Consider the following 288,358-nt stretch of genomic DNA (forward strand, 5'->3'; position numbering starts at 1 on the left):
TCGGGAGAAGCACTGCCAAAAAGCGCGGTTTAAATAAAGCACGTGATCGCGTTTTTTGAAATCGCCATTTTGATCAGAAAAACGATAAATCGTTCAGCCTTACATATTGCAGACATTGCATCATCTAGTAAAAAAATGTATTGTAGAAATATTTTTTGATGCTTGAAATAATTAGATTTCTAATTTCTGGTCATTGAGAGAAAAAAACAAAACAATTATTTTTGTGCTTTTGTTAATCCAGGTGTATATGTCCCAATTCAGGAAGATTCAATGTGCTTAATCTTTACTCATGCTATCAATTATACATAAGTGATCAGAGGGTTATGGCTGGATCATTAGTGGAGCTCCAGGCTGCTGTATAAAGTGGTTTGAACATTGAGCTCCTGGGTCGATGGAAGCATTTTTAGATGTTGTTTGCAGATTGAGATTAGAGGGAGAACACAATCTGCAGCAGGAGAAAGCGTTTGTACAGGGCTCTACTCCTGCTGTGAATACATGTGAACTTTGTGAATGTAAAGCAGGTTGCTGCTGGAAAAAACATTTTGGTGCTCAGTCAAGCTTCTCTGGATAAATAAAGATTAAACAGCTTGAGATAATGATTCCCATTGATCTGCATCCTAATTTAGCTTCCCTCCGTACCCTTGTGAGTTTTTATTGTCTGACTTTGTACCTCAATAATCAAACACCACATAATTGGCTTTTTGTGGCCCTTATTAAACATGGAGGGGGAGCTCGGCGGATGGAGGGGAGCATCCTTTTTGTTCGTAGTAATTAAGCACATCCCGTCTCTGTTGGCTGCAGAGGAGAAAAATGAGTTGGGAAGTTTAAATGGTGCAGCTTTCCCTTCTCATTACCTGCCAACAGATGATGCACTGAGTCACAAGAGACTCTGTCATGATGAAGTATTGGTTGTCAACCTGAAGAAAGGGGCCCCTCAGAAGGTCACGACATATGTGTACTGGGTCGTTACATGATGGATAGAATAAAAGTCAGGATTTTCAAAGCCATAATGTATTTTCTATACAACAGTCAATTGGAAGCTAATTAATGGATGTGTCTGATTTTATATGAAGCATGTCACATACTTTTCAACACACAAGAATAGTAGGAGCTTTTCCATATTCTGTACACAGATAATAGCTTGTTGGCAGGTACGAATAGAGTGGAACACCATACACAGATCTTTTGGGATATTCTAGGGAAAAAAACATTCTGGGATATGAATAATCTAAGGAATGCCAATGGTTTACCTTGGAAATAACAAAGATTGATATGTTACATATTCAGCCAATGTGTTCTTGATGATTAGTTTGAAAGTAATAAGAAGAAGGAATAAACGTTAGAGTCCTCTACAGTGCAACACTGGCTAGAAATGAAATTAGTTCACCATCTAACCGAGAGAAAATGTTTTTAGTAACACGTGGATGAAAAGGACGGCTCAGTATGAAATGCTTATGGACAGACTTAAATTTCAATATGTTGGACCTGTATACTGCCTTCTTTGATCGTGTAACCTTGAATGAGTTTTAGAGGCCATGTTGGTAGGTTTTAGTAATCCAAGAAGTTATGTGGAATAATAAAGAAGTAGAACCATCATGTTGGGTTTCTTAATGAAACCCTTCAAGTCACTTCTGCCGGATGGAGAGTTCTGGATGGAAGCATGTTACCATACAAGGGTTATCCATGGGATCCATTAAAGGGAGCTCTTTGTAGCAGGTTTCTCAAATAGTTCTGTGTAACTATTTGAGTGTTTGGTTTCTGGGTAGAACCAAGAAAATGATGGAAGGGTCTATAAAATGTGTTGAAAGGAACCAATAGTGATAAGCTGAGGAGCTCTATACCATTCTAGTTGGCACTTGAATAACTTAGAGTGTATTCATACAAGCACAGCCAATGATCCTGAAGCCTATTTGACCCAAAGTGTCTCAGTAAAATGCAGTGCTAAAACTCCAGAGCAATTAGCGCTAGGCACCACTGATGGAGACCAAATTTCATTCCTTGATGTTCATATGCAGGGTCTCCTCATTTATGGGGGTCATGAGTGGATATAAGTTGGAGCGGCACTATGGGGAGATCTGAGGTGCCATATATAAACTACTTCCTGCCAAAGTGACCTACAAGAAAGTGAGAGTCAAGGCAGCGGGACACTTAACAGAGTCCCCAGCCCTGGCATGCTGCCTTATATCTTCCATGTCACTTCAGTGTGCAAGGCTGGAAGGTGATTACAACTCTCCATCCGGTTCCTCCCATCATCATTTTTCAGCTATATGGGCTCTGGTCTGTCACTTAACCTTCACACAAAGCTCCCACCCATTTTCTGTATTGAAAGCATTTCTCAAAGACACGTTGATTTTTTGGGATTATTTAAAGTTAAACTTGGATCTTGTGTCTGAGAAGGTGACGATGAGGGAAACAGATGGTAAAAATGTGTCAAAGCTCTTTTTCATTTCTGATGACATCAAACATATTTGCTGAGGTGATAATCATTGGAAAAGATCAATGGTTTCACTTGCACTTTTATCGAGATCACGTGCGTTACTCGTGGTTTTTATTTGAGTTATATGTTGTGAAATTTTTGCACCAAAGTTGGTTTGGGAAGGCTTTCCATGAGCTTTCCAGAAGAGAAACTATGATTTCAGATCATTCAAATTCAGCTAGTTTGATCAACTAAGTAAGAGTTATATTATGTAAACATATGACTATCTCTTTATTTTATTTTTTTGTAACTGTGGCCGGTTTCAGAACTCCATATATCTTAAGCTTAATTCTACTCCCTTAAAAACCGGAGCTTGTCACTTCTGATGAATGAGCATAGAGCAAAACACGATTTTTCTCCTCTTGGGAATTGAGTCAAACTGCATTTTGTACTTCAGCAATTCTGCAGTAAGTATGAGGGATTGCTCCAACAAATAGGTCTTTGGTCTAAAACCTCTTGATCCGGTGCTTAAGCAGTTCTGAACTAGCGGTACCAAAGCCTTTGAGGGTCAAATCAAATTATTCATGAAGCACACCAGTGGATGTACTACACAAGAAATCATCCCTTATATTCCAAGGAGACTTATAGTCTTTTTTCCTTCACCCTTCTATGATCTACAGCCGAGAGTGGAGAGAGCTTGACCTTGTATGGTGATGGTGTATCCCTGTGTGTGTGTGTGTGTGTGTGTGTGTGTGTGTGTGTGTGTGTGTGCACATGTCTAAAGGGAACTTTGGACTGTCCAGAACACTGGCGAGGACTCACCGGCACATGACGAGTCTTGTGACTGACCTTACATAACAATGCAAAAAGAACCTGCTGTAGAGCTTCCAGGAAACAAGCCAGGGCTTTGATTTCTCTGGGCAGATCAATAAAAAAGCTCACAGTTATCAGAACAATGGAGTGGTTGGTTCATACTGAGAGATTGTTGTATTTGCACTAACACTTAAATCAAGTGAAATCATCACAACTTGAATGTCTTTGTTCATTTATGCTGCAGCAGTAAATAAGGAAAACAAAACATGGTACTTTAATTTGATGCAAAGTCAAGCCTGCACATATCATTCTGCATCTGAGCAGGTTTAAGTATGTGTTGTTTAGACAGTGGGGCAGCAGACCACCCGTAACACCCACATATTTATAAGACAACTACAGACTTTGGACTGCAGCATAAATTAACTCATCCTCATAGAAACATTAGAATTTATTTATTGGAAGGGAACATTTATTTGCATTTTTGTCAATGTGTATTTAAAAAATTTGGAAATCTGTGTGTGACTATCTCTCCCCCTAGCTGCTGCCACCAATTGTGTGTGATACCTTAAAAACTTTAGCTTCAGCAAATGAGAACTGGATAAATATTTCCATTTGTCCATTGGAATTGCTTTGACTGAGTCCCCTGGGATGCCAGTACATTGGTCTCATTAAAAAGGCACTAATTAAAACAGAAGCAGACGTTTTTTCAATAAACAATTGATTGACAGTGTAATGCACAATTGGAATTGCAGAATAAAGCACCTGTGGCATTTAACAAAGAGCCCTGCAGTCTGTGGCTACCCCTGTGTGTAGTCTGGTTAAAGTGAAGTGTCCCTGCATACTCAAGTCACTGGAACATTACAGTGACACACATTTTCCACAATGGGAACATGAAAAAAATAGATACGGTGGCTCACACATGCTAAATATTAAAGACATATTCTGCAGACGGTGCTGAGAATGAATCAAAAAGGATCATTAACACTTGTACCTAAGCAGAAATTAAGATTTTAAAAGTTGATTTTCCAATGATGTCAGATTGCGCTTGTATCCCAGTGTTCTATTAAATGATGCACTTATTATTAAATTTTTTTAAGCGTTTTGTGTGCTGCTTTATCATAGCTCTTTCCGTTTGGTAATTGGCTAATTGATAGGTTGAACCTGAATGTAAATCTAACTAGCTTGTATGTAAGACGCAGTGAAGTGTTTGTTGAGGTTTCTGAGCTTCATATTTTTAGCCTTTAGTGTCTTTTTAAACTCGGCCCCCGGACGTCTTAAACGTTGAGATAATTATGGCCTCTCAGAAGTGCTTGTGTAACTAAAATCCCAATATGCTATTCATAGATTAAAACCAGTGGAAAGACACAGAGCTTTACCTCAGCACCATGGTGAGAACTCAAACAGGAGATAACCCTTGAAAGAATGTGTCATGAGTGCGTGCGTGTGCGTGTGTGAAGTTTGCGTGTGTTTAAAGATGGAAGTGAAGGATGCAGTCCAGCACATCCACATGCTACTAGAGTCTCGCTGGCCTTTCCATATCCACTCGCCTGTTTTAGCCCAGATAGCTCTCCCACGTGCAGGACGGCTATAAATAGCGCAGGTTTTTAATGCGCGATTGTCCCAGCAGGCTTTTTTATGACTGAACGGGCCAGTAGGTTTTTCACTGTTGTTACTAAGGCAGAGATTAACCACAAATGGAAGTCACCACACTTTTTTTTTTTCCTTTTTACACCCCATTAGCACTATTATTGCACTGTGATGCCCTTTACAAGCACAAGGTAGCTGGAAGATTATATAGGTTTGAAACAGTCAAATGCCAGCAGGAAGTGATGCGTCCACATCAGCACAAAATGCAGATGATGTTGTGGATAGACAGTGTGTTCGTCTGTTGTGACAGTTCACACACATGCTGTATGCCTCTGTTTATAAGACCTCGTGAACTCCGTGTGAACTTAATGCAATTTTTCAAGAACTATAAATAACTTCAAGAGTGTCTGTATTTTACATTAATTTCACGCTCATTTGCTTAATTTGCTCATTCTAATGCTCCATTTAAGCCGTTAAAGATTCAAACAGAGGCACAGTGAGTGATGTGTTCGCTGCTGAAATGCTATTGTGTCATGTCGATGCTATTAAGAAAAAACAGGGAAGAAAAGGCCACATCTTCCCCTCTTTATTTCCATTTTATATAGCGTAAACATTTTTATTTTTTTTCCCAGGGAAGGATGACTGAGCACGTTGATGTTTTTCATCAAAAACCCTGATTTAAATATATTCCCTAGACTTCTCTGTTTTTTTTGTTTTTTTGTTTTTTTTTTAGCTTAAGGCCACCTCAGAAGAAGATGTTCTCAGAGTGAGCTTCTTTTTCACTCACAGATTTTAATTTTTTTATTTTTTGGACTCAAACATGCTCGTTTTTCTCACCCTTCCAGGCTGTTTCTCTGCCTTACTGGGATGATCGTGCTGTGAACTGTGCGTGACCCAGTGCAGTAGGGCGCTACTCCTCTGAGAGAGCAGATGAACGGCAAAGCTTTATCGGCTTTTTTTCCCGAACTGCACAAAGAAACTTTTCTCACCAGAATCAAATGATAGCAGGGAGCCTCTTCTCATTTCTCATCTCTCCTTTGCGTCCTCACTCGAGGCTATAGATGATTTTAGGGTCTGAGACGTGCTTAAAGATGCAGGGCTGAGTTTGCCTAAATCACAGAAAGGAGAAAAGGAAGCCAAGATACAGAAATGAGAGGAACACTAATTTGGCACAGGTAGATATGTCTGAGTAGAAATTATAAAGTGTGTCACTGTCTCTCTCCTGGTGGAGGATGGCAGCTGTAGTCAGTAGCTACAGAAGGTTTACAGTGGAGCCGTGTTTTGATTTTGAAGCTGAGAACCTCAAGATTTCCACTGCATTACTTCTGTCTCTTTCTAATCTCTGCAGCCTTATGAGCAGTCGGTCGTTTGAGCATGTTTGGGTTAAGAGGGTCTCTCTATCCAGACACAGTACATGTAACCTAATGTTTAGTGATTATGCACAGCGCAGAGCTGCTAGAGGAATATAGGGAATAAGATGTGAGCGGTGAATTAGCCCCTTGTTGCTGAGCTGCTCGGTGGCCTTCTTCCTCCTCCTGGCGTGTGTGAGTCATGTTGTGGAGCTGTCAGGGGCTTCATCATTATTCAGAGTCAGCGCTGCGGCGAGAGCACGGCCGCCTATCGCCTTCTGCTTCTGCTGCTGCTGCTGCTGCTGCAGAGAGGACGTTCAAAAAGAAAGTCTCATACGTGTTACTATTCTCATTCATGTACGCGCGCTGCAGGATGTTTGTGCGTGTGTTAGCACGTGACATAGGCTGAGGTGAGGGAGACACACCAGCAGCAGCAGAGTGTCACGGGAGGCAGAGAATCGCTGCATGGGTGTGTGAATGTAAAGCGAAAGACATTGCATGATTGAACACCGTGTGTGCTTTTCATTCTCAGCTTAACTTCCTCTGGACCTGTTTCCTGCTGCAACATGTGCACACGTGATTTGCTGTACGTGTTTGGTAATGTTTGTGTCGTGCCCAAGGATGTTTTTATTGATTGACGTCTGAAATGGAGAGAAGGAGAGATGACTGAAGAGAGAGAGAGAGGCCCAGTGGAAACAATGAAATCAATCAGCCTGTCCTTTGAGTTTATGAGGAGGAGGTATAGAGAAGGAGAGAAGATGAAGAAGAGCAGAAACAGAAAACAGAGGTTAGAGAAGGAAAGGGTGGAGAAAGGAAAGCTGAAAGGACATGGAGGGCCAGCAAAAGACGTGATGGCTGGACAAACTCCAGGGAAGAAGAAGTTTTGAAACAAGAAAATGTAAAAGGAGAAGAAAAAAAAAACAAGGGGATAAGGATGCAAAGGAAAAATCAATGGTTGAAGAAATGGAAAAAGAAAGGCAAGGTTAAAATAAAAAAGAATAGGAGATTGGGGTACACTAGGTGAAGAAACCAACAGGGGAAGAGAGAGGTCAAAGGACATTTAGAAAATAAAATGAATGGTTTTGGTGGTAGAAGAGGAAATAGATGGATGGATGGAGAGGAGGTGAAGAAGAGTAGACTGAAGAAGAAGGACAGGAATGATGCAGAAAGAACGATGATGTGCAGAAAAGGAGAGAAAAGATAAACATTGGAGACAGCGTGAAGGATGCTGAGTGAAGGGAAATATGACAGGTGAAGAGAGAGAGAGAGAGAGAGAGAGAGAGGTCAAGGAGGAAGAGTGAAGCAAGTGATGGAGAAAAAGAGGATGAGCTGCAAGAGGGGAGAGGAGGGATGCGTCAAGCTAACGAGCGGAGGAGGGATGAGTCAGGCGCACGTGAGAGGGATGTGAGCTGCATGCTAAGTAACACACAAGCTAACACACACATAGGTGAAAACACACACCTGCATCAGCAACCAGAGGGAGAGGAAGCAGTGGGAGGGTCTTATAGAGGACATCCTCTCCTCTCCCCTCTCGTCTTTCGTCTCCTCCTTCCATCCCTTCTTCTCCTTCTGTTTCTCGATCAAGTCACGACTGCCCTCCCCCCTGCTCCTCCTATATTTTATCTCTTTTATCCTCCCCCTCTGCTGACCCACATCTCTTTTTTTCTCCCTCTCACCCACTTCATCTTTCCTTTCCCCTCCTCACCTTTTACCTCCTTCGTGCTCTCTCCTCCCCCTTTCTTCTCCTTCTTCTCCTTTTTACAATCCTCTCCCTCCATCACACCATTCTCGCTCTCCTTCTCCTCACTTTGCTGATTGGCTCTTTCATCGTGTCGGCTCCACTCTACTGTGTAATTCCTCTGTGTAATTTATGAAACCATAAATGATATCAGCACATGTTATCAATTCCTTGACCCAAATAAACACACGCACACACACACACACACACACACACACACACACTCAGGAGAAGTATGTGCCTGTCTGAGGTCGTGGATCAAATCCATACAAGTGATCATAAATGCAACATGATATAATAGTGATTTATAGAAAAGCTGGATCTGGTTTTGTGGCTGAGGAGAAGTGGAGTGTGTGTATTTTGTTTGTTTGTGTGTGTATATGTGTACAGTACATGTGCATAGAGGAGTGTGTGGAGCAGAAGAGGATGGGGAGAAGGTTTGGCACAGGCCCAAAATAAATTCTTTTCACTAATAAAGTTGCATAAAGCATCAGAACAAAACCGAAATAAAGCATTTCTTCCAATCTTATACGATTTTGTCGAATCAAAGTGCAAAATAAGCAGGAATTAAAAGCGTTAGAAGTACTTTCAAAATAAAATAAAAAATATACACAGCACAAATTACTGAAGCAAGAAGTGGATGAATTTCATTGACGGGATTGACTCATGATGTGATGATACACTGCTGTTTGAAAGCAATAATTATTAATTGTTAATTCGTCAGATACTTGTTTATGTATAAGTTTGTGGGAAGTGTAAGCTTTCTGTAAACTGCTGGTGGGAAATAGTGATGATTAGAAATGACAAAGAATGGGTGAAGATGAGAATAGAGAAGAACCATCACAATGTGTTAAAATGTCTTTTAGTTCTTTACATTCGTTAAATGATTTGATTTAGATTCCTCGAATCGGCTGTCACTGTTCTCCTGTATATCCAGATTCTCTGGAGTCTAAGAGTTCATAGTTTTGAGCTTTGTCGAGCTGCTGCTGCTGCTGCTGATCTGAAATTGATTGGAACATTTTGAAAAATATGGAGATTAGTCTGTTGTGATTAAAGTGAACCCTGCTGTTTTCATTATGGTCAAGGACCCTCTTGAGTCAGTTAATCATTTCTCATCAAATGTAGCCCAGACACTTGGAAAATTACCGGTATGTCCAGACAGACTGAACAAAGACGTCCAATCACGGCTGTTCATGCCGATCAAATGCTGACAGTTCAAACGTTACCATTATGTTGCATTCATTTTGTTACGTAGGGGTGAAATTGCACGGTAACTCATAATATGATGTGCAAAACATGGCCCAGAAGAATGACACGATGCAGCGTTGATATTTTGCAACACAATCAAAGGATGATGCATCAGGATATCTGATTAACTGAATGAGGGTAAAGTGCAGGACTGATGTATTTATTTACTGTAATTTGGTAGTGGTGGAAAGTGAGGTGGTAAGATTGTCATGAAATATCAACACCAGGCAACGTGCAGCTCAGGCAGTGAGCTGGAGATGAGATAAGGAAGGAAACCTGATGGTGAATAAAAACCATCTGTTGGATTCAGTTTGCAACTGGAGGAACTCGTCGACCGGGCCTGCTCGCCCAGTGAGATGAATGGAAAAGGAAGTTTGTGTGTATGTGGGTTCATAGGCGAATTAGCGACTAAGGCTGAACGATTTGCTATTTTGCGATTGCGATTTTTCTGGCAGAAATTGCGATTTCAATTTTTATCACGATTTTCCTCAAATCAAGCTTGTGCAATGTTCTCAATGTACAGTAACATTTACAAACATGACAGGAAATGACATCATACCAGTTAAAACTTGAAATGCCAGAACTCTAAATTAATAGAATGAAAACTACAGTTAAGAATTAATTTTAAATGTATTTATTAAGAAGAAACAGACGGTGTGATGTTCTTGTTTATAGTGTCAGTTTGACAGAAATCTGGTCAGAAGTGTTGATGTATTTTGTGCCTTTGGGGTTGCCGTAGGTGACTTAGTTCACAGAAGTTGTACAGCAAGAGAAGCTAACGATGTCTCTAAGTTTTCTTCAAGCCACATGGCCGAAACATTTGCCTGTGAGTGTCATTTCATGTTCAGGTCTTGCATGGTATCTCTTGAGAATGTTTAATAAGGTTACAACGTGAGATAATAACAATCGACAAATTTCACGATGCTAACCGCTAGCATTCCTATTCAAATTCTCATAGACGTTAGCATCAAGCTAGCGGACTTTTCGTTTTTTTAGCATAGTATGAGATGAATAACTTATGTCTTGATGTCTGTTTAGTTTTACAGTGCTTCCTTTATTAAAGACTGGACAAAGAAACGCCAGCGTCTTTGTTGGAGGAAAACTGTTAGCTATCTGTCGAGCTGTGTATCAGGCTAAAGAAGTCACGCGCGCACACATGGGCAGAATTGAAGGCGCGTGTGTAAATTGACACAACGGCTTCTGGGTCAGTCGGGAGAAGCACTGCCAAAAAGCGCGGCTTTTGCGATCACGTGATCGCGTTTTTTGAAATCGCGATTTTGATCAGAAAAACGATAAATGTTCAGCCTTATCAGCGACAGAGCTTGCTCTTGCTCCTCTGTGGAATCAAGTCCCCAGTGGTTGTCAAAGATCCTGTTTGGCCATTTTCTTTCATCATCTTGCTCCTTTTTTCTCCCGATCCTGCCTTTCTCTCCTCCTTCCCCCTTAGCTCAGTCATCTCCCCAAGAGACTCCACTCACTTCCCTTTACACTGAGTCACGTCCACACACTTCCTCCTTTTCTTTTTTTTTTTCTTTGTCTCTCTGTGACGTGGCTCGTTGAATCTGTATGAGTCTCTGCCATGTGCTGTGACTGCAGACCACGTGGCGGTTAACTTCTGACAGAGACATAGTGTTAGTCAAACAGCTAACGGTTCCTCTGTTTGTGAAGATTCTGGGTTTCATTTTAGTTTTTGAGCACTTGAGCTGATACAGCTTTTTTGATGCTCAATCTTGGTTCTTTTATGGAGTTTTAGGTGTAAAAGAATTGAATTTAAAGTGTTTCCCAAAAGACTCTTAAATAACAGAACATAACAAAATAATTTTAGTTTAGGTGTTAAATAATTGTTGAGTGATGCACTGGTTTTGGGTTCATTAGGGGCCTCACAAAGATAATCTGTTTAGTGAGCTTTGTAGAGGTCCATTAACTAAATGTATGCTTACTTATTTTATTGATGAATCTATGATCGATTGGAAGCATCTCCAAAAACACTCTATAACATTGAAGTGCCCTGAAATAATTGCACTGAGCAAATTAAAAAGCTGTTTGTAGTTCACGTGACTTCAGAGGTTTTCCTGAAGGTCCAAAGCACAGAAAACAAGTCCACAGATTAACTAGACTAAACGGAGCGGCTCATTTCACTGATTAACACACCGTCAACCAGCGAAGGGGAACTAATCACCTGAAGACCTCTTAGAGTCACGGTTGCACATCTTTGTGAGCCGCAGGGAGAAGAGCAGGATAAATGCATGAAGATGATTCCAGATAGGTCCTGCTGGTGTACATGACACGTCTCCCGTCTAATCCCACACTGTGTCGGTGCAGATGCCTCTATTGGTTTCAGTGTCGAACCTCCTCTAACATGAAAGTCTCATTATCTATAATGAGAAGCTGTTGAGAGATGAGAGGCTGTTCAAGGGAGCTCCTTGTGATTCTGACAGTGAACAGTGTAATAATATACACTATATGCCAGATGATGGAGGCTTTTATCCAAAGTACCTCCTGATGCTTCAGCTGCATACATATTTTAGGAAGGTTTGCCCAATGGGATCGAACCCTTAATTTTAACAATGAAAGTACTGAACATCATGAAACATGAATCCTGGCAGCGTCTTAGACAGATGAGAATGATTTCCTATGTTTGGTAGCTAGTGTTTCAGAGAGCAGAGAAAACATCACTTCCTTTGTGATTCTCCTTCTCCAGAGCAGAGAAGCAGACATGAGTGACGCATGCATCATTTCTCACTGAAGATCTTTCCAGCTGTGATCAGCACCTCCAGTGTTTTAGAGTTCATGTTTCACAAAGTGACTCCTGCACAAAAAAAGACAAACCACTGAGGGAATTTCCTTTAATCTCAATGTTTGACTAACCTGACCTTTCGTTTCCTCTCTCTCTCTTTTTCCATCTTCAGTATGGGGAGGAGGAGGTGTGTTCGGACCGATTGGACACTGACTTCCCGGACATCGACCTCTCCCAGCTGGACACCAGTGACTTCGACAGTGTCAACTGTCTCAGCGAGCTACAGTGGTGCAATGATCAGCCAGCAGATGCTTCGCCCGCCTCCATCCACTATAGTACAGCAGATGAACTCTTTGAGGTGAGGCTTCTTCACCAAAATACACTTCAGTTAGGGCCTGTGTGTTTTGTGTCAGAAGCCTTATTGACCTCCAAGTTCAGTCATTACTACAGTGGTTTTATGTTGAAGCACCTGTGGACGTTGGCCTTCATACTGTCTAATTGCTTAGCAGTGGGTTGCCAAGAAATAACCAAAATAAAATGATAAAACTCTTACTTTGATTTCATATCAACAAAGTACATTGTTGTTTCAGAGACACAGACAGAAGTTTGTGTTGAGGAAGATTGATTACATAGACTTAAAATGATTGCAAAGATGTTACAAGTACGAAGTTAAAGGCACAAACAAGCCCTTTCTTAAGAGAGGAAGCTTCTTTATCAATCTATTTAAATCCAGATTGCTTTAGGTTTAAAGTTAATCCGCAAAGTTGGCATGCTGAAGCCGCACTTTAACTGGAAGCTAACCGTGTACGCGACAATGCAGAATCGAGAAGAGCTGTATTTGGCAAGTTCCATTTTTTTTTTTTTATGTATACGTTCAAACAGTAAAAATGATTAAGAGTGAGACACCGGCCTCTAGTGCAACCTGATTACTCTGCTTCAATCTCGGCCTGGGGTTTAGGTGAAGGTTTGGGGTGACCTTGGGTGTTTCAATGTAAACTTTTGTTTACAGAAAACATGAAATCTAGGAGAATTTTTGTTCCCAGTTTCAAAAAAGAGCACCATCGGCAACTGATCCGCTAATTATTTATTGAGCTCAGATAAAACTAATAATTTTATGCTTCTAAAACAAAAAAATTGCAGAGTCCCTAAAAGACAAATGTGGGGAAATAAAGGTGTCAATTTTTGTAACTGTTTCTTAGAAATAACTGTTGTGTAAAGTTCTTTCCCAACATGAGTTGATAATTCTGTGTCCGAAGACCCATATTGATTTTAACAGCACGATTACCAACATATCTGCTGCTATTTCAAATATGGTTGTGTAATAATGGGAGCTTGATATCCAGGGCAAGAATCAAGCTGAAGAATACGTTGTAGCTCTGATAAAGTTTGTAGAGGCTTTTCACTGAGACAAAGAAGCACACAACTGTTTATGATTCAAATATATCTAGAGTAAAATCATTAAAAAGAAGGACTTATGCTTTTGAGTGAAGTACATTTCTGTAAATACATTGTTTTATTGATTTGGTTCCTCTACTTGGAAGGCAAAGTCTTAATTGCAGACCTTTTAATAAATTGTTGCCCTCTAGTAGAGTAGTATGTCTTCGAGGAGACTGCTAAAGAAAGTATTTCTCTGCTACGCTGCATGTAACATGATGGTGAATGCAGTCCATTAGATAGAATCGTTACAACCAAAGCCCTCTGGCTCTGGTATCAATCGCCCTTGCCCGGTGAATTCAGGAAATACCCTTCTTGTTTTGCTCCATCTGTGAACCAAACCCTGGATCATTGATTGTCTATAGGTTTCCAACCACAGCGATGTCTCGTGCTCCCATTATGGAGGCTACGTTGAGTGCATCTCGAAAATAAAAAAAAAATCACGACAACAAAGAGATTAAGTAGCATTTGAGTCCAGCTCATTGGCTGTGTAATGTTTCTCTGCTGGTGGAAATTGCTTTGACGACAGGATGCACCACAGAGTATTGGTGAAATGAAGACAGGCAAGGCATGATGGGAATGCAGGTGAGGTAAACACAGACAGTCTCTGTCTGTACTCTCTTGATTTATATTCTTGTTTCGATTACCATTAGCTGACGCCTGAGTGACTGTTTGTCTTCCCGTTGTCGACTTAAAACTTTATGACACTGTTCAAATATGAGAAGAGACTCAGCAGAAGCGCAACATTAACACAAATAGATATTGGTATTGACAGTGAAATCTTTATGAGTAAAATTCAACGACTTGACAAAAAGATGACAAGACATCTATCGAAACCTCTCGATCGTTTTCCTTCCTTTTAAACTTTTTGATTGTTCTGATTGGCTGTTATCTTGTCTCTAACTGTTTTGGGTCTATACTTTTTATACCCAGATTTATTTACTTTTCACTTGCTTTCCATAAATGATCTTTTCCTGCACAAAGCATTTTCATTCATCTTTGTTTTTTTCATACAAATATATTTCTGCCTTTATTCTTTTTTTTTTTCCCCACACTTGATCCATGCCTTTCCTCTGCATGTTTTGATTTCATTCTGAGCGTCTCTCATGTTCTCTCTTTTTGTGGCCCAGAGAAGATAAACAGATATTCCTCTCAGCTTTCCATAGCTCTACTGTAATCCACCAACCCCCTGGGCATATTATATTTTTGCCAATATTGTATTGATCAGACTAATACAGCAGAGCAGACTGTCAGATGGTGTTTGGTTATAAACACACAGTAATGAATAGAGTGATAAGTAGACAGATGAAGCCCCTGGTGTCACTGTCTCTTTGCTGTCTGTCAATACAACACTTTATTTACAGAAGTGTATAGGAATCTAATCCCATGTTGAGCCGGATTGACTTGTCTTTGTGTGTGGTGCGGCTTCATTTAACCTTGGGAGTGTGTCGATAGGGAAAGGAATAGATAAGAAAGGTTGGGCTAATTCTATATTATTACTTTAGCAATACTTAGAACGTTTTATATGCAAATGACTTTACATTATACTGCCTTCTAGCTGTCATTGAGTTGACTTTATTTTACTCTCGGCAGCTGTTTCTCTTTTTCTTTCTTCTCACTTTGGAACCTAATTAATATCCTGAAGACCAAATGAATGTCCTTCTAAGTTCGTAAGCATTATCAGGTTCCTTTTAAATGTAAACAAATACTAAGAATGTAGAGAAAGTCTTATTGATTGATATATCCAGAGACAGATGGAGAAAAATATGTCATGGAGATCCACACATATGGAGAGAACTCTGATATCTAATTGATCATTTTAATATAAATTTATGATACACTAGGTTCAAACATTGTATAGAAGTTAATGACAATAATGAAAAGGGATTTAATTAGTAAAAAGATGCTTTAATAAACCAGAGAAAACTGTAATAACAGTTATAAATGGTCACTGATAACCCTGCTGAGTTTTAACTTTGATGCTGCTTACTTGCTGTGTTTTTGACCTCCTGCAGAGAATTAAAAAGTGTTTTGTGGCGCCCTGTGAAGAGGAAAAAAGCAGCAAGCTTCTGAGGGAGACAATACATTTAAAAATAAATAGTTTGGCAGCGAGGAACAGATAGAGAGGCAGATGAATGGAGCTCTGTGGCTTCCCGTAGGCCAGCTGTGCTATCACCTCTCCAGCAGACTCTCGCTCTCAGCAAGATGGCAGCTCCATCACTGAGAAAAAAAAAAAAAAGGTGTGCATGTCACAGGAGGGGTTGAAGGATGGACATGCTCATATTTGGGACTGAAATCACAGATATGTATCCTGTGAAACGACATTAGTGTGAACCAAACCAAAACTGAAGCTACTGCAGTTGAGCCCACTGGTCAGTACTTTGGGTGAAAAAGCTTTGTAATCATGCAAACCTAAGTGTTGTTCTCTTCACTGAAGTGAATGTTATACTAGGTTGAAACGAGGTGAGAAAGGACTGTAGATAAACTGACAGCTGTGCCTGGAGGGAGGAAGTTAAGAGGACAGGGAATTCAACAGTGATACATCAGTGACTTCAAACTTTAGAACAATTATTTCCAAACAGACAGTAAATGAAGCCCACGTGCCAAGATGTGTCAGAGGTTGGTTATTTCCCAATGCACTTTGTTGCCTCTATTTCTGTGGATTGCCATGCGGGACAGAACACTGAACTTTCTTCATACCCGTTTGTTCACCATCAAAGTCCTGTTTTTTTTGAGTGAGCAGAAGTATGAAGTTGGAGTAGTTGTCATTTTGGGAAAAAATCCATTTGCATAACTTAAACATGGATGGCACAAAACAAGACATACATGGAGTCATTAACGTGCCGCTCAGATATTCAATAATTAAACAAGGAGCAGTCATAGTCATATTGGTCTGTATGCCTTTAGGTGGAGTGATTGTCAGCTTTATTCCCTCTGATATGAAACATATCTGAGAGCTTGGCTGAAGAGTTGTCGGATTCTTGGTGGAGTAGGAAATAAGTTATTAAAATAGAGGTTGACAAGGCAGAAAAAGAATGATTGGATTCTCCAAAAGCTCATTAGTCAGAAAATAATTGGAAATTAAAATGGAAAATTAATTCTTGACCTTGACATGGGGTTTTTCCTCATAGTTGGGCCCTTTTCAGGACTTCGCCTTTCTGTCAGCCCTGTGGTCAAAAGTTTTCAAAAACAACTTCAGAAATGTGCTGAGCTCTGCATCTGTTTCCTTCCTCACAAGGTTTCTCACTTTGTTTGACTCATTCAGATAGAAGAGGAGAATGCGGCTCTGCTGGCCGCTCTGACCGACAGTTTAGATGGCATGGTCGATGCAGAAGTGGGCGGGCTCTCCGTCTTTCCTGCCCTGGGGGAGGAGCCTGACCAGGAGGATGAAGAAGAAGACGGCCTTCCGCTCAACGCCGAGGAATTCAGCCAGACCCTCGGGGCCGAGACAGAGGACCCATCTCTAGTAAGAACACCTGTGTGCTTTATTTGAATGGGCCAGTTTTTCTCTCCTGCTGGACATTGTTATTGAGAAAACATTCAGTGCAGCGACCTCTGATCCCATCTCCCCAAAAGAGTCCCTTGCATCACTTTGACAACAAATATCTGAGCATTTACCGTCGTTTAAGAACTTGATCTTCACCCGCAACACCCCATGAGTCCTTTTCGATGCTCTTTGAAACACAAAGTGTCTCATAGTTCAAAAACCAGCGCCTGTTCAAGTGGAGTGTTTCATACCAGCCTCTCCCTCTCAGCTGACTCTCACCCCTGCCAATCTGTGCCTCTCTTTTCCCATGCCCTCCCTCCCTCCCTCTTTCTCCGTGGTAATGTGTGTCGCGTTTGCTAACCTTGATGTTCCCCCTGTTGGCCCCGCAATGTTCAAAGTCTGCCTTTAACTCCAGGAAAACAGAGGGGCGCCGAGGCACACAGCGACCTTTCTTCCAGTCCCGTCTCGTGTTCGTGTGCGGGGTGTGTGTGTGTGTCTGTGTGTGATAGACAAGAGGTTAATATCCAGCATACTGAGAACACACAGATATTTTTTAAAAGAGCTGGTCTAGAAATCGAATCTGTTTTTCAGCGATGAGTGGTTTAACTGTGTTTTTTGGGGTTAAAAAAGTTCATATTGAAAAAGATATAACTAACAGGGACAAGGCCCAAAAGAGCTCATCCTTTATGTCTATCTATAGAAGAAAAGCACAAATATTCATTCACTAAAGAATTAGAAAACCAGATTAAGCATGTGTTGTTTACCGTAAAAGGCTTTTTTAGAGCACGTGCTCCAGTGTACATTGCTTGTTGTGAACCATGTGCCCCCCTCCTGCCTCTTTTCACACAGTGCTGCTGGATGCCTCTGTCTCGCTTTCTGTTTCTATAGGCCCCTCCAACATTCCCTGAACTGGACTTCCAAGAACAAAACATGTTTTTCTCTCCTCACAGTCCCCCATTATCAGCCCCTGCCTGCACCTGAACCTTGTCCCACCATAAAACTTTAACCTCCATCTAATCAAACAGGACAACACATTGCTGTAGCACTTTACAGTGAATATCGTGCCCTACTTTCCCCTGGTTTACTCGGCAGGCTGTCAGTAGAATGCAGGTCTGCGCCCGCTCCGGAGCTTAATTGAAGCAGGAAGTTGTTTCAGTGTAACAAACGACTTATGATTACGGCTGTAATGCGGCCTTATTGCACTTGTCAAGATGAATCCAGCCAGCGTCTTTAATTTGACTTAAATTTCACAGCAAAAGAACTGCTTGCAGGGTTTTCTTGTGACCTCAGATTTAGTGGGAGTCTACAGAGATACCATTGTTTGGAGGTCGTGACTCATGGCGGATACAGCGTAAATATTCACAGAGCTGCACTGCCTTCCCTTTTTGTAATTACATACCAAATCATGCAATAAAACAAGTCAGTCAGAGAGGGTTTGTTAAGTTCTTCAAGGAAGGGTTGAATGTGAAGGAGGGAGCAGACTCTGCTGAACAACAGGACTCTGAAGAATGTATGTGACTGCAAGTTAAACAGATAGGCAGATTTCACATCCCAAATGTTGGCTCTGGAGTCTCGAACAAACAAAAAATATCATCAGGTCTGTACTGGCCATATGGAAACGCTGGTTGGCAGCACCCCCTACTCAAAACGTCTTTCTGCCACATGGGCCCAGCCCTCTGCTCTCAATCAATCAAAGACACAGTCACGCCTCGGCCTCTCAGGTCTTTTTGGCCGAACAAACTTTAGTCTGGGCAAAAAATGCCAGGGCCAATTTTTTTTGTCCCAGTCAGGCCCTGGATATTATTAAATCATGGTTGCCACCTACAAGTTGATTAAAATATTACCAAAGAAATTCTGCTCCTATGATTGCTACCTACTCACTGTACTTGTTTAAATCCAGGTTGTAGAGCAGGCCATTTACCGGAGCTACAACCCTGACAAGTAACAGGCGGCTTGTTACAACATTTAATCATCATCAAAGTTCAAAATATAAATAATTAGTTTGCTGAAGTAGTAATTGTGGAGCGGACTTACTGAATCTGACGTATCCTTGAACCCTTGTCAATTAGAGAAATTAGTCACATTAGTTTTAACTTTAAAACTTTAACCTTTAGAGACGTTTACAGGCTGGATCTGGAGTCACATGATAATTTTTCCCCTACGTGTACATAAGCCTGTACAACCATTTTACAAAGTATTACATGATGTCTCACATCTTACTGGTATCAGAGAGAAAAATAGCCGGAGGAAGGGACATTCCTTCCAAATTGGTGGAAATGATAATGGCCATAATGACCTTACTAAAAGAATAAAAGATAGTTTGGCTGCCAAGCGATATCCTTTTTAGGGTTCGGTTGCACTATGGTGACATGGTAACAGTAAACAGGACACAGAGAGACAGAGCTAGTTTTGTTGCTGCTAAATGCCATGGAGGTATTGTTTAGTCCAAAACAACAAGCTGGTGACACTAAGAGCGAAGGTCGCCAGATGCCATCATTCTTACTGTTGTGTTGCAAAACACTGTGGCCCCACACATGACTGCTCTGCCCTTGTTTCACCTTGAAGGCTGCTTGGTTATCAGTCAACTCTCGTCAAAATAAGAATGAGGGTAGGCTGGCTAATCAGTTACGCCTGCTGTTTTTATTTCTTCATCTAGTGAAAAGACACTGAAGGTCAAATGAGAAGAGGTCGATCATGTTGAATAATTACTGTTACATTGCAAGCAAATATGTGTCCTGTTTGGAAGTGGCCATGATAACTCTTGGTGCAAACATAAGGCTATAAACACTTTCAGCTCCATGTCACCATTTTAGTTAAACTCTACCAATTTCATCAAGGTTGGGCATATTTGGCTTGGAAGGCTGGGTACGCATCCTTATTGCTCTCTCTTAGTTTACAGTTAGCCTCGGCAAAGACTTGGTAGTCATGCACTGAAGCCCAACATGCTTAATTTACTATTTCACTCAAAATGGGACAAAGAACTACAGACCTATAATGCTTAAAGGAACAAACTTTGAGACTGTCAACAGGTGGAGTCGCCTCCTGTGGCACAATACAAAAGGTGTAGGCATACTGCATTGCATTCACTTGTTTAACTAAGAGGATTTCATGCAGTTTATTGTGCAATTAAAACTGGGCAGAAAAAGGAAGAAAAATATATCAATTGTAAAAGAAGTTTGAAGAACTAGGACATGAAGCAGACTTATACTGAGGTACCAGATTGGGAGGTATTGGTGTTAAAGTTTGTGACAGATGGGTGTTGAATTTCATTTCATTTCATAGTTTTCAGCTTGAAATCAGGGAGACATTTTATCTTTATAGTTTTTCTGTTTCAGTTCAATCTGAAACCAATTTTTATCACAACCTATTACAAAAGGTTATTTCATAAGCTATCACAACGATAGCTGTATTTCATTGCTGCAGTAACCACGCATGATTCATCCTGCACCAGCACAGCGTGTCATTCCAGTTAGTGTTTCCTCCTCTACTGTAACAGTCGGGCTGAAAAAGCCTCTTCTATCCTCAGACAAGATGCACTCAGTCAACTGCTTGTTGCTTCAGTCCTCTGACAGCTGGCAAGATAACACACTTTCCCAAAAGTTTCCTCACACACACCGCCGTCCCTGTTTCTGACACACTGCCATGCACCGCCACTACTATTACTACTGTCGTTGCTGCAAGGCTTCTACACTTTCCACCTCTTTTTCTTTCCCTTTGTTTCTACCACAACTTCTGAAATCAGTTCCCTGGAGTGTTTCCTTGGTACTTCTCCAGGCAGCAAGTTTGTGATTGGTAAGACAAGACAAGTCAGTTTTTTTTTTTTTCTAAAGTTAGAAGATGCCTCATATCATTTTTTTGAGGTATAGTGATGAACAATAATGGGTGCTGTATCCAGAGAACAGGAAAACTGAAAACAGTTGTTCAAGCAGTCGATACCATGCATTTTCAAGCTCCAGGGTTGGTCTCACTTCCAAGGTTTGAAAGTCATTCTTTTTACCTTTGTGTGTACAATGGCCACAAATCTCACACTGTATCAGAGTGCATTGTATGAAACTGCTCCGAATTTATCTCGGTCACTCTTCAAAGACAGTGCACACAGACTCAATACTATAGATTACACATTGAAAAACATACTTACTGTGTTTGTCATCAAAAAAATATTTACATCATCCCAACGTCAATAAAACTGAATAATAATCCTGCATCATTGCTATACACTGACTCATTACAGTGCAATTTCAGGATCTCAGATAAAACAAACAAACAAGATATTTAAACATTACCATATATGTCCCATTATCCTGCAACCTCTTTTTCCATTTCACTGTCAAAAATAGCAACCTGACATTCACATCCACTCTCACAGAGAAGCCCGCTGTAATTACATGATTCTGTTTACTCTACCGTAGCTGCCAGATGTGTATGTGTGTGTGTGTGTGTGCGTGTGCGCGTCTCTTTATCCTCTGTTTCTATCAGATGAGTAGTTTACTGTCAGTCGACCGCTGTCACTCATGTTTTTCAGGCCTGAGTGTGGCGCTGCCCTCTACTGGTGAGGAGTGATTAGAGAATAAGTGCCATCAAGAACTCTGGAGCTCAGTTTATTTCAAATTGATGAGAGACTTTAAAAGCTTGATTAGATCCAAATACATCTTCAGTTTATCCACACAACACTTTATGTTAACTATTTAGATCGCTCATGCTTGTTTTGTTCAGAGAAACAAATTGAATTGTTGTTTTATGGCTGTATCTTTCTATGTCTCTGAATGTTATTTGATTACTTATTGTAGTCCCCATTTGAGTAAGTAGATGTATGTATAAATCACATTTAAAGCTGAATCTTGATGACAAACGTGAGGCTTAGTAAATATAATGACAGATATCTTTGTGATATCTGAGGGTTTAAAGAGTTGTAAATTAACTGATAGCTTGATATGAATTGATTTATATCTAAGCTATATCATTAAAAACAGTATTTGCAATTATTTATTGCACTAACCAAATACTTACTACCTGATCAATGATTAGTTGTTGAAGCTGAGCTTCTCATTTCCCGTAACAGCCTTCCTGGGGTGATAAAGAAGGGAGAATCAGATCCTTCTTTTTAATCAATTCTTAAAAACCTCTCTTTTGTATCTTTTCTCTTTTTTGTTGCAATAATCACATGATTATTGTTTATGATTGTTTTTTTGTTTTTTTTTTACCATTCTTATCAGTTAACAGCCGTCTAGTATCCTTCTGTTGTGTCTTTATCTTCACTGCAGCTTTATTTAGTCTCTTGTTTTTGTTTGGCCATTGTGTTGGAGTTTCTGTTGTGATATTGCATTTTGAGACGATGTTTCAGATCAGCATTTAGATTGCTCATGTTGTAATACTGACACACTTTCGGTCATCTTTAATATAATCAGGATTAAGTTGAACAAGCAATGCCAAATGTTGTCTATTTTAAAAACTAAGAAGGCTTTTCATATCGCGACAGTATTTAAAAAGGATTTCAAACGCTCCCTCTCACCTGCTCACACGATTACTTTTGTGTTTACTCCCTCATTGTTGAGCCAATCAAGTGTTCTCTAATGTGTGTATCTGTTCTAGTTTTTCTCCACGGATGTGTCTGTACTTGTTATTTACGTGCACGTCACTTTACTCTTGCATGATTGCAATAGCACCTTTTTTTTCCTAGCCTGTTTGTGTGTGTGTGTGTAAGTGTGTGTAAGTGTTTGTGTGCATTTGTCCCAGCACAGAACAAGGCCTTCATTGATGCTTCCTGTGCAGCTCTGGACGGCATCCAGAGTAGAGTAGAGTAGAGTAAAGCAGAGAGTGTTTGAGGGGCCCGGTTGGTGCCGGAGGGCTTTCAGTGTTTCACACAGACACAAACCTTCAGTATCCTCTTCATTTCCCTCCATGAGACATTAGAGGAGCATCATCACGCAGTCTGTGCCAAGCTGGCTCGCCAACTAAAGGTCCACAGTGGCCCCATTAATGATGTGGGCGATAGACCTGTCAGTCATCTGACCCGGATAATATTTTGTGGTTACAGCCAGCCAACCGTATTCATTAAAACATTGGGTTAATGTGCAGTAATGCAATGATGTTGTACACAGAATGTGGTTCATATTTGACCCCTGGACAACCTGCAAAAAAACACCATCAAAACATTGACTTCTTTCCTGCTTCCTGCGTCATCCGTTTGATTTAAAATGACCTTTACCCCGACAATGTTTTAAATTACTTTCTCATATAGTTGTTTCCCAACCTTTAAGGCCAATAAAGTGGAATTAAAATGCCATTCTGGGGTTCCAAATATAAAGTTGTGCAAGCGGTGGGTCAGTAGGTTGAGTATATTTATAGATGTTCTGGCAGCATAATAAAGGTTAAGTGGAGGATAAAATAACCAAGATAATGGCGTGCTAATAACAAGAGGGCTCGATAATTAGGAATATAAAGCATTTTGAGTGTTTTTCTTTTACTCAATTAATTTAGATTTCAATTTTAAAGTGTGATGAGGGAAACGTTTTCCTGAGCTTGTTGTGCTCCTGTCTGTTAGTATGTGTAGCTGTCCAGCAGGTTTACACACTGACACATCATGACTTAGTTAACGGACACTGTAAAATAGCTGTTTCCGGCTGGCACCGTATCATGGCGGCCAGACAACCCGAGCTCAGTGAAATTCATGAAATGACCATGACCCCTTGATATTTTGTACTCCAGTCATGGAGTTACCTCTAACCATGTGTCTGCATCACAGGAACAAGGAAACATGGAGGAGAGAGCATCATAGGGGCCTGGACTGGGAGTTGAACCTGCGGTCGATGTGTAGCATCTGTACCCGGTATTCAGAGCTAAACCAGCTCCCATGAAAACAGCCCCATTAAAGCTCCCATGAGCTGTTTCTTGCTGTTTATGAAACAGACGGAAATGAATATTAATGCCTTGTTTGTGACCTAAAAATGCAAAGAAGAACATCTGCATAAAGATTGACTTCTTCAGTACAGTTTTTTTAAATATCTGAATTCGCTGCTGGAGGGTTTGTGTCAGACCAGTGTGAGGAACCCCCTGCTGCCAGAATAGACTTTTTTTCTTTTACAATTTCCATGGAAAAGATTCTGGAGGAGTGACACTATTTTTATAATGACATATAGTGAGAATGTTTACAGTATGAAATCAGCAAAGAGATGACAGACTCCTGAAGTTCCTCTTGTGAGCTCTAACACGAGACTAACACATTGAAATGGTACAGTAGCTCTTGTGCTAACTTTAGGCACCAAAGCTGATTATTCAGGTTCAGCGAAAAAATATGGCTTTGTGTAAATTAAGTAGTGAAGTCAGCTAAATGCATTGCAATACATTATGTGCATGACATAAGCAACACGTAACTTCTCAAAGAAACGTGATCATTCTTTATGTACATCCACTTCTAGAAGACTCCTTGTGTTCAAGAAATAGCGTCACCATTGACTTCCCAATGTTTCTTTTCATGTAATCTAAACACATTAATCATAGCGTCATTGCAGTGTTTATAAGTTGTGTTCATTCCAATACTTTGAGGCTGCACTATGCCAGGACGTGTTTTTCATTTACTGAGCAGACCCCTCTGCTGCGAATCATTTGGGGGGGGGGGGGGCGTCCTGCTCCAATCCCTGTTCCGATCACATCTGTATTTTCTACATTGTCTTCTCCTGCAGGGAATGCTGCACGGCTTAACGGGGGATTTTCTCCCTAAGCTGATTTATATCAGCTGATAGCCCTGTCATGAAGCTGTACGCCCTGGGATGAATGGATGAATAGACAGATGAAAAAAATAAAATAAAACAATGAAAGGATAGTGGGTAATGTGAAGCAGTTGTATTAATATCCATTTGAAAGGTAATACTCAGGGAAGGATTGAGGAGGGCTTTATTCTGTTTCCTTCACTGTATATAAACTGCTTATTCTGGTTTGATCTGAGAGAAGAGGAGAAGATGGGTGTGCGGTCAAAGATAACATTAAATGTGATTGATAGGGAGGTGGAAGAGGACAGCGTTGATGGTAAAGTGTATGGGTTCCCACAGAGATGGTGTTGGGAGCGATAGATGGCTGAAGATAGATGAAGATACATGGCAAAGATTTATGAATGAAAACAGGCGAAGAAGCTAGAGGCAGGAGAAGGATTAAAGGAAAGCAAGGAGACTTGGACAAGGAGAAGGAAGATGGGAAGGATGAGCCGCACTTTGGAATTAAAAGGACAAGACTGTAAAGGTAGATGGATGGAGGAGTAAAGAGAGGAAAATAAGTCATGTTCTGTGCCATTCTGGAGAGAGAGAGAGAGAAATGGTTGAATCCAGCTCTTTAATGGGAAACCTGAATGTGCCATGTAGCTGTCAGCTTTAGGGATGTGATGAATGTACAGTTTCGTAACCTCGTGGCCTCTCCTGCACGTTATTCTCTTGTACAAACATCCATCTGCAGGGAGTTAACGTCCGACAGAATATAGATTAGAAATTGGCATGAAAGGCTGAAGGAGCCAAACGTTGGACACTTTTATCTCACTATGAAGCTGTCTCGTTTTATCAGCTCGTCTCGTTTGGGCTTCTGAATAAAATATGGAAAAAGAAGTTGTAATATTTAACTACAGACGTGTCACGACATATTTAGCCTTTAGCTTTTCTTTCCTCACCCTCCATTCCTTTACCACTTTTGAGCCTCACATAAAATTTGCCTCTGTAATAAAAAAGAAAACGAGTACCATTTATGCATGTGCAACTTAACTGAATTCTCCTCCCCTTCTTCCTCACCAGCTGAAGAAGCTGCTTCTGACTCCCCCCAACGTGCCCACGAGCATCGACGCACACAAGGATAGAGCCGCCGGCCATCGCTACAGTAGCAGAAGCCTTCATCTGCGGCCAGTCAGACCTCTGGTCAAGGTAAAACGTGCAGTAGTTGTTGTGTTGTTCATACCTGTTGATTAAGGCTTACTGTAAACACAAATAGTAGACACTGACTCTTTCACCTTTTCTCCCTGGTTGGGAAGAACAGACACAGTCTGTGCTGTTGTATTCTGAGTCACATGTCTCGATTCAGTGGTTCATGCTCCTTCCTTTTGCCTCTTGAAGGCTAACAAAATATGATTTTCTTCAGTCCAGAGAGGTAGGAAGATAGAGCTGAAGTAATTTCAATGTTGCATAAAACTGATGAGAATCAGAACAATATATCAGGATTTCAACATTTTATGAAAGATGATTCAGGTTTGGAGTTGTTCAGGTACTTGGATCTGCTACCCCTTGTGTTCCCTTTAACTTGTCTCTTGTGCTCATCCTATAGAGAGAAAAGGTCGAAGATGTAGAAGGCCGCAGAAACTCTGAGGGGGGTTTGTTGAGAGAATATTGAGTGATTTTGATGTCAGCACATGACGTTTATACAGCATCTGGTTTGATGCCAACGGTCAATGTTGAATTCTTTGGACCGACCTTTTTCTGAGCCCTTAAGGTTACCATTGAACAGCTGGCAGTGCATTTCCTGCATATTGACATGTTTCTTTGAAAAAAGCAGGAGCTTGCTGGGGAGGATTCGGTGAAAGTATTGATGGACGTTTACAGTTAAGAAGTGTCAAGGTGTTGATGTGTTTTCCCTGAAAAAAAGAAATAGACTTAGTAACATCTCAGGGATGTGTCAGACTAGACTCTTGAACATTTATAACAGCTAAGTCCATAGCTGGACTTACGCGATGCTGGATTGACAGAGTCGTCCACTTCTGAGGAACCCTAACCCTTTGAGCTCACCATGATAAACACTTCACTTCACGCTCAGAACTTTTCAAGCTTTAAGAAACCTTCAACTGCTGCCTGTGATAGATGTGATGTTGGTAGAAGAGAGGACATTAACAATGACTACTGCTGTATGACTTAGCAGTAATTGGGTGGCTTCTAGCATCACAGCTTCAAGTAGTCATTGATTACAACACCAGTCATTTATCTTGAAGCAGCTCAGAGCATGGTGAGCCTTCAGACAGCTTCCTGCTCTGGATTAAGCGCAGAGAATACAAACACGAACCAAACAGGGATAAGCCAACCCTGTATCCATCGCACAACCTCCTAACCTCCCTGTTGCTTGCTCTGTGTATGTGTGTGTGTGTGTGTGTAAAAGCTTTAGTTTTAGAGCAGTGTGGCTTTGCCGTGGCAGATGGCGGGAGTATTGACTGACAGGGCAAGAGTGCAACAGTGAATCACAGTCTCTATCTCTTTTTTTTTTCTCTCCATGAGTAATATAGAATCAGCCATTTCATTGCAGCTGCACACTGAATCATCCTGCACGAAGTCGGAAGCAAAATTTACTGCTTGTGTGTGCTGCTCAGTGTCCCTGTATCCAGGGCAGGAAATTGAAGATGCGCCCATGAGTTCATCAGTCTGTTTTTGTTGGTGCAAGGTGGTTCATTTTTCTTGTTCCATGAACGACTGTTGACAGTAGAGATGAGAGATTCGAGGGCATAGATTCAGTGAAGTTCTGCGCAAAATGAAAAATGTTTAATCTGAAACATCAAGACCAATGTCAGGTTTCAGGGTCCGGCTCACAGAGTCAGAGAATCAGGGCGTTTCCCTAAGGTTGACTCTCTGCATGAGAAATGTAGTTTGAGTGAAAGACTGCTTTAATAAGTTGGAAAAGTTGGTTTAAAAAAACGAGGCCAATGCAGAAGAGTCTTGATACCTTGTTTTTTCTTATCGCCAGCAGGGGGCGACTCCATTGGTTACAGGGAGAAGATGCAAGATTGTATTGAATCTTATCTTCCCACTTATTTATTATTTCAGACAGTTATTATTTACCAAGTCAGGATGTGTTATCAATTGCTAGTTTGGGGTCTCCTTGAATACAGCATGATGTTTATGCTAGTCTGCAAAACAGACGCTGACAGAAACAGAATGCAGTATTTAATTATTGTCCACACATGGCCACTTCCGGCTTTGTGAAACCCAGCTGGCAAAAATGTTTATTATGAAATTGTAGTTCATAACTCGATGGTTTCCCCATTCTCTGCCCTCAGAGTGACCTTCCTCAGGAGCGCAAGCCTCGAGCTGTACGTCCGGCAGGTCGCTTGTGCACCGAGCTACACCGCCACCTCACCACCGCCCAGGACTTGGAGGACGTTCCTGCCCCGGACACGGAGGAGGATGATGAAGAAGAGGACGAGGACAGTGAGTCCGAGGAGGATGAAGAGGAGGAGGAAGAAGAGGAGGAGTCCTCCAGCAGTGAGGTAGAGGGCGTGGCAGTTGTGACTGCCGCCCCTGTTGAGCCACCAAAGCCTCAGTTCAGCTCAGAGAAAGAACTGCACTCAGTGGTGGAGCTGATCACGTACATGCACACCTACTGCCTGCCCACACGCAAGCAGCAGGGCTGGGACCGTAAGGACCGAGACCTCCAGAGGCCTCGGGCCAGACCTGAAGCCTCCCGCCCAGCCGTGGCAAACTCCCACAGCCGAGTGGTCTTGGTGGCTACTCCAGGGACTAGTGGGGGCCTGACAGGGACAGGCAACAGTGCCCCGAAGAGGCTCCCCTTTGCAAGGCGAAGGGAGATGAAGGCCAACTCCCTTCTCCGTGAGCTCCTGCAGCAGAGCAGCTCTTATGATGTGAGCAAGCCTTACAGACTGCACAGCCCTCCTTACTCCCACTCTCACAGCCCCAACAGAGGAGGAGCATCTGCTCCTTCTGTCCTGGTTAAGTCAGCTCATGCCCTCCCCCCCTGCTCCACCACACCTAAACCAGAGCTTCGAAAAGACTCTTCCTCCCCTGAGAGGAGAAACTATTCCTTAGAGACTCCTCAAATCCCAGAGGAGTCAGCAGAGGACAACGGCTCCTTCTCGGTTCGTCGCTCCCGACGCCTGGCCTCTTTCCCCAGCCGGTTCGCCAAGAGGCTGCGGCCTGGACGGGCGAGGGAAGGAGAGGGCAGAAACAGGGAGGAGAAAGAGGAGGGAAGAGCGGGGGTTTCACACCTGCCCACCCAAACAGGAGGTGTAACCACAACCGACCCGGAGCACCAAACATCAGGTGATGGCAGCGCCAGTACGACGGAGGTGGACAAACCCTGCTGCCATAACGGTGAGTTAAAAGAGACATTCTTTTATATTTTCTTATTTTGAAAAGAAACTGTATGAAATAAGATTTTAAGCACAATCCACGAGAGCCAGATTAGAGCTGATCACGCTGATTACGAAGCTCTGAGTCAAACTCGGGTGAGAAAATACAACAGCTAAGAAATCATGCATTGTGAATGCAGTGCAGGATTAAAACCATGCAGTCATACACTCATAGTCATTGTTAACTGAAGGCGATTGGCAGACAAGGTTGTAACTGACTTTTCTCCTCTGATTATAGAAAAGCGAGCCTGCCTCTGTCTGCCTCTCAACCCCAAGTCCACAGGGTGAGTATCTCTGCATGCAGCACCTGCTGTGCTTCATCATGCGCTCGAGCTCAGAAAAAGTACTCCTTGTTCCATGCAGCACAGGGCTGTAAGAAGCAGGTGTTGAACACTGCTGAATCTTCTTTTTTAGGCCTGCATCAGACCCCTGTTATGTGTTAACCGGTTCTGATGGTGCTTCTGAACTGCACTTTGATATTAGGGGGGGGGGGGGGCTCCAAATGGAGCAGAAAGAAATTCAGCCAGCCTCACAGACGACTAGAGTAGATGCTGAAGGATGTACTAATTAAAGACAAACACTTTGAATCGTGAATCCAGCAGTGTTTAAAATGGAAAACAGATTCTTAATTCAATCGTGAACTCAAGAATCGAAAATCAAACAGTGAGACACCCAAAGATTCCCAGCCCTACTTTGGTACCACATGTTTCACAACTACATCATCTCTGCTATCTTAGTTATCGATAGAATTGAAAAGTTGCAAAGTGTTTAAAAAAAGCAACATAAATAAACAAAAGCTGCTGCAGGTTAAAGAGACGGAGCACTTTGTGAATCACACAGATACGTTGGCAGTGTTTCAGTAACTCGTAAACATGAGCTCAAGTTTTTCTCATTAAGAGCCTGAAATGAGATCCAAATGTGTTCAGTGGAAGCTGCTGTACCGCGTAGCTGAGGAAATTCATGTTCCATCACAAGAATTGTTAATTTATGAGTTCGGAGCGTGAGACCGACTCTATTAAGGAGCAGAGGATTGTTTCAGCTGAACTAATCTAGTGCCTGTAAACACGGAAATGACTGCGTTAATCACCTTTGGTCTATTTTTTTTTTTAAATTCTGCACTAATTGATTTGATCCTGTTTGTGCATTTTTGTCAATTATATAATGAAATGTTTCATAATCTGGCAGTAGTCATTACTTCAAAAGATATGTTGGTCTTTAAAACAGTTCTGACCCCTGCTGGTTTTAATCAGCATACCAATGTTCAACTGCCAAACAGATCCTAGGAGTGTCCTACTGAAAGTTTTTAAGGGAGTACAAAGACATCTAAATATTGTCCTCACGTCTGGAAGAAGACGCTGGAACCATATCAGTAGGCATCGTTTGTGGTCGTGTCGTGGTTAATCTGAAAATCTTGAATGTGTAATGACATAAACTAGGCAGAAATTCAACACATCTATTTCAACGACCCTAATGAATTGGTAGCCTGCCTGGCTTATTCAGATTTTAATTTGTGCCAGACAGAGTGCCCTCTCTCTGCTTTTACTTTTCCAAATTAACCTCCCAACCCATCCAGTCTAAAAAACCTGGAACATTTCCAGTTCAGACCAGTCTGAAAGCTGAATGTGTTTCCTGCACAAACAACTGGCCTCCTTCCATCTTCAGAATGAATCCTTCTTCAGACGGCTCACCCAAAAAGACAAAAGTACTGTTGCCTTTTTTTATTTGATTGTACTCTCCTGTTCTCTGTGGAGGGTAAGTAATATCCCGCCTGAAGCCAAACCACTCGGCACCGCTCCTGCCTTTCATGGCAACTGGAGAAACAGAAACAGACAGCCAGGAATAGAAAGCAGGAGAAGAATGGAGGGAGAGGACAGCGGAGTACATATGGCTGTTGTGATAAGAAATGAGGAGCGCAGAGAAAATGCCAGTACCATTTACAGGGGGGAACATAATTCAAATTCAGCAGACATCAGCTGAAAGTGGGCTGTTTTTCTTTCAGGGGGGAAAGAGGGAGCTTCCACTGAGAGCCTTTTTAAGCTGTTATTGGATTCCAGTTGACTTGAGTGTTTGAGAAACACAACCAATTCCAACATGACACAGCAGGGTTTAATTTCTTCCTCTCTTCTTTGATCTTCCTTTCCCCCAGAGAGTCCCAGTACAGCACCAAGCCTTTCGAGCAGACGCTCGGTGTGGATCTGTGTGGAACGGCAGGTAACTACGTCTCCTCTTCACTAATGTTTTTGTTTGGGTGTACATTAATTAAAGCCAGCAGGTTACTAATGATCAATAACACTACCACGTCTCTTAAAAAGGCAGATTCCAGTTATTTATCTCCCAGGCATGATTGGAGATTTGCAAGTTTAGAGACTTCCTCTGGTGGTCTCTTAAGCCAATAGCTGAAACACGGACTTAAATGACTGAAGTAATCTTCAGATCAGACGCAGCCAATCATATTACATCCTCTAAAAGTGCTTGTTTTTGCCACTAAGAGGCTAATTTATGCAAACTGTCTGACAATATCACCTCTAAATAGATCTTTTAGTTTAAATCCAAGAAACTTTTTTGTTTTAGAAAGAGCTGTTTCAGTGTTTCAAAAGCTCCAGAGTCCATTTACAGATGCAGTTATTTGGAGAGTTTACTGTATGTTAGTTGGTGGTCTGCCATTGAAATCACAATTACACAAAGAGGCAGTGATGGACGAGTGACTCCTGAAAGATAAAACAATGTCCTAAAAAAACACAATGTGAAAACGCTTCAGCCATAGAAGGTATTAATGTTTGGACTATTTCTTAAAGGTGAAGTTTTTATCCTGCTTATGTTAATATTGTTTCCCTCACCCCCCAGGTCTCACCCCTCCCACCACCCCGCCCCACAAACCTGTGGAGGATGAGCTCTTCAAACCTGCAGAGGGAGGGAAGAGTGGAGAGGGAGCAGGCGGAAGCAGCAGTGGGGATGGTGGAGGAAGATGCAGCGAGTCAGTTCACCCGGCTGCAAACACCAACACCACCAACGTTTCCATCAAGGGCTCATCCTGGCTGAGCCGCACCCACCATCAGCGGAAGCTTCCAGAGCAGACGGAGCTGTACGCCCAACTTCGGCGCATGGGCCAGGCGGGTGATAGTGACACCCACCGCACGTTCGGAGATCACGACTACTGTGCGCTGAGCCTCGGGGAGAGCCGCAAGCGGAGCGCTGCCATGCTTGGCGCCATGCTACAGGCACAAGGAGGCAGCGATGGAGTTAGCAGTTTGGCACCCAAAATGGTCAACGATCAGGTTTCAGATGGAAAGGGCACAGAGGGCGAGGAAAGGCTGCTGGTGTCAGAGGGTGAAGATCCGCTCGAGAAGCGGGCAATGACAGTAATGATCTCCTCATCGTCACGCTCAGACTGCCAGTCTGACGCTGCCACGCCTCCAGCTTCGGAGGAAGAGGCAGAACGCTCGTCTGCGTCTCGCTCACCTTCGCCCATTCTCCACCTTTGTCCCGACTCGCCCGCCAGCAAGACAGACTCCAGGTGAGACAGACAGACGGGTTATCAGATCTGGGTCAAGAAGATTAGATTATCTGAAACTCCTGTCTGCATTTCAGTTTGGGAGACAGTGAAAATCAAGATTTGGCAGAGGGAGTAAAGGTAGAACACAGTATGAGATAAAGAAATCCTGAGAGGAAAGTACAAGACAGGAGATAGTCTGCATTGTATAAGAACATTTCAGACATTCATACGATGTGGTTTAGTTTAGTTCTCTCTGCTAAATTTACAGTGAACTACTGACAATAAAGTCTCTACAGCCGTGCAGCTATTCATTGATGGCTGAAAGTAATTCTTTATAATGCCAAATTTATCCCCAATGATGCGTGTAAAAAAAAAAAATGTATAGCAACATTTCTGAAGAATGAAATGTCATTTGTTGCCTTAAATTTTAAATCATTCATCACCTAACCCTGCAAACAATCAAACAAAGCGTCTGAACGGTTGAACACTTGAAGCTTTAACTCAACGAGCTGAAACTTCTGGTCTGAATGCATCATCTACTCGTCTCATCTTCGATGTTTACGATTCAGTTTGTGAGTGTGGGTTGATTTTAAAAACAAAACAAAGGAAGGAATAGTTGTATGTTGAACAGCCACATCTAATTTGACGATTTGAAGATGCGATTTGAGGATTGTACTATCCTAATGAGAAGGTCAGTGTTCTTCTGTTCCTTGTACATTAGAGAGTGACTTGTCATAGAAAAAGGTCACATAGCTTCTGTAGAGCGAAGGCAGTGATAGTAAAAGGGAGGGAGTGTATGAGGACGAGATGATGCAGAACAGAGCCGTGCTGTACTGCAGTCACAGGGAATTAGAGACTCCTCTTTTTGCCGCAGTTCACCTGTTTCCTCAGCTCTGACATTTCAGCTTCACCTTGTGTCCGTCCTTATCTCAACCTGCTGTCCTCTCTCTCTTTCCCCTTTTTATTCTCGTCTCCTCTTTTCAGTGAGAACTCGGAGATCTGTCCTGACGACAAGCAGAGGAACAAAGTCAAGTCTGACGAGGTACAGAGAACGTTCATGCCCTACATTATTCTCATTGTTCTGCATGCCACAGTGCCGTTACACGACAGAAACTTGTTTTTAGAACAAACTCTATGGCAATAACTTTTAGTTCACCAGAAGTCTCTAAAGATATAGCTTCTGTCCCAAAACTCCAAAGAGTTTAAGGAACAATCAGATGTTTGATAATTAAACTGCATGTAAAGGGTCTGAAGTGTTGAGCCTCAGGCCCTTCACTCTGCCTCTCTGCTTTAGTTCCTTATCCATCCCTATTCCGTATTGTCCTTTGTCCTTACTGTTGCCATGGTTTCCCTGTTGCCAGGACAACTGCCAGGTGTTTTACATCCACAACCTGCCAACCAGCGTGACCCAGAACATGCTGAGGAAACGCTTCCAGGTTTTCGGTAAAGCAGAGGACTGCAAAGTCATCATCTGCAACGAGTAAGTGTCCTGATCTGGGTTTCTCCATTTCAATTGAAGACAGTAAACCTGTTGAGGTAAAACGGGTCACGTTCTGCGTGTAGGCACGTTGCATCAGATAGAGGATATTTACTCATGTAGCTGCAGTGCCAATGCATATTAGATTGAGATGTTATTGCAAGAATAATTGACCTACTGAGCTTTACAAATGTAAACAGCAAGTCATCAGAAATGCATGTCTCAATCTCCCTGAAGTCATCCGACAACCAGTGAAGGAAAACTGTGTTGAGATTCAATAAACACTGCAAAATAATTGTTTGACTGATTTAATCCAATTGCATTTTTTAATCTATTCATTGAGTAAACATTGACTGTAGGATGCATATGATCGATCCAGCCTTGTTCACTCTCTACCAACACGAGTGCGTAACTTGTTCCTTTCCTGAAAAGCCAACTGTCCTATTAATGCACGTCTCTGTTGCCCTGCTCGTGCGGTTGTAGGGAGCGCTGTGGGGTGATAAAGATCCGCCAGCAAGGGGCTCAACGACACCGGAGAGAACGGGAGACTGTTTTCCAAAATGGACCGGCAGGCTTGAGGAGGCTGACAAGGAAACGCTACATCGATCTTGGTAATGAACACACACTAATCTTTTGGCATTTTCCGAGGAGGCTTAGCTGTTGCTTTCTGAATTCTGACATGATTCCTGCCTCAGAAGTTTCTAGTTGTTAGCGTGAGTTGTAAAACTTGTGAGCAGGTCACTTTAGTGTTTTGAATTTAGACTGCAGTACCCGTTTTAAACACAGGTGTCAGTGTTACACATTGCTCCTTTACGTTTGACTCTAATTGTTTTGGTTTTACGATGTATTCTTCTTGTCTCACAGATGAGGCAGGTCCGGGTCCTGTGAAGAGCAAGTACGATGCACTGGACTTTGACACTCTGCTGAAGGAGGCCCAGAAGTCCCTGCACCGCTGACAGCACAGTGCCCCCGACTGGCCAGCCTTAGTAAACTGCAGCATCGACCCTCCGACTACACGGCTCTGCTCTCCGACAGGCCTCTCAGTACCTCCATGCAAGGCAACCTCGCAAAATGTTTACATTTTTACCATTGGAATAAAGTAACGATAGGGACCTTGTTTTTTTTAAGTTTCTTTCACCGGAGGATACTGCTTAAAAATGAGGATGACACTGGGCGTTCAGAGGAGTTATGAGACAACGGAGGAAGTAGGACTTCAAACAGCAATGGTTCAACTGCAAACAATAACGCTACCGTTCTCTGCTGAACAACAATGACAAAGCTGTATGTGTTGGTGACATCATTGCCCGCCTTGGGAGAGCGGGTGTGAGAGACATCTGTAGCAAATCCTTGCTATTCCTGCGTTGCGTTGGTCGTCGTGGTGTGCGTTTCTGCGTGTGCGTGTTCTTTGTTCTGTTTCTTTTGTAAAAAAAAAATAAAAATAAAACTCCCTCTTTCCGGTTACGGGTGGTGAACCTGCAAGCTGCGATCGCCATGAAGTTGTGTGGTTGTATAACCAGAAAAAAAAAACCTGCTTTGTTTTAGCGAAAAATTGTGGATGTTAAAAGTTTTAAAATCTATTGTGTGTGTGTGTGTGTGTGTTATGGACAAAGAATATATATATATATAAAAAACATTTAACGTAATCATTTGATGACTGATGAAGTTTACAAATCTAAAATGAAGAAAAAAATCATGTTTTTTTCTTTTTTTTGTAACTGTAGCGCTTCCTTGATTTGATCTATGCACTGTAAGGAGGTCAATGTCTCCACTGTCCTCCACTCCCCCCCCCCTTTGAATCTATTCTCTAACTCTGCCATGCTGAATATTTTCGCTTCTGCTACTGGCTGCTGCAGGCTTTGTTTGGTAGATGTTTTATACATTAAGAGCACAGCTTGGACCAGGGAAAAAATTCACCTTGAAATCAACTCATTCATGGAAGCGTTCATTGGAAAAGAACTGACATGTTGAGATATCAATTAGGCTAAATAACTCCTTTAGATTAATGCAAGGACGGACGCATGCTTCAAATGTGACTAGCCTTGAGCTAGAATTACAATTAAGTGTTGATTTAAAAGAGGAATGTAAAAAGAATTGATTGGGAAGCAAGTCGGGGCTGAATAGAAACTCAGTTTTGAGACAGCAAAACTAACAACTTAACCAAACCAACACAGCAGGTCCTCAGCAGTGACACATTGACATTTCTTTGGTCCAAAAAATTAGACCCAAGGCAAATAGACGATTATTCTGCTAATTGATTTTGAGACTCATCAAATATGCTCGACTCGAGTATCCTCCTGGCTAATCAGAACTTCGGCTTAAAAAACAAACACGGGCCTCAAATGTTGATTCCAGGTCTATTTTTTCCAGTCTAGAGGGGTCTCGATGTATCTCCGATACGGTCCCACTGAACATGTGTCAAAAACAGGCTGAAGCCTGGCGACACCTCTCGAATGCCACAGCCAATGCAACGGTTTCTGTTTACATTTGGACTGCAGCAAGCAGGAATTAAATGGGGAAATCAAGTTTGCTTTAAGTCATGAACTCAGTATGAATTCATAACCCCTGCACAGTGTCCAAACATGTCTTCTTTCTGATGACATCCCTCCCATCATTACCGGCAAAAATATTTCAAATCACATCCAATCATTTTTTTTGGAACACCCTATTTAGCTTTACGTTGCCCACCCACGAAACCTTGTCATGATTAAGAGGGAGATGAATCTGATGGTTCAAATGGAATGTATTCAAGAATCTGAATGTAATAGTGTTTTCCCCATTTCTGCTTGCCAAAAGATTGTGGAGCTTTTTGGTGCTTTAAAAGGTAGGCTTGCTTCGTCATATGGTTTACTGCCTGTGACCGATTATGGCTTGCGAGGCAGTCCGGTTAGCACCTATTTTACAATCCTAATGCAGCCAGTAGCACCAGCCATGAAAAGGGAGAGAGCTTCCAAGCCTGCCAATATGGTGGCATCACACCGCCACTGACGACACAGCCAGGGAAGAGCAAGGGATGGGCTTAAACATAGCGAAAAAGTTTCAGACAAGAATCTGATTGTTGTCTGGGAGGTACTGTATCAGCTGAGCATCTCTACCTCACACCCATCCATCCCTGCTCCACCTTCTCTTTGTATTTCTTTCTTCTACTGGATGCTCTCCCCCCCCAAGTCTCTCGCTCTGTTGTGTTTCTTGTCTGAAATTCTCTGTGTAGGGATGTAAGGGTGTCTCTAACAAATGGGTGGTTATGGGTAGTTTGAGGGTTTTTGTTGGATTTTTTTAATACTAAGACTCCTCCTACCACTAAGCTTCTCGTGAGGGGAATAATCTCTAGTCTATCGCTGACTCTCTCTCCGCTTGCCTCATAATGGTTTCAAGCGTATCTGTTTCTTGGAGTCTCGACCTTGTGTCCTTGTGTAACTTGAGTGTTTTGTCTTTGTCTCGTGTTTGAGTCGGACACTGCTGACGCTTAAAGGTTGGTCAGGACGGGGTGGGAGGGGTTGAACAGTGGCGAGTGGTTTGGTTGGTCCTTGAGTGCAGTTGGAAGGGAAGATTCCCAAACCTCCCCTTTCTCATAATCTTCAAGGACACGCCATTCCTACCGACTGCTCTCTTCCTCCTCTCCTTGCCGTGGGAATTTCAAGAAAACGCAGTCCGACTCTTCCTCTAACTAAATCTCTATCGCTTTTTGTCTCTGTGGGTTCAAGGCCTTGTTTCCAGGTCTTACCCAAACCCTGGTATACTCCCTGCTTTTTAACAGTTAATCCATCTTTCCCCAAAACCCTGTTCCGCGTCATTGCTCTATCTAATCAACTCCTTGGTAACACACACAAAAAATTGAATGTTTACATCACTCGATTCTCCTTTGACTTTATTAGGAACGCACACTAAGTACAAAGGCGCCTTATTCAGTGTTTAAAAAAAAAAATTCAAGCAGCAAGTGAAGTGGCCAAGAGGGAGGCACCTTCTTGAGGATCACCGATGTCCAAAACTAACTACAACAATTTAGTGCTATACATACTGATTGAGAAACTAGGTGTCAATTAGAATTAAACGGGGGGGTGGGGGGGATTTAAACAAAACTAATCGTGAACAACTGAATGAGTATTTGTGCTTAGTATGTATACTACTAAAAAGTGAGAGAATGTGCTGGTTTACATATTAAAAAAAAGAATATATTATAATATATGAATATAAAATGTGTATATAGCACTATGCCTCGTTGTAAACATAAATTGTATTGTGTGTTTGTTTTTTAAAGGTGGCGGGTCATAGTCGATTGCTAATCAGACAGGAGACGGTCAGGTCAGTTTTGTTCTGAGGAGTTCGTGTTTGTTCAGTGCAGGGAGGAAATTAAGGGAAAAAAATGAGTTGAAATGACTTACCACACAAAGTCCGACACTGTAGTGAAAGAAAGACAAAAAAAGATCCAAGTATCCCTTTAGACTACCACACTAGAAGGTTCCATTTCTTTGCTGTTTATGAAATATTTTTCACTGTTTCTTTTTTTTCCTGTTTTCTTAAAAAGCAATTTAAAATGCAATACATAATAATCTTATCTTTAAGACAGCCTTTCCGGGGAAAAAAAAAAAAAAAAAATCTGAGGTAATAATGTACAGTATATGGTTGGTTGTTTAACTACAACATGGGTAATCTTTGAGCTACGGATTCAATATGCTACTGAACTGTATGTAGACTGCTGTTCAACACACGTACACACACGCACACACACACACACAACTACGGGAAGAATGGGGCAGTTGCGTCGTAAACACACAACACGTACACAAAAGAAATGGTACCAATATACTCTTGCACAAATAATGTCCCAAGTAGTGAAAAACCTTTACAATATTTTCCTCTCATCAAAAGTAAACTGATTTAACTATGTTATTATCACATTTTGATGGTGCACAGGTTCCGAATTGCATTGGACACTTACTCGTATTACAGTAACAGATGATGAACTGTAAATGTGTGACTGGTAAAGGAAGCGGGGGATACGCACAAAAAAAAAGACTGGTTTGTTGTTGGTGTGACCCGTTGAAGTTTCCGACTCGTTGATACAGATGAAGTAGACACTGTAGAAAACCCAATGTGACTGCAGCGAGAGCAAGCGTTCGATCAAAAGAACAGCCATCGAATAGAAGTTACAGAAGATATATTGGTCCAAATATGGACGCCTTACGGGAGGATTAATGCATCGGTAACTGTGTTGCATCAAGCTGCAGCATGTGCTTTAATTTGAATGAAGAAAAAGCTCAAATTTGGCTTCTTTTTTTTTCAACAAATAATTGATAAAATGAGTTTAGGATTGAAACAGATCCAGAGAAAACTTAAAGGTAGTGGGCGGGAGAAGAAATGTGCCCTAAGACCATCCAATTATTGAATGATGGTTTCTACATGGATCTTGGGAATGCAGGAGACATTGGGATTCCTACAGTACCTATTGCTGTGCTTGTGAGGGTACCTTCATTGTTTGGAGGTGAATGACATCAACACCCCATTTTCATTATGGCAAGCCTTAAAACTCAATCGGGGGGAAAACGAAGCTACCACTAGCTTTTGTTATAACACTTTCAACTCCTTTCCAATCCAATGTGGTTTTATTATTAAATAATTACTGACGTAATTAAAACTTTTTCAATAGCCATATTATAAAAAAAGCTATATACATATATATGAATATATATTTGTGTGTTTGTGTAGATATCTAGATGATTATATACTTTCTTATAGAAAACTTTGATGTTGACCATTCTCCTCAATGTTTTGAGAACACGTTGACACATTTCAGCATAATAATACAGCTGTCCGCTTGGTCTAGGTCCTAGGTCGATGGACAACGAATCCAAAAATATATTTAAAAAAAAGTGAAAAAAAAAAAAGAAAGAAATGAAAAAAAAAAAAAAAAAAACTTCCAAAGGGAATAACCCCTGTCAGAATGCAATACTTTCTTTCCACTCTTCATTTCAGAAAAATGGAAAATGGCAAGAAAACCATAAAACTTGATAGGCAAGTTGACCAAAAAATAAAAACCTAAACAATAAAGAGTGTTGCTCATGAACAACAGCCACGTCATACTTACTTTTATAGATGTTGTGTTTCCAATACCATGGCCCACTAAAAGAACAAGTCCTTGCTTTTTTATGCCATTTCCTGTTTGGTTCAGAAAACAATGTATGTGTCAGCTAGCCACACCATCACTACCAGGACAGGAGCGCTTGCAATACTGATCTGATTTTAATGACGAGTTTCACTTCCGTGTTTGATCACATTTCAGCATCAACAGATGTAAAATACACAGAATCTAATGGGTAGTCTGTTCAACCTGATGGCAACAGTGATGTCAAATAGGCTTATTGTGAGTTTCTTTTTTTTTTCAGGGGTGGAAGAAAATGTTTTAACATAAAGGGCATACATTGTTTTTGTTGTTTTCATGACTTTTGATTTTATTGTCTATTTACATCTAATGACTATCAAATTCACAAATGATTCTTTTTCTCTCTTTTTTTAACTTAGTTTTTGGTAAAAACAAAAAGGTAAATACTGCTAGTGAGATTTTATATTTTTACATATGTTGGTTTTATTTCGCGTTTCTTTTTTTTTTATTTATACGCCACTTAGTTTGGATGTCTTTAAATGGTGTTATTTTCTCCGTTTGGTTTTTTTTGTGTGTGATTTCATATGTCTTGAGAATGGAGACAAAGGCATTTCAGTATTTTTGAATTGTTAAAATCTAGTTTCATAGAAGCGGAAGTATCTGATGTTATAAATTATATTTTAATTCATGTAAATAGTTTAAAACAGAAGACTATGGCTTCCTTTTTAAACTGAATACATTTCTCTTCAGAGATTGTTTACATTATGAAACTGTAGAGATGTGCTCCTCATATACTGTATAAAGTACATATATTCATTGATTTGCCTCCAAAAAATAAAATCCTAATGAACAGCATTGACTTGGTGCAGGTGTTGATTTATGACCAAGGACGACATGAAGTCAGATATTATTTCAGCTTGTTGTTGACTTGTGTTTTAGGTGTTAAATAAACATTAACACAATGAATCAGTTTTACTCAAATAATTTCCTTTGAGTGAAATCTAAATGCTGTTTGAACCATTTTCTATTATGTGATATAATGACACATTCATAGGAATTCATGTATTTGCATAGTGTGTCTATCACTGCTGTGTAGAGGTTCAGCATTCATAAAGCAGTAACATCATGGACCTTCCCCTGGTTAAACAGCATCCTATTAACAGGCTGCTGGCAATTTTCTGCCTGGCTAAACTGTGATTCACATGTCACTGACTGCACTGAGGGTTTCTGCACAAGACACCACTATACCAGCACACTGCTGTTTTAATGGTATCTGATCTACTGTCACTCACACACTACCATTAATATGAGGACATCTACCAAGGCTGCGGTAGGCAAGGAAACTCTACATTTATCTGGTTGAATATCGGTAATATTCAACCTCATTTGGTGAAATGGTACAGACAATTTCATGGATGGCACAATATGGCAGTTTTGAGTCATCAATAAAGATAGAGACTAAAAAAAACAAAGCTTTAAATCTTGGTCAACAACAACAGCCATCACACTGTGCAACCAGCTGGTTATTCTGCCCATTTGAACAGCCAATGCTCAATTAAGTTGTTCTATAACCCCAAAATACAACTCCCACAACTCCATCTTCCGAATAAAAAGTTAAACCTAAAATTTCAATAGTTGTATAATTGAATATAGAAGACTGACACAAATCCAGAAAATCTGCCCAACAGGCTATGTAGTCCGGATATAACGTGTCAGCCAGATGTCCTAAGCCCCATTGGTAAGAAATTATTATTACCTTGGGAGCTCTGATAATGTGCAATAAATGTGGAGGATATCTGTGTTTCTATTCCTGTACGAATCAACCATGTTTATGATTAGTAAAGTCTAAATTCCAGGGCAGATCATTGACCATATTTCAGCAAACACATAGAGAGATAACAGTAATCCCGTCTGAATCGGCAACTCACTGATTACGGCTAATAATGTGTCTTAAGTAGGTTCTCCGGTTTTGTCTGAAACTTTTTTTCTGATGGAGAATTGAGGCTTCGTTGGACATTCGTTGGACACGGGAGGATTTGGGCGCTTCGCTCCCCTCAGCGCGTATCTAGTGATGCCTGGTGTAGCTGTGTTCAAATCTGCCAGCCGCCCCCAGAGACAAGGCTAAGGTGATACGGCAACTCAACATTTCTAATCAGAAATGCTTCAAAATTCAAGTACAACAGACTTCACGTGCCGCACTAAACACGAAAATTAGGGGGTAACTCTCAACTTTCTACAAGTCCCCAGGTAATAGTCCTACAGATACTTTTACATCCTAAAAGTGAGATAATTAGTAGGAAGAGTAATGTATGATAAAGGGAATTTATCTTTGGTTTGTACAGCTGCTTTCAAAGCATTAACCTTTTAACCTATGTGATTAACTGAGCCGCCCAAAGCCAGAGGAGAAAGCAGACAATTAGAAATCATTCTGTCAGCCATATCCTGCCCTGCTGTCCTCTGTTTGGTTGTTTCTGTGGGGCAGTCGTGACTGCAGCAAACAGAGCAGCGCTGCAGTGCAGAGTTATTAGACACACAGCGTCGTCCCCGTGAGCTTCAGCTTAACTGTGACAGGAACACCAGGACAAGAGACTATTGTCGACCAGGAACCTCAGAACTGTGCTGTGCCTGTCAGAGCCTCTCACGTTACAATGCAGTGAATTTTCTGACTGTTTTGCACTGCTGCACACTTTTTCTTTCATTTAGTTTTGCTTTGGTTTAACTATATACATGAAACATCAGGTTCATCAGTTCTTATTCCTTATGGCAGATGTTTTTCATTTGTATCTTTAAACCTTGCACATTGTGTTGAACATTGAAGATGCAACTTGTAGAGCTCAACTGGTGTGCAAGCATCAATTTCAAATCTGTCTCCAGCTCATGTTGTCAGTTGAACTATTCAATTACTTTGTACTACTAATAACGTTAATTCAAAGCAAACAGATGACCAGAAAAAGAAAATATGGTGCAGCAGATGGTGAGAAGATTCATACACTGATCATCTGTTTTGCAGCAAAGCAAAGTCCGACTGACTTTAGCTGGTTTAAAATACTTATTTTAGCCGTTTTAGCAGCTGTGTGGAATACATGTCTGAAGAACTTCTCAAACTGCAACACAATGGAATATTTTGGACACAGGAGAAATGAGACTGGTCCTTCAAGATCGGAATAAAGTTGGCCCAATTTTAAACATTCAGTGGAAACCAACACAGGGCTAAAACATGCTTTTAGGGCAGTATATTATAATGCATTTAAATATTATGGTCGAGAACTTTTAGGTCTTGGACATTAGAACTTCTCAGTCTGTATTTTACAGTAGCACGAGTCAGTGTGAGAAATTAAGTACAGTGGATGATACATGTTGTGATGATTTAAAATGAATGGTGTATATTCAAAGATATGTGGCTGTTGCATATTTTTCTCCAGCTAACTGAGCTCAAACATGGCACAGTGCAGTGAGCAGTATCAGGTCAAAGGTCACCTCATGCAGCACACTAATAAACAGTCACTTTCATTGCATGCTGAAAATATGAGACACATAATAAGGGGGGGGGATATACAGCTAAAAACTTCAGCTTTAGCTCGTCCACAAGTTTTTAATGATATTACAAGATCTTCATTGCATTTATTTTACTGTTGATTTAAGTATGCCTCTATACTATAGAGGCATACCTATAGAGTCTATAGGCTACTTTTCTAAAAAATTAAACTGCAAAATATTCCAAACAACAATAAAGGATCATAATATATTTGTAATTGAGAAATGTTTTAACACTTGGTTTTGGGTATAAAAACCCAAAACCATCTGGACAGTTTAAGGAATTTTGACCATGAGAGAGAAGAAAAACTGCTTTTCTGCTACAGCGGTATTTGATGCTGTTATATTATCACCGAGCAGATGCAGGTATATTCACTGTGCTAAAGTTTGTGATGCTGTGGGTTTCTGCACAGATGCTGCACATTGCTGGACTTGTTTAGTAAGCTTCTTAACTGTCCTCATAAGACACGCTGAGCTAAGCAGCACCACTCACATCACACCTGCAAGAGACTGAAATGGTTTAGCGTGGATCTCTGCATGTGCTGAAGAAAGTTGAGATCAAGAAATGATGTAAAACAAAACATCATTGTGTTCATCACATCTCTTCTCATAAGTTTCTGAGCGACTTAAATATCCTTTAACTTCACAAACAGGTGTGATTATTCTCATTTAAAGACCTAGCTCAGCGGTCCTCTCAACATAAATGACCTCTACTTCATAACAAATGAATGACTCAAGTACAACAGGTAAGGACTAAAGCAGTTTATCATTATTGTTCAGATACTAATTGTGAGGAAAGACTGACTGAATAATCGGCCAGCTGATAACCGATATCGGCCGATATTAGCAATATCCAGTGACTAGCGGTAGTTTTATCATAGACAACCTAATACTAGATTTAATAGCATTTCAATTGAGTTTCACTTAAACTTTTCTGTCACCAGCAGAGTGCGCTTTATGGATTACAACAAGCATTATCACTCTCCAGAGTGTCGAGAGGTGATGCACGTACATGCACAGTTACTTTCCAGTTTAGCGACCATCTTTTCCACAAGTGTATGATAACTGCATTTGAGCAATCTACGCAAAAAAAAGTGCGTCTATCTACCTCGACATATAGATCTAAGAACGATATCTGTATCCGATTTTTTTCCCTCCCGAATATCGATATCTTTATCGGCCTCAAAATAGTCTCATCGGTCGGTCTGTGGGCTTAGCTCTAACTATCTCCATTGGGCTTTCTTTGGTTTTAAGACTTCAGATGGTCTTAATCCTTCATCTGATTTACTAGATATATTGTATAAAATGATGGACATGTGACTTGAAACAGTTCTGGTTTTAGGTAGTTTTCTTGCGTATTCTTCAACAAGTCTGAAAGTGTGTATTTTATTACCATATAAACAAAATGTTCAAACAGCTTCTGACATGACTGCAATAACAACTGTGTCATTGCTCAAAAGTTAGTGGCCTTTGGGCTACATGAATTTGGCCGTACAAAGAGCAGCCTAATGAGAGACATTGCATGTTTTTTCTTGTAACTATGAGTTTTCACCAACAATCAAAACAATCTGTTTGAAATGATTTGAAGACAATTTTTTTTTTACCTTTATTGCATAAAAAAGAGCTACCAAAAATGTCTCGACAACCCAAAGTGTGATAGAAAAAAATTTAACAAACCCAGGATGTAATCAAAAACAAAAGCACAAAATGTACTATCTTGCCCAAAATGTTGTTACATGGGGCAGGCAAAATATTTTCTCCTGATAATGTCACAAGTTGTTATATTTTGGGCTCAGCATTTTGTTACATTCTTGACCAGTTATTATATTTCAGGTTTTTTTTAACTCTTTTATATTATAAGCTTTCATGTCGTTGTCACATTTAGGGCTCTAACAGACATTAACCATGTAAGCCCATTTATATCAGCCATCCCTGCCCATCAGCATGTAGAACAGAGGACCCACTTCATGTAAGTGTTGGTGGCCATGGAGTTACTGTTCGTGCCACTAAATTAATAGTACATATTTAGTCCAAGCTGTAGTGTTTTTATTTCCAAGCTCAGTATTTTTAGTATGGTTAAACCTATTTTGAGGAATGTTTTTTTTTCATTTTTATTCTTTTTATTTTGCACTCCCTGTGGACAAAGCTGTACGTTTTATCTCCTCACTCCTACAGTCCTACGTGCATCTCATCTATCAATCTACTTGGAAATCCTACAAAAAAGTCTTGGTGGGGGAGGTGACATGGCATTAAAATTGCAAGATAAAACATAACGTTATTTGCTTTTGTCTTTTGTGTCAGTATGAAACACACTATGTCTCAAGTGTGTCAAACCACATAACCTTAAAGATCTAAAAACAGACTATTCAACAAACCTGTGTCACTTGTGATCCTTGTTATATCTGAGTTACACTTCCTGAAAGCACTTCATCTGCTGTCAAAATGTCATTTTCTGTTGAGCTGAGAGCATCATCTAAACACTAAACACTATCGATATGACTGTTCAATACAAAACGCTGATGAAAGTGCATTGGTGGAGCAAAAGAGAAAAAAAAACAGTCAAGTGACTTTCTCTGCTTAGAAACTGCAGCCGACCCATGCTTAGCTGTCCTATAAATAGTCCTGCATCGCTCTCGCTGTGGCTTGCAGGCTCGAGGTTCTGCAGTCACGACTGCCCCCGATCTGCTGCTACAATCAAGGCTGAAGCGCTCTTCCTGGAGGCTCACTGGTTGCACTGCAGCTGCTTCTCTCCCTCTCACTCTGCAGTCACGGGTTATTTCTGCGTCACAGTAGAGCTTTGCAAGCTCCGCTGATCACCACAGCCATATACGGCAATCCTTTGAGCTCCCAGAATGCCCTTACGTCATGGAGACTTACGTCACACAGCCGTGACGACACACTTGGATTATGTATCCGTGCTATTATTAAATTACTACAGCGTGTGAGGGAGGGAGGAGCGATGATGAATTTAGCTCATGTCCTGCCCCCCCTGTTGTGGCTCCAGTGGCGATCTATTTTCATTATCCCACTCTGGCGTCATGTTGTGTTTTGTAAGAGTATTATGTATGGCTCTGGGTGAGAAAATTACCTAAAGTGTACAAACACAATGTCAGAAAATGGGTTATGTAGATTTCAGATACTCATATATCATCGGCTGTTGTGTAGCACTTATAACACAGAAGGGTTCTGCAGACATGCTGCATTAATGCTGCAGAGATTCTCTCCACATGGCCGATGTTTTTCTCCCTTAAGTTCAAAGCAGTCTCAGTTTTAAAGTTACATGTGAGCTTTGAAGTTTAGCAGGCTTTTACACAATTTGTTTTACTCGATAGTTCACCCTAATGCCGTCCTCAGGGTAAGCTTCAAGCAAAAACACTTTGAAGTTTCTAGGTTTCAACTGAGCTAAATGTGCTTAAATGTTAGGGATGTGAAGATATGAAAGATTGAACAGCATTTAGCCAGAGCCATGCAGGTCTGAACCACAATCTTTATTGAAATATATCATATTTCATGTGTATACACATGATGTCTTCCCTACAATGGTTTTGTGATTTAGATATCTGAATTTATTCATTTTTAACAACACTCGTCCAGCTCCTGCACGCTGCTGTCAGTCAAATGCTCGCTGCGATGTAAATCCTCATGAATGAGACAAGTCCAAAACTTTTCCAAACAAATTCTTATAGGAAGGAATAAAAGTGCAGCAAGAGTTCACCGAACATGAAGAGAGTGTACCGAGTATGTGTCTCACAAAATAAATAAACACTGAGAGAAGTGAACTCCAATATGCTGTGTGTGTAGAAACTCATAATTGCATGAGCGAAATGAACTATAGTGTTTTTAGTGAATATTATATATTTACATATTTACCTGTTTATCAGGTGCATTTTAATCATATGTAGCTATATATGTTTGCTATAGTATATTATACTACAGCACACATGCTATAGCAATATTAATATGTAAAGTATATTAAGGTTTAGGCGTGTTTCTCTTGACTTAAAATTCAGATCACTGACTTGTTCAGGGCAGCATCAACCAAGAATCAGCAAAGTCATTTCAAATCATCGTCAGGATTCAACATTACACAGAGAGAAAACCCAATTATATTACAATCCACTAAACAGGAGAACATCAAATTGCAGTTACACTCGGAGACCTTCGGTGGGGACCAAACAACATTTCTACGTAATGTTTGTTTCTTTAAGTGTCAGATATGAAAGCTTTCTACAAACAGCTGAGCAGATCTGAAAGTCAACTGCATCAAATGAGCGACACAATATTCAGCAGAGCAGAAAATAAGTAAGGTAGTCAAATAGCAAAACATGCAGCTGTATAGGAAACAGTGAGATATTTGCTACAAATAGTAAAAACCTTCAGTGACAGAGGGAGTACATAAAAAGATCTTTTGTGGTATGCCCAGAATTGCACCACCAACCAACAATGGAGCAAGCAGCTTGATACTGTTGTAGCATCTCTAGCTGAGATTACAGGTCTTTGATTGAGACTGGGCCGCAGTCGCTGCAGGAGGAATGAAGGAAGGGAGGAAAGAAAGAAGGAATGGAGGAAAGATGGAAGGGAGAAAACACAAAAAAAGAGAGAATGTTATGTTTGCATAATTTAAGGAGAAACATGTTTGTATTTGTTCAGTTTCTACACCTGTAGCAACAGCAACAGCATGAATTTTGCACTTCAATTTACCTCAAACTATGCACATGGACTGTTTAGGCTCAGAGGCATATACGTCCCACATCAAACCGACACATCATGCATTTCCTGTGTGTCTGTTCACATTTCCTACCTTGTGTGGCATTTCTTGGCCCATTCTCCTCCTTGGCTTTCTTGGCCTCCTCCAGTGCAGCCATTTTGGCCTCGTACTCCTCCTTCAGGGCGTTCCACTCCTTCCTGTTGTTCAGCAGGCGGTCCAGCATGGGGGTGATCTCCACGTGGAAACGACTGAACTCCTGGAAGGAAGAGAAGAATCAACACAAATGAAATGACAGTCAAACGCTACGATAGGGGTTCAGTTGTACATTTTTCCGTGTTTTGACGCGTGTGATGTCTGACCTTGTACACAAAAGAGCAAACAAAGTCGATGAAACCACACTGCAGCTTCGGAAGATCACCCGCTTTGTTTCTGTCCATCATAGGCTAAAGAAGAGAGAAAGAGAGAGTGTTTAAAACAAGAACATTTACTAATCTAGTCAGCATTAGAAACTAAGCCCTTTCATATCCATGATTACATTCAAATAGCAAGAATTCCAAAACGTTCATTTTGATTTAGTTTGCCACAAAAGACTGATTAAAGCATCAGAGCTCATAAGTCGGTAGTTTTTGTAGTTCACTGACTTTTGTCTTTTTATAGGCTATAACACCTGAAAAACATCATTTGATGTCAGCACACAAAGAATCTAAATGTAACAAGCTTCGAGCAGAATCTAAAACTTTAAAACGTCGACTAAATGCTGCAGGGAGTGAGCGCTCTGGATGCACAAACATCAACTTCTTTGATATAAAAATGAACTTCAGTTTGAGCAAATGTGAAATTACAATAGATGCACATTGTATAATGTGTACCTGGCAGCACAGTAAATTATAAAAACCTGTCAGAACTCTAACAAAGTTCACAGTGACTGTAATTGCCAGCAAAATTGCCCACGTACATTTCCTGATAAAACTGCTCAAGTGTTGCAACCTCTGCTAACTCTTTTTTTTTTTTTCTTGTCCGAGCACAGTGAGTCACTGAATTGACTGCTGGGAAAATACAAACTGATCAAAATGAAAAGTTCTCCCTGCTGACACAGATGCTATTAAATTCAGAGGACTGTGAGGTGAGAGAGTGTGGGATGTTGCTTCTCACACTTCAAGTGTCTCAAGGACAGGAGGGAGTGAAATGGAGCGAGGGGAGAGGGACACAGAAGCAGGATCGTGGAGAGAGAGCCAGGGGAGGGTACGGTCGGCTGGGTGAGGGCCACAGTGCCCGCTCTTTCTGTATCAGTGCTCCACATAATAGCCTGTACGTCGCTCCACACCGCCGCCACGGGGAACTAAATCAGTCTTTTCATTTTGTCTTCCTGCTGCGATTCCGTCTCTTGTTCTCCTTCCCTCTCATCGTGTCCTTCCTGCTCTCCATCCTAAATTGAAGCCCTAAGGAGAGACTTGTCGAGCCTTTATTCCCATCATTCCTGTCCACCCACCAAATCCTCCCTCTGCGCCAGGAAGCTAAAGTTTGAGAGACGAAAACTGGTTTAAAAAAAACCTGGAAAGCTATAGGGTAAAAAGTTTAGTGGGAATTATCTAGTTACAAAAAGTAACATTTTTCACAGATTGCAGGACTTTAAATGTGCTTTGGTTGGTTTTAAATGGAGGACAGTGTACACTTCAATTAGATTATATTTCTAAAACAATATTTAAAAGGTATACGTTTGGAAACTATAAAGGGTAGCAGTCCATTTGACCTTGATTTCTGTCCATTTTTTACTAATTTTTAAGCTATATCTATATGTACAGTTTTGTTTGAATTAATGGTGTTTTATTACCTATTGCTTGTTCATTACCTATTGCTTGCTTGTACACTGTCTTTACGACAGTGTACAATTCAATAGTTCAAGTTTTTATGTGTCACTGATTCTTAGAAGTGCTATCCTCTTTTTTATCTCAAAGGTTGACAACAAATATTCCAGCAGCACCTTTGCAGCTGGAGGGGGTCGAGTGTTTCATTCACGGCTGTCAGTAGAACTGATGCAGCGTCCCTCCATCCCTTTAAACCTTATGTTTTAGTATAACAGTCTGCGTGTCCTTACTATGGGTTGTTGCTCCAGGACGGTCCTCTCCAAGTCTCCCTGCTCCCAGAACTCTGCAGCTACAGACAGCGCCACCTGAAGGGTGAGAAGGGTAGGTTTCAAAGGTTTGTTTGAAAGAAAACTGCCAACATTTTGCTGCTATCAAAACAAATTACATGTACAACTATTTTGCAATCGTTAAAAGTTTAATCAGTACATGTCCCTCTGAGGTTAAAGTTTTGGATGAACTTGAAAAAAACAACAACAATAAATCAAGCTTATTTTTGTGTTTTAAAGAAAGTTCACCATAAAGCCAGAATCAGTTCGGCAATATTATCCTCCCTTTAGGATCTAGAGCTAAAACAGTGATGTGAGAATCTGCTAATGTTTCCGAGATGTGCTCCAAAATGAAAGTCGTCTCAGCTGGATAAAACAAAAGCAATGCTTCTGGAAATGTTTGTGCTTGAGCTCTTTCAGCAGTTTACAACACTCTCAGCACTATTGGCAGCACATGGTGCAGAGCGTCACATGCAAGCCGGCAGAAGTCCGCTGTGATTGGACAACGAGGTTCATGACGCTCTTTTTACAGCAGCCTTCTCAGTACCTTAACCATATTCATCCATAAAAACAGTATCAATGCAAATTAAAACAGAAAAGGTCGATTGGGATGATGATGATGATGATGATGATGATGACAATTATGAAAAGCAAACAAGAATTTATCATTAAAAATTCACCAGGACGCATGTGGCCTAGTGGTAAGGTCCAGCCCCATGGACAGAGGCTAAAGTCCTCCATGTTTACTTGATGAAGAAAAAGAAGCAATCAGTGTACTTGCTTGACAACAACTTAAGGTTTGAAAACTGCTACCCGTGGGATTATCTGAATCATAAGATCTCTGAATTGACAAATTTAAACAAATCATTGCAGCAGCCAGTGTTGTGCTGGAATTCCCCTTTAACACGCAAGCATAATGCCAATGGGTCTGATTTTAGTGGTATATTTTATCAAGCAAGAAGTCTTCCCTAAAATGTTGTTTCAATCCTCCTTTAAAGCTTTCACAACATCCAATAAATGAGAGTCTTACTCGCGGATCAGAAAGCAGCGTCTGGCTTTGTGCCTTGATGAGATGAAAGCCCCCGTTTTCTCAGCCCTCACTGATCCAAAAAAAAAAAAAAAAAAAAATGGAGCGATGTGAGATGCTATGAATAATATGTGAATTCTTGCATTCAGGGTAGAAACCTCATTTTAGAACGAGTTAGTCATCCATCGTGTTTTTGGGGGAACAATTGCCATGAGGCTGCTGCAGCCTGTAGATAGACGTTCTGTGTGTGTGGGAAGCAAAACAGAGTAAAAAATAATATACGTCATAAAAATGTCTGCAGAGTGCATTTTCAAGAATAAAGCAGCTCCAGCTATTGTCCTGCCATGAAGTCAAAGAGGGGTTTCAACCACCACATGAAAATGTGGCTCTTTACCTGAATGTCAATAGATGTTTTATTTTGAAATTCACCTATCTTATCAACTTAAATTTTACAGTAGAGCTATAATAGAGACTCATTTAACACTAAACTAAACTCTGCACATAACAATCTTTAGAACTGGAGCTTGTAGAGTTTCACAGGACAGCTGCATAGCTGTAGTATTCATGGTGGAATTCACCTTTAAAAGGACGAGTTAGTCATCAAACTACTTTTAGAGCACAATCCGCAGGAGGGAGAGCGGTACAGGAGAGAATTCATCCGACAGGGTGCGTGGGATGTTGAGCTGACTCACCAGCTGCACAGAAAGATGGGATCGAACAAAAAGATTCTACCAACAATAAGAAGAAGTGGGATATCCTAATTGGCAACAGTTGTGAAGTGCAGGAGGAGTGACAAGACCTACAGAGGTCAAAAAGGAGGTTGGGTTAAAAGACTTGGTATACTAACTTTGAATGTTTTAGTGGACATGTTGAGATGTTCAGCTCTGCTTCGTAACGTATAGTCTTGCTGGTTAAGAAGCAGCAAAGGTGTTGACACAAAACGTGAATTCAGTGTTGTTTCATCTTTGTTGTCGAATGATAACAGATCACATATTTGTCCTAAGAATTCATAAAGTACTCAAACAGTTTATAACAGTCTCTCTTCATCCTCTAATCTCATGATCAGCTCACCGACCTCTGACCTCTGCTCAAGAGATCTAAGCGGTCAGTGGGCGGAGTTTCATACAGGTTGAGCGCTAATGCTGCATTCAGGTGCTGCTCAGGTGGTCCGAGTTTCTGAGTTGGAAAAGTCGTTCTTCCGAGTTCAGTGTGTTCACATGATTTCAGCGCAGAAAGTTGGAATGATGCATCAAAAGCTAAAAACAGCGTTGATGCCCTGCAGAAAATCAGTGTTTCTTTTTAAGGCAAAAAGTTGATGTGCAATATATGAATTAATTAGAAGTATGTTAACATTAACAAATCCTATTTTAACCCCCTATGTGAGGATGATTCTGACGTCATGTCGAGAAGTCGGGCACCTCATTCTGTCCGAGTCTTCTTGCTCCGACTTGAGCAGGTATTCATGTTTGTTTTACAACTCGGAAACACGTTTTTTTTTTTTTTTTTACGATGCGTCCGATACGATTGCAGCATAACTCTGTGGAGCAGATTAGGTGTTAAGCACAAGTTGCCATGGTGATCGACTCTGGTAAGACGTGAACCACTGAAAGTTATCTCCGACTGAAAAAAACAAAAAACCTGCTTTGTATTACAGACCCCAGCTGAGCCGTACATCATCATACAGGTTTCATCATGGCATCCTTGTTGATGAAATTGCTTCGAGTTTGTACGAGTTTATGTGTGTAAATGTGAAGAAAGTGCTTTTAAAAAGCAGCATATGTTTCTATTCAATTGTAGACAAATAAAGGTGAAAAATTACCCTGCAGCAGCGGCTCTCCGACAGCCAGAAATGCTTCCTGTTTATAATGACATTCCTGTATGTGCACGCTTTATGGTGATGTGTCTATTACATACTTTACAGAAATATAATGCTGAGCCTGCCAGGCGGTGACGAGAGGGAATGAAAAGCACCAAGTAGCTTTTGATGCATGAGGGCGCCAGGAATCACTGCTGAGAGAAATGACAGCGCTGACAAAATGTCTTTCTCTGTCTACTTTATCATTGGTTCCTCTCACACAGGGAGTGTGTGTCTTATTACTGTGAACAGCTGGAGAGCCATTTTCCCAACTACCACTGTGAAGTATGAAAAGGACCCTGCATAGAGACCACACAGGTGTGTACCTTGCTCTGAATCTCCCACGGTTTGGCAATGGCTGACAGGTCACACGCGGTCATCATCATGGCCCTGAAAACACAACATGTGACTGGTCAGTGTGACGACTTGGAACGTTCTTTGTGTGAACAGGTTTGTTGGTTGATGCTTACATGACGATCTCTTTGCGTGTGGTCTCCAGCATCATGTACTTGGTCCAGTCGTTCCAGTTCTCGTAGGTCTTGGACTGGTCCACAATCTTCTGGAACATGGTCCTCTTTCTGCACAGAAACACTATAATCTAACTGTGATCTGACTTCATTGCCATATTTTACATAGAAATACAGCAGAATTCAAGTATATCTCAAGTCTGCAAAGAGTGAGAAGCACGAGTCCTGCTCAGCGCACTATGTTCAATACAAAACACCATAGTGTCATCTGTTATTGTCAGATGTTAGAGTACATTTTGGTTATATCTCATTGATGCACGTTTTCTGTTGTGAATAAGTGCCAATTATTAATAGTTGCATTGTCATCGTCAAGTAATTTTTTTTTATTTGAATGGTTATATAAAATCTGAATCTTCCACCTATTAATCAACAATTATTAATATTATGTTTTAAAAACTTAATGACAAAAATCATCATCATCTGAGCCGCTTTTTACAGTCAAATACATCTCTTATCAAGAATCTTTGCCGTGGAAATATAAAAAAAAAGAAAAAAGGCTGTATCATCTATTTCAATCATCCCCTTGTGACTGATCGTCTCCTTTAGGTCACACAAAGGCATCAGCATTAAACACAGTCTGAATCATCAACAGCTGAAAGTTCAACTTTGATCAAAATGTGAAATATTGTAAAGACACAAACAAGTCGTGACTGACTTGAAGTAGAGAGCCAGGTCAGTGGCGATGATGGCGATGTCCATGAGGTGGATGACCAGGTCGTGCTGACGGCGGTTCAGATTCTGATAGATGTTCAATGACTGGGACACAAAAGGAAAAAAAAGGAAATGGAACTCAAAGAACAATGATTAGGGGAATGTGCAGGGCTTTCTGTGGGCTGTGATATGTATCATACAACATATATGAAGAAAAACTTTTACTCTTTGATGTGAAACAAAAATTATGTCAAAAAAAAAAAAAAAAAAGCTGATGAAATGTAAAATATGAACTCACAATATAGAATACCTAAATGTGGATCTGGACTGATGGTCCTTCTTACAAACCAAATTGATTTCTGATACTGTAAGTGAGAGTAGTATAGTGTCTACTGTCAAAGCATCATGGGAACATGTTGCATGTATATATACATTATTCTTAAGTATTTATTTCTCCATTAGACAAGCTTACTGACAAGATGTGACATGAAGTGTTTCCACTTCCTTGTATTTATTGCCCACCCAAGCATAAGTATGTGTGTGTGTGTGTGTGTGTGTGTGTGTGTGTGCGTGCACGTGTGTGTACGCCATACAGCAGCATACTTCTTCTCTCAGCAGTGTCTTCCCAAACTCCAGATGGTGTCTTTCCAAGATGGAGGAGCCATGAAGTTTAGCCAAAGGATTACCAGACCTGGAAACCCACACACACGCACACACCCACACACACAGACGCACAGACGCACACACACACACAGAGCATGTTGGGGAGGTTCCGCTGTGATAAATCATGCATGTTAAACCCAGGGTGGGCCTGGCCTGCTGTGTCTGCGGCTAATGGCGGCTCTCATTAGTTCATCAATCAGCAGTTAGAGCAGAGCAGCTGGGGGTGTACCTGGTCAATATCAGCTCATTGATGTTCTCTGTGTGTGATGTTACCTTCAGCCAAAGAGCTGAGGTCAGCTCGTCTGTACACGGGAGGAGGGGCTGCTGTCACTTTGAGTCAATTAAACGCTCTCAGAAATACAAAAACAGACGATCTCCAAAATGAGAGGCAGAAACTGGGTCATGTCAGAAATAAGACCGCAGCGAGTAAGGAACAAAACAGTTTGTCTGCTTTACCTTTATGTTTTTTTGTTCATCATGATTTTAGCTTGACATACATTCAATTGAGTATCTCAATTTGACATGATACAGTTCACAGCTCTACAAGTCGTCCAATTAAAATCAGACTTGAAGATGATTGCTCAGCAACACCACGGGGAAACAACTCGCACCTCCATGTGTGGAGCTACGAAGGCACTTTCTTAGTCCGCTGGTCTAATTTGAGCTAAACAGACCTGATGTTCTCAAGACAGTCATTTGAACACCTACTCTGTCCTCTCATCGCTTCAGATATCTGTAGTTCACCTGTTGTTTTTGGAGTTCTTTCTTTGAGGGACATTTTTGCCTTAATTGGCCAGAGCAGCTGTAGAGAAACAGGAAGTGTTGGGAGGAGAGAGGAGGATGAAAGAGCCGAGGTCAGATTTGAACCCTTCACTGAACATGGGGTCATTAGGCTAACTATCGCCTATATATATATATGTATATCTATGTTACCTATTCTAAAGCTTACAGGCCATTCACTACAGAAAGAGTTTCCCCTCAATACCCTTCTTATCACTGCTTATTGATGCTAAGGTAGGATGTTGTTTTAAAGAAATGATCTTAATATGCGTTTGCCCTTCTAAGGTAGACTGAATTAAAAGCATGCTGAATATAAGACTTACAATTAAATTTAACTCCATCAAAGACATTTAGCATATTGTATCGTCGTTTAACACAAAAGTTGTCATACTTAAACGCCATTTAGGTTTCATTCATGAGTAAACCTGTGCACTTGTTCCTGCAGCCAGGCTGTGTCTGAATTCCCCCCATTTCCTGTTGCTCTTACTTCATCTGGTAAAGGTTGTTGGTTCCTCTGTGGTCAATATCGTGGCAGAAGCCGGCGGTCACCATGGCCATACACTCCAGGTCTGTGTAGTAACGCTTCAGATCGCCTGTCTGACAACACGAACAATCAAAAAAAAAAAAAGTGTTAAAGAGAGACGGGGGGTGCATTTGAGTCATAGGGCAGATATGCACTCATGATTCATTGCAAAAACAAATATTGTTGCAGAAAAACAAATGTAGAGGTTTACAGTGTGTGCACACACACACACACACACACACACACACACACACACAGACACACTGAGGTTGACCTCAGATCCCAGCGGAGTCAGAGTGTATATAATCAACAACAACACACTGGTTTTCTAATTAATGACCAGTTTAAGCAACACTGAGTCGTGCTTTACTAACAGATACACTTCATTATCTTTTTCATTTACACACAATCATACAAACCCACACCAACAAGCATGATCACACGTACAGTAAATTCCACATGACAGCTCGGGGGAATGGAAGAGAAGGAGAAATAATGCTCATGACTTTTGAGTCAGAGATGGAAAGAGGGGGAGGAGGGAGAGGGACGATGAAGGATGTGGGGGAAGTGAAGAAGAGGAGGAGGTGAGGATGGGTTTTACTGGGAAGAAGACTGAAAGAAGAAGGTGAGGGAGTTGCGAGTCTGACCATCAGCAAGGTGAACATGGTCTGTCCGACGTTGAATCCATGTCTCCAGTTGTGATAGGTGATCTTCCTGTAGCCTTTACTGAGAGAGAACATGAATCTCACCAGGACCTGCACAGCACATACACATTTTTGTTAGTCAAATTCTCTGATTAAAAAAATCTAAACTGAATATAGACAATGGGCTTGCCCACCACCATTGAATATTTTACCCAGTTAAAGCACCTTAAAAGGATAAATACCAGACACATACATGACATTTAGTGTGAAGTCGGTGTCTTTTCAAGGCACACACCTTCATGGAACAAATCCCCAGCTCATGTTAGGGTCTTTAAAAGAAACTCAACAAACCCTGCATGCACACATCTGTACGTCTGTCTTCTCACTTCTTGCCTGCTCCCCGAGGCTTTTGGCTCTCTTTTCCCCCCTTTTATTGTATGAGGGTTGCTCCTGATGATTTGTTGGCGCCGTATGAATCTGTATGAACGAGTTTTACCATTTGTGCCCTTCGGGGTCGTGGGGGAGGCAGTCCTTGGTCGAGAGGCCGGGTACACCCTGGACGGGTCGCCACTCAATCACAGAGCGTGACTCAGAATCATCAGGACAAACATTTTTACCTCTTTGACGTAATCACAAACAAACTGAATCATACTAGGATCACGCAGTCTCCTGTTTTACAAACTCAGTTATCCCGGAATGACCAAAATATAATTATTATTCAAGCTTTTGTTGTTGAGATATGAAGAGTTTCATCTCATGTTAGGTGTAGCAGTGGGACGCAGTTATTCACTCTGAACGTCCCTTTGATTATACCATTTGTAATTTTGCATCCCTTTGATACAGCTGTGCCACGCTCGCTTTAGAAAAGATGACAACATTGACCCCCATCCGTCTGATTGGATCAACACCTCAGTAATGGGGCTCTGCACCTGTGACATAAAAGCATCACAGTAAAAGCCCTGTGTCAAATAAAATCTTCTTTTCATCAGATTGCTGATGAAGGGAAGAACCTACTATGAAATACAAAACAAACATAGATGGATACAAGGTTGGTCTACATCTTAAAGTACCAGACAGAAAAACGTTTAATAAGATACTGGTAAAAAAAACAATGCAACAAAAACAAAATCAACACTTGTTTTGTTACCAAGGCAAAGTAGAAGCTGTTTGATAAGGTTAGTTACCATAGAGCCAAAATGACAAAATAATAGCATGGATATCAAGCGCTCACCTCTCGAGGAATGTGAAACTTGTCCACCACTTTCAGCTCATAGTACATCTTGATGCCACACTTCACCAGCTCCAGTTCACTGTGCTCAAAGTCATAGAAGTGAAACTCGAAGATTTCAGCTTTTTTAGAGTTTGGAAGGACCTCTGACTGTGGACAGAGAAAAAAAGTGATTCGTTCATAAAACAGGTTTCTGCAATATTTTGGACAATATTGTTACAGGATTCAGAAAGTCGAACACACGTCCCATGGTGTGGTGGAAGAGTGGAATAACTGGAAAGTTTCAAAGGTAAAGTTTAAATCAGTGGAGGAGATATAAGCCCACAATTTGTCCGTAACCTTTCCAACTTCATTCCATCATTTATTCTCACACGTCTGTCCACATTAATAGAATCGTTGCATCAGGAAAGGTTTTTTTTTTCCTCTTGTAGGTGGGTAAAAAATGTACATTTGTGGATAATTTCTATTTGTTGTCGTCAATGTTTACCAGAATCTCTTGGAGCTCCTCCTCCTCGCACTCGTCCGGCTCCTTCCCCCATCTCTCCCTGGTGTTCTGGAGGAAACACACATCATCAGCGCTCACCTTGGATGAAATGCTTCAGCATCAATCAAATGACTCCTGATCTGAGGTCAAAGCAGGTCATCGCTCTGCTTTTGTCCTCTCTCTCTCTCTCTCTCTCTCTCTTCACTGACAAATCACCTCATAGAAAACCTGACAGCTTATTTCAGCTTAAAAACGATGCTCATCTCCTCTTTATATCATCCACATCAGTCGACTGCTTTTAGACAGAATGGATTTGTTTTCTCGTGAACAAATATCAAAGGTTAAAACAGGGGAGGCAATATTGCCCTTTTACTTTTTTAGCTCTACTCTTTCACAAACCTGAAACGTATCCTTCGTGTCTTCTGAGAAGAACTTAGAGCTTTTAATCAGGTTTTAACAAAATCCCAGCAACCCAAAGATAAAAATCACAAGTCTCCACCGACCTGCACCACCATCCCTGACCTTCCACACCTGCCCACGTCACACCCCTTAACATTTTAAAGCCTGTCCTCAGACCTGTCCAAACCATCTACAGAAAATACAATACTTAAAAAACACTGGATCCTGTGTTTACATGTCAACTCAAAAGTTCTTCTACAAATGTTTTCAACCAAGTTTCACAAAATGAAACTGTTCAGATTTACAATTTTCTAGTCAAAATGGACGTTCGCAAACCACTTTTTTAAATATTTCATTCTGACATGTAATTGAATAATTTCTCAATAAATGTTTCCTTCCTTGCAATTTGTTATTTTTGTTACAATTTGAATTTCATTAAGGAAAACTAAATGCTGCTGTTTTTCCTCCTTTGATCTTCATTTATATATTCATCCAATCAGGGAGGTGTCACTTTGTTTGAACACATTCATAATAAATAAATGGATTCCACATGTTTTATGAAGGATGTTCAAAGCTAATACATTATAAATGAGTTGTGAAATTTGAGCTAATAAATCATATTTTAGGGGGAAAAAGTGCTTCAGTGAAGTAGTGATAGCCTAACAAAACCTGACCTGTTTGCCATAAGTGAGCGTTTAAGTGTAAACAATATGTGGAGAATATTTTGAGGTTTTTTTAGTCTTTCCTTTAGAAACACTTTCTTCACCTTTAAATACAGTTGTATGTATAAATACAGTTTCGTTATCCAGTCAAATTCTTTTTCTCATCAACTATCAACATACGGCCTTCATGTATCTGCACTTTGCTGCTCAAGGAAATGTTTCACTGTTTGGTTATCTGGCACAATAACGATTCAAGATTTCACCTTGAATATAAAAACTAAAATCTTGAAAGAAAAATCCATGACTGATTTAAAACTAACAAATTAAAAAATAAACATATTCTCTGTTGGAAACAAAACTTTGTCTTCATATCAGCTTTCAAACCAGTTGTATCAAAACTGTAAAAAGTAAGGGATCATGTGAGGAACCTCGTTCATTGACTGACCAGAATTTGCTGGATTTCATCCTTGCGACACTTGACGTGGTACATGACCATGTCCTGAAAGATGTCCTTCCTGTTCTCCAGCTTGTTCATCTTGTCGTAGGTGTCCGGGTTCAGCATGGACCAGCCCAGGAACTGGGTCAGAGACTGGATACAGGTGAGAGAGAGAGAGAGAGAGAGAGAGAGAGAGAGAGAGAGAGAGAGAGAGAGAGAGAGAGAGAGAGAGAGAGAGAGAGAGAGAGAGAGAGAGAGAGTCAAAATCATTTTACTAGTAGATGCTGTATTGAAAGGTTTGTTAGCCTAAAACCAAGTGAACACTGTGCTGCAAATAACTGACTTAAAGAAAAGGAGCAACAACACAATGTAAAAAGTCCACCTTGATAATATGTTTTGCATGTGAAACTAATTTGAAAACTAGTCTTAAGACTCTGATGCACCAAGCAGATGGCAAAGAACGAGTGGCAACGAAGGCCGGCTGTGGCGTCGCCTCATGACACCTTGCGTGAGAGGAAATAACTCTTAATGCCAGCAGGCGGCTGGCAATCGTACATTCTGAAAAGGGGAAACTGGAAGCAGTTGAGGACGGAGAACAATGTGGATATATAAACCAATGTTATGATACGAAAAAACAAACAATTTTCGCTCATAATAAAGGTGCTTCTGATAATGTCTGATAAAAAGTTTGAAATGTTAGCTGGCTTATTTAACTTCTGTTTTTATTCTCCTGCACTGATTCACTCAGCTGAACAGCCAATCAGAGAGAGTCCTCCCAACCAACCGTGTTGGCCGATTCAACCAAACTAACCAGGTTCGACGATCGCTCACCGCCGGTCCTAGTCCGACAATCTCGTTTGTGTCAGGGCCTTAAAATGAACTAGAAATAAAAGGTGCTCACAGAAAGAAGTGCAGAGTCAGATTGGACATTTTCTCCTCAAATACTCTGAGGTACAAGAACATAACCACTGTTTGGAGTAGTTGCACTCAGTGACTTTCCTCCAGTGTATGTTTGTTATATAAACAATAACACTCACATCTCATCTGAGAGCTCTCTGGATTCGATTTTGGTGAACTCACACACGTAAAATTATACAAATAATATTTTGTATGACTTTGATTTTAAGTCAAAGCAGAGGATCAAACTGTCAAGCCGTGAATTTTTAACTGAATTCTGAGCTGCGAGGCAGGGACAGGAACTTGAGTAAAAAGCCTCCGGGCCCAGAGATAAATAATGCAGACGCTCTGAATGGCCTGAGTGTATTTATAAACCAGTGACTCAGTGTTGCAACACACAGACACACACAGACACACACACACAGACACACACACACACATACACACACACACACACACACACACACACACACACACACACACACACACATGCACACACACACACACACGCAGGCTTTACCTCCATCAGTGTTTCATCCATTTCATCAAAGGGTTTCCCATCTTTCCTATTATAGAACGTGGCCACACCCACTATCTCCTCTTTCTTGTTGACGATTGGCATGGACAGGACGTTCTTAATGGTCCAGCCGGAGTCGTCCAGAGGCTCTTTCTGCAAACACACACACACACACACACTTTTCAACATGCAAAGTTTCAATGATTGTACATAAGAAAAGGCCTCTTTTGCATTGTTTTTAATGCAGTAATATAGGGCCTTTGCATGCACATGCTTTTTCTTCATGACTGTAATGAGGAAAGCAGCAAACCGTAAGAAATGAAATGTGACCTTCCTCATTCAGGGAAATGTGAGAGACGATCAATAATTCACCTGCCCACTTCCCCTAAAATCTGAACATCCTGCAGCCACGCTTGTTCCCTTTTTGTTTTTTTTTAAAACGGGAGCTTGTCAAACTGTTATTGCATTTTAGCCTCACAAAGAGAGGGGAGGAAAAGGGAGCAAAACAAAACAAGGTTTGCGTATATTACCTGTCAAGACTCACAAAGAACTAGAAGGATAAAAAGTATTTCATCCTTCACTGGAAGACTTTGCGGTTAAACACAACTGAATGAAAACATCCATGAAGCAAAATGTGTTATTTTGTATTTACAGCAGATGAAACTGCTGACAGGGAGACAAAAAGTGACAGAGAAGGAATATTACAGAGAAGACACACTTTAAGGGTGAGATAAAGAATTTCAAGTATATCCTGAGTAAATGTTTCTGAGTCATGACGGACAAAAAAGAAGAAGTCAAAGCCTACTCACTGATTATTTGGACATCACGTAAGTGTGTTTAGCTCACGGTCATTCCGTGTTAATTTATGTGCAATATGAAATTACGAGTTAACCAATGAGTGCAAAGGACACATTTGTCCACTGCGTTGTAATTCATGACTCCTTCGGGTGAACGTGAGTGCAGAGGGGTTTGGAGGTGTGCAGCCGGAGGAGAGCGGAGGCTTCAGAATAGCGGTGGTGGCGCCACACAGCCGTTTGTTTTTGTTTAGGGGCAACATCTACTGGGTCAAAAAGTCACACATTCTTCCTTTACTTAATGGAAAGAAACAGATGGTGGAAATGAACCACTTAAAGATAGATTGTAAACAGTGTATTCATGATATATTGAGCTTCTTGGACTTTCCAGTTTTCATAAATTAGAGGTGTTTTTCTGACCTCGTAGTTTCTAGACTAAAAATCTTAAAATGTGGTAACAACATGGACACCAAATGTATTTGGAACAAGTAACTGCTGAAATATTATACTTTAAATGAGGGAAGTGGAAGTGTTTGATAATGAAAGTGTCCCCTGCAATGCAACAAATCAGCAAGAAGCAACTTGTTGATATATTACTAAAAGACGCTGCTGTGCATGGACATCGACATCGAAATATGGACGGGAACAGGTGGATTATCAGTCTCTGACTGACGCGGTTCAGCTCCAGGATGCACGCTTGAGCCTGGAAAATGGCCGCCACTGTTTCAGTATAATAAGGAGAAATACAATGGGATCTTTACGGCCCCCAGGAAACTCATTTAGTCCAAGGAGAGCTGTGAATGAGGGACATACCATTTATTCAATTAGGACTATATGGCAGAATGGTTGTGGTGATTGTTCCCTGGACGAGTCCTACGGCACAGGACAGCCCAATGAATACATTAATCTAACATATACTCTCGGTTCTATTTTATTCAAATCACGTCAGAGAAAAAGCTCAGACGTAACGCAATTACTGTAATCTGAGTGTGAAATGCTGATTAGAGATAATGAGAAAATTCTCTCTTATCTTACAGAAACAACTGGTGTTAGTGTACATGAAGCCATGATAAATATATTCGTCCCTGGATAAACAAGGTAATATTTGAATCATAACGTGATACTGGTCGGACTTGATGAAGGAAATTAATGCAAATGTAAAAACCCAACCCGACCCTTAATAGTTAAACTTTTATCATCTAAAGTGAAGCAATAAAAAGAGCTCCACTATACATTCTGCCTTTCCAAATATAATTATGTCCCTTTCTTGTTGACGCTGTCAGAGAGGTATTCATTCAACAACCTGATTTCAAAGCTGTGGTGTTGACCTGCAATATGCTGAACTGCTACCAAAGCTTTGTTTGCTCTATATTTCAGAGGGGCAGAGTATTAGAAACACCTTACAATATCCAAAACATCCATCCAGCAAAAAAACAACAACAACGATATCTGGCGTGGAAACATTAGGTTTTCTAAATTGTCGACACAAACAGACGGATAAGAAGCCTCATTTACCTACGACTCACGGCTGATCTGTTTTATTTATGTGATCACATTCAATGTGCTGCGATGTTTATTGCAAGGGACTGAAAATAGATATTAAACACATCATAAGGATTGCAGTTTTGTTGTTGTTGTTGTTGTTTGCAGAATATTTTACCTGAAATTTGAAGAACTCATCCTGCGCTGCATTCATGATGTTGCAAATCTGTAAAAATGGTAATAAGAAGACAGAACACAGTTGAGGATGGGTTGTCACAAACACAGATTTTCAAACTTCAATAGAACTTAAAATATCGAATGATATCGAGCCCTGTTTTAATACAACCAAAACACAACTATTCACTTAATATCGGGTCACTTATTTTTGTTAAGAACACAAAATAGCAAGCATGTCCCTGCATACAGTGTACAGAAACTCATAAGGCACATTTAGACTGCACTTTCTCTCTCTCTCTTTGCTTAAAAATACAATTAAAGTTTTTTGTTTTTTTTTATAGCTTTGGTTCGTTTCAATACTATCACTCATCGTAATAACGGAGATAGAATCATTTTAAAACATGTCTTGAAAAGATTAAAGTACCCAACATTTTGACCGCCTTAGTTAAGAAGAAGAAGGCCTTTTCATTACAGTTGCTATAATTTGAGGAAGTCGGGAGGGCAAGGGAAGACTAATGTTTTAATTAGAAATGTGAATGCCAAATGTTCCCCCAGTGTTCTCTGCAGGGGATGGCATCATAGAAAAAAGATGTTCAGGGGTGTGCGCGCCCCATGTATGGAGGCTGTTGGCTTCCAGGCAGTTCACCCGTGGCACCTTTTACAACGTGTCATTCCCCAAACGCTGACTCTAAATAAAAGCATAAAAAGCCCACAAATAGAAAAGAAAAGAAGCAAAAGGAGTTTATCTCGTTCATAAGGAATACCACTCGTGTACACTCTCATGAAAAACCTCCACCTTTTGGGTTTGGCTGTTCATACGTCATCTTCAGGAGTTGACAAGAAGTTTTATTGCCCACAGTGAAGCCATTCAAAACCCCTTGTGTCACATCTAAAACTATTAGTGTCAGTCTCACATGTCTATCTCTACTCAATTTATGAAAAGGTGCCACTGTGCTTTCACCTCTTACGTGATGTAGAAGAGGGGAGAGAAAGAGAACATTTGGAGGGAAAGATCATGTTAGACTTGAAAAATAGCATGCACCAAAGACGATGAAAGGACAGGACAAGAGGAGGAGGACGGACAGGAAAGAGCAGGAGAAGGGACAGATAGATAGATGAGTGATAGCAGGCTCAGCGGTTTTGGGGAAAGCACACTGTGATTAATTACAATGGCTGCAGAAATTACAATTATACATCATAGCAGCGTGTGGCGGAGCACTTTTCATTTCCACAGCCGTGTGCACATTGACAACTGTGTAATAAGGCCTAATGGCGTTCTGCTCGTCTGACCACCCGCTGCTTCCGGTGAAGGTTTTTGCAATAAAGATACTTTAAAGGACACTGGTTTTACATGGACTCCTGCACAGCAAGGAAAAGGAGCTCCTTAAAACTTAGACTGATATATCAGGAGAATTGTGTCCTAAGATAAAAGTTTTGGTGCAGTCACACTGTTGTTTTCAAAAACGTATTCAAACTCCCTGTATGAGCCGGGCGCCCTCTCAGATCAGCTGATTAGTGATTAATGATGAGAAAAGTCCATCTTTTCCTTCTTTTACCTGCTCCATTTTTTAGAAAACGTGTGCTCAAACAGGCCGTTTGGAGATTGTCCCTTCATGACATCACAATGGGCACCCACAGCTCAGTGTTTGTTTTGCCCTCTTAGTCTGCCTTCTCACCGTAAACAATAAGACATGGAGCCAGAAAGCAAGAAAAAACCCAACACTGACCAGTCCGGTCTCTGCTACATAGTTGGGTAAACCGGAACTCAGGACCCAGTGATCCTCTGGAGGATTCCTAAGGACAAACACAACAACAATTATTACTGTTATTATGTCTGCAGGTAAAAATGACTATTTAGTGTTGATGCGAGTGTGACTCCTCCTGGAGGAATAAATGTCATGTAAAGTCACTGGAAGGAAATAGTGCATCAACATCATTCAATAGACACTGGAGAGCTGATTGTGTAATGAAAGGTTCAAACAGGGGTTACTTCTGTTTACAAGAGAAGCAAAAGCACAAGATCAGAATGTCACCCATTTCATTAATTGATAAACTGACAGCAGACTGCCAGGCCAGGAGTCAAAAGGAAAATGGGCCCTTCAAGTGAATAAAATCAGGATTACGTCCCCTTTAATGTCTATGTTAAGACTTACAGTGACAGAAATCATTGGGCGATGTCAGAGTACATCCACTTCTTACACATAGTCTAGGCAGGCGAAGTACTAGACTTCTGTCATGACCTATTGACAGTCTGTGGTTGTGACTTACGGTATGACTTTGATGTCTTCTTTGCCATGTAGGATATAGTCAATCAGCTTGTAGAAAATTATTTCCTAGAGGAAACACAGTGATAACTAATGACAACAACCTTCAATAAGGAAAACGCTGGATTTACAGTAGCTGGAGCTGTAACAGTATACTTCTGTAACAACAGTGTTTGATATTTCCTCACCCTGCCATCAGGAGTTTTGGGTCCATCATACGGGGGAACTTCTCCCATCAGCACAGGCCACAGGTCGAAGAACTCCTGCACACACACACAGCCAGGGACACAAACTTAAAGGAAGAATGTGTGACTTTTTGTTTCAGTCGATGTACCAGCATGGATCCAAAACAAACCACAGTTTGACTGCAGCTCTGTCATACTAAAAGCCTCCTCCATCATAACACTCCCAACCTCCCTCCACTCCAGTTCGCTGGAGATTTAGCACAAGTGGCAAACAAAGATGTCATTGGCTTGAGCCAATGACATCTTTGCCTGTGGTCTGCACTGTGTTAGCATGCTGATGTTAGCACACCTAAGTCAGCTTGTAGCTTCACATTGCACACAAATTGTCACAGAATGACTGTGATCTAAAAACGCTCACATGAAAATCAAATAAGCAGTACGTCTGTTCGAATTATTTTCTTTAACCCTTGACCAAAACAGTTTTTATACACAAGAGGAAGAGAAGACCGTCCCGTCCAAACATGATGTAAACGGCTCCGACATCAACCCAGACAGCAGGACCTCTTAGCCTACTCATTGTAGACAGTCATGACTCAGACATAAGATATACTTGATGTATGCTTTATTTAAGTGTAAAATGTCATACATTCTACCTTCAATGATTTAGATCCTGCTACTTCTGTATTTTCAGTTTTTTTAGATTAAACCATTGTGTAAAGTAGATACAGCCAAGAGCACTACTCTGCCAGAAAAATGCTAATGCCAGCACTCTGTGATGAGTCTTTGAGTATTTTTTGCACAGTATTCAAAACACTAATTCAAAGCACAGCTAGTAGTTTTTGTTTCTTCTTTAAGTGCTTTATTCATGAAATCCAGTGTTGTAACCAGACAGCCATCTGTGCAGGCAGACAACATGTGTTTGTTCTCAGATAGCAGGTGTTGGGATTCAACTGGCAGCTGCGTGTAATTAGGTGACAGCCAGAGCCAATAAGTAGAGTTTATGACAGCATGTTAGTTTTGAGAAATACAAGGAGATTGTGTGATGATTTTAAGTATGACTTCTTTCAATGGTGGCCAACAAGGTACTAAAACAAAAACAAAAATCAGGCAGAAGAGACAAAGAAAGCCCAAAGGAGCTTCCAAAATATATCTTCCCAAAAGATGAGCAGAGAGAAATGCACAAAGAGATGGCTGAAGCAACATATAGTAGCAACATCATAATGACTGTTTAGATCCCAAAATGAAAAAAAAAAAACCTTTAAAAAGAGCCCTCAGAGTAATTTTAGGACGATGAAAACCTGACACAGCACAGCACAGATAGAGACCTGCATACAGTGGATGGCGGTTCTGCTTGCTGACCTCTTTATTAATTGTTTTGTTTGTGTTTCAGCTCATCCCTGACTGTCTGTGTATCTATGGTAACCCACCTTGGTCTTGGTCATGTCGAGCAGACCCACAGAGTAGCGGTCACAGTTGAGGAAAGCTCTGACTGTGTACAGGGCTTTGTGGAACTGCCGCTCTATGTCTGTGAGCTCTTCAAACACTTTGCTGGCCGACCACAGCAGCACCTGGAAAACAGAAAGAAAAAGAGTTTAAAAGTTCATGCATAGGACAGACCCAGAGGTTGTTATTTTAATGTTTAGAGTATCTTGCCTTTTTATAATAAGTTATGCTTTGAGCTGTAAAAGCCTCCTTATCAAATACATCTGTTTATTGCACGAGTCTCTTTTCATCTCTATTTCTGTCTTCATATCTGCAGCATAATGGCGTCATTGAGAGTGAAAAAAGAAGATCCATTAACTTTCTTTGCTTTTCAAACTGAATCTTAAAAAGTGTCAGATCTGAGATTAATAAAAGTCAGATGGAGGATACGTACCCTAACAATACAGTCAAATGTAATCTTAGAAAAGAAACAAGGCTAATTTAGTTAGCAAAGGAAATACAGTATTAAGTTGTGCATGCTCTGCAGCCTCACCTGTCCCCTCCTGGTCTCACAGTTGTGCAGGTAGCTCAGATGGAAAACTCTCAAGAGCAGGTTGGCAAAGTTGAGATACTTGTTCAGGGTCTGGAAGAAAACAGCACATCCTCTCAGCTGTGTTCTGTAATGGATGTGGTCATGCCACCTTTTTGGTTGTAGTAAAGGCCTAATAATAAACTTCATAATATTAAAAAAATAACTTTGACCTTTTTGTGCCATCTATCAGAGCAGGTAATGTAATCTTAATGTGAGGTAAGTGCAAACTTTGATTTAGAAATCATTTCACAGCATTCACATCTGACTGGCTTTGCAAAAACATTTCACGTCCCATTGTCATTGTTTTGGCAGTAACTCTCCAGCTTATCCTTTCCTTGTGACTCTCTTGTTGTGGTGGCCAATTATCTGAACACACTGGAAATCTCTCACTCCAAAATTCTCTCTGGTAGGTCAAAAGGCCAAAAACATATTCGTCTTCCAGCTTCAATAAGGGGAAGTTTTGTTTCATTGATTCAAATCAATACAGCCAGCTCCAGTTCTACTCCATATTTTTTATCAGTAAAGATTCATTACATTTGGTCCATTTGGCAGTTGACACATTTTTTTCTACATATTCTTTTCTGCATCTGAATCTTTTTTTTTTTTTCACTTGGTTATATATTTGCATTGCTTAGTTCGAGGCTTCACGTGGGCTCTTTGAGTCTTCTGCCTCTTCCGGCACTGAATGTTGTCTATTGTGTTTCCTTACAGTGCAAATAAATAAATACCAAATACAGTTTTGTTTGAGGTTTTTCCAAAAATCAGCTTTACATTTCCCAGACAGTCGACAGAAACTGGCCTACCATCTATGTCAGTAAGTGTGTTCATTCATATCTTGAACTTAACCTAGATTGCAAAACATAACATTGGGACATCATATCCTGAAGCAAACTTGGGATGACGTAATTTTATATTGAGTTTTCATCAGTCAGCATCAGAAGAATGTCATGCTGACACTTTTAAAGCTGGAAAATAATTTGAAAAAACTTTGTACGTGGGGACACAAATTGACATCAAACAAAACCATATTTATCATGTTTTTAAGTGACTTTTATGGAACAGCTCATAAATGATTATTGTACGGATGCAGAGGACCCATGCAGAGACAGTTCAGGGAAGTGTCATATGCATGATGAAAGTCAGTGAAAGAATAACATTCAATAACATTCAATCTCGAGCGGGACATAGCTTGGTTCTGCACTTTGAAACATTTTTTTTGAAAAGTGATCCACACAGCTGGGTGCAACAGCTGTTACCTCTTCATCCTTGGCAGTGAAGTGCGGCCCGTCCAGCTTGTTGATGGCCATCATGACGGCTACCATGTCTTTACCGTTCATGATGGGGACGGCGAGGACGTTCTTGGTCTGATACTCAGTCAGCTCGTCTACAAAGTCACTGTAATGAGGGCTCTTTAAAGACAAAAGGAGACAGGGTTTAGGATTATATTTAATTGCCAACTCTTTGCCCTGCACCCTTCCAAACTTCCAGACTCGGGCATTGATGGAAACTCTACTTCTGTCTTTAAATGCTGCCAGCAAAGGCTCTCCATTATCCACAGACTGAAGGCCCTTTTTGACTGCACTCCACCTACTGCTCCTTCTGTGCAGAAGGGGTCGTGAATTGCGTTCCTCCAGGGGTGAAACTGAAAAAGAGCAGCTCATTAACTACAAAGGAGGAACAGAAGCCTGCAGAGAGAGACCCTCAAGGGAACGAATTGGTGACAGATTTGGGTAAGGCAAGTTTGGACTCTTACTTTTTGGTTTGAAAGGAAAAGACATAAAAGCCAGGGTCAGGTACAGAATCAATGAGTCGGTACAGTTTGAGAGAAGAAGCATCATTTATACTGATATTCAAAGTGAAGTAAGTTGCCGTTAGCTTGACTGATATTTAGGAGCTTAAAAGTCTAACAATGTGGAAGTTTTTCAGAGAACAAACGAGAAAAGACAAAAGATATCTTTGGCCACACTTCATACTCAGCCCAGGACAGGAAAATAATAATATGTAACCTAACGGCTGCAATGCTAACTAAATCATGCTGGGTGCTGGCTTAAAATACAAGATGTTTCAAAGTTCATTTTAGCGACATCTGTCTATTTAAGGAGAAGAGATGTTCTTACAAACTCTATATTGTCAGTCTGTATCAGTGTCCTGCTTCCCTACATTGTTTTTCTCATAAAAGAAATGACCCCTCTAAATATGCAGCTGTGAACTGGTTTACATATTATAAACAGCTGTGTTAAATACTTGTATCTGATTGGCTAATTACACAGGGGAATACTCTGCTATCCCTTGAGATCACACCTTTGTCAAAAAGAACAATTTGTTACAATGAAGAGACGGTTCTAATCACAGACTGAAAGATCATTTTCAGTCCAATTGATTTTGTCATTGCTCTTTTTGCTGTGGGAAAAGTGATGAAACAAGTTTAAAAGACACAAAAAGGTTACGCTATGCCACTGCAGATGGCACATGAAGTTATCATTCAACACACCATGGTGAGCGTTACTGCGGTTTGTGTAAAGACTGCGGAATGGAAAGAAAAAATGTGCTGATTCATGTGAACCTGTTTACTTGTCTCGTTTCACTATCAGTGGATATTAGGGCTGTGCTTAAAAACATTGATATTGCAATATAGTGTCATGTAACTCATGGTAATTCGGGCATCAGTTTGATATGGCCAAAAATGCTGTGATTGCAGTTTTGAAAGACACATTGCAGACACAGGCGAGTAGCTGACATGATTGACAGGGGGGCGTGATGTAACAGTCAAGAGGCTTAAAACCCGCCTCAGCTCTCAGCCTGTCATTTAGGTTGACTGAAAGTTAGGCTGAGACAGGATTGGATAATGGCGGCAGCTGCCGATGAGCCTCCGGAGCCCCCTACAGGAACAGATGGCTGAGGTCACTCAGGCTTTGTCCATTAATATTTACAGCCTATGGTTTCACCCTAAAGAAGTTCCTATCCTCTATACATTATCCATTTATCGTCAATTATCCCACAGAATCAACAGTAACGAAACAGTCTTGCATTGCTTTGCTCCAATAACTACAGTTTGCTTCCCTAAATGACAGACAAGCAGCATGCCAAAGTTTTCACCATCTTCCTGCTGATGATGGTATTCTTGATACTTGTATCCTCATTTGTCCCTTATAGGATCAATGTTCATATTGCATGCTTATAGGTCTTCATTTTTCATCACCCTGTCAGTAGATCTTTCCTCCAAACTGTTGTCTCTTTGCAATATGAAGGAGACACATGCTGCTCAAAGGCAATCTTTCTCCAGCGTGGGCGGGACTTAATTGCAATGTGTCTCAATGAGCTAATGGGCAAGAGCAATCAGGCTTTAAAAACGACTACTGAGCCACTGTGTTATCATCTCCTTTACCAACCTCACACTCACCCAGAGGAGAAAACGCCACAAAATTAAACATGTGCATCATTAAAGTTTCATTTTTTTCAGCCTCAAGAAAGCTCAAAACTGCTGCTGCCACATGCAAAGCAAAGACAGAAAATGAATCCTCTTCTATCATGGATCTGCAGAAGTAGGCTGCAACATGTTCATCTGAAGTATGAGGCTGCCCTGTGTCAGTCTTCGTCATTATTTTTAAATCATGCATCAGTGTGAGCAACAGTAATGAGATTTGAGCAGTCATCATCACCACAAGCTAAGTTTGTTAATCCTCCTTTGTGTTTTAAAGTCTTGAGTTGTATTAGTCTGTCAGCCTGCAGAAGAAGCGGGAAATGAAGGAGAACATCAGTCGGAGGCAGGCGAGGCTGATCCAGGATCTGCACAGTACAGTCAATGATTCAAATGCTGCCTTGCACAGCTTACAAAAAACCCTGTTTCTAAGATCTGGGCAGTTTGACAGCTTGTTATTGGCCGACCTTTGTCCCCCTAAAGCCCAGAGAAGTTTTTATCCTGCTTGTTATCCTCAGCTGAAGCTTTGCTTTGACCTTTACTCAGCAGCTACAATTTAGAAGCATTATCCAAGCACAAATTGTGTTTTGATATGGAAAAAAAAAACAGACATTATATTTTCAGGTAAACTATTCATGAATGAGGTTTTACATGAGGGAGAGAAAGAGGGAAGAGACTCATGAACTTTTTTTTTATCAATGTAAATACAGTCAAGTGCTACTGCAATTGTATGGAATTAAACTTGTAGATGAATTGCACTTGCAAATAAATAAATTGATGTATCTAAATCAATTATTTCGTATGGGATGAATAAGAAAATGTTAACTGGAATACTGAAATTTCCTCAACGGCCAATTTAGCTTGTCGGTTTATGACACGTTAAGTGGATTTCAGGGAGTTTCTGCTCCAATTGCGACAATAGTGTATCGGAGAAGATTAAAGGTGTGTGGTAGTGCTGAGTCTGTGAAAATGGCTCAGGGCCTGTGTGACCTCTGGGAGTAATCTGGGATCGCTCTAATTCAGGGCAGATTAACCAGCTTCATCTGCAAACCTCCCCCCACTGCGCTGACCCTCTCCTCACACGCACACACCCCTCCGGTCAGCACACCTCAAACAACAGGCAGAGTCATTGGTCTGTAAATGATGTGATGATTTAATTCATTTTAGAGACAGCAGTGTCGGAAGAGAGGGGGCAGAAATGAGGCCTCACCACATAATCCCAGTGAAACATAATCCCTATCCAGCTACAAGAATCCTGTCTGATTGAGCGGCCTGCGATGGATTGGTCTGTGATGGTCGCAGAGCGCAGACAGAGGCAGTGATTCCCAGCCTCTGCATTATTCTGAAAGGCCGCCCTCGGTGCATTAGCATCATAAAGCCAAGCAATTATATGGAAACATTAGCTCTTCCTTCGCTGCGACTCGGGAGGCTTGGAGTCTTTGATATCTTTCCAGTCGCCACTTTTCCCATCGTGCTTTCATGTGTTTGTGCGGCGTGACGGACAGAGGGTTTTAAAACCGCACAATGTTTGTTCTCGCAGCGAAGGCATAACCGGCCGGGCCTGGCAGCAGAACCGACAGATAAAGACACCAAATGGGAACAATCGACCCGGCTCTGTTCTGTTGGTAAATCAGCAGCCGCGCTTTCTAAGCTCCAATGAAAGGAAGTGATTCAACTGATACAGGAGAGGCCTTGTAAATCCATCAGTGATGCCGAGTGGGCTGCTGCCTTATTAAGTGTAAATGTCACAGTAACAGTCGAGGCAGGCTCGGGTAGGATGGAAGGATGGAGGCGGTGGGAGTGAAGGTGGTGAACTTGCAGTAGCATGACAAACTTGAAATGTTCATGGGAATGAGCCATTTTCAAATGTCAAAGGAATCAGCTGTAATGGGATTGAGCGGGCTTTGGTAGGAGGGAATTAGAGGAGGGATAGTGTGGCAGCAGGTCGCCATCTGGTGGTCACACAGGATTATAGCAGCAGGAGCAGAGTTTTCAGCCTTCAGCTAAACAGAAACGTTGATCTACTGATCACTAAGTTATATTAGGATTTCAAAGTATTTTTTTTTTAATAACAGAGGGGAGTGCTACTTTCTGTGTGGGGGGGCTTTCTATTTGATGATTGACCATTTGACTCTTCCTTAAATATTTGTTTCAGGTTAACGATCATGGGAGGGAGGACAGCGGTTGTTGTTTATTGTAAAGTATATCTATCTATCTCTATTGATCTATATCTGATGAATATCACCTGGGGGTGTATGGTTGCATTCTCGACATGAGAACAGGGAGCCAAATGCTTGCAGAGAGGTGACACAAGATTGAATCTGGTGAAAATTGCACTGGATAAATGTATCAACTTAAAGTAAAGATAAAGACAGAACAAAATTATTTATTTGGCCTTTGAGGACTCACGTTGTTGTGAAACAGTTTAATATTTTACTTTTACTGAAGCTTGTTGTACATGACTTTTTTTATGCTTTAGTAATATCTTAAAAAAGTCATGCAATGGGACTGCAGATGAAAACGAACCATGGGAAAGCTACTCGTTTTAATGTTAATTTGGAAAGAGAATCATTTTTTATTGGCAAGTACATTTACTCATCCAAAGACTTTGTCTTGGCGTATTGGTGCAAAAATTGTTAACAAGAGAAATAAAGCCAAAATAGCAAGAACTTAAATACAAATTAAATATAAGAAGCAATTACAAATATATAAAATAGAATAAAAAATGTCAAATTTGAAGATTCCTAAAAACACAAAATGTATAAAAGGTGCAACAGATTGTGTGTACGAAAATAAATTAAAATCGCCTTTGATGAATAAATCAATATATAATGAAATATATGAGTAAGTAAGAGGCGATGTCCCCTAGACCAACAAATGTTTGTCTGTATTTTTTACGTTGAATGAATGACTCGGATGTTTTGTCTGCAAAAGGTGGTAAAAGCATGTAATCAATTTTGAGTAAACTTTTACAAATCTTCACATTTAAGTGTTGATTTAATGTATGTTAGCACAGATTTGGAACATACTGTAGTTATTGTGTTCATAATGTTTCTCTTATATCACTGGTAAACATTTTACAAACAGAAAACAAAGTGTGTCAGTACCTCAGACGCCACAGGAATGTTGACCATCTTCTTGGAGGTCGCCACATGGCCTACAATTCCCATATCCAACGGGTACACTATCTCACTGTCGGGGGGCACCAGGCAGTCATCAAAGGTTGCATCTTTGTTGACATTAAATAACCTGGGAGTAAAGACAAAGCGGTTTTATTACAATGTGATGTGTCATTTGAGCCATTTTGAAACAGTTGTGATTTAGACCAACAACAGTGACTTCCAACTTGTCAGGTTGACTAAGTACATCCCCAGTCACCACTAGAGCTGCTCTGGTTGGCATTAAAAAGAGGAGCTGTGTTGACATGAAGAGTTTCTAAACAGCAGAACAACCCCACAGACATTCCCTTTAGGCTTTAATATATCTGCCAAATGTTGAGCGTTTGGAACTGTGTGAATGTGAAGTAGTGTGCCAGTGAAAAAACAAATCAGTGTTCATTCATTATGGGTCCCTAAAGATTTCTCTTTAAAGGATTTTTTGTCCAAAATATTACATTGCATATGCTTTGCTTTCACAGTTCATTTGCTCTTTAAACCTGATAAAATAAATCAACCAAGTGACCTGGTTGCCAGCTCAGCGACTCCGTTCCTCTGTCTGTACATGAAGAGGCTCATGCGGTCCGCCCTCATGATGAAGCTCAGGTGTCTCATGAGGTTGAAGACGGACTTCTCCATCTGCAGGTTGTCCTGGATATCCCGCACCAGATCGAAGAGGACCTCGCTCTCCTCCACCATCGACAGGTCGTGGAACTTGCTGAAGTCGATCGCTGCCTTCCTGTTGTTGTCCAGCAGGTCTGAGATGACTTTGGGCCTGAAGTTGATGTCGTAGTACTGCTTTGCAAACTGCGGGTTGGCATCCAGGAACTGCTCTGCTGCTGCTGCATCCACCATGGCTGCTGCTCAAAGGGAACAATCTGAAAAGGATGGCAGCAATGTTTGGTTTGGGGTGGTTGGAAATGAAAGTAAAAAAGAGATATTTTTGGCACATATAAGGAATCTTCTTTTTATTTCCTTATAAAATACTTGAGAAATTTACAGAAAGATATTTATCCAAAATAATTGCGCAATGTGTCAAATTCTTGATTCTGACTGGCCAATAACACATAGCTATACGGTCTGCTAGAAGAACAAACCGTCACTAAAGAAAGCGCACCGTTGCCATGGACAAAAGTCTTAGACTATGACTAACTGTAATCATATCAGTCCGCAGAAAGAAGTTCTGTTTCGGCCTGTCGACTTTCGGAGAAGGAGAAAGGAGACGTGGTGAAAAGAGGATAAAGGAAGTTAAAACCGAATGTTATCTATGACAGAACAATCTATAAAAGTAAAGATTGGACATGAAGTAAACACATAATGTCGGTGCTATGGGAGAGTGTGGTGTATAAAGACTGCTGAATGGTGAACAGTGCAATACAAAAGTGCAATACAAAACCAACCAGCTGAAAGAAGAATTTAAACAAAGCCGTAAATTATTCTCTTTGGGAGTTAAAACTACTTACGATGCTTTTCCCATGACAGGCAGACACACTGATGTAACCCTAGTATTTAAAGAGTCTTAACACACTTTGACAGCATGCATTTTTTGATTACTAATGGTTGTTCTCCCCTGTTGCTCTCACATGCTCTTATATCATTTTTGATTAAAGAAGTGACGAAGAAGCCATGCCAGATAAGTCTTACCAGGTGCTCATGATAAGACAAGTTCCTGAATGTGATCACACTTTCCATCTTTAAATGTTGTTTTTGTAATGTTGTTCTTATATTACAGATAAAGTGATGCAGAAATGTTTTCATTCTGTTGGATTAAAATGTGTATTTCTGTCTTAATCTTAATAGTTTTCTAGAAAAAAGTCGATGTTTATTCTTTGATGGCACAATAATGTTGCAATGCCAAAAAAAAGATGGAATCGCCTTAGTTACATCAGCATTCATGTAAAATTATTCTCTGAGATGTAATTTACCCTGCAAGTCAAATTACCTGGAGTTTCGAAGACAAGTTAGCGATAGAAAGAAAATGTATTGATCCAGATGGAAACTCAAAGCACATCAATTCATCATGGATAATGAAGTATTTCTGGCACGTTACTCTCGAGTCTAGACTTTGCCTTTAAGTCACACCTGTTGCACACAGACCTAATAGATTTAATAAAACACACACAGCCCTACCTGTTCAAGTCTTTGTACTGTCCGCAGCAAACAGTTTAATCCTTCTGTCCTGCTAACCACCTCTGCAGCTGTCTGAGAAAAGAAAAGAGATTACAGAGATGGTTTTAAATGGTCATGTGTGAACATAAGCCTGCATCCTATTACAACACTGGGATTATGATACAGCCCATAAAGTAATGAGACGACCTGGGATTCCTTTCTATGTCACACGATAAATAATAACCGTGTGTTTTTCCTCTACAGTGTTATAGAGAGGAAATTCTTGATGACATGCACAAACAGGATCATATATCCATGCGCAAATGTAGAGATTTCAGGGTGAGGGGGCTTTAAACGAAGCACCATCTGTAGTGCTGGCCATGTGAGCTGGCACCTCTGCAGGAACCAGACCAAATTCATACTTTGGTTCATACCAGGACTTTAACTAACCATCCTCCAGTTCCCAACCCAAGTCCCCACTGATACTGTTGCCCAATTTGTCTGTTTATGTACATTATACTATAAGCTTAAGTTTAACATAACATGAGGGCTTAAAACATTACAGTGTTTTAGAATGAATGCTATTTTAAACTTAAGTACAAGTAAAACTATAAAGGAAATCTTTGATTTAATCATATTCAGTTATTCTGATTTTAATTAAAACGGTATCTGAAAATGATACGTAAAAAAAAAAAAGAAGTAAAATACTGTATCATGTGCAGCTCTCCCCCATCACTGCACAACAGCTGCTTTCCCCTGTGTGATGTCAATCAAAGACTGCTTGAAAAAAAAAAAGAAGAAAAAAAAAGAGTTCCAATAAAAAAGAGCGCTCACTGTTACTGGATTATGACCATTTGTTTTTATATTAAAATGAAGACAGGAATGGTGAAGCTTCAATTTGATTCTGTAGAGAATCATGCTGTACACTAGATATGCTTTATCTATTTTCTCTATATGTATAGATTTGTAGGTGTTGATTTAAAAAAAAGGTGATGCAAATGACATTCTGCATGGGGACGACAATTATGAGTACATGTAAAGGACGGTGTGCGTTTGTGAATATGTTTTCAGGGATGTAATGCTACATATTCAATTATTTCTATGGTAAACTCCTTAATTAAAAAAAAAGCCCTTAATGGTTAACTTCCTTTGCAATAAATTCAGGATTTCATTGCATTTCCTTAATGCCTATTATGCAACCTGTTTTTTCTTTACTGTACCATGTTTATTTTTTATTAGAATAACATACAGTTCAACTCACCTTTAACTAAATATGGGCAAAGGTTAAAGATAAAGAATACTTATTATTTTTAATTGTTGTATACCTTGTTTTGCATCAACTGTTTTTTTTTCTGTACTTTAACTCTCAACTAGCTGTAACAACTCATTTCCCAAATTTGAGATGAAAATATCGCCAACGCGTTTCTTGTTTTTCAAAAGCGGCATCTTATTTTGTGACCTAGTGAGCCATCTTCCCTTACAGAAAATCTTTGTCTCAGCAGGTCTTCTGACGTACACCACACTTCCTATACAACGTCATCACGCACGAAGCAACAGAGACGGGTGTAAAATGAATTTGAAGCGGATTCCGCCTCGACCGTCTGGACAGCTCAGCCTCACCGAGAAGTAAAGTACGACTTGTCCGAGCTCAGGTACGTGACTTAACACGTCTGTGACATTATTAGTATACCAATGGGTGTTTGAACTTTAATGCGAATTGTCTTTACTTTTAAGCTTATTGGCTGAAGTTTAAAAAAAAAAAAGTGTCCACGTTGACAACTTGTTTACAATAGTGCTCATTCACAGGTCCTCTAATGCAACGCTGGCAGCTCCTGCATGAGGAGGGTCAGTCAGAATCAGAGGGGCTCTTTAGTAACTGCATTTTGAGGCTCTTTAATGTCAGCAATTTGAGACAAAACTGGCTGAAACAAACAAACAAACACTAATAGAAAGTGTGAAGGCTCCTCGGCTCCCTATTATTAAAGGTCTCCATTTAAATAGCCTGTAGGCAGGACTAATAATCTAATTAACTGCACTACTCATGAGACTACAGAAATCCTGAGGAGGTTATACATGTGGACAGCATAGACAGTAGTAGACATGATTCTCTCTTTTTTTTGGGACTACATGACCAGTGCTTTGTTTCTTCATAAGTTTGTTCAGTTCACTTTTTGATGACCATTTTACCCATTAAAGTTAAGCCATTGTAATGCAATTTAAACAGCAGACTGTAATTAGGTCTGTCATCTTTTTGTTAATCGTATTAAGTCCAGTAACCGTGAAATTAGATTTTTGAGTCATGACAGATCACTGAAGTCAAGGGTCACTGAGGTAAAGTGTATGAATAGGGGGAAGTGTCTGTATGAATGATGACATAACAAAGAGAAGGTCACATTACTTAAGGCAATACATAAATTATGCCAAACCCACTGACCTGAAATTAGATAGCACCTCTCCTGATGAGTGTCATGTGGTTATGAATGTCATCAGGTGCAAAAGATAAGCAGAAGTTGTTTAAGGTTTATTGTTTAAGTTCATTTTGTTCTGCTTGTAAAAAACGTGTCATGATTCAAGTTTGCACGACTACTTGAATCACTAAACTCTTTTTTTTTTTTTTTTTGTAAATCATCACAGATAAGAGCTCGATCATGACTCTTGGCGATGACTTCCAGGCAGCAGCAGAAGACGGAGCCGAGAGCAGCCAGCCTCTCATTCTGGAGAGAGTGGAGAAAGACGCGCACAAAACCTGCAGATCCAAAGTGTCACATCGCCTGAAAAAAATCTGCTCTTGCACACCAAAGAAAGCGAAATCCAAACTACTTGGCTTTGTGCCGATTCTGAAGTGGCTTCCTCACTACCAGCTCAGGGAATGGCTGTTGGGAGATCTCATGTCAGGTGTGATTGTAGGGATCCTATTGGTCCCACAATCCATAGCGTACTCCCTGTTGGCCGGTCAGGACCCCATATACGGTCTCTACACGTCCTTTTTCGCCTCCATCATCTACACTCTCTTGGGCACTTCCAAACACATCTCAGTGGGGATTTTTGGGGTGCTCTGCCTGCTCGTAGGTCAGGTTGTTGATAGGGAGTTAGCTTTGGCAGGATACCTCACAGAAAGCGTCAGCGTGACTGGTAACGACAGCGGGATCCTGCTGGGTAGTCAGGGGAATAACAGTGTTGGGACGGAGTGTGACAGAAGCTGCTATGCTATCACAGTGGGCGCTACCGTCACCTTTACTGCTGGAGTTTACCAGGTAAGTGAACAAGGAGGTGCAGATTAATTAAACTGACCATTTATTTGATTTCAAGGCATTTTTGAATATTGGTCCTATTTTTACACGTGACCAGGTCATTTCAGAGTTTCTCCAGTAGATGAAAAGAGCCTGCAGCAAAGTCAAATGACTCTACCGAGAAAATAATTTCTTTTGCCCTGAAGGACACGAGAGTTGCCCTGTTATCACGACCTGGATTGGTCCATTTTTAATGTACTTTAAAGTGACTTTGGTGTTTTTCAGTGCTACGTTTGGATCTACTCTAATACCAAAACACATACAAACAAACAAACTGAGGAAGCCAGTGGTAGACCACAAACTCTTTTGTTTGGCGAACTAAACATGTTTTTGTCACAGGAAACAGTTAGAGATCAATGTAAGGTAATCTTTTGTGACTCTTGAAGAAAAAAGTCTGAGTAAAGATCTCAGATCTTGTGAGACACTGAAAACAGACGCAATGGCTGCTAGTTGTGGAGCAATTTGAAAATATTCCATTCAATATTATTTTACTGTGAAGATAACTTGTCCACAACGATACAATTTCTCTTTTGAATTATTTGCAGATATCAAGTACTCTGCCTCCTGTTTGACGCCTGTTTTCTCTTCTTCCGTTTTCTCCCAGGTGCTCATGGGTATTTTCCAGGTAGGCTTCGTCTCTGTCTATCTCTCCGACTCACTTCTGAGCGGCTTCGCTACAGGAGCCTCCCTGACCATCCTCACGTCCCAGTTCAAGTACCTCCTGGGTCTAAAGATCCCCAGACCCCAGGGCTGGTTCACCCTGTTTAAGACCTGGTACAACCTGATCGTCAACCTCGGACACACCAACCTTTGTGATCTGGTGACCAGTCTGCTGTGTTTGTTGACGCTGATACCTACCAAGGAGCTCAACGATCGCTTCAAAGCTAAGCTAAAGGTAACCACACAAGATAGTTTGCACAATGTCGTCTTTGTAAGAAGACAGCGTTTCATCCTGGCTGCTCAGTTAATCAGTAAACTCTCTTTAGTTACACACTTTATTCTGTGTGTCATAAAATGTTTAATGTGAATGAGAACAGGGTCAAAATATGAGTTGCGAACTTCTGCGATGGCGTGCGTAAGCAAACAAATCAGCATCAGCTGGGGCATGCTTTGAGATTTAACCATCTGATATATCAGATGAACAGACAGATATGCAGGTTAGGATGTCTTCATGTCCTCTGGTCATAGTTTACAAACCAACTGGCAACTACATCCTAGAAATATGAAGTGTCCAAAGTCATTACTAGATCATAATGGGCACTCGTATGCAGAAGAAACATCTCTAAAAAAAGATCAACGAATAGATGAATTGTCATTAGATAGCTGCTCAGAGGAAATTCATCACTTCTGCTCAGACTACAAACGGAGACAATAATGGTTCAGACACCAAACAGTTTGTGCTTCAGCATCATATTCTACAATGATTTACACTTACCTGTTCACAGACATAAGACACAACTATACGCTCACATTGCAGACTTGTAGTTGATAGTACAATGGCCCAAAGCAGAGTCTTGTTTCACGTTGTCCTACGATGTTTCCCTTCGTCTGGGACGTTTAAGATTAGGAAGTTAAGTTACATCTAAGCTGGACTTGTCTTAAAAACATTTCCATAGACAGCATAAACTCTGACTTTTTTCCCCATTCTGCACCCAACCATCGTTCCATCTGTTAGCTCTTCTGCTCAGAATGCTAGATAACACTGATCTGTCTTTTCCGTTTTTCCTTACCCAGGCTCCGATTCCCTTTGAGCTCTTTGTTGTGATCATTGCAACACTGGCTTCTCATTTCGGTCACTTCAATGCTGAATATGGCTCCGGGATTGCTGGTGACATCCCGACCGGCTTCCTCCCTCCCAAAATGCCCATGTGGTCTCTGATCCCCAACGTGGCTGTGGACGCCTTCTCCATCGCCATCGTGGGCTTCGCCATCACCGTCTCGCTGTCTGAGATGTTTGCCAAGAAGCACGGCTACTCTGTCGATGCCAACCAGGAGATGTACGCCATCGGCTTCTGCAACATCCTGCCATCGTTCTTCCGCTGCTTCACCACCAGCGCCGCTCTGACGAAGACGCTGGTGAAGGAGTCGACGGGGTGCCAGACTCAGGTGTCCGGGCTGGTCACCTCCCTCGTCCTGCTGCTGGTCCTGCTGGTTATAGCTCCGCTCTTCTATTCCCTTCAAAAGTAAGTCAAACAAAAGCAGAGTCATTGTTCCCAGAAACATTCTACTTTTAATCTCATCGATCGAAGACATGAGTTTGTTTGCTTGAATTTATATATTTTTTTAAAAAAATTTAAATGAGTAACTTTACAAAGGTTACAGTTGAGACTGTAAAACAAACAATGCATTCACATACTTTTCCAAGATGGGAGTGACAGAATAAGAAAATCCAGCTGTGCCAAAAAAATCCAAGAACTCCAAAGTGCACCAGATTCAGGTTTAGTGAACATAGAGCAACTGACAGAGAGGAAACTGGTTAGGGCAGTCGGGCCAACGCGACCTGCCCGAGTAGTTACACTCTGAAGACATGAGGCGGTTCTCTTTGAACCATATGGTGTCACATATATACACTCCTGAAAACTTTGAGAAGATTTCAGCAGATTTCATTTCCCCTGAAATCAAATTTTTATTTTGTGCTGTTCACATGTCTGATGATGTTTATACAATAAAGAGTCAGCACAGGATGATATTTTTTAAACGTTGACAGCATTCACTCTGCTGTTCCTATATCTGACTTCTTGCAGATCTCATGCGCTCTGTGCAGCTCCGTGTGGGTTTATGGGGCTATATGGGTCTGTTAAACTTTAAAGATGGATGAGCAGAGTTTCTTTGTGGGAGGCTTCTGAAACATGCTGTGGTGACACCACCTGAGCTGATCTCAGTCATCGCTGTTCTCACCTTGTCTCGTTTCCTTTCCTCGCCCAGATGCGTGTTAGCTGTCATCATCGTGGTCAACCTCCGCGGAGCTTTACGGAAGTTCACAGACGTTCCCCGCATGTGGCGCGTCAACCGCGTCGATACGGCGATCTGGTTGATCACCATGGCAACCTCGGCGCTGGTCAACACCGAGCTGGGTCTTCTCGTGGGGGTTTTGGTGTCAGCTTTCTGCGTCCTGGGCCGAACCCAGCAGGCCCAGGTCCTGGAACTTGGCCGTCCTTCAAGCCGGGAGCATTACGAGGACCTGTCATCGTACCACGGCCTCCGAACACATCCTGGAGTGGCTGTTTTTAGATACAACGCTCCAATTTATTACGCAAACCAGGCACTGTTTAAAAAGTCTCTGTACAGGTGCGTCGGGCTGGATCCTGTGAAGGAGAAAAGCCGACGTATTAAGTTCAACAAGAAAAACAAACAGCTGGAAGAAGGCAGAGGAGTCCCAGAGGAGAATGAGGCGGCGACGGCTAAAGAGGAGAAGGTGGATGATGGTCCAAGTGTAACATTGATGCTCAATGGTAAATCACACGGCGTACGCAGCTTGGTGATTGACTGCAGCACCATCTTGTTTTTAGACACAGCCGGAGTGAACGCTCTTAAAGAAGTCCGTAAAGATTACGGAGAACTTGGGATCAAGGTTGTCCTGGCTCAGTGTAAAGCTGCCGTGCTGGACGACCTGGAAAGAGGAGGCTACTATGATGAAAAAGGTCCTGATGGAGGAGAGAACAAAGTCATCTTCTTCACCATCGCAGACGCCGTCCACCATGTCTAAAAGCTTCCAGCTCCTAATGGAGATAATGACAACCAATACTCACACGTGTGTCTCAGAGGAAAAGGACATTGTGCCTTGTAACGCTTCAGTGACTGCTGAAGTCCTGCCCCATCAGTGATATTTGCAGTAGAAAACTATTTGCTTAATGTTACAGCATGCCAAATACCAACTGTAAGTCTTTATAGAAACCAGAGTACATGACATAGTGCCTGTGCTAAAAGTGAAACCTCACAACGGGTTAATTTGGTACTTCCATAAAGCAACATCTTTTTTTGCACATAAATACTAAACCTAGATAATGAACAATTCCACAGTCACTCTGAGTCAGGACGTTAACTGATAATGTTCTGACCACATCTGAAATGTTAGCACAGTGGCAGTACAGCTGTCCTAAGCCTGAACTACAGTCATCATGTATTGTAATAGTTCTCTCATATTGTACTTAAAGCATCCTATTTCTCTCACGCAGCCTCGGCCTGAACATCATAATGTGCATACGTTAACTGGTCAGGCTAGAAAACAGCACGTCTGTTGAGTGTCAGTCAGGAAATCGGCATTAAAAAAAAAAAAAAAGTTTTAGTTGGAGAGAAGGGAAGGACTTCTGAAGGACTGTAGAATCCACTGAAGATTCATTGAAAGGTTGTTCTTGAACCAAAGTTCATGGGTTTAAATCCAAATGCTGTTCTGAAGTGTTTCTTTGGTGACAAACAGCCACATTGTGCCTGCTCAGAAACACACTCTTCCAGTACCTCATAACACTGGTTTTTCTTCATGCTGATGATAATCCAGAGGTAAGATTATTTTTCCCTGTGGGAAAGACCTGGTCATGTTTACATAGCCATGAAACGGTTGAATGTTTGAAATATAGAATATGGACTTTAAGATGGGTGGAAATACAATCAGAGAATCAAAGGTCGGAGAGCTGCAGATTATTCTGGAGAGCAGCACCAGCTCGTGGAGGACCTTCCTCTTTTTACTTTCAGAGTTTGAGTTTTGTTTGTATCTTTAGTCGTTTACTAAAGATCAAGCGTCATGTTTCTCGTGGGAGATTTCTATTTGGAACAAATGTCCTCAGCTGTTTTTTATAAATGGGAGGCATGAACCTCGTTTGTCACTTTGAGTACTTTAATGAACTTTGTCCTCGATCCCCGTTTACTTAGGGAGGCAGCTGACCTAGCTTTAACCTTAGGCATTTAGATTAGTAAATATACCATTAATGATTGGTTCAAGTTTAAAACCATTCTGCAGCGAGTGTCATGTGGGATAAACGACACAAATGTCCATGACTAGGTTTCTTTGTTTGAAAGTTGAAATATGTACTTTGTCATTGCAGTCTGATGGAAGATAGCTCATGTGCCTTAAAGAATATTAATACAGCAAACAGGAAGGGAGAAGACTGTTAGTGCTGTAAACAGTGGATGGAGTTTTCATAGGATTAAGAACTAAATGAAACAGTTCTGCTGGTTTTAAAAACAAACCCTCCCTTTCTGCACAGCATGAAAGCAAGAAGGATAGGATTCTGTTTCCTCAGGTTTGTAATCATTTTAGCTGAAGGCAGTTTGAGGTTTTAGGAGGAGCAGCTTCTTAACGCCAAAAAAAAAAAGTTAGCTGTTGAGGAGCTGGATTTTTTTTATTTTTCCCCAGGCAGGTAACATATGGTCACAGGGGACCTAGTAATGAGTTATGCATTTGAATGTATACATATTTAAACTGAGGAACACAACTTTAGCATTTTTAAAATCCTCAATGTATACTCATTTTAAATATATACATCTTGCACTTAGAGGACGCTGTTCTTAAAGTTTTGTCAGGGTTTTCAGAAGTGCCTTAATAATCTGTCTGATCCTTTTTAGTGTTCTGTGTCCAGATATGTTAGACTGAAGCGCTTTATCTTCTAATCAGAGCCTGAGTGTGTTACTGAATGTATTTTGTTCATTTATATCACTTTGTTATTTATAGGCGATTCAGATGTCCATTGTGAAACCAAAAAAGCACCAGGGCTACAGAAGCATTTCACGTGTGCTACTGTACAAATGATGAATGCTTGTTTGTCCCTAACTGATCGCAGCGCTGTGTCGTTACAGAACCAGACAGACAGTCGGAAACATTTCTGCAGGAATGTTGTTGTGCGTAATGGAAATGTTCGGACTTGTACTCTCTTCTTTAGTTTCCACAGCGATTAAACCCCACCCTTAAATAACAACCTCCACAATGAAAGTGAGAAGACTGTTTGTGCTGGAGCTCAGGGAAACAAACATCCCATCCCACTTTATAAAGTCAAAGTTCATGTCTTTATTTTAAAAACATCATCTCAGATTGTCATGTCACAAATCGCCATATTGATTTTTGATGTTTCAGATTGTTTCCTTTTTCCCGTTTAATATGTGAATGAGACCAGCACTTGTAACAATAGAGTTTAGTTCAATCATTGCAACTAACTTACCAATGAGGATTTTCTTGTGGTGTATTTAAAGGTCACATATGTAATACACATTTTACCTAATGTGTCTCTGCCCTGTACATTCATAAAAAAAATAAAACAATGAGAAAAGTTCATCCTTTGTCTTTTGCCTGTTCCACTTTTTATAATATGTGTGCTCAAACTGGCTGTTTGGAGATTTTCCCTTCATGACATCACAAAGGGCAGTAACCCCTACCCCCCCGGTGAGTGACACTTCCACAGCTAGGTGTTTGTTCTGCCTTCTAACTGTAGACAAAAGGACATCAAGCAAGAAAGCCTGAGCCACCCGAGCCCTTCCAAAAAGGGGGTGTGGTCTGACACAGCTCATTTACATTTCAATCAATCAAATCAAATGAACTTTATTTATCCGTTAGGAACTTCATTGCAGGGAAAGCGCCAGTACAGAACACAACACACAACACATTCACTTTTAATTTAATTTAAAGCTACAGACACAGAACCAGCCTGTTCCTGCAGGGCTAAAATAGAGGGGTTATAGGCATGATCAAATACAGGATCAGAGTGGATTCAGAACAAGATACTTCACACACATTTGGAAGCTCTAAGACTTATTTAAACGGGTTGAAGAGTAGTAGAATATGTGACCTTTAAACTCAGAGTAAGTTGACTGATCAGGTCCAAGTTAATAACTGTGTGATATGACATTTCTTTCTGAAACTTAAATTTTAACATTCATGATGCTCATGATTCAGAGGATAAAGAGCAGACGTTTTTTCTGTTCTAATAAAATATTTTATTAGATCATAACGTCAAATGCTGAGGTTAAATTTGTCTGTAAAACTTGACCTTTTGACGCCAAATAACTTATTTTGAGTTTGCCATTTATATGGTATGATGTGTTTTATTTCATGTACTACAAAATGCCATTATACGGCTCCATAATGAGGAGCGTATAAAAGAGAGTGACAGCTTTATGTCGCTGCAGGAGAAACTGTAAAAGTGCATTTTATTACACTGCACAGTCGTTCAACATGCACTCCCACTACCATTCAGAAGATGTGTGTTCACATTTTTACTTCAAGATTTCAGTCACTTTAATTAAGACATTTCTTGTATATGATGGCACAACGTGAGTTTATAACAGTTCAACATCATGAGATTACACACAGACTGAGGTTTACTTTGCTGGACAGAAAAGAACAGCTTCTACTTTCTTTGTCAATGAAGTCAAGATTCATAAAAGTCACTCGCTGAAGTGATCAAGGAGTCTCAATCCTCAAAAGACAGTTTACAGTGTCACTGTGAAAACTGCTGTCTTAAGAAAGCTGGTCATCAGCAAGGCCGAACAAAGTCACACCCTTGTAGACGTAGAAAAGCCCACGCTCCTTTAACAACCAGGACGATGAAAAGATAAACGAAAATGTTGGTAATAGAGGAGAATAACTGGATTGTGTCCTGATCACTGTTCATAGACGCACGTCTCTCAAGGTGAGTGAGGATCCTTGGATGCCCCGTCTGTACTTTGAGGTTCTCGCCAAAAAACAATTTGTCTTTCTGTTTAAAAGTTTTGGAGGAGATAAGAGTTTATAGATTTTCGGGATTGGGTCTGCCTTTATCTCCGGCTCTCATCTTTCCTCCCCTTTAGTCTAATTCTTTTTTTCCTCTTCCACTTTCAATGAGGTTGCTTCAAAGTGTTGGCGGTGGACGACAAAGTGTAGAACGACTATGAGTAACACTTAGTTTTACTTGTTTCACTCTCAGACATGCTTAGCAGATAAATCACAGTGTTTGGGGAACATTGCAAAAATAAGAAGCTCCGAAACTGTTTTATCTCTTATTTTAGTTTTTTATCCACTTAATTATGTTTTCTTAAATGAAACATTTTGGTTGACTGACAAAGACCATCAATATGAAAGATAAATATTTAGGAGTGCTGCAGTCACATTGGATAGTCAGTCTCATTGCACTGCGGCCTCCTTAGGCGGCGACTTGAGTTTTCCACCAGGGGGCAGCATTTACCAACAAACATGGGGAGAATAAACGTTAAAGAATAATGTGACATTGTAGAATTTAGGAGAGAATATTTAACTTTTATTTCAGTGAACAATAATTCCATTCTTTAGAGAAATCACATCTAAGTCAAATATGGAAAGGAGAAGAGAAAAAGTCGTCGTCCTTGATTTCAGACCTGAGTATATCTTGTGAATATTAGTAGATCCATTTTTAACCATCTTTTTAGTCTCTGAACTGTTGCTGACATTTGGATGTTTTTCCTGAAATGTTAGCATGTGAAAAAAATTAATCCTGAGACTCTGTTTTCAGTGGAAAGGTGAGAAAAGCAGAGGTGAATGTATTCAGGGACAGAGCTCCTGTGTTAAAAACAAACAAAAAAAATATCATTTTATCTCATTTCATGTGTGAATGTTTATTTTACTGTCGCCAAAAACTTATTAGGAACAAGGATCCAAACTTCACCACTGATATTTAGGTTTTTCTGACACCAGAGGTGGTGCAGAAATGATTGTAATGCGATTTAAAGGCTCATCAATGTTACGTCCTGTGTTTGTTGTCTTTGTTAGCACACACTGAACGATGTCATACTTTACTATATTTACATCCAAACACTATATGGACAGTTATACAACAGTGGGAAAAAAACACGTCTTGGTTTGCTTTATCAGACCTGTGAGGGTGGATCAAAAAAGGAACGTGATAAGGGTCACTTGATTCTTACAAACCACTTATTCATGAGCAGTCTGTTTTTCTCTTCATATTCTTTTACATCAGACACTTTGAACGTCAACTTTCTTCTCTAAAATCGTATTTCCTAGGTCACTAACCAGGCTAATATGATTGAATCAGGCCACTGAAAGGTCAAGTGGTACCTACAACACATTCGATTTTCAGTTAATAGAGGCGTGAGTCTGGCCAATGAGATTAGGCAAAGGGAGCCTGCAGCAAGTTTTCTGTATTTTCTGACAAGGGTTCGACAGCGTGTGGCCTTGCTCACAGAGACATTTTCAATTTCTTTTATTTATACAAAAGCTGCTTCATCCCACAACACAACTTTCATTCCTTTGTTTGCTCCTCCTGGGGGGGGGGGGGGGGGGGGGGGGGGAGAGAGAGAGAGAGAGAGAGAGAGAGAGAGAGAGAGAGCGATGCTCAAGGATCAAACATTTGTCATCCAAAGAGATGAGAGTTTGTTTCACATTGTCAAAATCCCAATATTCTGTGAGGAGACGTGTCTATATTTCAGAGGCTTGGACAGGGGAAGCCAACAGGGCTTTTATGTTGACTGTCATAAACTGTTTTATCACCACTCTCTCACGTCAGCCAGACGTTTCACACATAGTGCTGTCAGATCACCACTTTCTGTATTCTCACAGAAAAGGGGCAGTGGTGAAGACAAACTTGTGAATGGAATAACTTCACAGTAAAGGTGCTCACGTAACAGCACCTATATGTAAATTATTGTTCTTGCTCTGACAGGAGAGACAGATGTATTGGTTTAGTGTTGCAGAATCAGCACAGTGTGAGACTGTGTGAGACCAGCTGTCAGTCACAGACGTCGACACTTATTTGCCTTTCAAGAGCATTCTATGCTTTGCTTTTGTTTGTATTAAAGAATACGATTTTCTGACCTGAGTTCAACTTTACCCAAATGCCAAACCGAACATTTCCCAGTTACCGATAAAACCATTTAGATATAGATCTACTACTACTGGGACACAGAATAATGAAAGAATACAGTGACCTCTAGAGGCCACAGTAGTTATTACAGTGCTACGTGAATATTTGTTATTCAGGAGTGATGTTAGACACTTCCGCTGCTGTTGCAGTCAAGACCACACTAACCAACCACGACCCAGCTCCCCCCCCCCCCAAGTGCTCAGAGAAGGAACCAAGACCAAGACATTAAGGGAGGAAGTAGACTGTCACACGAGGAAGGTTGCGGCTGTAATGGGGATAAAAATCAAATTATGAATTGTAGTTATTTGTTCTGTTAGAAAGAGAATCCCGGTAATGCTGTGGCAAAATAGCTGATCAGTGCTGTGATTGACCAGTATGAATGAAAAACCTCCAAAAAGTGGTCTCGAGACCGCTCAACTACATGAACTTCAGCACTGTGACCTTGAATATGGTATTGCTTATCTATATTTTATGTGTAAATAAACTGATTAAAATGAAGAAACTTCAACTCAAAGCTCATAAAGGGCCAGGCTTTATCACATACTGATAATCTTGACTGACACTACTCAAAAACAATTTAAAGATAAAACATTTTGTCAGTGTTTGCATCACCACGCTCAACCTGCTGAGCCACCAGATTTACTTTCCTTAACATTACTAATCATTTATATTTCTCTCTGTAACTATTGTTAAGGATCCCCTGCTCCCTTTATGTGCGCCCAGAAGTCGAACATTATTCACGCAGTGAGCCATCATAAATGAGTTGAATCTCCCACCAATTAACAGAAAACTAAAAAGGTGTCCATTCTGCACAACATTAATTCTGAGCCATGATTGGATTGGCTTAAGTGGCCTACAGGGAGCTGGAAGGGACAAACTGAACTGCAGCGAGCAGATGGCATGGACGAGGCCAAGGGCGGAGCCGCACACTGACTAACTCACACTGACATACATGTACAAGTGACACACATGCATAATGACCCCTCTGAGCCCCCCCATCACAACCCCAAACACCCAGTGTCATCCGCTGACTGAAAACTAATGGATCGGTGTATCAACTTGGGATCAGTCACACACTGTCAGTCCATCACCAGAGGCTCCGAGCGCACATCAGCCACAGAGTGACTGTCAGCTGGGCAGCATGTGACTTGGCTCGGCTCTTTGTTGAAAACCTGCAGGACAACATTAAGAGGCAGGAAGAGAGATCAGCTTCAACATCTGCATGCACAAAATCAGCAGCCAGAGACGTGGTGTGTTTGTTCAGTAAAGTTGACTGCAGCAGGTATGCAGGGAAACGAGAAACTCACTGACAAGTTTACAATACCAAGTTTAAAATGAAAATAACTATTTAGCTGAGGGCGGAGTCTGATTTCTTTTGGTGTAAGTCGCCCACAAGGCCAACCTTTCGACCTGTGTTTGTCCATCCAACAGATGACTGTCATTCTAATAAAACAAAGCTTCTCTGAATCTGTCGTTTGTTGGACTAGATGCCAGCAGTAATAGAAATAGAGGGGTTTATAGGCATCATCAAATACGAGATCAGACTGGATTTAGAACAAGATACTTCACACACGTTTCAGGGAGCCTTAAATGAGGAGAATAATGTAACCTTTAAGAAACGACCGACTGTATTTCACATTGTTAAGTAAATGATCATTTTAATTAGTTTTCAATTAAAACAAAAGTCAAAATAACACAATGTTAAATCTGTTAGCTCGTTATGTGCATTTCCATTAACACATTCATTTACATCCCGGTCCATCGATAGTTCTTGGAATAATTGTGAGTTTTGTATAGTCATTTTCCTTTTAATGTAATCCTCTATACATAAATGTCAATATGAGTCATACTGTTTCCATCTTTAGCTGTGCACGTTGCACAAACAATTCACAACAGCCACTATGATGACAGAACAGTCAGAGAGGACACAAGCGCCTCAAACTGCAAGAAGGAGCCAATTAGGCACTCAGCAGTTATGCCATGTATCGAGCAAAACACCGTCATGACTTGGATGTCCATCACTTCCAAAATGTGACTCATCCTCTTCAAATGATTCATCAGAGCAGCAGCGTTTGGCTTCTCTGCTCTTCGTCCTCCACGACAATCCTGACAGCAACTAAAAGAACAAAATGGTCACTCTCTAGTACCAGCAATCAAATGTGATCAGAGTATTCATCAATTTTTTCTTTTGTTTGTATGGATGCCTCTGCATATGTTTCATTGCTGCAACATCACAAAAGCACCTAGAAATAACAGTATCATCCTTGGAATGAAACATTAGTGGAATAACTAAAATGAAAAAAAAAGTAAAAAAAAAAAAAAAAAAAGATTCAATATTTTCTGCTGGCAGTATAAGAAATAGAACTCAGTGCTCTGTGGGCTTGTTATTTCAATCCCTTTTATAAACCCTAAGAGGACACGTAGAGATCTCTTCTTGATCTTTTGCACATCATCATTCCATACACCTCTTGCATAAATGCAATCGAGAGTGACACATTTATACCAGATTTGCAGCAAATAGCATTCCATTACTGCGCACTCACTTTACTTCACCTTCTGAGTGCAACTTCAGATTAACAGTGTAAGTTCAAAGTTGAACAGTAGGTGTTAAAGCTTTGACAGTTTGACCGTGAGTTCAAATCCACTCTTTCATTTTTCATAATCAGTAAGTCGAATGATTTTGTCAACATCACATGCACTTCTTATTTCAGAGGTTTTCTGCTGAGGTTACACATTAGTGTTGTTTTCCAGGTCGAGGAATTGGTGTGAATTATTTATCTGATGTTGTTTGCAGCACTCGAGTAAAACGGCAATTCATATTCGTACCTGTGCAACATTTCAGTATGCTAAGAAGGATACCAGCTAAACTATGATAGAGGAAGTCATTACTCTGTGTATATGACGCAGTGGTGGAGGCTCTGAGATCGCAATCACTAAAAAGTTTGTGTTACCCTTGTTAAGCTGTATCAGTAGCATATTTTACACCGATAATAAAGTCAGATACATAATGCATAGAGTCTCAGTTGAGCCTTCACAAACAGCAGCACCAACCGAGCACACACAAAAAACCCCAGAAGTCACACTGGAGCCACAGTCAGGGCACTATCATTCAGCACAGAGTCAATCAAGGAAAGCTAAACACATCTACAAACACACGTTTATGAACACAATGCCACGCACACACTCAAACACAAAATCACATCTGTCTGCACAAAGGGTGGAAACAATGTCTTCTCCTGTCAGCAAGAATGAAAAGCCAGCCAACTGTCTGGATGAAAACAATGATAGCTGCGCTTTGCAATTACCTGCACCAAAAAGACATTTAGTGAGGCGCTCCACTGGGACGTCCCATTATTCTCCCTGTCAGGACGTGTGCCGCTGGGACTCCCCCTTTATTCCCTGTACTATCATGAGGAGGATGATTCACACACAGTGGTTCAAAATGAAAGCAGTAGATGACACACTACCTGTCCACAGAGTCGCAAACTACACCCCAAAGGGTTTGTCGTGAAGTGTCTGACATGTCTTCAACAAACCTCATCTTCTGAATGTGCAGCCAAAGAAGAACAAAGACTTGGTTTCAGGGAACAAAGATGTTTAGTAGAAAATCTTTTTAGTGCTTAAATCACAAACTTTAAGAAAACAGGTGTAGAAAAATACAGATACATTCTGACACTTGATGCAATAATAGAAAACGCCATGCATGACGGTGTTTTAAAGATGATTTTTTTCAAGCAGGATGACAGCTCACACTTCACTCATAAGGAGTGTGTGACACTGTGGAGAGTCTGAAGTGTCCTTTTTAAACTTTCAGACTATTTCCTTTCATGTAATGTGTCAAAATACATTACGGATTGGTTCAAAAATGTCCTTATAGTATACAGGACTACTGTTAAAAGGAGGTTAGTCTAATAGATGCTTGATGTTTGCGCTTTGTCTCAGTTTGCAATTAACCTTTACAAATGATCGGCAGCCGGACCAGATAGCAACTAACACAGTTTAACAGTTCAATCTGAAAGTGTAACAATTAAAAAAAGAAAAAAGAAAAAAAAAGAATGAAAGACCATAACAGTGCAAAACAAACTACACAGTGACAGGAAATATTATGTTTTAGTCGACAAAAACCGTTAACCGTTTTCCACAGGGTTACCACACCAGATTTATTTTTTTCAATTTAAACGTGAGCTGCAGTCTAACAGCGACACCCACAGTAGATACAACACACTACAATAAAATGCTGAAGCACACCTCTTTTAACCGTGCCAGGGCCAAGAAGTGTGATCACTGACTGGAGCACTCACACTTGTCAAATGATTAGGGGTGAAGGATGTCTGGGCATGGTCTACTGTGTGTGCACCCTTACAGTAACACACATTTTATGTCATCAGGTAGCTGTAAGTGGCAGTGAGTCATGCACCATCACTATATGTTTGTGTATTTGTAGTTCATGGCACAAAACCTGTAGTTCAATGAACGGTATCTGTGCCTTTCGCCTCCTCACATCTGTGACGGCAGCGAGTAATAAACCGACATCCTGTGCAGGAGTGTGTTTGATCACCGCCCTGCATGTCACACCTGAGCTCCCACTGATGCCTCTCAACAGGACAAAAAGAAGAGAGATGGAGAGCTGACTTCAATCACATTGTTGTTGCTGCTCACTTTTCTTTTACTCCACCACACAACACGATGTAGAAACGATAAACCAAGACAAAAGATGCTGTTGTTTGTTTTATTAATATCATCATTTGGGCCAATAAGAAGCCACCGTGCTGTACTGATGGGAGGGACTGGCGAGAGGACAGCGCTGCCCTGCTGCCACTCAAAGTATACCGGCAGTTTCAAAGTGTCTGTGCGTATGTCTCATGTCAATGCATATCCCTCTGTTGACTGCTTTTATATGCAATGTTTAAGAGGCGCACCTGGTGTTAAATTTATTACCTTGTAGGCTATAGTCAAGTGTTTAATGGACATTATTAACATTGCTTCTGTGTGATGTGGTGTAAGCTAAGCTACCAGGTGATATTTCTGTAGGTTATGTTTAACATGATTACGTAATACAGTATAGGATTATTAAAAATATATGTACTGTAGGCTAATTGTGCCCCCCCCCCCCCGCCCCCCCCCCCCCCCAAGACTGAGGTCTGGCGACTGGTCTGACTAGGACCACATCCTCTTTGCTCCATAAGAGAAGAAACACAAAAGCACTAGCTGCTCACACAGTGCTCCCACACCACCCACACTGTGAAATGAAATCCCACAATCATTATTAGGCATAATAACTGAACCAATGCACATTAAACATCAATCAGTTCCTTGTTATTAGACAAGCTGAAAATTAAATGGCTGTTATGATTGGAATGAGTGCAAATCATTTCTCTCCTCACAAAAAAAATGGATGAAGAAAACATTTAACCAACTGTATGATTCAAAGCATCACACTGATCAGTGTGTCTTCTAGGTTGGAGATGTACGTGGTGAAGTGGAACAATGTTTTAGTCGCGTGCAGTTTTAAAACTATATTGTCATTAAAATAATTCTGAACATTGGACTAAACAATCAACAAAAAAACACCCTATTGTTATAACCTGGCTCGCAGTAATCTTTCTCGTGTCAGCGTCAGTAAACTAACGTTTCATATAATCCATCAATCACATTCACGTGTTTTAAAACATGAGTTAAACTCATCATGGGCTCTCCAGCAGAATAACGTTGTCTGAGTGATTAGTGATATGAATTGGTTGGTTACGGTGCATATTCTGTAGAGTCACCCAATTGGATAAGGCTCGTCCAATCAGACTTTTTCTTTTTTTTTTTTCTTACAGGTGAACTAAAGGAAATTAATGTATCAGTGTGAGGTTTGAGGAAAGGTTTGAGCCTTTCAAAGTAATATTCCTTTACCTCTATTTTGAAGTTCTAGTTTTACATGAATATATACAATTGTTTCACTATCAAATGAATTAATTCAAATTACTTTGCAATTATATGCCCAGAAGATTTGCGTGTTTGCTTTAAGGGCTCTATAGACTATACTATGTGTTTTTTGGCATGTTTAAAAATCTGTTTTTAAAGGTGCTATTGCAATAAATATATTATTATTATTATTATTATTATTATTATTATTATTATTATTATTATTAGCAGTCCATAATGGCCAGGATGCAGGTAAACTTAAAGATATGTTAGAGTTAAATAACATAAGAGTTGAAGCTCTGTCACATAACAATGATACTTTATGAGACGAAAGAACAATTGGTGTTTTTTAATGATCTCAGAGATAACTCAACTGAAAAAATATAGATGCTGATCTTTGTATAAGAAAATGTCTGTATGTTTCTACATCATATCTTTATTTCAGCTTGCACAGCACAGCGACTGATTCTGTATTGGAAAGGAGTCAATCCTTAAGTGTGGCATCAGCTGGCTTCCACAAACACAAGAGTCTCAGACTGATCTGGTTATCTGGCGACTTAGAAACATCGGCTAGCAGCTGTTTTAGAGAGGAAGGCTCAACAAGCTGGTTTGTCAAAATACAAACACACCTGGATTTACACTGTAAGATATCTGTATTTGATCAAATAAAAAGTAAGACTGTTTGACTTGAGTCTATTCCTATGGGGAACTGAAAGGCGATGTTTTATTGGAGCTAAGTGTGGGAGGAAGCTTCATGCCAAAGTCAATCTGGAGAAGAACGACAGAGTCAGAATCAAAATGATTTCTTGTTTCATTTCATTTCAGGGAGGTGTGGAAGACTATAAATCTACTGTGAGCTTGCAGAGGATGAGAGGAGGGAGGGTGGACAAAGGAGAAAGAGATGCCTGGAGAATAACACAAATCTATTGTACAATGTGTAAAAGGGTGTCTTTGCAATAGAACTCAAATTGCTAAAATTGCTTTTTTGGGGCAGGGAAAACAATAGACAAGGACTCTGCAAACAGTGTTTGACTTTAATTAAAGAAATTACATGATCCATAGGCTGCGTTATCACTGATGGTCATAGCAGTACAGGATTCAATAATTTCTTTAATATTTCACATTACAAGCTATAATCATGTTATTTCCCTTTTTTGCCAATCTCTGCCACCTCCCCTTGAAGTCATATCATAGTTAACTTCTTTTGGAGTGCTGAATGACCTGGCGGATGTTTTGCACACTCGATGTGTGGAGGCTGTGTTCCTCGCAGTGGAAGTGAGTTCAAATTCGACCATGTTTCTTTCCCTGTCTCTTCACAACGTTTCCTCCTCCTATCTGTCCTATCTAATAAAGACAAACAAACAGGAATAGGTGAAGCTGCGTTTCACTCTCCATCTCTCTTAATTGTTATGTAGATATTGTGTCTCCTCATATCAGAACAGTCAGCAGCATAGGTGTTGCAAACAGACAGACAGAGTGGGGAAAAAATGGCCTGCTGTCAGTCTGCCTAATGGATCTGCCAAGATTAAAGAATGTAGATTTCCTTTCTTTATCTCAGCTTTGGGAGCATTTCCGTGAGATGGTTTATTAAAAAAGGATGAAATGGTCAATCAAAGGTTATTTAGATCTCCCTGAACAGCATTTGCACTTTATGTTAGGTATCCCTTCCCCTCTTCTTCAAATTTCTTTAAAATCCAAAGTATCTGTATGTGTCTCCGTCCCTCAGCTCTCTACAAAATTTCAAGTTTAGTGAGCTTTTCTAAAATTGAATGGCACACTGGAAGACTTCAAAAAGCATTAAACAGACGTTTATACGATTAAAGTTTGACACCCTCTCTGAGTGATTGAGTTAATGTTCCTGATTCGAACCGAAGATGTGTCCGAGGATCTCAACGGCTGAGATCCTCGCGAGGACTGGGATTTCCTCCTTTTCATTCTCCGCTCTAAAGAGGAAGACACGTCAAAGAAGCATTATTGTTCTCCTTACAACTCCTCCTCCTCCTCCTCCTTCGAAGTTTAAGTGAACCTCACGTTCCTTCACCTCCTCGCCATGCTGTCTAACTGCAGCTTCCTGTTTGGTGTTGGCAAAACAGATAGTAATGGTTGTTCACATCATTGAAGAAGAGCATTTGCAAAAGACAAGGCCAAAGACCTGGGATAATATGAAACATGCTTGGTATTATTGTATCGCTAAGACGAGAAAAAATGACTGCTTAAAACCGCTTGGGTTGGGATTTGCCACAACCAGAACCAAACAATCAAGACATTGATTCAATTGACATTCAGCCAGTTTAAGGCAAACGTGATGCAACAGGCCTCAGCCGTTGTATTGTGCTGATCACAAGTCAGTCTTAAGGTAGAAACAGTATCAAGTCTTTGTGGAACAATTAACTCGAGATCTAGCATTGATTCTTTGAGAGCCTTGCCTCATGATGCAGTGATCATACCAGCTGAGAACACTGCTTGAATGTGCACACAGAGGCAGATGTGGATGAATTTATTGAAGTTGTTGAAGAGAAAAACAGCACAGCGCATCACAAGGTGTCCACTTCCTGCCATCGAGGATGTCCAGAGGAAACGCTGTCTGCGGCGAGCTCACGGCATCCTTAAAGACTCCTCCCACCCTGCCCACAGACTGTTTACCCTCCTGCCCTCCGGTAAGCGCTTCAGAAGCCTCCGGACCAGAACCAGCAGACTGAGGAACAGCTTTTTCCCCAGAGCTGTCTCCCTACTGAACTCTACCCCCCGAACTCTGAACTCTGTCTCTCTCTCAAACTCCGACCCTCTCTCGAACTCTGCCCCCTCCTGACCCCCCCCCCCCCTTCCCCTGCATATCACCTCACATCCATCATCCCCCACCACTCCTCCTGGTCACACACACATTATTGTATTATAGTATGTCCATATCACCACTGTAAGTTATTGATCTGTATAATATGTACATATTCTGTATATTATCTGTACATTAGTATATTCATTTTCTCTGCACCTTAATCTATATATTTAATCCTCTGTATACACTTATATTTATAGCATTTATTTATATTTATAGCATCCCAATAATCCATCCAGCCATATATACTTAATAATTCACTTTCTTTAACCACATCTGTAAATGTTATAATCACTGTATATTTAGCACGAACTCTTGCACTTTCTGCTTATTTGCACTTCTGGTGAGATGCCAAACCTCATTTTGTTGCACTATACTTGTATATGTGTGATGACAATAAAGTTGAATCTCATCTCAAATGTGGTCCTGCAACAGGATTTCAGATTAATCAAGCATCAGTATGAAGGAAGTGATCATCAAGAAAGAGGGGAAACTGGTGGATACAGGGAGTTCATTGGAATCACAGTCTCATAATAAAGAGACAACAAAAGAAATAACAGAAAGCTACTGTTGCTTCTCTGCAGATTTTAAAGATAGGTTTGTCCGTCTTAGATGTTGATATTTGTATGCAATAGTCCTTTGCAGATTTCCTGTGTTTGTATTTGAATTGTTTGTCACCTTTAGGCAATTCGCATGTGTCTATGATTTTATTGTATGACTTTTAAGCTCTTCCCTGTGAATATTTTCCATGCACAAAAATAAGAGGCATCTTTTTTAAGCTCATATTTTGATCATAAAAAACAAACTGGGACATTTAAGCGCGATGGGGAAAGAACAAATTAACCAAAATCAAATTTGTTTGGTTTGTGTGTTCCAGCTGGACCTTAAATATTTCAACAGAATAGTTGGAGGTTTTGGGCGAACACAACCAGAGTGAGGAATTGAATGCCAACTCGCTGCTGTCGTTCATTTTAAAAGACCAGACTGAGAATTGGTTCCCTCTAAAGCAAACTGCAACTCCTATCCTCTCCTCCAGTGACTCTCCCGCTCTCTCTGGAGGATGAGCTTCCTGTTCCCCTGGACCTTCAGCAGAGCTCAGAGCCAAAGGTCAGCAGGTCCACCGGGAGGTGGAAACAATATAGATTTGAAGACATCAGCCTGTTGAGGTGGATTATGACCTGAGGGAGCAATGAGAAGAACGTGTTTCCATCATACTGTGTCTCTGTCACACACATGGATAAACTCTCCCATGTGATGGGGAAACAAAGGACAAGGTCAGAGGATGAGAGTTCAGACTGAGAGGAATCATGTGGACTGAGCTCCTGTGATCAACAACAACACATTTTGGCTCCATGTTCAACTCGCGTTCTCTCCGTGCAGAAAAGCGCTTGATGTGTGCTTGTTTCATCTTGACCTGCTCAAATCTAGGATATTTTTCTATCATGCAAGTCATTCAGGCATTCCTTATAAACAGTGTTCTTACGTTTTATAGCCTTGATGTAGTACATGTACAGAGATGCCTTTTGTAAAAACTCAAGTGAATTTGTAAAAGTGTCTTAAAAAAGAACTACTGCTACAAACTATATTAGGGCTCTGTGCAGAAGTGAGTGACATTTATGATTTGATTTTCTTTTTGCTCGTGGGTTTTGGGATTTTTTAAACCTTGAAATAACAAATTCTGCAAATTAGCAACTGATGAATTTGCTGCAATGTCAAATCGGAATGAGCTGAGTACACTCGAGTGCAAACAGAAGCGAAGCCTGTCTTTCTTAAGGCTTCCACATGAATCGTTAATTATGGCAATTCTCCCTCAAAACATCTCACATAGCTCTTCAATAGAGGCTGAGACGTACTTTGGCTTAACTTAAAGCTTTGTGTCTGTTCTCCTGACAGTTTGTCGCAGTCAGCGAAGAGCAGCAGTCAGAGAGCTGTCCTCAATCGGTAACCACATTAAACCCTCGTCAGGAAGGATTTACTCCGTCTAATTTAATTGACTCGATGTGTGGGCTGACTACTCCACTCTATCTCTCTTTGCCTGTCTCCTCTTTATGTGTCTATTTAGATTCTGTTTACCTTACCATCTGTCTTTTGTTGTCACTATCTCTTCACCTTTTCACTTAGAGGCGCTTCATTGACATGAGTTGCAGACGACGTCATGCCTAAATGCAACACAATAAATTGAACAGGATTTAAGCCCACAAAAACAGCACTTTATTATGATGCCTAATAAAATGTGTGTGTGTGTGTGTGTGTGTGTGTGTGTGTGTGTGTGTGTGTGAAAACAATTATTAAAACTGACTTATACATATATATATAATACACATTTCTGCCGACACTTTTCCAGAGTGATTTTGTTTTCTAAAATCCAAATAAAGAGAAATAAATCGCATGAGCAAAACTGGACAAAATGTACTGATCCAGTAGTAATCACATCCAAATGCAGATTATGACAGCCAAGCTGCTGAAACAGATCACTTATTTATGAACAATAAAAAGATTTTTGTGAATGAATACTAAGTTAACCTTTAAAAACACAGGTTTACAAAGTGTTTTGACATACAACACATAAACTGACTAAATAAACAGAACATAGCAAAAGAACCCAAAGTCAAAGGTAAATAACACCAAAAAAAACAACACAATGAATGATGCAAGAGCAACAAAGACTTTTTATTGCCTGGGCTCTTTGCTTTGAGAAACTTGTTAATGAGACACCAATTAAGCTCAAGTTTACATTCATTCAAGAGATTGCAATTATTGTTATCCTCACACTATTTCAATGAGGCTGTTTTATTATCTGCTGTAATACAGCTGAGAGAATGTGTCAGTAACTTTGACTAATGATCAATCAATCATTAGCAGCTAAGCTTAGTGGAGTTTCACTGATACGACACAGCAGAGGAACACATTTTTAAACAACACTCTACTTCACAGTGCAGAAAGATTGATATTTCTTCAGGTTTAAGACTCTTAAAGATTTTTGTATAACAACGAGGCAAACTTGTCGTTTGTCAGCACATCTTTTGGAAGCAAAGCACCATTTCTCTCTCTCTCTGCTTTTTTCCAAATTCCTGATTTGTGTCTCTCTGAGGAAATTTCTCATCCACGTTTTCACCGCCCCAGTGCTCTGCAGAAATTGCACTCCGTGGAGATGAATAGAGCCTGACAAAGATGAGTCACAAAACACACTGCTAAAGCAAAGTGAAGCTCAACTCCAGACCACAACAGCCATATTCTGCCATACAACGACAAGAGATTATTGCTTCGCTGACTTTTTGTTTGTGAATTAATCCCAATGTGAGCGTAGATATTTTTAAACATATGTTGATTGCTGAGAGTATGTGTATGTGTGTGTGTTTATCTGAAGGGTCCATGTGTTGTACTCAGCACTGAGCTCTTTGACTTGTATGTGCGTCACTTTGAACATAGTGACTAACACCGTTTTTATTTCTCAGTTTGTCGCCTCGCTGAGCTGCTGCGTCCCTGCTGGCCTAAAGATTACATTTTCACATCCTCTGTCAATAAAACCCTCTCAGAAAAAAACAGGAACAAGTCGAGCTATAAACACTTCTCAGAGCTGCTGGAAAATGTCTTTGCTGCAGCTATAGATGCTTGAACAAACAACTATTGACGTTCAAAAAGTTAAATCCATGTTAAATGTTAAAATAATCAGCATTTCAGTAAATGCAGTAGGTCTATGTATCAAATGAACCCGTAGTCCAATTTAAAAATGTTTTTGTTGAAAAGACCTTCACATAAACAAGGCCAAGCTAAACTAAACTAAGCTAAGTTAAGCTACAATAAGATTGGGAAATTAAACTCTCCCTTGTTGCTACAACATTGAAATAAACAAAACAAGTAACAGAAAACAGTATGCAATGTAAGTTAAATAAATGACACATAGAGAATATTATAAAGTAGTGGATAGAGGTTAAATGCAAAGAAATAATTACTATCTTTTATAAAACTATAGTTATTTCTACAATGTAATATCAAGACTTTAACATTTAAAAGTTTCAAAGTGCACGTAACTGGCTGTCGTCTTTGCCTGCTCTTCCCTAGAACTCATGTTGAGATACTTTTCCTTCGATTCTGTAAATCTCATCAGTCAGACAGAGAAGTGCTGAAGTGTAGCAATAAGTGTGCCAGTTATGTTTTAATAAAATACACATTCAATGTTTTATTCTGCTATTTGAATACATACTTACCAGCTGTGTCTTGGACACCAATTTATCAGTAGTGAGGGATTATTAATGAAGGCTGAACAAACACATGTCACTGAACTTCAACAACATCAACATGAAAGCAACAAAAAGACCCAAGTGTGTAGAGGGGCCGGGGCACTTCTGGTTCACTTCCTGTGTGGCAGTGTGTAGCAGCTTTGACATCTCTCCATGTTTATAGGTCCAGTTCAGTATGTGCATGCACGACATTGGGGGTCAATGTGTGTGAGAAACATGATGTGCCAGACCAGAATTTCCTTCAGGGATGAATAAAGCATTTTAAAAAAAGACACATATCTTGAGCTGCAATTAGTTTTTCTCTTTTGGAAAATCTCCACAAGTTTTTTTTTTCTTTTTTCAATTCTTTAAAAAAAACAAAAACACTTTGAGCCAAATGACCAAAGAACAGCTAAATACTCACTTTTATCTTGTTTGAATCAGAATCAGAAACAATCAGGATTCCCTAAAGTGCGAAAGTGATAAACACAAAGTTTGACCTCTTCACTGTGATAAAGCTGTTTGTGTTTACTGAATGCTTCTCCCGTTCATCAGTATCTCTGCTCAGAGGAGAGAAGCCTTTGAGTGCTTTATTCTTGATGAGTTCTTTTCTCTCCCTCAGCTGCTGTCTAAATCCTCCTGAGTGCCTCCAGTCGTCAATGTTTCACTGACAAAAGAGGAAAGTGAGAGAAAGAGAGCGAGCCTTGGATTAGTTCTGAGAGGAAACACGGATCCTTTGAGTGAAGTGAGCCCTGTAATGAGCGAGCTAACCGACACACACGCTGCTGCTATCAAAGTCACAAAGAAAGTCGACACCCGGATTAACAACATCTCTTTAATCTTTAATTAGCCTTTATCAGAACTGTCACATAGCAACAGAAAAAAGTCAGACACATCCCAGCTCCCTGAAAGAGAAGCCTTTTATCTTCTTTTAATACATGAAAATACCCATTTTGTTCTGTCAAAATAAATACTGAAGAGTTTTATAAAAGTCCCCCCCCCCCCCCGTCTCCTGTGGACAGTTTGTGGGAGTTGTTCTTCTTTATTTACACATTCATGCTGTAAGCCGCCAACAGAAAAAGAATAAATTAAAGGAAGAGATGAAGGGGACACAGAGCAAGCAGGAATGATGCTGAACTCAAATCAGAAAGTTTCACAAATGGTGTATCCTGAACATTTCATCGTTCTATCAGACGACACAGAACCGTGCATTGAAACCTCTGACTGGCTCAAATCCTTTTCTCCGGCACAAAATAAGAACATTTGACTCAGAGATGCTGCAACGGTAATTTATAGAGGCTTGAAGATGTTGTCATATCCAAGGGAAATTCCAATTTTGCAACTAAAAGAGGTAAAGAGGCTGTGCTGAGAACTTTGATACCGAATGTTAGCTGTGAGGTCGAATGAAGTACATACTGTCATTCAGCATTTGAAACAAGGTTGTACGAATACATGCAGATGAATGAAGATTGTTTTGCATCAACCCTTGCGTACAAGAGCTCCTGTTTCAGAAGTAATACTGAGCGGTGGCAGCGTCTTTTTAATTTGAACGATTGTTACTGAAGAGATAATTGTGACGTGTATGTGTGTTTGTGTGTGTGTGTGTGTGTGTGTGTGTGTGTGTGTGTGTGTGTGTGTGTGTGTGTACACACGCACACGTGTGAAGAACTTTGAAATGTAATACTGCTCTATGAGGAAACTGGTCAAACTATGATTAAATCATATGAAACAATGTCTGAACTATAATAATAAGCTTTCAGTCCTCGATGGTCCCACAGATTTGTTTTTCAAAACTGTAATTGCTCTTTGTTTGCATGGCTTAGAAAGACACATTTTAAGCTTTTTTTTAACCTCTCGGTCTGTATGAAGAACTTAGTGAAATGTGAAAAGAAAGAGCAAGTCAACAAAACAGTTTCTATGATGCTAAACTAGAAAAGAATGGTTGGTCCAGGTCCGGGTTGTTCAGCTTGTTGTGCTTACACCTGTGTGAAAGCTTTTATTACAATCCAAAGATTTCTACATGATTAGAAATGCACTTCTCATTTTAATCCTGAGACTCTCGCTTAATTATAGGACAGAAGACAAAGTTATTGTACATTTACTTAAATGGTTTTCCTGCAAAATATTGTGATATTTTGTTTCCAAAAAGAGAGCTTTTTGGAAGCTAACCAGAGGTCAGAGGAGATATTTTGTGAAGGTTTCTTTTTCTCTTAGTAACACTGGGAGATATAAAAATCATCCATCTCTGTCAGATAAACATTGTACATCTCCTGCTGTTTTTTAGTGCTAACATTGTGCATCGTATAACTGATGATCTCATGGAAACATCACACTCACGAGGAGTTTGAGGACCGACACACATTCAAGAGTCAAAATTCCTTCACGGGTGGATGGATGCTCTGATTGTTTCTGAGGTTCAGACAATAAAAACAAAGATTTCTAAAAAAGATTCATTTTTCCTCTTCGGGTAGCAGAGTTCTCTTCTGTCTTCTCTTAGTTTCAATCTACCTGAAATAGTGACCACACACTTTTTTTTTACTCAACTGGAGGATCCCTTTTTTTGTATTTCTTAATGATTTGGTATCTGCCCCAAAATGGCCTTCTTACCCTTTAAGCATATTCTTTATCATATCAGACGTTGAGACGTTCAACAGTCACACACAGATCTACACACACATGCTCACACAGACATACACACTCATGCACAGGCATCCCCACGTAAGAACGGACATGCAGTGGTATGACATCAGGCTTGCAGGGATGTCATGGAAACTGCAGTGTTGAAAGTGGGCGGCTTTCGAATAGGATGAAGAAGATGGACAAAATTAATGGAAAACAAAAAAGGAAATGCACAACAGCTAACAAACACATTAATTTGATGAGAAAAAAAAGGGTTTTAAAAGGGAATGTGACAGTTTGTACAAAGGCAAAATCTGCTTCTCTATAGAGCCAAAAACGTCTCCGTAGACGTGATAATCATCTACTTTGCATTCTGTAGACGTTGTTCTTCAGTAGTTGATTAAAAAAGAGCCTCTGTGATATCTTCTGACAAGGACATTTCAGCGCATGGACAAAGAACTTTTTACGAATCTGAATCTATATCATTTTAGGCCCATTTGATACATACTATAAAATAGGATTTAATATACTATAACAAAATTAAAATGAAGCTCAAACTAAAGCTACGTGATTATATTTAAAAACTGATGTAAAGGTGCGCGTTCTTCAATCATGGACACATGAGTTGTGTCTCAAACTCCATCGCCATTCTCTGCTCTCTACAAAGGGAGTTCCCTGAGGTTGACTTAGTGCACTCATAGCGCCATGATAAAAAAGAAACGCTCACTCTCCAAACTCTGACAATGACGTCATTACTGTCGCACAGCAAACCAATTAAAAGTAATAAATATAAATAATTCACTGAATTTTACGGAAGTGGTGAAACTTATTTTTATTTGTGCTTTCAGATGACGGTCTCAAGTCTGTCATCATTAGGAAGTACTTATGTTCCTCTGTTGAAAATCATTTACTGTTCATAAAAAAGGCTTCTATAGTTCAGATAGAATGCCCCAACATTTCCGTGTGCACGCAGGTCTCGCTCCTCTCATCTGTCTGAGAGCAATCAAAAACCACTTCATGCTCACAAGTGGCTTCGATTCATGATGGCAGATGAATGCTCGGATAGTAACCAAAGGTTGTGCACGACTTCTTGCAATGCATTGTGGAATTTAATAAAAATGTAGAATACAGCACCAATAATAATTATTATTAAGGCAGATTGTGGTCAAACAGCTATTTCCTAACCAAAACGGCTTCATCAAGTGAAGAAACACATGTTTTTGGTTAAACTAAAAATCTAAATCATAAAAGTTGGACTCAGAACGTGTGTTACATTTGTCATCTATGTTATGTTACTCACACAGCAATACGTCAATTAAGTCAGCACTGATTTAAAGTCTCACAGAAGCTTGTTGGCAAGGTTTAAATTCCTGTGTTTGTGCGACACATCCATCTTCCCCTGAGCTGACTTCATGACTCTCTGTCTTCAGCTCGTGTTTGGTACTAAATATCAACTGGGGTTGGCAGCATTTCCATTGAACAATGAGTAGATATCAAGAATCACAAACTCATGTCTACTTGCAGCAATATTTGACTACAGTTATAGATCATCTCCAATGTTTCTGACTGAACCCCCTGACCTTCCCCTCTGTCTCTTCTGGCCCAGCTGTAATCTTTGAGGCGCTTATTCATGTATCTGGAGTAACATGAGAGATGGTGTCACTGATGAAGTTTCAACCTGGATTAGGTTTTTCCTCTGAACTATGTCACCTCAAACTGGGTCAATGGGTTCGGCTCTTCGGGGATTTGTAATTACCTCGCCTGTACAGTGCTTTTTTTGGCTTTTTCTTTGTGCCTGTGAATCGCTGCCTAACCATGTTCTCATCTCATTATCTGATTTCAGAGAGCTTTGTTTGTTCATATGCAAATATTTTTAGAGGGTCTGCTTCTCTGTCTGTGCCTGTTTTAGCTCTGGAGGACATTCTTACTGTTTGTCTATATTGATTTTCTGTCCATGGAAAACTACAGAATGTTTCCAAAATGTCAAATTAAATTAGCTTTAGAAGAGAGCGTACTTTAGCTGCAGAGAGGTTCTTCAATGAGCTGAGAGGCATTTCAGTATGGCACCAAAGTGTTCAAGAAACGAATGTGCGCATTATTCTCACATTGAGCCTTGCGTCGGAGTTAAAAGTTTACGTTGCCATTTTGCATGTTCAAGGTATTTGTATCTGTAATATCCTGTTAAACTTTCACAATGAGGCTTGCTGAGAAAAGTTTGTGCATCGTGGACTCCAAGTGAATGTAAAAAGATGTAATGACAGCGATCTTCGTTTCAGCTCTGCGGCGCTGCGGAGTCGCACATTTAAAAGGTCTACTCACATTATCTCTCTCCTGAATCAGCTGCTCAGACGCTTTACAGGTAATACTTTAGCAACTGCTGGCTTACATCTCCAGGAGACACAGAGCAACATCATCAATCAACTGAACTGTGGTTCTAACGACGTGATGAATAGACGCTCTTCTGTAAGATCTAGTTAGGTCTTAACATCCTTCGAGAAAATTATCAAATAAAAAATTTTCTCACCACTTTATACAGCAAGCTTTTTGTGTGTGTGTGTGTGTGTGTGTGTGTGTAGTGCTTTTATTATCATATTTCATCTTACACAGTAGGATTTAGTGTTCTCTTTGTTAAATATGAATAAAATAAAATATTAGTGGTTTATTCTTTCTCATGACCTGCAAGGTGAGAAGAAATGACGGGAACAAATGGAGTGTCAAGATGGAGTCAGCACATTGTGATTTCAAGGGACAAAGTGGTTTCATTCAGACAAAGATTAACGCACACATGCACACACACACACACACACACACACACACACACACACACACACACACACACACACACACACACACACACACACACACACACACACACAAACACACACACACACACACACACACACACACACACACACAGAAGCACACGTATGAAAACGCAATGCACACACTGCTCCATCACACAACACCATCGCAATGTCTGTTGAATCATTCATGGGCAGTTTTTGTTTGTTGCAGTCCTCTAACTGTTTTATGCACACCGAGTTCGAGCTAGCAGCCTCTAAAATAATGCACTTGGATAGTTCGGGTCAAGGCTTGCCACCATATTTCCTGTTTGAGCTTAGCGAGGATTTTACAAAGCTGTAAAGCTTCGACCTGGGACACACAGAGGTTCTTTGCTGAGTGTGATGTTTCCAAAAATAAATAGTTCTCAACTCTGCCTCTTTTCCAGAAAATAATTAGCTAATATATTGAACTTGCTTTACAGAGAACAACTTTATAAAAACTATACCCATCTTTCTGATATGGAACTAGAAAACAACATGGTGAATCATAATAATCAGGAATAGGTCCTATGTATGTAAAATAGCTTTGGCAACATAATTCACTTTATTGACTCCCAGTCATGGTTCACATCCCGGGCTGCGAAACTCTTCAACAAAGACCACCCAAGCTTCTGGCGCTTAAGACAAGCTGGATCTTCTGGAGTTTGAGCCCTGCTTCAGTTCCACCAGAGCAGCTCAGTCTAAGAGAACCAGCATGACATATAAAGCATTAGAGGAAGAGAACTGGTCTTTTTTCCAGTCCACCATGTCCCTGCCACCTTCAAAGGCCTGGACCTCGAAGTCCCACTCAGGCTCTGGTTTTTGGAGCTCTGCTGAATTGGTAGCATCTGCGTTGGGTTTAAGCTCTGGCTGTATGCTTCCTCCTCGACTCCGTGGTCGCCATGTTTGAGCCGAGGTCTTTTTGGATTTGTGACTGAGGAGTCGTCATTGGTCACAAGCAGGACTCGCGGGACTCTATGTCTGTGTGCAGTGCCTTCTTCTCCTGCTCCACGTTACTCCCGTTGTGAAGAACAGAATACCTGCGAGAGAACAGAAGAAGGAGTGGGGGAGAGAAATGGACGGTTTTAGACATCTTTCAAGAACATTATAAATATTAGCTTGCACCAGATTTATTTAATGCTTTTCTATTTCTTTAAATTGTTTGTAATTGTTCAACTTTTTTGACTCTCATTCTAGTCTGAATGGGCCTTGAGCTATGCAGCATTAGTGCAACAGCAGCCTGTCCAAAAGTAGAGTGTCATCTACATCCAATAAGCCCAACCAAAACCACGGAAACCCAACCAGACATGAAACTGTATCAATACAAGAAGCTTGTTTTTTTCCCCCTAAATGTTCTTACTTTAAACTCATTAAAACCAGAACCAGGCCTGGAACCCTCCACTAGTCTATTCAGTGTCAAACATCTCAGACTCCATAGGCCGTTGTGAAGGGATAACACAATTAGTTAAAGCCTCACAATGTTGCCCTGACAGAAAGTGAGTCATTTCTCAACATGGTCGAACCCTTGCTTACTGGAAAAAGGATCACACAGTGTGGGTTCAAAGAGGGTGGCTGAGAGAACTTGTCAAAGCTGACCGCAGGTTGACTTTCTTACAAGACATTACAGGAACTGAAGGGAATTTAACTGAAAGGCAGACTGAGGGGCGGAGAAGCCGGTTTGCACAGCATGGCTTCACAGTTTCTTATCATGCCAAAGATCAATACTAGAGGTAATAAATCTGGTGTCTGGCATTGATTGATACAAACGCATGTATGTCAAATGAACATTTTCATTTTTATGGCTCTTGTATGGATAAGTGATTTAGCTGAAGATACAGAGTGACGCACTACAGTTTAACAATACAATCCTTTCACAATCAGGCATTATATAAAGTATTATCCCCATGCTATTAATGTTTTATTATCATATTTTATATCTCCATATAAGGGCAATTTGAGCATAAAAATTAATGGGAGGAATAATTCAGTGATTGAATGTGTACTTTTTTAAAGCGTTCTCACTGTCTCCATTAGAAAAGGAGAGCTGGCTCATATATCATCACCCCCAATTATGTTGTGATGAAAAATGTAATCACTGCCCGGATGGTTTGGAAATAAGTGATCGAGCCTCTAAATTGATGCTACAGGAAGGTAGATGGACTGTGAACAAACCACATCTCTTGCACAACCTTTGGCATGATGGAGTAGCTGCAGGTGGGATTTTGCACAATATTCACGCTGAGCTTGAAATGTCATTCTCTTCAACAGCCTCCAGGTGAATTTCACATCTCTTTCATTGTCTTTAGATTAAGATCTCGTCTAATTTCTTTTAAGGACAAAACACTGATGGGAGACAAGAAGTTTGTGGTACCAAAGACAATTGCAAATACAAGGTTTTATCAGTCGTTCACAGACTCATTCGCATCGTGTTAGCTCATTTGGTAAAAGAAGGTGAGAAGGTCTTTTCAACAAAAATCCAAACAAAAGAGATTGTGCTCAAATGTTTCTAGATATGTTATTATCTGAAGTCAAAACAGACATTTTCTGAATAAAACAAAGACACATAAGAGATACTGCAATAAAACTAAAGAACATACCGTAAATTCCGGACTATAAGCCGCTACTTTTTTCTCACACTTCGAGCACTGCGGCTTCTACTCCGGTGCGGCTAATGCATGGATTTTTTATGGGGGACAATGAGCTTCTGCCGCAAAAACATTTGACTTCGTCACGTCGGATCTTAATATCAGTCATTTTGCGCTTCATGCACGCACCCTCATGATGGAAAACACACGGAGAAATACATATGATGCAGCTTTCAAGTTAAAGGCGATCGACCTGGCTGTCAAAGAAGCTAACAGAGCTGCTGCACGTTAAGATGACACTGACAGCGACAACAGAGACTGAGGAAGTGAGTAATGAAGTCATTCTGAGGCAGTGAATGGATGGACTTTTTCTTGTGAAATATATTACGGTCATCTTTTTCATCAGCCGTGTTACAGACACCGTCGGCTAGGCTTCGTATTGTAACGGTTCATGTTGTAAAGTCAGTAGTTGATAATGTGTTCATAATTCCGATTATGTGGAGAGTCAGTGAATGCACCAGCGAGAACGTGTTGAGTGGCTGTATGAGAGAACGCTGGGGGAGAGAGTTGGATTGTTACGGCAAGTTACGTGTGTTGCTCTCTGCTGTAAACGGCGTGGTCACGGCCGACAGTGATCGGGTTAAGTAAAAGTTATTATTTGAACGCTCTCGTCGTCCTTTAACGTCCGTACGGACGCTACAGTATTTGCGGATGTTACCGGTAGCCTACGTCTGTGTAAATAGCTCTTGTTATAGCGTGGACACCTGCGGCTTATAATCAAGTGCGGCTTATATATGTACAAATACATTTATTTACTTATTTTTAGCCGGTGCGGCTTAAATCCAGGTGCGCTCAATAGTACGGAATTTACGGTATATCAACCCTGTTGTGACTATGGGCAGATGTAGTGCAGCAACATCAGATATTTTTGCAGATACATAATGTCTACTTTTTTCAATGGCGAAAACACGTCATCCAAATGTTATGTAGTGGTTAATGACAAAACTCACTGTCATAAGGCTAAATACATTGGACCTTGTTTTGACAGGGGAGTAATAATACACACACACACACACACACACACACACACACACACACTACACAGGAATAACACAACTGACTACATTGCCGATACAATCTTAATGGTAAGGTAATTGAGCCACACAGCAAATTCTGAGATGACAAAACATCCACTGTAACTTCTCCGATGAGAGTTAAATGAAGCACAACACACCAATAATTTTCCATTTTCTGCTGTGTATCACACTTACATGTTCAAGAAAGCAATTTCTTTCTGCCAGAGGAGCATTTAGCACGAAAGATGAACAAGACGCACACAGACTCATTGCTTCATGTCTCATCTGTTAATTGCTTCAGACAACAATAGCAGAAACAAATTTAAAAGCGACATTAGTGCACGGCGACAGTCAACCCAGCTCTCAATCAAGAAGCATATATATTAAAGTGAACCATCAGAGAAAGTCATCTAACAGCCTTAATGAGTCTCACTTGAACACATTCTGGAGGCTTTGCTGGATTTGAATGTGCAGAATCAAAGTGTGTGGTGTACATGCAAGAATCCACATACGTAATTATGTGTTTTCATCTTTGTGTATGAACAGATGTTTTTGTGTGTGTGTGTGTGTGTGCGCGCCTCAGAAGTCTCTCCGTGGGCTAAAGCCATTACGAGCTGTTTACACAAACACCCTGACCAAAGACACTTCCTGCTGCCAAACTGGCCGTGAAATTTACCGTCTCGACAGCCGAGAACATTAAGAGCTTTTCAAAAGGAAACAGGCTGCAGATTCTCGACGGAGCAGAACCCCAAATTGCTGCCACATTGCGGCTTTAGACCCTCAGCTGGTCTCTCTGCGGCGCTGGGAGTGTGACCGCATCTCTGCTTACTCTCTATGGTGAAAACAAAGATGTATGAGAGGTTGAAAGGAGTGCTAGGGAAAGGTATCAATGACTTTATCAAGGTTAAGCCTTGTTATACATTTATTATGTCATGTAGTTCTCTCAGGTACAAGCTCATCAGATGGACATCATGGAGAGACTTATGGTCTTTGTAGCTCACTTACAGTGAACACTGTTGATGCTTTGCTGCACTAATCATCATAACCTCACATGCTTGAGATCATTATGTAACACAACACTGTAATTAGTCCTAATTATATTTTAAATAACACTGCAATCTGTGACGTGATGTGACAGCGAAACAAAATGTGTTTTCTATCAGGAGAACACTTCAACGTACAATATGATGATCTCATAAAATATCATCTTTTTAAAAAAAAAAAGACTTAACCAAGTACATTTATTTAGTACCTTAAATATTTCCAACAGTTATAAAAGCCAGAGAAATCTGTTATATTATAGTTGTAACATGTTGTCTCAGTCATGCACACTGTCATGACAGACAGGACATGATACAGTTGCCGTGGAAACTCTGGACGTTAATAGGAAACAGGAACTGTCACTGAAAGCTGCCGTACTGCTGCTATGATAAAAAGGACATCATGTAAAACATACATGGAAGCAGCGATGTTAAACATTTTCTCTTCATCAGGTCTGTTTCGCCCATTCGTCTCGACTACGAGCCACTCTCAGTTTGGTTTCCTCAGGAAATCTTCAGAAATCTTGCTGAAAGCTGCAAAACTGTGTGAGTGTGCTCTTTTGAACGTATCTGGAGCAGTACATGTGGTCGCACACATTCTGTGTATATGTGTGGATTTGTTTGTACACAGCCGAGCCATCAGGCTAACTGGCAGAGCGGGACACATGATGGAGGTTTGTTTAATGAGGCCAGAGGGGAGACAGCGACAGAAGGCCTGGATTAAGAGCAGACTAAACATTTCTGCACATTTTGAGGAGAAATGTGGCAAACATTCAGCTCGATAAAGTTCCATTCGGCAGGATTTCAAATGTGCAAATGATCTGATGCTCTCGCAAAGGAGTGGGACAGGAAGAGAGCATTTCACAAACAACATGGACATGGTGCAAGGCCAAAAAAACAAACACTGAATGTGTCACACATGCAGCATTGATAAATTAAATGCAGAACATACTTTCTGCTGTCTTCATTTGACTTGCCAAGAAACTGAATGCTGCAAAGACCTGGTGATTAGAAGACTAGATAGACTAGTGTACATACTGATTACATTGAGGAGGCCGGTTTATGATCTATACTGTAAGCAGTCAGTAGGGGGAGTTCTAAATCTTTTGGCTTCCCGTCCAGGCAGCTGTTGCAATACTTCCTTCTGAATGTACCGTTTATGATTAAAATAAAATAAGTCTAAATTAAAACTTTTGGTATCATGTCTGAAAAAAGATCTATGGTTATGCTAAGTCATGGGTTTTGTTGCTCTCATTGGTTGGAGAGGTTTGTAGACATTGTCTGTGCCTGTTGATAACACTTGCAAACAGATCAAATGAACGACGAGGTTAATGTGAATTAGTCTAACGATTTCAGGGTATTATACTTGTTCATTAACCTAAGAGTTAACTTCTGCAAATGAACACCTCTCTGATAGTGTAGAGGTTATCTTGTTTCTTTTAGAGAGCGTATGGAGATGATTTCCCGCAAATACCTTATAAAGGCTTCACAGAGGTGAATTCACAGGTTAATACAGAAAACAGCGGAAACTCGGAGATAAGGTCTCTATCCAAGCAACGAAAGGTAAATGTACAGCATGCACCCTCCAGTGTGTCTTGTGTGAAGTGAAAGTCAATCCTTTAACAGTGGAACACATAAAAAAAAGACGACAGTGATTTACATTTAAAATGAATGAAAGAAAACAATCTTCACATCTTCAGTTTTTATTCTGACTATAATATATATGTAAATCCATCGTCTCTCTTATCTCCTGGCTCTGAATGTAAAGGATAACAGTTTGCATGAGAAGGAAAAAGGGACGGAATTAAATCTGCAGTATCATTCAACATGTTGTATCGTATATTTTGTATGTTTGTGTCAGCCAATGGGGATCTGAATAAAGGAGTCCTGGAATCAATCAAAAGCCTTAGTGCTTCTTTGAGCAGGTATTAGCTCGTAATGAAACACACCAAAATTAATTTGGATACCTATTAATGAGCTACAAAAGAAAAAACAAGACCATGAGCAGGATGAGATTCATTCATTCACACAACAGGATGAGATCAGCAGAGACAGTGATTTCCACGAGGATTGGTCCAAACCAAAAGTTCCAAGTATGAGCTTTAATTGATGTCTGTTTGTATAAAAACTAAAAAAGAATCCCCTCCTAGCTGTGGTTTCTCAACTCCACATACACTCAGGGGAACTCAATCCGTATCAGAGACTGCTACAAGCCTCAGTGTTTTTAAAACTAAACTTAAATCATAGCTCAAGTCAAACCAATCATGCGATCACTGATTATAGCTTTCTTTAATCCACCTCAAGGGAAAGAAATGAAGTTTTGTAAGATACAGTTTTTAAGTGATATGACGTATGTTTTTCCATTGACTTTATCTCTAAGTTAAATAACTGAAATCATTGCACATGTATCATGTTGTGGTAAAAATGACAATCATGTATCAAACAAGCCTTCTTTTGTTGTCCAGTTTTCATGATTTATGTTGCAAACACGGGAGCAAGGAAAGCACTCTTCCTTGTTTGCAGGAGCACAATAGATCAATCTTTTCCCCCAAAGAAATTCCTGAATTGCCTGAATCACAGCACAAATGTATATTTGCTGCATATTTTTTAACCAATGTTATCCTCAAGTGATCCAATCTTGCACTTGAGGATGATTGGATGCTGACACCCAACACCACTCTCTCTCTCTCTCTCTCTCTCTCAGTCTTGATATCCATCATAGGTCTCTCGCCCTCTCTCCGATCCCTCTGATCACTGACCCCAATCCTCTCTCTGTTGCCACTTCGTGTGGTGATCCCACTGAGACTCTTTTCTGCCTGAAGTACAATAATTGATCATCACAATCAGGAGGCCTTTCCGTTTGATTTCTTTCTCTATTTTGTGCTCTGTATGTTTTTTTGTTTTTTTTACTTCAAGTTACCACCTAGCAAGAAATCACGGGGCCTCCTTCAGATAGCATCCCAATGTGATGCTAATGAAAGACCGGGGGAGGTTGGGGGGGGGATTGAGGATATGAGAGGAGGAATGGAGGATAGAATAATGAATATGAGATGAATACTATAGACTGGAATTTGAATAGAAGAGAGATTATGCAGCATTAACTATACTAAAATGAAAGGAAGAGGTGAATTTAAAGTTATTCAAAGTCTGCACCCATGAGGAGAGTTTGCTTCTAACTCAGCAACATCATTTTCAAAATGCATGTGTGCAGATTCAAGCTTGAAATTCTATGGCTCTCCTTCAAGGACAGACCAAAAATAAGGATGCCTTCCGTGTCTGGACTCCTCCGACCTTCAAGGTAGATTTGTTTGCAACCCCAAGATTGTGAAAAATGTGCACAGGTAAGCGAAAGCATCACAGGTTTCACTGTTTAAAAAATTACAGCAGCCGTCACCTCAATTACAGTGACACTGAGGAAGGTTTCCTGCTGATGGGCTGATGGGGGGAGGAGAGGAGAAAGGGCAGAAGAAGGAGAGGAGATAGACAGAATACAAATTAAAAATAAAGGCCTTCCAAGAAGATTTCTTTTTTTAGATCAAACGTTCAGTGAGTTAGAAAAGTCTTCAGGATACATTCAATAAATATAAATGAAACTCAGATTGGAGATGCGGAAAGAAAAGTTTACAGGCTGTCAGTGCCAAAAGCAACAGCACCACCGCTGACTCAAGGTCTACTGGAAGGAATCAGAAAGTTGCCCTTTCATAGGATTTAAACTTGCTGGACAAGAATCGCTTGCTCAATGAGGCTGATCTGAAAACACGACAGAAAGCATTAAAGGGAGCTGAGAGATGTCTTTGCCAAAGCCGAAGACACCTAAGCTGCACAAAAGCAAACGGAAAAAGAAGGGAAATGCTGAAGGGATGCAGCTTTACAGATCAATCTAATTTCCACCCAGACAGAGCAACATGTATATATATATATATATATATATATATACATATATATATATACATATATATAACATATAACATATAACATCTAAAGTTCAGAAGAATAGAATTTACTGATATGAGCTAGATAGAAATGTATAACACCCAAAATGTTATTAAAAAAATGTAACGAAACCCAAAATGTGATAACTGGTCGATAATGTAAGACAATGCGGAGTCCAAAATGTAATCAGATCAAACTCAGTTAAAATTTTGATAAAAGCAAAGCTGAACACTATTTTTGAGTTTGGTCTCCTCTCCCTGGACAGACACTTCGACAAACTGATCCTGATCCTGACATGCTCCATCACGAAACAAAGGCAGGTATGATTTGAATCACTGCTGAGAGGAAAGCTCCTCTGAGACTGACTTAAACATCACAACTCCAGCTGCTCTCTTTTCCAGCACACACAACAACACAGCCTTCCTACCGAGCCCCTCGTTTGGATCTAATGACGGCAGCTCCCCTGCTGAGCTGTGTGGGATTAGATGGCAGAGCCGAGCTCCCTTTGCAAACAAAAACTTATTTTCCTTTTCTGCTGTTGTGATACCATCTGCAATTTGGGGCTTACTTTTTAAAACAGAGAAAGGGGAGGTGGGGGAGCGTCCGTCACAGCCTTGACGAGACATCTCTGGGTTCTGCCTCAGACCACGGAGGTATCAAGATCAGTGCCTGATATCAGTCTGTATTTCTACGTTTTGTCCTTCTTCTTGGTCCCCCTTGATAAAACATTTTAAGCCGGTTTGCCTTTGGGGCTTACTCAGATATGAGTCCTCGAATGAGCAATTCATAGAGCAGTGTGGTTGACGGACCTCAGCGATCTTGATGAGAAATCTCTTTCATCTGAAATGGACCTTTAACTGATAACAGGAAAGATACAAGTGTACAAGATTGACACAGAGGAAAGGTTTCTATATTGGAGGACTGTGTGTACTGTTTTTTCTCTCTCTGGTACACATAAATGGATTTTCTTTTACAAAAGCGGTTAAAAGGGAGAAAACACGGCCTTCAATTTTTAAATCCACTTATTCTGAGGATGTACTGATATTCAATAACGAAAGCTCCAAAGTCTGAGGAATACAATAGAGTCTGACCGATGAATTGGCCAGCAGTTAACATCAGCCGCAAAAAAAAATCCATGTCACTCGGGCCCTACAATATAAGTAGTGAATGGACATTCTTGTTGTTCTTCTTGGAGGTTAAAGTGAAACCATGTCATTGCTTCAGAATTACATTGAAGAGCTAAAAAACATGAACGGCAAAAACTCAAATCATAGCAAGAGATGTATATAGTTTAAATTAAAAAATCATTACTCTAAATGTTCACCAGTCTACCAGGGTGTTTGTCTATGATTTCAGTTTTTGCAATGCAACATTTAATTTCTAATATTCATGACATGTAAACGTTTTTGAATGCACTGCATTTCCCTCATTAGTTTTGATGTTTACTGTTAAATGTTGACCTCTTTGTCGAAGTCAACGGCCCAAAGAAACATTTAGCTGTAACTAAAGGGAATATTTCACTGGTAACTGTGTATACCCCTTTAAAAATATGTGAAGGATATCTGAGTTGAGCTTCGGCACTGAGGCTGGAAACACTGAACCTGCTGCTCTGTTTGTCTCTGAACATTACAACCGAATTTAGCCTGGACACAAGCAGCGAGGCATGAGGGCGAGGAGCTCAGGCAGTATAAACACCACACACACACGTGTTTTACAGTGGGTGTTTGTTCACTAACTTATACTACAGCATATAGGAAAACACACTTCTCAGAACATGTGAATCGGGATTGATCATAAAGCAAGTAATGTTCTTTCTTAAAAAAATGATACACTAATGATGTTTATGTAAATTACCCAAGTTTCAAGGTAAAAGGTTGTCAGTTGTTTGTGTCTTTTTATGTGTTTGTGCCGAAGGAATGACATCGGTGTACGTCTGGCTCTCAGTAGATCCGAGGTTTGATTATTTCTGGATGGCTGACTTCTGATATGCACCCTTCCTCAGTTAATAGCTTACATGACTGGAATGAGGAGAAATTACTGTGTGTGTGTGTGTGTGTGTGTGTGTGTGTGTGTGTGTGTGTGTGTGTGTGTGTGTGTGTGTGTGTGTATCCATACCTACATGTTAGTTGTGTACCTTATGTATTCAGAGCTTGGCTACGTACATTATTCCAACACGGCAAAATCAACATTCTGTGCATGATGCTTGTCAGTTGTATTTCATGAAGGAGGTTTAAAAGAAAAGAAAAAAAAAAGTAGAACCGAATGTTACTTTCATTTCAAGTCTGTTAAAAAACATAGTTAACTGTACTAACATAAAACATCACATTTCTTTCGCCCAAAAAGAAATGGTCCTTTTTGGAATAAAACCTTTTTTTCATTTCAACGTTGCTGTCTTTATTATTCATTATTTCTTACTGTTCTGCTTGTCTCGTTAAATGAGATCCTCCTACATTGGCTAAAGAGGTTGTTTCTTGTCTTTATCTGCTGGTAGAACATTCACATTGACACTTTATTAGCTGCAGCGGCCGCAGGGAGGATCGCACAGAAGATTGCACAGACTGTAAGCAGCATGCCAGAAGCACAAGAGCCGCTGCAGCTCACAGGTCAAGGTTCAAGCAGGGCCAAGAGCTGATCTGTGTGCATACACTGCTGTGTTCACTGACACTGTATAGATACGTTATATTCCATCATGCATTTATTATTTATGTGTGGTTAATGTCCAGTGGTGCAACGTAACTTTATACTTCTCCTCTACTTCTGTTATATTTTAAAATGATGTATGGGTTTTGCTTTGAAGGGATAATATACACCCCATAATATCAAACCCCCTCTGGAGTTGTGTTCTTCTGCACGGAGAGGGTCTTCCTTCAACTTGTTTATATTTCTCTCAGAGCATCATTGTCTTTGGTGTTTTCTGAAAAAAATATATTAGGCCTCCATCTTTTATAAACATTCCCCAAAATACTGGGAGTTTAATTTCCTATCACACAGATCTGGCATAATTCATTACTCCATGAATTAAAAAAAATGGCAACTTGAGGTCCGCAGCAGTGAAAGCCATGATTATTTTAATCTTTTCACGCTTTGAAAGAAACGACTTCATAAAAATGTTCTTAGTATGAAAGGTTTGTTAGTGTCAGCATCAAAAACGATTTCACTGTGAGCTCTTGTTTAGAAATGTTCCCGTAATCATCCCATTATTTGAAACCAATGTTTGTCCTTGATCAGGAACACACATACGCTCATGTAGAAGTTGAATCTTAAAGAGAATTTTATGAAAGAGCCTGTCAGCCACAGATCAAAGAAGTTCTGTCATTTGACGTGTTATTGTAAAGATCTCATGTTAAAACCTATGTTTGGTCATTTCGCTGCTTGCCTGGAGACAAAAATCAGCCGTCAGTTTCTCTGTCAAACTTCAGAACAAACACGAGTGTTCAAATAATGAAACACGCCTGTTGGCAGTGCTCTCGTCAATGGCATACCTGCCAGGAGAGGAATCTTAATGAGTGGACGTGCACAAAAAGACAATCAGAAATAGACGATTATAGTCAGTTTTGTGGGTGAACTCCAAACACATTAGTCATACATAAACTGAAAGACAACACACAATACCACACACTGAGGCAGCTGTTGTTTACTTCTTGAACCTTTCTGGGTTATCAGTTTTCTTCCCGTGAGCCTCACCAGGTTTAAGCTAAGGCCAGACATTTATCAGCTCTGGATTAAGGATTACTGATTGAACTTCATTGGGATATTTAAGAAAGAACAACTTTGTTTGGACACAAGCTGAGCTAAAGATGGATACCGCGCCTCAACCTACCACCGTTTGAAGAGTGCTAATAAAGCGCTATTTCTGAGCCCAAAGTCAGAGAATTATGGATGATTAATATCGCGTTGCTTTTGCTGAAGGAAACTCACAGTTTGACTAAACGTTACAAAAATCAAAGATCCCTCAGGTGGGTACAGTCCACAGCAGAATAGATGTGAAGCAGAGACTCACAGTTATGGCAAGTTAAACGATTCTCACTAGGGTGTGTTACATACAGTATCCTATCACTCTCTTCTCTTTTACTCTGACAAACCAGAGCACACAGCACTGCTGGAGCTGGATTTGACAGTTCAGCCTTTTATTTGAACTCATCTTTTAAGGAAATTTGAAAGTCATTGACCTATTGTGTCACTTTGGTGTAAGGACATTGTGGAACATAATCTTCCAAGGCAGACGTACAAAAAATAACCTCACATCCACATCTCCATAAACTCTTTAGTTTTCTCTCTGCATTTTCTCCTGCATCACATCTCTGTGTGACACTTTGGCAGAGATGAAGAGGACAAAGGAAAATAGTATGACGAGCAGAGACTTCTACCTACAGCGGAGAGAAAATTACACTTGTTGAGCTCCGTGAGACATGAGAAATATCTTCATATTTATAGGATTCTCAGACAGGAGAATATAAACAGAGGTCCATCATCAAACGAGAGTTAATCATGAGTGAAACCTCAAAGAGACAGATTGTGTGCGGAGGACTGACTGTTGGGTTTGTGTGTCAAAAAAAAAAAAAAAAAAAAAAAAAATTGAGAAGAATGAGTCTGTGTGTGGCTGAGATAGAAAGAAGAACAATAACAGATTGTTTTTGATTTTCAGCTCAAATGGTGCAAACCAAAAGCATTCAGTGAGAAACCGTTGTTTTTTTTAATCGATGCATGCAGGTGAGGTGAGGACACATTGTGCCCGGAGTTAAGCACTGCTGCCTCCCACATTGGTCAGAACGTTACCCATGGCAACACATCATATTTCCACCAAGATGCCTTCATGAAAAGTTGAAATTATTTCTAACTTTCTAACATGTTGAAGTCGTCCTTTTTGAAACTCTGAGCCACTGACGCAGTTGCTCTGGTTGTTGAAAGCAGGGGGTCTTTGCGTGTCTCACTCCCAAAAATAATAATCTAACTTAAGTCAGAAAAGTTTGGCAAAGCAAAATCTTTGGTTGTCAGAGTGTAGGCGCTTAAGATGACGCATCGAGCTGCCAATTATTGTGGGATGACTACACAACACATAGACAGAATGGAAATGTGAGAATTGTGTGTACTTTGAGTAGCAGTTTAGTAATCTGCATCATCATGGACTAAAATAGTTTGAATAATCGAATTATAACTTTCTTTGGAAGAGGGAATAAACGATGTAGAACTCATGGTAATTCAAATTATTTAAAAGAAACAAACAGAAATTAGACTGGATATTTAAAGGATCCATTTTCAGTTCAGTTCAGTTCATGACCATTTGTAAAAAACTTTCCAACCATTTGAATCATGATTTCCATTGGGTTTCAAACCCAGTTCCTCTCAATCAGCATCTGTTTTAAATGGAAAACAGGAACTGATATAGACTTCAAAGAAATTCAACAAAGTCATCCTCAGGTCAATCATTGCTTTAATAACTGGTTTCAGGCACTGAATTGACAATTTTCGGTCATTCTCCTGTTCTTCTAGAGGGAGGGCTTTATTGAGATGATGAACATCTTTTCCATTATTTATTCATATGTTGTTTTTTTGCAAGCAAAGAAGTAGGCGTCCTAAGAGAAAAACTTCCTTATCGCAAAAAGTGAACAACCAACTCCAATGGACTGATTTTTGGACTGACTTTGCTGTTTTTAAATCTGCTCTATAAAAACATTGGATTACATTGGGCTATTGGAACCAATTTTTCCACTTTTCAACACACAAGGTTAATTGGTAAGATCCCTGATTTTGAGTCCTGCTCAGTCAAATGGTATAAGTAAAAGGCTGTTTAATTCTAAGAAAATCTGTAAAAAGCAGACTTAAAACAATGGAGTACAATCCTGAAGCATTTTCGTTTCTGGTGCAAACAAACAAAAATAATAAATAAAATCGATTACTTCGAGGTGTCATCCCTCATTTTGACACAAACTGTAAATATAACCATAAAATAATGTTCTCAATTTTACAGAATAGGTCCAATTAACTTGATTTGTTGATCACTTAAATAGCAACAGCAGATACATGTCTGGAGTGAGGGGTGACCATTAACTTCCGTGATATGTCTGTACAGACACATGTAGCAGCTGTGACCCACATATGGATTATTTACATTCAACTTAAACAATTACTGTGTGCAAGCAGATGCCAGATGCATCTATATTGTTTATGGTAATGGTCCTCTAGTGCCTAGGCAGAGTGGACATATTTCTCTGTGTCTTTAATTAACAGGGAAAAAAGATGGAGACAGACATAGAAAAAAACTGAGGAGAGACACAGAGTTGTGCAGACAGAAATGGCCAAGTTGGAGAGGCAGAAACCCACAGAGCCGGCCAATTCAATTAGGAAGTGAAAATCCTTCCTGACCAGTTTAATTTGGTTACTGATTGAGGACAGCTCTCTGCACACTAACTTAGCATTTGTTCCTTTTTATTTCTGCCACCAGTTTTCCAGAAGAATGGGCCACACATACACTGAACTATTTTACAGTTTACAGGAGAAGATGTTTGTGTGTCTGTGAACCAGAAGTTGCAGCTCTACAGAAATGCAAAGTTTGTAGGAACATACTGTAGGGTTTGGAGCAACTGCCTTTATATGAACCTGACTGCAACATTTTCACAGCTGGAGGTTATCAAAGCTGTTCTTTAATGGGCTTTTTTCTCTAGTAGATGCAAAGTTATTTGTTGAAAGATTATAGCACTTAAAACATGGAAGCTATGTTGTTTTAGGTTCACATCTCATCAAAATCATTGCAAATTTCTTCAGTGCAAAAAGTACAAACTGCTAGAATGATGGACCACTCGGATCTGGGAACACTTACTGTAAGTCTCTGACTGAGCCGAGTATTGCTGTTCTCTCTTTACTTTTATATCAAATTAAAATTGACACAATAAAGCAGCCTCCATACAAGCCTATACCATAACAATAGACAGACAATAAAGTCCCTGTATGTATATTGCCTGTAGCGACACACAGCTGAAAATCCAGCATGCACGGTCAGTAAAAATGAAAAGCACATCACAGTCATTTTGTTTTTCTGTAAAACCTCTTCAGATCTTCCAGGGTTCAGCAAAAATATAATTCATGAAAATAATCATTAAAAAGGTTGCACACAGTGATGCTAACACCATACTAATAAACATACACAATTACAACTGCTTGATGCCTAATTTGTTTTCTCCCATCAACAGATCACAGTCAGGGGTGTACATGTTAGCAGCATGTTGGTAAAATGAGGAATCATTTCTCAGCAAAGGGTCATTCAACTTATCAAATGTGGGGAAACGTCACATGTTAGATTTGCCTGCAAAATGTTTCTCAGTCAGCGACGAAGATGGCATAAAATGATATAACCCTAGCCCAGTGGTGTCCAAACTTTTTTTCTTGCGGGCCAAAATTGACGCGTTAGAATCGCTCACGGGCCACAGGGTTTTTTTGTTTGTTTTTTTTAAACATTGGAGGGAACTTTTTGTATTTTGACCTCTTCAAAAAATTATGTAAATACACAATAACTAATTGCAGTGGGGAAACTGTTGTGTTCTAATTTTTTGGAAAGAATAGTCAGGCTTTTATAGGTCTCCCTCGCTAACATGAAAAAGAAAAAAAGAACAAAATATGCCATCTGATGAGGCCTGGGGCCAAAATCTTCTGATTCTTCGATTTGAAGTCAAGGGCCACAAAAAATCCACTCAAGGGCCACAAATGGCCCCCGGGCCGCACTTTGGACACCCCTGCCCTAGCCCTTCAATAACTTTTACAATGTCAGACTGCAGTAAATACACGCTCATCTTTCTGCTTAATCCATGGCCTCCTCTTCTTTGCACTGAACTCTGCAGGAAAAGTTCAATTTCTGCAACATCAACAGCCTGGATTAAGTGAAATCCTAGCATGGCAGCATGAACGTGTCACTGACTGAACTGCTCTCTCCTGCCAGAGACGATGTCACTTCAAGTTACTAGAGTGCATTTCGTTTAAAAGCGTTCCTAATATGAGTCACACTCCAGCTCACCAGCACAACCCCACTACGACTTTAACAACAAAGACAGAGGAACATTCTCACCTCATTTGAACAAACACTGAAAGTGTGCAGTATACGTGTTGTAAAATAATGTATGGTAGAACTGTTGTATTGGAGTCCTGCGAATGATCGGCGAACAGTCCTGGGTGTACCCCGCCTCTCGCCCAATGACAGCTGACGATCGGCTCTAGTTCGCCTGTGACCCCCATCAGGAAAAGTGCTCAAGCGGTCATAATGTTTTGTTTGGTCAGCGTATAATCAGTCGATCCTTGAGTCAAATTAAAGGTTTTTCCAAACATGTACATGGAGGGGTTTCCTGAGACTATCAGGTTCATCATTGGACCAAAACAAGATGTATTTCAGCACAGATGAATTCAAAAACCGCAAAACAGTTCATTATTCTACTGTTGATGAAAAATAAAGATATAAATATATATATTTGTTATAAAATAACAAATGACCCGTGATTTGCCAGTTCGAGGGCAAAAAGCATTAAGTGCACAATCTCTTCTAAAACTGCCAAATCCAACAGGATCTCTGCTGCAGAGGGACATTATTAAGTATTAAATTGTCCTTACTGTCATACTAAAGTCTTCATTTGTATGAAATGGTTCCTGCAGAGATATGTTATGCTGATTCTTTAATCTCGAATGGCAGCGTTTAAGACATGTAAGGTTCTCTATTTGATACGTAGAGCGATCCGATGATCCTTCAGTCTTCTGGTTTGTTAAAAGGTGTTACATATTGATCCCGCTGAACAAAGTTACTGTGCAGGATATATCTGAGGAGGGATGAATCCTTCATGAAGATTTCCTCCACAGCACCGAGCGATGAGTCAGCAGGATATCTGAGTGCATACAGCAGTACCATTTAAAGAGCTATGACTCGTTTCACACTTATAGCTCTGAAAATGGCGCTACCATCTGCAACAAACAGAAAAGGAGTCATCGAAGAGCTGGTTGCTTGTCCAGATGTTCATCATATAAACATAAATAGTGTCAACACACACACATCTGCACCTTTATAACTGTGAACTCTCACACACATTTGTCACATGCACACATAAATATCTCAAGGACAGCGCACATCCGTCAGATGGTACTGTAACCTAAGTCTATCCCATCCGGAGGTCTGGAATCCATGTCAGGATAAGACAAAATGAAAAACACAATGGAAAAACAAACAAGAGCGGAGCAGCGGAAAAGTCGGCGACAGGTTTGCAAACATTTAGACGTGTTGTGTCTGTCAGCAGAAAGCATGTGGGATACAAAATATGCACTTTGTTTGTGAAACTCTGAGCCGGAATACTCTGTAGCCTCTTGATTTTTTGGACTGTGCAAACAAACACAAATACACAAATATATCTACCAATATGTGTAACCAACTATGAACACACATGTACAAAAAGAAAGGTATGAGAACAGGCACTGTGTTCACATTTAGTGCTTTGCAACACAAATTCTCTCCCATCTCTTCAAATGTTGCAGCTTTTATAGTCGACAAAATGGGATTCTGAACATAAAGCACTTCAGTCGGCTTTTTTGTAATTTCCATATTAACCCAAAATTGCTGCAAGCAGAAAATGTTAAAGTAGACTGAAATAAACTTCTGCTCCTCAGACGTCTATTACTTAGAAGAGATCAACATCTCCAGGAATGAAAAACTTTTATTTGAAGATTTGCACTTTTTAAACTATGGCACTTGTCTTGATAGCGCATTAAAAGCAGCTGAAATGAACACTTTAAGGCAGAGGCTGAAATGAGGGATTTAACTGACGCAAGTATGAGGTAAATTAGGAGGTTATTGAGCTACACATCTCGAATGCTTCTCGATAGTTGTCCCGGACTGACATCATAAATGGTGAAAGTGAGTATGATAAATCTACTTCAAAAAAGTAAGAAAAGTACATTTAGAAAGTACTTTACAAGGCGATCAGTCACAAAGTGCTTTACAAGGACACCACATACAGAGCATAAAGGCAGAAACAACAATGACCACAATAGTGGTAACATAAACAACCACAGCAATAAAGGAAAGTATTCGACATGCACAGGTAAGAGCACATCAGTACGTAAAATAGTACACAGGCATTTAGGTAATTATCCTATGTCTTTAAATGCTAAAGGTGTGTTTATTTAACTAATTCTTTAAATCACTAACAAATTTTGCCAAGCACTAAGAAATGGGCAGAGCGTTCGAAATTCCGGGTTTGGAAAGCTCATCTTTCTGAGGCAGAGAGGCCTCTTCTCAGTTTAATCATTAATCAAAAGTAAGGTACAGTTTAAACTTGGTTTTGTGATTATTGTCTTTTCAGCACGCTGTTGAAGCAATCACAGCCTTGCGACGACTCGGGCTGTTGTCGCTTTGTTTGTGTCCTACTTGTCCTCAATGGAATATTGGATTTCATTTTGATGAACCCTCTTAGAAATCAATTTCAAGTCTTTCACAATCAAGCAAAAAATGTATTCCCCCCACCCTCACGGAGCCTGTGTTTAGTAGGGACAAAATTAGACCTGTGAGGCCAGCCGGCAGAAACAAGTGACCAGAGAAGAGCAAAGAGAGGTAAGCTGATGATGCAGGGACAACGCAATCACCTGTACTCCTCCTCACACATCTAAACCCACTCTGTTATCCTTCCTACAGTTCTTCCCTCTTTTATTGTTAGTTTGCAGTGCTCTCTTTATCTCTCTCTCAAACTCACTTGCATGTAATGAAATTAAACAGTGTTATGTAATGTAATTGTTCTAAAATCACTGTTGAGTTCAGCATGCCTGTTTGTATTTTTTTGTAGTGTCTGCAGTTTTAGGAAAAGAGGCTCTTCCTTAAATCATCCCCAGTAATTGAAAAGACCATTATGTAGAGCCCTGCCTGGAGTCATTACACTAAATGGTGCCCGAACACACACACACACACACACACACACACACACACTACAAAATCCAAGATACGTTCAATCAATTTAAAAACAGAGTTGGTGTTTTGTGGTTAATTTAATCCAGTGAATTGTTTTTAACAGTGTGCGCTGCTGTTTAGTAAAGACAATCAGAAAGGCCGAAGCTCTGCCATCTTTCCCCTGAGGCAGCACATGGGGAGGCCAGTGATTCCTTTCATCACCATTGATCCTGCACATAATATTTTGTTATGTAAAACGCTTTTGATTTCCCTTAATCCCCGCCTGCTTTTGTTCTCCTTCTGTTTGACTACTGAGGATGTGATGTTTACTCATTTTAAAATGACATTTTAAGGTGAAGCCTTGAGGATTACCAGGAAATCAAACATAATGTGTCACTGTATGTTGCCTTTGGGTAATGAGACATTTCCAATAAACAAAAGCATTATGACCTACTATTTTGAGAAAAAAAAAAAAAAAAAAAAGATTGATTGTTTGGACAACCTGCAATCTGTTGTACTCTACATAAACGTCTGGACACATTTCCTTGCCTTCTCTTGTGATGTTATGCTATGCAGGTACACAGAGAAAAAGTAAAGGGCAAAGGTGAGCTACTGTTGCTAACGTGGCTAGCGGTCTAAGTCTCTCTACATGTTTTACAATCAGCATCTCTGTCCTTTGCCCTTACAGACTGCCATTTGAAGGAGAATACGTGCGTTGATGTTACGCCTTGCTGTGTGTAATTCACAGAGATTGAACGGTAGGGCAAAGTCTAGGCCTACAAGTCTGAGTTAAAGAATTTTGATTTAGTCACATTTTTAGCCACATTAGCTTAATAGCTTATTAGCTCAATAACAATTTTTTGTGTAATGGCTCAATATTTTATTCATGAATCTGTTCAGGGGATTCAGGATTCCTGTTTTGTTTTTGCATCAAATCAATTTTGATAATATTAAAGATAAGATTTATGCATAGCATGTGAATGAATAGGGACATGGCAACTCTAACAGACAGGTCGTCAAGTTGTAGCTGTTTGCCAAGACTGGACTTATTTGCACATTATGGTTCATTCAGTCTGCAAAAATAACAGTGTGTACATCGTTGGGAAAGAGGAAGGATTGGGCTTCTTGCATGTGATTTGAAGATATCTTCCTCTGTAGCAGGTTAGCTGTTAAGAGCATATTACCATAAAGGATAAATACATTAAAGGCTTGAGGCTTAACATACCACGGTAACACATTAATGTTGCTTTGAGTACATTAATGCATGTACATTGTACATTCAGGTGACATTCAAGTACACAGACACAAACACAAGGTAAGTAAGAGAGAGAAGATCAGAAAGAGGAAAGTAAACGCCACAACCAGAGGAAATTAAAAAAAAGAAATGAAGAGAAAAGCACAGATGAAAACACACACGCCAAAAACATGCACACACTCGTAATGGAAAAGAAGCTAAAGAAGATGGAGTGATCTAAACAGCTCCTCCACTTATCTCAGAACCACACAGAGAGACACACAAATTCAAATTATTGCCTATAGTGATGAATGCTGCACTCACAGGAGACACCCACGAAGCATCGGCTGTGCAATGTCAACATGTCCATAACTCTAAAGTATTAAAGTAAGAAACAGAATAGGAAGCCTACATCGTCATTTTACTTTTGCACAATGAAATTAGAAATGTTCCACCTTGAAGTGCACAGACAGATATGCTTTTATTCATGTGTGATGCACAGGCTCCTTTTTCAGTCGTCTCTCTCCCTTTTCAAGAACTTCAACAAATAAAGATGGAGTTGTTTGATCAGTGTTAAAAGTTTAGTTTTTTCCAAGTGGAAAAGTTTTCATAGAACGTGAGCTGCGCATGAAGGAAGCTTATAACAAAATGATGGAAAATAACGTGACTCTAAACGGCATCGGACCTTTGTATGAGCTTTTGACACGACAGGAGGAGCTTAACGAAACAATGGAAAAGATTACGCATCAATTGAATGCCCTATTACTTGATTCTGGATGGTGCTGATCTACTGGAATGATAAAATAATCAAATCTAAAGGCGATGAAATTCATGGCATGTGTATGGATCAAGTTTACAAAGCAGCTGTGGCAGGCTGTTTGAGACCTTTGACATCAGATTGCAATTTATGAGCTAAAGTTCTTAAGGTTTTATTTTTTCTGTCATTTGATTATGAAATATACGCATCGAAAGCCCTAATAAAAGGTATTTCACAGCAGGTATTGTATAATTCACAGTAAAAGTAACAACTTTACTATACATGGAGAAAAACATGTATTTTGCGCAAGCTGAAAAGTATGAGAAGAAAGGAAACGAGGAGAAGAGGTCTAAAAATAGCCTAAGGGAGGGTTTGGTGGAACTGTGGAATAAACCCCCGCGTTTTCCATTTTTTAATTGTGTTTGGTTTTGAAACTGAACTCGTACACAAATGTAAAAGGTCAAGTTCTCAGGTGTCAGTTATCAGAACATCGTGATTTAAAACCACTAATTGCAGACTCTCTTGCGAAATGTTTACTCCACACCCGACTGCATTTGTACGAGCCACAAGCTGGAAAAACTACAGATTTAAAAACATACATTTTAAGAAACTGAATACTGGTTGGATTCTTAATTACACCATGCATGAGCGTCATTAAGGCACTTATTTTGTTTGGAACAAAAGGAACTTGTTGAGGCATTGTCCATTGTCCACATTTAGACATGGCAGGTTCAACTTCCTTAATATTCACACCTACAGAGCTTAAATACCAGACCTCAGTGTGTCTGTGCAAACCTGCAGGTTTTTCTGGCAGTATTTGTGTGTGTGTGTGTGTGTGTGTGTGTGTGTGTGTGTGTGTGTGTGTGTGTGTGTGTGTGTGTGTGTGTGTGTGTGTGTGTGTGTGTGTACGTGTGTGAGGCTGCAGACTCACTAGACAGGCACTGGCCTGGTGTTGCAGAACCAGAGGAGCAGTTTGGAGGCAGAGGAGCAGCCGCTGGAGAGACGAGGAGGAGGAGGGAGAGGGGGAGAGAGAGGAAGAAGGGTAAAGAAAGGAATGACAAAAAAGGAAGGAATAATGAATGAACAAGGGTGGAAGCATTGGTTAAAGTAAAGAGGGGAAGGATTGTGAATAGAAAGAAAAAGAAAGAGACGGGAGAGATGACAGAAGTGGAAACGAGGAGAGAAATGCGATCGTTTAGAAAAGAGAGGAACAAAGGAGGAGAAAGTAGTGTGCAGTGAATATAGGAAATAGTTAAATGTGAATGAAATTAAATTAGGGGAAGATGAAGGAATAAAATACGATGACGAGGCAAAATGAAAGTCAGGAAAAAAGCGAAACAAATTAGTGAATGGTTATTTACGGGGAGGAAGGGGGAAAATATTGGAATAAAAAAAAAGAGAAATTGAAGAAAAAATTACAAAAAATAAAGTGGGGGAGTAATAAGTTGGAAGAGCCCAAGGGAGGTAGGAAGGAGGCAGGAAGGGAGAAAGAGGGAGGGAGAGAAAAGGGGAAAAACAAGGTTAGTTTACACCCGACGACCCCATCAGACAGACAGCAGGCCAGACAAGCACTCCTGACTGTGTGTGTGTGTGTGTGTGTGTGTGTGTGTGTGTGTGTGTGTGTTTGCTATCTGTACACGTTTGCATTATAAGTAGGAAACAAACTGCGAGCATTAACATTAATCACAATCTAATTACATTTCTGTCGTATGGGTAACATTATAAAACAAAGCAGGACAAGCACACAAAGACGTCAAGTGACAGGCTTTGTCTTTACCAAAGTTTGTGTGCGTGTATTCAGAGTTGTGTGTGCTGGTTCTTTTTTTGATTTAATTTATGTATTAGTTTGTTTTAATGTGACTCATTGTTTCTATTCCATATGATCTTTTTTTTCTATTTGCATACACCCATACTGTGCAGAAAACAACACACTTCTTTACACGCTTAAATTAAATTAATGAAGACGCCAAAAACCCCAGGTCGTCTGTCTGCACTGGGTTGTATTTTTCTTCAGTAATTTCATTCTCTTAAGGTGGACTATGAATACAACATCCCATTGAGCTTAAACTGCCTTCCACAGTCTAATCATATTTTCTTGGTTTTACTGACATTTAAATGTGAAAAATGAGCGCTCACAATGAAATCCTCTACCACTGGTCCAAGTGCTGAAATCATCAGTATGCAGTATGTGCAAAATTCATACATCCTGCACACATCCTTTTAACTCTCTTTTATAGCTCTCAAACCCATCAAACAACATGTTCCACTTCTCGCTATTTGGAGGGGGGGCTACAGTATTTTGCCTTTACTGGGTAGGTCAGCTGAAGAGGAGAGAGTGATGACAATGCAGCAAAACGCCGAAGTCGGATTCAAAGCCACAGCGGTTGCTACAAGGACCGAAGCCTCGCAGCACGCATCGCACCACATCCCCCAGGCTATCCGGTGCCCCTTTGTCTTCTGTTCTTTGTTAATTTCTTTGTCCTGCTGAGAATATGTCTGAGTATTCTGCAACTGTCCTCCAACACAGTCATTTTTTTAGCTTTATGTTGATAAGTAACTGATACTTTCACACACATTTAACAATTTTTTTTATAAAAAAGTTGATTTTAGTTAAAGTAAGGATTCTGGCCACTGTCAGGACTTGGTTTTGAGGCCTGAAGCAGAGGAAGGGGACAAACACAATCCCTGAGACCAGCCGAGGGCAGTTTGGCGACATCAAGTTTTCTTTCTGTCAGATTTGTATCCCAGGCTGAATTACATCTTTTGGACTGTTACTGCTTTTCATTATAAAAGCAGTATTTTTCTCCAGGGTGGCGTGACAGGAAAAGGTCATGAGGGCCATTCTTATCACAATGGTTTGTTGAATTGGAAGCATGAATTTGTTGAGTAAATCTGATGGCAATCCAATTTAAAAAAGAAGGATAATCGTGTGTGCATCGTTGCAGAGAGGTAAGCTCATGGAGAAGGTGGAGGTTTCCTTCCCTGGGGGGCAGACAATAATTTAATCTCAACCTGGACAGTAGTTGAGGGTTTTTTTTTTTCAAGGATCAAATTCAACCTCTCGGGAAGATAACTATTCTTTGTGGAAATTCAGGAGAATCCTATACAGAAATAAAGAGCTGCAGTTTTACATGATCTTTATATTATAACACAATGCAAATGGCAGACAGAACAGAACAACAATCAGATAACTCAGCTTATAAAACACATTTGTGTGCATCCTTATGTAGCACACGCTTTAGTCAAATCACCTTAAACAATAAATCTACTCTCCCACAGATCAAACTATTTTCAGTCACACACAAACTCTGATCTTCTCCACAACAGACAGCATCTTGGTACCAACTGTGACATTTTGGACAAATCTGACATTTAATGAGCTCTAGCCAAATCTGTCAGCTTTTGATTTGGACACGGATTTGACCGTGAGGACGTATCGAGACCAGAGACCTGCTTGTGGTCGAAAGAAAGAGAAGATGAAAGATGAGCTGACAAATTAGAGACCACATAGTGACCACGAGACAAGAGAAGCTGTCATAGAGAAGAGAAGCAGGCTGTGATTTCAGCCACTAAAAATAAAAATGACAAGGAGACAATGAGGCATCGCTATACAGTCTCTACATTTCTATACGATATTATAATGTTAATTCTTGACATGGAGAGAAAAGTCTCTGTTGGGATTCAAATGTCAGTTTCTTCAATAACAAGCAACTTCAAATATATTTCTGGTGAATATTTTACTTATTTCACTGTTGGTTGACTTTGGACTCCTTTGGTTAATGTTTTAGTCTCCCTTTGTTATGAAGAACATCAGAATGGTATCACTAGGATTGATCATCCTGCCTAATTTTAAAGTCAACGCTTCCTGATACTGAAGGAACAAAATAGGCCTAAAAAAACAAATGTAATGACCAGCTTAAAATGTATTCTTGCAACCATATTCTTTTATTCTTTTTCTTGAAATGTCCAAAGCGTATGTGATTTGCTTAAAACTTCCCTCAAACAAAATGTATTGTGCCAAATCTGTGGAAACGCGTGTTATATAGGACCATTTAGACTTACCATACAGACATATTTGAATTGACCCCTGGAGATAAATACAGTTTTTTTAATTGAATTGATTCAAAATGTGGTGAAAATTGTAAAGCAGCTGCTGTTTGTTGAGGTCAACACCCCCAAACTAAGGAGCCACAGTGACTTTTTTAAACAAACCCAACTTTTTCCAAAAAGCCTCTGAGGTGTGGAACGGTTTCAAAATGTGTCCAATAATTTTTTCCAGTACTGTCTTCAATCAATTTATTTACAGTTTACAATACTGTGAGTCCGTGCTATATTGATTCCAATAATCAATATCAATAACAAAAAGGCAAAAGAGTAAACCAATAAACTCATAGTAACACTAAAAACAATTTGCTTCCAATTACATCACCTGAGCTTTGACTTCATGCCCAGCTTAAACCTGGACACAGGATGTTGTGTTTAGTTCCCACCCCATCGTTCTTACGATGCAGAACTTCTCTGTTCATTGTCTAAATGTTTCATCTCTGTTATCACCATCATTTATAGCTGCTGTTAAACAAAACAATGGACTCTTTTAGCTGCTTACATGGTCAAAAAAAATCTCATCTCATCTGAGATTATTGAAGTGTACAAAACCAAGAACTTGTAGACCATTTTTAATGAACACTTTCTTGTGATTATAAATGTAAGACAATGAAAATCTTGGAGAAAGCTTTTTTTTATTACTCACTCAAAACACAATACTGGTTGAAATCAGGAAGAACACATTACTAAATGACAATAGGAGTTCACATCTCTTAACAGATCAGTTGTTTCTCATTACAGAATAATTGTGCAGCTTGTGGTTTGTACAGCTCATTAAGGCTGCATTCATACTGCCACAAGTTTTGTTTTTTTTCTCCTTTGTGACTGAGATCGCACAGCGTGAACAAAAACTATCACATGGAATCTGATCTGTCCAAATCCGATTTGGGCCACTTTCATTTATGGATTTTTTTAACCAAAGACTGATGAATTTAAAAAAGCAATGTGAGAAAGCCATCTGAGGAAAAAAAATCTGAATTGAGCATTGCGGCTTGCAGCATGAACATAGCCCTACTTGGCACCCAGTGACTGCTGCTGCCATGGAAACAATACAAACCTATATTCAAATGAACAGCACTTTCAAGTTACCTCCCTTGCCTGCTATAGGATTCACCCTCATGGGACTTTATTTTTTATTTTTATCTATTTCTTTTTTTTAAATCAAAATGTCACTTTGAAGTGAAGCACTGGATTTTAACATTCAGGACGCTCTACACTAGAGTTTCACAGAAGCACATGTAATGTATGTCAAATTTCATCATACGTTAGAATACACAAAGCGTGTGCAAGAGAGCATGCTGGAGAGAAAAAAAAATCAAACAGTAATGCACTTTAATGGATAAATAATACATTTTTTTGGACCCAGCTGGAGAAACATTATATGCCCTGAGCTACCAGCAAGCTGTTTAGCTTATGTGAAGTCAGCTGAGGTAGCAAAAAGAGCAATTAAATCCACTTTGAGAGGCATTTGGGGGAAGATGGATGGCTCAAATAATGCAAGACCTTCACCAAGGAGACTTGAATTTCAGTACTGTGTGCAATAAAAAGTCAGCGTTATCACTTTCACTCAAACAAGAATGTGTTTTGATCTAAAACGATTTGTTTCTTAGTCTTTCATACCTAAAAAAACACTAAGCCTTGAAAGAGACAGTAAACAGAAACTACCTTTTGAGATGACAAACATCTGCAACACATGGCTCATATTTCTAATCATTCACGGTTCAGTAGGGTTTAGGAAAATTACTTTTCATCCAATAGATTTCTACATCTGCCTCAAGACAGGGTTAAGCCTGACCAGTTTCCTGACTTTTGCCTACTGGTTCAGTCCAGGTCGACAGAGTTGAAGGAAATATCCGAGCAGACGAACTGTCTAAATAGACAAAAAACAATGGAAACATTTTCAAAGAAATACAGAAATATAAAACCAATGTATAATGAAATTAAACCAAAAGTATTTGCAGTAATTGTAGATGAATAACAAATTAAAGTTGGGCTTGGGAAATGAACATTTAGCTAAACTTAGTTTTGGAGTTAGATCTTTTGAGGTTTATCGGCTTGACTTCAGATACTGTTGGAAGTTCTCTGTTACAAAACTGTTTATTTCTTTCTTCCAAATAAGATGACAATGATTGGCTTTTATCTACTTCAAAACTTGTGTTTGAGATAGATCCCTTACGTTGTTGCAGTTCCCACTCACCTCAGTTTATCATAATCTACTACAACACCATTTGAAGCAGCTCCAGATCGTGAGCATGTGTGCTGTGTTAGCTGCAGTTGTTTGTTGAGAGCTCGTGGTTTCATGCAGCTGACAGCATCATAATCCGACAGCCTGAGAGCACGTCTTCCTGTTAGGATTTTCACTCTTTGATTCTGTTTATATCAGCAGTACAATACAGTCCACACACACACACACACACACACACACACTGCACATATATGCAGTTGTATGCTCACATGCATACACAGAAGCTGGTGCAGAGGCAAATATAGACTTTGGTATAAAAAGGCAAACATATAGAGACACTCTCCTCTTCCTCGCAGACCGACACCTGTTATCTCCTTCTCTTTTTATCTGTAGCACAACAACACATGCACTGCACATATGAAAATATACACAACCTGACAAACACCATGACATACTAGCAAGCGGGGACAGTGTGTGTGGTATCTCTTCAAGTCAACAAAGAGATGCCACACACCCTGAACACTGCTGGGAAGAGGTGAAGTCAAATATATTTATGGAAAGAGATGTAGACAAAGAGAAAAAGCAGTGCTGGAAAGACAATGAAAAAGGATAATGGCAGAGGGTTGGAGATGAGAAAGAATATGAGGGAAAAGAGAAACTGGAAAACAGGATAGACGTAAATATAAAAAGTTCTGATTATTGCACGAAAACATCTTTTTAGAACTCTTTCTTTGGACGAGAAGCACTCATTTTAACAACGCACCAAGGTTAGCAACTTTGAAAACTTAAAAGTGAGATATAAAATGTTTCTTCAGAACACACGGAACACGCTGTCTTTCAAAACAGAAAAAAAAAGCCCTGTGTCCTGAGCTGAAGAGGAGAGGCAGCCTTCAGTTCACTGAAACTTCAGTATCTTTTATGTGTTCACGAGCAATGCAGCAGCGACACTTCCAGATTCAAGATTGCAAACGGGAACAAAACATGGGGACACTCTGCTGCAAGGTGCAGGATGATGTATTGTGCAAATATCTAATGAAAGGCAGGGTTGGTGATTTTTAAAGACTAGTATGGATTTGAAAGTAGCATTCCCTCCATCTGCTCCCACCCTGTCCCCTCTGTGCTCCAGCCAATGGTCACACCATATTCATTTAAGCTTCAATGAGAATTTGATGCACATTGCATGCTCGTTTATTATTTGACCTCCAGTTCCTTGTCCAAGGTCCTAAAACTGATAAATAAAGCAGCCGTTGTTGTATGATTTTTTGGACAGGCTAACAATCAAGCAATGTTAAATATTTTCTGTATGCATGTGTCCACATGGTCTATATACGTATGTCTAGATTAGTATATATATATATGTTTGTCTGACCCTTTGTTCCCACTCTCCTCCAACCTCCTGCATTCAGAACAAACAGAGCAGCAGGAGGCTGAGCAGCAGCCGTATATTTTCAGCCAAAGGTAATATTCTCAGCTGGAGAGACCTCAGTGAATAATGAAGAGAGGCTGCTATTTGTTCCGCCAGTATGAGTCCAACCCGCTGAGTGTGATAACATTTTCAAACCTCCAACTGTCTGAGGGCTCAAAACTTTAAGAGAGAAAGATCATCAACCACTGATTTTCAACGCACTTCAGAGGTTGTCTTCCCATTATTGGAAGGAACGTATAATTTAGTTTTTGCTGAAACCGCTTACAATCAGCCTGCCTCATCTAACACGCCTTTGGTCTCACAACAGGAACATGACAATTTACTTAAAAGTTAGTGTTCTGTGGCTGTATCGAGTTCTGGTCAATGTTCTGCTCCTGTGGGAGAAGCAAATTGCCTCTCCACCACTTATGTGATGGATTTGTTCTCCAATAATTGCTAGAAAACCGGTACAAAATGGCAGATTATAAGCAGGCCCAGGCTGGACGCTGATTCTTAACAGTGCACTATACTGTATATCCATGTTAGAGATAATAAAGGTTGACATTTTTCTGGTCTCAACAGTTTTGATCTTGGACGACAGAGATTTCAAGCTAAGTGGCTGATTTCACAAGTACGTCTCAGGAGTGTTTCACTTGTAAAACGTTCACAAAATCATAGGACCATAAAGATTTCCACTTCCTAAAACAAACATTATGAAAGGAAACTATGTTCAGCATGGTTCAAAACACTGTATCGCCGTATTAACCATTTCACTGTTGACTTGCAGAGCGGATGGAACAAAAACTTCAGCATAATATGCATACCATTTCCATGAGTCCACTAAGAAAACGTTCAACTTCATACGGTGCAGCAGCACACATGATGGAAACTGCTTATTATGTTCGAGCTTTAAAGCTTGCTGACATAAATCATGTGGGCTGTCAGATACAGGACTAAAGAAAGGATCCAGAATAAAGAGAGGTTCTGACATTACACTCTGAAACACTGCTTGTTCTTTTTTGTTGTCTTAATTCTATTTAATTTCCTTTCTCTCTTCTGTTTTAAATTGTTCCTTGTTTCTTTTATCCCTGCTGCTCTAGTACTTAACTTTTGTTTTTCTTCACATCTACATGTCTTTAATTTATTTGCCTTTTTTCTGCATTTATGCTTCTGTCTTTTTAATGTTCTCTCCTTTTTTCCAGTTGAACCTCAATTTCTATTCCCTTCCCCAGCACTTCCTCCTCTTCTAATAAACTCTTTCCTCTTTTTAAACCTTTGCTGTTGCTCTCATCTTCCTATTAGTTTCCAGACATTCTGACCTTTTCCCTCATCTCTTTTTATATACCTTGTCTCTCCTGAGCTTCTTCTACTTCTGAGCTTTATTCTTTCTCTAATCCTACCATTTGTCCCTCCTTCCTCTCCTAGCCTTTCCTTACTATCTCCTCTCCCTTCTTCCTTCTCTTCTCTTTCTTGACTTTATTGCTGTCCTCTCTCCTCTCTGTAGTCTCAAACTATATCCTCTCATTTCCCATTCCTCTGTTCCTCTCCTCTATGGCAGTGAAGAACTGCGTCTTGAACACAGTTTGTTCTGTTTTCATGGACATCCTTCAGATATATGACTCCTGTGAGACTATAAACACTCTGCAGACTTGCAGTAAACCTGTGTGTCTCTGTGTGTGTGTGTGTGTGTGTGTCTGTAGTGGAGTGTGTTAATATTCCCCAGGAGGATTAAAATATTATGTGTGTGCTTTTCTTGGCCATTGTTAACCGGCTGATACATCAAATTCAACCTGCGTATTAACCAAACAGCTGCTTTTCACACTCTGTGTCTGAAAACAGTCTGATTTATGACACATAGCCAAACCACCATCTTTGGTTCACAAATGTAGCATGGTAAAATTTGCACATCACTTCCAAGAAATGATCAGCTTATCAAACGTTGCAGACAAGCCTTTTGTTTCTGGTGTTTTTACTGTTAGTCAAAGTAGGCATGTCATTACAAGCCTATATGCATTGTAATTGTTCACTATTTTATTTTGTCTCTTTAAATTCTTTGCATTGTATTTGCAGGCATTTTTTTTTTCAATGTGTGCCCTTCAATGTCCACCTCATTGTGCTGTATGCAATTATGGTTTTTTTTTTGCAAAGATTTACCAATCATTCATAGGGTGAGGGTTTTTTTTCATTTGGAAGTACTGCTTTAAAAATGCATGTAAGTGTGATGCAACATTGATAGAAACAGATCCCATCAATTGTGTAACAGGCTCGGTGACCTGAAGTGAAGGTCAAGGCTTATGGGTCTTTGTTTTAAAATAAAAAAGGGAGGAGTGAATGTGTGGATAACTTTGACCTCTTGTTACGTAAAATGCTTCAGAGGTAAGAAAAGACTCAAAGAATAAAGATATAGATCAAGATACCATGGGGTTATTTCTCCTCTCCTTTACTTCGTCTCACATAAATATAAAAAAGTCAGCAGCCGTGGTGACATTTTGATCCCTTAATGCAAATAATATAATGTTAGTTTCTAAAGAGATAAGCTGGAGCTCTGTCCTTTCTTTTCCTTTTCTCCCTCTCCTTTCGTTTACTTTCCTTTCTCCTCTCATGACAAATGACAAAGTACATGAATTGCTGGATGTTGGTCTCTGTTTACTTTACTCACGTTTTTTTTTCTTTATTGAATTAATTAGCGGTCTACACTGTCACGCTGCTATAATGTCACACTATTACTTGGCTGCCGTGGCTATCGGAATCGGGCTTAGATGCCGCCTCCCAAATAGGGCACGGTTGGCTGTGAAAATGCAAACAGGATCAGGTTTTACCGAACCAAACCGTACCAAACTGTACTGATCCATACCGGACTGCTTGGTGGAAACGGGGCACAATTGTCTATAGCCCCTGCATGCCTGTAACTGCTGCTGATAAGTAAGCGGATGATGAGCCGGGGATCTCCTCCCATACTCCTCAGGGCATCATTAAGCTCCTGGACAGTCTGTTAAGGTATTTGGCAGCTTTAGATGCACATATACTGTACATAACGTCCAATAGGTGCTCACTTGGATTCATGTCAGGGGAATGAGAGGGCCAGTCGCTGCCTTCGACATCCAGGAATTGTCTATACACTCACACTGTTCACATGAGGCCGAGCATTGTCCTACACCAAAAGAAGCCCAGGGTTCACTCCACCAGTGTAACATCTGTGCTTAGTGTGAACCTGCTCTCAGCTTTGAAAAGAGCATGGTGCCAATTGCAGACCTGCCAGTTTTTGTGTTCTGAATGTATATAGTTGTGCACAGTGGTGGACTGTCAGAGCACGTTCCATTAGTGGACATAGTGCTGTAACGAGTCCCTCATGGAGCCTGTCTCTGACAGTCTGGTCATAAACATGCACACCAGTATCCTGCTGAAGGTCCTTCTGTAGGGCTCTGGTAGTGCTCCTCCTGTGTCTCCTTACACAAAGGAGCAGATACTGCTGCTGGGTCCATTCCCTTCTACAGCTCTCCTCATCAATGTCTAGAATACCAATTATTTCCATTTATTCAGAGATTGTTTTAAAATTCATGTGCAGTTTTTTTAAAATTTTTTTGGAGGATGGATTCCAGGTATTTTATTTTGTTTACTGTCTCTGCAACTGTTTCAATCACATTCAGAGGATTTCTAAGAACAACAACAATAGGCCTCATTATTATTTGTAGCAGAAGGTGATCATGATAATTGAGTCATGATCTTTTCTACAGCCAGTGATGAGTTGCGAGGCCACAGTGGTTCAAACTGGAACAAACTCCTATCGATTGAAAGAGCCGTGAAAATGCTCGGTATCTGAAGTGCTTCCCAGAATACAGCAGACATGTGGCATTATGTGCTTGTACAGCCATTGTCTAGATTGAGTGTTGCAGTTGTACGTTTGTACCTGCCTGTTTGCTCACACACTGATGACTCATGTGTAAGATCATCCCTATACCTTCAAGTTCAGGAATCAAACATTTGGGATTTTTTGGTTTGACGTCAAGAAAATGAGCGAAGACCAATATAAGCCACCACTTCCCCTTGGACATAAAAAAGAGTCCTGTGATAACCTGAATGTGACTCAGACGTGCCATCATCCCACCTTGGGTCTCACTCCTGATCTTTTCCTGTAATGTAGCAGTCATAGGAGTAGAGTCTGGAGCTGAGCTGACACACTCCTGGCATTTTAAAAGCCATTAACTGAGCTGTGATTTTCCCATCAATGCTAAACCCTTCACTGCCTCAGTCAGGCCCTGCTATAATGGACTGTTGGATAAAGGTTATATGAAGCAGCATCATGCCAATAAAACTCCCCGGTGGGATGCAGGTGGAGATAAAATTGAAATGACCTTTTAATGCTGCCTTGACCGTCTGTCCCTGAGCAAGACACCTGAACCTCTGGAGCCTTCTTAAAAGAGTCTTTTGAATAAAAAAAAAAAAAATCTTCACTTTCGTCTCCTATAAAAACAATACTTCAGACAGAAAATTATGAGACAGAAAGATTTCTCCAAATGTTTGGGTGAGCTGTAATTGTGATTGTTTCAGCCAGATTTTTTTGCCATCTCATTCTGTGTGAAGTTTGGGTTAGTCAATGTGTGAATGCAGCAAGTATGGAAAAATTCCCATTGAGTGAGTAGGAGTGGATGATAACATTTATATGAAACAACTGCTTCATACTGTTTCTGCTCGTCAGCCAGTTCTTTCCTTCATTTGTCTTTATTACATGTAGCATTAATACAAAAGTGTTGTCATCCCCCATATTGGATCTATACTCAGCAGAAATCACACTGATTTCTGCTGAGTCCTTCGATGTCTTTCCATGTGTAAAAAAACAACCCAGTAGGGTTTCAGTATGTCCTGACATGTTCTAGAAATTGTCAGCAGTGCACATGTATTTTGAAGGTATGAAATAAAACTCAGAATAAAGATTTTTTTTTTCTTCCTTTAGAGTGTTCCTGTCTGGAACTGTAGGTTTTTCTCCAGCATGGAGACCGATGCAAACTCTTTTTCTGATGCTCTTCTGTACAGGCATAGTTGTTTTCTGATGAGAAATCTCATCCCTTTTTTTTAGTTACTTTTAAACATCATTTTCTGTGGATCTTTTTGGTTGAAATGTTAAATAACTTCAGCGTCAACAGCCTGCTGTAACTCACCTGAAACTGACCTGTTGGCTTCAGCCACAGACAAGAAAAACTGCCATATACAAGCTTTCTACACAATGTTTTCTTCGTATTACTATTTATTCAAATGTATTTCATAACCTGCTTAAAACTCTTTCCAAGAGCTTTTTTTTGCTCCTTTGTTGCTGAACACAAAAAAACTCAAAGCACTGTGTATCCTTAAATAACCCCTCTTGGATATATAAAGGTCAGAAGGGTTAAAGACAGATTACAATCCCTGGGGGGGATGCTGTAAGGGCAAAAGATAAATTCAGTATCAGAATTATTGCATCTTTCACACAATGCAAACTTTAGTCCTGCCGCTCTGAGTCTTCAACAAATAGTTTAGTTTCATCATGTTAATATCTGATACCAGCAGACTGTCTATTTTTAATTAACCTCCTCAGGGTTGAGTCAGGGATGAAGTAGTATTCATTTACAAAAAACAATTCTGCAACTATTGATCTTTTTGCCTCACAAAATTTCCATTATGGTCAAAGCACATTAAAGAGCGCCTTTATATCCATGAGAGTAGTTTGATTTCAAGCACAGCAAATCACAAAACCTGTACTGAAAACTTTACATATTTCTTGGCTTTAATTTGGATTTAAATGTCTGAAATTGTCAAAGTCCTCTAATTTATAAATAACTTAAATAAAATGAAATCTATAAAGACCTTCAACTGAGTCTGTCTTCTTCTTTGAACAGCCCACATGCTGTGAGGGGAGCGTGAGCTGGTCGTGGCTTTAAATCCACGTCAGATCTTCGGTTGTGTTTCCTTGGCTTTATTGTGAAGCCGTGATGCAAGAAGTTGTAATACATATCAGAGGGCTGGTAAGATCAATAACATAAGAGAAAGTATTTTTTGGCTGTACAGAGGAAGCCCTTATCTTTGCTTTTTATATCTTTGTATAGGGAGCAGCAGAACCTCCTGAGGCCTTTTAAAAGTATCATATGCTGTAAAACCTGAAATCAATGGTTACACAGGCACAAAAATAATGCTACTTATCACTGTCAATAACTCAGTTGCAAGCATGCTGTGAGGCATTCGCCAAAACAATCAATTTCTTTTTGTTTTGTTTACAAGGATCCCCATTAGCTGCAGAATTTCAGCAGCTATTCCTCCTGGGGTCCGCAAAAATGGCTACAATTTGACTAGTCTCAGTTATGTAGTCATTCACTCACTCACACACACATGCAACATTATATAGCTGACATTATTACACATAACATTACCGTGCTGACAGACATGATAAAACATGAACACACTTCAGACAGAAGGTGAGGACAGCTTCTAAGGAATAATGATAAAGCAGCTGTTCATTTCATTGCAATGGCATGTGTACCCGTTCAGTTCCTCTGTACACATCCTACTGATGAACTTAAAGAATATGTGTCAATATGTTAGGATGTCATAAGGTTGACTGGGATCATGGGAGTTGCTGTACTCTGAAATGTTGATCGACTCTGCAGAGACTCCACGGTCTTTAATGGAGACAGAAATCTAATAAGTGACAGTTGATTAACACAACCTGATTACTGCGCTACTTCCTGGTTCAGCTGTCAGTTGAAAAGAGGAAATTGAGAAAAGGTAGGCCAGGTAGGCCTTTAGGCTAAAATCTCTGGCCATAAAAATAAATAATTGCCCTCAGCAAGGACAATGATTTCAATTTGGTGCGTAGGATTATTTACTGCTGTTAAAACTATTTCCTGACTTGGATACTTTCTATGCTGCTTCCTGTCGTTCTAGCAACACATATCTGCGAACTTGTAGGGCTCTGGCAGCGTTCCTCCTGTTTCTCCTTTCACAAAGGAGCAGATGCTGTACTCAGCTGGTGTGGATGACCTGTCACGACCCAGTCCAGCTCTCCTCCTCCTCCTCATCATCTCACCATCAATACAGCTTTTAGTTTCACTGCTCCTCAAAGAAGCCTTCAGAGAACCTGTAAGCTCTTTTAAAACAGGACTTACAAACATTTTAATTGATATTTGGACTCCTATAAATTAAATTACTTCTCACTTACACTTTCATCTTTAAATTCAATGAATGAATCCTATATGTAGTGTTTTTCTCGTCAAATGCCCCCCCCCCCTTTTTTTTGTCAAATTGCCAATATCTTTTCATGTAGTAATGGTATGAAACAGTTTAAATTGCCTTGTTGTTGAACAGTGGATTCACAAATCAACTTGTCATGCTTTATTTAGTGCCTGCTCGTCATCAGCTCATTATGATTCAACTCAAGAAAAAATACATTTCCTAAAGTCTCAGAAGAGCAGAAGAGAACAACTTGTTCTATTTAGGCATCATCCTCTCCTCTCTCTGTGCAATCATCTTAAACCGTCTCCTCAGAGAGAAAATACTGAATGTCATAAACAAGTCATCAGAATTGGATTTATGTTTTTCTGTAGAGCAATGCAGATAATATGGTACTATGTATCCAACACTTTATTCTTCTAACCTTCTTTTCTTCCCGCTAACTTTCACCTTTTTAAAGTCAATAGACAACTAATAGAAAAAAACAACAACAAACTGTAAATCGTACGCTCTAACATACGTTGAGTATCTCATCGATTAACAATCCTATCCTCCCACTGATGATCATCATTTGTCCCCGCTGCAACTTCAAATCTCTCTGTTAGAGGCAAGATATGTGCTCTTATACCGTCACTGTGACACAAGGACAAAGAGGAGCTGAGAAGAGACATAAATCATACGACACATTTAGACTGAGCAATCCATCACTTTGATCGGCTGACATCATGCCCTTGTACTGTTTCTCAATGTGCGCCTTGAATTTTATGTTTATAACAGGCTGCAACAGTGTCTGAACCCTGATCCTTCAACCCCTCGTGGTGCACCAATCTCCCATGATGTGTGTGTCTATGGGCTGTGTTTCTGATAGGCTGTAAACACAGCGAAGCTGGAGGCTAATGTGATGATGTAAAACAACATCCTGTCTGTTTTTTAAAAGAGCCAACATAACCTGTATCTGATGTTCCTAAGAGACCAAAGGGGACTAATGGATGTCTTCAGTGTGCAGCCTGTGACCTCTGAGGTCCAGAGCTGTCTCTGTGACTGTGGAGCTCCTTTCAGTATCACAACAGGAGACACAGTGACGGAGAGTACGGAAAATATGTTACATAACGTTTAAGTTTAGGTGGACGTTGTCCAATAGCGTTTTAATTCTGAGCGCTATAGCATCTTTTTCATTTTTTCTTGTTTGTACTCTTTTTACAGGTATGCAATGTGTGAGACCACAAACATAAAAGGAAGCTGTGGTCTATACAGAGAGAAAAATACTGCAACATAAAAGCCATGAACGCAGGACAAATATTAGTTTACATCTGTGTATGGTTTTATGTTGCCGTTAATCAACGCTGCAATCAAGGAATAAAGCCAAGGACCACCTGGGGACGAGACCACTCCCTGGTGGTCCTGGTCCACTACTTATTAATATGATACATGTAAAGATGACTCACTTATCTGCAGGCCCACATTCAGAATCTGCTTTCAACCCTCATGAACAGGAAGAAAAGATCAGAGGTGTAAGAGAGGGGGACAATGTTTCCTTCACCCGACAGAAAAATGACAAATGAGGAATTCTGTGTTGTTATAGAAATGATCTTTACAGATGATAATGAGCTCAGATCCATCCGGCCGCAGGCTGTCTACGGCAAAATGAAGGTTGTGTTTGTGGCCTTCGTTTAAAAACAGCTTAAAGCCATCTTTACTGAGAGTGATCACTCAACTCGTCTGTCTCTGCATCTCAAACTAACATCGCAAACTAATTCTGTTTCTTACTTCACACTTCCTTTGTGACTTGTGTGATCAATTATAATGTTTTCTTTTCAAGCCTTTCTTGTAGGTGTTTATATTGACTTTATGTGTAGAGGGCCTTTCAGCTGGGTCAATGTCACTTCTTTGAGGTGAGATGCAGAATAAAAAGAAAAATACATTTATAAGTGCAACCATATAATCAATGGTGTGGGAGAGTTTGACCTTTTAATAATGATTTTTTTCTGTAATTTCAGGACTACTTTAGAGACAATATAAAGGGAAGGATCAGGGACAGGAATGCATTCCGTGTGAGATATTTGCAGGTGTGAAAGTCTCAAAGGCTCAGGTCCTTCATGGTAGAACTCGCTGAAACTGGAGTAAAGGCCGTAAGTGGTCACTGACCTTTATCAGGTGTGCTGGATGAAAAAGCACCTTTGCAAAAAAGAAAAAGAAAGAAAAAAAGAGACACTACAGCATGCAAAAGTTGCACAGTAAAGACTAACATCATGAATATGTGTCGCAAAGGATACCAACACTTACAACTTTATTAGGAAAAGTTAAAGTCTGTGTGCCCACGAGCAACACAATGCAATATTTGGCCCTGACACCCCGTCGACCAAGGAGATCAAGAAGAAACTGGGAGTGTGTAACAGGAAAATTTGACTCCATTTTCTATTTCATTTCTGAATAAACACAGAGTGCTTCCACACTTTCAATCAATCTTGGAATAACTCAGAATTCTTTAACAATGAGGAAATTAGTGTCTCTAGTGGAAGATGAATGTCTAAACACTTAAACAGTCTCCAGCCATGGAGGGCTGTCTCCGGTCTGTATTTACGTTCATGACATAATCGGGACAGATCATTTTTCACAGCAGTGGAACTCAAGAGAGGAGCTGCTCAATACACTCGGAAAGGACTATTATTGAGAAATGCCATACAAATACAATGTGAAGGGGGAATGAATGAAGCTGTTTCAGCTTTCCTTTTAAAACCTGTGACAAAAAAGTGTTTTAATAGTCTTTATTTATAAAACAGATTAAAAGAAAATTGTAAATTGGTTTGTGCTATTTAAAGGATTTGAACTCACTCCCTTTCACTCAAAGTGATGTCTGCAAACGAGTTCAGACAGACAACTGGAGCTGCACTTAAGTCACACTTGACATGTGACCTCCTCCAAAATCGTCCAACAAACATCCTCCCACTTTGTCAGTAAGCTGCACGATTTCCAACCTCTCCTCCTCTGCTCTGTTGTTGCCAGTTCAACTTCACACCAGAACTGCACTCTTTTAACCCCATCATTCTCCATCCGACTCCTTTGCAGATGCAAAAAAAAAAAAGACATCAAACACCACCTTTATAAGTGTCCTTGCACCAGCTGCCAGTTCAGTCAAAAATGCTCTTGTTTGTATTTAAAGCCTTCCTGGCCTTCCTCCGAGCACATCAGAAACTTCTTGGAAACAGGTACTTCTGTTCAACCACAACAAGACTGTGGAACATCCTGCTGTTACATATAAGATCAGCACATTGGATATGTGCTATCTGTTTGTTTGTTTTTAAACTTTAATTAATAAAGCCGACCGTGATCCTGATCAGCATCCAACTGCAGGCTGTGACTGGAGTTAAAGATATTATCTCATCACTCCTCAAGTGTTTGCATGTAAAACAATCTACAAGGAGAAATGAGGCCGGAGCCGAGACGCCAAATTTAAAGGGTTAAATGTTCTTCTGCTGTTGGTTGGCTGACATTAAAACTGGTCCATGCTGTCTTCTCCAACAGCAAATGTCCCCTGTTTTTAATCAAAAAAAAAAAAAGAAATCACCCAGCAAGGACTGGGGAATATTTCTTTAATGAGTAAGCAAAAAAAGCTAGGATCGGGTGTATTTGATTCAAAGAATTTGGTACGGTAATAACTTAAAGTTTTGCAGCTTCTGGTTTAAACCACCTCTGGAGAGCTATTAAACTCTTTGCGACTGATAAGTCAGTTAGACCCAAACAACACCCTCAGGTTTCAAAACACAGAAATTCCCCCTTAACTGGCACATTTTTCTCTAATTTATCAACGTGATTAAATACATAGTGAAATGTACAGGCCAAGAGAGAGCACAGAGGAGACGAGGAAAGAAACTGAGGCACTTTGAAGTGAAGACAAGCTCTGTTGTTAAGATTCATAGCGGGATCACAGGGCAATGTAGGATCATTATTCATATATGTTCGCATACATGACATCCATTATTACTGAAAACAGATAAGAACGTTCTTCCAGACGTAGAGACGCAGGACGGAGGAAAAAAAATGAAGATGAAATATGCAGCGTTGGAGTTCATGTCAACATCATAGTGTTATCTCTGTGAAACATGTGGTCTGTGTTTAGAAACAGTAATTGGCCAGGAGAGTAATGACTCTCAGTCTGCAGGATATTCCACAACACACCTGAAAACGAATCATGTGCTATCACTATGAGCTGTTGCTACTTGCCTTTTGACACGGCCAAACATTATTCAGGAAATATCTGCAGCAGTTACTGTACGCAGGGCAGATGAAGGATAAAATCTCCCTCTGCGTCCAGTGAGAATACTACTGCGACGTCCACACACAGCTATTATTAGAAACTGAACAGCAGAGCATGGTTCAAGACAAGCAAAACCTGCAAGGGTGACTGTGATAAATAATTAGCTCTTTGTATTCCTTTGTAAGAATTTAAGCTTCTTGGGATTAAAGACAAGCACCTTTAATAAAGTTTGGTTTATTTAAAGAGACAAACTAGATTGCTTATTACATGGTGCATGTAACGCTGACTAAACCTACATGCACAGGTGAAGGTGAAGAAGTGAAATGTTACTTTGATGATGACTAGCACAACGAGTGCTCACTTAATCCCACGACATCGTGGAGATTCAGATCGCTGGGATCGGAAACAGTTCCATGACATATGTTCAAAGGAAACTTACTTGAGTACATGTGATGATCCATTGATCTGCGTGGCTGTGCAGGCAGCACCGGACCCCAGGATGGACGGTCTGCGGTACCTCTTCCTCCCACAGCACAGGATGATGAGGAAGGCACGGCGAAAAGACTTGTTGAGGAAGGCGTATAGGATGGGGTTCAGCATGGAGTTGATGTAGCCCAGCCAGAGGCAGGCGACCCACAGCTGGTCTGGCACTGTGTAGTCTATAAAGGGGTCCACCACGTTTGTGATGAAGAACGGTGCCCAGCAGAGGCAGAAACAGCCCATGATAATGCACAGAGTCTTTGCTGCTTTAGTCTCTGTCCGCATTCTGTGGTTACGCTGGTGGTCAGCAGAGTCTGACGCCCCAACACCGGCTCCTCCCGCCCGCTGCAGCATGCTGATCTGCAGGGCGTGTGCCCGAGCTGTGACATAGATCCTCTGGTAGGCCAGCACCATGAGGACCAGAGGGATGTAGAACGCCACCACAGAGCAGGTGAGCGCGTATGGCTTGTTGACCATGAAGACACAGGAAGTGGAGTTACTGCCCTCGCTGTGACGCCGCTGCTCGATCTGGTAAAAGAAGTGACATCAGACAGTCATTACTGCTGTTTTGTTTTGACCGCGTTCACTTTTGCAGGAAACTTTTCTGTAGCAGCTTAACTATCTGCCTCAGCGTCAAACACAAAATGTTTGCTGCTGTTAACATCACATCGTCAAAAGGGATTTTCTATACATTCACTTTCTTGGGACCTTAGAATTGACAGAATTCCCTTTCACATATGAACTTCACAGCAAGACATTGTGTCAATGTCAGCTGTGCTCTTACAGCTTGAAAGGTTTCACTTAGTTTAGGGGAGACTACAGTAACTGCATGTGTATCTTTTCTTATACACAACAGTATAACACATAATAACAAGACAACTGTTGTGATTGGTAAAGAATACAAAGCAGAGGAACTCTGCTCAAAGTAAATCTTAATAACCTTCCCGATTGCAACAATAATAAATGACGAGCACAGTACGTGCTGCATTCACACTTAGAAGAGGAAGAAGACATACTTGATTAACCCCCGAGGGGAAATTAAGTTTTTTCCACTGTTATTAAACATGATGCACACAGAGGACACACACACACACACAGGCACAAATAGGATCCCATATGGACATGAATTAGTGGAGAGGCAGATTGAGGAGGTTGCACAAGAAGCGCGTCCAGGCTGTCATAAATGCATCTTTTTTGTCTAATTTTAGGTTGGGTGTAAGTGGTGAGATGCTTGTCAGGGTATTCTCACTAATGAGCAACACTTTCAGTCCTCGTTGGTGATACTGAGATGTTCCCAGGTCTTGTTAGAGATGTAATCGCTTCAGTGATTTCAGGGTTCTCCTTTTAGTTGGAGGTGCCCAGAAAATCTCCCGAGGATGGATTAATTATCTGAAATTGCTTTTACTGGAGAGTGGTCTCTGATCCCAATTCAAGAGTGAGAGTTCCCAGTCAAGTCTACATTTTTGTAAAGCATGATAGTGCATTAAGTTCAAGCAGCAATCAGATGCATCTTAGCAAATCCGCTTCTGTTACATTATCTTTCCTTGTACTGACAGCAGTGGATTTTTTTATTTCATGCTTTGATGGAGTTAAATTAAAACACAACTACCCTGAAAAAGATTAGTGTTAGCCTCATGCACACGCCAACTCAATCCCATGCACCTCGGACATGACCATGCTGGCACAAGAATTGGAGTTTTTGAGAGTGCACATGCAGTTTCTGGAAATACATTCCCGGAGTAACCACTTGTTTAATCTGCTGGAAATGTCTGCTTTACTATGCCATGAAACACATCCAGACTTCAAAACAAACCACTTAAAATCCAACGCTTCCCTCAGCCTGAGTCTCTGTGGTAAAAAAGAAAGAGGAACAGAGGTCCTGAGGGTGGGAGTGGGGGCGGGGGCGCTGTGCCTCTTCATTAATCACAGACAAGTCCCAGCTCTCCTCTTCCTCTACTATCATCTCATCTGAGGAAAACTGTGCCTCAGGGCTCCGAGATGAATAATGCAGAGATCAGTCTATATCGCTGCGGGCACACGCTCACGTTCGTGAGCTGAAGTTTTCTTCATGAATGGGTTTTACGATGCTTTCCATGTGAGTGGTTAGGTCACCTGCTCTGTGGCATGAATGCACATTATGAAACGAGTTAAATCATTCAGGAAAGGTAAAAGAAGTTATCTAATGTCATCTGTGGATCTGACAGGAACAGTAGAAAAAGCTAATTTGGAGTGATTTTATGCTTTTTTCACTTATGTGTTGATTTTCTTGAGTCTTGCCAACACACCTGATGAAACAGGGTTTTTTTTCACTCTTTTTATCCTTATTGTTTTTAATCAAATTCTAATTAGAATGACATGAATGGCGTTCCACTTCTCTTTAAAGTGCTATGCATTTTCTTGCAAGTGCATTGGGATTTAAGAGTTTAAGGATTTATTTGAAGGACAGCCTCTTCAGATGCATCATCTCATTTTTCATAAATTCATGCATCGGGGAAAATTCTTCCATCTTTACACCTCATTAACATCAATTGATGGCTGTTAAAGTGAGTACAAGGAATGAGTCGTTATCATCAAAGAGCTGATGGCTTAAGTTCTTTTTTAATGATGTCTTTGCTTTTGTAAATCCTAACTTTCTAGATTTATGTGAAACATTTTGAAATCCTCATGTACATATGAGGAGGCCTAGTTTTAGCTTCTTGAACCTTTTCAGAATGCTAAGAATGTTCAGAATGAGTTTCCTTTGATGAAGGCTAATTTATTTTTGTAAAAAAAAGTTAGTTGTGCGATTAATTTTGCAAAGGTCAAGCCATTTCCTTTATATACATCTTCACGTATATGAAAGGTATTGGCTGATGTTTCTGTTCGACATCAACAATCTTATATCGGTCAGGCCTTAAAGTTTACCAAAGTGCTGTACGACCAATGCAGGCAGGAAAATGTCAATAAAAACATACGAAATCAACGACAAAAAGCATATTCACACACACTGAGATAAGGACTAAAATGATGATTAAAACAAATAAATTTTTTTTTTTTTTTTGTTTAAAAATCTTTAGTGACACATCTGTGCTTCTTTAAAACCTACCCAAGCAAAAAAAAGAAGGAAAAAAAGACCATCAGACTCAAAAGTTATATGTGAAAGGTTTCTCTGATGTCTTTACTTTTAAATCTATATAGACCATCATTCTTTACTTTCAGTCACTGGTGAACCTAGAAAGTCTTAACCAGATGTTACTTTTTTTTTTCTTACTTGACAGTATTATGTGATCTTAAGAGTTGTTGAACTGATAACTTGTATGCTGACGTCTGCACATGGAATTTCTGAGGGATGTTTCAAAAAGCATGCTCCCACTGACCTGACTGACACATTTGAAAGGATGGGAGTGAGAACATTTTGTGTATTCATAGTCATACTGAGACATTTTATAGAAAGCTGGGGGAAAAAAAACCTGAAAGAGATTTTATAACTCAATTGTTGTGATTAAGTGTGAAACTCCACACAAACCTCCTTAAATCATAAGAGCAGCTTATTCCTCTCGGCAGCACAAACAGAAGGAAGCATTAAAAACAGACGCTGATTTGTTGGTGTATCTTTGTGGTCTCTGACTTCAGCTTGTTTTGTTTGGGTTTTGGAGCTACACTTTGTGCCAGAGCTGACTCACTGCTCAGAATATTCAACAGCTTTAATTGGACCCAAAGAGAGAGGCTGCAACCTCTGCTGCACTGGGCTTCTTTTGTTTAACTATATGAAGAGAACTTTACAAAGAGGAAACAGATTACAGCTGAGTTGTGTATAGCTGGGGAGTGGAGGTTTAACGTAGTGTGTGCACAACAATAAGGACCTTTGGACATCTCTCTCGATATCTATCTTTTTCTTATCTGCATGATCTTGAGTAAGCTTTATATTGGCAGTTCCTTCATTTGTATTTCAGTATTTTACAATGTTTTATGATTTGGGAGCACTTCCGTTTAGCAGACGGCTGTTCCGTCATGAGCCCGGGTCTGCTGAAGATTTCTGCCTGTTAAAAGGAAGTTTTTTCTTGCCACGCTATGACGGATTCAGCTGGGCTCTTGTAATATAGCAATAAGCTAGGTCTTTTACCTGTTTTCTGTAAACAGAACAATGAGCATAGTCTGTCTGCTCTTTTGTAATCTTAACAGAAAAAAGAATAAGGTCCTCTACCTGCTCTTGTAAAGGGACTCAAGATAACACCTGTTATGAATTAACGCTATACAAATAAAGATTGAATAAAAAGACTGATTCTTATGACCCCTTAGCAAAAGTTCTGATTTAACAGGGGGAGTCAGGGACTTGGAACAGTAAAGACTTGAAGTGGATTTTTTAATTTAAAAAAATGTTGAGGTCTTAAGGGGAATTAAGTTTTCACTGTCGTTCAAATAAAAGTCTAGATTCGGTGTAAAAGGTTGAAATGAATATCCTTTGATAGTTTTCTTTTCATCTTTCTCACAGGATCGAATTGCAGCAGGGCATGTGTCCAGAAACAAAAATGTAATCTTCTGTTAAATTGCAATTTCCAATGTCAAGAAGGTCAAGCACGACCCTCCAAATGCAATGTTTTTCCTTCTTTTACATTAATCCAGCTTGTTTCCCCCGTCACTTTCATCCTAACTCAATGTTCCTCTCTCGTAATACCTCGAAATTGCCTCAAATTGTCTCAGTTTTAAAAACATCAGCATACTTCTCATCCTCTCTCCTTGTGATCCTCTGCATCTTCTTCTCATTGAACAAACCTTGCTGCATAATGTGACTCACGCATTAACTTACAATACATTTTCACAGCTTGACTTCATGTCTGTGGAGTCAGTGGCCTCGGACTTTTTCTCTGTCTGACATGTTGATGTTGTTGCCATGGTTTCACATAAAGCATTTCCTCTTTGTTTTAAACCATGCTCTTGAGGACTTGGATTTCTCTCTTTGCACGTAATGGACAGCACTGTAACTGTGTTTTTTTTGTGTTTATGTTAAAATATTAATTTGTATTCCTTCTTTAATAGAGGATAATAGTTTTTTTTTAATGTACGCTCCCAGTTACAGGAAAACTGTTCCTAACACTTTAGTTTTAGTGAGCTGCAACCTTGTGAGAGCAGGCAAGAATGGTCATCAACCTTTTTGTCTAAATATGCTCATGTCTGGCTTCAAAAAGCAAGATAGACAGTAAACCTTTTTGAGCCTCTGAATGCTCGTCAGGAAAACAAAAGGTGGATGAAGCCACATCATGTATACAACGCAGTGCAAATAATCGACAGTGCTCACCAGGTGGTCGATGCCAATGCTGTTCCAGCCCTGCATGATGGGCAGGAAAGAGATGAAGGTGGGAATAACCCAGCAGCCCCCTATCATCAGAGCCACTCGCATCGGAGTCATCTTGTTCCTGTAGACCAGAGGCTGGCAGCAGATAGCGTAGTACCTGCAGACGAAGGACAGAAACACAGATCAACCAATCACAGCACATCACATAAAATAAACACACTCAAAAAAACATCTCACTGACGTTTGAACTTGAATCCAGCAGTGATACTTTCCTTTTTACTCTGGGATGGTGAACTGTGCTATTTGACTTACAAACTAGCAGTAAAGAGGATTTTTAAAACTCAAACATCACAACAATATACAACCACACAATAGGAGGGGGCATAAAAGAGGAGCGATTTCAGAGGGTTTATTTTAAGTCTTTTCAGTGCCTCTGTTGTTTGCCTCTCAATTCCATTTAAACAACCTCTTTGGCAAAACATGAGAGTTGTTACTGCAATACATTCGTAAAAATAGGCCTACCGACAATGATTAAGCACTAGAACATTTTTTAAAAATGTTCTCCTCTTTCCACTTTCTCTGTTTACAGTCTAAACCTCTCTCTCGTTGTCTATTTCTGTCTCTTTTGTACTCAGTTTAATTACTCTCTCCCACCTTGAAAAAACTTTCAACATCAAAAGTGCTGCAACTGACAGATATCAGAATAAACTACTGCAAATCCCCCACTACTCGTCTCTCCCAAGGTGTTCCCCAAGGTTCAGTTCTCAGACCCCTCCTCTTCATCCCGTACATGCCCCCCCTTGGTCAAATCATCCACACCATGGACTTGATGACATTCAGCTCCACACCACCACCAAAGCCATCACTGCTGCCACTCACGTAATACTCACTGACTGCATCTTAGAGATACAATCCTGGCTTTAAACCAACTTGCAACAAATTAACTGAGACAAATCAGAAGTCATTATCATGTCATTATTGAATCCACCCATTACTTGGTGACATCTTTGATCAAACCCTCTCCAATCAACATATCAAACACATCACCAAAACTTTCTTTTCCCATCTGAAAAACATCACCCGCATTCACCCATCCCTCTCCTTTTCAGCTGCTGAGACCCTCAGCCGTGCATTCATCACTTCCAGACTCGACTACAGCAACAGTCTTATCTACCATTCATCATCCAAAACACTTGAAAAACTACAATACATCCAGAACTCTGCTGCTCATCTTTTCACACACTCCAGCACCTGTGACCACATCACTCACCCCCGTCCTTCATAACCTCCACTGGCTCCCCATCGCCCAGTGTATCCACTTCAGACTCCTTATTATCACCTATAAGGTCATCCATAACCTGGCTCTCCCCTACCTGTCGGAGCTGCTCCACCGGCACACTCCCACCCTCGCACTCTCAGGTCTGCTGATGCAAACTCCCTGTCTCCCCCTGTAGAACCAATCATCTGTCCTGGGGGGACAGGGCCTTCTCCCTTGTTGCTCCAACCCTCAACCCCCTCCCTATAGTTATTGTTACATATTTCTGTCCTTTCAATTTAATCAATTTCGTTGTGTCTTTAAGTCTCACTCATATACTGTATGTGTATTAATGTCCATGTTCTCCCTTTTCTTCATCGTCTCTGCTTTAACCTTTAAAGATAACACTATTTTCATCTTTTTTTTTAAAACCCAGGGGTATTTCAAAACTTCAACAAGTCTCAAACACATCAAAAATTACAGAATGACCATGGCATAAATAACTGTTTTGACATTATCTCAGTCCATCTGCTGCATCACGCTCATTTCCTCCCCTGTCGGTCAGTAAATTGTGGGTTGGCCTTGGCGACCGGATGTTCAGCTGCAGCGTCTCATTACTTGTCCTTGATGACAGTTATTTGTCCGAAAACAGACTGATGGAGAAGCTGACAACAAATGGTTCTGTCACGTGATGCATCTGATGGCAGCTCGTCCTGTTACAAGTCACAAACACATGATTTACCAAGTGTGACAACTTCCTTCTCTGGATGGCAACAGTGCTTTGAGGTCACAAAGAGGACGGTTTAGGAATACAATGAAAAATCATTGTAAAAAGACAACAACAGATACATCTGGATAAGCCACAAACTTTTAAAGAAAACTTTTTATTTTTTTAAAGCCATAAATCAAAAGACTTGTACAATGTTAAAGTGTATTTTTAGAAGTCTTCTTTCAGGGCCTTTGTCCAGTGACAACGCTTATTGCACAAGCAACATTCCAAGACCTCAGTTACCTCTCACTGGTATTTATTGTTGCTAGGTTACGAAATGCAACCTTTATTTTCGTCAGTAGCGACAGTGAGGTTGATTTTGATAGCTCTGTATGCTTAATATTTTCCTCTATTCAAAGAGTAAATATGTCCAAGAAAACATGAAAACAATGTAAATGAATCGTATCCTGACATCAGCAGCACCTCTGGACCTGGATATTTTCTTTTCAAAAAGACTGAAACAGATACGTTCCAGATATGTTTCTTCTATTTGGATTTTCAGTTGACAAAGCTGATATCAGAAGTCCCGCCCCTTCTTAATTGTGATTGGTTGGTGAGGGAGACGTAACATTGACGAGCAATTTTGCTGTTTCAAGAGTCAAACTAATTTCAACTGAGAGTGCTGTTGGCAGGGGTCATAAATCAACTGACACAGAAGGCTTATTAGTGCAAAGGATCCCGAGGGCTGAAAATGCTGAACTGCTCTTGTTTTGCACTGGTAAGGAGTTGTGCAAAAAAAGCCTTTAATTGACACAAGTCCTTTGTCAGACTAACACAATAAATCACACACATTTGGCTTCACTTTGCTTCTTTATGGACAGGACTTTGATTTTGGATATATTTTGGATATCCGCCAAATCCTTCACCTCAATTAAAGTCTAACAACCAGTTTACAGGATACAGATTATATCCAGCTTTTCTCTTTTCATTGAAAGAAATAGACAGAAAAACACCAAAAAGTCAACAACCATCATCTTTTCAGAGAGTGAAACAAACAGGATTTTGTTTCCAGTCATCCTGTACAAATATCACACTGAAGCACGTTCTTGACTTCATGTTTTTATCTATGTAAGTCTAACTTCATTCAGAACGGTCTCACTTCCTAGGTCGCACATTCACTCTGACTCCAAAGAGGGAGTGTAAGTGTGTGTCTGTGTGTGTGCATGCGAGTATGATATGACAGACTTCAGCAGGAACTCCCAGCATGCTGTCAGGGAGTGATATCACTACGATGCTGCTGGCACTAACCTGCATGAATGAAATCACACGGGTGATAGAGAAAAAGGATGAATGGGTGCGCAGAGATGGGCGCTGAAAAGAGAGGAAGGAGACAGGAAAAGGATAGAGAAGGAAATTAGGAGAAGAAGAATAGTCGAAGGAAGGGAGGGGGAGGAACGCGGTGAATAAAGGATACAAAGGAAGAGAAAAATAGGAAAGGAAACAAGCAGGAAAGGAGGTTAATAAACAAAGCGAAAATAAGAAAGGAGGGAGAGAAAAAGATGAATCTATGTATAGAAAAGCTCAGATGACAGCTGCATCGCTTACTGTAACAAATCCTCCATAACAGCAGTTTCACCTGGGTCAATGACTGTGTGTGTGTGTGTGTGTGTGTGTGTGTGTGTGTGTGTGTGTGTGTGTGTGTGTGTGTGTGTGTGTGTGTGTGTGTGTGTGTGTGTGTGTGTGTGTGTGTGTGTGTGTGTGTGTGTGTGTGTGTGTGTGTGTGTGTGTGTGTGTGTGCGCGTGTGCATGCATGCTCTAAGCTCTCAGGTCTGTTGCAGTGTGATAGGAAACAGATGAGGTCGACCAACCGAGCCACTCAGGCCTCCATTACCCTCTAACCAAATGGGTCTACGTATGTTCATATGTGGTTCTATGTGTATAACGTGGTGTGTCTGTGTGTGTGTGTGTGTGCGCGCGCCCTTCTGTGTGTGCAAAGTGTATTTGAGTCCTTACAGCGTATCTTCGAGCATCCCTGTCATGCTGCACCATGTTTATGATTTCCTGTTTTTGTGTTGTACATAGCGTTGAAAAACATTTGCGGCAAACCATCTGTGTGGCTAATTAATATTAGAAAAAAAATGAGTGACATGCATAGCAATTGTCATCATTCTCATTTCCTTTAAAAGTTTTTGTTTAATCTGCTATTAATGGTTCCTTTGCTGTTTGCCCCCCAGTGTTTTAATGCACTCTGTATAACCTCTGTGTATTGAAAGAGGAAAAACTAAAAGTAAACGTTCCTTACATATAGGACCAAAATAATTGGTTATAGACAAGGAAATGAGTAGTCTACATGCTGATTAAAAACAACAACTTTTTCCTCTCATTTTTACTGTCTATTGTTAAACAGCATGTCCTCACAGCAGGCGAGCGTTAAATATCTCATTGTTTTGCATTGTGAAGCATCAAGCGCTCCCTGTCCGCACTGCATTTGTTTACTTTAACATTTATTTCTCTGTTCTGTGAATATCCGTTTCTCAGAGCACATATCAAAACGTCTACTACATTTATGTATTTTGAAGGTGCAAAATAGGAAGAAGCACATTTTTCAATGTCTGCACACAAAAAGTCGGCAGATTCAAAATATCTCGTCCTTGGGGGCGCCGATAGCTCAGCGGCAGCGACAGCGCGCGTACCATGTTGCGAGGCCTCGCTCCTCGCGCGGGCGGCCCGGGTTCGCGTCCGGCCTGTGGCCACTTTCCCGCATGTCTCTCCCCACTCTCTCCCCCTTTCCGACTCTATCCACTGTCCTCTATCAATAAAGGCAAAAGGCCAAAAACAAATCTTTAAAAAAAAAAAAATATCTCGTCCTCGATCAGCTTGGGAGAACACACGTCGGAGGAACATGGCAGAAAGCAGTGTCACTGTGGATATGGAGCATAATGATTTCAATACTGTGATAGTGGTGTTTTTCTCTCTACCTGTTCTAAGCTTCAGGAAAAATTGACATTTTGTATTTAATACTTGACACAACTGATAGTATCAATACTACACTATGCAGATAACTTAAAATAAGTCTAATTTGACAACCCCATACAACCACACATGATGTAATTCTTTATAATAATTTGCCTAACTTTAGATAAGATCATTTTCCTGGTCCTGTTTGTCTTTATTTGGACGAGACAGTCAAAGAGAGACAGGAAATGTGGGGAGAGAGAGTGGGAGATGACGTGCATCAAACAGCATCAGGGTAGCCGCTGTGCATGGCGCGCCTGCTCTACCAACTGAACCAAATCAGCAACCTTTGGCTTTTCTTTTACCATAGCTAAGCCTTCCTTAAGAGGTCAACGCCTATCTGTTATTCCAGGTACAATACATGTTGCTCCTTTAACTTATACGTTCACATATTTTGTACTGCTATTCTCTGTTTTTGAGCACTGTGTCACAAGGCATTCCAAAGGAGAGAAAAAACTGCATTAAAAATGATGCTAACCAAAATAAGTTCCATCCTAAGAATGACTATATAATAATCAATAATGTTGTTGCAGCTTTCTTTCTGATTAAGTGTCTATCTCTGACACTCATCCTCCCCACAGCAGCTGAATTTACACATTTTTATAACCTTTCCTGATCCTCACAGGGATGACTGAACACTGAGCTCTGCAGCAGCAGTATTAAAGCTAATCCACTTTATCCCAGCGCCTGTCACTGTTGGTATTTTGCTGCCTCCCCTGCTTCGGTCGCACCTCATTACCTGTTTGCGGTGCGTGGCATTTCACAGGCATCAGTAATTTGGAGTGCTTGTGTATTCTGTGTGTGGTCTGCATGTGTCGTGGCATTAAGAAAGGTCAAGAGAGCCTTTCTATCTGAATAGCCAAAATAGTTGTGTTGAAAGGTTGCAAATGGGTTCTTCAAGTGTGGATGAGGAAGTTTAAAGGACAACCCCCCACACCGTGAAATACGAGTAAGAATTGTTGCACTGAGAGAATTCAAGCTTCCATATGGAAACACAGAAGCACAATATGACACATACAGGGACCTATAGCATGCATAGCCTCACATTAACCTGGGATAGATTAGAGGCAGATGTAGCATGGTTGAATGGCAGCATGCCCCGAACACAAGCCCTTCAAATAGTGCCTTTTTTCTTCTGATCTACTCAACGTCTCTCTCTGTTTACGTGGATGATTTTGATACAGTTTTATGTATGTGAACGCTGGTCTTCTGAGACACACAAAGCATCATCTTACATTCCTTGCTCAAACACCACTGCAGGACATTTGATTTCATTTTAACCCCAGATATGGGAGAATATTATGGTGGGAAAAATAATGCCAAAATCTGCCAGTGCAAATGAGATGAATGAGCGAGGATGCGCTCGCAAATCAAATAGCCAGGAGCACAAATTGTGTTTCGTGAGCTCTCTCTCAACACACATACTGTATGTATATGTGTTGCTTTTGCACGACTCTCTTAACTCCATGCTTGTTTATCTCATTTGCTTTTACAGAATTGGGATTTTTTTTTTTCATCCAAACAGAAAATTACAACATTTTAACCTGAATAGGTCAATTCTTCTCATTCACCAGGACGCAGCATTGCAGAAAGTGCACAGTTGAGTCACAATTAAAAAAAACACAATAAGAAAGGTGAAAAGGAGTAGAACAACAAAGTATTGTGGACTGTTTTAAAGCAAGTCTGAATTTACAAAAAATAGTACAAAGCAAAACTGGAATCTCTCCTGGTTTGGTCTCCTGCTCCTGCTCCAACTGTTTGATATACATAACCACGTCTTTAGCTGAAAGAAACTGTGTCAGAATGTGATCTCTAGTGACACATGTCAAAACTCAACAACTCTTTCCAAACAGCTTTCCCCTGCCGTGTCAGTCATCAGCATCTGCTGCTGTTCTTTCGGCATAACTTAATTTGTGTTGGCAGGTTTGGACAATATAATTGCATATGGCGGGGGGGAGGGGTGGGTGGGTCATAGTACCATGCAGCAAAGTGATACAAATAACACATCTGAATAAAACTCAGGGACAGAATTAAAGCAAGTAGCCATGAAGTAAAGTAGCCATCATTATGTGTGAGGTTTTCAAACAGATGCTGTGAAGGTCAAAGAACAGTTTTTCCTCTCAGTGGATTGAGTGATTTGCTGTGTTTTCTTCTGTCAGACACTTAAATTAACAACATTTACATCTGTTAAGCAATAATTCAGGATGTGGGACCATGCACATCTTTGACATGCATTTCTTTTATTTGTCTTTTATCGACATATTTTCCTCTCTCTGACGAAAGCTTTATCTTGCTCATTGAGTTTTCCTGTGTTTCTGTCTCAGCCTTAATGCCTCTTCACTGCCTGCAGTTGTAGCATCCTTCTTTTAGCTGTATTGGTATTTTTAGTCTTAATTGATTTCCATTCAGCTTTTCTCAGCATCTTCCACTAACAGAGAATGAATGAGAAGCCTTCTCCTGCAGCTGCTCACTTATTTCTTTAGGTTCTGTCTTGGCTTCATTCTGCATTTCCTCTTCAATTCTCTTTTTCTCTGGTTTCTGTCTCTCTCTCTTTCTCTGTCATGTACACAAGCTTGTGTTGTCCATATCAGCCAAGTTCCGCAAGCAGAAATTTAGCAGAGGCAACGTTTCTTTTTATGGTACTATATGCATGGAGGGATGCTGGGGAGCTTTCAGAGTGTTTCTTTATCTCTTCAGTTCTCTCCTGTGATTCGGAGCTGTGATAGACCTCTGACCAGTGCTGTCACAACACAAGGTTTTCACACAAAGTCAGCTATTTCTTACAAGAGACCCTAGACTATAACATTTCGCTCATAGTGTGAGTATTTCATTCAAAAAAAAAATAAAAAAAAATCCTAGAGCAGTTGCTTTAAAATTTATACAAAACAATATGTTTGTAATGTTGTTCCATTTGTGCCAAGGACAGGATCAGAAGAATTTTACTGAAACTGTTGTGTAAAAATTAAAGATTATATTGATTATTGATGAGTCAGTGATCCAATTTTTGGCAGACAAGATTCAAACTCTGGTTTATACGGTTGATCGAGTTACGGAGGGAAGGGGTGAGAGAGTCTCCATACAAGCTGTCTGATCTTTTTTTTTTTTTTTTTACGTTTTTGTTTATTCCCTGTTGTTTCTGTAACGTTCCATCAACAGCTCAATAGTGCATTCTCTTTGGGTCACGAGATATTTGAATTCAGTGACAGTGTTTGCAGCATTACAGACAGAATGAAAAAAAAAACACCGTTTGAGATGACAGTGTTTATACGCAGGTAAAACGTGCACAAAATATTTTGTTTTGGAGACTTCTTTTTTTTTTTTGCTTTTTTCTTCTAAATTCTTTTATTAATGAATCCAGACGTTTCTGACTGTTTCCTTCTGTGTTTACACTCTTTCACCTCCAGGGATTTGCTCAGCAGATGCTCCCTGTCATAGAAAAAAAACAGATGAAATGTATTATTTTCATTTTGCTATGATCTCATTGAAACTGTTTTTGTTTTTAAGGATGCTGGAAGCTACAACGAACATAAACAGGATTCTTTCAGAGCCCCTTTTCTCCTCCTGGAGACCAAATATGTTGGAATGGACCTTTCCTTCATTCTTGCAGTCAGTCTTCACCAGAAGTTCTGAAGCACTTTGCTATGAACCCTTTGCTAAAGGTTCATTTTGACAATATAATCAAATGAATTGGGCCTGTAGTGGCATTCCTTTAGAAAGTTTCCCTTTAAGTAGAAACAAATATTAAGATACTTTGCAACATTAGAGACAGAAACTCTTTAAAAAAGGAAACATTTTGTCACCTGTTTGAACAGTGTTAAGATCCTTTACATTTGTTCTTGCAGATATCTGGTTTGTTTGTCTGCATGTGCTTCTTTGAGTTTACTTTCTCCTCAGAGCACATATAGCAGCAAAGGTCAGATTTCTTTTCTCTATGAACCAGAGGCCATCAGCAGCCATAATGTAAAATGCCAAAAGCTTTCTGCAGGCCAACGCTTTGAACTGCAGTCCTGTTTGAACCTCAGCGTTGAAAAGAGAAAATAAACAGCATTTCTGACCATGCTTAATAACTTAATTCCTTATTCCACTTCTGCCTCAACCACTTAGCATTATATTGGTCACAAAGGTAAACTGGACTCCAAGCTGCTTTTAGGAGACATCCTCATTAAGATTAAAATATTTTCCAACGTTCCCACAGGGAGCTGACCAGCAGGATGATAAATCTGTTTCACTGATGTAAGCAGGGGTTCTCTGCCTTGATTTAGGGCATCTTGAGGGGATTAAGAAAAATAGAGAGAAAGCCTTTCTTTGTTCCTCACCATGAATCTTTCTTCCCATAAAAGTCAAACATTAAAATTTAAAGATTTCTTCAAGGTAAGGGCAAAGCGAGGGTCTTTTTTTTCTTGACCTCCTATTACATTTTGTGTTGCAGCCACAGCTCCTCTAACCTTGAAGAGGCAAATAAATGCAGACACTCCATTGGCAAATGAGTTGAAAACACTTTGAGGAAGCAGATGGAGCACAAAGTAAAGTTCCTAAAAGAGTCCCCTCATGCGGGAGATTCAGGGGAAATGCATTTAAAGTGTGCAACAACAAGTGGAACCCTCGAGGAACACCTCCATAAAGGTTTCATGAATACTGATGGTAGAGACTGTTTATTCAACATGCAATGCATGCATCATCAAGAGAAACTTCTTTCATTGAAAAGATGAGGAAAATTTAAATAAATACAGTCTATTATTTTCCACCAACGGCTGTGCACGGAATATCAGGTCAGCATCAGTCTACTCTGTGGAAGCTTCACACAGCTAGAGAAGTGTAAACACATTTGTATCTTACATATCACAAGAAAAATATATCAATCTATCAATAAGACAAACTCAAACGCATATCAATAGAAAGCCTCGTCCTTGTGTCACTTGACTCCTTAACAAGTTTCCTTGTGATGTGATGTCTACAACTTTCCCCGTCCAATGAGCACCTCACACTAACTCTAAATGTGTGCACACACTGCTTCATGCTTAACCTGTTGATTTCAATCACTGTTTTGTTTCAGTTTCCGTACGATCCGAACTGACTTTCATCCAGGCATCTGACGGTCTCTTTCTTCTTTCAAACATCTTCTTCATTTTTTTGTTCAATCCCCGTCTCTCGAGCCTCTCTCTTTTTTGATCTGAATCATATCATAGTGTTTCTCAAAACAGCTGCTGACAGAAACTGAAACTGCCTCATTGTCAAAGGAACCATCTGTAACATGGGAGTGTTTGTCAGCAAGTTGTCACTCGAAAAACCGTCAAAAATGGCAGAGTGGTTGGTGGTTTTACACTTTGTAATAAGATTGTTTTAATAGTGCAGTGCAGCTTGGTCCAGCTAGCAATAATAAATATGAAAGCAGCGATTAGACTCAAATTAAAACTCATACAAAGTGAACATTGATCTTAAAATGATGTTTGCTGAGGAACATTTCACATTTAATACATTTTAGACGTTGAAAAATCATTTACATGTTGTTAACTATCCAAGAAGGTTGCAGTTTGGTCGTGATCCGGCACCAAAACTAGATGATTATGTTTGGAAAACGATGGTGGTTCCAGTTGGTATGGGTCAAAGAATATCTTTCAAAACATACATAACAGAACCTAAAAAAGTCACCTTCTGAAAATATACAACAACACCGATTATTTGTTTAACCCCAAAGTCGTGAATAATAGTCCTGTGTTTGTTTGTCCTATCAGTCGCTTTCAATTATGACACCCAGTGGACTGTAGAGCTCTTCATAAAAAAGAAAAAACTGGGCACTGTCCAAATAAGCAATCAGGAAGAATAAAAATGACTTACTATGCTTTCAATATTCACAGAGCTAACTTGCACAACCATAATTGCATCTCAACATGGATATTGTTGACCCTGACTCTTGAACTGTCTGGAGTAATCAAGACCTGTTTCACTCCTTGTACCATCAAGGTGCTCTCCTTCCCCAAGGCACTTAACCCTTTATGTCCCTGCAGGGAAACTCAATTACTCTAATTAGTGTGTTTTACTCTGAGTCGGGTCTCCGGAGCAGAACTGCTTCCAGGTCTCTTTGACTTCCCCCAGCAGGGCTAACACCATGACCTTACACAAGGGTCCAACAAATTAACAGCGTGGATCCAGGTGAAAGCTCTTTTACCTCCTCATCACTGAAACTTTACAATTTGCAGAGTACTACAAGTCCATGAAACACAGCTCTACACTTAGCGATCTCTTTTTTCCTACCAGCGATCATTGATTCATTTTCTCTCAAAAAATGTCTTTAATGTAAAAACTGTTATCTCAGAGAATTTGCAAAGCTTCTAAAACCTAATATCAAACAGTCTTCAGGGCTTGACCTGAAAATATTCCTGTCAAACTCCAGTCAAACTTTTAATCATGCGTATCATAATGGGAAGCTTTGAGTTGACAGAAACCATTATATTCTCATTCCAGTTACTTTTAACTACTACTCTAACCTTACAGCAGTACTCTGTGCTGAAGCTAGAGCTGTGTGTGTTTCTTTCCCCCGGGTGTTACCACTAAGGTGACTCAGAGGTTGGCCTTCCCCTCAGGTTGGTGAAACTTGTTTGAGACAGAAAGGACAGATGTGCAGGAACTACTCAGAGGTGAAAAAAAAAAAAACCTGGACTCGTCTCCATGTTTTTCAAGAAAAAAGGCAGAAATCTGAACTTCAATTCGCAGAGGACAGTCTGCAAACTGAGGGATTTTCTTTATAAAACAAAATTCATGCAGTAAAGAAAAGTTGGTTTTTGCATATGCCAGGTAATGTCTTTAAGCTAATAAGGGCATGCCATATGGACATAAAGACTGCAATAAGACCTTGATGGTCAGAGAGACAACATGCTGCTCCTCAATGACAGAGGGGACAATAAGTTTGCTTGAGGCTGGCTCCAAGAGCCATGCAATCCGTTTGTGAATCAGACCCTCAGAAAGGTAGGCTTAAGGTAAAACGATGGGCAAAAAAACCCTTTGGGTAGCATACATGACTTTCTTTCTCTCACCTGACTATCCTTTACTCTTGTGTTTGTGTTTCTCTGTGATGAAAGCTTCGTTTAATCTTTGGTGCCTTTATTTATTTTTTTGCCCCCCAAAAAATGTGTTTTTGCATGTTTGTTGACATATTTAAATATCCAACAGAACACAAACATACACACACTTAATCTGGGCGTTGTGCCGTTCAGGGCTCCAGACTCCCTCTTGGTACGACTTTCTTGAGTGGCAGTTTCATTAATTCTCCGTCTCATCCTGCAGTTTTCCATGAGGACACCCTTACACTCCCTCTCTTTCTGTCAGTCTGTGTGGTGCTTTTAATACACACACAAACTTCATCTCTAATGGCCTGAAAACCTTTAATTACACTCTGACAGTTTACGAGTTATTTGATGCGTTAAAGTGAAACTCTTGAGACGGTGATAGCAGCTCATGCGAAATCGCAAGTCGATGATTTGGCAGCTTGGTACAGCCTAACTATTCATAAGATGATGTTATGATATTTCATTATTTGATGCATGTTTACTGAGAAAGCAGACCTGGAAAACGTTCCAGAGTTCCGAATCTGAATTGGTTTGCAAACAAGTATGTGACAGAAACAAGGATATCAACAACTTGGAGCCAGAGCCACGATGAATGGATTATAGGACTTGCTAATATTGCATTAATTGTTCAAAAAATAACACCTGCACTCTGCCTCCTTTTAGGACCCTATCCACAAAACAATTCAAAATATTTATATGCAGGCATTAACACACCCACAAAGTGCTACTGTTTCATGCAGATTGCTCATGTTTTGTGTATTAGAAGGAAGAAAAGCCATCCACACCTTAGCTATTCTGTGCAGAGCTGCACTCTAATCTGATGGAGCTGTTTTGCCCACATAAAGCGGATGAGCAAGGAGGAACGGGGAATCTTTGGTGTGACATGGAGAATTTTTATTAAACATAAATAAATAAGACGATCAACAAGGCCAGTAATAATGGAACGCTGAATGTTGCAGCAGGAGCCTTTTATAGTTAAAGCTCAACTAAATGAAGCATAATAAGAGTCTGAATATACTACACTTTCCCAATTTAGGAAGCAGCTTACAGAGGGTAAGGTCACTGGCATGTTCGACATAGTTCTTGAGAGAAATATTAAAAAGAACAACCAAAGAAGCGAGCGGAGGAATTAGATGAGGAACACAGGATATGTGATGCCATTCACTGGGGACAAGAGTGAATTTGGGGTAATGAAGGCTGAAAATGAAGCTCCAGGATGCAGAGACAGCTGTATGCATAGAAGCGTCTCCGGTCTGGTAATTGAGTGAGGAAACCATTTCCTCCTTAAGTGCTGCGAGCTTTGCATCTTTGATTGTCTAATTTGGAAGATGATCTTGTGTTTGAGTCTTCATTAAAAACACATATGTGTGAGATGAAGCTCACTTCTATGGTTGTGCAATTGAGCTTCACCATTGTTATAAATGCTTCAAGGTGAGATTGTAGAGGTCAACTGTGCATTCTTAAGGATTTTCCACATTTGTGTTAGCAGACAAATCCTGAAGACATGATCAACAACAATAATGAGACCTGAGCTCAATCAATATTCCCTCTGTATCCAGCCAAACTAGGTCCTGAGATTACATTCAGGGTGCAGAGTAACAATGTACTGATACATTTTTCATATACTCCAGCTCAAAATATTAGCTTTTTTAGGGCTTAACAGAAATCCAGCACATTTACAGCAAAATTCTTTGAGCACTTATCATCTTTGGAAGTGTAAAAACGGTGATAAGACTGTGACTTTTGCACACACTTCTTTTGATTTGAGCATTATGGATCAAAAGGAATCCAGCAGTCTGCATGATAAGCCTTACTTTGTCTGGTTCAGATATTCCTCCCGGCTGCAGCCTCAATGCACAACAGATACCCATAGAATGAGGTAAGCAACATAAAATAATCACAGCAACTTCCCAACAAGTTACGCGTTTGTTTACTGACCAAAAGTGAGAGACTCTATTTTTTACACAAACCCTAAAAACTAACCCTAAAAGCTGTGGAACAACTGTGAAACTTCTGCTCAAATAAACAAATATAAACAAAGTTTTTTTTTAGTACAATATTTGGAAATAATTTATAGCCATGATCTGTAAAAAAAAAACATATATTTGAGTCAAGATTTCTAGAAACACTGCAGTCCGACACATTTCACACATGAAATTGCTTAATTATTATCTTTTTTTGTGTGCCATATCAGATTGATTGTGTTGGGGTCTGGGTTTACAACATAGACTGTAAATATACATAAACTGAGGCTGAGCGACGTCACCCATCTGTTCCTGCAGGGGTTCCAGAGGATCACTGGCTGCCATGCTGGAAATCCTGCCTGACTTTCAGTCAACCTAACAACAGGCTTAGCGGTGGAGCTGAGACGGGTTTTAAGCCTCTTGACAAATCGTTACATTGCACTCACCTTTCAATCAGGTCAGCTACGTACATAACTATGGATAACATGTATCATTCAGTAAGGTCCTTTACCTGCTTTTTGCAAAGTGTCTCGAGATAACATCTGTTATAAATTGACACTATACAAATAAAGGTTGATAAAGATTGATTCATGAAATCAAAATGGATGCATAACTCCAAATAAATCACCCGTTGTATAGTGTTTCTCCAGATACACTTTATAAGGTTTTGGTTGATATTGATTTTTTGACAGTAATTAATAATTTTCTGAAAAAACAAAACAAAAAAAAATCAGTCATCATCAGTTGTAAGCCTGTAAAAACTTCAACCAATGTTTGCACTCGGTACACATTTTATAAAATAATGATGCCTCCCTGACTCCCTGCTCAATCTCACACTGAAAGCATGAGCTGAAATCCGCTTCTGGAACAATGTAAAGGCTGGTTCACACGGCAGGATTTTAAAATTGTCGGCCGATTTCCCAAACTTTAGAGACCACACACATGGCGATAAATAATCAGAGGTTTTACACTTTTGGTCGTACAGTGTGTGGTGTGCGGCCACACGGCAACATCAACACACCACACACCAACCGATTTCACTCGCGAACGTCCCCCGATCAGACGGGAAATCTCGCAAAATCTCTCCAGATCAAACGTGATTCCAGAGTCAACAAACGGACGAAGAGGATGTAACAGGGATCGTTTGTGCTGTTTTTATCCCGGTGTTTTCGCTACTACGTCACCTCGCTTTCTGATTGGCTATGCGTCACATTCAACAGGCTCGTGCTCGTTTTCTCCTCGGGGGACACCACACATGATGAGAGATCGGGCCAAAACAATCCAACATGTTGAATATCCCCGATTTGAGATCGGAGCGGTCCCGACATTCTTCCGACCAGACGAGAGCAGTCTGAACACACCACACACGGCAGGATGATCTTATAAGATTATCTTATGATGATCGGGGCGTCCTTAAGATTATCGGAAGGGGAGAATCGGGGCCAAAATCGGCGTAGTTATCCTGCCGTGTGAACCAGGCTTAAGTGAGGGGCGGGGCTTTTGAGGGGAGGGGGTGAGTGAATGAGGAGAACGGACAGAATGCTACTATCAAAATCATGCTAGTTTTTGAAGAATAGCTACCCTGCCTTTGGTAAAAGCTAAGCTGCATTCCAGCACAATGTGAATACAGTAATGAAATTACGTAAACAGGATATTTATGCATTTTAGGGAGCCTGAAGGAATAACTTTCACTGAGCCCTCTTGTAGTTTGAATTGTCTGTGTTGTTTACGTCTGCTGAAGAGCTGAGTTTTGTCAGGTGCTGTAAATGCCAAGTCTTTTCTTTTTTTGGTCCTCTGTGCTAAAACAAATTCCATCAGACTGGCTGCAGGAGCAATAATAAGAATTTATCCAGTCTGCTTTCTCACAGAATCGGTGCTATTGGTCTGGAAGAACTTTCCCTCGAGTTAATATCAGAGCTGTCAAAATGAAGGGCATCGCTTAAAAAAGAAGACGTCAGATCACACTCTGTCTTATAAGAGACTTTCACATCGGTGTTTTACCACAGGATCTATCTTTGTGTAGTGCTAATATGAAGAACGTGCTATTACAATTTAACAACTTGTTTTAACTTTTAATTTTTTGAGTTTGGCAAGTTTTGGGGCACATTTTCAGTCTTTTACACACAATTCAAGAAACAAATGTTCTAAGAGGGCACGAGTACAGTTGTCCCCTGCCTGTGAAATAGGCTTGCTTGCATATATTCTAGCTCCTCAACACTACTGAGGGACGCTTCATCTGCATTAAATAAGCCTGTGGTATGTCTGCTTCAGTCACCTCACCTATGACATCACTGTATCACACACTAACAGCCTGTACGTTTGTGTGTCAAGGCCTCACAGCTATCAGATGTTAGGCTGCATATAAACAGTATTTCACGTGAAAGAATTGGTTTCATCCAGCTGGATTATAAAATAAACATGACACCGGAAACACCTTTTATATAAGACAATCTTGCTGCATTTGATCATTGCAGTATTAGGTTTTGGATTCCAGAAGACACAATCCATTTTTATTTGACTACGGTGCACGATGTTGAAATCTTAACAAAAAAGGCTAAAAGTTTTCATATAGGAGGTTTTGGAGCATTGTACAGCAGACACAATATGATTAAATAGTTTTCCTGTCAACAAAATGTGTTTTTTTGTCACATATTTAAAAACACAACATTTGAGGTGTTTGAAGTATGCACATTTTTGAAAAAGTCTTACCTGTCCAAGGCGATGCAGCACAGGTGCAGGATGGACGCTGTTGTCAGCAGGACATCCAGTGACGTCCGAACCAGACAGAAGGTCTCCCCGTAGATCCAGTGCTGGTGGACCAGCTCGATGGCACCAAACGGCATCACCAGCACGGACACGAGCAGGTCGGCAAACGCCAGGGACACGATGAAGTAGTTGGTCTTGATTTTCCTGAAGGGGAAGATTTATTTTATACAGTATATGATTAAAAGGTTTCCATAGCATTACTGTTGTGCATGTTCACCTGTCTAATAATAAGAGAGAGCGTTACAAGATTGAAAGTTATTTTAAAATACATATTATAAAGGACAGCAGCTATATAAAACAACATATGCCAAAAGAAAAGGTTTTAATTAAGTTATTTTTGTCAATTCAAAGACCCATACTTGATGAACCAGCTCTGAACATGTCCTTGTAATTATGAAAACAAAACAAAAGAAAGCTGTATGTTTGTTTTCATTTAATTGCTGTTCTTTCAATATTGAATTATTTTAATGGGAAAACTAAATGGAGCTCTTTAACTTTTAAAATGAAAAAAGCATTATGTTGTGATAAGTATTACTTGTTTGCCGATCAGTTATTTATATCAAACAAATCATGTTTTTCTTTGAATATCCATTTTTAAATAGAATGAATGTTAAAATTCAAAACATTTTTGGCAGTTTCTGTTAGTTGAGCTTATTAGAAAAATGTAGAGGCTTTTAAGGTCAGGTATAACCTTTTTTTTTTTTTTTTTTACTATTGCAACAACTGTTGGTTTGCAGTGATAACTGGTCTCATGTGACAAATTGAGGGGCGTCAAAAACAGCTGTGTGGGGTTTCCTTGAAACCGCCTACCTTCTCTAGTCAAAACAAATACAACAGAGCATTCGAAACATAGGAGGAGGACGTACTTCATTCCAAATAACAACATAAAAAAAAAAAAAAAAAAATGATTTCAACAATAGATTTCCAGCGAACAAAAAAACAACAACAAAGAAATCAGAGAAAAGGGGAAGCATCCATCTTGTCTAAATTATGTTTGTACAGGAAGGGACACAGCGGTGCTAAGCTGTGAGAGTGGAGAAGGAGAGAAAAAAGTCCCCAAACTTTCCTCAAACACACAAACTTGAAATGAGATAAAACCTCAGAGAGACAAAGAGATTAAGGTAGATTCTCTCTTCAAATAGGTAAAACTCAGGAATACAGAAGAGCCTGGAGGACTGAATCCACATTGATTGATGTACCTAACAAACCGGCAGAATGCTCATCCCTTTCTGCTCCTTTCTCTGTAATTAAAGGTGATATTCTTTGTCGAAGACATACAGGCTGTTTCAGGTGAGGGTTGTAGTGATCCTACAAAGTATTGCATCGATTAACAAAATAACAGACAATACAATAAAAAAAGTTAGATTCTACCGTTTTACTGCATTCTTTGAACTTAGGGAGGCAAAGTTAAAAGACTGTTACCACACACCTATTTAGTCTTTCCCTTAGCCTTAATAATCCACATTGTAGTATCAATACAAGGTCTGTAGTATACTGCAGAGGTTTTTTTATGCATTAAGGAAGAAACAGGTTGCCAACACGACCTCTGTGAAATAACTGCTATATATCTATTTGAGCTCATCATGTATTCAATTCTATTAAAAAAACGTTATCTATGCCCGGGGCAATACAATTGACATTTTATTTCATTATTTTTTCGGATCAAAAAACTAAATATACAAAAAAATACTACTACATACTACTAAAATACTACTAAAAACACTATACTACAATAGTACTACTATACTACTAATACTATATCCATTGAATGAAAAATATTCTGCAGTATAGTCTTAGTGTTGAAGCGAGATTGTAATCACAGGTGCCGTGCGAATGAGTATTGTGTTTTTTTCAGGTCAAATCGATGAAGGCAGTGGGTGACTATGACGTGATTCTGACGGTGGTGAAAAATCGTCTTTCAGTCACACACAATCATTCATTCTTACAATCAGTCTGCAATCCCACTGTAAATTTCACACACACCAATCTGTGCAAGTTTAACACCATTAAATGACAAGCATGACATTTTCTGAAGTGTTTTGTGTTATAGTCTCAATAAATTAGCGAAGATTTTAATACAGTCACATTCATTAATAACAACACAAACTCAGCCGTCAGCGCCCCCATCAACTGTTTGTCAGCTCAAGTATTTTTGTTCAACATCGCACTTCTAATAAATCCTTTAAGAATAAAGAGATGTTCTAACGCACGCTGACATTTAAAGCTGTAGTTCATGTTGTTGTTTTACCAGCGTGAAGTCACCAGCTACTGAAAACAAGCTTAGCTCTGATATGAAGAAGCTTTCAGACACACACACACACACACACACACACACACACACACACACACAAACACACACACACTCTCTCGCTTTCTTTTTCTAAAATCACCTAATCAAAGAGACAATCAAATCCCTCCTTTGTTTATTTGAACATGTCGTGATGCCTCATCTTTATCTGAAGACGCAGACATGCAAATCAGAGCTTTTTAAAATGGACACTTTCACAGTAAAACAACTTAAAGTTTATAAGTTATTGAATCTTTACATTAATGTCACATTTGAAAAGTGCTACCAACTCGTACTGGATAATATATTTCCATGAGTATGTATAAATCACCACCCCAACTTGGAATAGGGGTTGTTGTACTTTTTTTTGCTATCGATTCCATTATAGAGACTTTCTAATGATACCAGTCTTCATCAGAACCACAAGAGAAATTAATTTTATTTATTATTCATCTGTAACAGCGATTTCATATCGATTGAAAAACAAACAAATGTATCCTCAACAATAGTTTTATTTAATTTTTTACCAAAACCTTTATTATTTGCCTACATTTAATCTAAGGCAAATAAGAAAATACAAATCCAGGTCTGCAGTAAAAGGTAGAGTGTTGAGATTTAGCAATATCTCCTCCTAAAAAGGTTGGTAATCCTTTGCAATCACAGGCGAACCAAAACATTAGTGAGACAGCTAATCAGAGAGGGAGTCGGTCAGTCAGCTGGCCTGTTCTCCAGTCTGTCGTCTATTAATAGCTCCAGTAAGAGCGGATGGCTGTGAGGGTTTTCCATCAGCCTGTCAGTAACCCAAACAGCCCCTAAAACCAGGCTGTTAGTGCTAGAAACAACCATCTGTCAGCTCCGCCCGCTGCATGTGGGGCAGGCTTAAATCAAGGTTGGCTCACGTGTGTTAATATACATCTGAAACATAAGCACCAGCAGATGTATATAACCAAGTACAAATAGATGTTCAAGCCTAAATTTACACATGTGCATTCACATCAGAGTCGGCTATAACTCAGCACAGTTTAGCAGCCATTAAAGTGTCCAGAGAGGTTGGCCTCATGTTAGGACAGAGTGACATATCGTGTTTAGCTGTAAGTGCAAAGAATAAATAAACGTTATTAAAAGGGATCGTGTAACAGAGAGGTTGGTGTAAAGTTCTGAAGCACGCGGCGTGTACTATGTAATATGGAAAGAACGGAAGTTAATAAAGAAGTATGACAAAACAACGACAAGGCGGGGAGGTGAGGCGGGAATGTGTTTGAAACTTTGCTCAATGTCACCGCCTCATTCAAGTAACAACTCCACTTTGAAGAAATACTATATTATATTTCACCAAATATTTCCAGAGTCATGCCTCTTTCTCTGCAACAACACTTTAATCCTCAGATTATGACGACATTTATAGCAACAGAAATGTGAAAATACAAAACTTCCTTAATTCCTTAAAAGCCAGTGTGTACACAGATGGAGCAATGAGTTTATTTTATTTTTTTTGTGTAGAAAAACAAGATTATCCCAACAACAATTTCCCATGGTCTAATTCAAGGGTTTATAGGTCTGTTCTTTGACAATCACTGTTTGTTTTTTTCCCATGGGACCATTAAAAGAGACAACAAAGATAGCTCAAAACAGCAGATGTTGAAGGAAGACACCAGTGCAGTAAATGCATCTTTTTGTTTGTTTGTTTATTTGTTACGATCCCCATTAGCTTAACCCGAGAGCTTGGCTTTTCTTCCTAATCAGCTTATCAACTTTCCAGATTTGTCTATATACTGTTAACTTTTTAACTTTATAACAGCAAAAACTACAGAGCTGTTTTTAACTCCAGAAATGAGTAAAATGAGAAATGAGTATTTGTAGTTATTGCATCTGTTGTGGTTATCAGTTAATAATCCATGTCTTGCCTCCTAAATAATAGTGAACCAAAGAGGGCTGGCATGGCCTCAGTGCTTATAGATCTGCCTACTGTCACATATAAACAGTGTGCAGACTGTGTGGCAGCATGCATCTGAGTCTAAGTGTGTGTGAGTGAGTGTGTGTGTGTTTGAGTGAGAGTGCGTGTGGGGGTTTTTTGGTCCACTAACTCCCACGACATGACACACTGGGAGAAACAAGAGGTGATTGGTTGCAGTGGTTGTGTTTGTGTGTGTGGTAGTTATTGATGAGGAGTTCAGCACCCTCTGCACCACCGTCTACTGGTGTCAGCTCCCTCGAGAAAACTCCGTTTGGTGTGCGTGTGTGTAAAATGCCTCTGGGTATGTCTTGCAGCTTACCTCTTTTGCAGGTATGCACATTTTTTAAGTTGTTTTCTAAAAGTTATATTTTAGGAATATTTGCCTGACTTGAATAGGACAGCTTAAGAGACAGGACATGTTGGGGGGAGAGAGTTGGGGATGTCCTGTTTGAACCGCTGGCCTTTCTGGCGCCTCCGTTGTTTATCTATTTTTTCAGGCTATTATTACATCTTTTAATACTGTTACAATAAAGTTCAAAGTTTGGCCCAACCTGCAAAGAACTGACCTCCTTCGCCAAATCATTGATGTCGAAATCTCCTGATGGCTTACTAGATGTAAGGCATTCAGCGTTCCTTGTAAGCAGTAAATGTAAAGAAAATATCTCGTCATTCATCCAAATTACTGTGCACTGTCGTTATCTTGTGGCTAATTAGTTGGAAAAATAGAGCTGTCAGAAAGCACACACTACTCACTATAAAGTGAACTTTAAATGGTCACCAACCCAGCAATGTATATAATTGCACACAGGACTTGACATTTCAAAACCCTGCGGGGCATTACTGGTGTAAGCAGCAAATATAGTTCATATTTGGTTCCATTTTAACCAAATTTTGGAGAAGGCAACCAGGAGATGAGACCCACCTGGGCCTGTTGTGCCTCATGCTTAAATTAGAGCGGCACTCAGTCTTTGAGAGCCCATGAGAGAGACACGTCTGACCGCACATCTGTGTTTTTTAGATTCTTTGTCTTTGGTCAGCAAATCCCCCCTCCAGCAGATCACACACCCTCACCTTACAGATTCTTTAAAAGTATGAGTTTGGTACGTTTTGATGATTTTACCTGGTAAATAAATTACTTTATTGATAAGTATACCCGTGTGTCTCCAATCTTTGTCAAAGTCTAAGTGTCTGGCTGTTATATCGTGCTGACAAGCTCACTCATTTCTTAGCAAGGCTCAGCAAATGCTGCTCACACAAAGTAGCTCGTGGGTAATGCATGCCACAAAATTCTGAGTAGTAACACGCGTTAGTTCAAGGATAAAACAGTATATTTAATATTCAAGGGACTTTGTATCTGTTTTGGTTCAGTTTTGTCCAACAATGATTTAGACAGCAATAAAAAATGAGGTTTCTATTGAACTTGAACAAAACTGACTGGCGTGAAAACTGTCAACAGGCAGACTGATGCTGTGAAATAACAAGCAGAATATTTGCTCGCTGTTTCGCCAACATTGAACCAATTTGCAGCAGGTTTGCTGCGACGTTCTCACTTTTTATTTTGGCACAAATACTGCCACCCATGGGACACTCCCACTGAGGAGGTTTGTCTGTTTGTGTTTGTGTCTCACAGTTTGCGTGCCTATACTCTGCATGTGCGTCCTTTTCACATTTGCTGGAATTGAATAGATGGATTTCTCCCTCTTTGTGTGTGTGGTTCTGTGTGTGTGTGCGCATGGGTATGTGTGTGTATTTCCCAGTGGACAGAGAGACAATGAGGCACGGAGAAACAAACATGATTTTGTCATCGTTCTCTCCTCAGGGAGGCGAGGAACCGCAGCGGTGACTTTGTCACTCATCAACGTTTTTAGTACACACAATCAGTTTATGCGCACACACACACATGCACACACACTGCATGTAGGTGATTATATAAAGAAATGAGACCTCACTTCAATTACTGTCATTCACACACACACACACACACACACACACACACACACACACACACACACACACACACACACACACACACACACACACACACACACACACACACACACACACACACACACACACACACACACACACACACACACACACACACACACACACACACACACACACACACACACACACACACACACACACACACACACACACACAAATACCTGTCTAGGAAAACTTTTTCTTTTTGTCCTCCAGCAAAACACAAGCATACACGTCAACACCCAGGAGAGGTCACCTTGAGCTCTCAGGTGTCACAAGATGGAAAAAGACAACGATACAAAGAGAGTGGGTCCGACAATCTACGAGACACTAGGTGACAGGGAAAGAGAGAAGGACAAGAGCGAGAGGCATGACACAGGGGAAGACGTAAAATAAAAGGTGTGGAGAAGAGGAAGAGCAGAAGAAGAATGAATCATCGCAGTGACAGCGTCTCCCAAAGCTCCAGCCGTCCTCACTTTGACCTGGCCGATCTGCCCGTGTGGCTGAACTGCTGCTGTTTCTCATCCAGCGTCAGAGAGCACAGAACTTTCTCTTCAGTGAGTCCATTTCTTTTGTGACATGTACTTCTCTTTAAACATCATTATTCACCTTATTTCTGGTGATGTGTTCAGCGTTTGGGGAATCCACTTCCAAAAGTCCCCATTTTAGAAACATTTGATGTATTACTTAACTGTGGTTTTCTCGCTCTACTTATTTTACAGTCGGCCCCTCTTGAAAAACCCTTACTATATTTGTCTCACTCTAACACGCTGATCCACACAAACACTCTGACTTCAGCATCAGCTTTACTTAACCTCAAACGTAGCCCAGTTTAAACCTTATTTATAATTTAGGTCAAACTTGTGTATTAGTGAAATTTTAATGGTTGCAAAAGAATAAATGATTTCTACGTGGGCATACGTTCCATGTTACACAGTAGCCATAAGAAGACCTTTCAAAAGACCCTGCTGGACCACCTGACCAGATCGCAGATACGCAAAGATTCTGTTTGTGGACTTCAGCTCAGCGTTAACCCCATCATCCTGAAAATCCTCCACCAAAAACTCACCAAACTTACAGTGCTACCTCCACCCTCACCCTCGGGAAGTTCTACCTGCCTCAGGAGCTACTAATCATGTTTCACACCGCCTTAGTCCAGTTTGTCCTTGGCCCGTCTATCTGTCTGTTCTAACTGTTTGGTGCAGATCTGCCAACAGGACAGTCACGGACTACAGCAGATAGTCAGTCTGCAGAGAAAATCATTAGGGCCCACTTGCCCTTCATCCAGGACTTCTATCATTCCAGGGTCAGAAAGCAGGCAGGTAACAGACTCCTGACACCCCAGACACAAACTGTTGAATCTCCTCCCCTCAGGTAGGCAATACAGAACACTGCACGCATGAACACCCCGACTAGAAACACTTTCTTTCCCCAGGCTTCCTCTCTGATGAACACTAAACAGTCACAGAGCATCAGACCTGTCACTGTGAATTAACCCTGTCACAGAACACCCACTGTGAATGTAAATGAGATTATTTAACCAATCAGTCATTTAATCTCATAAGTGTTGTTGTATATGTATGCAAACTGGCTTGACATAAATACTTAATTACATCATTTGTTATGCTGATTTCAAAATCTTATACACTGTTCATCACTGCACTATGATCTTATTCAGGCTTCATTGTTTGTTTGATTGTTTATTCTTAATATTTAATGTTGCACTTCTGAACATAGAGAGCACAGGTAACCAGACTGGCTGGGTGGAGATACATGAGGTAATTGGTGGCTTCGATTTATTTGAAATGTATGTATTGAAAGAGTAAAATAATAAGTATGTCAGGAAAACAGAGAGAGCGTAGTCTCACCTGAGTTGTCTGTCCTTGCAGACAGCCACCATGACCAGCAGGTTCCCCAGGACACTCATCAGCATGACCAGAGACAGGAAGCAGATTAGGGCTATCCGCTGTGGCATGCTGTCACTACGGAAACAGTAAAAAAAAAACAAAAAAAACAGACAGACAGAACAACACATTAGGTCAGATGCAGGGTGAAGTAAAACATAATAGATAATAAACCCCAGGCAACTTATGTTAAGAATCAATCCATCCTTTTGTGAGCCTTTTTCGTGAAGTGAGGCTCCATCAGAAGAAAGTAATTCTGTCTCTCTAATTGCTCAACTTTTCCAAATTGGGTTCGGGTAGGTAATGATGCAGTCATCGGTAAAAACTTTTAATGAGACTGAGCAGGTCATGGAGGGAAAGCTGGATGCATCTGCAATAAAGTCTCTATAGGTCATTTATCAGAAATCACACATACAATTACGCTTTTAACTTTCAATAGTTTGTTTACTGAATATGATAATCGAGTGATCATTTCCATATTAACTCTACATCCACAGTGACAGAATACAAACTTCGTAGCATTGGTTGTCTGAATGTTGCTATCATGAAAACATTCAGGTGTCATTAAGATTTATTTTTATCTCCTCCCTCTCCAAGGCAGCCTCTTTCATCAGAGCAATCAGCCGAGCACAAAACATTCATTTAATAAGCTGTGCAAAAAAAAAGATGCAGAACTTAAACTTTACACAACCAGATAATCATTTTTAAAATCTGTAAATGTCTGTTTTGATCAATTTTAAACCTCCTGAATAACAAACACTTTCAGGGTTTAACATTTAAAAATCCAAAGTAATTCAATGGGGGGGGGGGGGGGGGGGGGGGGTGCAGTCTATTGATGCTACAACTGCAAATCTGATAAGGGGTCAACACCACTGACTGCTTTTAAAAAAAAGGATATCATCTGAGTGTATTTTAGGTTTATGGTTTGACACATGTCCCATTTGAAACCATTAAGGAGCTGGAATTTATGACCTGTAGCCATTCAGCAGCGGGTGCTTTAAGTAGCCTAGCGTTACTCACAGCATGCCCAACTGCCAACTACACCCCCTAATTAAGCTTAAGTCTTTACATTAATATGATAGAAATGGATGATGAATTAGTCCCCTGAGTGTGTGACAAAGAGACATGGACATTTCTGACTATAGTCATTTTTAATTGAATTTGAATTTAATGTGCCTGTCCTTTTAATCCGGTGGTGTTGAGATATAGTTGAATATACACTGCTCAAAGAAATAAAGGTAACACTAAAATAACACATCCTAGATCTGAACAAGTGAAGTATTCTTATGAAATACTTTGTTCTTTACATAGCTCAATGTGCTGACAAACAAATCACACAAATAATGATCAATGGAAATCAAATTTATTAACCAATAGAGGTCTAGATTTGGAGTAACACTCAAAATTAAAGTGGAAAAACACACTGCAGGCAGATCCAACTTTCATGTAATGTCCTTAGAACAAGTCAAAATGAGGCTCAGTCGTGTGTGTGACCTCCACGTGCCTGTATGACCTCCCTACAATGCCTGGGCATGCTCCTGAGGAGGTGGCGGATGATCTCCTGAGGGATCTCCTCCCAGACCTGAACTAAAGCATCCGCCAACTCCTGGACAGTCTGTGGTGCGTTGTGTTGTTGGTAAATGCAGCGAGACATCATGTCCAAGATGTGCTCAACTCGATTCAGATCCAGGGAACGGGCGGGCCAGTACATAGCATCAATGTCTTCATCTTGCAGAGACTGCTGACACACTCCAGCCACATGAGGTCTTGCATTGTCTTGCATTAGGAGGAACCCAGGGCCAACCACACCAGCATATGGTCCCACACCATTACTGACCCGCCACCAAACCGGTCATTTTGGAGGATGTTGCAGTCTGTTTCTGTTTCTGACCGTTTGTGCAGACACATGCACATTTGTGGCCTGCTGGAGGTCATTTTGCAGGGGTCTGGCAGTGCCCCTCCTGTTCCTCCTTGCACAAAGGCGGAGGTAGCGGTCCTGCTGCTGGGTTGTTGCCCTCCAACAGCCTCCTCCACGTCTCCTGATGCACTGGCCTGTCTCCTGGTAGCACCTCCATGCTCTGGACACTACGCTGTCAGACACAGCAAACCTTCCTGCCACAGCTCGCATTGATGTGCCACATATTTCTGTCCTGTCATCTGCAATGGCTTTTGAACAAAACTTTCTTGCAGTGATTTTCAGAAAGTAGATCATTTTTCAAGGACTTCTTGATAGGACACCTCTTTGTTCAGTGTGCCGAACAATGCAAAGGTCATCGTTCCTCTTATTGAGGATTTAAAAAGAAAAGAGTGAACAAAGCAAGTGGTTTGCTAATTCAACCATTCACCACGCGGAGCACGAGATATATATTATGGCATGAATCTGCAGACTCTGCAGTTTCGATCCTCTACATATAACCTTGGCAAGGCCTCAACAAAACGTCTCAAGGAAGCAGCCAACATGAGTTATGAATCAAAGCTGTCAGAGTGAGTTTTTGTGGTTCAAAAGCACTCTGAAAGTGACTCGTTTAATCTGAGATTTGTTTGACATTGGTAGTGCATTACAGTAATCCCTCTGAGGCTTGTGGTCTCTCGTACCTGAAGGATTGACGGGGAGTGAGGAGCTACAGAGACACACTTTTTCTAACAGCAGGTGTGAGAATGTTTTCATCAAATCATTTCAACGTCCTGCACATCTCCATAAGATCAAAAGCACATTGGCAATTAATGTGCGGCTTATTTAATTTAATTTCTGTCCAAACTATCTGTAATATGCTAATACGAGGCTTTACTATGATTCACTTCTCAAATCAGGAGGTGTACACACGTTCCCTATCTGCCAAATTATTTTACTCACACCGTGCAAGGTTCAAAGGAAAAGTGATAGTGTGCAAATGAGGCTTGTTCTTTGATCAGTGGTGCCAACTTTCTAATCAGATCAAATGGGAACTCTGACAGCTTCTCACATAAGCATCCATAGCAAAGGTAGAAAGGCCTCAGAAGCATCCACTAATCTTCTTTCATGTCGAATTTGTCGGCTACAAAGTCTGCCCTTTCCCATGAACAAGATATTGATATGCACGTTACTGTTGTAACTCCCTTAAACAAAGCAGCAGCAGTGTTCCTCAGCATACAAATATCCTCATTGATACTACAGTGTCCCCTGCTTTTGGATCCGACAGTGCAAACAGAACGAGTATCTACTGTGTGTCTTTAAGTTCTGAAAACACTCGTTGACCATTAGTTGCCTGTCAGCTATAGTTTACAAAGATGCTGGAATATGCTTCCTGATTCTCGTAGAACAATTAAGCTCAGCATCCAGCTGTCCAGTGTCCAAAGGTTTTGTTAAAAAAGATTGATTACACTCGAAACGCTTTCTCAGCAACAACAACTGTTCTCTATTGATCCACATATCCACTTCAGGCATTTTCACATACACACTACTACTACGCATTTCAGGCAGGTGGCCCCTGAAATCTTCCTGCTTTAGCTGTTTGCACATGCACCTTACATTAATTGAAAGACTGGAAATTGAGGTGAAGTCTCAGAGACAAAAGGTGATATAAAAAGTATGCAGAAATGACGAATGTAGCGACAGAGTGCAGCACCATCATGATCAAAGTCCACTTCAGAAATCAATGGGCAGAAGACATTGTGAGTTCATCCATGTTTTCATACAGGTTTATAAGAGCATCTCACCCTGACTTAACAACAACAGAATTTACTCGGGAGGCTACAGATCTTCAAGTGGATGGCTCGGGTTCGAAATTGTGGCTCCTTTGTTGCATGTGATTGCTCACTTTCTCTCTCTACTTGATTTGCGACTCTATCCACTGTCCTATCTCTAAAATAAAGACAAGATAAGATAAAAAGCCAAAAAGAATGAATCTTTAGAAACACAAGTGTACAGAAATATTGCTCTACAGGTTCCTGTATATTTTTTGTATGCACATAAACAACATCGGCCCATAACTTCTGAGAACTGCGGCAGACTTGCATAAAAACCAACAGCTGTGTGTATAAAGAACTCCTGCAGACTGCCACTTGCACTTAAATTCTACTTTATATAACTGTGAACATGTGGACGAACCAGTAAAAGAGATTATGCAGAAGCTAAAAGCTAAACGTATAGGGTAGAAGACTGACTGAAACTGGAAACTTTGTCAATAAGACACAGGCAAACTTTGACCTGCAGTTAATCTGAACTTCTGGTGAGCAATCAACGAGCAGCAGCTTCAATTAGAAGTTCAGAGACAGATGGGGAGTAACTGGGGAAAACATCCTCCAGACATTAGCTGAAGAGCTCAAATATATCTCTGGAGAAGTTGTTCACATTATGGCCACATAAATGCAGAAATAAACAAATGTAAAAATGTGTGTAGAAAATTCCTCAACTGTGTCAGGTGACAGAAAAAGACAGATCACAAATGCTGGCTCAGAATAGCCTCCATATCAGTGCTTTTGTAGCTATTCTGTAGCATGCCTTTAGCCTTTTGAGTGGCTCCGTATCAGGTGTCAGCACTGAATGAGCTGCTGAAGGGCTGCTGATTGGATCTAAAGAGAAGGGGCTTTTTTTCCAGCCCTGATGATTGGCAGCCCAGAGCCTCGGTGGTCTGCACAGCCTTCCTGAAAGAGTTAATGCTGCAGACAGAGAGCTAACCCTGTGAGACAGAGTGAGAAATCACAGGTCCGCCAGCACACTCGAGTCATTCTGCACGAGCCATTAAGTCAGCTGAGATTAGATGGTTGCACAGACATGACCCTCTTTAGGGTGTTAGAGCTGCTTTCACAAAAAAAAACACAAAAAAAAACTATGGTGGTGGTGAAAATGTGTGCAATTGCATCCAAGTTTAAAGCTGCAAAATGCAAGTCAGAACTGAAGCTAGTGTGACACAAATTCCTCCTCATATGAAGTAGATAGAGAAACATATAGTGGTTTCCAAGAGCAGTCATTGAGGACGTCTTGAAATTCAATAGTTTTGAGTTTTCTTGGTTGACTTACTGTCAGTGTTAATGTAGCAGAAAGTTCATCTCTTCTTTCGGTGTCCAAATAAAAACGTCACTGCCTCCCCGGCCTTCAGTCTGCCTCTAATGGCTGCTTGTTTCAAAGTATCAGTTGGCATGCATTTAAACGCCTGTTGTTGTCCTTTTGCATAATGTGGCTGGAAGGTTAGGAAACATATTAGGAGATAGTCAAATAATGTGTAAATATGTCTAAACTTTGATTGGAATCAAATTTGGGTTCCCTGTGTAAGAGCTATGAATAGTTTGAAAACAATAAACCACGGAAGTGCACTGTGTTGGGGTCACACGTTTACCTTAGTTGGAACAGTTTGGGCAAAGAGGTTACAGCCATCGGTGAACTGGTCACAGGTTTGACTTTCGATTCTGACGCTGTTTGGTGCATGTCATCCTTACTCTCTCTCCCGCTATATTTCCTGTCTCTCTGTATCTGTCCAGTCTAAAAAAGGCTATAGAGCCCCCAAAAAATCATCATAAAGTTCATGATGTTGATCTCGCTGCCAGATTGATAAACTTCCTATATGCTTTATTTGATAACAAAAAGGTGTATATGGAGAAACAAACATAGTAAATGTTAGCAGCGTGCATGCGGTTCCACACTTTAAAACATTGTTCTTACCAATTTCAATCTGGATTCAAGTCAAAACAGCTTGTTTCAAAATAGCCATAGTTCCGATTAACCATTCATCCCTTTAAAATAATTCAAAATTCCTGTACTAAAGGACATAACCCCCATGACCTGATCTCACACTGTCCCATTCTCTCTATATTCCGTCATCAAGCCTGTTTTCTCTCCTGCTGCTCACCCAATCACGGGGTCAGTAGACCCCCGTCTGTGGATAAACATGGTATCAACAAGTAGGACCTCCAACTTTACATTGTCTCCTACAAAAAACAGTTCAAGCTGGTGCTGAAGGCCTCAGTTGGAGTCCCTAATTACAAACAATAGCTGTCTGGACACTGACGTTCCCTCTCAGCAGGCAAAGACAAGCCTGCTATTATGCCGAGTGGCACCAGAGGCAATGGGTGCTGTCCAAAGTTTTATCAAACGCTGCTTCTCAGCATCAAGAACAGGGAAAAATGTGTCAGGACAGAGCGCCCGGTCATGACAGATTTTCCCCCCGCTGTCTGGAACCGACAACGAGAAACAGTGGCCAAAAAGAGAGAGAATAATTACGGCTGAAAGCTCGGGAGTGAAACTAAATTATGAAAACAGGTGGTTCACTCAGCTGGAAAATGCTCACAACGAACGATAAATCAGTGCACTAGAGTTAGCTGCTTTATTGATGAGATTTTTTATTTAGTGGGAATGAGTAGGAATTAGCATTATCCCCACAAGCATGCTAAGTAGGGTCCTTGGTAATTTATTCTGAACAGTTAAGTTAGTCATGTTGATTTCACACCTTCATAACTTCAGTAAAAGTTTCAGCACACCGTATGCATCTGAAAATCTCACATTTTGGAAATCCATATTTTTCTGAAATAGACTTCAAAGTAAACCATCAGGGGATGCCAGCATGTAAATCGTTTAGCATCACACCTGAATGTAATCTTTTCAAATAAACGTTCAACCAAAAATTCCTCCCAGCTCCAGGATCAATAAATTAAACATCACTTAAGGACTTTTAGTTTCCAAAGTGAAATTAAACTCCTTTGTAGATGTATAAAAAAGCCAATCAACTTCTGACATTTTGTTTTAGTCTCAGTGAAAGTGTCCGCTTGTTAACTGTTGCTCTGTGATTCGCTCTAACACCTGAGTTATATTTTCCAGTCCCAGGAGCTTATTTTTCTTTCAATCACAAGAGCTCTTTAAGCAGCCGCTGCAGCTGAGGTTTTACCTCTGAATGACAGGTTTCAGTTTCTGAACAGAGCTGAAGGGTTGACCGGGAGTTTTGTTCCAATTACACTCTGTTATCTTTACCTCAAGTCAGAAAATGAGGTTTAAAGCGTCAAGTAACACAAGAGAGAAGCAGAAACAAAAGTGTGAAACAGAATCTGGTTTGAAAGCGGAGAAAGAGCTGGAAAGAACATTTGAGTGTTTGTGAAAGGCTGAAGATATGTAATTTAAACCAGGCTTTTATAGCCAGTAGTGTGATGAACACTGTAAGAGACAGTTGGTCTGGTGTGAAAGAAACAAATAGCTTTGTTTCTGATGGTCATTTGTACTGGAAAAGACTGGAAGAAGTATTTTGGCTTCATAGCATTATTTTTCTCATACAGGTGGTTATGTTATAGGCAGTATTTCTCCCTCAGCAGAATTACAGAAACACTGCAGCAGAATTCTTATGAAATTTGATGAGGGGCTTTTGGCCAGCATGAACCAGAGCCGAAAGCTCGATTCTGATTGCCGCTTAAAGCTGCAATATTTTCGCCCTTGTAAAGTTTCACCTTAAATCTGAATGTAGTAGAGTAGGCCTGGAAATCTTTGGGTGTCTCACAATTAGATTTAGATTCAGAATCAATTTTTAATTCAAAACAATTCTGGATTCATGGAATCAAGAAACTTCAGGATCTACTCGAGTCATCTGTGAGATACATACATATATATTGATTTTTGGAAGTTATAAATCAATTTTAAATCTTTGAAGAGAAGAATCTTGATTTTTTTAATAACTGGATTTTCCCCCCACCTCCATCACAGAGGCGTTGTTAGGGGCACATAGTGATCCCACCTCTGTACGTCTTCACAGGTAGAAACAGAGGAGTTACAGTTATTACACCATCAACTAATTTGTTCAATAGTTTCACATATATAATCAATCCAGAATCAATCCCAAGGCAAAATGATAGGGGAAAAAAAGCTCAGATGACCTGAGCTGACATTTACCAGCATTCATTAACAGGATGTTTTTATGGTTGCAAAGAGCATTCATTTAAGCAGAGCGTTGTTTGCTAAATGATACCCATTGAATCCTGCTCTGTGCACCTGATTGTTATCAACGTAAATGTCAAGTTTGTGTAACTCCCTCATTGTCCCTGCAGACCACAACTGAAGTTTGTTTGTTACCCACAAGAAAAACCTGATCAGTCAGGTCCTGGAGTGTATAACTGTGCATGCAGCAGTCAGATCACTTCAAACCATCAACTTTACAAAACATAACTTTATCACTTTCTTTTCTAAAACTATGTTGACACAACTTGTGCAGATGCAATGTTGTTACCAGAGATAGCGTTGCATTTTGGGAAACTCTTTGACCACAAAATAATCTGCAGAGACCTCCTAAAAAAAAAAGATAACACCACCTGCGCACTATGAACTGAAAAACAAGACACGCAATCATAATCATCAACATGCCACAATTGCAATCAGACACGTACACACAAACACTGACGCACACTGAACACACACACGCACAGTGTTACATAATAGATTCAGACTACTCAAACTTGCTTAAACATGCAGCCTTATGCAGATTAATTTGCGTATCAATCAGATCCCATTCACTCGCTCTATTTTGGGTTTTCTCTTGATGCTCCCAACAATCATCACTCACACACAAACACACATCAAACTCAGCTGAAAACTTGCATAATGTTCCTGCATCAGTAGTTTGTTCACATGAACTTTAAACATGTCAAAGAGTATTCTAAACTCTGGGCAAAATGCACATCAGCTGTGTTATGAACCGCTACTGTATTAGTAAAAGTTGAACTGTCAATGTTCACCTGATGTAACCAGGAAATTCCACTGTCATTGTAGTTCTCGGGGGAAATCATATAATAAAGTTTTAATCAGGCCTACATCCAGGCTTCATGCAATGAAGGTTTTTTTTTTAAAGATTTAATTAGCGCTTGGATATGTGGGAATGACATGAAGGAAAGGAGCCACAGGACCGATCAGAACCTGGCAGTCTGGAGGACTAAACAGATTGAAAAGTCCAATTAGGTTGCTTGGTCTGAAACAACTGTTCTAACAAAGTTGTGGAATTACAACATTGTTTTGTGGTTTGTAGTTGTATTATCTCTGCTGAAAAAATGCAAAGTTTCTGTTTCCTGATTGAGTCATGTACTGACAGATTTTAATAGCTGAGCACATTCAGGCCATCAAAACCCCTGAGATAAACTTAATGTGACAACCCTGTCTTCCCGTACGAGATGATTAATGATGTGTGTCCAATAGTGTAGCAGGGTGAGGACGCTAAATGTCCACTAACTGTTCTGACACTGAAAGCACAGGAGAGCGTTTGGAATAGAAACTGACCTCCGAGTCATGTGTGTATGTCAGTGTGACTTTCGTCCTGTGATGAGAGTCACTAAAGTCTAGGACATGCAGCTGGTGAGGTTAATCTGGGTAAGGCTGAAAATACATACAGTTTACTTAATGTGTACTTTTTAGCATTCAACATTCACATGGCCAAAGCACAACTGATGCAAAGTTTTAAAGGGAAAGTCAAACTGTAATATTTTTTTTGGACGGTCAAAATACTTTTGAGCAGTGAGGAAAATGAGAAATTAAAAAATAACAGTGTAGAAGTTCAGGTAAAAATTGAACATGTGTCTTTATCTTGTCCAGACTGACGATGGATTATGCTTACTTGACCTCACCACTTGTTTTGGGGAGGCAGGTCATAAAAACAGAAGCATGTTGGTCTGTCTCCCAAACTTAATTTTATTTATTTATCTATTTATTAATTTTTTTAAACTATATTAAGTGTAATGCTGGATAAGCTGTTAAACGGACAGAAATGCAGCCTGGAGCAAACAAACAGGCTACCTGCAGTAAGAAATGCCTCAAATTTAAGACTGAAAAGAGTTAAAAAAAGGCCAGCGGGATTTCACAACTATAAGTACTACTGTAGGCTGAGAACAAATACTGTACCAGCAGTTAGCAGGATTGAAAAAAATGCATGTGGCGAAAACAGATTAGCAAAAGAGCTACACAACAGCACAGAAACATTTTTTCCCCTCAGAGATGCCTTCAAATTAGTCAAAGTGTTATTTAACTGTGTGGGTCACATTCTGGATTTTACTGTACTTCAAGCAAAACCCTGGGAAACTGGTATAGTAAACTTATGCATTGAGCTCCACTTTAATGTAAGGTTTTAATATGATTACTTAATCACATCAAATTGTAGGTAAGAAGTGAAAGCAAATCTGTGTGATAATTATCTTGGAGTCAATTGCTCAGCTGGGGTTTAATGTAAGAACAACCTTCATCACCCCAAAAGCCTGTTTAAAGCTAAAAAAAAAAAGCAAATGAGAAAACCTGGGTTTAACATCTCACATTATGATGTAATAAAACCTTATCCCCGGATCTAATCCTATCCATTCAATTGATCTCTAAATAACCCCTGTATTCATTGAAGCTGTGAAAACAACGGTAATTGACACAACTAGTGGAGAAGGCCATGCTGTGACTTCTATAAATACTGCTCGCTCAAAGAGGTCAGCAAAGGCCACAGATGACTTAATGTAACTTTAAATACGAAATAATGAGGCTCAGGCTCCCCCTCTACACCATGTCCCACCCTTCAACTCTAGCTTGCCGTCTGGGATTTCAGAGCAGGTAAAAACAAATATACGCTAGTCACTGTCCTAAAGAAGTTAATTACTTGTTTTACCTGAATCGTCTGAAATTCTGCTTATGATACGGATTCAAATTAGTGTCAGAGCAGCACGAGGCATCAAAGACTATTTGCGTTGATTGGGAGCAAGAAGAGCTGCATTTCACTCTAATTGTCTTCATAACAATTTCCCAGAGGCACAAAGTGTGATCCTGCCTGCCTCTGACACGTACAAAAACACACATGAACACACGTCCTTAAGTTAAAGAAACAAGCTACAGGCCTCCAACTATGAGCTCAAGCTCATTTAATTGCATAACATCAGCTTCCCCTGGCAGTTCAGTTTCCACTCCAGTCATCAATCATTTATTGGCCTCATCCTGATGTTGGCTTTACGTCTAATGCAACTGGGGAAATCTGGAAATTGGTTTCACATGGCGAGCCAAGATTGACTGCTTGATCCAACACACCACCCAATTCTCATTTTTACCCATAGGTAATTACACAGACAGAGGCTTCACCTGGTAAATAACTGCCAACTTTGAAAGTCATGATTCACTAATCTTTGCATGACAACCATCATTTTATCAAAATCCAAATACAAGTTGCATGAGCATCTTGTCGAGGCAGCTCAATTTCAAACCAACTGGCGGCACTTCATGAGTCAGAAGTGTCTGCTTAGTACGAGAAACCACACGTGTTCATTGTACATGCTTTGCCAAATTTGTTGCAGAAAACAGTCCCACTGAGTCAAAGTCGCAGGGGAAATTGTGTCGAATGACATGAAATAAACAAGCGTTAGAAAGTCCACAGCCGTGATAATTACTCTGTGAGGCTGCTTTTGGATGTTAAATCACCTTGAGTTAAATGTCGGAATAGTAACTTCCTCAGTCAAGATGTTATCGCCCACGACACACCAAAACAACACAAAGGCACCATTACTAAAGTGTTGTGTCTTTATGCAATGATTTTGTCCAGGCAAAAAGTATACAGACAAACACCAGATACTTGGATGTTCTTCTTTTGCACAAGGCAAAAATTGTCATACCTGCGGATGGCAATACAAATGATGTCATCCAAAAAGATAAAGAACACCTTTGACTGTCTTCATATTGTGACTTGCTTACCGTTTCCCCATTTTCTCTTATCTGTAGAGTCTTTAAACTTTCTCTTCAACAAATACTGACAAAATTAATACAGCAGCTCCTCAGTGGATGTCAGTTTTATTTATTTGTAACACTGCATTATGTGTGACATCACAAAGGGCAGTAACCCCTCCCCCAGGTGGGGGACACCCCCACAGCTAGGTGTTTGTTCTGCCCTCTGAGTCGGACTTCTCACCATGAACAAGCATGGAGCAAGAAATCGCAAGCCCAATCCACTTCCAGATTTTGGGAGTGGTCAGACACAGCTTTGCAATTTAAAGCTACAGACATAGAAACAGACTGTTCTGAGCAGGGCTGCAATAGAGGCGTGTATAGGCACCATTGAATACAGGATCAGAGTGGATTTAGACTAAGACACTTCACAGGCGTGTTTTGGGGAGCTCTGAGACTTGTTCAGACTGGTTGAAGGGGAGGATGATATGTGCCCTTTAATTGTGTAACTTTCAATCTATCAGAGGTTTGTTATTGTTTTCAAAAATAAAATCAGGTTTCTATTAAAACTTCAAGTGAAGTACCCTTACCCTTTAAAAACACAAATGCAAAATAATGGAGTTTCATACATGCCAATATAATATAATCTTGACACTGATAAAACAGTGTAAGATACACAGCAACATGAGATGAATACAGAGCTGAAACAGAGAAAAGGAAGTGGAGGGTATCTGCTCACTTTGTCCAGACCTCCCCTTGGTTTTAATGACCCACATTAATTCATCACTCTCTGTCATTATATTTGCACAGACAGGCCCTCAAATTTCACTTTAGGCAGAAAAGTATTAATGTCAAACTTGTGTTCAAATTTTCCTTCCTTCTACACCGCTCAGACTTTCTGCCAAAACTGACTGTGAACGTCTAACAACACAGTTTCATATTTTACACTTTATCTTACATTAGTTTCAGTCAAATGTCCCTGGGTGGTTAATAACACAACCCTTAGTTGTAAAACACAATTTAAAAAACACATTTAATTGCTTTTCAAGGACTTCAATATTCTTCAAAATGCCACTTTGATTCAGATTCACTCCGGCTGCCCCTCCTTACCTGCGGTCTTTGTTCAAGTGTGAAATGTTCAGTGTCAGAGGGAAAAAATAACATTTCACACATTCACGCCACACACACACACACACACACACACACACACACACACACACACACACACACACACACACACACACACACACACACACACACACACACACACACACACACACACACACACACACACACACACACACACACACACACACACACACACACACACACACACACACACACACACACACCAATGCAAAAAGGAGTCTTGGAGTTTAATCCTTAATTAATTCGCTGCATGATTTTAATTGTATTGCATTAAAAAAAAAAACAGCTGGACTTCTGCAGAGATCTGCAGAACCGACATGGAGCGTGAGCAAAATACACACAGAAATACCCACTGTTTTACATCAAGCACTTATGAAGGTCTTTATTAATCTCTGCTGTAAATAAGCTTTGAAACATTTTTTTTTTCTTGAGGTCGTTTTTGCTTTTTTAGGTCATTGATAATCTGTTGTTTGGATGAAAAAAAGTCTTAAATTTAATGCAGGATACGGCACAGGAAAGAAGCTGCAGTACATGTGACGTCTGATCAGATTCATGGAGCAGGTGAAAGGTTCATCTGTAAACTTTTACTGTGTAGTCCCTGACTGCAGACAGGTATGAGCGAGCCAGTGTGTGTGTTTTTATGTCACGTTGATTTATGTCGTCGTGTTTCTCCTGCTGTTAGATCAAATGCACATTCATAAACATCTCTGTAAATTAAATAGTCTCATCTGAAGTAGTGAACTAATCTGTAATGGTGTTTCAAATTGGATTGTGTAGCTCAAATGAAAGCCTCCCTCACACCTCCTTGAACAGTTCCATTTATTATCTCTGTGTGATGATTCATTCAAGATGTCGTTTGTTTTTATTTGGCTGCCTTGCAAAACATGACTCATTTATAACATGTGACTATCACTGCTTGTACAATTGGTATCATCAAATCAGCTTTTTCTTAAATTATTAAAAATGCTCAGAAGCCTGATTTACATTCAAAGGAACACTTTAGCCTTACATGGACTTTGTCTGAATAAAAATGTTAAAGTGTATATCAGTAAACACCAGAAAAGTTGAGTTAAACAAGTGATAAACATGCAGTTGTTTTCTCATCGTGAATGGTATATTTTCGCTTTTTGACCCAGGCATAGCTTTATCTTTGATTGTTGCTGCAATCCAAATCTCTGTGATGTTTAGGATCACGTCTTAGCAGCAGGATATGTTTGAACCATTTGAACATGAGCCAAGCTTTTAAAAAAGAACAAAACACACTCAACATTGAAATGGGTCAGTGAAATGTGATACATCAGATGTATTTGATGCCGCTTCTTTCCTTTGATGTAGCCCTCAAATAAGTTGGAGACAGCAAGAACGGGTCAGAGCTGATTCAACTTGAGCATCACGTTGCACTGTAAACTATATACATATATATCCATGGGATTCTGAAGCTAATTTTTTAAGCCAATCAGAGGTGGTCTCCATGACAAACTCCACTAATGCATCCTGCTATTAGTCCGATAAGCCAAGTTAAGTGGACACCCAAGGAACTGCACTTCTTTGTACTTTCACTGCTTGGTTGGACACCAGTTTTGAAGGAGTGAGATTATTCACATAAATAAATATAGGCTGCCATCTTTTGTGGAAACTTACACATATGGGCTATTACATTTTCTCCATTGACATGAAGCTCATGACACAAATCACTAGTGACTAAAATCTACATATCAGATTTGTTCTTGCACACGACTTTGGTAAAATAGCTCAAAGGTGCACGCTGCTGCAACAAGCCCCCACGTGCATTCATGTGGGGTCCAGTTCAGCACTGCTCAAAACTTGAATTTAGTGTTATTGTTACTGATTTGAATCATCTTCACTCAAAAAAGAAAATACAACACTAAAGATGTGAGATGGACAAATTTAGCATAATTATTGCAAAAAAAAAAAAAAAAAAAAACTATAAACTTTGTCTTGCATCATAATCAAAGTACTCCCTAATAAGCAGTGTTATTAAACCACAGTCATGACCAAATACGGATTTCTTATCAGTACAGAGAAACACACTTGCACTTTATGTGTCACTTGGTAGAAACATAAAAACAAAAACAGGATATGCCTGCACTTTGCACCCTGCATCTTGATCTGGTCATAGCAGAACAAACATGGCAGCAGAGCAGCTTTTTACAGCCATATTCCCTCTGTCACAATCCCCTTCCCCCTCATACACACACACACACACACAGAAAAACACACACCTCACTGCTGCTCCCACTCAGCGCCAGCCGAGCTGACAGCAAGTCACCAAAAAAGCCAAACAGATGTAGGCGAGAAACAAACCTGGGATTTGTATGCCAGACCAAAATGCCACTCTGCTAGCTCAGAGCCTCGCTGTGAGTCGTGAGGAGAACTAACTGGTAAACTGACATAAGCAGCCGTCCTCATTCAGAGCTGAATGTTTGATTATTAATGTGTCAAGATCAAGAGAGACACCGTTTTTCATCTGTGTAAAAGGAGACACAAACATGGTGTGTGAGATGTTTTAATGTACGCATGAAAAGGGGATAACTATCTGGTTGTGTGTGTGCGCGTGCGTAAGCATGTGTGTGTGTGTGTGTGTGTGTGTGTGTTTGGTGAGGCTGACTTTCCCATTTCAGTCTTCCTCATTACATTTTTATTCTGTTGGCTTCAATCGCTCTAATGGACTTCCTAATGAGGCTCTGCAATTATTCCCAATTCATGAATAACTGCACATAAAATAATCAAAATAACTTTAACATTAGCATAAACTTGTATTCTTTATTTAAATCCTGCCATGAAGTGAAATCCCAAATTGGAGTTCCATTCAATCTATAATCCCTGCCTGCTGTTTGAATAATGTTTATGTGGGCCCAAAGAATTGTAAACACACATTTCATCCCAACAAAACTCTTCATCACTCGACCTTCATGAGCCATTTGGGTTGTTTTCAGCTCATTTATTGGCTGTTACAGGTGGCCATCTCTTGCACCGATGTGACAGCTCTGCAGTAACTCTAAAGTAAGATGAGTATGCTGCATACTGTAAAAGTAATATACACTTTATATTCATGTTCATTTTCTGATCATTCCCAACAATAAGAATTCAATTCTGACATACAGAAAACCCATCAAATATTACATAATAATTCACTAATCTCTTCCGAGTCATCTCACACAAATCCTTCTCAGGACGCCTCTTGCAAAGTAATATTCGTGCTTTAGCAGCTCGGGTTAATGTATTCGGAGTAAGGTGTCAGAAACAAAGCAGGGCACTTTGAGACTGTATAAGACCGCAGTTTCTTTCTTTAGGACACTTAAGCAGATACTTACAAGCTGGTCCTGTAGTTGAAGGACAGCCAACCTATTTTCTATTCCTCCCTGCAGCCAATGTTAAATAGATTTTAGAAAATGAGCGTTAATTTGGGGTCAATAACCGGGCGGCTCTTTTCCCAAAAGAGGAGATGAAATGTGCCTTTTACATTTGTCAGTTTATTGAACTGACACGTTCTGTTGCAAAGTGCTTTCAGAGAAAGGCCATGAGAATTTAACTTTGAGAAAAATTATTGTGAGTCCTCTGGAGACCTTTGCTATAAACACAAAAATTAATATACAGTATTTTCTACCTGCACCAAATCTGAAAGTTTGTATTTATGAAATGACTTAGGTCAGTGTTGAAAGATTCTGATGTACATTTTTTAATGAAATTATTCCCACATGCACAAGGTTGTTTCCTGACTGTTCATCCTAATATTTCACAACACACAGTGCACAGTGTTAAGTAACTTTAAAGCAAAGATATAACCTTCGCCTTTCTGGTTGAGAGACCGACTCCACCACTGAGCCACAGCCGCCCTCAAGACAAGTGAAGCATCAAAACGTAACATGGAAATAAGAGCTGAAAGAAAAAGTGTTTTTAAACAAGATTTCTGCAGAAGATGGATGACTGAAGAAATGCAGTTGATTAAAGGATCCATTGAGCAGCCTCATATGATCGATGAGGAGCTGGTTTTAAATAAACGAAGGCGCCAGTCTAAAGTTTCATCACAGTTCCTGTTATTGAAGAGCAGGTGTCCGTTTTCTGAATGGAATATTTACAGGACACATCACACCCACTTATATTTTGTGTATAGGCTTTTAAACAGAATGAGAACAGTGTAAAATACTTTTAGTTTACACTGCTGCAGGACAATGTCGAGAAGCAGCTGTGTGATTTTTAATAAAATATTCAACTTGTTTTGACAGCTTACAGGTTCCAGCGGTGGAGTTTCCATGCTGCTCCTGCTTATCTTTAACACACACCTCATTAACATTCAACACATCTGCCCCTTAGGACTTTACCATCTCTCTGCAGGTGACTGATGGGATTTAACATGTCGCAGCTACCTGATAATGATCAGTCTCTGATCAGCGTGCTTATTTTCTGATCTGTGGGGAGCATTTTAAGAAAAATAATCCATGAATCTCAGCTCCTCTAAAACCAGAACAACATGAACAAACTGCAATGAACAAAGTGCAAGAAAAAGCATCAATACTGGAAAGTCACATGTTGTTTGATACATCCAATGCTGCCCACCACCACGCCAGGCTGAATTTCCTATCCTTGAACGACAGCACACGACTTCAAGAACACATCCAAAGATTACGCTTCATCCAGAAACAAGTCAGACACTCATCAAGCTGCCATTCTGACCAGCTTGGACTGAAAACGGGCTGGGCTTGGTATTATGGATGGATCCTGCAGAGATACACACCGCCTTTAATGCAGTTACTCTGCATTTCTCTTCGGATTCAGGTGAGAGTGCCTGGGTTAATTCTTCAAAGAGTTAATTATCTTTGTGTCTATGCATCTCTATGAAGGAGAGCTGTGGATTTAACCCTGGGAGACACTGAAATATAACACAAGAATATAAAGTAAACAGCAATGTTTCCCCTTGTTTCCCTTCACTTCATTAAAATGCACTTCCCCACCTCTATGTGAATGTTTGTATGCGTTTGTACAGAGATCCGAGAGCTTGCTAATGCTGTCAGATTTTACTGTAATGCCTTTGTGTTTGTGTTTCACAGCCTGCCTGTGCATGACATTGAGATCACAAACACTGTGTGTATCAAAGAGGACAGCGCTGTGTGAACACACTGGACAGACTTTAGCTCAGCGCTGCTTGTCAGCACTAATTAGCTAATTGTTCAGCTCAAGATGAAATGTGACATAATTTATTCAACGCATGGCTGGAGAAGAATCAAACCCTTTTTATTCTTTCTGCCTCAATGCTAAAAAAAAAAAAAAAAAAATCATTGAAAGATTGAAAGGGAATCTACTCAGCATCCAAAACAGGAAGCAGGCAAGGTAAAGTACCTTGCTTCATTTATCCCGATTCTGTGCTGTAATATTGCTGCATGATGTATATTCAGTTTGTCAAGTGACAAATGGTTTGAGAGTCTTGAGCTTGGTGAGGGATGAAAGTGGGAAATAAGAAAGGTTGAACATATTCAGTTTATTTTAAAAGATCAGTTTGTCTTTTGCACCTTAATACTGTATATTGCCTTAAGTGATACGTGTGCTCCAGTATTTTCTTTGGACACATGTGGTAAAGTCTACTGAATCGTTATTAAATCATCTGAGATCCTTCTCTGAGAGCACAGACCTCCATCTGTGGAGTAGCTGGAGCACAAGACATTCCTTCTACTTTAAAAATGCGTCACAACCCTGAAATGCTTTTTAATTTAGTCTTCAACTTTTCCCGTCTGCTGTTAGCTGGTTGAATGGAATTTTCTTGTAAAACTTTACCACAAGGTGCATTTAGTGCGAAAGGCTTGAAGAGGTCAAACGCTCAATTAATACTTGTAATACAAAGATTTACTATATTAACATTAGGTTGAGACATTTTGGCTTGTGGCCTTCATCAGGGTCATCAAGAGGCTGTTAGTTAGTTGTCAGGTAGTTTAAAGTGTTGTTTTTATTTATTACCTCTAGCTTTAGTTGATGTACAGGAAATCAAAAATTTTGTTTGAAAAGCACAAACATGATACTTTGTGACCTCCGGAATCTATGCTTTCTTAACGCTGCACCCACACTGATTTTTTTTTTCTTTTCTTTTTTTATGACATCCATAAGGAACAGTCTGATTGAGGACCTTGTCAGAATGTTTTTTTGTTTGTTTGTTTTTTTCTAATAGTCGACGATCAAAGAGCTGAGGGAGGCTCTGAAGGCTGAGCTGCCATGCAGGTATATAGGGGAGTGGTATCTCTGACAGGTGGGATCAATCACCTTGTCAGGCATTACTTGCCGACTCCTGTCCTTTTGGAAGACTGACAGAATAAGAGCCTTGGCAGATGTCAAAATTCATTGATAGAAGATTTGAAAGCATCTTTAGCATGTTTTGATACAGACATGACCCTGCATCTTTCTCTCCTACATCTCAGATTATGAGTGTGCATGTTCAGCTTCTCTGTCAATGTGTTTTTTTCTATGAATGGAGGATTCCTTTTTGAGATTATGTAAGAAGCTACCGAACTAAATATTTTGTCTGGGATGTAGAAAAGACGTTGTGCTGTGTGGGCGAAGTCTGCACGCTGCAACACACCAAACAGCATAAAAAGGTCTTGAATGGAGGGATAGAAAAACTATAACAGACTCAAAGATTGTGCCCGGAGCTGTTGTGAACACTGCAGCGCAGAATCAATGTGTGAGAATTATTTACAGGCTGCTTCAGGTGACAGATAATAAATGGCTCCATGAATCTTATTCCATTGTGTGATTTTGCAGGTCGGAATAAACCCCGACACATACAATACAGAAGCCAAAAAATGCTTCTTGCCCATCGTTTTACAGCATGAAAGAGATCTTTAACTCCAGGAGTAGCCTATATATCTTGGGGGATTTTTTGCCGTTATTTGATTGATAGATGTAGACAGGACATGTGTTGAGAGAAAGTAGCGGATGACATGCATCAAACCGTTTTCAGGATCGAAAAGCAAACAAACAACCTGTGTGATGAGGACTGTCTCTATTCATGGGATGCATCTAACTGACATAAACAAGCATCCCAACACTTTTTTTTGAAGTATTAAGAACACTTTTAAGCTCCTATGAGGGAATCTGTGTTGATATAGGCAACTTCTGGGGCCAATGAAGTACCTCTCTTTGCTGATGTTGACAGAAAGCTCTCTTCCTTTTGTCTTGTAACAGTCAAACATACAACAGTGAAGACACTTTTAGTGCTGCTGTTTCCTGTGGAATACAATTAACTATGTTAACATGATTCATCTTGTTCTTGTTGGCTTGATTTGCTTTTTTAGCATCTACGGAGGCTTCAGTATTTACTGCACTGGGTTCCAAAAGCTTGTCACCTTCTCAAGACTTTGAATGGATTTAAAAGAAAAAAACACACTTTTTTTTCTCCTTATAGCACAGAATCACTTCGTTTTCAGGGTATATCAAAAAAGTTAAATAAAAGATATGTCCTGTTATTGGTATGTTTCAACTCTCTTTCATTTAAATAAGGAAAAAGAAAGCTGGTTCAACACATAGATGGCATCTGAGACAGAAGAGGTCTCCATAGCGTGCAGTCCTTAGAATTCTTTCTGTCCCTCCAGGTAGACGCTTCCAAACTATATTTGACGTCACGTGAAAGCTATGAAATGTTCTTCACTATCTATCTTCACCTAGAGAAAACAGTTTACATCCCTCATCACTGTCATGCTTCATTCATGAAAGGATACACAGATAAAGATTAGGACTGAATAAGCTAAACAAATGAGCAAACAAAAGAATGAATGAGTAAACAATTGACAAATGTACTGTAGCAACACGAGCGGTCAGGGACGACCTGCCGCTCTTTATCTCTGTGTTTGGCTTCATGCTGCCATGGAGGCCGAACTTCCCTGTTGAAGGAAATCATCCAGAAAACAGGATCTGTCACAGGACACCTGAAGTGCTGAGAGGGGGAGGGAGAGCAGCAGAGCGAAAGGGAGGAGGAGAGAGACAGAGAGAGATGCTGTCTGCTATTTGATCTCTGACTGAATGCTTCATATTGACATATGGCTCAAACACGGCGGCCTGTTCCGGGATGATTCCACTCGGTGGTCAAATGAAAACCTTCATACTGTATATGAGCTATTTCACTGCAGGATGTGTTTGACAGGTGAAATATCAGCTTTTGGTTTAAAATTGCCAATTGTGGGCGATTGAGTCTCTGTATAGGACACGTTTCTTTCACAGTTGCAGGGTCTTCTCGCATGATGGCTCTTGCTTCTGAAACATGCAAATGTCGCAAAAAAAAAATTCAATCAAAAAGTGGAAATAATAGAAAATGTCTAAAAGTTTAGGAAAAAAAATTGCATGTTTGACATTTGTCGCTGCCAATCAGACTACTCAAGCTATTTTCCACATTTAGCTCTCCCTTTGTTCTCTGTGCACATCAAAACCTCCTTCAATCATGTGTTGTTTTCAAAGCTAGCTACACTGATCGATGAAATTACTGTTTTACTTGTGTACCACTTAAAGTTCACAACAATCATAGGTGTATACACAGAAACAATAATGACATGTCTAAATATGCATAAAAGATTGTGATTTGATAACAATTTTTCGGGATGAAATCAAGAAAGAAAGATTATGACTGAAAGAAAGTTTATGACTCTGATTGTCATTTTTTCCCCCAGGAACATTCCCAGAATACTTTGCTCCAAACACATCTGATTATAATTCAATCTGCACCGCTAGGTGAACGAAATAGAATCTGAGGGTGTTCAAACTGAAGAAAGATCCATTTTAGATACAGCTGCTGCTGCATAAAAGAGTATAAGTGGAAAGACAGGTTCTTCTACATCTGCATTAAAACGGTAAAAATGTAACAATGATGATGCATTGAAAATGCATGCAGTAATTAAATTATCAAAAGTTTTACCGATAAAAAATGAACACAATGTTCTTTTTGCATCATATGCATCGTCTAACACTGGTTTTGGTAAGTAGTAGAAAAAATAAACCTGATCATGGTAATGAACAGATACAGTACAAGGATGACTTGATTATTAATGCTGATGAACAAAAGGCAAACATGCAGTAATCTGTCGTAGCTGTGATGTAATACTTTTGGAAATGAAAGGTTCCAATTAAACAGATGGGCTTTGATAATCATGATCATATGATAATGACTTCAAACCATCTGTGCATTCACCATACAACAATGTTACATAAAATCTGTGTGACCTGACTGGAGAACCATCGCACCACTTTCACACTGGACTTAGTTTTACAAAGTGACTGCCTCAGCTTTATAAACAGGCCATTTGATTAGTTATGTTTCCCTTATTCCTAGAGGACTCTGCTAGTCCAATTCAGAGACTTGGCAATCATGTTAATACTTTGGTAGCTAGATGCAGAAGCTCATTATAAAATGTCATCAGGGATATTAATAAAATATTGCCCACATTTGGCACACGAAACAGAGGCTGGAAAAGTGTATGATAGTACGTCATCTTTTAATTGTGTCCACTATGCGAGAGTAATTCTTTTAGGTTTGTGAAGATGTACTACATAGGTGTGTAAGAGATCATATTACAGTAGCAGCAGAGTTATATTTGGTCATGAAGCATGTCTGAGCCATTGTTTGTTATGTTATTATGTTATTTGACCATGGATGAATAAATCTAAGATGATCCACAAGTCTGTTTGATAATGTCCCCCTCATTCATTCAACACAGATATAGAAACCCCCACCTTACAGTGGAGACACAAACTGATTCTACTTACAGTGTACGAAATTGGTAAGAATTTATTATGCGGTTACAGTGCCTGAACATTTAGTTCAACATGTATTTTATAACATATATGTTGTTTCTCCTTGTAAGGCGGCAGCAAAATCAGATAATGTCTCCACTAATAAAGAAAAGTGTGTTGACAGTAAAAAAACTGGGCTAATGATGCTAATACGGCGTTACAAATGATCTCCCTAAACAACAGTAATGGCTGTGTGTACGCCTGCCTCTGTGTCACCTGCCTACCACCTAGTCTTCATATGTGTCATCGACAGAACAAACACACAAACGCGTATGTGACCACACTAAACACATGTGACACGCGGGGGTACAGTTCTTATGTAGGGCGCTGCGTTGGCGGACATGTCATCTGACTCTGTCGTACATCAAACTCCTGAAGCCTTACACATCTGTTCACAGCTGCTGGAGGCTCCATGTTACGGTCATCAGAGAGGGAGGGATCCGTTCAGAACACCACAACACAAAACTAGGTCATATAGTGTAACCACACCAGCTCATAAACAAGCTTTCATTACACTCTTGAAGACATTAGGCCTCCCACTTAATCCTGTAAATATAATTCTCCACCAAACCTACGCAGCCTTCTCGCTTCCTCTGATAACAACAACATCAACTGCTCATTTTAGTTATAGCAACATATTAAAACTGTTTTTTGCGCTTCTCTTTAAAGCTTGGTGGAGAGAAAGAAAAAGCTCAAACAAACAAGAAGATTTATAATATCTACATGCACGACAAGAATGTTTACAATGAAGATTGATTGATTGATTACATTCATCTAAACTGATACTGGGGTAGCAGAATCACTCCCATTATTCATTGTCATCCTCAACACAATCTTCTGTTATTGTTTTGATTGATCTGTTGTAACCTGTGGTCTGCCACAACTTCCTTATTTGCTTTCAAAATAAAATCAGTTTTGAAGAAGTAAAGTAATCTGAGCTTAGACAAATCTACGAAATGAAGACATTAAAAAATTTGAATTAAAATGTGATAGATACAGAGATCGCGTCACGTCTAATTCAAAGTCTACCACAAGCGCATGAAGAAAAGTCTTTCTGTATTAGCTTTTAAAATAGGCTTCAACAATGAACCCTGAATTACTTTAAGAAAAACAACAAAAAATGAGGAATATGAGGAAATATCCACTGTAATAAATGTAATTGTTCTTATGAATGTTTTTATCAGTAAGTGTTTTGTGGTTGAGATACAGTTATTGTGAAGAAGTCGTTCGTGCTGACTTCGGCCATTTCAAATGTTCAAATCAACTCTATTTGGACCAAGATTTGGGATTATTTTTTACGCTGTTGTACAATTCGGATAGATTCGAACACGTTCTATTCGCAAATCTTTAAGTTGTTAAAGTACTGAACTTTTGACTTTCCTCCCTCTATTCATGGGAGGGTACTTTTTCTGTCTCATCAGTCTGATGCTCAAAGTATATTATTAAAAATGTGTTCCTATTGCGAGGATCTGAAAAAAAATTCAGATCTCTGCATCACCCTCAGGCTAAAGGAGACCATTAGCCAGTAAGAGCTCGCAATCTAATGACTCAAATCAAACCAACAGGCCCAAAGGGGAGCAACAGCCGGTGAGCAGCACAGGAGAAAACCCACACAGTCTATTGTTTCCTCAGAAGAACCATTAAGTTAAGATGCGAATGCCCTTGAAGAAGGCACCAGGTTAGTCGATTCTTTTATAACCTGCTGACATTTGAGAATTTTTGGTTACATAATACAGCAGCAGAGCCTGCTTTTATTGCAGATAAAGTGTCTTTGAAGATAAATGCAGTTTGTGTATGCATACAAAATCATGTAGCTGTTGTGTCAGAGGTGGTAATAATAACACCTAGGACCATGATCAGGAAGTTGTGGATCAAAAACACTCTGATTATTTGACACTAAAGTTGATGAATGCTCACCTCTCACTGACAAGCTCCTCCATCACCGGCATCTGGCCTGCAGCGCTGACATTCATGTAACCATAAATGCAGGGAGTCCCTGTGGACAAAAGATCACAATTAATAGTTAACATTGTAATTTTTATGATCATAGACTGAACTTTCAACGACAAATATAAAACTATTCATGCAGATGCAGATACGTGGTAGATTGCATTAACATAAAATTAGTTTGACATTTGAAGGCCATAGTTAATTGTCCGGCTGTGTTTGCTGCATCAGTTTTTAAAGGGCAGTCAGCTTGGATTTACAGTTGGAGCAATGTTGATTAAAACCCAATCACAAAGTAAAAACACAATCATAATAAAAGTGCTAATCCAACCACATGAATAACTGATAAGTAAATGCAGACTAATGATGTTTAAACACATTCTCAAACTGGAATGAATCCCTGCTGTAATCCAATGACATGATAACAAGTACAAGTCATGTAAATGACAGTAACTTAAAGGAAGGATGGACGTTTTGATTCAGTAGGTGTCGCCCTTGAGCAGCAGCATGAAACCAAAACAAACTTCTGTTTGGTGACGTCTCCACCACCCTGAATCCTCCACTATCCTACAGCGACAACTCTCCAACCCCTCTCCTCTTGTGTTTGCACCAAAGCAGTTATCAAATAGAACGCACAATAATAAAGCACTAAGCACAAGTAGCGGACAAAATTGATCTTGTCATAAGCGGCATTGATATTCCAGCAGGCTATTAGAAGCGCTCTTTAATTTGCTTGCAGATTCAAATTTAATTAAAACAAAATGACAATTATCTCAAAACGCTGAAGTGACATTCAGCTGTGCAGTGAGTACAGTATGTTATTCTTCTCCAGTCTCTCAGTTAAACAGCTTTGATATGTAAGGGGATGAGCCGGCCATCTCGTCCATGTAAACCTGACAGCAGGACACAAGCGCTCCAGTCATTTTGGACAATCATGACTCAGAGAGATATTTACAGAGGATAAACTGGATTTCTGCTCTATGTATGTGTACAATGTCACACGTTCTGCCTTTAAAGTTCACAGAGCGGTGATCAAAACAGTGATAAAAACAAGACTCAACTTTGGAGTTAATGCTACATTTCCATGAAGGGAGAGAATCAAAAGTGAAGGTCGGTCAGACAGAGAGGTTCAGGAACAGACCATGGAGGTTCATGACCTACAGACTTATCCCCTGAATAACAAAAACCTCTTGGCTTCAGCCATAAAGGCAGCTGTCACTACCAGGTTCATCATGTTGACATTTAAAGCTGAGACACTGCTGCATAAATCCAACATGCAGATAAAATGAACAAAAATTTATCTGCAGTTTATCTGCAGCACTGCAGACAGAGCTCAGCGCCTTACACAATAGGAGAACATGTGTGTTAAGCAGCATTAATAATCTTTTTTTATGTGGTGAAATAAGCAACAAATACACCAACAAATTCACCCCTCTATGAATGTAATTGTTATTTCATTATTTCTCTGTAGCCGCTATTGTAATGTGGATTGGGCTCAGTTTTGTGACATGTAGTTTGTAATCTTCTTACACAATATTCATTATGTCTCTGTCTCTCTCTCACACAGATTCATGAGACCAAAATCATGCAATCACATAGACACTGACTTCAATTACATCACAGTTCATGGATTACGATTCAACAGATGGCATATGCTCTAAATGCCAAACACACACACACGCACACACACACACACACACACACACACACACACACACACACACACTGGATTGACATATTTGGAGTCAGCTGTGTTTATGGATTACTTATTCTGAAGTATTTACAGACTGCCAACATGCCTTCAGAGTGAGGTCTGTTACTATATGTTGAGATATCAACCAATTAACTTGTCATATAGAGACCAGTCTCTCCAGGATTGTGTTGTGATTTGTGTGATTGATTTAGCTTTTTAGAGAACATTGCGGTGATATTTTTCAGTTGTAAGAAAACACAAAAAATAGTTTCTACAGTTTGTATTGTTCGAAGTAGCCTTACCAAAACGACTTAAGTTAACATTACTAATCAAATACACTTTATTTGGACACAGTCTGTAAAGTGTAAAGGTCCAATACATGCACTAAATTCAAGCATTAAGGGAACATGCTATGTTAAAGTGCTAACCTTTCTGTCAACAACGCAGCAGCCACTATGTCCTCCTCCTAACTTTAGATTCTGCTGCAGAGTGCTTTTTTTTTGTTTGGTTTTGTTTGTTTTAATCAGAGAAGGGAGGTGGTTTTCAGGCACCTCCACACAGCCGTTTTGCCCTTTACCCCTCGGTTTGCCAGGCAAACGGCCAACAAACAGGTGTTGCACTAATGGAAGCAGACAAGCGAGCTGGTGAGCAGACATAACTGATTTAACCCGACCTAAAAAGCCAATTTTCTAAATAGCTCCATGACCAGAAACTGGAGAGAGGTGAGAACACAGAAAGGTTTCAAGAACCGATGCAGCGCTGGGGGGCGGGCAGGGGGATTTAAAACTCGTTGTTAGAGATATATATATTACTCCTTTAAGATGCGCAAAACATTGCTGAAATGATGAAACGTTATTTTTAGCACTCTGCCAACACGTCATGGAGCCCCAGCAAAACTTTAGATTTCATTCAGGCCAAGAAGACGGTGCAAATTCCTCTTTGATGCTCATACATCAATGGTTAAAAAAATGAATGACTTTGTTTCTTTAAAAGGTTAATCTAGTTTATAGTATTTTAACATGGATTAGATTGGGTTTCTAAAGAAAAACTAACAAACACTTTATTCTTCAATATTGCCGCCTTCACATGGTCATCCTTCCTAACATATCCATATGTTATTACGGTTACATCTAAAATAAACCACAAAAAGGTTGAAGGTCAGCTGTACAGACTACTTTAGCCCAGTGACATACAAGAGTGTCTCTATGAATAATCTTCATGCACAAGGTTTATATATGACCCTGTCAGGATGATTAATTCTCAGCATGGATACATAAAGTACTCTCAGAACAAAGGAGACTGTCTTAATCCTGTGTCACATTAATACAGGCGGGTACAGATCTATGCTGGTCATCTCAAATACTATACATTCACACACAAGTACAAATACAGCTGCACAATCATCCCCTGCACATGCATTAAGATTTATAAAATATGGATTCATATTAAACGGCAAGCTTTGCATAGAAACAAACTACACTTGGTACATGCTCAACTCAAGCATGCACATCAAAGCCGGTCTTACTAACTCACTTTAAGCTTTCCGTTTTTAAAGACTCTTTTATCAAAGAGGGTTACACAAGTTGTACATCAGCTTTAAAAAAAAGGCAAGTCGAAGCATGGTATGCTAAATCTATGGCAACGTCTGTTAAGTCCATCTCGATTCAGAGAAAATCTTCTTTTCCTTTTTCCTGGAGGTCAGAGGACAAGAACATTCTTTTCAGTATTTGGAAATCCTGGTGCAACACAAAACATCCATCCGTTCCTGTTTTAGGTCACGGGAGAGCTCGAGCTGATCCCTGCTGTCATAGGGCAAGAGGCGGGGTAAACCCTGGACTCTGTCAATCACAGGGCTGACATGTAGAAACACACATACATTCACACTTACACTTACAGCCACGGGCAATTGAGAGTCACCAATTAACCTAATGAGCACGTCTTCAAACTGTGGGAGGAAGCTGGAGTACCCGGACAGAACGTACGCATGCAAGAGGAGAACTTGCAAAAGGCACGCAAAAAGGGTCCTGTCCAACTGGGTACCACATTTAAATACACACACGTGTCACATTGCCAGAAGATTTTTGTGTTCAGAATAAACAAATAATGACATTTTTAAAAAGCAGATGGGACGGGGTCGCCGGTGGCGCAGCGGCAGTGCGCGCGATCCCATGTATTGAGGCTCAGTCCTCGCGCGCGGGCGGCCCGGGTTCGCGTCCGGCCTGTGGCCCATCTCCCGCATGTCTCTCCCCACTCTCTCCCCCTTTCCGACTCTATCCACTTTCCTCCCTCTATAATAAAGGCATAAAAACGCCAAAAAAAAATAAATCTTAAAAAAAAAAAAAAGCAGATGGGACAACGTACAATAGCCATTCCAAAAGCATTTGTTCCTCTCAGGCCATTAAGACACGCATTATATAAAAGTGGGGCTCCTGAGAAAAAACAATTGGAAGTCCCCTTAAAAACAGTTTACAAAATAAAACAAAGTCTTAAACCTACAGATTGGAGTGGATCTAAATGGTACATTTATCTCCCTGCATAACATGTCATGCCAAAACCTCCGCAGACTGCAGCACAGCACAGAAGCCTCACACCAAGATAAATCCTTTAAAGTGTTTCCATCATCTCCTCTGAATAATCTGAGCAGCTGTCAGTTTGGTAAGTGCCAAAGTTAAGATATTCTGTTGCCTTGCAGAAATGTGTTCATTTGTTTCAGCTCGTTGGAAGCCCTGTTGAGTAGCTAACTGGATTACTCTCTCTTTTTACTTCACTCTCCAACCACTGCAAATCGTCCAAACCCACTCATCACCTTGTCTGCATTGAAGACATGATGCAATAAGAACCAGCAGAGACTTATTTTGAATAAATTCTCATCCTTTTAATATGTTAGAAACTCAAAAAAATCTGCCAGAACAAAGTAGTCATGAAATATATACCATCATGATCTCTGTCGTTATAATCAAATAATGTTCCACTGCATGTGAGAACTTTACTATAAAGTTTATTGATGCCTAATGTGGATCCAATTGTTTAACATATGAAGTGATTAATGGATTCCTGTACCTGGTCTTCAACTGATGGAGTCAATTGGAGCATTAATTAACCTTAAAATAAGATCAATTTTAACAACAGATAATCGACTCGTTGGAAAACATATCAGCACACATCAGGATATAGCGTAGCATCTCCTCACACATGTACAATGTGGGTCATGGCAGCAGTGCAGCCGAGCATTCATTAATCCAGAACAGATTATTATATCATCATGAGACTGTTTTGCCACCAGTCTGAAATCTCCTTGGCACTGTCTTCAGGTCGAGCAGGCCTGCTGACTCTGTTCTATAACACACACAGTCGGGGAGGCTGAACGCATGACAGAGCTAATGGGCAAGTGCGCAGAGAGGGTCTACTGGAGTCTGTCAAATCTCATCCAGTCACACAGAGAGGAGGAGAGGAAGAACATGCCGTAGAAGAAGACAGGGTAAGAAAGTGATGGAGCAAAGTGAAAGACAGAGGGGGAGACAAGAAAAAAACTGAGCATTTGAAATTCAGGAGCAGGAAGCAAGCTTTTCAGGCACTAATGACTTCCTTGTCTGTTGACTTTTTTATCAGTTGTAGGACAACAGGACCATCAATGAGAAGTCCATGGATTTCATTCATAAAAGTTGTGTATGCACAATACAGGGCCTAGACTCCACTTCCCATGCTAAACTGTATTTATGTACATTTGGGAGGCAGAGGAAATGACAACAGACAGTGAGGGCCAGGCAGCCCGCTTGGAGGACCTCTGTACAGAGAAGACGACCACACCGCTCGGCCATCAGTCCCCCAGATTTCATTAGGGTTGTCAAACCTTTCACCATTCACCTAGAACCCAGGGGACTAGACTGTATAATAATGTAATTACTGATGTAGAAATCCAAAGCAGGAAAGAGAACTATAGCATAGTGTCATCATGTTGAGTTGAACATGAAGTTAAAGTTAAACTAACAAGCCCTCCCTCAAGCAAGGCAAATGACCCAAGGCTTGTCTGACACAAGGTGAAAATAAGGAAATTTGACAATTCAGCTCAAATACAGTACATTTTATTTAAAAAGTGTATGTGGTAAAAGTTCCAGTATTTGTTGTTAAATGCGGGGCACAAAAAAAAAATAATTAAAAAGTTGTAAATTGTTAGATGTAGTTTGTGTACTGTCACATGAAAATCTGTATTTTGTTTGTTCTCTGATCTACGACACACTGTGAGGACACCTGGATTCTTTCTGTTACTGTCGCTGCGGTGTATGAAAACGTCTGAAAGTTTGTACTGTTGCACAAGATTATGGGTACATCCTGATGACAACAGAAACCATGGCAACAAACAAGGCCAGCAGAGCAGGGAAAGCCATGTTGGCCACATATCTGGCAGGCTGCTGGAGCAGTGGGCGGGAAATCACAAGTGGACAGAAATATTCTGCTAAGAGGTTTATTATTCACGACAGCATGAATGAATGGGAGACTCAGCTGCAGGGATTCAAACGTGCATCATAACAGTTCTACATTACAGTCCTAAAGCAGAGTGCAGCTGATGGCCCAGTTTGAGCACATGAATGCAAACACAGCCTCTACTTTTATGAGAAAGTGTCACTGCTTGTATTTACTCGTATAACATTTAAGTGTCTATTGTTCCTTATGGAGCTGAAGTCTGTTTACTGTGTGCCAGCCTCCCTGCAGCCATTAAGAAAGCAGCTGACAGCACACTCCCGCCTGTGGACCCAAGCTCATTAAATATTGAAGGTCCAGCCACCAGCTGCCCCTCTGTTTTGGAGAGCTTTTTTGGCTGGTGTCAGGGGGTTGTCACGAGCTCCTGTGTTGGTGCGACATTCCTATTCTCTACCTGTCTGGACTTTTTTAAAGTCGATATCAAAATGTGATGAGCACTGGCAAGTTTGTCTTGGAACACAACTAAGGAAAACAAAGTGCAAAAAAAAGCAGTTTCCTTTTGTCATTCCACATTCATACATTTTATGATTGGTGTCCAAAAAATATTGAGCAGTGTGTGGAGCAAGATCAGTCTCAAAAAGAATACATGCACACAAAAGCATGAAGACATTTATTTAAGAATAGATCTTTTTTCTCAAAGACAATATCTGAGGGCACAGAAACATATTTGTCCTTCCGTATAAATGTTTAAAAGTTCCACAAGAAAACAGATTTTGCAGTATCAGGGTGTCCGGTTGAAGTGCTGGTGTGGATCAATTCTTTAAACTAGTCTAGTAGTTGGAGAGGTGCAAGCTTAGTTTGTGGACACAGCAAAGCACCAACCTCCCCAGTTCAGAACCCCTTACTGTGTAAAATGTAATTTCCCCTTGTGAGATTAAAAAAGTGCATCTTCTCATTATTATTATTTCTGATGTGTACACGACTATCGATCGTTTTCACATGATACTTATGGAACCAAAGAAAGGCTTCTTACCCATGTTTTATCGTGTTTTATTAATTTGCACGGTCCCCTTCCTACATAAACTGAATTGATTTGAATTGAAGATGTTATCAGTTTCATTTGCCATATACAGGTACTATGACCATTTTCTATTTCAGTTGTTGTTCAATGTGATGCACTAATGGACGAGGAGTAAAGCCCTGGTTTATGCAGTACCTTCTCAAATCCTACATGTCCTGCTCTTTTGTGAAGTGTACTGACATACCATTTAAGAGTTGGCGCTATACAAATACAGATTGATTAATTGATGTGACTTATTTTCGACTACTGTGCCACTTAAATGTAAACAAAAAAATAATGGTTGTAGTGAGCTGTTGCTCAGAGTCTCTTCACTTGTTTTGGTGCGGATAGGCTAGTGGTTCCAGGAGTTGTGTTTTTTTGTAATTGGTTTGGACCTTTGCTCACATGAGGGTGCAGCATGTCTACACACACACCTTTGATTTGGCATGCAACATAAAGGAATCAATACATAGCTTTTGCAAGGAACATTTGATGAACACATTAATTGCAAGAGCAAAGTCGAAGCAGGAAAATAAAGATCAGGGTAACACAGAGGTGTCCATGCAAGAACTGAGTAACACGCAACATAAAAGGAGACAGAAACATAATGAGGAAAATATTGACTGACGGATGACCACACGGCACACAAAGGAGAAACGTAAACTCGAACAAGAACCCTAATGGGAGACATCAAAAGTGAGTGAGCACAAATAGGCACATCAGAGAGCTGCAGACTGTCTGACTGAAGCGTGGAGGGGGTGGAGGGCTTGTCTGTGTTTGTTAAACTGTGTGGTGGAGCTGGTTCAGGTCTCCTGGGGTTCAGCCAAAGGTCTCTTGTGAAGGTGGGGCTAATCTTCCAAACTGAGCTACAGTGTTCTGTGTGCTCAGTGGCCTCTGGGATGTAATAAACCCAGCTCCAGAAAAAAAAGTAAGTAAGGAGCTCTCCTCGATTTATCTGTGCAATAAACAGATCTCTGGCTGTGAAAGCATTAGGGTGGTGCAAAAGTACTTATTGCATAAATCGATCAACTGTGACATCGTACTATATTAATGTTAACACCCACTTTCTCTCCATAATGTAGCCATATATTGTTTTAAATTAAGTGCCAAAGACTGCATGCATCTCTGCATCATGTTCTCATCAGAAGACATTATTAAACACTAGTGCAAGTGGCCTTAACATTAAAAGGTTTTATATGCGTGTTTAATCCAGTAAGTGTATTTACAGAACTTTTAAATGCAATTTATACACTTATTATACAAGCATCCATAAAGTAGTAAAGTACAGCTGTTAGTGGGATGTAAAACTGGACAGACAAAAGTTATAACAAGTACCATACACACTTAAAGTAGGACCCTGTACAGCTGTTTTCACACATGCAGTCCTGAAAATGTCGAGAAAATTCCTTTCAGACTGTCCTCTCCTGCATTCGTTTTTTCACACTATGCATCTCGAGAACAGAGAAGAACATACTTGAGAACAGAAAACATAACAAAGCAGCTTCATTATGAGCACACAGATCACACCAGTTGAACTCCAGTCAGGACACATACATGATCCCCTCCTCTCCCACTCGCCCACTGTGAACTTTCCTGAACAGGTCGTGCAGCGTTCACACACCAGCTCTCCCCGACTTCACAAGCAAAGTTTACTTTCAATGGGCTGTCATAAAAATGTAGCGTAAAGTCAGGGGTAGAAAATCTGCCAATTGTGTTAAAAAAGTCAGTAGCTTTGTGTGAGTGTGACAGCACCATATGACACTTAATGGCAAAATATATAACACTACAAAAACATTAAAAATGTGTTGTTTGAATTTAAAACCTATGGACGTGTTGTGGAGAGGAACTCTTTGAACTCAGAGACCCGACTCATTAAGCTACACACCTACACGCACGCACACACACGCACACACACACACAAACACACACACACACACTAAAACAGATGGACTGGAACTAATTAGCAGTCTTGGTTAAGACACATTACACACAATCCTGGAAAGCTCTCAGTAAGTGCATGCGGGTCTGCAGCCAGGCAGCAAAACCCTGAAAAGATTAGTAGCTTTTAATTATGATTTGATGTCATTCAAATGATGTAAACTTTGCACACAAAACTTATCACTTGTTTCTTGGACCATAGTCAAGTTTAGTTATGGTGCAAAATGACAAGTTTGTAAAAGAACAATATAGCTGCATCTTTGAAAATCTCATTTGACTTAAAAAAAACCTCTTAGACAGTCCAGAGTAATATCCACCTTACGACATCAAACATTTTACATCCTCTTTAGCTGTCCTCATTTAGTTTATGAGCAGTAATAAATCGCTTTTTCTGAAATACGAACAAGAGAATACAAAAATCCTTTTGAGGTTTTTTGTATTGTATTGTATGTGAATTTTACAGATTAGGATTTTTCAGGAAATGAAGAGTGAAAGACAGAGAGGTCAAATATCTTTCCTTCCCAATCACATCAGAGCAGCACATTGGCCAACAGTAGAGAGAAGCGCATAACAAATGTAGTCACAAACAGCGTCACGTGTCATACTTTAACAGTTGGAAAACGTACTAAAACCTGCTTTTACATAAACTACCATCTCTGTAACACACAGAGGACAGATTCAACAGAAGATGATCACAGTAATACTGCACAATATCTTCTGTTATATTTAAGGACACAAGTCATACTGCATCGTAAATAAACTGTATATTTCTGATATCTAAAGAAACATATGTACAGTAGGTCCATTGCCATTTTATTTTTTCACTCTTTAAAGAACATAAAGCTGTACTGTCGTGAAATTTGTAATTTAAACTGTGTCTAATGAACTAAATGTATCATCTTTGATATCTAATTCGTAGACTTAGTTACTAACAGTTCAAACTACCAAATCTCAGCATTTCATTTGAGCTTTTCTGCAGCATTAATTCTTACCATAAATGCATATCCGCCAAAAAAGGTTCATCATTAAACATGCATCATGGCCAAGGTGTGCAAGTAAGTGTATCGCATAAATGCATTCCCATGGTAAATGGGTAATAGAGAATCATCCTGCCTCAAAATCTACAGTGCAGTGTTACAAATACAGATTTTGTGGTTCGGATTTTAATTCTGAAATAAATGGTATGCCTTTTCTCTGCTGTCTTTGTGTGAGGATGGCAAAGTTTTCTCCCTGCTTATACCAGCCTCCGTCTGCAGATAATGACGGTAGCCTTCACTGAGTCACAGAAGGAGAGACAGACCTGAGGAGACGTGTTCGCTCGTGATCGATACTCCATGCATCTGTGGAGCTGAAGGTCATCCTCTGTCCGACTCTCTGACAAAGTTTTTAAACAGGGAGTGAAAATTGAACTACTTCATTTAGGTCAATCCACCCAATGTCAATTAGATTTCACTTAGGTCTTAATTAGCTTAATGTCTGTTATCAATTACCGTTGTTTGATCTCCTTCCAATGTATCATTTAAAGACACCTGAGGACATACTGTACACTTTGAACCTCAGAGGAGAGCCCAGGTTGTAACAAAGACCAAGATGAAGATGTGTGATTAAAAATACAATATCTAGATATCCACCAATAAGTCTAGTTTTTTTAAGAATTAAAAAAAAAATGTTTTCATGCCACTTTCCCCTTTATTTGTATTTGATTTTCAATTCCTTTTTCAAATTTGTTTAAAGGACTGATTCTGAGCGTATGCAGACATGTTACCGAATAATATAATCAGGGGACAGTCATTAAAAGGGAGTACAGGTTGGATTTAAATTGTTTTGCAGGAAGAGAAAGTTTCACTAATTCATCGCATAAGTGATTGGATGTCTTAGTTCAACATATCAGAAAAACCTTAAAGCGCAACGAATTAGCATGAATACCAAATCACCAACGTTAGTGTATTCCCTACAGTCTAGTGGTGAAACAGACAGTTGATCCCATCTCGTCTCCCTCTAAGGTTTGGGCAAGTAATCTTCGAAGCACCGTGATGGCAGCTTCTTTTAATAGGATGATAGCCAAGTGGAGGAAAAGAGTAGTTGGATTTTTCAAACCTGCACTTCTCAAAGATTCAAAGCCATGCCTCACCAGGTGTATGAGGGAGCTGAGTGTTTGTAATGATCCAGCTGCGTGTGTGTTTGTCCCCCACCCCATCTGTTTCCTGTTTCTCCACACTGAGGCCCATTAAAACCTCAGTGCAGAGCTTAGTGTGGAGGGAGGCGACATAAGCCGGGTGCTGTCAGAGGCCAACTCACTGAAGCAGGACCTCCAGCGAGGAGAACACTCCCTGAACCGTGAACCTGTCCTGAGGAGGCACCTATGGGTGAGACCTCTGTGGGCACAGAGCACGGATGCAGCATAAGGAAAGCACACCTGAGCTCATCTGCCAACTGCTTTAATGTGGAATAAAAAATACAGCTCAGTATTAATTAAAAGTACACATAAGGGTAAAATAAAGAAAGTAGACAAGATTGAAGCATTGTCATGGGATTTTAAAGACAATTAAGAGATTATGTTTATGCTTTGTTGTTTTTTTTATATATTTGAATCCTCTTTCAATGCAGCTCAGGTTCTTATTAAAGCTGCCTTCATCTACATAAATCATGCAAGGTGTTTTGCTGCATTATGCCTCAATGCTGCCAAATACAGTCCCCCCAAATCCTGTGCAAGCAGTTTAGAAACCTGCTGATCTGTCCCTCCAGACGCACACCGGGTTATTTAGCCAATTCTTTATCTCAGTAAATAAAGTTCTGCAGGTACAGCAGGGAGTACACACTGCCACTGTTGCGGCTCAAAATACACTATGAACTTGTTGTCTTCTTTTACGTATTTTGACGTTTTTTTTTTTACAAGCATTCAATCTCCACTTAAAAAAAACAAGAGGCTCAAGAACCGTTTTATTTCATTGAGCTGTGGCTTGTTAAGGAGAAGATTGTTCTTTTCTCGTTTCTTTAACTATCCCTCCTCTATTTATATCCTCATGTCTGCTGTTTTCCTCTTTTCACCTTCATTTTCACCTCCTCTCCTTCACCTTTCTGTTTTGCAATTTTCACCTTCTACAAGTTGACTTTAACCAGCTCATCTACTTGCCTTTGTTCCGTTCTTATCTCCTCCACTCCTTATATGTCCTTAATTCTTTTTTTCTTTTTTTTACCCTGACTCTGGTAATGGATGTGCCCAAGCATTTTCCATTCTAAATTAAAGATGTTGACACTTCAAACAATTTGAAGAATTTGTGCATAAATATCTTACAAATGCGGATTACAAGTTGCACTAATTCTATCTGTGAAATGCAAAGAGCAGCAGATGAAAAGCTTTGGAAAACAACAGTAGTTGACCTTGATTTAACGACTGTCTCTCCAAAGAGCTTTTATGCTCATTTAAGGACTCTTATTGGATGGACAAAGTTATCTCCACTCTTAGACACAAAGCAGCAGTACAAAACAAAGTCACCATTTTTTTTAGAGTAGTAATCTATCATAGAGATCAAATCAAATCAAATCAGAGATCTCACTGCGGACACCAAACAGTAAAAACCTCAGCTCCTCCTCACCCTCCGTTTTATCTCACCTTTTACACTTTAGGTCTGATGTATTTTACAGAGTACTTCCACCTACCAGGAGGCCAACATTTAAGGTGCAACGTGTGTCGTGTTGGAACCAATTTAGCATTTGTCCTAAATTACAAATGACATTCAAACTAAGCTACATTACATAGCTGGGGCATCCCAGAGTTGACACCTTTAAAAATATATGCAGCTTAGTTTTCCCGGAGGATGAGTAGTTAAATGTTTCTAATAAAATTCAGGGTAACTGTGTTAATGTGTGTTCATTCAGAGTAGTAGCGGACAATACTAACCCAGGGCTGTTAAGAATCGTCCTCCCCAGTTTGCAACCCCCCCGCAGCTGCCGCCCTACCTTGAATCCTCCTTTCTGTTTTAATTGACTCTAATTACGTGCCTGCTCCTGTGTTCTGACGACCCCTCCAACCAAACACTAATTACATATAACTTTCCCCCTCGTTCTGTTTTCAAGAAGTGACACAAATTACCCTTTAGACATCTGGACAGACTCGCTCCGGATTTTTATTTGACAGCCGTAATCAAGTCGTTCTGTCTGTTGTTGGTAAAGTGCAATCCTACTGCCAAATCTGCAGCTCTGCAGGCGAGGAAATACTTCACTTTGAGAGAGAGAGAGAGAGAGGAGCTGTGTGGAGCGAAGTGGGTGGGTGGCTGGCAAGGAATACGGCATTCTCCTGCAACCGTAGGATGCAAGGACAGACACTTCTACCCCTCTTGATTAATTTTCCAATTCAATTTGAATGCTAATTTGAGTTTGATGGCAGTCTTGGGGCTCTTGTCTCTCAAAAGCGAGATGGATGCTTCCCCTCCGGTGTTGGAATCAGCCTTCTTTTCTTTCCCATAGCTGTTTCAATATCGCTCTACACGTGGATGGCTGGGATAATCCTGCATTCACAGTGCTATGCCCAATTTGCCAAACTGATAATAATGAACATCCTGCGGTCTCTGAGTACACATGCAGGAACACTCTGCAGCTAAGATAGCCTATTTACTCTCCACTGATGGAGTCAAACAAGGCTTTTCAGTCATTTGCATTTGCATACACAGCCCAATCTGATACTTAAGGTTCATCACGGTATCGATCAAGGGCTTGGGATGATGCCTTAAATCATTCATGTGTGTCGCAATGGTGGAAAGGGTAACAAAAAAGAAAGTAACAGGGAGCAAGAGCAATCAATGTAAGAATGAGAAGAAGTGAAGAAACTGGGAACTGGCAAAGAAAAAGAAATAAGACGAGAAGAAAAGGACATTTTAGACCTTGCTCAGAGATATTTGACCCTCTGTCGCATCACATTAGTCGATTGCAGTATTAGCTGACACTGGTATTTCATAGACTAAATATCCCTGCTAAATATCAACATGCTCACAGTTCAAAACCTCTGACTGGAATAAACCTAGAGAGAAAGGAAACATGAGGTTTGACCTCTCAAATGCACCTGCATCTACATTTCTATCCCCTCAATATTGAAATATTTTACCAGTTTTTCATCATGATTTTCCAGTTATTCATCACTGTGTAGTTTGTCACAGTTGTATGTATCTATGTCCTTCTGTTGCTATTGCAGTGATGGTGAGCCGCACACTCAGAAGCACAATAAAGGACAATAAAGCTATTCTATTCTAACAATCAAGAAGAAACTATAATAAAACTGCTTAACATGTTGAAGTTGTGGCCTCTCCACAAGATACTTTTGTACTATGTATTGTTAATTGTATTTCAGTTACATTTGTTTTAAGGATTGCTGGTGAACAAGAGCATGCATTTTATTTCCAAGCAGCTACGTGTGAAATTTTTAACGCCATTTTTTTAATTTCTTTTTTTAAAGTATATCTCGGCGATAAATCTGAAAAATGTGTGCAGATGTTATTATTGAGAAATGATTAGTTCAAGCCCTTAAACCGATGTCATCATAGAGGACAGAATCCTTTAATAAGAGCAGAAAGGGAAAAAAAGCAGTGAGTGGAAGATTAAACGCCGGCTGGTATTTGGTTCAGATATGGGCTTGAACTGAATGTCATAACACTCAATAACACAAGCAATAAGGAGCGGTCCCTGAGCGCTGGGTAGTCATCAGAAAGTGACCTTTCAACACTGACGGAGTGTCCTGTGTCTGTCCTTCAGTCCGTCTCCTTATCTGTAATAAATGTCCACAGGAACTTTCTCTGAGTGTCTCTCTGCACAAGGGCTCAGCGAGGATTTCAATACAAATGCCATAAAACTTGCTGGACTTTCCAAAGATCACTTCACAACTTAGTAAACTCCTGTCACCGAGAACACACACACACACACACACACACGTAGGCACACACTGGAGCAGATTATGAAATGCACATCAAAAACAGCTGCTTTAAAACATCAGGACACGGATTTAAGAGTTAGGGAAGATTGCTGCTTAAAAGCCCAGTTGGTTCAATGTTTAAAGGGAAACAGATACCAGAGTAGAAGAAGAAAACGGCAAATGGATTTTAGAAAAAGAAAAAGACTCCACTGATGATAATAAATCGAAAAGGGCACTCCTTAAAGTCTTGATGATGTCATAAATCTTGTTGACTTCAAATGAGCACACAGAGTTTTATATGAATTCCTTGTGTTATCATTAACCTAGCATGGCCTCCAGTTCATTGTCGCTGGAAAAAAAACAGTCAACTTCAAGCCACGGTGCAGGTTTAGGCCTGCGGGGGGCGCTGCAAGCAAAAGTAACTTCTTCAGTACTACAACAAAACAAAAACACAACAAGCAAGTAATCTCTGGCTACTACCTTAACTAACTAAACAGCAGATGGTCTTACGAAGGCACAACACGGCTATGTACAGTATGTGTATAACACATAACAAATAACAACACAACTTCACATAAGACATGAAAAGCAACATAACAATTGAAGAAAAGAAACACCAGATGCGTGGTCTGGTCTTCTGCAAATCTACAATTTAAAAAAAATGAGTGAGGTCTTTCAATAAGGATCCTTTGGGCTAATACTTGAAACGTGCTGAGTGGTGCTTCTACGTTAAAAGAAATTAAAAACCCAAGGACTTAGCATTTGTGTAAAAATAAAATGCTATGCTATGATGAATGCAAAAGTACTCGCTACAATGACAGAGGATTAAGAGTCTATGGGTTTGCTAACAGATCTGTTAGAGTGACAGCTTTTACTAAACCGTGCCACTTCTATTACAATCATCGATTTGATTGTGTTACCTTGAGTGTCATGAAAGGCCCTCATAAATAACATGTATTATTATTATTATTATTATTATTATTATTATTATTATTATTATTACTTAAATGTTGTTAGCAAGTTAAAACAAAGACCAAAGCATGGCGAGACCAAGAAAGGACCAAGACCATAAATATCAAACTATATAAAAATGTAAAAATCAAACCACATATTAATTTAAGGGGCCTTTTCCTTTGAATCACAGCGATGACTTCAAATATGATTGGTGGTCTTGACCGGTCTCGATTTAAAATCCAGTCTGCCACTTAAAGACCGATTAAAAATGTTTTGATACCCGGACAAGACCACAACTTTTAAAAAAGGGGCCTTGAGACGGGTCTTGAGACAAAGACCAATTTTGAGTATAGCAACACCACCTTGTAGCATGCTGTCATTTGATATTCAGTGTTTCAAACCAAATGTAGCTGAAGCTGCTGGTGATGGAAAGAAAGAGAGGGAGGATGTGATGTGTGTCAACTCAAAACCAAAGTGGGAGACTGAAGAACAAAGACCAGCCTCCTTAGACCCTCTCCACCAATGGTTCAAATCCCAATCAGTCTTTAGTTCCCCGTTTATATGTATTTCAACAACAAGGCTGTGCCAAGGTTTGTTGGCCCAGCAGCACTTAGATAATCGTTATTTGATTACAGACTTTATTTTGTAACTGAAATCACCACATTAAGCTCTGTGATTATATTTGAGCTTCATGTAATTAATGATAATAATGGACCTTATCGCCCAGAAGTGTATTCACATTAAACTGCTGGGTTGTTATTTAGCCAAACCATCAAATTACTTTTTATTCTGACGCATGTTTTCATGAAGCCCTGAAGTAACAGACGATAATAATGTTTAAAGACTTCTGCTCCCACAATGTTAATTTTGATAATAGGGCAAACATGGAAGTCATTTTGTCATGGTTGATTCATGTTTATTCCTTGAATTCTGCTGACACCGTGTCCTAACAGCACACGAGCGGTATATATCACGTAGCATCGCTGTCCAAACTTTATCCATTATATATTGAATTCTCTGCTCTGTGTATTTCAGTATTTCCACTTGCAGGCCTACAGCATCTAATCTTTGTGTTAAAGGTGGATAAACTGAAGTGTGGTGCTTTGTATGGACCAGATCACAACAGGATGCTCATCAATAAATGGTTTGCAGTGAGTTGAAGGTTAGTTTGTTACGGTGTTGATCCTTGTCAAAGCTCAACATTTGAATGTCGGATGTAGATATTATCAATGCAAGCTTTCTCTACTTTGTAACACAAGCGTACAAGCTCTGCTGAGTCAGGAAAGCAAGTGTCAGTGTCTTGTGCCTTACTTGAAAATGAAATGTGTAAAATGTGAATGAAAATATATTCAAAGATGATAAAACCTTTCAGCTTCTTTTTACTGGCTACTAAAGAAAAGACTGCCAGTGGACAGACCTTTATTTCTAACACAACTGAACAATGCAGCCTCTTGTTGTTACATTATTCACCGTCCGCATTTTACAACTTGACACCTTCAACTATTTAACGAGCCGTGGCAGGCGGCCCAGCTTCCGCTCTCTCAGGTGCAAAGTACAAGGCCAGCGCTGTTTGCCCCAAAGTATTCCCTCTGAGACACTCAGCCTGGTTATAGAGACTTCAATACTTCAAGATCAATGACTAAACGATAAACAAATGTTTTTTTTCTTACAAAAGTGTGAACAAGTATAGCACAAATAAAGGACATTTCAATTACGAGTCTGAATGTAGTAAAAAAGCAAATCCAAAGCGTAATGATGTGATCTCGGAATCTGCGACTTTTGACCTCACCACTGCATTAGGTTTGTAACAATTATTCAGTAAACAACCACATAATATATTTGTGTCACTTTGTTACTGACAACTGCAAGTTAAATACAATGCAACACTTATTACAGGAACAGATATCTTAAATTGAAAGAGCTGCAAAAACACTGCAAACACAGTGTGAGAGTCTAACTGTCTAAAAAATAAAAAATAAAAATAAAAAAAAATAAAAAAGATTTGAATGACAACGATGTACAATTAATGTCAGCCCAACTATACACATCCGGTGACTGAAAATGTTACTTTTAATTTATACTGTTTAAGTTATGATGAGCTGCCGCTTAAAACGAATGATTATTTCCTGGATCATTGAATACGTTGATCATTTTTTAAACCATATAATCATGCTTGTTTTATCACAAGGTCACAACACACCAAAATCAAATCTAATTGTATATCGATCAGAAAGTACTAATCACTTCTTTACGTGATTAATTTTTGAATGAAAAGAAAGTTGATTAGTCATTTGGATCAAATGTTTCGGCTGTTCAGCACTTACTCAGCTGATACTCTGCTGCTTCCTCAGCTCCTCTCTGTGAGGTTAAACCAGAGCAGAAAGACGCGTTCTGCCTGCAGAGCAGCTCTGCCTCCGAGGACTTGTTTGTAAACTGAAAATCCAATAAAAACTGTATTAAAGGTTGCCATTAAAAGTGACATCAAGTCCTGTGTACACAAGGTGAACTCTCAGAGAATCACAGCCCCGCTCTCATTAACCTTAATGTTTGTTTCTGTTAAACAGCATCGATACGAGCTGAGAGCATGTAGGTCAGACGTGCTTTTACATCGCTGCAGCAGCCCATTGATGTCCAGGGAAACCTGCTCCCTGTTAAAACAGCCAGAAATCAAAACCTGAGCTACAGACATTACAATAGAAAAGCCCAGCATAGCATTTCTACACAAATGAATTACATTCACTCAATATTCAAGTGTGTGTGTATGTGTGTGTGTAGGTGTGTGTGTGTGTAGGTGTGTGTGTGTGGGTGTGGGTGTCTGTGGTTTTATTGCAGTGCCATAGTCCTCATATCTTAAGCAAGCAGTTCCTGGCACAGTGGCACATGAGGGTAAATAAACAGGCTTGCCCTGTGAAATCTAGAAACTGTCTGTTATCAGGATCCTTTATTCTGCTGAGAGCTGGAAACTTGGAACAATAAAAAGACTTAAATGCTCTGCAGATCGCCTCCTTCGGCCTGGAAAAAGCTTTTAATAGAAACAAGGAAATCCAAAGAAAGCCAGACCTTCTGAGTGACTTTGAAAGATATCACTTTGTGAAGATAAGCAGATCATCAACGGGAGGAGAAACTTTGACCTCACAGCAGCTCCGTCACCTTACACAACCAAAGACGAGACAATAATCGAGTGTTTTTTGACTGCAGCATAACCAGATCTTACAATGATGAAGGCGTATATTGTAGCACAATGGCTGCTCAAGAGATGAATACATAAACTACAATATGGCAGGGAGGAGTTAGATGATCATCTAATCTTGTTCAAACTTAAACCTGCACATTCTTACCAAAGATCAAATAGAACTATATATATAAAGGATTTTCTCCAGCATTAGCCATTTAGCTTCTTTGACTAAGTTCTCATACTTTGGGATAATATTCCCCTACAACAAGAACTTTTAAGGGTATTGAAAATGGTTTGGATTTGATTTAGACCCTGGAGCTCTTCTAAAAGTTCCTAATCCCTTGTTCCTGTGGAGAGTTTCTGCAGCGTAAACGTAACTCAAGAGGAGTAGTTAATATTATACTCACACGCGTCAGGCTGTGGTGTTACTCTGCGTGTTTGACGTAAAGGGAATGATTTGTTAAAAGCTTCTCTTTTGTAACTAATTTCTCTTGGAGACTTTTCTGTTAAATCCACATTTACCTTGTGTGGTTTCCCAGGACGTGCTCGTCAGGATATGAGCTGGAATACAAAACAATCAGATTTGATCGATGCTTCTCATAATCCTCTTCTAAAAGAGGATGGACAAACTTTGTTTTCTTCTCCTTCTTGTTTTCTTACTTTTTTAAATTATTTCAGGGCATGGGGGTGTCTAGATCAGACGGATTTATAGTGAACCACTTCAGATATTTGTATGAGGATTCTTCAAAGGCAGCACAGTAGGGGCTCAGCTAAAAATAGGATCCATTACATGAGCTCATCCCGAATGCAGTGACTGGGCTGGCAGAGAGACTCACTCCATCGGGTCAGTGATGAGACACCGCTCACTGGGCCACGAATCAAACGCACACTCAGCACAGAACGGCTAAAACGTAAAAAGATGTAACTTCAAGCAAAAGGTTGCTCCTTCATGGGTCACTGTTCTCATATTTCAGGGTAGTTCATCAGCTCCACACGCTGATGTTTAACCCCCACCAGGGACATTATTTAGGCCTAGTGAACGGCTCTGCCTCTGGGGGAAAGTTTGCATAACTTACACTCCGTCCAGCCCACTAAAGTAAATATCAGCCTCGATGCGCTCACACTGTTTTGTTCAACACATTCCAGGACATTTGTAAAGAGGTAAATGTTGTAATTGATCTGACACACAGAGCGTGCATTTGTCTATTTAAACTCCAGTTAACAATAACCTACAGCTTGAAGAATTACTACAACAACAGGCAAATTAAATTGGTAGTGACCTCATAGATTTAAAGACTGCTTTACAGGAGGTGGAAAGATTAATATGGTTGGAGCTTGTATTGTTGCAAACAAGTAGTTCCACAATGTAAATGCATTTGTCTGTTTATGCATTTACAAATAGTTATGCATCAGTAATAGATCGTGCACCAATTAACACATGAATGAGAGTGTTTTCTAATAGTAGCAGCAGTCATTTTAAGACAACGTTCAGCAGCTCACTTCTTTTACCCTCATCGACCAATCAAAATCAAGAAGAAGAAACTTTTCATAAAATTATTTAATCCAGAAAAATGTCAGAAGAGAAACTAATCTGTTTACTTGCACAGTTTACGTTGCACACAGACTCGTACATGTGTGGGTACACAAAGGTAACCGCTAATGCCAGGTAACAATTCCTTATCAGAGTTTCAACTCTCCTTGAATAAAATCAAGTATTGAACATACAGAGCCATTTAAAATGTAATGGTTACGATTGAGGGAAGCTATAGTGCCGTGAAACAACTTTCATAAAATTGGATCAGTAACCACCAATAAAAAAGCACTCTGAAAACAAGGTTGTGAGTGCCCAAAATGCCGTTTGAGGACACAAGCCCTGCATTTAGAATAACATCTTATTCAGTGTGTTGTTTAACATACACACACAGACAAAAGACTCAGGTAGAAAAAGTCAATTCAGTACCCAAAAGGAGGATCAATAGTTTGACCAGATTTGAAATTTGAAATTGATTCAAAGTGTCCACAAATTATTGAATGCAAAGGGGGAAGGGTCTCTAATGCAAAAATACATGTATATATATTTTTATCTTCCAAACAAGTTGTTAAATGTTAAATTTCTACTTTTAGTTTGAAAACAACCTTAAAAACGAACGCTTCAGAGGGACTCACTGGCACACTACAATCATATCATGCCATTTGTGTTACTTGCAGCCAGTATGATTCTATTTTTACCGTAATGTCCCATCACTGACTCGTCTTTTATGTGCTTTGGGCTGAGCAGGACGACGGCTGGCAGCTGTTGTTAGTGTCACTCACGCTGCGAGTGGAGAGGAAACAAGGGAGGACATTTAGGAAGTGGGTTTGTTTCTCTTCAGAGGGAAAACTTTGAAAACAATCTTTTTTCCCATCATTAAAAAATTGGTTACAAATGCACAAGAGGCTTTTTATCTACATGTCCAACATAGTCTTTATGTGACAGCATAGAACTTGAGCATAAAGACTGGGTGGACATTTTGCATAAACAAAACTGCATGTTGTTTACGGCTGTTTTTTTCGCATTACATTTGTTAGGCTTTAGATAGACCTTTTAAAACATAATTGAAACTTGCATAATAGGGGGAGGAGATTCCCCGCTAGCCTCACGTCATCATTTGTAGTGTATTGTTGATTCAGAGCCCCCTAGTGGCAGAGTCTACATATTGTATCTTTAACTCAGCAGATTCAATGGAGGTCACAAAATGATCTAATTTTAAATTGTTACCAAAAGTTTACTGAACTTTACATTACACAAGTATAAGCTGATGTTCAAATTTATTTATCTTTGTGCATTAAACTTAACTTAAGTTAATTTTTCATCAAATCTGAGGTATTAGAAATTAAGCTGATTGTATTTGATGGTTATTGGTCCGCTCCTGTTGGCTCGTGCAGGATGACTGAGGAAGAAGATATGCCTGCATCAACTCATCACAATCACAACATTTGGACTAGAGTTCTTCTTCAGGAGACAATGTTCCTGCAGGAAGGTCAACTTAAATCAATGAAAGAGTATACAAAATGGTACACGTATGTGGCTACATGGATGTAATGAGGTATAGTTATAAAATTTCAGTCAGCACTTAGTAAAAGCTCTTCTCACAGCTATTATTTCTGCTTTAACATAGAGGATGTAATTTAAAACAAATACTTTTCAAAACAAAATATTTAACTGTGTCCGTACTGGAAGTATTTCTTTTAACAAAACCATAAAAATAGGTCATAAATCTGTGTGACTTCATGGGGCTCGTCACTGAGGGAATATAAAGCTCTAGTTTTAGAAAGGACGCACATAAATAACAAAGAAAAAGCTCCCCCATTCAGTTTCTCACAGCTAATGGTTTAAAAAAAAAGTTCAGTTTTTATTATTTATGAGGACACTAACTCCCAAGTCAGAGTTATCTCACTGTCAAATCAGAAGAATACATCAGCGATTGCTGACATCAATTATTAGTTGTTGTCAGTTTGCTCTCTCAGGGACCAGTTTATGATGGGAACTCGTTCTCTCTAAGTTCTTCTATTGTAAATCTGCTCAAACAATCCCACCAAGGAAGAACCTCCCGACATGTTCATGTCGTACAGGGTGTACAGAGATAGGGAAATACATTTTTATTTAGTTCTAATAAAACTGCAACCTATTACAGTGAAGAAGAAGAGAAGGAGAATGTGAGCTTCAGTATCAGAGGAAATCAAAGTAGATTCGAAAAAAAAATAAAAAGGAGCTGATGTGTCAGTCAGTTTGCTCATGCAAAGTTGCTGCACTCTTAGATATTTGGATACTTGGAGTGAGAGTTCATTCGACAGCTTCAGTGCTCTGCAGTCCCTCCGAGTGAGAGTTCAAACTGAGTACATAAATCTAAGTACATCTTGTGATTTCAGTCAGTGGGTTTTTTTCAGGGACTTGGGTCTTGCGGTCATATTGGTGCCATCTCAGCTGGCTATTATTCACTGCCCAGACAGCCCTGCCAGTATAAACTGATGATTTCTCACCAAGCTAACAACCTAAGGTAAACACAGGGGCAGTTTGCAGACGGCTGTTCGTGGACTGATGTTCAGATGTCAGCTCCATGTTTTGCTCTGTCTTTGTCTGAGAGATGAGCTCTCCTCTGGCTAACTCTCCTTGTACTGTGTGAGAGCTGAATGAGAGAGTTCTCTGAGGGTGGTAACTCTGTCTGCTCCCTCTCACATGGAGTCTAAGTTCACTTGTACCACCCTGGCAAATAAACAGACTCAAAGAGAACTACTTCTACGCACGAGAAGAATATCTAGAATCCACCAGACCAGCCTTAAATAACAAATTTTGTCCAAAGTTTGGGAAGCTCCAGTTAAGAAGGTAATGAATCACAAAGAAGGTTGTGGTATCTTGAGCCCCAACGCTGAATGGGGCTAAAGGCACTCCTCAGTAAAAAGGTTTACCCTGGATGCTGGTTTAGTGTCTGTTGGGCAGTCTATAAAAGCTTTACAAGAAGCTAAAAACACACAACACAAAAAGCCAACAAGCCATATCAGACTAAAATAATCCTCTCTGCGCTCTTTATTTGTAACCACTTCCTCTGCAGCTTCTTTCACTTGGACTAAAAAAAGCAAACATTTTGGAAAAAAAGAAAAAAAAAGAAAAGCTTTTCAGCTCATCCAGGCCAAAAGAGATTTGGACTGAGAGCTGAAGACTGAAGGTGGTGCAGGGATGAGTCTGTTCGCGTCTCTTAAACCAGACGTTTGGCAGAGTTTCAGCGTGTATGCAGCTGGATGAGTTTGTATCTATTTGCTGTGATATTTGCGTTTTTTGAGGAGTCTCTTGAAATAGGTGCACACTGTTTTTGTCTCGTCCTTTTCTGCTCCCCTCACGTCTTTGTCTCTGCTTTGCAACAAGACGCATTTTAAACCTCAAGTCTTCACCCGCTTTTGTCATGTACTGTTTGTATACACCTTTCTTTAGCTACTTACTTCAAACAATTTGTATTGCAATGTAGAATTTTGTTAAATTGATTCTTCCTTTTATTGCAAGATATAGTTACATCCCTCCATGACAACTGGGACAACATCTGCAGAACATCAATGTTGTAAAACTCCTGGAGTCAATCTCTTGAAAAGCAAAATAAAAATCAAAGATGAACATCCTATAGCACTAAAAATCTAAGCTATGATGACAAAACTAAACAAAAAGTGCTTTTGGTTTTCTTAGAGTACATTACAATGCTTGTTTCCAGCATTGTTGCCTTTGTGCATCTCTAGTAATAAAAAAAATGCATGGGTTTCTGATTTCTATAGCACTTTCTATCTTTGGAGTAAAGCTGTTTACAAAGCCTCACATTTGCCCTACAAACAGAGACACACTCACAAACACTTATTTATGTCCTGCAGTGGCAAAGCTCCACATGCAAAGCGCTGACCTTCACATCAGGAGCAGATTTGGGGTTGCAATATTTGGCTTTAGCTGTGCAATGTTGGCTGCTGGAGCCGTGATGGGACTTATGTTGTCCGGCTTTATCTCCCTCTGGGCAGAAACTAGGTTGAGCCTCAGCAAAAATGTGCTGTGTTTAATTAAAAGTTGATTTTACTTCACCTGATTCAACATGTTTACCCGGGGAGCTGATGATTCAAACCCATTTAGTGCCTGTCACCTTGCAGCGGTTTAAATAATCAAAGTCGTTCCTCAGAGCATACAGATGACGTTTATTACATCTGGAACACCAGCAGACAACAGAGAGTCGTGTAAAACTCAAACAGCTTACACTCCCCAGGCAGAGAGAAGACGTCTGCACGGTGGCGTTATCTATTCACAGTCCCTGATTAAGCTTTCATTAAATACAGTTTGAGGTATTAAATTACATCAGGTCTTTGATGAATGATAAATTACATGTTCATTATAATTCGTCTTTATTTAACATCTCCCTGCAGACACAGACTTTACAAGTGATGGGGTCCAGATCGAGAGAGGGAGCAGGCCTAACAGTTTTTTTATTGTTGTTGTTTTTTAAACAGCTGTTTTACCCGCAGCTGCACTTTGGCTCAGATGACTAGAGGAGCCGTTTGAGAAGTCAGGGGTCTATTTTCAGCTGTGGTTGTAAAACTGTTCAGTAGAGAGACAGTTGACAGTAGCATCTTTTTGGTTCCTGTGGATCAAAACCAGGTTTCTGTTCTATGACTCCACAGCAAGGTTATAAAAGTGCAATAAGGTTCAATTTTTTATTTATTTTTTAAATTCTGACTTTTTCTTTTCAATGTTAGTTTAGTTTCAATTCATTTAAAAAGCTGTGTGTATGTTTGAATTCATAGGCATCACTGGCATATTTGGAGAAAGATTGAAATCATCTTTATTTACATGGAAGCATATTAATTTAACTGTCCATACAAATCCTTTACAGACAAATCCAGCTGCAGCTGGTGTGGTGTGTTTACTCTGCAGTGGCTCCCACAGTGACTCTATCATTCAGCTACATCTCATTCCCTCCACTGAGCCTCCTGACGATTTCTGTGTTTACCTTCCAGGGAGGACTCCAACCTCAATTAAAAAGTTCGCTTTAATTATTCAGCCAGAATAAATTAGGTATCTGTTTAGTTAGTTGGAGATGAGACAAAAAAGTAAGCAGGAGGAAAGTGTTTAAAGTTTGTGCAGACACTGATTAGTCCTAATGTTAGCATCAATAACGTTCTGAATATTATAATCCATCTCAGAGCCATGTCATTAGGAATCTACTACTACTACTTTCACATCATGAACCGCATCATCACAAAACAAACAAGAAGAATCGATTTTCATTTGAATAATTTGACATTGACTCATAAAATCCCTCTTCAAACTCTCGTTCCCATCTATCCAGTTCTATCTTTCGTATTTCTGTGCTGAGGGCGGGCTGTGACGTCTGTTTCAGGCTGCACTGGCTTCTCATTGGCTCTTACATGTCAGCTGATCGCAACTTTCTTTTCATTGGGCGACATACCAAAAACACATGGCTGTGTCTGCATTAGCCAAGTGGGCAAATAGAAGTTACACTATTACTACTACTACTCTTGAGAATCCTAATCATATTAAAGCAGAATTGGTATTAGAAACTTAGATATCCTGAAATTAAGCAATACTGTATTGAATCGGGAATTGGGCCACAAATTGGTAAACAATTCAGGCAACCAGTGGTAATAGCAAGCGCTAACCCGGGATGTTCTCTGGAGTTATTCGGACGTCTTCAAATTGACTGTCACTTTTTTTTAGAACCACACAGTTTAGAGCTGTTTATAGCACATTTAAAGATGATAGCACATACTATTTAGCTCTGCTTTACATATGTTTCTGAATTCAAAACAACTGAACAATCTTAAACCAATATCTTTAAATGTTATGTGCATTAGGGCCAGTCTTTTTCAGAAATTCCAATACTATACAGCACATTCGAGGTGAGTTAAAAAACAATGGAACATTTAAGTCCACAGAAAGCATGAAAATACACTGTCTTGATTTATTGAAGGGGGCTTTTAGTTTCTGCAAGTGCTACTCTGTGCTTGTCCCAACTCCATTCAGGCTTCATTTACTGACCAACCACGAGAAAACAGACACACCAACACGGAGAGTGACTGCAGACTTAGAGTGCGGTCTCTTCCCTCGTGTTTCTGCATGCGTCTCTGACTTAGACGGGGTCAAAAACGTCTGGTCACAAGAATAAACTCGGGATTATATTTTTACATAATCCCATACGAAAATAGCATCACATCGTACAAACCACACAAACGCACACACACACGTGTTTGTTGCAAATGTTAGTAACCCATCCCACATTCTAACAAATCAGTCCAGGATTTTCATTTTGTAAGTTTTGGTGCTTGTTTCCTTGTATGCCTCAATTCCTTACATTTATATCTGAATGTGTTTACGGTGTCGTCTGCAGGTGGTCAGCCCTCAAAACCATTTTCCACACACACTCACTCTCTTTGATGTGGGCATTGATGTGCAGCAGACGAGTAACACTTACAGTGATGCTTCATTTGGCCAGAGGGCTTTCATTTCTCCACACACACACACACACACACACACACACACACACACACACACACACACACACACACACACACACACACACACACACACACACACACACACACACACACACACACACACACACACACACACACACACACACAGCATGATCTCAGTTGTGCAGACAGCTGATTGTTCATATTTGCTGAAAAGTTAATGCAGCAGTTCATTTCTAAACAATCTTTTCTTTCTGCTTCTGATTCTTCTTCTTATTAGAATATCACTGTTCATGTGTGAGAGCTGTGAACCGGAGTACAAACAGAGTATGTAATGTTATTGGGTATTACAATGGTCCTTTTCATATAAACATTTTGTCTTCCTGGTGTTAAGAAAAACAATTGAACTGCGAGCCACCAGAGCAAAGAAATAAGACAAACTGGACCAATCAAATCCTTTAAAATCTTCATATTTGACAAGTTGCTTTGATTCTGAAGTTATGTTTTATGTTACATTCAATTCAAGATTCAAGAAACTTTATTTATCCCCGAGGGGCCATTGAAAGGTACAGAGAAGCACCACCGCTCAACCACAAGAGCAGCGAACTGGTTTTACAGTCCAGGGATGCATTGCTCGCAAGGTGTGTCCTGTGTGATCAGACACTAGGTCATCATAGTTAAAAGCAATATGAAAATTGAACATATGAAGAAATTAATGACCAATACATTTTCAGTTTAATTTTTTTCTCAAGTTCTATTGGAGAAGTTCCTTCCTGGTAACAACAACATATTACGTTTCATGGATTTTAATTTTCCCTCCATGATCACCAGATGCTTTTTTTTGCATTTTTGATTCCTCTGCAGCTCACTTTGCAGGGTTTCTGGTGTATGGTTAAATATTAAAAATTTATAACTTATATGTCAAAAGTGCTCCTCAAATGTTCTTCCCTGAGTGGACATCCCTTAAACAAAAGAAAAAAGAAAAAAAGGAGCCCGAGGCTGATGGATCATCGCTCCGGTCACATCAGCGTGCAACATTTGCTCTGTCAGTGAAGGAAACTGCCAGACAGGTGTTCACAATCCCAAAACAAGTCAACCTAACCTTTTTCAGAGATGGTGTGCGAATCACATTAAGGTTAAAAATGCAGACACTGAAAGCCAGTTTCTTCACCAGCATCATTTGAATAAGGAGAAACGTTTTGACAGTGAGAAACACTGAGGTCAAATCAATAAAGGGTTCTTGCAATAACTGTTACAGTCAGACATAACAATCCCAAACGTTAAAAATCTATTATTTATTCTAAAGGTTTTGTTTTTCTGATTCAATATGTTCAGTCAACCCTTGAAATACTTTTGCATCAATAACTATATTCTGATTAAAAAACTTCAGCTAATAAAAACGACAAATTCTATGAAAAATACAGAGAAGATGGGCTCAGTAGCATCAAAGCATGTTGTACCCGTCTGTCAGATCATTCAAATAAATATTCACCTAATACATGAACGCACCATTCCCTATGGCTGCAGATTAAGCTATACATTTTAGATATTTTCTACACCAATAAAATAGAAAAAAACCCGTTGTGACAAAAAAACCAAAAATGATTTAATGTCGTCCACCTTGAAGGAACACAAAGAGAATTTAAACCAACCTGCTGCAAAATTCAAAGACGATCGAATGTTTCAAATGTCCTGAAGGAGAACAAATGAAAACGTGGAGGCTGTAACCTTTTTGATGAAGAACAAATCATGGGAGGAGGAAAGTAAAGAGCTTAGAGATATTGTCCTCCGTGTTTCAGCTTGAAGAAAGTGCCTGAGTCTTATTGGAGATGAAGGAAGACTCTGGCAAGCCTGCAGCATGCATACATAAATTATGAAGGAATACATTTACTTTCCCACATTTGGGGAATTTAGCTGACGCTCTTATCTGGAGCATGACTGAACGAGGACAATTAATTCTACTCGAATAACACCAACTTCACACAAAAAACGAAAAGCAAAGAATAGTTCAGGTTGGGAGATTAAAAGCCGTGAGAAAAAAAAACAGAATATTATTTCTGCAAAAGTTCAGAAAGAGCATCAAGATCCAGGACTAGGCTCAGGGTTTAAGACCTCGACTGTGCGAGACAGTGTGTCAACGGTTAACAAAGTATATTTATACTTGTAGTGTAATCTTTTATTTTACACAAGTATGAAAGCCATAAGTGTCCATACAGCCAAACGTTCTCCTCATGCTAACAATACAAAAATGTTGCCTTCAAATTATTGCACAAACATTTTGATTTTAGATAAGCTTTATCAGGAGGTAAGAGAGTGTTTTTTTGTTTTACAGAAGTGCTCTCAGATTGCACTGTAAATAATAAATAATAATAATAATAATAATAATAATAATAATGTGCCTTATGTTGATCTGTCAATGTGGTCCTTTTTTTAATATTTCTCAGCTAAAGGAACAATTTATGGCCCCTCCCACTGAAGATGACTGGATACTCCCAGAGATTATTTCTGTCTCCAGAGCAGCTCTGCCTCAGGGAAATGTTTGCTTTACTTATTCTCATCCGTGTGAAGAGTCTGATGCTCTAAAAGAAAACATCATCACAGGCTAATTTACTGCGGGAGGAGAATGTGGAAACATTTGGACAGCCAGATCCAATTAATCTTTATCAGAAGTCAAGCTCTGTTAAATTCATTACAGCAGGCGGTTAGGGAGGCACAAACAAAAACATAAACAAACACTAAAAAAAAAAATTCAAAGATGTATGAATAGATAGGAGTGTACGGGCTTTAATACTCTGAGAATGAACACCTCATTAACTGGGCAAAAGCCAATTAAAGCACATCTATCCATGCATCCATCATTTATACCACTTCTCGTGTGGTGATGTGGGGGGCAGGAGTGGATCCTGCTGTCATGGCGAGAGGTGAGGTACACCTTGGACTGAGACAGACAAGCAGCCAAGCTCACATTCAAACCTGAAATCTGTTGTCTGAAGATACAAAAACAAACTTCATTTTAGAAACCTGACCTATTCAAAGCTCTACATCTGCTGCTGAGATGCTGCTCTAGTCACAAGGAAACTGTGGTGTCAAACTAAAATGAGTCACCAAAGAGCACACACACCAGCGCACAGAGATGAATACGACATTTCAAAATTAAAGATTCTGTCAGTCCTGTTCTGCATAGACGAACTTAGATGGATATGAATTCATTAATAGACGCATGGAGGGGAAATATAAACTCAGAGAAAAAAAACCCAACTCAAAAAAATCGTCACATCTGGCTGCAAATCTCAGAATGATAATCAATTCTTCCTCAATGTAAAGAAACTTCTGTTTTGAATCTTTTTTCTTTAAGAAGTTTTACAGCTCAAATAGCTCGCTCTCTCTCTCTCTCTCTCTCTCTCTCGAACTCTCCCTGCCCTCAACTCGTCTCTCGAACAAATATCTTTCACTGTCTGTGTTTCTGTGACTTCAATACCTCAATCATCCACCTACTCTATTGTTCTCTATGTTCTGTTGTTGTCCCTTAAAATAGAAACAAAGTTAAGGTTGTGACATAAATTCTATGCTTGCAAAATTGAGGGACTATTAACCCTTTGTAACCCACTGTTGTTACTCAGCCAGTGTTTGTGGGTCTGATGGACCCGTTGCATTTTGCGGCTTTTAATGCGAGGTAAAAAAAAATTGTCGCATGTGATGTTGTGTCCACTGAGTCCCTGAGACATGTCGAGGACAACTCTCATTCCTTGGTTTTTCTCGGGGGCTCCTCCATCAGGTTTCCCTGTGTAGACTTGTAAGTTCCAAGCATATGAGGAAGTGGCATCACAGGCAGCCCAGATCTTTATACCACACTTTGCAGGTTTGCAGGTCTGCTTCTTTTGTGTTTCTGCACCTGCGGTTCCCACACAAAGTTGCAACATTGTTTGTCAACACTGTCTGCTCTCCTTTTCTCGCACATTTGACCCTCTGATGTTCTGTGTACCCACACTTCTATTAGCCCCGGGTCCAGTGGACCCGGACATCTTATATGTAATAGAAATGTGTAGGGGGGGTGTATGGTGTGTGGTCATTAAATATGTATTCTGATATATGTTCTTCACAGAAAATGAGCCAAAGTCAGTGAGTCTCAGTTTGAAAAAATTAATTGTATCATTTTTCTTTTAATAAAAAATGAAAACAGGTCCCACAGACCCGAACACCACACAAGGGTTAAGTGACATCATGCATCAAAAGTTACATTTTCTATACATCTGTGAGATAATTGTATCTGTTAATAAAACAATACGACCGTTACAGAGACCTCATTCATCAAGTCAACTCTTCGACCATCTTCAAGCAGCAACTACAGGACTGCTGGACAAAAAGATTGGCGATAGCATGTCCCATCTTCCAATGTCACTCTACTTCCACACTTACTTTGACTTCTATTCACACCACCATGGCTCACTTTTGAGGAAACGGTCCTCTTTTGAAGTTTCTTCTTCTTTATTTGCATTTTGTTACATGTTCTCATGCTTTAGGCTGAAATCATTAGCTTGACAAACGCTCAATCTGACAGACCTACTGAAATCATTCAACAATCATTGGCATGTTAATGCTTTCCTTGAAGAGTAGAGAGAAAATGAGAGGATCAGGGTCTTAATGGAGTTTTTTTTGTTGTTGTTTTTGCAAATATTCTTTCAAGTCATTTCTCGGCTAAATTTGCTAAAAGTTCTCCACTTGTCTCACCTTGCACGTCTGAATTTCCATCCACTCTCAAAAACTTTATATTTTGGGGAACAATCAGCTTGCACTCTGGGAATCTGTGATCAAGTTTTTTTTTTTTTGTTTTTTTCAATATTTGTCAGAATTAACTCTTAACCATGTGTTTGAAAAATTAATTGAAAGATTGAACTGATAATGACCGGAGCATGTAGCTGTACTTATCTCTTAGCACGCTCAGAGCCTGATCGAATTTGTGAAAATAAAGTCACGGACTAAAAGCAGACCTTATCTCTCTCTCTCTCTCTCTCTCTCTCTCTCTCTCTCTCTCTGCTTCTTTTATAGTTTGAAGGTGAAGGTTAAACTTTTCATTCGTTTTATGACTTCACACACCACATATTACATTTTGATGCCGAGATAGATTTCTTCAAAGACAAACCTCCCTTCTTCTGTGCCACCAAAACAAAAATGTATCCTTTTTTTTTACTTCTAGTCTTCATGCCTTCACACTGTCACCTCTGTCAAACCTGGATTTGCGGAGGCCAGTATGATTTGAGTGTGTTTAGCTGAGGCTGCGTTCAGGAGCATGATCTGACGGCGGGGCGCTTCAAGGACTGGAGGTAATTACCTTCTTTCAGCAGCTGTGATTCAAACGCACACAGAGTGGATCTGAGAGAATCTGACACCACTGAACAACACGCCATTCACATTTCTGATTTTGTGCGTTTCAGCACGTGTGCTCTGTATTTTCCACGCACACAAATTTGTGTATCAAATACAGGGTTTTTGGGAAGCTAACTCAAAAACAGGTTCTCGTATAACAATAACTTCCCTTTAAGAAGCTGGTATTCAGATATGGTTGTGAGACTCTCTGGAGCAGTCCTCCTGTAAATATGTAAATATTATCCAGAGTGCGTTATGTGAAAACAGCTTAAGAGCATTTAAGTTGAGTCCATTTTGGCGCCCTCTGTGGGCAAAGCAGGATGATTCATCTCTTTGCTGATCTTGTCCTACCCTGTCCTGTTTGGAGTGGATCCTGCCTCATTTTAAATGTCCATTATGCAACTCAAAATAAATCTTTAGCGTGGACATGTTTTATAAAAAGCTGTTTCAGCAGTGTAGAAACAGACGTTACAGATATGACACCTATGCAGATGAAACAAACAACAAGCTCCTCTCGGATGGTTTGGTTAGTTTTGTAGTTCGAGACTTCATTCAGTCCACCTGAACTCTAGGTTATACTGTAATCCGTAAAGCCACAAATTAAAAAAACGCTTGTGTAAATGCTAACTTGGGACTTTATTAGAAGTAATTATGCAGATTGAAGGCTCAGGTCAAAGTGTCAGACAGGTGTCAGGTGTCCGGACCACATCAGATAAAAGAAGAGAGACGAGCAGACGAGTGAGAAAGAGAGAGAGAGAGAGAGATAGATTAGGAGGTAGTTATTGATTCTAAGCAGATGCTCTTTTATGAATGTGTGTGTGTGTGTGTGTGTGTGTGTGTGTGTGTGTGTGTGTGTGTGTGTGTGTGCGCGCGCATTTAGCATGCGTCCGTGCATTGTAATGTGAAATCCCCCTGCAACTCTTTATCTGTGGTCAATTTCCGCTGACTGGAAGTGTGATGGTGATCTGTTTGGCCATCTGTTGAACCACTTCAGGATAAAGTCAACAAGATTATCTTTGAACAGCGGGAGGTATTTTCTGACCAGTCATACTATGACAGCTCGAGTCCCATTCATAATGTGTCTGTTGCACTACTGACAGCGACTGCTGTAACTGCTTTGATTTGCACACATTTTGCCTGGTTTAGTATTTGATTGCCTCCCATAGTTAGGGAAAATCAAAGCATTGTGTTTAAGATTTGAAATTGAATGGTAATTTTCTGTGCCGGAGCAAAAGGACAGAGATTGAGCTTTGACTATCGAAACAGTCTCTGCTAGCATTCACTTTTGTCTTTTGTTTTCATCACATGATTGACTGGCATTCTTGTTGACACTCATAAGGCATGTTTGGCTGTATCGGAGACTTAACTTACAACGTCACAGAGCATTCAACCTGATACATGCTTCTTGCAAATGGTGCAGTCAGCGTGCCGAATTTGTTCGATCACGGCCAGCCCAACAGCTTAAGGAGGGTCCGTGGAGGGTCCGAGCGTCAAGCCATGCACTTCCAAGATGTGGTGGTCTTCACACAGACCGCGTTGCAATGATTGGCTACAGAGCCTGAAAGTACTTTATGCCGTCCGCACAGTGCCGACTTCAAGAAGCATAAACTCGGTTTACAGTGCAAGAACAACCACTTAAAGCTCTCTCTCCCTACAACATGAGTCACACTGCTGAACACACTAACAGATAACCTGACCCCCATTGAACCAGTCCACGCAAAGTATTAAACTTGTTTAAATTACTCCGAGATGTATTTTAACCTTTAGTCTTTCATTTGTATGTGTTTTACTTTCTGCATATGTCACTTCATGTGTTTGTATGGTTGTTCTGTCGGTTTGTGAGAGTTCAAAGTATAGTCCTTATTTTATAACAAAACTTTGAATTCAATGACAACGAGTGAAAGAAAGTCAAAATCCAGATACGCACAGCTTACACTGTTCCTTTTTTCCCTGCAGGGTATGAACATCCCACAACGCCTCCGCTGGCACAGAACAGTGTGGGTCAGCACTGTGTTCGTCCAAAACCTAGTCTTAAATGCTAAAGTATTAACACATGCACATAATTTATAAAGAAGAGTGGGATAGAATTTTGACTAAGTGTTATGGCACAAGTCCAGCTCTTACTTAAAAGTTATCATGTCAAACTAGAAATACTCACAGCAAGTGTAAAAGAAAATCCTCACAAAACATGAATGCCATCAACATGTTTCGGGAAAAATAGTACTGTATGTCCTACACTGAAAGTTAAAGACAAAGTTTCCATGGTATGGCGTTCTCTTTCCAACCAACTATTCAATACTAAAATCATTGTCTTCGACATCCATATAGATGGCTCTATACAGTACTGACACGTTTACTGACTCTAAAAATAACTCTAGAGTACTGGCACATTGATCATACAACCCGCAGTGTTAAAGAGGACATTTTAAACTCCACAGGTCAGTGTAAAAAAGATAACTATTTACAAAAACAAGAGAATAAAAGAAAGTGTTGGTCCTTTTCTAAGCACCGTGGCCGTGACTTAAGTAAAAGACTTAAAAATACCTAATGCCAAATCTTGACAGAGAAGTTGCAAAGTGCATTTTTGTATTGAACCATTTCGAGCCCTTGCGGCCTCGTGCACTCAATCTCTTTCCAAGTGACGTCAATTTAGTCCGTAAGGGCTCAGAGTTTGGAGAGGAAATCGAGATTCAGGCAGAGAGACTGTGAAGCCAGCTCAAATACCAGAACTAGCCTGGCCAGGTGCATGACATCAAATTAAGTGGCTCTGCCCCTGTCTACCTGAAAGCAAATGACATTACAGCTGCTGGATCTGTCTGAGCTCTAATGAGTGACGACATGTTTGTCCATCCAATGACCCATACATAAATCCATCTGACTTGTTTACAAGCTCTGCAACTTGAAATAGTGGGAATCAGAACTAATCACACTCAATATGCAAAACGCAATACAGCTAGGACCAATAACACACAAAACATTTTGCATGAGAAGAAATGCATGATTCATCAATTTTTCCACTTCTCATCTGGCTCACACAGTTTTTTTTGCCCTCAGCTATTCCTCAGGGATACCCAACACATTCCCACATCTGATGAGATAAATGATCTTACCAGGGTCTCTTCGAAGTTTAAATCTCTTTTTTATGTCAGTTTTGTCTCTCTGACCAGCTGCATAGGAAAGCTTTTATTGTGGCTGAACATTTTTTAAGCTGCAACAATTTCATTTGAAAGTTTTCGAATGAGTCGATGCCTGTATTATATGAATTTTTCTTCAAACCAGCTCACTGACCTGTATGTTGAAGAGAGAGAAGAATATTAAAAGTATCTTTGGACACACCTAGTGGCATTGCAAGAAACTGAAGCGAAACAGCCATTTTTCTTAGAGGCTTGTTTTCTGAAGTCCAGTGCAAACACAGCCTCACTCCACATGCCAACACTCCAGCACAAATGTATACACACACACACACACACACACACACACACACACACACACACGCACGCACGCATACTCGTGCATACTACCAATGCAATCCTCTGCAAAGTATGCATACAAGCACTCGTTAATACTTTTCATGGACCTTTAAACAAATTCAACCGCCCCACTTGAGCTCATAGGAAAGCAAAAAAAGTGAGAAAAGCGGACGTAATCACAGGGACATCTGGAGGAGAGCTTGTCCTTGTTATATTGTGGGAGGAGAGATTTAAACGCACGAGTCCATTCAAGTAAAGCTGAAGAGACGTCGCTGCTGCTCACCCTTTATTTTTTATTTATCTTTTCTAAAATAAGACATCTTGTTTCCCTGATGCCCCTGTGTGCTCTCTGCCTGACTGCAAGTGTATTGCTCCACTTAAAATAAAGGGTGTGCAGTCTGCATATGTTCCGTAATCAAAGAAACTTTAAATAGAGACCTCAATGATGTTTTAAAAGCTTGTGATTTAGAGTCAAACGAGGAGCCCCGTCACCCTCATCCACATATCACTTACACCCAAAGTGATCTGCATTGACTGTAAAAGTACAAGTGCTCTGGCGGCGCTCCAATCCATCTCACATGGCTTTTAATCTGCAGCACCCACTGTCTGTCGAGTGGGAGCTGTGACTGATATAGTTGTGAAGCTCCGTTCCTTATATCAGCCCCTACAACGACACGTTGAACCTGTACCTTTGATCGAGGCATGCTGTTTTCCTGCATGCCTTATCCATGAAAATTACACAACCACAATAATCAAAGTCTTTAAGTCAGGAAGTGCACGGTTAAATTAATGACGTGCAAGTGAAGTGGTTTCAGTACAAATGAGGTTTAAGAACTGTCTGACAACTCGCAATCTGTCCAATACCAGTGTCAGCCAAAGACAAGGAACAAACTGCTGCTGCTTTTTGGCCATATTAAACTATATTTAAATATTTTATAAGTAAGGGAGACACACTGGATAAAATACAGAAGAAGGTGACCAGAGTGAATGAAGCCTCCATCAACTCACAGACCGAGGGCACATATTTTACTACTACTTCCCTCAAACGTTAATATGTAAAGACCTGAAAGAATCTTTTCATTTAAAATCTATATGGTCAGGTATAAGGGGGAACACGTTTTCATTGATGGAGTGAGATCTTTAGAGGGCATTTTGACAATTACATCAAAATTATGGTCAACGGATTTACTGGTTTGAAATGATAAAATGATGGTTGTTTAGTTATCGATAACGTTTTTAAAAAAAGTGTGCAAGCTTAAAAAAATAAAATAAAAGTGTCATTAAAGATGCTTTTTTGAGGAATAAATCAATCCTGAAAAGTGTCTATTCCACATAATGCATTTACAACGTTTTGTATTTGTGCAGTTTAGACAGTGTGCAGAGGTTTTCCTGCAAGATTTGGTAATTGAGAACAAACAAATAACCCATCGGCTATTGACTGTATTTTCTTTGCCATAGTATATCAATATTGATTATTTTTTTAGAATCAAACTCTAGAGTTGAAAATGAAACAATTATTTCAAACTTGAAGAAACTGTTTGATTTTACGTTTAAAAATAAATGGATCCTTTTCAACATCCAGAAAAAACACTGAATCACAAAGATTGGTCAAACACCTGAAGTAGTGTAGGCAAAGAAAAAGTTCGTGTCACATTAGGATGAGGTGCTGTCAGTCTGAACTGAGCACAGAAACCTTTAGTTACCTGCAATAAAACGGATTTTCTGTCACTGATTCTTCTCTTACATAATCCAGCGTTTCTTTACAGCCTCGTGCACGTTCTCGCTCTCTTTCACACACGACACACACACACCATGTGACAGCTGACAATCAATCAACTTAGGATCAATGGGCTTGTTATCGATAGATCAGTGATCCGAACAGAAACGCTTTCACACACGTATGGACAAACTACAGCTCACATCAGCGGGGAAACTAAATAGTTTCTACATGGAGATGTCAAAAGATTCAAACCATCAAAACTACGAACTCTATTCTAACACTGACAGTAAATGCAAACTTAATGTTATTTTAACGCATTGACACGCACATACTTCTACTATCACTTTTACCTTTAACACAAGCATCACATGTTGTAAAAAAAAAAAAAAAAATCTAAATCACACATCTTAAAGAAAAGGGTCCTATTGTCGTAAAGGGTCATTGTAAATGTAAAATCTCAATGATTAGAGAACAAGGAGCCCCCCCAAGGTGACATGTGAACATGTTTAACATCACACACATAACACTGCCAGTAAAATTGAAATGTTTTAGGTGATACTTGCTCCGGCTTGTGACCTACAGAGGTCACTAACACTGGAGAAAAACTGGGTGGAAAGTCCAAGTACAGTGGGTTGATAATCTGCGAGAATAAAGCGGGTTGAACTCACCATTTCCTTGTGGAGACGCCGGGTCCTGAAAGCATGTCACGACACTAAATCCCCATGAGACACAATCACATTGTTCTTTCTTCAGTCCCACTTCAATACGAAACTATTTACTGGAGCTTACAATCTATGGAAAGTACAGTGTACTCGGGGCTATGACGCTGGGGAGTCCTTACAGGAGACTAACAGTGAAGAGGAGCGCAGCAGGCACAAACATGGAGAAGAAGAGTTTGTGCGCAAAGTGCAACGAGAAGCGACAGTCTGCGCCCGTCCGGAGACACCGTGGGAGTGTGGAGAGCAGAAAGCGTAAGCCCGGTGAGGGTCTGTGCAGAGTTGAGCAGACACCGCCAGATGTTTGGAGACGCAACGCGCGGAGTCTGACAGCTGAGGAGATGTCGCGCGCTCTGACGCTCTCAGTGAACTCACAGTGGACATTAAACGACTGCGCTCTAGTCCCTCCTCTTCAGCCATGAACTGAGAGAAGCACCCGAGTGTCTCTCTCTCTCTCTCTCTCTCTCTCTCTCTCTCTCTGTTTCATTACTATTGTTTCATTCATCATTGTAAATGTCTCCGTTTGCGAGATTAATAAAAGAGTCTCTTTTCTTTATTTAGGCAAATGTGGCTTAAAATATATGTTTGTGCTGATTATCTAATCCCTACCTTTGTTTTTGCCCAATCTAGTATCTACCTCTGTCTGTGATGGGGTGGGCGTGGTCTCAATTTCCCTGCTGCTACACACCTGCATGCAATCAGTCGTGATTGGGGGGCACAGTGGTATATATATATAGTGGTATATATATATATATATATATATATATATATATCCTGGTGCCAAAGTAATTTGGACTTGGGTAAATGACTGCCAGGGATTTTCAGATCAAATATAAAGTAATGACAGAGAAAACATTTTAACATTTTATGCAGATAGAAGATTTGTATAAGACATTAAACATGAGACAGCAGCCAAGTAATTAACACTGTGAACATAAAAAGTTGCAATCAAACTCATAATTAGAGCTTTCTGCAGCAGACTGTTGAAACCAGTCAGACAACAAGCAATGAAAACTTTAAGGTTGTTGAGAGCCGCTGCCTGTGTACCCCCGTCTGTCTCCTCGGACTCAGACTCCAGGTCAGGCGCTGCAGATAATCTACTACGACAAATCTACTTTACTCGTACTAATAGTCCATTAATAAGCTTTTCAAGAAGCATCAAAAACCAATCCACCCTTCTTTTTCAGTAAGTCAATTTCAGAGGAAGACACTTTATGAAAGCAGACTCCTACGTAAGTCAATTTTAAACTATGAATTACCTTGTCCTGTGCATGACATTTGTTAGCATAGAAAGTGCTGACTAGAAATCAGTCAATCTTTATTTTGATAGCACCTACTCATAAAGAAATTTGACCTCAAGGCACTTTACAGAAAGAGCAGATCTAGACCTTACTCTATAATATTATTCATTACGACCCAGTACAAATCTGAAGTGAGCACTGAGGCAACGCACAGCATTTAGCAGACTCATGTTGAACAACCATCTACTGAAACAGAGTAGGGCTTAAGTTTAGATGAGATAACCCCTTTATTATTTATAATTAAGAGGAGCTAACAGAGAGGGAGAACAACTGGGGGCTAAAATGGTTACTCCAAACTGGGTTCGAGGAACTAAAATAGTCCGTAGTTTCTGTGACAAGAAACCAGTGGAAAAAAAGGGAAGAGGTTTCCAACAGTTCCCAGAACAATGAAAATGTTTCTTCAGTCCAAAAAGACCCAATGAATGAAATAGATTTATTGCTCCAATACCAGTGTTAATGGTGAGTATGTGTAATTGTATGTCAGTAATTGTATAGGCTGTAACAAACATAATATATATACCGTAAATTCCGGACTATAAGCCGCTACTTTTTTCTCACACTTCGAGCACTGCGGCTTCTACTCCGGTGCGGCTAATGCATGGATTTTTTATGGGGGACAATGAGCTTCTGCCGCAAAAACATTTGACTTCATCACGTCGGATCTTAATATCAGTCATTTTGCGCTTCATGCACGCACCCTCATGATGGAAAACACACGGAGAAATACATATGATGCAGCTTTCAAGTTAAAGGCGATCGAGCTGGCTGTCAAAGAAGCTAACAGAGCTGCTGCACGTTAAGATGACACTGACAGCGACAACAGAGACTGAGGAAGTGAGTAATGAAGTCATTCTGAGGCAGTGAATGGATGGACTTTTTCTTGTGAAAAATATTACGGTCATCTTTTTCATCAGCCGTGTTACAGACACCGTCGGCTAGGCTTCGTATTGTAACAGTTCATGTTGTAAAGTCAGTAGTTGATAATGTGTTCATAATTCCGATTATGTGGAGAGTCAGTGAATGCACCAGCGAGGACGTGTTGAGTGGCTGTATGAGAGAACGCTGGGGGAGAGAGTTGGATTGTTACGGCAAGTTATGGTTTTGTTCTCTGCTGTAAACGGCGTGGTCACGGCCGACAGTGATCGGGTTATTAAAAGTTATTATTTGAACGCTCTCGTCGTCCTTTAACGTCCGTACGGACGCTACAGTATTTGCGGATGTTACCGGTAGCCTACGTCTGTGTAAATAGCTCTTGTTATAGCGTGGACACCTGCGGCTTATAATCAAGTGCGGCTTATATATGTACAAATACATTTATTTACTTATTTTTAGCCGGTGCGGATTATATCCAGGTGCGCTCAATAGTACGGAATTTACATATATATATATATATATATATATATATATATATATATATATATATAATTAGCAACTGATGATCAAGAAATTGGGAGGATTGATTATGTTCATTATAGAAGTTGAATAAAAATAATAATAATATTAATAGACATAAGGCTGATAATTACAGGCCGGTCACACCAATGAACCAGGGGGAACAATGAAACACTGAACTGTATAAATGGAGCTCAGCATAAGTTCAGACAGGAAGACGTGGTGTTATTTCATTCATTCATCTCTGCATTCATTCTCAAACCAAACCCCCTACTATTACCTCTCTCTCTCTCTCTCTCTCTCTCTCTCTCTCTCTCTCTCTCTCTCTCTCTCTCTCTCTCTCTCTCTCTCTCTCTCTCTCTCTCTCTCTCTCTCTCTCTCTCTCTCTCTGATGAGCAGCTGATGGGTGTGTATCATCCTGGAATTAAACAACCAGACTCTGCCACAAACTTTCTTAACCAATCAATGGCCTGCTGTCAGAAGTTTAAAAACTCTCTCTCTTCCACAGTCGGTCTGTACTTCAGGCTCACGCTACAACCCTCCTCCGCCCCAGTCACCTCCATCCACCTCAGCAGAGTCCAGGCCCAGGCTGAAACCCACTCCTCATCACAGCCTCCATACTCTTCACCACCACCAGTGTCTAGACTCCATAGGGGGGCATCCTATCCTGCGTCGGCTTCATTACTCCTTTAGTACATGAAGTCGTCATGATGGAGTCTTGCCCCCGAAAGACTTTGCACATTTCATTCTATAATTCCCGCACATTTCATTGTTAATAAATAATATTTCATTCTCAATTAAAGACATGAAAAGTAGGCTATAACCTACCTATAATAATAATTTAGTTAATGTCGTAGGCCTACAGCTAAGAATCTCTGAGTGATGCCTGGTTGAGATGCTGTTATTACAATAACATATTTCTGAGCAGTGTGGAGAGGGCTTCCTGTGGTTAATGCGTGGATGAAGGCTGCTCAGATAGGATGTGCGCTGATGTTTTTTTGATGGTCTTGCTGGCTTGTACATTAAACTACTCAGTGGATAAAAGCATCATATTGGATCCTAATGACCTAAATAAGGATGCATTAAAAGTTGGAACAGCGGAGCAGAGAAAGCACAAACTTTCCTTTTTCCTCGTATCACCAAATGCTTCTGTGCTCTCTGGATATCTGTAGTCTGCTGTAATGGCTTCCCGTGATGACCCTGGTTATTTTACTCTGAACCAATTCCACACATTGCTTTCTGGTGTTTTTGCATTATGTAAGATATTTCACTCTCCGACATGTATCAGTCTTTATCAGACTCATTTGTCATTTCCATTCCTGCGTGACAAAGAAATTAGTTTCAAGGAATCCTGGTTGAAATAAGGCAAAATCAAATTACGTTGTTGTTACAGAAACTAATGTTCAGGAAGAAGACAAAACTCATTTCATTAATGACTTTTTTTTAGATAAATGCAGCCACAGTCACCCATAAACGACCATTAGAGGGGAATTTTTCTGAGGCCCAGTCGCATGGGGTTAGCCAAAAAAAACATGGTCTGTCCTACTTTAGACCACGTTCTATTTTACACCTAACTCCAGAGTAACATATTCCTGGTTTCAATATGTAAGTCCTCTCTTCTTAAAATTATAGGAACCTTTTCTTTTTGTAGTGGAACTGATGGAGGCGGGCCCAGAGGGAGTGTACGCGAGCCCGGATTCTAGCGCTAACACAAATCATCAAACATGCATAGGTTCACTTAAGTCATATCCTGGGAGGGCCCATCCATTGGGCTTTTCAGGGGCCCAGCCATTCTGCAGGCTGGCCTGAATGCACAGGCACTCATTTCATTTTTATTTCATATTTATTGTTAAAGGAGAACATAGTTTATTTGTCACTGAATACATTAGTGCTGCGGTGGATTAGTGTTCATATTTACCTAAGTGTTGAACACTGGAGAGCTTTAAATGGCTGCAGGTGAGAGTAAATACTGTCATACATGGATGCATACATTAGGTTTTTATATGAATATGAACACTGATCAGATCTCATTGTTCATTTAATAAAAAATACAAATATCCTCTTGCTGACAGGGAGTACACACCAAAATGTTGCCTTCATCATTTACATTTACAATGAATGCACAACTCATAAACTTAGGGTGAAGGGACACGTTAGGTCCCAAAAGCTACATTACAACTTGAAACATAAATGTTACAAGAGATCAGAGGTCCAAATTGGAGAATTACTAATACCATGTCCCCACAAAGCCCCCCAAAACACAACAGACAAAACATAGAAACCTATGGCAGCTCATCATCCTGGAACAGACTCTGCCACAAACTTTCTTAACTAATCAATGGCCTGCTGTCAACAGTTTAAAAACTCTCTCTCTTCTACAGTCATGCTTCAGGCAACCCTCCATCCAGCTCAGCAGAGTCCAGGCCCAGGCTGAAACCCACTCCTCATCTTCATCAAACTCAACAAACTATCTTAGAATTACACAATAATAATAACAACAACAATAATAAATATATTTCAAAACACAAGTAGATGGTCACTATCTATCAGTTAAAATGAAGGTGGTCGTGTATGAACTTGAATTGTTACATCCAGTATTTGCAGAACGAGACGAAAAAAAGCATTAATGATACATTGGATTTGTCTCTACGTTGTGCAGTCTATCTCACAATCATGAAACACAGATTAAACTTTTCAAAGTTTAGTTTGAGCATTACCAAGAAGTGAAGCCCGCAGAGTTAACAGTTTGATTAATTTCAGACTTATTTTAAGAAAGAAAACAGGTATCCTATTTTTCTGTAACTATTGTTTCCACACCTCTTGCAATCTATAAAACAAATACTCAATTTGAAGGAAATAGTTTGGAGCTGTGTGTTGTTACAGATCCAAATTCACAATGACTTGTATTGAGCATGTATGAAAAGTGAAACCATAGAAATGTCATTGTTCTTATCAAGAAAGTTCATCATTAAAACAGAAAACAACAGGAGAAAGGAGAAACATTCAAGGACGGACATTTTTAAAAAGACAAATGTTGATATCAATCAACCTTTCACAAAGGCAACAAAATCAATGATTATATTAGTAAAAGCACAGATGTAACATTAAAGCCCTGAGAGAGCATTCCAGAAACAGCAAATGGCTTACCTTAATGTTTTTCAGCCACTGTGACTGTGATTCATCAAACCTGTGTTTTGATGAGGGAGAGGAGAACTACAGGATAACAACAAAAACAAAGGTATGAATATATCATTAATAGCAATAAAGTTATTGTCTGGCTGATTAAAATGAGCTTGCATATGTACAGCAGTTTAATGTTTCTCATGTTCATAGTTAATAAGCTTTGAGACGGTTAGCCACAGTCACAGCTTCATGTCCACATTATTAGTTCAGCTTGTATGCTAACAAGGCATCCGAGGAAACCTCAGGGGAAAAGAATGAGACATTATCGTAACTCCTAGTTCAGCTAATACATGACAGTATTTATCAAACCAAACTGTTTTCATGATATTTTAAAACATGTTCCCCTTTTTTTTTTTTCTCCGCTGCAGTAGAAGTGAAATGTTCTATTATCATTTATCATGTAACCTGCAGCGTTTGCACTCCTCAAAGCTGCACTATTGTCTTACATAGCAAAATTTACATTCATAATATTTCTACATATAGGAGTCAAATCCTGTATGCGCACACTGGCCAATACAGCGAGTTGTTATTCTGATGAATGCATTCATTGGAATGGTGAAATATTTTGACAGGAAACTCTTGTCCTACTCATCATCTCTCCTAATTCTACGTCTGCTTTCAGATCCAGTGCATGTTAAAATCAACAAAGTCAATGTTTTTTGTTTTTTTTCTATGAAAAGTTGTCAATACGGATTACTTTGATCGTTGACACAAATTGTTTTGATTTAGTTTAAACAGGTTATAAGCCAAAGAGAAATGTACTAAGTTCATAGTTGTGTGTATTTCATGAAGATTTACGCCCAGCTTCTTGGTGCAGCTGTGACTCAGTGGGTATAGTTGTCACCTCTCAAACCGGAAGGTTGAAGGTTCGATCCCCAGCTGCAACATGTCCGATACGTCCTTTGTTAAGACACTCGACCCCGAATTGCTCCCCCTGCTCCGTTAGGGTGTACGTGGGTCGCTGCTCATGTGGTCGACCACTTGGTGCGCTGATTTCCTCACAGGTATAAACAGAGTTTCAAAAAAACAAAACAAAACAAAACAAAAAAACCTGCTGACCCTGACTGTGATGTTTTGTAACATCTCTGTGTGTATCTTCCCCCTGAAACCTCTTTGTGCCAGCCTGTGTTTTTCTAAGCGAACACAGCATTTGTAATAATTTGTAGGGAATCTGAGCGAAGACAGCCGACGTTGTGTGGAGGCGGCGAGTTGCTGGCAGAGATAACGACCGTCACACAGCTTTGATTGTCACTGCAGAGACCCATATCGTTTTCTCTTTCAGGCTGCCATCAATCCCCCTCCTCTCGTTATTCTTTTCGAAGAGTTTTGTCTGCAGCTTTTTCCTCTCCCATTTTGTTTTTGTTGTCAATTTTCGCTCCATTTCTGATTCTTGTCTTGATTTGTCTACTCTGTCATTTACTCTATTGATTCATTCAACATTTTTCTTTAGTTTCTTTCTGTTTTTGGCTCATTTTTTAGGACGTTTTAATGCACCCAAAGCATTTTGAAATGCATTTTCAAAAGGCCCTGACACACCATGGAGATCATCAGCTGGTGAGCGGTCATCACCCGAGTGTGTCCAACTCCACGGCTCCCTGCCGGCCCCCGTCTGTGTGTTCAAGTACAACTATTTGGCCAACACAAAAGGCGATGTGAGGCGATGGCACACTCGGCCTTCATCCATCTGCTTGGTGCCTTAACATTGATGTCAGAAGCTAATTGGCACATCTGAAACTAAATAAATTACTATCAAAACAAAATGAATAAGTAGTTTTGCTATAAGTAGCCAGTTATGATATATCCTTTTAAAACATCATAGCAAAACTAATGTTACTAAACTAATATTACTAATAACATGACCATAATACGTTTAGGTTTTTGAATGCTTTTGATCAACTCAGATTAGATGGTTAGATGAACTTTATTGATCACAAACTGTTAAATTGTGGCAGTACAGCAGCAAGTCATCAAACACACAATGAGAAATATAGAATGAAACACAAAGTAAAACAAACCATTAATAACGTAAAACATAAAAACTAAGAATAAGAATGCATATGGACATCCAGGCATGACAGGTCTTCCTTGTTCTCTGCTTGTTCTATCCATTTTCTCTGACTTCACCAAGATTTTATTTTATTTTTTTTCATCAAACTCCTCAACTTAGTTTGTATTTTGTATTGTTCCCCCTTTTAAAAATATAGATGTCTCCTTTTACTCCACATTATATTGGGCTCTAATGTAAGTACTGCAGCACTGAAACAAAGGTTTTGCTCTCTCCATTATTCCCATGCCGATATTTCGGCTATAAAATTATATGCAGTAGAGCGTGAAAGCATTTCTGTTAACTGGGAACAAGTTATTTTGTTCTGGAGAAACTATTGATTTCACTTTGTTAGGTAACTGTTTCTTTGTTTGCTAACTGCTTCCTTCACAGTCTCTGGATCTTCTCTGATGATTCAGCTTCTTGTGATGCTGCTGTGTCCTCACTGCGTCTTCACATGAAAACACAATCAACACAATCAATATTTATTTTTTGCAGAACTTCCTCATGCATCAGCATTAATGTATGTCAATAGCTGTTTTTCAACGTCACTCTACAACTGGCTTCATTCACACACAAAAAAGAAGGGAAAAGCTCTGCGTATGTTCACTCACAGGGTGTTAAAACAGGAGCTTGTCTGTCTGGAGAGGAGGAATATTATTATATAGTATGTTTCTCATCCCTTGATTACGACCTCGCCATGACCGGAGCCTGCAACATGCAACAGCTAGAAAAACCAGTGACACAGGAACGCTATGTGGAGAGGTCATCACATCTACCAAAATGTATCAAAATGTGTTCACTAATTACTCACTTACTAGGACGATAATTTTAGAAATGAAATTGTAACATGAATTTACTTTCTTTCTTTCAGATCACAAATGCATTGACATTGCAAAAACTATTATTATTATTTTTTTTTTTTTTAATAATACTGGTGTTACGGTTTAAAAAGTGACCATGGAAACTGGCGTATTTTAGCCACATGCGTCCATGTTATCAGAACACAGAACAATGCAAAGTACAAACCCACCAAAGGAAAGTACACTGAATGTCTCACCTGATGAGACATGTACACATTCAACAGCATGGCTATGAGCATGAAGCCAACTAAACAAAGTCATCAAACCTGTATTTGTAGACCACTTGAGGACTGTAAATGTTTTATGATACGCTAACTGATCGTATTTGCTTTTTAATTGGATTTTGATCATTTTGCATGGTTGTGATCTATGATAACTTTGTGTAAGGTTAAAAGATGAACTTGAAGGACTTCCCTGCATTCCCATTTACAGCCTGCTGGAATGCTCTGTTCTTATTATCCAGGAAAGTACATCTGCCGGTTAACTCTGTCAGTAATGAGCAGATTTAACCTGAGAGGCCATGAGCCATGTGAGAATAATCACCTTACTGCCAATAAAGAAAGCTGTTGTGTCAAAAAGCCTCCGCGCTTCATGCTGTGTGACTGATAGAAAGCAGAGCTGCAAACATTCTTCTAATGAAACAACGATGTAAGATCATTTCTTCTGCTTTAAAAATCATCAGTGTGCATGAAACAAACATCTGGTCCTCTCCACAGCCGATATTATTCTCTCATAAAATTCGACTCTAAAGACAATTTCACATTAAGGAACTTTGTTTATAGAACCTATGTCCTTTTCTTATGTGGAAAATAATTGTATGATGGGGGGAGAAAGAGACCATCATTTTTTCAAATCACTCTGTATAAACACTTTTAACAGAAGCCTGCTGCTTCCAAGTGCAAAAACCTGTTCATTACCCTGCAGCTAAAAGCACAAATTGCTGCCCTGCAGACAACTAATGACAAGTTGTGGTCACTAACCTCACTCACAGAGCCATTAATTAGCCACACTGAGAGTTAAATGTGAATAGATGTTCATTTTTAAGAAGAATTGAGAGGAATGACTGGAAAATCTCATATTAAAACTGACTAAATATCCAGGGCAAGACAAAGGCCATGTTTGAGAACCGGACAGCCAAGAGGTTATGACATGTGCTCCATGTACAGAGGATGATGCAGATGCCTGTTTGTGTTGCTACAGCACAAGGTTGACATGTTCTCATCAGTATCTGTGAGAGGAGGACACATCTAAGTGCTACAACATAATGTTCTTTTTTTCTTTTATTCTCACGGACTGGTGATGCTGACCTCAAATAACATTATATCCCTTTCATCTTCATATGACTATAATTTAAGTTCTGTTGACAGGTTTTAGTAAAGGACTAAAATAAGTTTTAGCAATGGCTAATTAATGAAAAAAAACACTTTTAACGTTTATGTGAAAGACTGATGTAATCACATTTTTAACTGGCACATTAAGTTTGAAAATGTATAAACGTCTTTCACTGACTTATTACTAGCGACGATTTTCAGGGTGAAAATAAACTAACTGATACCTTGAGTTGATTATTGGTTGATAAGGGCAAACAAAGTGCGAAAGAGTCTAATTACACTGACCAAATCTCTACATTGAATCTGAAGCTCTTCTCTTATATAATTGATTCCCTCCTTTCTCAGGATGTAATTACTTTGCCTTTTCAAAGCATCATCTTTATAATCTTTATGTACAGTAAGAAGTGATCTTAGTCACTGTGACCTCAACTGTTAGTGATTTCGACTGCTCTTTTAAAACTTCCTGATGGGCATATTTAGTCGTCACCTTTAGCAGCTTATCTGATTATTTTTAGCTTAATTCAAATAATATAGTGGATAGATAGATAGATAGATAGATAGATAGATAGATAGATAGATAGATAGATAGATAGATAGATAGATAGATAGATAGATAGATAGATAGATAGATAGATAGATAGATAGATAGATAGATAGATAGATAGATAGATAGATAGATAGATAGATAGATAGATAGATAGATAGATAGATAGATAGATAGATACTTTATTGATCCCGAGGGAAATTCAAGTACAACTCTACTATAGTACTACTATAGTACAACTCCAGTAGGGATGCTGTTTAAGCTTAACTTGTAAATCAGGTGCCTAAATCCAAAAGGCAGAGCTTTTTTATGATCTCTCTTCTGCTATTTCATCAAAAAGAGTGTTTAGCAGCACCCCTAGTGTCTCTCTTTTTTTATCTGTTTCTGTGTTGTTGCACGACCGCAAGAGTGGAAAGAATGAGGTGAAACCGTTTGGTTGAAGTATTGCGTCTTCCTCACTTTATTCCCTGTTTATAACTTAAGGGTTGCGGAGCTGCCGTTGTTCCACCTGAGCAAACAACACAAGACTAAAGCTGAGGTAATTAGCTACGATGGATAACACCCCCCACAAACACACACACACACACACCTTACCCCTTGAAGACACACGTTTTCAAACATGAGCACTGTTTCAGGCACCAAACCAAAATACTTCTCTGTACAAATACAACATGTGCATATCTGCCCACTAAGACGCACACACACTGAACACTCCCTTGCTCTCTCACTCACTCACTCACTCACTCACTCATTCTCTCACCCCCCATCCTGTAGATACAAGTTTTCAAATGTAATCACTGTTGCAGGCACTACACCAAAAGAAACCTCTCTGTACAAATACAACATGTGCGTATCTGCCTAATAATACACACAAACTAAGACACACGCACGCACACACACCTCAAAAACCATGAAGAAGCAAGTTGTAATTATAGGCTGTAGATCTATTAAAAGATGAGCCGCTTATTGGTTAACTTTTTCTGTATCTTTGGCCTTTTTCTAAAACCTCAATTATCAGGAAACACAAACAGTAAACACATAAATCTTTAACACGTCTCGTACTAAGGTGCTCTGAGAAACTTTGAGAAATTCTGTTTAGTAATCACTTTTTAGTTTGTTTCAGTTTGTTAATGTAGGATTTAAAAGAGTTTATTGACTGAAACGATTGAAAGGCAAGTGAAGTGATTTCATACGTCTGGATACCTAAAGACATATCAGTTTTGCAATCTGCGTTTTCACAGTAGAACCAGCAGTGTTAAACTCAGAACGTGGTCGGGACAAATGCAAGTTACAACTCTGATTGAGTCAGGTTCAAATAAAGCCAGCTCTGAAAAGTCCTGACTTTAGATTCAACAGACCCAGATTACCCTCTAATCTCACTTCATGGTAATGTACACCCCTCTGGTTTCTCTTTTAGTATGGGACTGTTTATTGTTTGACAACCTGTTATTCTAAAATCCTGAGGTCTGGAAAAGTTGACCCCAGAGGAATCAGCACCATGGACAGGGCCAACAGTCACTGAAAACAACAAATAAAGGTGGGAGGTTTATTTTTTTTATCTGAGCAGTGAGGCTTCAGAGCAGCACACATTCTTGGTCCTTTTTCAGACTTTTTGGAATAATGTGTTTTCGTTATCAGAATAACAGGCTGCTCGACAAATGGGCTCACGGTCCACTGGGAAATGTTGGGTCTGTCTGAACAATGTCCCAGCACCCTCTGAAGTATCTGCAGCAATGGTTCAACATGGAATCACTACAATACCAAAATCTATCTTTCATGTTGGGATTAGAAAATGATTTTATTTGGATCAGGAGAAACATCTCGTCACAGGACTCTTTGGGAGTGGAGCAACAAAAAAACACATTTAGGTGTGTTTGGAGGTCAAAACCAACAGGAAGGAGACAGATTACAATGCTTTATCTCTGCTTCCAAATCCAATCCAGCAGAGAGGGCGTATCATAATTATTCTTCTTTTTCAGTCACATTTACAGCCACTCGGTCAAATGAAAGTCCAATATCTAATCTGTTTTTGTGTGGGTTTAGTTTCTTGTGAGGGTCACACGCTCTCTTGGTCAGATTTAAAATGCCATTTTAAATCCTTAACTTCACTATTTTGTTATGACTGCATATAGTGTTTGTAGCTTATAAGTACATGTACGATGATTAAGTAAGTTCCAATTAAAATATATGTATTTGTATTTTCCTCTTTTCTTTTTCATGTCTAATGGTTGTTATCTCCAACCTCACATCTGACACCACCAACCTATGAAGAGAAAAGGGTACAAGCCTTGAGCTATCCCACCAGCCTCATCTTCCTTTAGACATCTTGGTTGTTGAGATGTCTTTGTCTGTTTTGTGACTGTTTTTAGAGTTGAGTCAGTTATTGTTCAATGTGTAAAGTTCTTTTAATACTAAATGTCTGTCATTAAGCTTTTTGCCAGAGTTCACCCATAGACTGTATATAAACATGGACAAAGTCCCAGTAATGTCTGAAGAGCTGATTGGAAGCCTTCCATTGCTAGGCGCCATGTTGGAAATTCTGATTCTATCAAACCAACAACAGGAAAGGAGCTGGAGCTAAGGCGGGCCTTAAGCCTCCTGAGAAAGCATTACAACAATGTCGATTGCAGTCAGATTGACATTGTCCCTAATTATGCTTCGCTCATATCCTTCATACCGCTTCAGTAAAAAAGGTAAACAATCAAATCAAAATAACCTTTTGGTACCAGGCTGTGAACACGTTTATTTCTGCTGCCATTTTAACATTGGGTGTGTATAGAACTTCGAGCTAACCTTGATTAGACACTTAAGGAAGAGACGCTTTTTTTTTGCATTTCCTTATTGGCTTCTTTTCTCATCACTGGAGGTATCTGTTTGGTCTGATCAGAGGTTTTATTAATTATTTGTTGTAAATTTACCTCTGTATTTAACTAAAAATAAAAGGACGTTTCTTAGGGATTTTATAACAAACCTTTTTACATGACGCTATTTTCGTACCTTGACTATTATATTTTCAATAGCAAAGCCAGTGACAAATATTTGTATTTGACACCTCAGAACAAATAGTACATTTGCATACCTCTGTGTCAGTGTTTACCTGCTCATGTGTGTGTGCTTGTACAAGTCTATGTGTGTGTATTGGGTGCCTGGGCGCCTGCTCACAACATAATTAGCTCTTTAATCGGAGTCTGTGAGCAGAAACAGGAGGGATTTGAACGAGCTCAGCGGCTCCCTGCTGCTGTCAATGCTGAGAGAGAAGAGTCTCATGTTTCTCATTAGTCCATTCAGCGGCTGTTGGACATTTAGTCCTAATAAGTATAACAAAGTGTGAGAATGTCTCTCCGTATGTGTTTTTTAATCTTAACACAGAGGTGTTATGCCAAATCTAATGTCGGGCAGCTGAGAGCGTCTAGAAATTAAAACGTTCAGTTTTAAAGGAAGCAGAAAAAACAGCAACAATCAGAGTTTCAAATTGGCACCAAATCCTCAGGAAGAGGATAAAGATAATGGGCTAAATATTACAATCCTGAGGTAAACACACAGACAAACAAGCTGCATATAAGTGTAGAGAAATGGAAATAAAACAATAGAAAAGCAGCAGCAGCAAGAAAATAATCTGGTTTTCAGTTTAATTAGACACAAAACTTCAGGATGTGCTTGAATACACCTTTTAATACAATTCAACTACTTTATTAATCCCCCTAAAGGCAATTTATTTGAGACAGTTTGAACATGAACACATACATAAAACACATCAACAAACTGAGAAGGAATCAAATTATACATAAGAGCAAAAATACAGATTACAATCATGAATAAAATATTATATAGTGATACATAAACAAAAAACCCATCAGTCTAATATAAGATGAAAGGATTACTCTTCGTAAAAAATATATATGATAATGTCATAACATGAATTATTTCATCCTTTCTAGCCCCACTTATCATATGTCAGCAACACAATTTGGAACTCTTCTTCACTTGATTCTTTAGGGACTCAAAAACAAAGATGTGTCACTTTTTAAAGTACCTTTGCACGCTCTCTAACTTGCAAAATTTATTGTGCAAGTAGGTCAATCACAGGTTTCACAGTGTGCAAAACTGTTTGCGAAGAAAATTTTACAGATACAAAGTATACAAAGTATTATCTTAGTAATAAAAATGACAACATGTAAAGAAAACGATCAGCAGCCTATTGAAAACAGCCAGAATAGTTGATTTAATTCATTGACCCACCTCTGTTTAGACAAATAGCCAATCATATGTTTGTATTTTGGGTGGCAGCTTTTTAGGGGGACCTGTTACCCCTTTAGACACGCCACTGATACAGAAACAAATCACTGTGTATTTCAATTTATTTAATGCGTGACTGGCAATGTAGAAAGAAACAGGGCAGAAATAGCATCCCGTTTGAAAGCACAGCAGAGCTTTTAGAAAGCAGACAGACAGGACCTTGTTTGAACCGTGCTTGAGGCTTGTTTCTCTAGATGTCTTTGGAGTGTTTGAACAGAACAGTTTCAGTACAAAAGCCAACGAAACATCCAGACAGGATAAAATGTACTCAGGCACTCAAACAGCCTCCTCTGACCTTTGTGTTCAAGAGGACAATATTTAAGTTCCAAAGAGCAGCTGCTATCTCCTCTCACTGCAGCAGAAGTTTGTTTTCATTTTTCATTTTCCTCACCAACATTTTTCTTTACCTTCCCTCAGAGTCATTTCGCCCACCGCACCGACCACAGGCTTCTGCTTGTTCTCTCATTACACCCCAACCAATTTTTCTTCTTCTCTTTTCCAGGTTACACAAATATGTTCATACTTAGGAGGAATCATTTCCTGCACAGTGCATTGGGGAGGTACACGATTTTGACAAAGGCCAGAGTCTCACATGTGATTGAGTGTCTGTAAGTTGACACTTTCCTCCTGCAGCAGCTGAACTGTGTTTGACTTCTTTCAAAACTTCTGAAGATTGTGTGATTGCTGCAGAATATTTCGGTGCCTAAATGTCTTCACAAACACCATCTGTGCCGTGTAGGTGGCAGAAAAATGAATTGTTGCATTTATAATTTCCCCTATTTTCTGCTCAGGGAGGAGATGATTGGGAGGTCTGATGACTCACACTTACATTCTGTTTAACAGGACACGGTGTGACTCCTCTCACACAGTCCTGACTTTATTCACTGCACCTCTTTAAACAATCTGCTCCTCTGGTGTCTTTATTTCAGACTGTTTTTGACCTAATTCCTTATGAATTAATTTTTTCTGGGATTTCTGTTGCTTATTCCGTAAAGGTCACATATCATCATCATGACATCACAAAGGGCAGTAACCCCTCCCCCAGGTGGGTGACACTCCCCACATTCCCTTCCTGAGAGGGGTGTGGTCATACACAGCTCATATGCATTTAAAGCCTCTTCTGAGCAGGGCTGAAATAGAGGGCTTTACAGAGTGGATTTAGAACAAGAAAGGTCGTGCATGTTTTGTGGAACTCTGACACTTATTTAAACTGGTTTTAAAGGAGAAGACTGTGTGACCTTTAAACTTGTAAGTTTAATTTAATTTTGGTTTAATGAAAACCTTCATATGTGGGCTAAAAGTTGACGCGTTGACATCTCCAGACACTCTGTAAAAATAGCCGATCAAGAACTTACTTTCATGTAGTATTTCCAAAGACCCAGCATTAATCAAACAGGAGCAAAACACTCGACATTCCTTTTAACACGCAGAAACCTCGACAGCCATCTGCTCAGATTGCGTTGGCATATATCTGGCATTTCTTGAAAATGTCAGAGATCTGAACAGCCACTTGTTGCCTCTAATGGTCACAAAATATGGCTTTAAATGTCCACAAAGAGCATATATTACATACAATTAGATAGATAGATAGATAGATACTTTATTGATCCCGAAGGAAATTCAATTATGTTGTTGTATATCTTGTCACTTTTTGTATTTCAAGCATGGAGAAGCTATCGAGAATATTCAAGAGAAAATAAAAAAGACTTTCTGGCTGTATTTGTTTTCAGTCTTACACAATGAGTCACTCCAGTGTGTCACTTGGACATTTGCTTGCAGATAAATGGGTTATATGGTGGTGTTAAAGATTAATCTTAGTCATCATGAATTGTGCTCACAAGTACATGTCTGCTCCCACATTTACCCACAAATGGATGTTACCTCCTGTTCGACAGCACGCAGACATAAATCACTCCATCCTTGGGTTGGTCGAGGTCACGCGTTTCATTTGTGATCCCTGATGCATTATTGTTTTTTTCCCACGTCATGTCTGTTTACAAACACTTAAAAATGTGATTGGGAAATAGGTCTGCTTCTTAAATCAATATGGCTTCCAATAAATGGCCACCCTCATTTCCTCTTTTCGCCTTCTATGAGCCAGGCTGATCTGTGACAGTTTGTGCTTATATGATTTCGTTGAACAGATTCTGGCATCAGTCCTTTCTTTCTCTTTTTCTTTTTTCTTTTTATTCATCTGGCTTTCTTGTTCTTGCAAACAACCAGGTAGGCAAAAGAGAAGCGAGACAGTAAACAGATGTAAAACAGGCATGAGAAGGTTTTTCTTGGAGGGATTCATATTGAAAATGTCATTTACATAAGGTTTAAACGTCGCAGTATCTTCTTTATTGCCATAAATCTGTCCGACATTAAAAAAAGAACATTTAAAGCCTTCTGTTTAAAACCTCCAGAGGGTCCAACCAGAGTCTGTCTGTCTGTCTCTGTCTGATAGATCCACTTTGTTTTAAACACATCATTCATGAACACTGACATTTATCTGCCAAGCTTAATGGCTGTTATTTAAAGCCATGAAATAATGATGGAGACAGTTTGTTCCAGGAACAAAACCTCGCCTTTCATTTCCTCACTGGTATCACGCATGACAGCAAACTTTAAACGTTAGCATGAGGTATCATTTATAGCGGCACATGAAGCCTTAGGATAAGTGAGAATTATAAGTGGTTGTTGAAGCTCAAAGGACATCTGAGGAATGCTAAAGTCATTAATGTCATCGCTAAAAAATGCTGTTTCTTTTGTTGATTTATAACCCAAGTTAACATTTTAATGAGTTTTATGGTCTGATCACTGGAAGAAGTCTTCTTCAATACGTAAAGCATTATGTAGATTTTCCAAATAATGATCCACTTACCTGTAATTTCCACGGGATCTGTTTGCACCACGTTCCGTCAGCGCCGCACATTCTGGATCTGATCTCTCCCTCTTTAGTCAACGGCTGTGTTTCCACAGCACACCAGCATGCCAACAGCGCTGCTCTGCAAAAATATCTATTCATCCATCCAGTTACCCAGCCGTCTAGCGTCTTTCCCCGGCCAGGTGGTTCATGCAATCTCATCAGCGACTACTGTGTCCATCCAGCTGCTTTTGCTTTTCTAGAAACCTTTATTTTAAACTGTGATATGAGGTGGTTTAAAACAGAAAAAGAACACACACAACAACCCATAGCTGCACACTACAACTTTAAATTCATTAATGCTAAGTTAATAATTCTCAATAACCATCTGTACAGTGTGCTAATTCTGGAAAGGTAATCCAACATATTTGAGAAGAAGTTCAAAGTAAAGTAAAACTGCTGACAGCTCTAACAGAACACTTGACTGTCAGAGGAATATATGTCTGGGTAATTTTTACAGAAAAGACCACCATGAATTAACACTACAGTGCACCGTCTGACTTTTCAGTGCATTAGTGAAGACCATGATTTACAGGCTCTGAAAGGAGGATTTTGTTGAAGGCAAAAGAAATGGGTTCAAAGGAGCCATCTGTTTTTAAACATTAGTGTGAAAAGATGAGATTTTAAAAATCCCTACAGATTCTCACTTTCACACTGACTTTGAATATTTGTGATTTATGTTGTGTCGTATCTGTAGAAAAAAATCGGCTCTGACACACAACGCGTTCTCTTTTAGCCAAAACAACATTTCTCTGCCTCCTTCAGTGAGGCGCTCAGATGCATAATGACAACATAAAACATTTATTTCTCACATATCTTTATAACCCCCCAACAACAACCATTCATCAATACTCAGCCAAAGAGGAAAAGTTAAATGTCTCACCATGGTGCTTACTAATGATTCAGACACAAATCAGTGCTGACAGTATCTGATTTTACGCCTGATGTTACTTTGAATCCACTCGAAACGCAATGAAGACAATGAGACGTGTCACCAGCATCAGCATTTGTTTCCAACCTTGGATCAACAAAGGTAGCAGAGTCTTCAAATAAATGTTTAGAGTCTTTTGTCAAAGTACTGATCTTTTTTTAGGACTGCAAAGACAAATAGCTGACAGATACACATCTGCAATTCCCCACGCTAAAACTGCAGACACCTGTGTACAGATTCAACATGTCTATGTAACAGGACACTATTCAGTTGACTGGTTTTGGTTGATCAGATGTTTGACTGACTCGTTGTTTAACTGAATGCTTGCTTGACTCTTTGATGTGATGAAGTCAATAACCTTGCACGGAGGATATTTGGCAATAGGCTCTATGAATAGCCACAGCCTGGAGGACCCATAATGCATTAGTGTTATTGTTGTGACAGAGCAGTGAGGGTGGAGGTCTCTTTGTGTTTATCCATCATGAGTCTGTGTGTCTGTATAAAATGTTTGCCATGTGCAGCATCCATGAATTAACTGGTGCTTTAGGATACGTGATCCTTGATCCATCCTTATGTTGCTCTTTATTTTACCCCTGAGGCTGTTAGCTTCTTAGTGCTCCTATAGGCTAACCTCCATGCTCTTGTATTGTGTGCCTTTGAAAAGATAAAAAGGTACTGACGGACTGGATTATTGCTAAAACATACTGTCTGTTCACTAATGATGAAACCCCTGCTGGTGCTCTGCAAGGGGAGAGTTGAAATGTTTTATATCTTCTGTCCTAATGTTGATGTTTTTGAGGACATACAGTATTTCTCTGGGTTTGTGTAAAATGATTTGGTATAAAAACAAATTTCGTGTTTTTCCATTGAACTCAGCATCTACAGTGACATTCTCTCAGTTAAATGTGAATCTCTGCTCATTAACATCCTCAATAAAACATTTTTTTTTAAAAACATGACATGAATTGCAGTTTTGCAAATGCAGAATACAAGATATAAAACATCATATAAAGACAGAGTGTCTGTCGGTCTCTCTTCTTGCTCCCCTCTTACGATCAACACAGACCTCTGTGATTAAGAGATCTGATTGGTCAGAAGGAGGATTCTCGTACATTCATCAGCATAGCACAGACACAATTTAATAATAATAAACCTGCATGTTCACACCAACCAAGGGCATTCCTGCGGCAGTCATGTCTTGGACCTCGTTCCAAAAATGTGAATGACCATGGTGACCAACTTCCAAGAATGAACAAGCCATTAAAGATTATAGAAACTTGTCAGATTGATTTGGTCAATAATTTGTCTCATTTGGTTTTGGCTTGGTATCACTGACTCCTGAAAAAAATCTTATAAGTGGTTTCAAGCTCATCTTTCTTTGTTGTGTTGTCTGTCGGCTGTTTGTACTTGTGCTGCCAAACCAAAACTGTGAACTAAACTGAAAAGCTGAGTCTTCCCTGTGTGCTTAAGCTTTTGCTGACTCTGTGTATAATTCCACATCCTGTAAACGTATTCAAAGTATTTAAAGGAAGCTCGATCGGCCTGTCAGTGCTGCATTGCTCCAGCAGCTCTCCTGTCTCTTCACATTGGAGCTGAGCTGCTGTGAAAAGAGCAGGGTGTGAATGGCTGTTTAATATGATGCGCTAATACCCCTCAATGTCAGAGTTTAATATACGTTCTCCCCACAGCTCGCTCCAACAAGAATTATTGGTAGTTCTTTGGAGTGGAGCCATACATCTTCTCCCAGCCCTGCAGTCTCTGCGCATTGTTCTCCTGTTCATGCATTTTATTTTTGATCCACTTTTTTTTTACCATTCTAAATTGCCTCTGATTCAGTGTTACTACAATTACAGCTGCTCTGGACCTTTACCTCTGTGATCCCCAGTGTGTTCTTCTTCCCTTACTCTTTGCAGAAGTAAGGAACTAGTTCCCCCTCTTTCGGATGCAGGAGACAAAAGGACTATTTTTGTTATTTTTTAATGTTATCCAATAAGTTAAGATAAGGTGTTGAAGACATGATATATCTCCTGACTGCAAAAAAAAGAAGAAGCAGTAATTGAAGTCATTAATATTTAATAATTACAGTCCTTGTTTGCAGTGCTTGCATACAAGAGTGTGTAAAATTATGTATTCTGTTGCTTTTGTAATATAACAAGAAGTAATACTCATTTAAATTCTAGTAATTATGTACAAAATGAAATCCATGAAAGCTTAAATCAACATGTCATTATTTGCTTTATATTTGTCGATCTGAACATGATCTAACATCTTTGATCTAAATTCGTAAAATCAAGTGATCACAATCAATGATGAAACATTTGACCATCAACCTTATTGCAAATCAAGTGTATTCATATGAATCCTGTTAGAGTGAATAAAAAACCACATTTCTGTGTTTCCAGTCAAATGATGAATAGTTGCAGCCTTAGTATTTGATTAACTAATAAATCAAGTAAATTACCCTTAACATCGTCAATTGGAAATTATTATGCGGTGTCATAATTTTCCCTTCTGGGTTTTTGGAAGTTTTGAATGAAATTGTGGTTTCATTTTGCTATCCGAAGTCAAGAGCTGGAAATAAATGATGGTAAAAAAATTCTTATCAAAACAAACATTTTTTAATAAGCTATGGACATTGTTGAACCCCGACACCAAGACACACATTTGAATGACATCATGGAAAAGAGATCCCTCTTTAGATTATAGTTCCTTGTTGCTTGATTTTTTTTTTCTCCCCTTTTTCAGGTTATTTTTGGGGGAACTTTTCTTTGCATTCAACCAAAGTAGCATGTTATGTAGCATGAAGATGATGCAACTGCGCTACCTTTGAATGCCTCAAAATCATTTTTTTGGAACATCAACTTCCTGTATAATCAATTTACTGGAAATGATTATTCTACTCCCGTTGCAGAAAACAATAGATGACATTCCCCTGTGCCAGTCCTCGACTGGTATTCCAAGGGTTTAACATCTTACAAGGAGTTGTCAATCTGTTTCAGAACTCAGCCAATTTTTTATGTGAAATTATCAGTCTGATACTGCTCAAGCGGTAAACTGTCCGAAATTAAAGTTGCCATGGACTCACACAGCTGATGTTGCTAAGAAATGGACTAATTGTGTTTGTGTTGGCGGTGTATTTGAAGTGGCCAAGAATCTATCCATCTGTATGATGGAGAGGTGTAATCTGCTGATTGTAGATCCAATAGAAGAACCAGAGAGACGACAGCAATGCTTTAATCAGCAACTCTAAGCTATGACGTTTAACAAATCCGGGAAAGCGTTACACACCCACACACACACACACACACACACACACACACACACACACACACACACACTGGACTTCACTTCCAGCAAGTTGAAGGCGTCCAAATGTCTGCATGAATGGAGGGAATGGGGGTCAGGCATCAATCACTCTGCTGTAATCTCTTAAATATCCTTTGATTCTTGCCCTTTACATTATTATAGACTTCTGAACCTACACAGACTAGGTCGAACCAGACACACACAAACATGTTAATGCTGTTGTCAGGTAAAATGTCTTTTAAATGTCAGCCTTTAAGAGAGGGAAGACAAACGTCGTGTTTTACCTGAATGGTTGAAGATTAATGACATTATTCCTGAAGGATTTATGAGGTCTTCTGAGCCTGAAAAGTCGACAAGCACATCTCAAGGAGCTGCACGCAAAATGAAGTGGGAAAGGTGTGAGAATGAAGAGGAGACTGGTGAGGTCGAAAAAAGAATGACAGACTAAACCAAGACGGGAAAAGACAGATGGAGGTTAAATAGAGAATAAAGAGGGAGGAGGTGAGAAACTGCAAAGACAGACAGAGATAAGCCCTTGCACCTTGCTTTTGCAACCAAGGAGATGGTTATTCTTGCCATCAATAATTACATTATGCTATACTGCCATGCATGTAAAGGCTCACAGTGAGGAGGAGCAGGTTCCCTCTCAAAGAGAACATGCACACACCTTTTCAGCTACTTGTCTAGCAATAACAGTGTTACAGCTTTTTAAAACAGTGGAATATTTATTTTGTTCTTTTGCAAGTGAGGATTTTGTAACAAAATGTGGACCATGTTACTCTTCCTTTTATGGATTATAAATATATTAGCATAATAAAATATATTAGCAATACCCAACCTCCCCAAGGGAACAAGAGTTAAAAAAATGCCTTACTACCATTCTCCAAATGGCAACAGATCAGATAATAGCCATGGATGGTTTTTCAATATTTCAATACATGTCCCAAAACTGACGCATTTAAAAACAGGTTGGAAGGTTCTTCAGGTTCAACTATCCACCAACGTTATCTTAGCATTCCTGCAGGCTCTTAGCCCGAGTCTCATCACTTTCACCCTTGTGCTATCCATTATCCCACACCTCTGTCAAGCTCTTAAGCACTGCTCAGCCTTCATTAATAATGCTGTCAACCCCAATTCCCTCATCAGGCAAAGCTCAAGTAAGCTGTGAATATTTGCGAAGAATAATAACTGAGTTTTCCAGTTACAGCTACTGCATGATTGTGCAGTTTAGAAGTTCCTGTATAGGAAGTTATGTTGTGTATGGAAGATGTTCATTTTAAAAGCATTCCTCCTTTTTTCTTTCTTTTGTTCCCTCCTCTCTGACCTTCTTAACTGATCTTAACCCTTAAGAAAACATTTCCAACAGTTTGAAATGCTTCGATGGTTGTGATGGGGTGGTTGCACATTTGCAGTTAGAGTGATAACCAGCTCTTATAAATCATGGGATTGACATGTTGGTCATGTGGTGAAGGCAAGTAGATTGAAATCAATTAAAACAAAGATTCTCAATGTGGTGTGTGGGACCCCTAGGGGCGGGCTGAAGTAAGTTCAGTTGCACAAGGTACAACAGTAAGAATGCGCACCGTTTTTCAACTGAATTATGACGTCTGAAAGAAACTCTGGCCCTCCATCTCAAAGACACCTGCTGGTGAAACAGGAAGGGGAGGGGGGAGACATGAGTGGAGGGTGGAACTAAGGGATGAAGGAGGTATTTCCAGAGTGCTTTGATCTTGGCTTGAAAATCTGCTTTTAAAGTCTCAAAGTTAGCATTAAAGTTGTATTCCTGCATTATGACACTTCAAAAAGCACTTACACTTGGCGGATGTGATGAAACCATTAACTTAGAAATCATCTTTCACAACAGAAAGTCACTTGTTTTCTTTTTCAGAGCTAACAGGCAGCAGTAAACATAGAAACAAGGGAGGTCAGATTTAAGTTTCCCTGTCAGCAAATGTCTTTTGTACTCTATGACTGAGCAATGCTGAATCTATGCAACATTTTTAAGCTAGCATTGGGTTGAATAGAAGTTCATACTGGTTCGCTACATCACTTAGTCTCTGTTATTTCCCCTGCCATAACTTCAGGTAAAATAGCACTTTTGTTTCTCTCTGCAGAGAGCTGTACATCACCCAATAAATATAAAACTGAAGTGTTTACTTCTTTGCCTCTAGTGTTACTGTAGTTCAGAAGCGGTTTATTGAGTATTTATGGGGTGAAACGTTTGCATTTTTACATACAGTACAGTATATGACACATATCTGCATGAATGTCTCAACACTGTTGTGCCAGCTCTGAGTACAAGTCAGGTCAGACCGGCTCACACCGGCTCATTACATCTTCTGTTGCAAATGAAGCGAGTCTGCTGCAGTCCTGAAACTCTTAACAGCCACACATCAAACTACGTCAGCGTCTTCCAGGAAGTTTTAATCTCACCATCGTAATATAAACTTTGACTGCAGGTAAAGTTGGGGTCTGTGTTTGATCTGTTTGAAGTGTTTTATTCACTGTGAAAGTGTGGGGGCACTGATGTACACACAGACATTTGTAAAGGGCCGATGCAAGGGTTTCAAAAGTTCAAGTTGTAATGTGCGCTTTCTAATTTGCTGCAGCTCTTTCACTTTGTTCATGGAGTTCTGAGAACATTTCCATCAGACTTTCTTATTGGTTAATTTGATATTACCATAAATAAGTCTATTTAATCCTAAATAACAAATACTGATCAAATACAGGGTTTAAAAGTCTCTTACAGTATCAGTGAGACTGTTAAACTTCATACTGTTTGTTGTGTTTGTCCGCTGTCACTGAACTTTGGGCATTGAAAGAACTGTTTTCTTCATGGAGGCCTGCTGCTTTTATATCCCTGACTGGAACTTCTGCACACAGTACTATCTATCCTTTCTGTGTTGTCTTCCTTTCCGGAATCCTTTCTACTTGAATCTGTCACAGGAAAATGAACATATTCAATATCTACATGCACAGTTTCAACACAATTCAAAGACCTTCTAACACTTTTACTTCTGCACTTCTGATGGTTGTGGTTCAGTTGACATGATTGTCAACAGGAGAAGGAGGCCTGGCTGGATACAGTTTTGGTTATGAAAAAACAAACATATGTTTATTTCAAATATAGTGTTTACTTTTACAATTCTTTTGGAAAATTGTCGAGACATTTTACCAGGTACTTGTGGCGCTGTAGGGAAAGTCTGGAATTCTGTACATTTCAATAATATTAATCCCCCCCTAAATTCCAAATGAAATATTAGTCTGGATCCAAGTGATGGACTGACCGGACTAAATTCCCATTTTGAAAAGCAATCTATGCGTCATGTTTTCGATTATTTCCCATCATGGGACGTTTCATAACAATGCTAGAAAAAAAACCCAGTGGACCAAACATGAGGAATGATATGCACCACTTTTGTATAAACACAATGCAGCTGCTATTTTAAGGCCTGACAGAAAATGTCTTCCATTTGAATACGTAGCGTACATTATTTGTGAGCCTCGGGACAGCTCAGTCCAGCTTTATGAGTCTGTACTATTAGTTCCTAAAGCCTGAAATAAGAGAGAAAAGCTGCTGCAGCTGCTCCATTAACCATAAACAGGACTTTGTGGAGCCATGTATGCTAGACTGAGCTGAGGCAATGTGTGTAAGGCTCATATTTACTGAAGTATGAACAAATTCAAATCCCATTTTGGTGGAAACCCAAAAGTATAACGATGAACCATGTCACCACCATTTCTTTTTAGTGTAGCGGAGCAGGAATAAACAAGGCAATAACATCCCTTCACTTTACATAATTTTCTGCTTTTGATGCACAGCTTTAACTTTCACTCAAGGCTGTCAACGAGTCTAATGACAAGACAACGATCGCTGAATTTGTTGATTGAATTTATTTTACTGTTATGCATAAACAATATGCCAATCCCAAACAAGCTTTCAAGACCCAATTATTTATACAAAGAGACCAAAGACCATTGATGTCCAAAAAGCTATTAAAAATGAATCAAAGAGCAACGCTAATGCAATGAGCAACATGTACCTCCTTACACACACCAAACACTGTAATCTATGTCACCTGCATTATCATAAAACAGGCTGCTAAACCACATATTCCCCACAGAACCAACGCTGATTAACTTATCTGCTCGTAATAGTGCCCTAAATTGCACAACCTCTTACTGGTTGAGTTATGGTTGATTTTGTGGCTGGGTAAGTCAGCAACAAAACACTGACAGATCAGAAGAAGTGAAACAAACTCCTCATAATCCTGACGATTCAAACGTTTTACTTAATATATTACAATCTCTCAAATGATTCTGTAGGCTGACGTTTTCACTCACTATGCTAAATGGTGTCTTGCCCGAGGACACATTAGACATGTAGCCACAGGAGCTGGGGATCAAACCCTCGAGCCACAACCATCCCGGCATTATCTATTTATGTTTTTTTTTTTTCCTATGTAGTCCACCACTGGTTCTCCTCAACATCACTCTAACTCTCAAACACGTTCCCCTTTTTTCTGTGACCTAACATCCCTGGCTGACTTTCGCGTAGAGTGAATTTTGAATTGAGGGGGAACACAGAGAGAGAAACGAGCAAGTAATAAAGTCAGCAGGGAAAGTTCATGTAGTGGTGTGTGAAATGTTGATACAACTTAATTTCGTTAATGCATAATGTAGCTAAATAAAGCCTGAAGGTAAATTGACCCAAAAGAATAGAAATGTATATTCAATTACATATTCCATATGTTAACTTTATGTTCACCCTTCCCTAGCCACTACAGAAGGAACAATAGTTCAACAGTGTGGTCTGAAAATGATAATTACATGAGTTCAAGCTGTTTTGTGGTCGTTTTGTTATTACCAGACTTTCTAACATGTCCACTGGACAGGACAATGACTGCATACATTGTTTTAATTCACAACTGAGCTCTCTGAGGAATGAATACAGAAATAATTGAAGTTTGCCCATTTTTCATCCTGTAAGATTTAATGATATAATAAAACTAAATTAACAGAAAACTCACTAACATGCCAACCAGTTAACAAACCTCTCTGTGTATCTCTGCAGGGCTGAACAGACTTTGACTGGACTTTTCCACATTTCTCTTCAGATTGGAGTATATTATAGTAGCAACCGTGTGGTTTTAAAAAAAGGACGTAGCCATGTCCAGTGGTTTCATCCATTCATTTCCTCTCTAACCTATCACTATCTTTGCAGAAAATGGATGACCCTCATTCCTGCCAAACACAGAGAAAGGGGAGTTGAGGAAGGAAATAAGGACGCTGATGTGTAACGAGCCAGCAGGAGAGATGAGAGGAATACAGAACTGCTCATTCACAGAAAGGAAGTAGAGGACATTGTCACTCCCGACACACAGCTGAGGAGGTTCTGAATTTTAAAATCCGAATGTTTTAATGATGCTACCGCCAGATGTGCCAACAAAGTTACGCACAAAAAGGCCTCTTAGCTGGAAACAATGCAGGAAGATAAAGTTTTGCAGAAACACTGCAGGGGGAAAAAAAACAACAAATGATGCACTGTATTTTAGTTAGCTAGTCTGAAACAAGCATCGCCATGGGGTCTATAGAGAATTCGCCTATGTGATTTTGGATCATTGCAGTAAATAAGCTGTTTGGCACGATTCTCATGCTTAGGTGTCATTTTTTCAGCAGCATAATCTTTACAAATGAGCAAATGCACCATACCACAAGCAAACGACACAACGGTTATATTGAGAAAGTTCATAAAGTGTGTAAGATTAAGTCACATATTTTTGAAAAGTTTTCATCGATAGCAAAAAGTAAAAGGTTTCCTTGCACACTTCAGATGTCCTATGACATCTTAGATGATATATCAATAAAGAAGAAGACAGAGACGAGACTGCAGAGTGGCAAAGATGCGTCTTCTGCAAGCGCCGCGTGGCCTCGTGGATGAAAGTGAAGCAGCCAACATGGCTGATGACAGAGGAGAAGATTCAGAGCAGAGAGAAGATCCCCCTCCAAATGAACACTTTATCGAATGTATTCAATTGATGAAACTCTCTCATTACTCTTTATTAATATCACCTTTAAACTTTAGACTTTTTTTTTTTTTTACCAGTAATGTGAAATGTGTCACTTTGACAGCAAAAAACACAGAGCTGTATCACTCGGTGGTTATATCCACAAAAGGACGACTACGGTCCGTGCTGGCACAATGGGATTAAACCTGTACAAACACTAAGTGAGCAAGGAGAAGAAGCAGGGAAAGGCTCCAGAGGAAGGACATCAGTTGGGCGCTAACACCCCGATAGAGGCAGCTGCAGGGGCTGGCAGGGAGACGTCCCCAACAAGCCACTCCCTCCCCCGCAAGATGTATTGGTTTAGAGGGTGAAACATCAGTGAACCACGGCTTCTCGCTGAAGACCCTGCACCGTACGACAATGTTGTTAGGGAGATGGAAAAATATGGTAAACTACACTGATAAAGAAGTTGGAATTTCAATTCTTTTCCGAGAGTTGTTTTGTGATAAATGTGTTTGTCCAGCGATTTGTTGTTTGGATTTGTGGCACATAAATATTGATGATGGTATGCATATGTATGTGCATATTATTTTTTTATATCCTCATGTTTATGGCTGTGTGTTATATCAGTCCTCTCTGTGATGTTCTCTCTGGCTCCATTATCACTCAGAATGATTTAGTGTTATTAAAGCTTGGGCTTCTCTGTTTTGATTTCATAGATGTTTATTTGTTCACAAACCTTGGTTTTCTGTCAGTGACAGTGAAATGTTTTGTTAAATCTTTGTTTAATGAAGGTTTCTATGTATATATATGTATATAAAAGGTCTTATACAGAGTGATTTTTTAATAGCTATTTATGTTACCCATCAACCCCCTCTCTCTCCAGTCACTCTAACATGGACTGACATCTGTTTCAAAAAGGAAAGACAGAAACACTGACCTGACGATGTTGCTTCCTCTGTTTCTGACGATGTCACCTCCCCTCTGGGCTGAGATGCCTTTCGCAGCACCGTGGCCCTTAAGCAGAAAAAAAAAAAAAAAAAACTCCACTCTCACAACACATAACAGGAAAGAGCTGGATGACAAAATGATGACACATAAACAAGCCTGACTTTGTCACCAAAGGAGAAAGGCCTTTAAGTCTTTTTTTTTTTTTTTCACGCAACATAATGAACTGGTGAATACAAGAAAAGTCAAGACATTTCATGGGAACTGCAAAAACAAAAGCAGGGCCTGACTGATGTAAACATGTGAGGCTGATACTGATATTAGGGGAAATCGTTTTCAGTATAGAAGATTTTGCATTCCCTTGTCTTCTGTATTTTGTTCTCTTAGAGATCTAGGTTTAACTGTGGACCAGGCACTGACCCCTGACCTGTAAAGAGATTTTAGACATGCAGGCTGCATGCTTACAGTCACACTTCTAGTTTTAAGACCTCGACAGAGGCTGAGTCCCTACAAACAAAGGAGACACATTTCCGTCAACAAGCACAACCCTTTAACGCTGCAAACTGACAGGCGTGCTTTCTTCCTCCAGCCACACCATTTTGTTCAATTGCTCTTCTCCAGTTCACTCATTACACAGCACATTTACAACACATTTCTGCCAAAAACAAGAGGGTAAGAAGGACCAGACAAGATTGATTACAGCATGGGTCAGATTCCACCTGCACAGCGAAGTTTTGGTCTGGACTGCCATGAGGTGCTGTGGTTTGGCGAGCAGGTTGTTTTTTTGTTTTTTTTTCTCCCCAGCAGATTGAGCCGGGCGTTTTTCTTTAGGTACTTTATACTTTGCGGTGTTGGAAAAGAGACAATGTTGAAGAAACAGAAGGCTCAACAACAGACAAAATGAAGAACTTTCAACAAAGCTTTTAACAGGAAATGGTGACTGAAATACAGACTATGGCAAGAGAAGATAAATGTGTGTGGAAAGGAGCCCAGTACAGTCATTGTGCTTTCAAATTGACTGTGTTGAGTGTTTAACAGTCAGATCTACGAACAACCTTTTAATCATCTTAAAAATCCTGTATCATTCTGTTCTGGCTTTGCTGCTCTGTATCTGGGTCAGACACATATTGGTTCACCTTGTGTCTTAGGAAATATGTGGAACTGAAATATTGAATTATACACGTCTAAGGTGCAGACAAACTGCTCATAACCTCCTGGATTATGATCAGTGTTTAAAGCCCTTTGCAGGTTGTGGTTTAACAACAGTGTTGTAAAAATGTTTCGCCATCATTCCATCTTTGAATATTATATTGTGAAATATTTGACTGTAGATGAAGCAGCAACCTCCAAACTTGAAAAATGAAGTTAGAGTAAATCTTAGGCCAGTTTCGACTCCCTGAATTACAGCTGCTTTACTTTTTCTTTGTCTCTGCCCTTGGTATGCGGTATCCAGGTGCATGGATCTGCAGCTGGATGTACAATTCAATCAGGGTTTAATTACATAGGGTTGATATGTCACACAAAAACCCACAAGGAGATCGGCCCATGGGGAAGAAGGGAGACAGATGGGAAGCAGTTACAGTCAATTAACCAACAGTAATTGGCAATTGCACCTTAAGACAGTGCCATTGTACAGCTGCCAGTTTTTCCTGCATGACTCAACTGCTGCTAAACTTTGGCTCCAATCCCCATGAGGAGCAAGCCTGTTAAAATTAGGTTACACTGTTGTTTTAGTCACCAGAAGGTTAAAAAAAAGCTTCACAGCTTCAAGTAATATGGCGTTATATCCTTGCCATCAAATTTGGGCATGCTCCAGATCTATGCGCATCTCAAACGGCCATGCACGCATATTATTTTTGCGAGTTCTTTTAACAGCATTCTTGCACAGAATGTATCTGCTCGCATGAGCAATATTGTATCCTGCGAAAAAAAAAAAAAATGGGGGATGGGAGAGCCAGTCACCATGGTAAGCTTAAATATAATTGATTACAAATCTCCTAATTTATGATTTACGGTTGGTTGTTAGCATGCATACAGCAGGAGTTTTCCTGGAGTTTTTACAAGTTTAAAAGCCCTGTACATTTCAAACAGATCAGGTGAGGTGAGAAAACAAAAGACAAAGGAGGAGAAAAACAGACTTTGTCTGAGACAGTCCTCAAATAAAACATCAAAACACTCAGATACATTGTCTACATGACATTTAACTGGCAATTACCTTTCATATCACCCTGCAGGTCTGCACAATTGCTTAGCACAGCGTTACCTGTCAATCTGTATTCACACAGTAGAAAACAACAGACAGGCCGCAGCATCAACTCTGACAGATGATTATTTTATATGAATGGTGCTTTCATGACAGGCTCTCCCAGCCGCTATTTGAAGACAAGTCATGCATTTGTGGTGTGCTACACAGCCTACCAAAGTGTATTAATATACTGTCTGCTATCATGTCCAGGATGCACCGATGTTGAATAACATTAAACCATGGCTCATTTAGATTGGTTTTCAGAATGTTTTAGCTCCACTGTCATATCCAGAAAACCCTTTTTTTTTTCTTCCATCTGCTGTTCAAATGGATCCGACTTCATACTCAGTTGAGTCTAAATAATTTTCGAAAAGATAAACGAAAGTATGATCCTCGACAGAGATAAAAATGGAAAAAATGTGTTCACGTTTTTTATTCTGTTACTCAAGCAGAACGTCTCCTATCTATAAAGCTATAAAAGTTCAAGTCAATTTCCCATTATCAACGGAAACAATGCGTATTATAAAATGACGACAACACCAATGTGGGCAATTGACCCATTACAGTAAATCCCCATAATCAACACTCTTACTGCAGATCTGCTAACGAAATAAGTGTGAATGACATGCAGCTCTTTAAGGAGATGATAGCAGATGAGTCATCACTGACACTAAATCTGATTTTCTATCCTCCAAGCATGCTGATGGGCCAAACATGCCCATCAGTTTTGCTGATTAAGGCTATATTCCCTCAGAGGGTCTTTTCACTGTGAGGATTAAAGGATGAGTTGGAGAAATCTTGATCTCGGTTTCTGTATGATTTTCCATTTCACAATACATTTTAAACACAGCGGTTTATATCTACTAATCTTAAGTGTACTATGCAAGAAAACATACTATTGTCAAAAATATAACCTGCAGCATTTCAGACTAGATTTCATTATACTGATCGGTGTCTTTTAATGCCGTTTTAGGGACATATTTGGATTCATGTTTTAACTGTCAACCTACACAAGGACACTCACACTATCTCACCGAGGTTGGTGAGGGCATCAACTCAGAGCAGTGTCAGGTCTATGGGGCTGATTGGTCTTTATTAAGACAAGGTTTGGGGATCTTGTGTTTGCTCTTGGTCTCCTGTGCCTTGTGTGTAGTCACATGTAGTGTCTGTGTATCAGACAGCATAAGCACCAACAAACCTTTCTGTGAAATGGCTCACTATTGCCATTTTCTGAGTGTAGTTTAGGTACTTTTTTGCCTCTCCAGCCTTTTGTCTTTTATTTGAAGGACACCCTGAAAACCACATGTTTCCTTGGTCTCTCAGGTAATTTAGTTTTGTGTTGGCTGCTTGGCAGCTGTGGTTTAGTTTATCCTTTTCAGTTCATTTTTGAGTTTATAAAGCGTGTCTGTTTTTACTCTTTACTAATGATTTTCTTTTCCCCCCTCTCCCATCTATATTTGTTGTTTAACGTCTAGGTCCGCACCTGAATCCGGCGTTAACCTTCTCTGACACAACTAGATTATAAATGCACAAATAAGAAGGTTTCTGTCTTTAGCTGGGGTTGACATCCTTGTTATAAATGCAGATACATAGTGTCATTGCGCCCCACTGCATGTGATAACTGCAAAATGTAAATTGCGTCCTGTGACTCCAGATTATTCAGCCCTCCAAAGCTATTGCTATCATGCAACTGTGCCACACTAAAAAAAAGTTATGCTGTGTAGAAAGTAATGATTTGAAAATACACCAACCTTGTGGAGTTCATCAGCAGAATTGGATGACTCTTCACTTCCCTCCTCTGTCACTTTTTGTATCGTTGTCTTTTGGAAACATCCTGAAGAGTTGAAGTTCCCTGGTGTCTTCTTGTTTTACATAAGAAGCCTCTTACTGTTACACCTCATCAACTCCTCTTTTTTCCTGCTGAGGTTCGTCCTCATCAAAGGCAAAGCAAAGGGGTCTGTGCATGGGGAGTCATTTAAATCTTGAATACTTGATAAGCCATTCCTAGCTGGAAGCATGTCTGTCTGTCTGTTTGTCTGTCTGTCTGTCTGTCGAGAAGAGAAGAGAAGAGAAGAGAAGAGAAGAGAAGAGAAGAGAAGAAAAAGCAGTTTGAGACAGGAAGGAGATTGACTTGATGAACTTGTCCAGCCAATCTCATTCCACACAAGGGAAATCATTTCTGGTCTTGTTTTTCTTCTGTTAAGATTTAACAAAGTACAATAAAATTTGATTTTCACGTGTTCTATAAACAATTTAATCTTATTTGGAAGGGAATTGTGCAGATTCAGTATGTGTACTTTTTTTTCCTGGAGCTGATCATGCCCTCTCTGGTTAACTTTAATCTTTATTAAGAGAAGTTTCATTCCTTTAAAAGAAGCACAGAGACATAAATGACATGAGACAGAGGCTGTTCTCCAGAGAGTGACAGCTAAATTAGACTTTGGATAAAAGATATTAATAAATGACATGTACTTCTTTCATACTCAATGCCAGTACTTTTAAAGTGTTGGCACAGGTGTTTATCCTATATGCAGGTGACCAGAGAGAGACAGAAAATGCCTTTTGAATGCATTTCTTGCAGTGCAATGTGTGCAATATAAAGGAGGAGATCATCATATTATTCTTTGTATTTGCTTTGTATTACTTTACAAAAAGTAATTGGGAGCCGGCTCTCATAGTGAAACTTAAAAGATTGGTTGCAAATCAGTTTGCACAGACTCGCAAGCTGTAGGCACGGTTTCATAAACTGTGCGCACAGATTTGTAAATGTTGGGGGTTTACAATCCTTCTCCAAAGGGGGCATTATGGATAAATGGAAAAGTGAGAATGCTGTGGGCAAAAGAGAAACAATGAGGTGTACAAGACTTACAGAAAACTTCAGCAAGTCACAGTTGTAAAAAGTTTGAGCCATCCTACTTTATCCTTTTTACTCTTTTCAACTGATTTTACTTGATTGTTCTTATACTCTGTGCTACCTCTATTCGTCTGTCCTCTCTCAATATAATACCTAATCCACTGTGCTCACCTTCATGCTTTTTATATTCCTGATACCTCATAATGTCCTTATTTGTCTAAATTCACTGAGACCGATCAATCATCTTTTAATAAATTTCTAGTTTCTGCCCAAAGCCCTACAAGAGAATGACAGGGGAGTTATGGGTATTTATCCTGTCTTTATGTGGAGTTGATGAGTAATTACTTGCAGGCACAGTGCAATCTATCACTTTAACACAAAACTTTTTACAAGCAGCACAATGTTATCTCCTCTTTGCCGTGTTTTCTTTTTATCTCTGCTTTCGTTAGCTTACAGGCTGCTGTAGAGCTTAATAATGTCCTTGTTGTTTCTGGAGGCTGTTATGCTCATTAATACTGCATGAGATAAAGGGATAAGTTGAAACATTTCCTGTATCTCCTTTGACTTTCTGAACTCTATTTTTGCAGTGTAATTCCATTATTAAAGGTGCCAAAAAGCTTAGAAGCTGCAGGACAAAGCCAGCTTTGTAGTCCGAAATCAAGTGCAAATGCTTAACTTAGCTGTGAAGGAGGGCAAACTTAGTTTACTTCTTCCAATTTAAAATGAATAAAATAGGAGGCATATTCACTCTTGCACACTGACTTTTGTCAGGGTTGACCAATTTCAAGTTTGTGACTACATACAAGTTTTACAAGTGAATTTTTAGATAGCCTTAGCTGCCAATATGAAATAACTAGCCCTGACCTACGTGTATTCTTTGAACTCAAAATTGTTAAACAAGCCCACACATGTTGGTTCACCCAAGTGGCAAACTCCAGGGTTGGAAAAATGAAGCCGATGTGGAAGTGCATTTTTACTATATGTCAGAACTGTTAGAAACTCTCAGTACGCTCACCTCCATGGCTAAGCAGAGTAGATGTACAGCAAAATAATGATGCTCTCGATGGCTCTAGACTTTAAAAGTCCCATATTACGCCCTTTTTTGGGTTCATATATCTAGTTTATGTCTACAAAAGTACGACCGCTAATGTTCGAAGAAAGTGTCTGCTTTCATGTGCAACATCTGCTCTATGCAACATCTCTCATCTTCCTTGCAACACTCTGAATCCACCACGATCAGGGTCCCCAGACGGGCCTAGACGGATCTGATTGGTCGGTCGTTCTGCTCTGTTGTAATTGGTCAGTGGCTCAGCCAGATGTCACATTGGCTGAGTACGAGCTTGGTCTTGGTACAACGAGGGCTTGGTGGGCTTGGATCAGTGATATCACACTGGCAAGACGTCACACTGGCAAACTCCATTCTGGGGGGCTAGGGACCGAGCGTGACATGCAGCTACTGCTACAGCTAACGTGAGGACATAGGAGAAGACACATTTCCGCGGACTTTAAACATGCAGAAGACACCTGGAAAACACACTAAAGAGCATATAAAACCAAAAAAGTCTATTATGGGACCTATAAGCTGAAATCCGCTTTATGTTTAGTACTGAAACTCATTTTAGGGCATTATAAGTTATTGGATCTGACTGTCCCATCAATAGGTGCTTAGAGAAGAAGCTGGAGAGAATCTTTGAAAAGTAAAAGGCAAGCAGCAAAGAGTTAGCCAGATGATGTGAAAAGGACTCAGAGGACAAAAGAAAACTGGTCTGAATGCCAAGCGCTCCACGTGAAAAATGTCAGGTACCATTCATCACCCTGCTCACATCATCCGTATGGTGACGCAGGATGTAGCTAAATCCTGCTGTGTCTCTTAATGGCAGGGAGTAGAAGGTGACTGAAAAGGTTTGAGAGAAGAATCTGAAACCTTGGACTAATCACATGATATATGTAGGTTTGAACACTTCTTCAGCAGTCATGAAGTGGTCAAGAAACTGGCCAAGTATTTACTCTAGTCCGGCTTCTTTCATGGTCACTCATCTTTCTCTGTTCTCTAAGCTTCTTCCATTAGGTCTACTTGTTCCTTCTCTTAGCCTCAGACATTGGATCAAATGGATCTAGATGGAATAATTGGCTTCTTATATGATAAATTTAAACTTTTCGTGAGAGAAAAGTTTCCAAAGTTACATATGTGCATATTTGCTTTTTAGCCGAATTGAGAAAACATTTTATTTCATGAAACAAACGATCGCTAATGTTCGAAACAAAATGTTACGCTTACACTCGCGTTTAAAGTGTTTTGGACCCAGACACACAACTCAGAGCTGTGTAAATAAATGCAAGCATATAATAAATGGAAATGTAATGCAAGTAGCTCTTAGCCACTTTCATTTTGTTAGAGTAGCTCTCAGATGAAGAAAGGTTGGAGACCCCTGGTGTAAGGGAATTTTTTTTTTTTTTTTTTAAAGATTTATTTTTGGCCTTTTTTGCCTTTATTTGATAGGAAAGTGGATAGAGTCGGAAATGGGGAGAGAGTGGGGAGAGACATGCGGGAAAGTGGCCACAGGCCGGACGCGAACCCGGGCCGCCCGCGCGAGGACCGAATCCTCGCAACATGGTACGCGCGCTGTCGCTGCCGCTGAGCTATCGGCGCCCCCCGTGTAAGGGAATTTTTGCCAAACTTATTTTCAAACTAGGAGTAACTGAAAGCAGAAACGAGTTCTTCATCTCAGAGATCTCTTTTAAATGTTGTTTGATGTATTCAAACTGTAGGAGGTTTGTCTCTATTTAAGATCAGTGTGGGTTTGTCAGGCTGGAGAGAAACATGTCCAATACATTCTCACTGTTATTACTAAAAAAAATGTCATTTTACATCGTGTACGATTTTGTTTTGAGAACTATTCTATTTTTGGAAGAAATTTATCTCACAACAGGCAAAAACACTAACCAATCAAAAAAAAAGCAGTAATAACTTTCATGTTTTTTAATATCTTCATGGTTCTTTAACGCATGAACACGCTGTCTAATTACTTTGCAGACACACAGATGTGTAGGGTTTTTTATGCTATCCTGCAGTTAACAGCAGGGGCTTCAAATCTGGTGCAATTATCAAACAGTGGATTCTCATTTCTCCCAGAGAGATTTGCTCTAAAACAAGATATCTACTGTGACCATAAGAAGGTTGTTCACTATTTTAAGATGACTGACAGAACAAAATTAAACTGTTAACATCAGGAGGTAACAGGAAGTGCAGCAGGGTCGCTCTAAATTAGATGTCAACAGTCATGATGAGGTCAACACTGATTTTGATCTTTCGTTGAGTTTATTACGTATGGATTAACATGATGTTTGATAAATCAGAATCGAAAGTTAGACCCGCTAATTTTTCACCATCCTCTAGTCCTCTGGGCCCTAATCAATATGTATTACTGATAGGTCAGTGTATTGATTCAGCCTGGGGGCTCTTTCCATGGCACTGGGAAGACCTGTAGGGCTCAGAGAATCCACATACATGAGCGCATTGATCGGTTTACTTGTATGGTCACCATGTACACTGTACATCCACGGCAGAGTGAATTAAAGAACTAAAAGAAAGCTGGAATTCAGAAGTGGCCTGAAAAGCTAAAAGGTGAATTCAGAAAAAAACGTCCACTTATTATAAAAAAATGTTCACTCGTTTTTCTGGTTGCTTGTTTCTCTGGCAACACTGATGCTGCTAATACTCTGTTTTTTATTAGTTAGTCAGTCTTGATGGTTGCAGTGACAATATTTAAGAAGAAATCAAAACAATTCAGCCACTTAGGAAAGTACGGTTATATAGGCCTTAAGGATGCAACAATACTCCACAATAAATAAAAAAATGATGATGGAGGATTTAGTTTCTTTTTTTTTGTTCAATGTAGCTGAAGAAGAGAAGCATACAGACATGGCAGAAGCAGATTTTAAAGTGTTTAGTGTAGTTCTTGTTTCAAAGCGGGAATGCAGGCACAAGGTAAGCAGGAAACAAGCGAGACAGAAACAGTCTGCAAATATTGTAAGAGACTAATAAGAGACAAAAATAACAGAACCCACATGATGCTGCAGATAAAATAGTGCAATGCTGCAAAGCAAAGACACCAAAATATATTCATAACATACAGTGGGAAATCGATTTGAAAGACGTCCTGCCTCCTGAGACTCCGAAATCATATCCAAGACGGAAAATCTCCTGATGAATTTGTGGTTAATAATAGTTTGTTAACCCAAGACAACTAGAAAAATCAGTCTAGATCTCAAGAAAACAATCAGAGAGACTCATTTACATAACAGTGTAGGTGATAAGTGTACAGATGCTCGTTAGCTCCTTACATAAGGGGGCAAAGCTTTAAGATCTAATCTTTATATAAAATCTGTAATTCCCATCTCAACTGGTTTTCTGGATTATCAGTAAAACAGGACACCTAAAATTCAAAGTTTCTGTCTGTTCAATCCTGCGGGTTCACTTTAATCAGGGGAAACATACCAGAGGTTTCTCAGGGTGCTTTACTCGTCCACCCTCCATATTCCTGGTTTACATCCTTCTGTGGATCTGAGTATTTAAGTCCTAACCTCCCAGTCACAAGCTGGCATCTGACCTGAGGCTGCTGCCTGCTGCCTTTCCCTGTGAAATGACCTTAACACGTTGTTTTGGTTCCTCATCTAATTTAGGGCATTATACATACAGAATGTGTAAATGGCATCAGATTGGGCACTGTTGATGTGGATCAGATGGAGCCAGATGGCTGTGTGGTTCAGTGAGTTTAGAGGCTCTGATGTGCCCTTGTAAACCGTGAACTCAGCCAGAGAGTGACCGAACAAACAGCAGGACAACCTGGCAGTGATTCAAACAGGACAGACAGCTGATATATTTACAGAACAGATTGACATACAAGAACAAATCCTAAACAATCCATGAACCAATAATAACACGTCTCGTTTGCACACATCAGTTTATTAACCACTAGAGGTCCTACTCGAGATCGTGTCGTTGAAGTAATTGAGTAGTGAACCATCCTGTGAATGAAATTGTGAAGCTTCAACTATCAGCCATATTTCAGCCTGTGTGAGTGTAACACATGTCCGCAGTAGAGTGTAAAAGTTATTCCCCTGTGAGATTAAAACAAGGATCTCTTCTTCTTCTTTCTTCAGTTTTTAAACATACTGTTTATATATTCCTTAAATCAACACATGTAAGCTATAATACAACCATCCTGAGGAACTCTTTTCTAAACACACACTCACTTTATTTGTTGTTGTAATAAATTGTGTATACAGTAATTACTCATTTTACTCATGCTACATTGTTGATTACTGATCATATTGTTTTTTTTTGTTTTGTTTTTTGTGATGCTTTGCCAATATTTTTCAAGTAACATTCATGCCAATAAAACTTTCTAAATTAAATAATGTGCTCGAGCTCTCCTTTCTCTCCAGAGTGGAGAGGGGAAAAAAACTGAACAGGTTCAGTCCCTGGCTCCTAAAGCCAGGAATCTGTGTGGTAGGTAAGCAGGTAGGGAAGTTTTGCAGCACATCCACTGTCTCCATTGAAATCATAATACCATATCATAATAGCATTAATTGTATGAATGATGATGGTGGCAATAATAAAGATGATATTGTGGATGAATATTAGTATTATTATATTTTGCACATTAGGAAGGGTTGAAATATGCATCAGAGAGAGAACCGACATTTTTTTTCCAGATGAAGTGTTAAAATTGATGTACGTGCATTTATCTTATTTAGTACAACTTAGCTTATTGCTTATTGCTACACAACTGCTTTGAACCAAAGACTTGCAAGAACTTGCGTATTGTCTTCATGAGGATGCAATACATAACAGTACTAAAGGTTGTAAGGCTACAGGTGCAGAATGAACACCATGGTTTTAAATATTTGGAAACAGTGTCTGTAAACCCAAAGCCTCTTTCATTTGGATCAGATATCAAAGAATAAAAACCATGAGCAGAGGAGAACAAAAGAAGAGATCACAGAGAAGTGATGAAAAGCCTGACAAGATCAGAGAAATCAATATAAAGTGGAGCACAAAATAAAAATAAAAAAAAGAAAAACCCAACAACTCTGAAAGTGGAGTTTAAATCAGTTTGAGTATTTGGGGCAGCATAGGAGAGTATTTCCAGGTCATTGCTTGTCTGAGGGTGATGAGAGATGAATTTGAAGTAATAAAGCGGCCTCCCTGATCCCGTCAGGAGGAGGGATTCCTGCAGACTGATGCTGCGGACCGGAGAGCTTTTACGTCTGATGCCGAGTGACGTTCAGACAGATGTACGGTAAAAGTGAGCGTTATCTCCTTAGATGCTGCTCATGCTACAGTGAGGACTCAAACTGAATCATTCAACACAGCCTTTTTTTTCCCCAGGTAAACTCCCTAATACAATGTTTTGATAGTAAACGCATGAATATTTAAGTCAAAAACACACCAGATACTTCTTCAGCCACATCGTTCACATGGTTGCATAACACAGACCTATTGACGGGAAACTGGTCTTTTTGTTGCTCTCAGTTAAGGCGGCACACTAAAATGTAACCTGATGACGAATCCAACATCTCCAGTTAGACATATCAGCTCTCCACATCTGTTTCAGTCCAATAAAATCAGATGTGTGTGCTGTTAAATGCTCAGTTTAACGATTTTTTTCCCCCACCGCAGACCGGTGAGTCACAGACATGTCGTTGGAGCAGCGAGGACGTTTATGGCGTCATTCAGGTGGAGAGAGTGAAAAAGGCAGACAGGCAGACCACTAAGTTATGCGACTCCATCTCATTCCACATTATGAGATGTTCTGCTAATATGTAGACAGAACTGAAAGCTGCTTTTATTGTCTACGATGGCAGATTTATGTGTTTTCTGGTCCTTATCTTCCACAAAGTAGTTGTTTCCTTGTCCTTAGCCATATATATGTTTACTTTCCTTGTGCGTCTGTCCTCAGACCTGGCACACTGAGACCCCCCCCCACCTCTCTCTCTCTCTCTCTGTCTCTCTCTCTCTCTCTCTCTCTCTCTCTCTCTCTCTATATATATATATATATATATATATATATATATATAATGAATACATGTCACTAATGACTCTGACTGCTGCAACTATTAAAGGGAACATAATATGAAAAATCCACTTTGACAGTTTTTGTGAACATTTATTTGAAATAATCCCGTTCAGTTGTTTATTTGTGGTCTTAGTCTTACAGCACCAATAAAATGCTCTGTTTCAAATGTTCTCAATTTGTGATATCAGTATTGGTATTATATCAAAGTTTAAAAATCTGCTTTCATAACAACCCAAACCCGTCATGTTTTAATGTGCCTACAGGGAATATGTAAAATTCTTCTAAAATATATTGGAAAACCAGCTTTTCCATCTACTAGTGGTTTTCTATTAGAATGTGCATCTCTATGTTTATCTTTACTGTGTGCACATGACTGTCAGTCAGCTTCTACCATGTGACATGTCATGTGTCCAGTAAATCAACGTAATTCTGCTGTCTTGCTCATTTAACACACGCATCAGTCAATCGGCTGCGTTGTCACATGTGAGTATGTGAGAGGATGCCAGCAGTATAACAGCTGCACAGCTGACTGACTTAATAGATTCTCTGACTGGATAAGAGGAGTGCTGGATTAAAATCTATTCTAATTTTACTATAATGTGCTTTAGGTGAAACTGAGTGACAATGATCTGAGCTTTTCTTTATTCTAAACATAAAGCTTTAAAGAACATTTCAGGGTTGATATGCATTTTATTTATGTTTTAGATGGTTGCGCCGCGATATGTAATTTTTCACCAGTGCTGTTGTTTGGTTCTGTGCTGTTTCTGCTTGGATCTCTATTCAGTGCTCTCACTTTAATTACAATCTAGCTGCAGTACACCATATAAATATAATAATCTAAAAAGGAGTCTGCTTGTACATTCATCAGAATAAATCGAGCTTCTGTACATGACCAATGAATTTGCAGCTGAGCAGGGACATTGGTGCAACCATAGTCTGTAAACGTGGATGTATTGTGTCATTGTCATCAACCATTGGTTTCTGATACGATGTTTTGAAGCCCCATGGTGGAAGTTGCTTAACTGAAAGACTATCTCAAGCTAACCCTTGATCAGTCGAGCAACAAGCAAAGCGTTGGAGGTGAGGGGAGCCTAACGCCTTACAGCCAAACAGCTACAACACACAGGCTGTAACTAAACTCGACTGTGCCAATGTCTGCAAGCAAATAAAAAAGATTATACAAAATATGTGTCCACTTGAGGTTTGTTTGAAAGAGTCCCAATTACTCCCAAGGTAAACATGTTTACAGTCTGGTACAGCTATTGATTGATTTGTAAATCTTTGAATTAATCAAAATGTTGGTGCCTCTTCCATATTAAGGAAATGTTGCCATTCTTACAAAGTGTTTCTGAAGGCTGAGAAGATGTTTTAAAAGGTTTGTTTTGGAGATACACTTGATGACCAGACTATGTTTTGGTATGAGAGAAAGGGATACATGTAACTGTAATAGAGATAAACCAAAATATTTACACATCTGATTCTACTGATGGCACTTTCTGAGATTTTGCTGGAGAGCAATATGCTTTTTCCAATTAAAACACCCAGAAACAGAAAATTGCATACTGTACTCTAACTAGAGCATGGTTAAATATAAACACATTGTTATCAAGGGCAATTCAGTGTTTGTTCTTTGGCAAAAAGAGCATGTTGGTGTTTTTATCTTAACACTGACTGACAATTTGTTCATACGTTATTATTAATATTTATTGGTATGTCCAAGGTTGTGGATATACTGTCTTTTCACATATTTAAGTTAATTTATTGGGGACATATGAATGCTAAATATGCATTACTTCGTCTTGTTGGTCAGTTTTGTCCTCTTTATCATTACTAATTGCCAGAACACTACACATCCTTTTGCCTGTTTTCACATTTAGCCTCGGTTGCCATCTAGTGGACAATAAATATATTACACCTACTCTATGATTGGCCCTAATTTTTGATGTGCGCATCTCTGATTGGCTAGTCTCTGCCGTTTAGTAATATCATCCGTACGGGAACACACATGGAGTAGACCCATCTAATTTAAAATGTGCATCTCTTATTATGTTTTTGGATTGTTTAAGTAATGCTATTTAAATTTTTAGTTGTTTTAAATACACATGGGTAAATTTACATCCCCTCGTCAAGGAAGTTAAGCAATAATGAGCTGCGTCTGTCTTGTTTCTACCCGGAGGAGAATGACAAACGGACCGGCTCGATATATGGAGTTTGGAGAAACATTTTGGATACGAGAGTTTCTCTCCGAGGTTTTTTGAACACAATGTGTGGAGTTTTTGTGAGACGAGCAGTGGTCTTCCTGCTATGCGGGTTGTGTTTTGTGAGCTCTGATATCACAGACGGTAACGCGGAACATCTGAAGAGAGAGCACTCGTTAACGAAACCTTACCAAGGTATTACACGGCTTAGTTAGCTCCTCGGCTAACATCATGTTGTCTCCTCTCATTATATATATGGGGTTAAGGAAGTTATTAAGCGACACTTTAAACTCTTTGGTTTGCTTTTGTGATTGACTGTTACTGTCATGGTACACTGCAGCGACACACAATGGCAGCTTAATGTCAATATGCGATATTCACATCGTACATCTGTTTACATCTGTTCACTGTTTACATCATATAAGTCTGTTTACATCATATAAGTCTGTTTATATCATATAAGTCTGTTTATATCATATAAGTCTGTTTATATCATATAAGTCTTTACATCATATAAGTCTGTTTACATCATATAAGTCTGTTTACATCATATAAGTCTGTTTACATCATATAAGTCTGTTTATATCATATAAGTCTGTTTATATCATATAAGTCTTTACATCATATAAGTCTGTTTACATCATATAAGTCTGTTTACATCATATACGTCTGTTTACATCATATAAGTTTGTTTATATCATATAAGTCTGTTTACATCATATAAGTCTGTTTTCATTTTAGTCCTAGATCGCTGTCCTTTGTATCTAACTTTTGTTCTTTTGTTGACTCTTTATTCTTTGTTGACACTTTATCTCAGTCACATTTTCAGTATAGCTGCACTGTACTAAAAATGTAATCCGCGAGTGGAACGTTTTTGACTTGTTATCTTAAAGAGAGGTATCTGCAGGAGAGAGTTCAGGTTTGGTCTGTGATAATAGCCACATTTGTATCAGGATTACATTGTAAGTATTTGTGTGTGCGTGTGCTGGGCTGTTCAAAGAGCTTTGAGTAGTCAAAAGAGTAGAGTAATGCTGTTTACCATTTTAAGAAAACTCCAACAACAAACAAAGCACAAGTCAGAATTTTCAATGATTTCTCCCTCAGCATGTCTGTGCATTTCACCTTTTGTGTGGAACCCTGGGTATCCATATCCATGTTTTCACACTATTTAGATGCGGCCGGGTGAGTTCAGTGGTACAAACAAACATATCTGGCTCATCGCGCCCTCAGGATGCAAGTGTTTGTTCAAGGCGTTAGCAATGAAAGCGGCTGATGGAACTCCGCCTGTGCTTGTTATAAAGACAGACTGTTCTACATGTTTTGCAAGTTGTTGTTGTAGCTTTTTGCACATATGAGGCCAGCTATAACAGACAGTTCACAGTAACAAAGAAAAAGCTTCTCATTTAAGTGGGGCACGTTGCACTATTGTGCTGCTGATCTGCAGGTATGGTCAAGAACTAAGGTGATACTGTTCTGAGGTGAACTGTGATAACTTCTGCTCCTCTCTTTCCAAACGTGCCCTGATGTGTCTGTGTTTTCTCCTGTTTTCTCCTTTGGTGCTGCAGGTGTTGGCAGCGGACACAGCAGTCAATGGGACTTCTGGGGAAGCACATTGGTGACCAGCTCATACGTCCGACTCACGCCAGATGAGAGAAGCAAGCAGGGATCCATCTGGAACACTGTGGTGAGAAGATACTGTCTCGCAGACACCTGAGCGCTCAAGCAGATTTAAATCGCCGCTGTACATCAGGCTTAAGTCACATGTCTAATCTGACTGGGACATATCGTCATTTTGAATCAAGCATATTTGTGTTAGGAGTGGACAATCTCCATCTGATCTATATGAAGAAAGTTCTCTCAGCCTGAATCTGTTTGAAGCTTGTCTTCATTAAACACAAACTCAAATAGTTGTTTCTGATTTTTCTCTCTACGTC

At 39.8% G+C, this 288,358-nt stretch overlaps 5 protein-coding genes across 10 annotated transcripts in view; 3 read left to right on the plus strand and 2 right to left on the minus strand.

Annotated features, from left to right (window-relative positions):
- Positions 1 to 40,828, plus strand: part of ppargc1b (peroxisome proliferator-activated receptor gamma, coactivator 1 beta) — a 93,434-nt gene extending 52,606 nt beyond the window's left edge. For 2 of the 3 annotated variants that reach the window (XM_079352341.1, XM_079352342.1), the window contains exons 2-12: positions 12,061 to 12,246; positions 16,588 to 16,788; positions 25,581 to 25,706; positions 27,818 to 28,868; positions 29,145 to 29,190; positions 31,053 to 31,117; positions 31,751 to 32,420; positions 33,384 to 33,441; positions 33,761 to 33,879; positions 34,360 to 34,487; positions 34,741 to 40,828. In XM_079352341.1, coding sequence (XP_079208467.1) covers positions 12,061 to 12,246; positions 16,588 to 16,788; positions 25,581 to 25,706; positions 27,818 to 28,868; positions 29,145 to 29,190; positions 31,053 to 31,117; positions 31,751 to 32,420; positions 33,384 to 33,441; positions 33,761 to 33,879; positions 34,360 to 34,487; positions 34,741 to 34,832 — 2,742 coding nt within the window. In that variant the 3' untranslated portion in view covers positions 34,833 to 40,828. Of the gene's footprint in view, positions 1 to 9,848; positions 9,978 to 12,060; positions 12,247 to 16,587; positions 16,789 to 25,580; positions 25,707 to 27,817; positions 28,869 to 29,144; positions 29,191 to 31,052; positions 31,118 to 31,750; positions 32,421 to 33,383; positions 33,442 to 33,760; positions 33,880 to 34,359; positions 34,488 to 34,740 lie in introns of those variants that run through there. The other variant, XM_079352343.1, reaches the window with a different exon arrangement.
- A 6,185-nt stretch (positions 40,829 to 47,013) lies between these two features.
- Positions 47,014 to 77,321, minus strand: pde6a (phosphodiesterase 6A, cGMP-specific, rod, alpha). Of its 2 annotated transcripts, XM_079352105.1 has the most exons (24): positions 77,259 to 77,321; positions 75,655 to 76,006; positions 75,081 to 75,222; positions 69,812 to 69,964; positions 68,517 to 68,606; positions 67,969 to 68,109; positions 66,545 to 66,619; positions 66,361 to 66,425; positions 65,820 to 65,886; positions 64,094 to 64,141; positions 61,643 to 61,792; positions 60,235 to 60,378; positions 58,732 to 58,797; positions 58,248 to 58,394; positions 57,020 to 57,127; positions 56,337 to 56,446; positions 55,010 to 55,097; positions 54,411 to 54,511; positions 53,699 to 53,806; positions 53,555 to 53,618; positions 50,311 to 50,385; positions 48,575 to 48,658; positions 48,309 to 48,471; positions 47,015 to 48,028 (listed from the first exon to the last, which is right to left on the minus strand). In XM_079352105.1, the coding sequence occupies exons 2-24, from the start codon at positions 75,981 to 75,983 to the stop codon at positions 47,985 to 47,987; spliced, it is 2,562 nt and encodes an 853-aa protein (XP_079208231.1). In that variant the 5' UTR covers positions 75,984 to 76,006; positions 77,259 to 77,321; the 3' UTR covers positions 47,015 to 47,984. The 2 variants fall into 2 exon arrangements, with proteins under 2 accessions (XP_079208232.1, XP_079208231.1); XM_079352106.1 differs by lacking the exon at positions 77,259 to 77,321 and having other exon boundaries at positions 47,014 to 48,028; positions 75,655 to 75,986.
- A 1,465-nt stretch (positions 77,322 to 78,786) lies between these two features.
- slc26a2 (solute carrier family 26 member 2) lies at positions 78,787 to 84,294 on the plus strand. Its single transcript, XM_079351706.1, has 5 exons — positions 78,787 to 78,889; positions 79,872 to 80,491; positions 81,132 to 81,422; positions 82,262 to 82,710; positions 83,453 to 84,294. The coding sequence occupies exons 2-5, from the start codon at positions 79,886 to 79,888 to the stop codon at positions 84,231 to 84,233; spliced, it is 2,127 nt and encodes a 708-aa protein (XP_079207832.1). The 5' UTR covers positions 78,787 to 78,889; positions 79,872 to 79,885; the 3' UTR covers positions 84,234 to 84,294.
- A 24,257-nt stretch (positions 84,295 to 108,551) lies between these two features.
- htr4 (5-hydroxytryptamine receptor 4) lies at positions 108,552 to 243,327 on the minus strand. 2 transcript variants are annotated; one of them, XM_079352348.1, is made up of 8 exons: positions 242,943 to 243,327; positions 204,555 to 204,633; positions 180,047 to 180,160; positions 171,895 to 172,095; positions 155,182 to 155,335; positions 149,866 to 150,434; positions 131,212 to 131,274; positions 109,707 to 109,789 (listed from the first exon to the last, which is right to left on the minus strand). In XM_079352348.1, coding segments are annotated over exons 2-8 (1,158 nt in total). In that variant the 5' UTR covers positions 204,611 to 204,633; positions 242,943 to 243,327; the 3' UTR covers positions 109,707 to 109,788. The 2 variants fall into 2 exon arrangements, with proteins under 2 accessions (XP_079208473.1, XP_079208474.1); XM_079352347.1 differs by lacking the exon at positions 131,212 to 131,274 and having other exon boundaries at positions 108,552 to 109,789.
- A 42,884-nt stretch (positions 243,328 to 286,211) lies between these two features.
- The window catches only part of lman2 (lectin, mannose-binding 2), a 7,402-nt gene continuing 5,255 nt past the window's right edge, over positions 286,212 to 288,358 (plus strand). Inside the window, exons 1-2 of one of the 2 annotated variants that reach the window (XM_079351702.1) lie at positions 286,212 to 286,619; positions 287,990 to 288,108. In XM_079351702.1, coding sequence (XP_079207828.1) covers positions 286,490 to 286,619; positions 287,990 to 288,108 — 249 coding nt within the window. In that variant the 5' untranslated portion in view covers positions 286,212 to 286,489. The remainder of the gene's footprint in view (positions 286,620 to 287,989; positions 288,109 to 288,358) is intronic. The other variant, XM_079351701.1, reaches the window with a different exon arrangement.

Source organism: Symphodus melops (genome assembly GCF_947650265.1).
Source record: "Symphodus melops genome assembly, chromosome: 9".
Lineage (NCBI taxonomy): Eukaryota > Metazoa > Chordata > Actinopteri > Labriformes > Labridae > Symphodus > Symphodus melops.

Excerpts from the sequence above, each read along its gene's own strand:
- slc26a2 (XM_079351706.1), top strand. The coding sequence starts at position 79,886 with ATGACTCTTGGCGATGACTTCCAGGCAGCAGCAGAAGACGGAGCCGAG. Across the intron at positions 80,492-81,131 it reads TTACTGCTGGAGTTTACCAG|GTGCTCATGGGTATTTTCCA; the intron begins GTAAGTGAACAA and ends GTTTTCTCCCAG. Across the intron at positions 82,711-83,452 it reads CTCTTCTATTCCCTTCAAAA|ATGCGTGTTAGCTGTCATCA; the intron begins GTAAGTCAAACA and ends TTCCTCGCCCAG.
- pde6a (XM_079352106.1), bottom strand. The coding sequence starts at position 75,983 with ATGGTGGATGCAGCAGCAGCAGAGCAGTTCCTGGATGCCAACCCGCAG. Across the intron at positions 75,223-75,654 it reads GTCGCTGAGCTGGCAACCAG|GTTATTTAATGTCAACAAAG; the intron begins GTCACTTGGTTG and ends CTTTACTCCCAG. Across the intron at positions 56,447-57,019 it reads CCATGTTCACCTTGCTGATG|ACAGGCGATCTGAAGCGTTA; the intron begins GTCAGACTCGCA and ends TCGTGTTGTCAG.
- htr4 (XM_079352347.1), bottom strand. The coding sequence starts at position 204,610 with ATGAATGTCAGCGCTGCAGGCCAGATGCCGGTGATGGAGGAGCTTGTC. Across the intron at positions 150,435-155,181 it reads GCATTGGCATCGACCACCTG|ATCGAGCAGCGGCGTCACAG; the intron begins GTGAGCACTGTC and ends TTCTTTTACCAG. Across the intron at positions 109,790-149,865 it reads GGATCATCACATGTACTCAA|GTATTCTGTTCTTCACAACG; the intron begins GTAAGTTTCCTT and ends GTTCTCTCGCAG.